Below are 288,358 nucleotides of genomic sequence, written 5' to 3' on the forward strand. Positions count from 1 at the left end.
TTGAATGCCAACCTATCACAATCACAGACAGTCAACTCTACTGAATAGCTTGAAGTTGATGCATCAAACAGTAATATTTATGCTCAGCGTTCACTTCTAGATTGATCAGATATAATTTCTTGTCATGTTGAAATATAAGTACTGGATCAGGTTTTTGCATCTCCAACTGCCCTGTTTATTATCCCTAGAAAACTTGTGACAAGTTGATGTACTTATTACAATATCAGTGCTTTTATCATCAATAATTCATTTTAATTTATTTTCCTATAGTAAATGGATACCTTCACGTTGATATTTAATTCACTGAGCTCTAGATATCTATCATTCACATATATTCTGAAATTGTGTATTTATATACTTTTTTCATGTTTAGAACAATATTGTTTACCGCTGCACTATGATTGAGAGTGTACAAGCACGTCAACGAGGAGCATATGACTTTGAGGGTCACTATGACAACCTGTGTGCCATGCAGGATTCCTGCCCCCTCCCTGCAGTCAAAGCCCATCTGGGTCAGGCAGTGCTTGACCTCAATGGGGACAGGGTCAGGTGAGATATAATTATTTATAAACCTGAAATGTGATCTTACAGTAAGCACAGGATGCTCATGATCAGCTGGCATTCATTGATATTTCTACAGAAGTAAAATGCATATAAATATGAATGAACTTATCATCCATGGTATGTTGATTGTCCTGTAAACACTTAAACTCCTAATTAGGCAGTTGTGGATTCAGATTTTGAAGTTGGCTTGTACTTATTATATAGAACTGAAAATGGGAATCATCTGAAGCCTTCGAAGACATGTATACATGATATATAATCAAATTTCATGGATCCTGTTTCAAACATGCTAAAATATGCAGACTTTCAATTCAAAATGTATATTAATGAAATTGAATCCTTGATTTGATTTGCGTTCCAGAGCTAATGACTGGCAGCCGATACTAAACACTCTCCGCATCAATAAGAACCTGGAGTTTATTGCCTTCCGTAGCTACTATCAACCTCCTTCTGAGGACAATGGTAACTATATAAACAACTAAATCTACGTTGTCAAATTGAAAATGTCACTTTCCTGAAAAAGGGTGATATTTTCAGTCTTTTAAATATTTTCAATAGATTCAACAAAGGGAAACAATCAACAATTATTGTAGTGTATATGATAAATAGTCAATATCCTTACCTCACGGTCTTCTGTATATAATATATAGTTAATATTCTTACCTCAGGATACCTTAGAGTCTTCTGTATATAATAAATAGTCAATATCCTTACCTAAGGATACCTTGGGATCTGTATATAATATATAGTTAATATCCTTACCTCAGGATACCTTAGAGTCTTCTGTATATAATATATAGTTAAAATATCCTTACCTCGGGATACCTTAGGGTCTTCTGTATATAATATATAGTTAATATCCTTACGTGAGGATACCTTAGGGTCTTCTGTATATAATATATAGTTAATATCCTTACGTGAGGATACCTTAGTATCTGTATATAATATATAGTTAATATCCTTACGTCAGGACACCTTAGGGTCTGTATATAATGTATAGTTGATATCCTTACCTCAGGATACCTTAGAGTCTTCTGTATATAATATATAGTTAAAAATATCCTTACCTCGGGATACTTTAGGGTCTTCTGTATATAATGTATAGTTAATATCCTTACCTCGGGATACCTTAGGGTCTTCTGTATATAATTTATAGTTAATATCCTTACGTCAGGATACCTTGGGATCTGTATATAATATATAGTTAATATCCTTACGTCAGGATACCTTAGGGTCTGTATATAATATGTAGTTAATATCCTTACGTCAGGATACCTTGGGATCTGTATATAATGTATAGTTAATATCCTTACGTCAGGATACCTTAGTATCTGTTATAATATATAGTTAATCCTTATGTCAGGATACCTTAGGATCTGTATATAATATATAGTTAATATCCTTACCTCAGGACACCTTAGTATCTGTATATAATATATAGTTAATATCCTTACGTCAGGACACCTTAGGGTCTGTATATAATGTATAGTTGATATCCTTACCTCAGGATACCTTAGAGTCTTCTGTATATAATATATAGTTAAAAATATCCTTACCTCGGGATACTTTAGGGTCTTCTGTATATAATATATAGTTAATATCCTTACCTCGGGATACCTTATGTGAGGTACCTTAGTATCTGTATATAATATATAGTTAATATCCTTCTGTATATAATTTATAGTTAATATCCTTACGTCAGGATACCTTGGGATCTGTATATAATATATAGTTAATATCCTTACGTCAGGATACCTTAGGGTCTGTATATAATATATAGTTAATATCCTTACGTCAGGATACCTTGGGATCTGTATATAATGTATAGTTAATATCCTTATGTCAGGATACCTTAGTATCTGTTATAATATATATATAATCCTTATGTCAGGATACCTTAGGATCTGTATATAATATATAGTTAATATCCTTATCTCAGGACACCTTAGGATCTGTATATAATATATAGTCAATATCCTTATCGTCAGGATACCTTAGGATCTGTATATAATATATAGTAAAAAGTATCCTTACGTCAGGTATAGTTAATATCCTTAGTATCTGTATATAATATATAGTCAATATCCTTACGTCAGGATACCTTAGTATCTGTATATAATATATAGTTAATATCCTTACGTCAGGATACCTTGGGATCTGTATATAATGTATAGTTAATATCCTTACGTCAGGATACCTTAGTATCTGTTATAATATATAGTTAATCCTTATGTCAGGATACCTTAGGATCTGTATATAATATATAGTTAATATCCTTACCTCAGGACACCTTAGGATCTGTATATAATATATAGTCAATATCCTTACGTCAGGATACCTTAGGATCTGTATATAATATATAGTCAGTATCCTTACGTCAGGATACCTTAGTATCTGTATATAATATATAGTCAATATCCTTACGTCAGCAGGGTTTTCCATAATTTTATTAGTATAGGCTGTGTAGTGAAAGTAGGAGGCTGGCCTGCCGTGTATGAGTAGTCGTGTACGGAACGTTATTATGGAACTGGATTGGTGTAGGCGGCCAAATGATCAAAGTAGCTGGTCAAATTGGCCGGCTACCGGCACTTATGGAAAACCCTGCGTCAGGATACCTTAGGGTCTTCTGTATATAATATATAGTTCATATCCTTACGTCAGGATACCTTATGATCTTCTGTATATAATATATAGTTAATATCCTTATGTCATGATACCTTGGGATCTTCAATGGATGCTGGTCTATTCGACCATTATTACCACATCTAAATGATCAGTTTTGTTATTTGTACTGTTTACGTGAGACCTTCTGGTGTTGTCTGAGTTGTGGTTGTATTTTACATCATGGTCTTTTCCAAAATTTATCTGATCTCGCTTCAAAACATTGAATAGATTTTGTCTGCACCACTCATTCCTGTAGATTATTCTGATTATCCATTGCTCTGTAAGTGAAGCTGAACTTCCTCACATTTGTGTTGCAGCACTGTTTATGTACTTACTGTGTCCCCATGTGGATGTACTTTTTGTTTTAGTGAAGAATCCATCAGTTACTTTTTTGTTGTATATACCATTCATGATCTTAAACATGTCTATCACCTCTTAAAGATCTATATTTTAGTGTTGGCATCTTTAGTTTCTTCAAAACGTCACTATAATATATGTCTTTCAATGATAGAATTAGCTTTTTCTGTAAGTTCCATGTCCTTCTTTTTGTATTGTGACCACAATGCCTGATCATACTATAAAAAGTGGATCCCTTCAAGAGAAATTTCATATCTTGCACTGATATTTAACAAAAAATCTAGATTTATATTCAATCAATCACAGAAAAGGTACAGTCTAGTCACCTATTTATTACGTAAGACCACAAAACACAAATAACACATTCACAGAAATTTGTCTTTAATGTTTAGGTTCATGTTACAATTTTGTGTGTAACTTTACAGAGAAGAAGGCTATGATTGAGAAGAGGAAGATGCCAGCTGTACGGTCCAAAGAGATCACCTACCGGCTATGTAAGGCTTTAAAAGAATGTCTGATTCACACTCCAACATTGTCCTGTCTGGAGCTTCAGGGTCTACCGCTTCGGGAACGGGATCTATCCACACTGGTGAAGGTACTCTCCTTTTCCTGTGTTATCTCCATTGATTTTTCTATTCTTTCTTAATTACCTGAGTCCTGGGTCTTTCTTTACTATATATAGAGAATTAGGTCTTGTTCTGAAACCTATGGATTTACAAGCCATGGGAAAATTAATTACTGATAATGTAACATTTAGTTGGAAAGACAGTGAAATAAAAATGACTTTAGACAAATATTACGAAACCTTTTCTTTTTCAGTCATATAGGAATTGTGGGATCAACCATACATGATTAAGAAGTTTTGAATCATTTCAGTCTGAGAATGTGTATTCTTGAGTCATTTTTTGTGACATAGATTTTTCTTGTGTTGCAGGGCCTGGTAAAGAATACAACATTAAATCACTTATCATTGGAATACTGTCGCATCGGAGATGCTGGTCTAGATAGTAAGTGTTAAATTATCTCCCCTTCCTTCATTTACAGTAGTAAACATAAATCTGTTCAGATGATATTGAGTTTTCTCCCCTGTTTTGGATATAGTGGTAGTGATAACTTGTTGAGGCGGTAAATAGCTATCTCCCCTTCCTATATGTATGGCAGGAGAGCTATCTCCCCCTCCTGTGTGTATGGTAGGAGAGTTATCTCCCCTTCCTGTGTGTATGGTAGGAGAGTTATCTCCCCTCCCTGTGTATATTGTGGTGTAGATAAACTTGTTGAGATGGTATATGAACTGACTGGCTTTAGAAATGCAACTTCTAATTGTTAAACATTTTGTATTGAATATACATAGCCATGCAAAATGTAAGAGGAATCTTAGGGCACTTTACCTATCCCCCAATAAATGTTAAAAATCTGTCGTCTGTGACAAAACACTTACCCACCTCTAGTACACCTAAATTACCAATATACCATGACTGTGCTATTTCATGCCTTTTCCATTTAAACTAGTGTTGATTTCTGATCATCACTAAGACTCGAGATCATCAATGTATTTGCAATTAAAAATCTTTTTTTATAAACATGCCAAGACTATTCCAACTTGATAGAGGGCAGACTTTCGCAATGCTTATGGAAAGTAGTACTCGACAGCAGGTCACTACTCACTTTGAGTTCACTAATTGGGTTAGTTTTACATCTCAACACCATAGAAAAAGTTGATGACATATTGATATGCAAAGATGTAGTGTCATTATTTTAAGATTGCTTTATTAGGCTTGCTGATTCACATGACAGGAGACTAATATCAAATGAAAAGGCATAAAATATCATTGGTAATGAAAAGTGATGAATCCATGCAGAAATAGTGAGAAGTTGAGAAGAAGGCTGCGAGAGGCAAATTTACGCCCACGTCACCAGTATGTTGGTTATCCAGATACCTCAATGTTGAACTTATCGTATGCGATGGTTGAAGGCACGTGCCAGGGCATTTCCCTATGAGACGTCAGAGGGCGTACTCTTCACAGATGCACATTATTTCAATTAGATGGCTGTTTACATGTGTACCAGGGTTGAGGAGGGCATCTTGCAGATGCTTGTGTTTTGGGGTTGGATCGGTTATGGTTTGGGAAGGAATTTTCTATGGTTTAAAGTCATATTTATTGATCATTAACAGGAATTTTAGGGATGTGCACTATTGAGATGTGATCCTGAGGCCTCATGTTTTGCCTTACATTATAAAGCACTAGCTGACCTTTCAGCATGTAACACTACACGTTGCAAGAGTTTGTAATAACATTTCTCTATGGACAGTCAATGTCCTTATGAACTCCATGCCACACAGAATTAGAGACACTGTAGCTGTTCAGGGAAGGCACACAGGATATTATACATAGGTCTGACAACCGTCGTTCAGGGCAGACACACAGGATATTAAACATAGGTTTGACAGCCATCGTCCAGGGAAGGCACCGGGATATTATATATAGGTTGACAGCCGTCGTTCAGGGAAGGCACACAGGATATTATACATAGGTCTGAGAGCCGTCATTCAGAGAAGACGCACAGGATATTATGCATAGGTCTGACAGCCGACGTTCAGGGAAGGCACCGGGATATTATACATAGGTCTGACAGCTGTCGTCCAGGGAAGGCACCGGGATATTATATATAGGTCTGACAACTGTCGTTCAGGGAAGGCACACAGGATATTAAGTATAGGTCTGACAACCGTCGTTCGGGGAAGTCACACAGGATATTATACATAGGTCTGACAACCGTCGTTCAGGGAAGGCACACAGGATATTATACATAGGTCTGACAGCCGTCGTCCAGGGAAGGCACCGGGATATTATATATAGGTCTGACAACTGTCGTTCAGGGAAGGCACACAGGATATTATGTATAGGTCTGACAACCGTCGTTCAGGGAAGTCACACAGGATATTATACATAGGTCTGACAACCGTCGTTCAGGGAAGGCACACAAGATATTATACATAGGTCTGACAACCGTCGTTCAGGGAAGGCACACAGGATATTATACATAGGTCTGACAACCGTCGTTCAGGGAAGGCACACAGGATATTATACATAGATCTGACAGCCGTCATCATTTAAACTTTGTGTACATTAGGATACCCCAACTCTTGTAGCCTGATGAAGTCCTCATTTGCTATAAATCTCTGACAGTTTGAAGTCAGATGGTTCAATATTCCAAGTGCAGCATGTCACATTTAGGTATGTTGCTCGTCATTATGTTATTAAACTGTTAAGTTGTAGCTGCATTTCTTTTTCCTCTTTGTCCAGATTTCCCCATTTTAAGAACTGTAGCTTAATAATGTTTTCCATATTTTATAGTTGTGAGTAAGGGTATCAAGAATTCCACAACCATCAACTCAGTGAACTTTACTGGCTGCAGTCTGACAGGGCGCGGGTCTGAATCTTTGGCCAAGGTTATCAAGGTAAGTCATGTTTATAAATTTTATTTTAAGAGCCAGACCCACTCCTCGGCCAATGTTATTTTATATATAAAAAAATCATGATTTTCTATTTTTCTCGAGTAGCAATATTCTGACTAACCCTGTAATATCGCAATTTTAAAGTAAATCGCTACCAATCTAACGTAATAGGGGAAGTCCTGCCCTCTGACGCATGCGTAAAGAACTGTTAATAAATCTGCCGTCTTCCAACATGGCAGAAAGGGTGCGAGGGAAGCAGAGAAGAAAACATGTTTTGACGGACTTTGAGGTGAAAAGAAGGAAGATGGCTGGTTCATATTCTGTATCGCTCTAAGTTTGGCTCTCTCGTGTAGTATCACTCTAAAATCATGTTCATAAATACTTGTCCAATATTCGCTTTAAATAGATCTATTTTGCGATATTCTATATATTTGTTACCATATCGTAGCCCCCATTTGAGGGCCTCTTTGCAATAAATTGTAGTTTTTCTTGTAATATGCACATTTTTGTGTCATAACTAAGCGTTGAAAGATGTGATCAATATATACATTAGATGATTTCCATACAGGATATATAGAGTATTGATTGCATTTATTGGTAAAATCTCTTTACAATCGATGTCACATGGACGTACTACTCACCTCTTCCTCCATTTTTATATGCCCGTCGAAAGACGGACGTATTATGGGATGGCGTTGTCCATCCGTCCGCTGTCCGTCGTAAACTTTTATTTGTCCGGAGATCTCCTCCTACATTTTTCAGCCGATCTTTATGAAACTTGGTAGGCTTAATCACAATGATATGAAATAGTGTTTTCCTGAACTGGGTTTTGATGAGAGAATTTGAATAAGAGTTATGCCCCTTTGCCGTTTTGGATATTCACGGGCGTATTTTGTTCTCCTTTGCGGTGCTCTTGTTGTTTTGGTTCTGACCGCGTCTGAACGTATCACATGACTTTTCCTCATCAATATTCATATCCTGGTGTTGATTAATGAGACTAATTCCGGCACCGATATCTCCGGTACCCTTTCAATTTCAAGTTTGAAACTTTATACAAGTCTTTATTTATATATTATCTGTTAGTATACAACAACATTCCCAGTCAATAAAATATGAAAAAAAATCTATAACAGAGTGGGTCCGGCTCTTTAACATAACAATTCCACTATGTACCACTGCTAATCAAGTTTACTTACAAACTGTCTTACCTCAACTTATGAATAATTGAAGTCAACTCTACTGCTTAACTGGTTAGGGGTCATGTCCCCTGTCTAAATAAGTGGGCGGTGTTGTGTGTGAAAGTGTCTGTTTGGATATCTTTGGTTTTGTGTATTTGTTTGTAAGATCATTATTTTGCCTAGAGTTGTCTCCCCTCCATCATCCTTCAGAGAATTCATTAGTATATATGGTATGGTATATCTAATAGATTCCCTTACAATACTGTTGTGTGGTTTAAATCAGTCATCACTTAATTTATATTCCAGTTGTTGGTGAAGACAAGTGTGTTTTAACCTACATGGAGGATTGCTCAGTCTGAGAATATATAGTATTGATACCAAGCTCTCAGCTGATGTAGCACAGCAACATTCAAATAGAATGGCTGGTGCATATTTCATGTTTAATAGGTAACGAATTGTGTATTGGTGTAGATAAGGTTTGTTAAAGTGGTCACCATTTTCTTATGGCTGGACTGTAGAGTGGTACAGTGGGGACCTGGGTCCAATTATTTGATCGGACATCGGTTAGGGATCACCTGTCCCACTACATTCCTCTAACTGGAAGTTTTCTTCCATCAAGACCAATAAGACTGAATGATACAAGCTCATAGCTTGTTTTATCACAATTGTTGTCCAAATAGTAAATAGTTTTAGTCTAATAGGTTAGAAGGACAAGAGAAAAATGATCACTTTTGTGTGATGTACATTAAGGGAGGGAACTCAAATTTAAGATTAAAGAAGTTCAGAACTCACTCGAATTTTCTTTCTAAATCTCAAGAAATTAATAGAGTTGAAATTTCTCAGTGTATAGGAACCAAAAAAGGAATGAATCAATTACTGATCATTTTGCATATCCTATAATTATACCCTCTATTTAATAAGGAAAAGGGTACAGTAATCTCATTGTCTATTGGTCTGTATATACCGGCATGCTTGCATGTTCCCTGCCATAAAAAGCTTGTGTTATAAGATATCATGAACTGTGGAAGAATAGATTTTGTTTTTATGTACACCATAAAATCACACAATAAATTTCTATACCTGATTGGATTTTGGTTACCACCCTTTTTAAAATCAGGTAGAAGATAGATAATGAATTCCTTAGCAGATTTAGTTGGAAATATAAAGATCAGAGATGGGATATTGGGAGTGTGATTGGACTGTAATGGTATTTATTGGTATTTTATACAAATTGCCCTGGGTCTGTGCTGTTTCTGTCAGTCTTTATACATTGTTATTGTGACATAAGAAGTAATGGATGAATCTTAATTAAATTAGTATGTATGTTCCCCTTGGTCCCTAGTTGTGCAAGGCTCCATTTTGAGACTGATCAGAAAGAAGTTAATGGCCAATTTGGATTTTGAATATTTTGTTATTGCTACTTCTTGAAATGTTTAAATTTCATATTTTGGGACCCTTTGGTCCCTAGTTTTGCTTCATCCTACATTTTGGATTGATCCAAAAAAACTTTTAAAGTGATAGTTTGTAATCACAATTTTTTTTGGATGTAATGATTGGATCTGTGACAAATTTCATATGTAGATTCTGCTCTGTCTTTAATTGTGATAATTTAATTTTCAGTCTGAGAGATAAGGTGTTGTCCCTGTAATAAGCCCATCTCCTGACTCAGATAGTTTGTCCTTTATAAGCCCATTCAGTGAGCCAGAGATTTGGTGTTGCCCTGAAATAGGTCTAACCCCTGAGTCAAAGATAAGTTGTTGACCCTGAAAAAGGCTCATATCCTTTAGTCATAGACTTGGTGTTGACCCTGTAATAAGTGTATACCTTGAGTCATTGATTAGACTTTGGCCCTGTAATAAGCCTTCTCTCAGAGTCAAAGATTAGGTGTAAGCCCAGTTATAAGCTTAGTCCCTGGGTCAAAGATTAGGTGTAAGCCCAGTTATAAGCTTAGTCCCTGGGTCAAAGATTAGGTGTAAGCCCAGTTATAAGCTCACTCCCTGAGTCAAAGATTAGGTGTAAGCCCAGTTATAAGCTTAGTCCCTGGGTCAAAGATTAGGTGTAAGCCCAGTTATAAGCTTAGTCCCTGGGTCAAAGATTAGGTGTAAGCCCAGTTATAAGCTTAGTCCCTGGGTCAAAGATTAGGTGTAAGCCCAGTTATAAGCTCACTCCCTGAGTCAAAGATGAGGTCATGACCCTGTAATAAGCCCCCACCCCCCCCGAGCCGTATATTAGATGTTGACCCATTGACTTACAATAAGATAAACATCATAATCAGATTGTCATTTTCTGTTCACCACAAACCTCCATGCTTTTCATAAATTATGCATCTCCACGGCTATTTGATTCTATAGATAAAATTTTACTTTACTTTGTTAATTTTGATCTGTGTATGGTTTTTTGGGGATGTACTTGATGGATTAAAACTTACCATGAAATCAATGAAAAGAAAATCCAACAAAATTAGTTATTTTACATGATTTAGTGAGGAGTAAGTTATGGTCAGGAATCTCATGCCTGTAGACTGTTATTGGTATTGCTAGTTCTAGATTGACAAATATTGACAGTCTACTACGATATCACAACTACCATATCATCCCTGTACAATACAATCAGGACTGACTTTCGTGGTTAATTGATGTGCGATGTAAATATGTCTGTAATGTTAACAGTGTGAGAATCAATACCCCACAATTATCAGTGTTTGCATCACTATTTAAGCTAATATTTCATAGTGTTTGGGAAATTCTCCAATAAATCGTGTCCAGTGTATCCTCGCTGACCTGTCAAGCTCACACATGTAGTCTAGTATATCTCGACAGGCCTTTCAACCTTGTCTGACTTGTGACTACTGGTCTCACCTCAGAAATGTAATGATAGTTTCGCTCCCTTTATCATATAACTGACTTGTCATTGGCTAAGATAATGAAAATATAGAGCGGAGATTTGACAAGGAAATGTCTCTGGTTCTTGTTATTTGTTTTTTAAAATAATATTCAGTATCCTCCATCACACACATACCACACACACACACACAGACACACACACAGGCATGCCCGCATGCACATACGCACACACACACACACACACACACCCACACACTCACGCACGCACACACGCACACACAACACACACATACACACACACACACACACACACAGAAACACACACGCACACAAAACACACAACCACACACAACCACACACACGCACACACACGCATGCATGCACACACACACACACACCCTTATATTTTGAAATGGGTACACCTTATCTCTAACAATGTATTCATATAGATGAGTTCTTGAAAACTTTCTTGAAAACTAGGGGTACAAATCTTAAATTTTGGAAATTTAAGGAGTTTCTTCCCTTTTTCAAGGATAATTGGGAGTACTGCATTTGACTGCATTAAGTGAATAATTGTTCACTTGATAAAAATGAACTTCATTTTTTAATAAATATAAAGGTCTCTGTTTGTTTCATGTCACCAAAGGTTCACTGTTTCAGTGCTCTCATTTCAAATTAAAAATTTCACGTATATATATCAGAAAGCTTGTACCTGATGATTATCATGTCTTCCCACATATGTTTAGCATTATAAATGAGTTCTAATTTCATATTTTATGAAATGAGTCTTAGAAGTTAAGGCTAAGAAAAAATCCTAACTTCAAGAGTTGCATAAAATCTCATATAAATTGTAAACAAATTGAAGTTTGACAAGACTTGAAGTGAAAATGTCAAGGACAAAATCAAATAGAGGCAGCGATTTTGTTGTGCAATATTCAGCTAATGACATAATGTCATTGCATGTCTATATTTTGACATCATAATTAATTTCTGATTTTGTCCACACGGACAAATTCTCTGGATAACTGGCTGATTGTGTGATAAATATAATGTAAAATTTTACATTCTTGTTACAATCCCAAAGTGACTTTGGGTAAGATTTGATGTGTTGTTTCCCTCAGGGCTGGTAATATAGGAACACAGGAAGGAAGAATATAATACAGCCGTGCTATTAAACCTGGGGATCCTTAAATGGTCCTTAAACGTGTTGCTAAGCCAGTTATATTTGCTGTCTTTGTTATGACATTTATGATCTGCATTTGACAAAGTCAAAACTAAAGACGGTTTTAGACTTAAGGTTGCCTCATGATCCTGGTGTATTCACTAAGAGTTTTAAATCAAATTTCTTTTTCTTTCAGTGATAAAGAAAATTTAGACTAAGGATTTTGTAAATATGTTACTGTTATTCTTAACCATGTAATGTTGATTTATTTGAGAAAGATAACTGAGGTGAATTTGAAACTTCACCCTTAATTCCTGAACAAAACAGTTCCCTGACATGGCATCAAATTTAGAGTTGAATGCTCTTTATTTAAATTTTTTACAAATGTTATAGAGGAAGGGTCTCTGATCGTATTGATTGTTCCTCATTAAAATGAAGGAGTGGTAGAGTGCATCCGTTGAAATCCTGTCACTAAATTTGAATTTATGACTACGATATAATTACGAGGAAATCTGACAGTAGAAAAACTTGTTTTGTTTGGTTTCTGTGCTGAGTTTATTGCCCTTGGTTAGTTAGACAAGCTCATTTTGAGGCAGATATCCTTGTAGACCAGCTGGTGACTACCTCACTAGACAACACAGTATGGAACCTGTGGCATGCTATCCAGAGCAATTAGAATATAACACAGCAACACATACAAGTCTCTAAATCTGTATAAACATTTTAATTATTGCTTTTGAATATCATTGTTATGTCATCTGGATATAGAATGATGAAATAAACATTTATACAGGAATGTTTTAATAATCAAGTGCTATAAAGGAGAAAAAATACTATCCTTATCAACATGAATTAAAATGGTATAAACAGTGATTTCAGACAACAAGGTTAATGGTCAAGTATTGTAACTTTCAGACAGGACAACAAGGTAATTAGTCATTGGTCAAGTATTGTGACTTTCAGACAGGACAACAAGGTTAATAGTCAAGTATTGTAACTTTCAGACAGGACAACAAGGTAATTAGTCATTGGTCAAGTATTGTAATTTTCAGACAGGACAACAAGGTAATAAGTCATTGGTCAAGTGTTGTAACTTTCAGACAGGACAATAAGGTAATTAGTCATTGGTCAAGTATTGTAACTTTCAGACAGGACAACAAGGTTAATAGTTACTGGTCAAATATTGTAATTTTCAGACAGGACAACAAGGTAATTAGTCATTGGTCAAGTGTTGTAACTTTCAGACAGGACAATAAGGTAATTAGTCATTGGTCAAGTATTGTAATTTTCAGACAGGACAATAAGGTTAAAAGTCATTGGTCAAGTATTGTGACTTTCAGACAGGACAACAAGGTCAATAGCCATTGGTCAAATATTGTGACTTTTAGACAGGACAAGGTCAATAGTTACTGGTCAAGTATTTTCACCAACTCATGTTCAACCTGACCTTATTGTATGAAAAATTCAAACTAGTGTGATATTGACTTTGACTTTGGTAACATAAATCTGTGCAATTATCAATTTGACATTAACCTTGGTAATATAAACTTATGCAATTGACCTTGAACTTGGTAATACCTTGACTTGTGTAATAATGATTTTGACCTTTATCTTGGTAAAATAAACAAATGATCTTCACCTTGGTAATATAAAACTTGTGAAATTGACCTTAACCTTGGTAATACAAACCTTTGCAATTGACCTTGACCTTGGTAATATTAAATCTGTGAATTGACTTTGACCTTTGTAATTTAATCCTGTGTAACTATGAATTTGACATCATTGCATATGAATTGGATATTTTGTAATATCAAATAATTTTTAGAAGAGGCAGGAACTGACACTTCAGATATTAACTTTGTATGAGAAATAACTACAAGAAAATTTAGTGTAATTGGTATAATATATTAATGATATGTTCTGAGTATTACGAGAATATTGCAAAGATTCATCAACACTATAAAAAATGCATATTTTTTAATACTAAATTTATAATGAATTAGTTAAGGAAATAACACAACCATGATATATTTTACAGAGACTAGTTAAACCAGAAATATTTACTGGATAAAATTTGTACAAAATAAAGAACAATGATTTTGCTGCAATTCTTTGTAACACATTAACTTCCATCATCAGAAAACTTTGTAAAATATATAATTCAAACAGTTAATTTACCTGATTATGACTGAAGTTTATTCTAGATGTAAGATCATACTGTGAAGCACCTCTTTTTCAAGCAATAGTCATAAGCAACTTCATTTGAGAATTCCAATCCTTCACAATTACACTTTTGGCAATGTTGCCCTTAGATAAATGATTTTTGTAGTGTAGTACCTAAAACAGAAACAAAACTGTCAGGAAAAAAATTCAATGTTTTCCTTATACAACATAAATTATTTTGATTGCATTGATTTTTGTTTGAAAACAAATACATACAATTTGTGTTTAGATCAAGGTTAGATCTAATCATATTCTGTGGTAAAACAATCAGATTCTGTGGTAAAACAATCAGATTCTGTGGTAAAACAATCAGATTCTGAGGTAAAATAATCTGGTAAAACAATCAGATTCTGTGGTAAAACAATTAGATTATATGGTAAAACAATCAGATTCTGTGATAAAACAATCAGTTTCTGAGGTAAAACAATCAGATTCTGTGGTAAAACAATCATATTCTGTGGTAAAACAATCAGATTCTGTGGTAAAACAATCAGATTCTGTGGTAAAACAATCAGATTCTGTGGTAAATCTATCAGATTATGTGGTAAAACAATCAGATTCTGTGGTAAAACAATCAGATTCTGTGGTAAAACAATCAGATTCCTAGATAAACTATCAGATTATGTGGTAAAACAATCAGATTCTGTGGTAAAACAATCAGATTCTGTGGTAAAACAATCAGATTCTGTGGTAAAACAATCAGATTCTGTGGTAAAACAATCAGATTCTGAGGTAAAACAATCAGATTCTGAGGTAAAACAATCAGATTCTGTGGTAAAACAATCAGATTCTGTGGTAAAACAATCAGATTCTGTGGTAAAACAATCAGATTCTGTGGTAAAACAATCAGATTCTGTGGTAAATCTATCAGATTCTGTGGTAAAACAATCAGATTCTGTGGTAAAACAATCAGATTCAGATTCTGTGGTAAAACAATCAGATTCTGTGGTAAAACAATCAGATTTTGTGGTAAAACTATCAGATTCTGTGGTAAAACAATCAGATTCTGTGGTAAAACAATCAGATTCCTAGATAAACCATCAGATTCTGTGGTAAAACTATCAAATTCTGTTGTAAAATAATCAGATTATGTGGTAAAACTATCAGATTCTGTGGTAAAACAATCAGATTCTGTGGTAAAACATCAGATTCTGTGGTAAAACAATCAGATTCTGAAGTAAAACAATCAGATTCTGTGGTAAAACAATCAAATTCTGTTGTAAAACAATGAGATTTTGTGGTAAAACAATCAGATTCTGTGGTAAAACTATCAAATTCTGTTGTAAAACAATCAGATTCTGTGGTAAAACAATCAGATTTTGTGGTAAAACAATCAGATTCTTTGGTAAAACAATCAGATTCTGTGGTAAAACTATCAAATTCTGTTGTAAAACAATCAGATTCTGTGGTAAAACTATCAAATTCTGTTGTAAAACAATCAGATTATGTGGTAAAACTATCAGATTCTGTGGTAAAACAATCAGATTCTGAGGAAAAATAATCAGCTTCAGAGATTTTCGGTTGTTTTATCCATAATTTGTGACTCTACAGTTTTCTGTCCTCTTCCAAGGTAGTATCAAAGAAAGTAGATTTATGATCTAACCCTCAACAGTTTTCTGTCCTCTGCCAAGGTAGTACCAAAAAAGGCAGATTTATGATCCAACTCTAACCCTCTACAGTTTTCTGTCCTCTGTCAAGGTAGTACCAAAGAAGGCAGATTCATGATCTGTGGAAATGACTGTTAACCATATAGCAACAATTTCTTGAGAATTAAATATTCTAACTTTATATCAAATTTTCCAAAATTGATTTTTTTAAGACAGTGATGCAGAAAACTAGAATCCAACACATGAGCTCTCATAGGAATGAAGGTTGTGTTAGCTGGATACGTCTCAATGTTATATATCAAAAATTGTTATTTAATAAAAATAATAAATAATTAATTTCGTAACTACTGTAAAGTTTATTGTTTTTGAGAGGTTATATTTTTTGAGAATCAAAGAAAAAACCATTTAAAATTTACACCTCAAAAGTAAAATAAATAGAAGATATCAAAGGCCATTTAATGTATTCTGTAAAAATTACATCCAAGCTTTAAGCCAGGGAAATGTTTAACCATTGATAAAAGGACACTGTACAATATACATATCTTAAAAATCTGAAAGTATTTTATTTTCGTTATGGTCCAAAAATAATTGGAAATTCTTTCATTTGCTTAATGTTCGGAATGAAGCAAGTGAATATATCTGTTTCTACTATATATACTAGTTATCTAGTGATTAGATTGTAACGTTGTAATTGTTGTCATTATTAATGAACAATAATAGACATTAGACAGACTAATTGGCAGACATCGGAAAACTTGCCAGAATACAGTGATAAATACGTAAATCATGAGTCATTGTCCCAGTAGAATCGCAGCTTGCCCTGAATATCATCAGGTGAAATAGGTGGTTTTGTACCCAACTCACATTTGTTCTTATCAGCTGAATGAGAACCTGTCACGGTTGAGACATTTGTTGTCACTGTAGTAACAGGAGTTTGTGGTAAACCTCCTTTTGAAGTTGAACTTTGTTTTGTAGAAAGTTTTTCTGTTGGCAATTGTGAAGTCTTTGGAAGAGCCAGATCTTGTTCATTTGAGTGATTGAATGACTGATCTGGTTCTAATAAAGGTTTGTAACATGTGTCTTGATCTGAAAAAAAAAGTTTTGGAACAAATTCTTGGTTTGTTTTTGTTGGGAACAGAAATTTGTGTGAGGTATTATGGCTGTTACTTTGTAGTAAGGGCGTACAGGCTTGCATTTCTTCATCTCTCTCATTGAAACTTTCATCTTTCATCCCTGAACGTCTCGCTGAACTTAAAAAATTTTCATCATTTTGATCAAACTGTTTAGAGTTTTCCCCTAGAGAGGTGTTGTTATTTTCCGATGTATTAGGAAGACCGAGATCCGAGGAAGAATTTTCCCAGGGTTCCACATCAGCAGTGATAACCATAGACTGATAGTTATACCAGGAACTAGAACTGGAAAAACTAGATGAAAGTGGAAGACTTGTTGGTCGCTTAATATCAGATCGAGAAAATGTACGTCGTTTATTTAATGCAAACATAATATCACATTCTCTTAAATTACGATTTTTCCTCAATCCAGAAAATGTCTTTGATTTTGGTATAGATGAGTTTGATGTATGATTTGAGGTTTTAGCATCCAAACAGGATGTGCGACCTGGTACGGGACTGTCTAATTCATACTCACATAGCCTGGACATTTTTGGGTATGTTTGTGATCTGAGGCCCTGTAAATTTTCATTATAACTGTCAATATCAAGTTCCTGGTCACTGAAATCACATTCTGTATTCATGTCATCCATTTCATATACTGTGTCAGTTTCCTGCTCACATTTCTGTAAAATAAACACAGAATTTTTCTTCTTGCAGAACATGAGAATTGCGATTGTAATTGTTAGTGTAATTGACACAAAAATGCTCATAATTACAATGATAGCGGTTCTGTGGGAGTAAATCACACCTTTCGTTAGTCCTGACTCCACCCGAGAGAGCTGGTAACCTGTTACCATGGTTATTGTTGTGTTGTTAGTGTCAGTAGCTGTGCTGTTTTCCCACATGGAATATGTCTGCCCTGTTTCTGCATTAAACGTTTCCTGGGAAATAGCATTGGAGATTATTCCCACATACAACCAAAGGGCAGATAACTTAATCATACAGCTGACAGTTAGTCTGATCGTGTGATACATTGAAACTGACAGCTAAGTCCTAATCTTCAAGGGTAAAGGGTCTGTGTGTCACACATCAAACTTCATCCACAATGATATATAACTTTGTATACTATGATACGTAACTATCCAAAGGAATCTGTTACCAATTTTGTAACTAAATCCACAAGAATCCTTAAATTTTTCCACGAGAATCTGTAACTAAATTCCACAGTTTAGTTACATCATGTAAATTTTAATCATGTGTTATAAAATTCATTATAACCTTGAAGTGAATTTCTTAGTAATTTTGTTACTTGGTAACTTAATCCACAGTATCCAATAATTTTATCTTTATAGAAATCTTCAAGTATTCCATCAACTCCACATTATTCTATCTTTCATAAACAATCCACATTACACCAAACATATATGAAATCCACACTCTAGTCTTTGGACTTGTGCTCTTTTCAAATCTTCATTACTTTGTCTTTTTTTTGGCTCAATTTTTCTTTGTCGTCTATTTATGACATCCTTAATCTAATCTTTGTAATGATATTTATAAGTGGCATTATCAACATTAGGAGTTTCCCATAAATCATGAATGACAAACACTTGTGTGAGTTTGTGTGCAAGTATAAACAGGAAGGTTATCTGATACTTGAGTGAGTTTGGCTCCAGTGATACACAGGAAGGTTAACTGATGTTTGAGTGAGTTTGGCTCAGATGATACACAGGAAGGTTAACTGATGTTTGAGTGAATTTGGCTCCAGTGATACACAGGAAGGTTAACTGATGCTTGAGTGAGTTTGGCTCCAATGATACACAGGAAGGTTAACTAATGTTTGAGTGAGTTTGACTCCAGTGATACACAGGAAGGTTAACTGATGTTTGAGTGAGTTTGGCTCCAATGATACACAGGAAGGTTAACTGATGCTTGAGTGAGTTTGGCTCAGATGATACACAGGAAGGTTAACTGATGCTTGAGTGAGTTTGGCTCCAATGATACACAGGAAGGTTAACTGATGCTTGAGTGAGTTTGGCTCCAATGATACACAGGAAGGTTAACTAATGTTTGAGTGAGTTTGGCTCCAATGATACACAGGAAGGTTAACTAATGTTTGAGTGAGTTTGGCTCCAATGATACACAGGAAGGTTAAACTGATACACAGGAAGGTTAACTAATGCTTGAGTGAGTTTGGCTCCAACGATACACAGGAAGGTTAACTAATGTTTGAGTGAGTTTGGCTCCAACGATACACAGGAAGGTTAACTAATGTTTGATACACAGGAAGGTTAACTAATGTTTGAGTGAATTTGGCTCCACTGATACACAGGAAGGTTAACTAATGTTTGAGTGAGTTTGACTCCAATGATACACAGGAAGGTTAACTATCATCTGATGTTAGAATAAAATTCCTCTTAGGGAAATTGATTAAGCCATGAAGAAAATTGGCTTCAATACCACATTGAGATGTTCACTAATCCATGGATATGTTCAGCTTAAGATTACACACTGGAAGCTAATCCATTTAGTCTAGATATATTTTCTTTTCATTTTTTATAAAACATGAAAAATCTGTCTTTTGTTGTACATATTTTGCTTTAAATCCATTCGTAATGTACAGTTCTAATGAAAATACACAGTAATTTCTATGAGTGATATCCACCTACAACAGATCACACACTGTGGTATAGTTCACATTTAAAGCAAAACACGTTTTTTCCACTTTGAGTGGTAATTCAATCACATGCCATATTAGTACATTACACTTCCGTGTATGATAATCCATCTACCACAAAGTATATAGATGGTTCTGTGATATTGTTGACATAGAGGCCTGGGGTTTTTATGTAACAGTGACCGGTAAATGTGACGGTGATTATTGTTATAACATATTGATGTTATTGATCTTGTGGACTACAACTGTCATTCCTACGATATTTCGTCCTGTGTATGTAAGGCCTTTGATTGTTGGTATATCTGTGAGTCGCTATCAGGTGCTGCTCTCGAAGAAAGCCATTACCTGCCTGTCGATCTCCATCAGGTGTTCAAGAGTGAGAAGTCTATCTGCCAGATCTAAAAATAGAATTTCATCAACAATTAGTCATAAATAATCAAGCACAATACAAATGAAAGGAAAGATCATATACGGAGCTAAATTTTCACGAGTATTTTTCTCTGTTACTCCAGTGACCTGTCCTATTGTAGCAAATTTTACACATAATTCAGCAAATTTGTTATCTATTTATGGAAATTTGCTTTCAAATCAGTCAATTTTCTTTGCAAAATCTTCAAGAAAATCTCATTTGAAATTTATTTCAAGTTTTTAAAAAATGAATTTGTCTTCTCTTTAAGGAATTTTCTGTCTAGGTTTTACAAATATATAAAAAGAAGATTCCTAATTTTGAATTAAAATATTGTTTTTTCTGAAATAATGAAAGGAAGTAATGTCTTCATAATTATTTTTTTTCTATTTTATCAGAATTTTTATACATAGTTGATTTAAACTTCATTTATATTTCATTATATTATTAAGATAAAAGATTTTTTCCCCAATATGTCAAAAAATTCTTTGAATAAGAATTGAAAATAGACAATAGAAAATGTTAGAGATCTGTGATGATTTAGGTTGATGGGGGATAGGGGAAAGGGGAGGGAATGAAGAAAATGAAAAATTAAGGAAACAAGATTAGACAAGACAGCCAGGAGAAACATTGAAAAATAAAACCAAAAATCATGTTGGATACACATGTGTGAGATCTTGAACATCTATACGCTATTGTTATACTGCTAACATTTCTACCTTCAATATTTATAGACTTTACAAAGGATCAAAGTAGATGATATACAAGTGTTGTTGGGAGAGAAAAAAACCAGCACTTTTGAATACATTAGTAGTAATAAAATGTAACAAACGATGGCGAGATTACAAATAGTTAAGGGTTCCACTGGGTTTTATACTACAATGGTGAACAACTTCTTCAGACACTTGAGACGGTGTGTACTGACTTTATATAACCTAGGGCAGGAACAACGTTCTATGCAAGCAACCCAATCTTAATCTTAAGGACAATGGCAAATATTCATTAACTTACAACCTCCCTGACATTACAATGGATTCAACCTAATCAATGTAAAGTAGATTCCATTTTAAGAAGAAAGGGGAGGGCAGGTTTTATTGAACCAGAATTAGAGGTATGCAGAGAGAACTAGAGAAAAAGAGCAGGTTGAAAATGAAAATTACACCGACACAGACTATGTAATCTCTGTTGTCATCAGTTTCAATATCAGAAACCTGTGTTTTATAGAACAGAATCATGTCAGGATATACAGTGTATCATGTAATGTTGTCTGAAATCATTTTTCCATTACAAGGTTAATTAGTCTGGGAAAACCCTGGAAATGACAAACAGCTATCAACTGTTCTAAATTTAGCAAAATAATCTTAAAGGGGCAATTTGAATGAGCTGAATTTGACTAAATGAGCATTATTGAAAATGTACATGTACATAAGCCCAGCCATATTTTGTTGTTGTTCAAGAGAATTGCAAATAAATGACTTTGAGGTGAAAATGTTGTGGAGACTTTGCGAAATTTGCATTCATGTGCTTTTTAAAAGACAAACGGATTAGTCATGCATCTGACATGCTTAAGTTGATTGCAGATTGTTTGTGTTTTTGTGTCAAATTGTTATAAAATGTATGTACTTTTAGGTTGGTAAATGCCAATCAGAAATGCCAAACTTTTGTGTTTTGATGTTGAGTTCAAGTTTGACTTCCAGCTGATTTCCATATGTAATGGAAAAATCATGTCAATTTCTGTATTTGAATTTTGATTGTGTATCTCCGAATCCTCCGTCCCTGAACCATTGTCGAAATGCCAATAATTTTTACATAAGGATTCAGCATAGCTCCAGTATTGTAAAGATTAATTATTCCTGTGATTTAAATTCTGTCTGGAACTCTCAGGAGGTTTTTACATATCTGATTCAATTCTGACATCCCATAATAGTTGGTAAATATTAAAGAGAACACATGCATTATATCACTTGTCGCCAGAATCAAACATTTCCCGAAGTTTATTAATATTCTGATCTCTTACATATTTTCAAAACCCAAATTTTCCATGACGTGTTTATGATTCATTTTAAAATACAATGTGGGAACAAAGTTCTTTAATTCTAGTGCCAATTAGAAAGGACCTCCAGAAAATATTGATAACTAGGGGTAATTTTGATAAAAAAAATGATTTTGCAAGATAAGGATGTGGTATTTTTAACATAGCATACACCCTGAAGGAAAGCTGTAGTAGGCTTTCATTGTTAAAGTGTGAATTTGAGGGTTTTCTTGTAAAACCAATTTTCATGATGTAATACTTACTACAACTTTAGTTTGCAAATATGTCTTATGGTAGAGAAGGCTCTCACATCCCAGCACCAAATCCAATACAGGGCATTGAGAAGAGCAGAGTAATACCTAATTGGAGAGGACGGAGGGGGACATGGCTGGCCAGATAGGCCCCCTCCAACCTGTCATGAAAGCATCTGTATACAGGGTCATAAAGGGACTTGGCCTGTACAGGGGGACACATGTAAAAACGTTATCCCGACAAGTCCACCAAGCTGCAAAGTCCTTCACCGACTTGGTTAAGCATTGCTTCTCGATCCCTTGGAGCAGGGACCCAATTGGCGAAGCAGGAACATTTGCAAGGGTCTGATGTGAAGATGCCCCAAAGGAACCACATCTGCCAGGGAGTTGAGACATCCCAGAGACCTGAGAAACTAACACACCTGAACCTGAGACATGTTCATGAAGGTTAGAGCTAAGTCACAAGCCTTCACAAGCTTGCCTTCTGGTTGGAGGAGAATGCCCATTCGAATGTCGAATGTCGAAACAGTAACCCAGGAACACGAAGTCCTGAGAAGGGGACACCTCCGACTTCTCTCTGGAGGGAATGAAGCCTACCTTCAGCATGAGCTTCAGGACCAAGCAGGTGTCCCGCACCATGAGTCCCTGACAACTGCAGGAAACTCACCACCACCTGCAACAGTTTGGTAAAAACCAGAGGGGTAGTGGTGAGAGCGGAAAAACCAGAAAAAAAAACCACAACAGCAATGTAAACTTACCGCCAAATGTCTGAACACAGACGGAGTAAATGGGCCAGAAACACACAGCCAACGCAACACAAATAAATGGAAATAAAAAGCAGTAAACCCGCTATGAAAATGAACCAATTATCAGAAACCAAATGGGGAATACTGCCCTGTATGTAGATAGGTAGAACACGTCCAGCCAGCCCAGCGCCATAGATAAAGAAGGTCGTAGGTCATGAGTAGGTACATTGGGCAGGTAGAGGGGCTCCCAATGGGGAATTATTGTCAAGCAGGTAGAGGGGCTCCCTACGGGGAATTATTGTTGGACAGGAAGAGGGGCTCCCAACGGGGAATTATTGTCAGGCAGGTAGAGGGGCTCCCTACGGGGAATTATTGTTGGACAGAAAGAGGGGCACCCAACGGGGAATTATTGTCAGGCAGGTAGAGGGGCTCCCAACAGGGAATTATTGTTGGACAGGAAGAGGGGCTCCCTATGGGGAATTATTGGGTTATCTTTTATGTCTATATGATATAGAAATGAATGGGAAGTAGTGGAAGATATGCATACTAAAGTTATGGTAATTATTACTGAAATGAAAGTTTTAATATGTGAATGTTTAGCCGACCAGTTGGTTTGTTTACAACCCTGATCCCTCCTCCTTCCTGATAGTTCACTTGGTTTGGTGTTGACGACACACCATGTTGATTAACATTCTCATCACAAGTTAATAGGTAAGCTACAAAAACACTTGCAAGCTTCATAAACAAAAAATATCTGATCTAAGAGAATCGAATTTATTTGATTATGATGCTGCTGCTGTACCTTCCTGTCTAGATTTTGACTTTTCATTCCATCACATTGGAGTTTCCTCACTTGCCTCAATGACTTCAAAATTGAGACCATTAGGATTCTTGACGAGACTCAGTAAGGCGAAACAGATGTATGATGCAGTTTAATTCATTGCTTGACTGTACTGTACCAAATTCTAATTATCAATTAGATAGGATTATATGTCATTCCAACATAAACATGTGGTACATAGCTTTAGAAATTCTATAGAAATATATTTCTGTGTGAAAAAAAAGATGTAGTTGACTTTTAATCATTGCTAAATCCCCTAATAAAAATCACAAGTGACAATTACCCTCCCATTTCACACATACAAAGTATGCAATCATCAAGTTTACCAACATGTACTGCCTGTCTGGTGTTATGCCAGTCTGCGTACTTTATAAGTACAGCCATACACACTGCTTTGTCACCAACTGCTCTACAAGTACATGCATGATACAGCTTTTATTAGGTTTGGTCACTGAAATTCGATTTAAAACAAAGCAAGTTGATGTTCAACAATTCTCCTGTGTATTTTGAAATAAAAAATCCCACAATAAACGGAAGTTAGAAAAAAATCCTATTAATAATGGAAGGTGTTTTTAGTGTATGGATAGTGTGCAGCAAAGCCAAATTTTGCAACCTTCATGGGAAGTATATGATTTATAATTACTCCGAAGACTTTATAATAAATAGTGTCACAACCCTGCAATCACATTATATTCCTCTATATAACTACCACTAATGTTATTAGTATGTGATAAGCACACTGCTGGACATTGAGGAAGGCTAATGATGAGGAGTGGTGTCTGTTGGAAGACATGCTATCAATGTTGGGTAAAATTGTTTTGGAGTTTGTCCAGTCACAGGTACATTATCATTGTCAGAAATTATTGTTTAACAGAGGTCCAGTAACAAGATATTGGTAATTGGTTTTTTTACCAAGATACAAATATTTGGGAGGTGTTTTAGCATGGCCTGACAACAGAATTGACATAGAGAAGTTCTAGTATGGCCTGACAACAGAATTGATGTAGAGGTGTTTTAGCATGGCCTGACAACAGAATTGATGTGGAGGTGTTTTAGCATGGCCTGACAACAGAATTGATGTGGAGGTGTTTTAGCACGGCCTGACAACAGAATTGATGTGGAGGTGTTTTAGCATGGCCTGACAACAGTATTGATGTGGTGGTGTTTTAGCATGGCCTGACAACAGAATTGATGTGGAGGTGTTTTAGCATGGCCTGACAACAGAATTGATGTGGAGGTGTTTTAGCATGGCCTGACAACAGAATTGATGTGGAGGTGTTTTAGCATGGCCTGACAACAGAATTGATGTGGAGAAGTTCTAGCATCTCCTGACAACAGAATTGATGTGGTGGTGTTTTAGCATGGCCTGACAATAGAATTGATGTGGTGGTGTTTTAGGGTGGCCTGACAACAGAATTGATGTGGTGTTGTTTTAGCATGGCCTGACAACAGAATTGATGTGGAAGTGTTTCAGCATGGCCTGACAACAGAATTGATGTGGAGGTGTTTTAGCATGGCCTGACAACAGAATTGATGTGGAGGTGTTTTAGCATGGCCTGACAACAGAATTGATGTGGAGGTGTTTTAGCATGGCCTGACAACAGTATTGATGTGGTGGTGTTTTAGCATGGCCTGACAACAGAATTGATGTGGAGGTGTTTTAGCATGGCCTGACAACAGAATTGATGTGGAGGTGTTTTAGCATGGCCTGACAACAGAATTGATGTGGAGAAGTTCTAGCATCTCCTGACAACAGAATTGATGTGGTGGTGTTTTAGCATGGCCTGACAATAGAATTGATGTGGTGGTGTTTTAGCATGGCCTGACAATAGAATTGATGTGGTGGTGTTTTAGGGTGGCCTGACAACAGAATTGATGTGGAAGTGTTTCAGCGTGGCCTGACAACAGAATTGATGCGGAGGTGTTTTAGCATGGCCTGACAACAGAATTGATGCGGAGGTGTTTTAGCATGGCCTGACAACAGAATTGATGTGGAGAAGTTCTAGCATGGCCTGACAACAGAATTGATGTGGAGAAGTTCTAGCATGGCCTGACAACAGAATTGATGTGAAGATGTTTAAAGTGCAACAAGACGACACTCTACCCCCATCAGTAACCAATGTTGGAATGGGTTTTTTTGAAAGACCAAGAGAAAAGATAACTGATAAGTTTTCTTCCTAATTTTGTTTACAGGACAAATTGAATCAATGCTGTCTCTCTCTCAGCTGTAGATCTCTTGGTCCTCCACGACGTTTCATTACCTTAATCAGTTTATACAGAAAAGATGTCCAGATGAAATTTGATAAAACGACAAAATGTTTGGCTTACAACATCTAAGAAAATCAATATAAGGTTCTCAGGGATGGTGTAAGGATGCATGTAGTGATGACTGGTATACATTGTATTTAGCCAAGTCAAAGGCAACAGCCTGACTTTCTCCACCTTTTGTCCCCACTGACAGAATACCATTCTCTTCTCTTATCTCCAGTCTAATAACCCTTCCTATCTATCCACAGCAACATCCCCCCTCCTGTCTCTCCTTAGCACCATCTTCCTCCTGTCTCTCCATAGCACCATTTTCTTCCTATTTCCGTTTCCTACCACTCCATAGCACTATCGCCTCCTACCACTCCACAGCACCATCTCCCTCCTGTCTCTCTATAGCACTATCTTCCTCCTGTCTCTCTATAGCACTATCTTCCTCCTGTCTCTCCATAGCACCATCTTCCTCCTCTCTCTCCATAGCACCATCTCCCTCCTTTCTCTCCTTAGCACCATCTTCCTCCTGTCTCTCTATAGCACCATCTTCCTCCTGTCTCTCTGTATCACCATCTTCCTCCTGTCTCTCCATAGCACCATTTTCTTCCTATTTCCCTTTCCTACCACTCCATAGCACTATCCCCTCCTACCACTCCACAGCACCATCTCCCTCCTGTCTCTCTATAGCACCATCTTCCTCCTGTCTCTCTTTTTGCACCATCTTCCTCCTCTCTCTCCATAGCACCATCTTCCTCCTCTCTCTCCATAGCACCATCTTCCTCCTTTCTCTCTATAGCACCATCTTCCTCCTGTCTCTCTATAGCACCATCTTCCTCCTTTCTCTCTATAGCACCATCTTCCTCCTGTCTCTCTATAGCACTATCTTCCTCCTGTCTCTCCATAGCATCATTTTCTTCCTATTTCCCTTTCCTACCACTCCACCTCACCATCTTCCTCCTGTCTCTCTATAGCACCATCTTCCTCCTATTTCCCTTTCCTACCACTCCATAGCACTATCCTCTCCTACCACTCCACAGCACCATCTCCCTCCTGTCTCTCTATAGCACCATCTCCCTCCTTTCTCTCCTTAGCACCATCTTCCTCCTCTCTCTCCATAGCACCATCTCCCTCCTGTCTCTCTATAGCACCATCTTCCTCCTGTCTCTCTATAGCACCATCTTCCTCCTGTCTCTCCATAGCACCATTTTCTTCCTATTTCCCTTTCCTACCACTCTATAGCACTATCCCCTCCTACCACTCCACAGCACCATCTCCCTCCTGTCTCTCTATAGCACCATCTCCCTCCTGTCTCTCTATAGCACCATCTTCCTCCTGTCTCTCTTTTTGCACCATCTTCCTCCTGTCTCTCTGTAGCACCATCTTCCTCCTGTCTCTCTGTAGCACCATCTCCCTCCTGTCTCTCTATAGCACCATCTTCCTCCTGGCCATCATTCCATTATCATTTTAGTTTTGCCGATTTACTCTGAGAGAGACTGAAGTGAAGTATAGTATGTAGTTACATACAAGGAAGATACAGGTTTAACTGCTGATGAACTTTCATATCTTGTATATCGAAGACATCAATAATAATGATAGTACTTGTTTGTAAGTGGAAATAAAATTTGTTCTGTGGTGTAGAAATCAGTATTGGTCAAGTCTGCCTGGTTACTATCTAGTTTTTATTTTCAATTTATGGTCCATAAACTACAGGGTAATATTTCTCAAAGTATACCAGATATAGTCAGTAAAACAAGTATTATGAGATCACATTTAGCTATACTTTCCTGCTCTTCAGAAATGTGAAATGACACTTGTAGTAAATAAATCATTTATGACCCTAACAATTGATGGTCTGTCCAGCTGAGTTGTGAAATGTCAGGACAGAATCGTCCTGGTGTATAAACACCGATATTTTAATGGCTGTAACAATTCCTGACATCCATTGATTTCTTCCTCTACAACAGTACACTGATATATTCACTCACAACTAGAAACCGATTGTTTGGCTTCTACCATTGTGAAGATACCTTTGAAAACCTGCTGCCGTACTTATACAGAAACGGGGGATTTGTGTAAAATGTCAGATTATGGTATGTCATTATTTACACTGGTATGAACTGTACCCTGTACAAATCTTCAAGGTAAAGCATTACGCTGAAGGTTTTAGGGAAAGTAAGACAATAATAAAATCAAGTACAGCCTAAAATGGAGTACAGCCTAAAAAGGAGAACAGCCTAAAATAGAGTACAGCCTAAAATGGAATGAAGCCTTAAATTGAGTATAGTCTAAAATGGAATAAAGCCTAAAATGGAATAAAGCCTAAAATAGAATACAGCCTAAAATGGAGTATTATTTGAACTGGAGTATAACCTGAAATGGAATATAGCTTAAAATGGAATAAAGCCTAAAATTGAGTATAGTCTATAGGATTTTTTTATCAGAGTACAGCCTAACTGGTGTTCTGTAGGAAATAAGAGATATTTTTATATCACAGTACCATCTACTGATAGAAGTCTGTTTGAAGTAAGAGAGATATGTTGATGTTGGCGATGTGTGTAGCACAGAATGTCACTGGGAAATTATTTTTATAAATCTGATTCAAGTATTGATTTAATAATGACAAAAATGTTATATCCTTGTCAATCACTGAGAACAGAAATGTAACAGAAATGTGTCGTTGTAATTGACAGTTTATCACAAATGAAGATGTAGGACCTAATCTATTGATAGAGTTCACTTAATTGATAGTGATGTGATTACTAAATCTCTTATAATGAGGTATATACATCAAGCTGAACAGCCTTACAGTGTAGTTTTGTGTTTGTCTTTTAAATAAGTGATGATCTGGAAAATTGAGCTGTGAGGTTATAAACATAATGATATGTCATAAAACATTTCATATTAAAGTTTTAAAAATTTCAAGAATTTTATCTCTTTTCTCATTATGTAATATTTTACATTTTAATTAAGTTAAGGGATGTGAGAGCTAAGATATTGAAGAGAAATTACGTCAGTTTTCCAAACCACATTATTTAGGCGGCCAGTTGAAATTAAGTCATTATCCTCGCCTTAAATTAAGTCATGATCCTCGCCTTAAATTAAGTCATGATCCTCGCCTTAAATTAAGTCATGATCCTCGCCTTAAATTAAGTCATGATCCTCGCCTTAAATTAAGTCATTATCCTCGCCTTAAATTAAGTCATGATCCTCGCCATAAATTAAGTCATGATCCTCGCCTTAAATTAAGTCATGATCCTCGCCTTAAATTAAGTCATGATCCTCGCCTTAAATTAAGTCATGATCCTCGCCTTAAATTAAGTCATGATCCTCGCCTTAAATTAAGTCATTATCCTCGCCTTAAATTAAGTCATGATCCTCGCCATAAATTAAGTCATGATCCTCGCCTTAAATTAAGTCATGATCCTCGCCTTAAATTAAGTCATGATCCTCGCCTTAAATTAAGTCATGATCCTCGCCATAAATTAAGTCATTATCCTCGCCTTAAATTAAGTCATGATCCTCGCCTTAAATTAAGTCATTATCCTCGCCTTAAATTAAGTCATTATCCTCACCTTAAATTAAGTCATGATCCTCGCCATAAATTAAGTCATGATCCTCGCCTTAAATTAAGTCATGGTCCTCGCCTTAAATTAAGTCATGATCCTCGCCATAAATTAAGTCATTATCCTCGCCTTAAATTAAGTCATGATCCTCGCCTTAAATTAAGTCATGATCCTCGCCATAAATTAAGTCATGATCCTCGCCTTAAATTAAGTCATGATCCTCGCCTTAAATTAAGTCATGATCCTCGCCTTAAATTAAGTCATGATCCTCGCCATAAATTAAGTCATGATCCTCGCCATAAATTAAGTCATGATCCTCGCCATAAATTAAGTCATTATCCTCACCTTAAATTAAGTCATGATCCTCGCCATAAATTAAGTCATGATCCTCGCCTTAAATTAAGTCATGATCCTCGCCTTAAATTAAGTATAATTACAGGGTAATGGTAGGGCATCTTGATATCCGGGAAAACTCAGTAAATTCTGTGTGTACCAGATATTGACTGTTGTTGGTTTAAAACAAAAACCCAAGGTTTTCTGAGAGAAATGTAAATATGTTATCTCAATTGGATAATCCCACATACACTCTGTCAGGACTCTGAGACTTTTTCAGAACTCTTACACTCTGTCAGGACCCTTACACTCTGTCAGAACCCTTACACTCTGTCAGAACTCTTACACTCTGTCAGATCTCTTACACTCTGTCAGAACCCTTACACTCTGTCAGATCTCTTACACTCTGTCAGAACCCTTACACTCTGTCAGATCTCTTACACTCTGTCAGAACCCTTACACTGTCAGGACCCTTACACTCTGTCAGATCTCTTACACTCTGTCAGAACCCTTACACTCTGTCAGAACTCTTACACTCTGTCAGATCTCTTACACTCTGTCAGAACCCTTACACTCTGTCAGATCTCTTACACTCTGTCAGAACCCTTACACTCTGTCAGATCTCTTACACTCTGTCAGAACCCTTACACTGTCAGGACCCTTACACTCTGTCAGATCTCTTACACTCTGTCAGAACCCTTACACTCTGTCAGAACTCTTACACTCTGTCAGATCTCTTACACTCTGTCAGAACCCTTACACTCTGTCAGATCTCTTACACTCTGTCAGAACCCTTACACTCTGTCAGATCTCTTACACTCTGTCAGAACCCTTACACTCTGTCAGAACCCTTACACTCTGCTATCAGAACTCTTACACTCTGTCAGGACCCTTACACTCTGTCAGAACCCTTACACTCTGTCAGAACTCTTACACTCTGTCAGATCTCTTACACTCTGTCAGAACCCTTACACTCTGTCAGATCTCTTACACTCTGTCAGAACCCATACACTCTGTCAGAACCCTTACACTCTGTCAGATCTCTTAGACTATCAGAACTCTTACACTCTGTCAGAACCCTTACACTCTGTCAGGACCCTTACACTCTGTCAGATCTCTTAGACTATCAGAACTCTTACACTATGTCAGGACCCTTACACTCTGTCAGAACCCTTACACTCTGTCAGGACCCTTACACTCTGTCAGATCTCTTAGACTATCAGAACTCTTACACTCTGTCAGGACCCTTACACTCTGTCAGAACCCTTACACTCTGTCAGAACTCTTACACTCTGTCAGATCTCTTACACTCTGTCAGAACCCTTACACTCTGTCAGATCTCTTACACTCTGTCAGAACCCTTACACTCTGTCAGATCTCTTAGACTCTGTCAGAACCCATACACTCTGTCAGAACCCTTACACTCTGTCAGATCTCTTAGACTATCAGAACTCTTACACTCTGTCAGGACCCTTACACTCTGTCAGAACTCTTACACTCTGTCAGAACCCTTACACTCTGTCAGAACTCTTCCACTCTGTCAGGACCCTTACACTCTGTCAGAACTCTTACACTCTGTCAGGACCCTTACACTCTGTCAGAACTCTTACACTCTGTCAGATCTCTTACACTCTGTCAGAACCCTTATACTCTGTCAGGACTCTGAGACTCTGTCAGAATTCTTACTTTCTTTCAGAACTCTTGTGTTAGAGGTAAACAGGTATTTTACAGTTAGAATGGCCATATTTTGTCATACTCACTATAGATCAATTCAGCCTTACTTCAATCAGATTCTAAGTTCACAATCTCACAACGAACGATTCCAATTAATATCCCTTCACTGCTGATCCAGAAGTGCTGTCACTGCATTCCACATTTAGAATTTTACATGGAGGTTTAAATGATATGCTTCAACCGGCACCAAATCTGTAAAAAACGAAAAGGAAAAAAATCCAGTGAAAATTGACAGCATCTGTACTGGTGCTGTGTGTGTTAGGATATTTCTCCTAGTGTATGTAGCTTATGATCTGCATTGCAAACATTATATAACTTTCATAGTGAAGATTTTGATAAAAGATACAACTATAGGATATCCTGATATGTACTTTTATATGTCAACAAGAGACAAAAAAATTACATATTAACGGAATCTTAGTTCAAATTCAAATTCAAAATTTGTTTAAATCCGGATAAAATATGAACAAAAGATTTTCATGGAGATTCCTGCAGAAATTAGATAGAGAATAAGACCAGGTGTTCGGGAAGAGAAAGCATTTTCTGCTTCATTGACCACACCCACCATGTAAATCTTGGTTAATCCAAGTAAGTAATGTCATGTTTTCAAATGAAAACAAGGTATACAACAGAACCAACAGGTAAAATAACGAGCTTCAGACATATCCAACTTCATATCACACACAAAGCACAACAGTATTTGTCAATTGAAAAAAAATACCAATATGTCAACATAATCATAATCCAAACACAAATTTTTAAAACTTGGACAAAAAATATGAACAAAAGAAATACTTAAACGTAGACTCCTGAAACAGTACAAGAAGAACACAGCAAAGTCTTCTGGTAGAGTAAGCATCTTCTCCTCCATCGACGACACCAACTTATGACAAATGAATTTTCTCCGTAATCTGAAGTAACCAATAAGCACCTTCTGAGACCTTGTGTGATATTAGGAACAGGCCCTTGAATATGGAATCAACTGCGACATAAAAACACCTTTAAGGGATGAGATCAGACACCTGGTGTGAAGACATCACAGACTCTCAAGAGAAATTCCTATTTATAGACATGTTAATTATTAGATACTGTGGATTCCTATCTTTGTGGCGCTTCAGTGACGCCTATATGATTACCATTATACCCCAGTCATTTAAGAGCTTCACTCAGTAACTGAGAACTGCCTTGTCATAATTAAAAACATCCTTTTTATATCCATTTCTCGAAGACATCTTGTTCTTTATTTTCTCCGATGGTTCTGATATGATCTATATGTGGAAGATTTTTCCTTTTAAGACATGGAAGTTAACTCATTTTAACACCAGCATCATACTAAAACATGTATCTTAGCATTGTAGTCTTGTTGTAGTGTTTTTCATTATTGTGCAAAAATATGTTTGTCCTAATTACAAAGTTTCTGTACATTGGCTATATATGGCAGTTATTCTGGAATGCACAAATTCATCATGGAACTAATTTGTCAAAAAGTAATATTACTCTTCAGTTTGATTGTGTTAAATCACAGAGACTGTAACCTCATATTACACTGTCCTGTATCACAGAGACTGTAACCTCATATTACACTCTCCTGTATCACAGTAACAGAGACTAACCTCATATTACACTGTCCTGTATCACAGTTACAGAGACTGTACCCTCATATTACACTGTCCTGTATCACAGTTACAGAGACTGTACCCTCATATTACACTCTCCTGTGTCACAGTTACAGAGACTGTAACCTCATATTACACTGTCCTGTATCACAGTTACAGAGACTGTACCCTCATATTACACTGTCCTGTATCACAGAGACTGTTACCTCATATTACACTGTCCTGTGTCACAGTTACAGAGACTGTAACCTCATATTACACTGTCCTGTATCACAGTTACAGAGACTGTAACCTCATATTACACTGTCCTGTATCACAGTTACAGAGACTGTAACCTCATATTACACTGTCCTGTATCACAGAGACTGTACCCTCATATTACACTGTCCTGTATCACAGTTACAGAGACTGTAACCTCATATTACACTGTCCTGTATCACAGAGACTGTAACCTCATATTACACTGTCCTGTATCACAGAGACTGTACCCTCATATTACACTGTCCTGTATCACAGAGACTGTACCCTCATATTACACTGTCCTGTATCACAGAGACTGTACCCTCATATTACACTGTCCTGTATCACAGTTACAGAGACTGTAACCTCATATTACACTGTCCTGTATCACAGTTACAGAGACTGTATCACACTGTCCTGTATCACAGAGACTGTACCCTCATATTACACTGTCCTGTATCACAGTTACAGAGACTGTACCCTCATATTACACTGTCCTGTATCACAGAGACTGTAACCTCATATTACACTGTCCTGTGTCACAGAGACTGTAACCTCATATTACACTGTCCTGTATCACAGTTACAGAGACTGTAACCTCATATTACACTGTCCTGTATCACAGTTACAGAGACTGTACCCTCATATTACACTGTCCTGTATCACAGTTACAGAGACTGTAACCTCATATTACACTGTCCTGTATCACAGTTACAGAGACTGTAACCTCATATTACACTGTCCTGTATCACAGTTACAGAGACTGTAACCTCATATTACACTGTCCTGTATCACAGTTACAGAGACTGTACCCTCATATTACACTGTCCTGTATCACAGTTACAGAGACTGTAACCTCATATTACACTGTCCTGTATCACAGTTACAGAGACTGTAACCTCATATTACACTGTCCTGTATCACAGTTACAGAGACTGTAACCTCATATTACACTGTCCTGTATCACAGAGACTGTAACCTCATATTACACTGTCCTGTATCACAGTTACAGAGACTGTAACCTCATATTACACTGTCCTGTATCACAGTTACAGAGACTGTACCTCATATTACAGTCAGAGACTGTACAGAGACTGTAACCTCATATTACACTGTCCTGTATCACAGTTACAGAGACTGTAACATATTACATATTACACTGTCACTGTATCACAGAGACTGTAACCTCATATTACACTGTCCTGTATCACAGTTACAGAGACTGTAACCTCATATTACACTGTCCTGTATCACACAGAGACTGTAACCTCATATTACACTGTCCTGTACCTCATATTACAGTATCACAGTTACAGAGACTGTAACCTCATATTACACTGTCCTGTATCACAGTAACCTCATATTACACTGTCCTGTATTTATCAGAGACTGTAACCTCATATTACACTGTCCTGTATCACAGAGACTGTAACCTCATATTACACTGTCCTGTATCACAGTTACAGAGACTGTAACCTCATATTACACTGTCCTGTATCACAGAGACTGTAACCTCATATTACACTGTCCTGTATCACAGTTACAGAGACTGTAAACTCATATTACACTGTCCTGTATCACAGTTACAGAGACTGTAACCTCATATTACACTGTCCTGTATCACAGTTACAGAGACTGTAACCTCATATTACACTGTCCTGTATCACAGAGACTGTAACCTCATATTACACTGTCCTGTGTCACAGAGACTGTAACCTCATATTACACTGTCCTGTATCACAGTTACAGAGACTGTAACCTCATATTACACTGTCCTGTATCACAGTTACAGAGACTGTAACCTCATATTACACTGTCCTGTATCACACAGAGACTGTAACCTCATATTACACTGTCCTGTATCACAGAGACTGTAACCTCATATTACACTGTCCTGTATCACAGTTACAGAGACTGTAACCTCATATTACACTGTCCTGTAATCTCATATTACACTGTCCTGTATCACAGTTACAGAGACTGTAACCTCATATTACACTGTCCTGTATCACAGTTACAGAGACTGTAACCTCATATTACACTGTCCTGTGTCACAGAGACTGTAACCTCATATTACACTGTCCTGTATCACAGTTACAGAGACTGTAACCTCATATTACACTGTCCTGTATCACAGTTACAGAGACTGTAACCTCATATTACACTGTCCTGTATCACAGAGACTGTAACCTCATATTACACTGTCCTGTATCACAGTTACAGAGACTGTAACCTCATATTACACTGTCCTGTATCACAGAGACTGTAACCTCATATTACACTGTCCTGTATCACAGTTACAGAGACTGTAACCTCATATTACACTGTCCTGTATCACAGTTACAGAGACTGACTGTCCTGTATCACAGTTACAGAGACTGTAACCTCATATTACACTGTCCTGTATCACAGTTACAGAGACTGTAACCTCATATTACACTGTCCTGTATCACACAGAGACTGTAACCTCATATTACACTGTCCTGTATCACAGTTACAGAGACTGTAACCTCATATTACACTGACCTGTATCACAGTTACAGAGACTACAGAGACTGTAACCTCATATTACACTGTCCTGTATCACAGTTACAGAGACTGTAACCTCATATTACACTGTCCTGTATCACAGTTACAGAGACTGTAACCTCATATTACACTGTCCTGTATCACAGAGACTGTTACCTCATATTACACTGTCCTGTATCACAGTTACAGAGACTGTAACCTCATATTACACTCCTGTGTCACGGTTACAGAGACTGTAACCTCATATTACACTGTACTGTATCACAGTTACAGAGACTGTAACCTCATATTACACTGTCCTGTATCACTACAGAGACTGTAACCTCATATTACACTGTCCTGTATCACAGAGACTGTAACCTCATATTACACTGTCCTGTATCACAGTTACAGAGACTGTAACCTCATATTACACTGTCCTGTATCACAGAGACTGTAACCTCATATTACACTGTCCTGTATCACAGTTACAGAGACTGTAACCTCATATTACACTGTCCTGTATCACAGTTACAGAGACTGTAACCTCATATTACACTGTCCTGTATCACAGTTACAGAGACTGTAACCTCATATTACACTGTCCTGTATCACAGAGACTGTACCTCATATTACACTGTCCTGTATCATATTACACAGAGACTGTAACCTCATATTACACTGTCCTGTGTCACAGTTACAGAGACTGTAACCTCATATTACACTGTCCTGTATCACAGTTACAGAGACTGTAACCTCATATTACACTGTCCTGTATCACAGTTACAGAGACTGTAACCTCATATTACACTGTCCTGTATCACAGTTACAGAGACTGTAACCTCATATTACACTGTCCTGTATCACAGTTACAGAGACTGTAACCTCATATTACACTGTCCTTTATCACAGAGACTGTAACCTCATATTACACTGTCCTGTATCACAGTTACAGAGACTGTAACCTCATATTACACTGTCCTGTATCACAGAGACTGTAACCTCATATTACACTGTCCTGTATCACAGTTACAGAGACTGTAACCTCATATTACACTGTCCTGTATCACAGAGACTGTAACCTCATATTACACTGTCCTGTATCACAGTTACAGAGACTGTAACCTCATATTACACTGTCCTGTATCACAGAGACTGTAACCTCATATTACACTGTCCTGTATCACAGTTACAGAGACTGTAACCTCATATTACACTGTCCTGTATCACAGAGACTGTTACCTCATATTACACTGTCCTGTATCACAGTTACAGAGACTGTAACCTCATATTACACTGTCCTGTATCACAGTTACAGAGACTGTAACCTCATATTACACTGTCCTGTATCACAGTTACAGAGACTGTAACCTCATATTACACTGTCCTGTATCACAGTTACAGAGACTGTAACCTCATATTACACTGTCCTGTATCACAGTTACAGAGACTGTAACCTCATATTACACTGTCCTGTATCACAGAGACTGTAACCTCATATTACACTGTCCTGTATCACAGAGACTGTAACCTCATATTACACTGTCCTGTATCACAGTTACAGAGACTGTAACCTCATATTACACTGTCCTGTATCACAGTTACAGAGACTGTAACCTCATATTACACTGTCCTGTATCACAGTTACAGAGACTGTAACCTCATATTACACTGTCCTGTATCACAGAGACTGTAACCTCATATTACACTGTCCTGTATCACAGAGACTGTAACCTCATATTACACTGTCCTGTCACAGAGACTGTAACCTCACACTGTCCTGTATCACACTGAGACTGTCCTGTCACAGTTACAGAGAACCTCATATTACACTGTCCTGTATCACAGAGACTGTACACTGTCCTGTATCCTCATATTACACTGTCCTGTATCACAGTTACAGAGACTGTAACCTCATATTACACTGTCCTGTATCACAGTTACGGAGACTGTAACCTCATATTACACTGTCCTGTATCACAGTTACAGAGACTGTATCACCTACACCTCATATTACACTGTCCTGTATCACAGAGACTGTTACCTCATATTACACTGTCCTGTATCACAGTTACAGAGACTGTACCCTCATATTACACTGTCCTGTATCACAGAGAGAGACTGTAACATCATATTACACTGTCCTGTATCACAGTTACAGAGACTGTAACCTCATATTACACTGTCCTGTATCACAGTTACAGAGACTGTAACCTCATATTACACTGTCCTGTATCACAGTTACAGAGACTGTAACCTCATATTACACTGTCCTGTATCACAGTTACAGAGACTGTAACCTCATATTACACTGTCCTGTATCACAGAGACTGTAACCTCATATTACACTGTCCTGTGTCACAGTTACAGAGACTGTAACCTCATATTACACTGTCCTGTATCACAGAGACTGTAACCTCATATTACACTGTCCTGTATCACAGAGACTGTAACCTCATATTACACTGTCCTGTGTCACAGTTACAGAGACTGTAACCTCATATTACACTGTCCTGTATCACAGTTACAGAGACTGTACCCTCATATTACACTCTCCTGTATCACAGTAACAGAGACTAACCTCATATTACACTGTCCTGTATCACAGTTACAGAGACTGTACCCTCATATTACACTGTCCTGTATCACAGTTACAGAGACTGTAACCTCATATTACACTGTCCTGTATCACAGAGACTGTAACCTCATATTACACTGTCCTGTATCACAGTTATGGAAACCATATTGTCCCCAATAAACCCATTCCTTGAAAGAAGTCAAATGATGTAACAATACTGTTTACCTGCCCTGTGAGTGAGGAGTAATGTGTTGACCCCTGGGGTCCTGTAATAAACCCAAACCCTTGACACTGATTGAGAAGTTACGTGTTGCCCCACCGCCAACTTAAACTAAGAGGTAAGATGTTGCCCCCCCCCCCCACACCCCTCAGGCTTATTACAGGATAAATATATTGTTGAATCCACTAACCTGTATATAGCACACCAGTCTGTTATTGCTCTGTGCTAATACCTTCACACTGCTGCTGTTGCTGCTGGAGTGTCGACCCTGATTTGTTCCCGAAAGTCTGCCCACACAAGTTGTCTTATTGCAGCTTCAGCATAGCACAATTCAATTGACAGATATTTACTCTCTGTCGCTCAAATTTCATTTCATGTATGACCGAGCTTACTGGCCATGCCAAGGATCTTATCACTGGCGGTATATTACAGGGTTTTTGTGGAGGCTGTGATGAAACTAACTATATCAAGCTTAATAATGCATCTGGTGAAATGTTTGTCATTGATGTTTTTTGGAAGGAAACTTGGAAATTCAAAATTAAGTTGAAGATATGATATTAAATATTTTGATAAACTTAATGACATGATTTTATCTTTTAATTAAAACTGTCTGAGCTTTCTAACTTACATAAAATGTTGTCAGGTTTGAATTACATTATATTTTGTTTGGCATATTGATTTCTCGTCTTAATGACCATTTTAAATCTCTAAATTTTTGTATTTGAAATTAAATACTTATATGTCAGGTTATTTTTTTTTCACGTCAGATCATCTGTTGATATGTGCATGTATCTGTATATTGGAATATTACCAATTTAAATAAGAAAATATTGATTTGATAAATACTAGATTTGATTTCAAATGTACATATTGCTTCTGCTATTTCCAAAACCCAAGAGAAAATAATTTAGAGATCCTTGTGGATCTGCCTGGCAAGTCCTGTATTAATGGCCATCTTTATAATCTATATCCCAAAGAAAAACAAATAAGATTTCTCTTAGAGGGATCTAGAATAATAGGAAAATCCAGACAAATGACTGGTGCCACATCAGTATAGTCTGTTAATTCCAGTAGTATAATGATAGATAGCTTTCTTAACATCTCCCGATGGAATGCTACTTCCTTAGAGAGTTGTCTTCTTAGTAAACTGAACAGACTTTTATCTGAACATCAGAAAGCAAATGCTATTGGTGTTGTAAGTTATAAAGAGAATAAGGAGGTCTCTACATAGAGGTCGTGATTTCATAGCTGATATGAATACCGTCAGAGTTTAGTAGAATTTTATAAGATTATATCCATTTAGTACAAACTTGTCACATAATATTACACACATCATGAGAAACAACTTAAAAAATTCTGAGTTGATGATACTTAAATACTTTGGTACAATTACCATCCAGCTCCTGCCCAGTCAGAAAAAAATTCCCTATAGATAATTCAGGGCTGACCAATAAGTTAAAGGTCCCTCTGATTCAGTAAAGAACTACAAATCTATTAAAATGTCACCCTGTGAAGGGCAATGCACAAGTTTTCCCATTGTCATCATCTCTGTTACCCCTGAAACCTCGGATGACTTCTGTCCAGAAGAATAATGTAGAATTCTGTTGACTGGATGTCATAGAATTTAACACAGGCTTATAGATCAAGTAAAGCAACATAATAGCAAGCCAGAGTCCGAAGTTCAATCTCTAGCTGTGGAATCGTAAACACTGTTGTGTTCTCCAATCAAGCGGGACCATGAACAGTGATCAGACATTATAACTGTACTGACTTGTCTGTCTCCCGCTGTCAGTTTGATGTTGTCCTGACAACCATTCAGTCTGATCTGTGGTAGTTTGACCACTGGCTCTAAGGACTTCAATTGACCTTGGTCAACTGTCAAATACTCAAACACGATGGAAACTCCATGCAAAGGCTGACCTCAGTGACTTTTAATCTTCTAGGAGATGAGTCACTTGAAGCCTGACCTTGGCGACCTTGAGTTTCCTGGGTAATGAGTCTCTTGTAGTCTAACCTTTAGTAACATTGAGTCTCTTAGAACATGAGACTCCAGATTGACCTCAGTGACCCTGAGTCTCCTGGGAGATGAGTCACTAGCTGCCTGAGCTTCAGTTACATTGAGTTTCCTAGAACACGAGACTCCATTGCTGATCTTGGTGATCTTGAGTCTCCTTTTAAGCGAGACTTGTGTTGTATGTTCATATAACTGTTCTGTGTTCTGGGGCCTGTAGTTGTATTTAATACTGCAATTGTTGTATAATGTGATTATCTCCCCTGCCTCTGGTAAGGATATTGTAAAAAAAAAAAAAAAATTGTAGTTTTATTGAAAACTTTAGACAGATTTAAGTCATGAAACATTCAACTCCATACTTTGGTGTATGTAAAACATTGCTAATATGGTATCTTTAAATAATGAAGGAAATAATTGTTTTTTTTTATCTTTTCAGGTAGGTGAAAGGTTGTATGCTCTAAGGGAGACCCCAATAGAGGTAATGTAGATAGTGCTATAAAGGTGTTAAGTATAGTTCTATAAATAGGTATGGAAAAGCCCTTTGTATACGTGTGAAGCAGATTTATACAGAGACAGCAGGTTGAAGAAATGACTGTTGTAGCTCTTGCAGTAGAATGTTGGCTCAAGTACTGACTTCTGGAAAAGATCCAAAGTTTGTGGTTCAACGCTCCCTTCCGGTGGTGGTCAGTGTATCTCAGGAAGCTGTGGTGGTCAGTGTGTCTCAGGAAGCTGTGGTGGTCAGTGTGTCTCAGGAAGCTGTGGTGGTCAGTGTTTCTCAGGAAGCTGTGGTGGTCAGTGTGTCTCAGGAAGCTGTGGTGGTCAGTGTGTCTCAGGATGCTGTGGTGGTCAGTGTTTCTCAGGATGCTGTGGTGGTCAGTGTTTCTCAGGAAGCTGTGGTAGTCAGTGTTTCTCATTAAGCTGTGGTGGTCAGTGTATCAGGAAACTGGTGGTCAGTGTTTCTCAGGAAGCTGTGGTGGTCAGTGTTTCTCAGGAAGCTGTGGTGGTCAGTGTTTCTCAGGAAGCTGTGGTGGTCAGTGTTTCTCAGGATGCTGTGGTGGTCAGTGTTTCTCAGGAAGCTGTGGTGGTCAGTGTTTCTCATTAAGCTGTGGTAGTCAGTGTTTCTCAGGATGCTGTGGTGGTCAGTGTTTCTCAGGAAGCTGTGGTGGTCAGTGTATCAGGAAACTGGTGGTCAGTGTTTCTCAGGAAGCTGTGGTGGTCAGTGTTTCTCAGGAAGCTGTGGTGGTCAGTGTTTCTCAGGATGCTGTGGTGGTCAGTGTTTCTCAGGAAGCTGTGGTGGTCAGTGTTTCTCATTAAGCTGTGGTAGTCAGTGTTTCTCAGGATGCTGTGGTGGTCAGTGTTTCTCAGGAAGCTGTGGTGGTCAGTGTTTCTCAGGATGCTGTGGTGGTCCGTGTTTCTCAGGAAGCTGTGGTGGTCAGTGTTTCAGGAAACTGGTGGTCAGTGTTTCTCAGGAAGCTGTTGTGGTCAGTGTTTCTAAGGAAGCTGTGGTAGTCAGTGTTTCTCAGGAAGCTGTGGTGGTCAGTGTTTCTCATTAAGCTGTGGTAGTCAGTGTCTCTCAGGAAGCTGTTGTGGTCCATGTTTCTCAGGATGCTGTGGTGGTCAGTGTTTCTCAGGAAGCTGTGGTGGTCAGTGTTTCTCAGGAATCTGTGGTAGTCAGTGTTTTTCAGGAAGCTGTGGTGGTCAGTGTTTCTCATTAAGCTGTTGTAGTCCGTGTTTCTCAGGAAGCTGTGGTGGTCAGTGTATCAGGAAACTGGTGGTCAGTGTTTCTCAGGAAGCTGTGGTTGTGAGTGTTTCTTAGAAAGCTGTGGTGGTCAGTGTTTCTCAGAATGAAACTGACCAGTCTGCTGGTTACATCCTTGGACAAGACCCACTTTACCTTAACTGCTTGTGATGACATGCAGCAGGCCGCTGATATGTTTTTCAAAGAGGTCAATGACAGCTAGTACGAAGAAACTCTTGCCTCATTATGACTCTGGCTATTCATTGGCTTTAAACCGAGCAAAACAAGCAACGAGCATAATGATGAAAAGCATAGAGTAAGCCTATGATTGTAAGTTTGAAACGTGTGAAGAAAAACTTGCCACAGAGTACTGCTTTTTATCATAGCCTATGAATGTGTGCTAAAGCAATCTCATAATGTATTGATTTTAAAAATAATCATTAAGATTTGATTATTCAGTTGAAAACTATTTTATATTAAGCCTTCCCCTACAGAATTGTATCCAAGCAATTACTTTGGATTTTTTCCCAGAGAAAAGCTAATTAGCTTGATTAAGGTTTCCTCAGTTGAAAAACCTTAGGTGCTGCTCTGAGAAGCTTTGCATTACAGAATAAGTCTTACAATACTGACAGTTCTAACCTACAGAACAAATCTGATGTTACAGACAATTTAAACCTACAGAACAAATCTGATGTTACAGACAATTAAAACTTACAGAACAAATCTGATGTTACAGACAATTAAAACCTACAGAACAAATCTGATGTTACTGACAATTAAAACTTACAGAACAAATTTGATGTTACTGACAATTAAAACTTACAGAACAAATCTGATGTTACAGACAATTAGAACCTACAGAACAAATCTGATGTTACAGACAGTTCTAACCTACAGAACAAATCTTATGTTACTGACAATTAAAACTTGACAATTAAAACTTACAGAACAAATCTGATGTTACAGACAATTAAAACTTACAGAACAAATCTTATGTTACTGACAATTAAAACTTACAGAACAAATCTGATGTTACAGACAATTAGAACCTACAGAACAAATCTGATGTTACAGACAGTTCTAACCTACAGAACAAATCTTATGTTACTGACAATTAAAACTTACAGAACAAATCTGATGTTACTGACAATTAAAACTTACAGAACAAATCTTATGTTACAGACAATTAAAACCTGCAGAACAAATCTGATGTTACCAGTCATTCACACCTTTTATATTCCTATGTGACTGAGATGTTTTCTCTGGAGAAGAAAAACCTTACTTTGTGGTATCAGTATCTTAGATACCGGTATATCTCTTATTTCCTGCTATTGTGGCTCTTACCACATAAGAGCTTGGTAACACTACAGGCCTATAAGGCCTCTTACGCCTCTAACAGTTTGATGTAGGTGCTCACCTTCACAAACAGACTAATTACACCTCTGATTTTTCTAGTTTACAACATTTACTTGTCCATTAGACTTTATACATTTCTCGGTATATGGTCCCTTACTGAAGCAGAAATGACCTGCACAAACAGGCCATTTATACCTCTTACTTTTATTGTACTACTACAACTACATGCCCATTATACCTTTTACTTTTTTCAGTATATATGGGCCCTCACTGAAGCAGAAATGACCTGCACAAACAGGCCATTTGTACCTCTTACTTTTATTGTACTACTACAACTACATGCCCATTATACCTTTTACTTTTTTCAGTATATATGGGCCCTCACTGAAGCAGAAATGACCTGCACAAACAGGCCATTTATACCTCTTACATTTCTGATTTTATTACCAAAATTACAGGCCCATTAGATCTTTTACATTTAATGGTATATATTGGCTCTCATGGTTTATTATGTTGCCGGGGTTCCCATTAACGACGAGGTGAAAATGTAAGGGGTCATCTGCTTGACCTCTTGGATTGTCCCTGTTTACTCCAGTTTCTGCCCACAGCTATACCCCCTCATTGGCTTACATCCAGTCAACAAAAGGGATTAGTATCAATTGAAAAAACTTGTTTTACAATTATAGTAAAATAAAGAAAGTTTATTTTATAAAACAATATAAATGTTAGCTATATAGTCTCTTGTTTTTACATGAATTATTTTTTTGCTATTTCACAGTACATTTATGTGACAGTGAAAATTTCACCCGAGAGATAATGAGACATTTGTATGAAATACCCTCTTACATACAGATTACAAATTTTCAAAGAGTTGAAATATAATTTGATCCTTTTAAAAGAAAATCTGTGAAAATCAACATCAAACAGATCCCACCCTGACACATAAAGTTTATCAAACAATGGTAGATACACAGAACTAGTGCTTGACAAAATTGTTCCATGGCCACCAATGTGATATATAGGCCCCTGAAATAATCTTCACATCTTCGCAAACAGGCAAGACTATTGTTCCATGGCAACCAGTGTAATAATATTTAGGCCCCACCACCCCTCACTCCCAAAAAGTAAAAAAAATTAAAATTCTGCCTCAAATTTCGTATTGCCATGAAATATTGATTTCCAGCTATATTAACTTGCCATTGATGGAATACGAAACTTAATATTTTGTATCACTTTGTTCTAAAATTTGATTTACATTTCTCCTCTTATTTAATTACTTACCATTTAAAACATTTGATTTGAAAATATTATCATTTAATGTAATAAATATTCTGGAGTTGATACTGACAGTTGTGAGGCAAGCATATAAAATTGCTATAGTATAGGAAATGTTTCCGAGATACGGTGGTCATATGATACAGTGATATAAAATCAATAGGACTAATGCCTACGACCAACAGGTGGGCCGTGGGGAAGGTACATCAGTAGTGAAACTCCTGGATTGTCTGTTGTACAGTCCTTAGAGACGCCAGGTGATAGACAGTCGAATCCAGAGGTTTACTGTAACCTGGATCAAATTTTTAAAATAATTTGAATTCTGCTGTTATTCAGAATATACTGCTGTACTGAATATCTTTTGAAATGATTTAAAGGGTTAGTGCACCAACTACATACAGATATTTATTTTGACTGATTTTTATTTGAGTCGGTTGTCTTCTAGGTTCAAATTTCTAAGGCACCTATAGAATCCGTAACTAACTGTTAAATTACTATTATTATGTGTCTTTTGTATAATCCTTTTCAAATCAAATTTATTAGGCATCTAGAAAAATATTGCAAATGTGTACATTGCTACAATAGCTTTAAAAAGATAAGGTCATTGAAATGTTTGATCCAATATGGACAGAACAGAAGTAACGTTACAGCGTTATTGATATTGTGTTTATGTGTCTTGGTGTAATGGAGAAAGAGTTGAAATTAATGGTTGGTTTCCAACATGTTACAATGAAATGATTTTAGTTTTTATGATCAGTCGTTGATTTGTAAACACATAGATAAAAATTTAACAGGTTCAGGTACGTGAAATATAGCTGTGGTAGATAAAGATTTAACAGGTTCAGGTACGTGAAATATAGCTGTGGTAGATAAAGATTTAACAGGTTCAGGTACGTGAAATATAGCTGTGGTAGATAAAGATTTAACAAGTTCAGGTACGTGAAATATAGCTGTGGTAGATAAAGATTTAACAGGTTCAGGTACGTGAAATATAGCTGTGGTAGATAAAAATTTAACAGGTTCAGGTACGTAAAATATAGCTGTGGTAGATAAAGATTTAACAAGTTCAGGTACGTGAAATATAGCTGTGGTAGATAAAGATTTAACAGGTTCAGGTACGTGAAATATAGCTGTGGTAGATAAAGATTTAACAGGTTCAGGTACGTAAAATATAGCTGTGGTAGATAAAGATTTAACAGGTTCAGGTACGTAAAATATAGCTGTGGTAGATAAAGATTTAACAGGTTCAGGTACGTGAAATATAGCTGTGGTAGATAAAGATTTAACAGGTTCAGGTGTAAAATATAGCTGTGGTAGATAAAGATTTAACAGGTTCAGGTACGTAAAATATAGCTGTGGTAGATAAAGATTTAACACAGGTACGTGAAATATAGCTGTGGTAGATAAAGATTTAACAGGTTCAGGTACGTAAAATATAGCTGTGGTAGAAATATAGCTGTGGTAAAGATTTAACAGGTTCAGGTACGTGAAATATAGCTGTGGTAGATAAAGATTTAACAGGTTCAGGTACGTGAAATATAGCTGTGGTAGATAAAAATTTAAAGGATTGAAATATACAGATAAAGTTCAGGTACGTGAAATATAGCTGTGGTAGATAAAGATTTAACAGGTTCAGGTACGTAAAATATAGCTGTGGTAGATAAAGATTTAACAGGTTCAGGTACGTGAAATATAGCTGTGGTAGATAAAGATTTAACAGGTTCAGGTACGTGAAATATAGCTGTGGTAGATAAAGATTTAACAGGTTCAGGTACGTGAAATATAGCTGTGGTAGATAAAGATTTACACGTAAAATATAGCTGTGGTAGATAAAGATTTAACAGGTTCAGGTACGTGAAATATAGCTGTGGTAGATAAAGATTTAACAGGTTCAGGTACGTGAAATATAGCTGTGGTAGATAAAGATTTAACAGGTTCAGGTACGTGAAATATAGCTGTGGTAGATAAAGATTTGTCTGATTCATTGACTGATATTGATACACAAAATGTAGATATTCTACAGATTTTGCTAAAATAAAACAAAAAAAAAAGACCAACTCTGTTCAATACTCCATGAATCTGACAAACACATGATTGAATCCTGAAGAGATGGCATACATAGGAAAAGGGTAATTGGTAAGAACAGACCTTAGACTTTCCCAGCACTGACTTAGATATACACAGGATTTAATATATATTGATATCAATCTAGCTGGTCTTGTGTATTCTGACTTAAATCTCTTTGATTGGTCGATATATAGGTCAATATGAAGACTTTAAATGGGAGAGTGATTTCCGGGAACGTTCAGATGATATAAAGGATAAGAACATTTACATGAGGAAAATTGGATATGGCAGTAAGGCGGAAAGATTACTGAATAAGGCTTGTTAGCTTAAAGTTAGTTTACAGGGAATGCCAGTGTAGTGTTATTTCTAAATTTATTCAAATTGGTAACAGATTTTGCATGTTTAAGAATTCAAAACTATCAGCTAAAAGAAAAAGCATACAAATATATCTATCAAATTTTAATTGATTTTGAAAAATTTTGAAAAATAAAATCATCAGGTTATGAAGTTTGAACAATACTGCCTGGATTTGTTAGAGACAGAGTAAGCTTTGCTTTCTACCATCAGTTAAAGATTGCTTTGATTGACATAAAAGTTTAATTCATTTTTTATTTGCAAGAAAGAAGTGTTTTCTAAATCAAACGAGATCTGGTTTGTTTTTATAATTAGTTAATAAATCTAAATCTACATGTTGTATGAGAAGTTAGATGAGTGAAGACTGACCTAGTTGAAGAAGAAACCCAATCTGTGATACAGTATTACAGTATTTACATAGTCAACCCACAGAAATGCCTTTGATGAGCCCAGTTATTGGAAAATATGGAGATTTAGCATGGACTTCCTGGCCTGTAATGAATGTGAACGTCAAAATTAATTAACAGAGCTTTTCCTTATAATCCAAATTACCAGAACATTTCCTTATAATCCAAGTTACCAGAACATTTCCTTATAATCCAAGTTACCAGAACATTTCCTTATAATCCAAGTTACCAGAACATTTCCTTATAATCCAAGTTACCAGAACATTTCGTTATAATCCAAGTTACCAGAATATTTCCTTATAATCCAAGTTACCAGAACATTTCCTTATAATCCAAGTTACCAGAACATTTCCTTATAATCCAAGTTACCAGAACATTTCCTTATAATCCAAGTTACCAGAACATTTCCTTATAATCCAAGTTACCAGAACATTTCCTTATAATCCAAGTTATCAGAACGTTTCCTTATAATCCAAGTTACCAGAACATTTCCTTATATTCCAAGTTATCAGAACGTTTCCTTATAATCCAAGTTACCAGAATATTTCCTTATAATCCAAGTTACCAGAACATTTCCTTATAATCCAAGTTACCAGAACATTTCCTTATAATCCAAGTTACCAGAACATTTCCTTATAATCCAAGTTACCAGAACATTTCCTTATAATCCAAGTTACCAGAACATTTCCTTATAAACCAAGTTACCAGAGCTTTTGTTATAATCTGAGGTAAATGGGTATTTTGTATTAAAGATTATAAATTAGAATAAAAAAGTTATGATTATCTTCTTTTCAAAAATTCTGAAAAGACCTTCAGAAGGTTTAAGAAAGTTGTTCGCTTTAAATGTTTGCACATGGAATGTTTCAAATATTTTGATGATTTGGGTCAAAAGTTGGCAAATACAGTCAAACTTCGATGTTTCAACTGTTAAAGTAATTATTTCAAGACTGATACATAAATGTTACAGGCTTTTGTTATAATCTGAGGTAAATATATTTTAAAGATTATAAATTAGTATTATGATGTATCTTCTTTCAAAAATTCTGAAAAGACAGCACTTATATCACTTAGATAGTAGAAATTACAAGTGTTTGCCATGTTCTGAAAACAGCTAGCCTTAATCAATCGGAGAATGTACAATGGACTGATAAATCACAGTGTTTCTTAAGCTGTTATGCTTAAAACTGAAAAGTGATGCTTTAGGAATGAGTAAAATCATCATACAAGTGATAGGATTTCCTCCAGTTGTTTTCACAATTCTTTAGAGTAGACTTAACTAAATGCCATTACTACAACAGCAGCAGTGAACATCACACAACATCCCATTATCTTTGATTAAATATAACGGCTTGTAAGTAAGCAATTATACTTTAATCTGTGTCCAGTTATTAATCAACCTCGTAACACAGAGCTAATGATAGTAGGATATCGTAATCCCATTGTTGGGTAGCACTCTTCATTGAAATGTGTGAAACTTTGCTGTAGGGCAAGTATACCTGTACAGTACAGGTAAATATTTTGTTCAAATAATGAAGCACCAATCAAAAAATTTTATTCATAAAGGGGTAAGTTAGTAATAATATATAGGAATGAAATTTGGAACTGGACAAAAACTTTGATATATTTCGAGAAATTTGAATCATCGAAGTTTGATTCATAGAAGTTTGACTGTATTTTTAAAAATAGCCAAGAAACCTATGGTGAAAACATTGGGCCATCTGGTCAATTAAGATGTAGTGTTATCAGATTTATTCAGTTGCATTGAAAATGACCTTTGACCTGTTTCCATAGTGAATTGAGTCAAATATGATAAAATCTTTAAAGAAGTTTATTTGAAGACGTTCAAGAAGATCTTATTGATTTATCAATGTAGTTGAATGACCTTGACACTCTTTCAAGGTCACAGTGGAATGGTATATTGGAATTTAAGCAGAATTTTTCTTGGTTTATCCCTCGATGAACAGCGACGGTCATTTTGAGGCAGGTGGGTAAGGTGTTTTACCTGAGAACACAACCATTACAGCACAAGACGATCTGTGACATCCTGAGAAACACAAACCTGTCTGTGGTAATGATCAAACTACACACCTTTTTATCTTCATGTGAGGTTGGAATGTCTGATGGTTTTCCGTGTGAGTTCATTATCGCTTTACATCCTATTAACAACAAGGGCTATATAAGGACATGCCAGGTTTGGATGGTGGAGGAAAGGCAGAGTTTCTGGAGAAAAACCACCAAACCACCTGCAGCCAGTACCTGGCAAATGACGCACGTAGGTCTCCAACCTGCTACCTAGAGGTAGAGGGCCAGTGATAAAAACAATCAGATGTGTCACCACTTTATCCTCACGACCTCTTGATGATCTACCAACATTGCCCACATCAGGCTCACATACAGATCCAAGTCACTTTATGTGATCCTCTCAAGAGATATTATGGTTGGGGTCCTTACAAATGCCATGGTAGATATTTGAAAGACATACAAATATAATTAAAAAAAATTTTTTTATCAGATCTAGAGTAATCTTCTACATATATGTAGTTGTATTGAATTTCTTGCCTACTTTTGATGTTTACTGAAGTAAGATTATCAGCTGGCATCTATGTATTGGGCCTCTCATGTTGAAAACTTTATGTGAAATTGGATCGAAACTTGACACTTAGAATTTTGAAGTTGGACACATTTTAGAATATATATCACTGTTTAAACCTCAGAAGTTGAAAGGCTGATGTGTTTCTGCAGTTGAAATATGAAGTTCTTTGAATACTCAGATGTTAACAATCAATATACTCTATAAAATCAGAATGTAGTTTTTTAAAATAAACCTATAGGGAATTTGAAGTAAAGAGAAAAGATAGACATGATCTGTGTAAACTGACAAATGTTAAACTTGAAAGTTCAAAGTATTCACGAATTTTAGACAAGCACATTTGAAAATGATACCGCTGGGAGTTCTAAAACTAATATATAGACCAGTAGTTACGCAGTCGTGACAGTTTCTGTTTAAAACACTAGAAATATCTATGATGTCTGTCACATTTACTGAGGATATTGTCTATAGATTCCTTTCAGGAAGATTTTTATCTTCCTGACTAAGTCTGTGTGCTGTAAAGAACCGGTGTATCTTCCTCACAATAAGTCTGTGTGCTGTACAGTCCTCACAATAAGTCTGTGTGCTGTACAGTCCTCACAATAAGACTGTGTGCTGTACAGTCCTCACAATAAGTCTGTGTGCTGTACAGTCCTCACAATAAGTCTGTGTGCTGTACAGTCCTCACAATAAGTCTGTGTGCTGTACAGTCCTCACAATAAGACTGTGTGCTGTACAGTCCTCACAATAAGTCTGTGTGCTGAACAAAACCAGTGTATCTTCCTCACAATAAGTCTGTGTGCTGTACAGTTCTCACAATAAATCTGTGTGCTATACAGAACCAGTGTTTCTTCCTCACAATAAGTCTGTGTGCTGTACAGAACCAGTGTTTCTTCCTCACAATAAGTCTGTGTGCTGTACAGTCCTCACAATAAGACTGTGTGCTATACAGAACCAGTGTATCTTCCTCACAATAAGTCTGTGTGCTGTACAGTCCTCACAATAAATCTGTGTGCTGTACAGAACCAGTGTTTCTTCCTCACAATAAGTCTGTGTGCTGTACAGTTCTCACAATAAATCTGTGTGCTGTACAGAACCAGTGTTTCTTCCTCACAATAAGTCTGTGTGCTGTACAGAACCAGTGTTTCTTCCTCACAATAAGTCTGTGTGCTGTACAGTCCTCACAATAAGACTGTGTGCTATACAGAACCAGTGTATCTTCCTCACAATAAGTCTGTGTGCTGTACAGTCCTCACAATAAATCTGTGTGCTGTACAGAACCAGTGTTTCTTCCTCACAATAAGTATGTGTGCTGTACAGTTCTCACAATAAATCTGTGTGCTGTACAGAACCAGTGTTTCTTCCTCACAATAAGTCTGTATCTTCCTCACAATAAGTCTGTGTGCTATACAGAACCAGTGTATCTTCCTCACAATAAGTCTGTGTGCTGTAAAGTCCTCACAATAAGTCTGTGTGCTATACAGAACCAGTGTATCTTCCTCACAATAAGTCTGTGTGCTGTACAGTCCTCACAATAAGTCTGTGTGCTGTACAGTCCTCACAATAAGTCTGTGTGCTGAACATGACCAGTGTATCTTCCTCACAATAAGTCTGTGCTGTACAGTCCTCACAATAAATCTGTGTGCTGTACAGAACCAGTGTTTCTTCCTCACAATAAGTCTGTGTGCTATACAGTCCTTACAATAAGTCTGTGTTCTTTACAGTCCCTACAATAAGTCTGTGTGCTGTACAGTCCCCACAATAAGTCTGTGTGCTGTACAGAACCAGTGTAATATGATTTATGTTGGAATATCTTTACAGTCAATTAATTTTTATGCCCCGCCATTTATGGCCGGGGGCATATAGCGTTGCCCATGTCCGTCCGTCCGTCCCGTCGCGTCCCGTCGCGTCCTGTCCCAAATCATTATATACCACCTAACAACTTCATTCGGACCTTTCACTATTATTTCACATGGGGGGGGGGGGTTGGGGGTTGGGGGGGGGGGGGGCATTCATGTCTTACAGACATTTTCTAGTTTAAAGAATAATTTACAAATAAAGTACTATAAACTTTATTTATTTTACAATTGTTAAGCAATCTTATTGCTTATTTTGAATGGCTTTCCTGACTGGGATTGATACATGGGTATTGCTGTAAGAGGAAAACTGAAGAACCTTGAAAAAACACCATGTGGTTGGACCAGTAACCCAGTACCTAATTTTACATCTGATCAGGAAATAAAACCCTAGATACCTAGGTATAAGGAGAGTGTGTTAATACTACCCAACCCAACTACCCAAAGTACAAATATTATATTAAGTATGATAATATAAGGATACCAGGGTCCATATTCATGAAACTGTTCTCATGCTCAAGTATAGATTTTGTACTCAAGATAACTTTTTCATAATTCACCTAAATCATATCCAATAACACAAATGTCAGATATAAACATTGAATACAGCATTTGGCTTGAAGTCCTTTCAAAGTATTTTCAAATCTTTGACAAAATCAGCCTTTCTTATTCATTTTTAAGTAAAACAATATTGAGCATGAGACTAGTTTCGTGAAAACGGTTCCTGATCTGAATGTTAACGAGCACTCAGTATCATATTTCTCTTCCTCTCTTTATACGTTTGTCAGCAATAGATGATTCACAAGTAACATTGCTGACGTAAATAATGAGTTGTAGAAGACAGCTGAAGGTGCAGTAAAAGTCATTTTCTGGTTTAACTGTCTCTAATTCTATATTAATATTGAGAGATGCTTTTCACTTGTCTGTCTTCTGTTCAATCTTTTATCAACTGTTGTTCATCAGCCTAGTGACTGTACTTAAACTTGCTGTTGGAGGAAACGGATGGAGCTGGTATAAAAAGGTAGACAGGCCATCCCATACATTCTCAATTCTAGTCAAGGAATTAAACAAATAGAACTTTTATGAGAGAACTATGTGTAAAATATAAGGTATCCATGGAAATTGGTTCAAATCGGGACAGAAAATATGCACAAACATTTTGTGTTGGTGTTGGAAAAGTAAGACAATAAGATAAAACACCAAAAGTTTGGTCTTTCCATAATTTGAATATATGAAAGCTTTAGAATGTAAGAAATATGTAGATCTTGTAAAAAAAATCTAGTAATAAGTGTTATTTCGGCTTCTGAATGTCTATCATGTTTACATGATACTCAATATGAATCATGTTTTTGTTTTCATACGTGATAAAGATTTTTCTGTGTCATTTTTCCTCTCACTTGTTGTAAGTGTACTTGACTACATCAGCTTCTTGAAGATGAAAATTCTGAGTAGTGATGGAAACTTCTATAAAATTTCTGGCCTCGCATTGAGCTTTTAAAGAAAAAGAAAGAATATCAGTCAATATGAAGTAGAAACCAGTGTCATGATAAGGTTTATTGGGGAAATGACCGGATATATGGCAGAGTAATCAAAGCATTTAAATAACACTTTACAGTAAACTGATAGATCTCTCCACTAAAATTATAGACATTTTAAATCTGATATCTCCTCTGAAAGATTGTACAAAAGACACACAAATAAATAGCACCATTTCATACAAATTTTGATAGGATAATGAGGTGCCAAACAATGACTTTAACTGCACCATACATCTGTTTCGTCCTTCTAGGACTTGTCAGTGATGATACATCATACATCTGTTTCGTCCTTCTAGGACTTGTCAGTGATGCTACATCATACAGCTGTTTCGTCCTTCTAGGATTTGTCAGTGATGATACATCATACATCTGTTTCGTCCTTCTAGGACTTGTCAGTGATGCTACATCATACAGCTGTTTCGTCCTTCTAGGACTTGTCAGTGATGCTACATCATACATCTGTTTCGTTCTTCTAGGACTCGTCAGTGATGCTATATCATACATCTGTTTGGTCCTTCTTAGGACTCGTAAGTGATGCTACATCATACATCTGTTTCGTCCTTCTAGGACTAGTCAGTGATGCTACATCATACATCTGTTTCGTCCTTCTAGGAATCGTCAGTGATGCTACATCATACAGCTGTTTTGTCCTTCTAGGACTAGTCAGTGATGCTTTATCATACATCTGTTTCGTCCTTCTAGGACTAGTCAGTGATGCTACATCATACATCTGTTTTGTCCTTCTAGGAATCGTCAGTGATGCTACATCATACAGCTGTTTTGTCCTTCTAGGACTAGTCAGTGATGCTTTATCATACATCTGTTTCGTCCTTCTAGGACTAGTCAGTGATGCTTTATCATACATCTGTTTCGTCCTTCTAGGACTCGTCAGTGATGATACATCATACATCTGTTTCGTCCTTCTAGGACTTGTCAGTGATGCTACATCATACATCTGTTTCGTCCTTCTAGGACTTGTCAGTGATGCTACATCATACATCTGTTTCGTCCTTCTAGGACTTGTCAGTGATGCTACATCATACAGCTGTTTGGTCCTTCTTAGGACTCGTAAGTGATGCTACATCATACATCTGTTTCGTCCTTCTAGGACTCGTCAGTGATGCTACATCATACATCTGTTTCATCCTTCTAGGACTCGTCGGTGATGCTACATCATACATCTGTTTCGTCCTTCTAGGACTTGTCAGTGATGCTACATCATACATCTGTTTCGTCCTTCTAGGACTAGTCAGTGATGCTTTATCATACATCTGTTTCGTCCTTCTAGGACTCGTCAGTGATGATACATCATACATCTGTTTTGTCCTTCTTAGGACTCGTCAGTGATGATACATCATACATCTGTTTCGTCCTTCTTAGGACTCGTCAGTGATGTTACATCACTTCATATCTCCACAAAATCATAGACAAAGCTGTTGTTTTCTTATCTTCACAAAATTATAGACAAATCTGTCACTTCAAGTATCTCCAGTCCTTCTAGGACTCGTCAGTGATGATACATCATACATCTGTTTCGTCCTTCTTAGGACTCGTCAGTGATGTTACATCACTTCATATCTCCACAAAATCATAGACAAAGCTGTTGTTTTCTTATCTTCACAAAATTATAGACAAATCTGTCACTTCAAGTATCTCCAGTCCTTCTAGGACTCGTCAGTGATTATACATCATACATCTGTTTTGTCCTTCTTAGGACTCGTCAGTGATGATACATCATACATCTGTTTCGTCCTTCTAAGGACTCGTCAGTGATGTTACATCACTTCATATCTCCACAAAATCATAGACAAAGCTGTTGTTTTCTTATCTTCACAAAATTATAGACAAATCTGTCACTTCAAGTATCTCCACTAAAATTATAGAGAATTCTGAAGCAGTAAAACACATTTTGTATTCTAGTTTTGTATATGTTCACTAAATTTATGGATATATATAACATGTATACACATATTTTCTTAACTTGACAAAAAGTAACTTTCCTAAATATAGCAGTATTTGCAGTCACAAGTAACACATGAACATCACAATGCTCTCTCTAATTACTAACAGGTTTCAGAATAAGGAAGAAAATTGCTCCATACCTTGTTACTGTTTAAATTCCCACCAATTAGAGGTACATAAACACTCTCCATAAAACTTTGTGTAAGCATCCGTTTGTCTAGCATTCACTGATGTGGTTGTTCCTCTGACAGGGGAGAAGGGCCCCCAGCTCTAACTACTTTAGTGACAGAGACAATATCCTATTTCTATAGAATTGACTGTGTACCACTAAGATCGGCAACAGTTCTTGTCGATTCATTAGTCGTAGAAGACTCCAATAAATGGTGTATCGCTGGTTTTATTAGAATGTGATTCGGAGCAAGGAGATTTGTTTTTAGCTGTCTAACTGATCAATACTGTGTGATATACAACAGGGCTGTCCAAAAGCACCGCCCTGGGTAGGGGGGGAAATATACACAGTTATCTAATGCTGCCCTGGGTAGGGGGGGAAATAAACACAGTTATCTAAAGTTGCCTGAGTGTAGGGGGGGGGAAATATACAGTTATCTAATGCTGCCCTGGGTAGGGGAGGGAAATATACACAGTTATCTAATGCTGTCCTGGGTAGGGGGGGAAATACACACAGTTATCTAATGCTGCCCTGGGTAGGGGGGGAAATATACACAGTTATCTAATGCTGTCCTGGGTAGGGGGGGAAATATACAGTTATCTAATGCTGCCCTGGGTAGGGGGGGAAATATACACAGTTATCTATTGGTGCCCTGGGTAGGGGGGGAAATATACACAGTTATCTAATGCTGCCCTGGGTAGGGGGGGAAATATACACAGTTATCTAATGCTGTCCTGGGTAGGGGGGGAAATACACACAGTTATCTAATGCTGCCCTGGGTAGGGGGGGAAATATACACAGTTATCTAATGCTGTCCTGGGTAGGGGGGGAAATATACACAGTTATCTAATGCTGCCCTGGGTAGGGGGGGAAATATACACAGTTATCTAATGCTGCCCTGGGTAGGGGGTGGGGAGGGGAAATATACACAGTTATCTATTGGTGCCCTGGGTAGGGGGGGAAATATACACAGTTATCTAATGCTGCCCTGGGTAGGGGGGGGGGAAATATACACAGTTATCTAATACTGCCCTGGGTCGGGGAGGGAAATACACACAGTTATCTAATACTGCCCTGTGTCGGGAAGGGAAATATACACAGTTATCTAATGCTGCCCTGGGTCGGGAAGGGAAATATACACAGTTATCTAATGCTGCCCTGGGTAGGGGGGGAAATATACACAGTTATCTATTGCTGCCCTGGGTCGGGGAGGGAAATATACACAGTTATCTAATACTGCCCTGAGTAGTGGGGGGAAATATACACAGTTATCTAATGCTGCCCTGGGTAGGGGGGGAAATATACACAGTTATCTAATGCTGCCCTGGGTCGGGAAGGGAAATATACACAGTTATCTAATGCTGCCCTGGGTAGGGGGGGAAATATACACAGTTATCTAATGCTGCCCTGGGTCAGGGAGGGAAATACACACAGTTATCTAATACTGCCCTGGGTCGGGAAGGGAAATATACACAGTTATCTAATACTGTCCTGGGTAGGGGGGGAAATATACACAGTTATCTAATGCTGCCCTGGGTAGGGGGGGGGGGAAATATACACAGTTATCTAATGCTGCCCTGGGTCAGGGAGGGGAAATATGCACAGTTATCTAATGTTGCCCTGGGTCGGGGAGGGAAATATACACAGTTATCTAATGCTGCCCTGGGTAGGAGACAGAAATGTTATAACCTTAATATCAGATGCTGCCCTTGGCTGGTAAGGGAAACATTTTGACATAAAACTGTCTAATACTGCCCAGACTGGTGAGGGAAATATTTTATGTAACTATCTTACAATGGCCCAGACTTGCGAGGGAAATATTTTATGTAGCTATCTTACACTGCCCCAGACTTGTGAGGGAAATATTTTATGTAACTATCTTACACTGCCTCAGACTGGTGAGGGAAGTATTTCAGTAACTATCTTACACTGCCCCAGACTGGTGAGGGAAATATTTTATGTAACTATCTTACACTGCCGCAAACTGGTGAGGGAAATATTTTATGTAACTATCTTACATTGCCCCAGACTTGTGAGGGAAATATTTTATGTAATTATCTTACACTGCCCCAGACTGGTGAGGGAAATATTTTATGTAACTATCTTACACTGCCTCAGACTGGTGAGGGAAGTATTTCAGTAACTATCTTACACTGCCCCAGACTGGTGAGGGAAATATTTTATGTAACTATCTTACACTGCCCCAAACTGGTGAGGGAAATATTTTATGTAACTATCTTACATTGCCCCAGACTTGTGAGGGAAATATTTTATGACTGCCCCAGATGGTGAGGGAAATATTTTATGTAACTATCTTACACTGCCCCAGACTTGTGAGGGAAGTATTTCAGTAACTATCTTACACTGCCCCAGACTGGTGAGGGAAATATTTTATGTAACTATCTTACACTGCCCCAGACTTGTGAGGGAAATATTTTATGTAACTATCTTACACTGCCCCAGACTGGTGAGGGAAATATTTTATGTAACTATCTTACACTGCCCCAGACTGGTGAGGGAAATATTTTATGTAACTATCTTACACTGCCCCAGACCTGTGAGGGAAATATTTTATGTAACTATCTTACACTGCCCCAGACTTGTGAGGGAAATATTTTATGTAACTATCTTACACTGCCCCAGACTGGTGAGGGAAATATTTTATGTAACTATCTTACACTGCCCCAGACTTGTGAGGGAAATATTTTATGTAACTATCTTACACTGCCCCAGACTTGCGAGGGAAATATTTCAGTAACTATCTTACACTGCCCCAGACTTGAGAGGGAAACATTTTATGTAGCTATCTTACACTGCCCCAGACTTGTGAGGGAAATATTTTATGTAACTATCTTACACTGCCCCAGACTGGTGAGGGAAATATTTTATGTAACTATCTTACACTGCCCCAGACTTGCGAGGGAAACATTTTATGTAATTATCATACACTGCCCCAGACTTGCGAGGGAAATATCTTATGTAACTATCTTACACTGCCCCAGACTTGTGAGGGAAATATTTTATGTAACTATCTTACACTGCCCCAGACAGACTGACTTGTGAGGGAAATATTTTATGTAACTATCTTACACTGCCCCAGACTTGTGAGGGAAATATTTTATGTAACTATCTTACACTGCCCCAGACTTGTGAGGGAAATATTTTATGTAACTATCTTACACTGCCCCAGACTTGTGAGGGAAATATTTTATGTAACTATCTTACACTGCCAAGTGCCAGTTTCTAATACAAATCGTTGTCATTAGGTATTATTCAGAGTTAGATCCATTTTAGATTTTGAATAACATTATCACAATAATGATGTCGTATACCAATGCCGATGAAATAGACGGATCACAAATTGAAGAAATCTTGCGACCATTAACGTCTTCTCTGGTTTCCTGTGGTCTGGGATGTCATGCTAAGGTGAAGTGATGATCACAGAATTGCATGTGATGTGTGGGAAAAAATCACCATGTAGAAGCATGCTTCGTTTCTACACGAAATAAAGAGATTGTCAACTGTGTAGCGTGTAAAACATTCACAGGACTAGGAGGAAAGTGATGGATGACAGAACCTCAGATTAATGGTAGCAATACTTCATCTGTACAAACTAACGTCAAAGACTGTCCGATTACTACAGTATCTTGCCTAAAACACTTTCACTTTCAGAATACATAACTTTTCTATAAAGCTGGTTGCAATCTCTTCAAGAAACTGTCATCATTACACACTGGTAACGTTATTTGTAACTTCTTACTGAAGTACCAAAGTTATACCAAAGTTATACAGTGTAAAGTCTATTGTTCTTGGCATTGTACAACTAACTGGTAAATGTGAGGCACCTCGTCTACGTAGAACATGTTTAGAGGATATGTTCCGGGATCGTATTGCCATGGTAATGATAAATTATTCTTTATTTATCATTCTGTTTCAGCTGTGTAGTCCCATGTCTCCTCCAGCAAACGTGATCAGAACAATTATTGATGCAAGCACCAAGCATTTGTGCCAAAATTAATGTATCAAATTGGCCGATGTATATGCCTTATCTGACATGATATGCCCGTTGTGGTTTGAATGTTACATACGATAAGTTATATGAATATATGGCAGTGACTGATAAACTTATATAGAATTTTTATGTACAAATTGTCTCAAAGAATTCCTGAGCCACTTTTCTTCTTTGTGTTTTAGTTTTACTTCCCTTATATATAATTCTTAGTTTATTTTCTACATATATATTGCCCACACCTTTCTACTTATAGATATATATATATATATTTATTTACATATACCTTTCTACATATATATAGGTATATATTACCTACACCTTTCTACAGATATGTATAGATTTTACATATATCTTTAAAAGAAATTATAACATATTGAATATTTACAAGAAATGTTACAGAACAAAACAATTAATATCCTGCCCTGTAGCTTAGAGACTTTAAAACAATTTTATTGTATCGTAAAGCCCTGCTAAGCCCAAATTCTTGAGACTTTGGCAATTAAGTTTTGAGTAAATAGATGTTGCTAATAGACCAAAAGGCAGCAATCATCCCTGAACGCCTGATGTCCATAAACAATTAATGTCTGTAAACAATTAATGTCCGTAAACAATTAATGTCTGTAAACAATTAATGTTCGTAAATAATTAATGTCCGTGAACAAATATATAATGTCCCTGATCTCCTAACGTCTGTGAACAAGTAATGTCCATAAATGACATATTCAATACCCCATGCAAGTTCATGCATAATCATCACTCTGTGACTGGTTCATCTGTAATCTTTCCCTCTTTGGCTGGTTCATTTGTAATCTTTCCCTCTGTGGCTGGTTCATCTGTAATCTTTTCCTCTGTGGCTGGTTCATCTGTAATCTTTCCCTCTGTGGCTGGTTCATCTGTAATCTTCCCTCTGTGGCTAGTTCATTTGTAATCTTTCCCTCTGTGGCTGGTTCATCTGTAATCTTTTCCTCTGTGGCTGGTTCATCTGTAATCTTTCCCTCTGTGGCTGGTTCATCTGTAATCTTCCCTCTGTGGCTAGTTCATTTGTAATCTTTCCCTCTGTGGCTGGTTCATCTGTAATCTTTCCCTGTGTGGCTGGTTCATCTGTAATCTTTCCCTCTGTGGCTGGTTCATCTGTAATCTTCCACTCTGTGGCTGGTTCATCTGTAATCTTTCCCTCTGTGGCTAGTTAATCTGTAATCTTTCCCTATGTGGCTAGTTCATTTGTAATCTTTCCCTCTGTGGCTGGTTCATCTGTAATCTTTCCCTCTGTGGCTGGTTCATCTGTAATCTTTCCCTCTGTGGCTGGTTCATCTGTAATCTTTCCCTCTGTGGCTGGTTCATCTGTAATCTTTCCCTATGTGGCTAGTTCTTTTGTAATCTTTCCCTCTGTGGCTGGTTCATCTGTAACCTTTCCCTCTGTGGCTGGTTCAACTGTAATCTTTCCCTCTGTGGCTGGTTCATCTGTAATCTTTTCCTCTGTGGCTGGTTCATCTGTAATCTTTCCCTCTGTGGCTGGTTCATCTTTAATCTTTCCCTCTGTGGCTGGTTCATCTGTAATCTTTCCCTCTTTGACTGGTTCATCCATAATCTTTTGCTCAATGTACCATTCCATCATTTTGTTTTACGCTGAAACAAACTTCTGTAGTGATCAATGGTTGTTTTTTCTTTGTCAATCTAAGACACAAAGTTATATGAAATGTCATGATAGAACAATCATATTACGTTACAGGATGGATCTAGGTATGTAATAATGGCTTCATTAACTAATAACTATCAGATGTCCTGTCAGGCACCTGTATAAACATGGACTCAGTCTTGTGTAACACAGGTAAACTTAATCAACCGTGCCATCTGTTAAACAAATAGAGGGTGGAAATATTATGAACATCACAATACAAAGATGAATATTAGTTTCAGAAATGCAAGGTATTTGAGGAATAATGGTTCGAGAAATCCAAGGTTAAGTAGCAAAGGAGAGGACCACAGGATCAGTTTCATGAATAGAGGATATTTCAGTCATGCTGGTTTAGGAAGATATTTTTGTGGTGTAACATATATGTATTGTGGTAATATTTATGCCTATTTTCTATATCTTCTACTTTCTGATATTAATTTTGAAAATTTTCATGCCTGTAGATTTGACGAAATATCAGACAATTCAAGCCGTTTTCAATATTTAAACAGATTATGATATGGATGGTATGAGTGTGACCTCACAGATCAAGCTTTACAACTCTGCGTTACAGAAGCTGCTTGCTGTGTGCCTCTGTATACACTTGTAGTGTTAACTTTATGTGTGATGTTTTGGAGTCTGAGTTATTGTTACACCTTAATAGGCCTGTATCTGTGAAGATAATCCATATATCCTGCAGGTTGACTGTTTTCCTGGGGTATGGTGACGTGGTGGTGTTCTAGTCGTTATATTGAAACAACATGAAATATTCATTACTTCCCAAAAATAAACGTCTTTTTTGGCTAACAGAAACACATCACAACTCAACACATGTAGACTTTTTTTTAAACTACCACAATTACAATTTATAATTTCTTTCACATGCTATTACAGAACATGCTGGAATCTACCACTTCCTAAAAACTTTTAAACATGTTTGGATCTACCACTTCCTAAACAACATTTAAACATGTTTGGATCTACCACTTCATAAAAAACATTTATACATGTTTGGATCTACCACTTCCTAAACAACATTTAAACATGCTGGAATCTACCACTACATAAATAACATTTAAACATGTTTGGATCTACCACTTTCTAAATACCATTTAAACATGCTGGAATCTACCACTTCCTAAAAACATTTAAACATGCTGGAATCTACCACTTCATAAATAACATTTAAACATGTTTGGATCTACCACTTCATAAAAAACATTTATACATGTTTGGATCTACCACTTCCTAAATAACATTTAAACATGCTGGAATCTACCACTTCCTAAAAACATTTAAACATGCTGGAATCTACCACTTCATAAAAAACATTTAAACATGTTTGGATCTACCACTTCTACCACTGGATCTACCACTTCCTAAAAACATTTAAACATGCTGGATCTACCACTTCATAAAAACATTTAAACATGCTTGGATCTACCACTTTCTAAAAAACAAAACAAAACAAAACAAAAAACACTTCCTAAATAACATTTAAACATGCTGGAATCTACCACTTCCTAAAAACTTTTAAACATGTTTGGATCTACCACTTCATAATAAACATTTAAAAATGCTTGGATCTACCGCTTTCTAAAAAACATTTAAACATGCTTGGATCTACCACTTTCTAAAAAACATTTAAACATGTTTGGATCTACCACTTCATAAATAACATTTAAACATGCTTGGATCTACCACTTCCTAAACAACATTTAAACATGCTGGAATCTACCACTTCTAAAAACATTTAAACATGCTTGGATCTACCACTTCCTAAATACCATTTAAATATGCTTGGATATACCACTTCCTAAATAACATTTAAACATGTTTGGATCTACCACTTCATAATAAACATTTAAACATGCTTGGATCTACCGCTTTCTAAAAAACATTTAAACATGCTTGGATCTACCACTTCCTAAACAACATTTAAACATGCTGGAATCTACCACTTCCTAAAAACATTTAAACATGCTGGAATCTACCACTTCCTAAAAACATTTAAACATGCTGGAATCTACCACTTCCTAAAAACATTTAAACATGCTTGGATCTACCACTTTCTAAATAACATTTAAACATGTTTGGATCTACCACTTCCTAAACAACATTTAAACATGCTTGGATCTACCACTTCCTAAAAAACATTTAAACATGCTGGAATCTACCACTTCCTAAAAACATTTAAACATGCTTGGATCTACCACTTCCTAAAAAACATTTAAACATGCTGGAATCTACCACTTCCTTAATACCATTGAAATATGCTGGAATCTACCACTTCCTAAATACCATTCAAATCTTACAAAATCATATGGGTATAGGGTTTTATGTTTGTACCAATGATGCAGCAATAGATACATTGGCAACAAAGGGAGGTAAATCTATTGATTTATTGGATAAGGTCTTTATGTTGATTAAAAAATTTGTATTTACCAGGTGCATAATTAAAAAAATTCTGTTAAAATCTGTTGATTTGACATTAAAGACAGATTTAGATATCAATATAAACTTCATCTGTTTAACAACAATTGCAAAACAAGTTATTTCAAGTTATGTTTAGCAATCTTATTTGCCCAGATGTAAGTACACGAGAGGTCTTATTGTGGTTGGAAACCGGAGTACCCGGGGAATACCCATGTGGTCAAGCAAGTGACCCCATACCTTTACACGCCTGTTCCAAGATTTGAACCGCAAATAGCGAGGTGGAAAACAAGTGTGTTACCATTGAGTCAACCAATTATACTGAGAGAATGATTCCTACAGATTATCTTCAATGCCAGCAGAGTAATGATATACGAAGGCTACCTAATACACCATACTCCACTAAAGGATAGAATTTAATTCAAGTAAATCTTCTTTTTTGGGATGAAATGATATACATATAGTATTTTCTAGGTTATAAGCCTCACCTTTTTCCCGCATTCGTCAGGCAGGCGGCTTATATACCAGTGCGGCTTATACAGGGACACAAAAAATTTGACAGAATGAAAAGAAAAAAAACAAGCATACCAGTACATCAGTATGAGACAGTATACTCCTATAACATAAGAGGCCACTGGTCAGCCATTTATTATCTGTCATTATTGTGCAGATTGCGACTAGACGGTGCCTGTGTGAAACCTCTAACATTAAAATAGTGTTGGAGTAGAGATGGTTCTGTGTTTTACTTTTACAAGTACCTGCCCATCACATGTATATGACTGAAACAGATCGTCTAGATCCATGATTTGCAATCGTATACAGGATGATTTGAAGATTGAAATAAAAATAACATTCTTGTGGATTTAATTAATTATACTTTTAAATATGAAACACAATGAAATAATGGAAGTATACAATAGCCTTTTGCATCCTGGGATAGATGGGTCATTGGGTTATAGGTCAAATTCTGGAACAACCACCATGCTTGGTTACAAAGTTAATGGCTTCATGTAATTTACAAGAAGAAATAATATGGGACTATAAGAATTTGGTCAGCATGCAAGGGCCTTCGTTAATATTTAACAGTATAGACACCGATGGAGAGATTGTTTAGTAAACGGTACTTAATGTCAGCCCCTATGTTTGTGTGTAGACAATCTGTGAAGGCACCCAGCCAAACAAGTTTGATATTTGCTATTTTACGTTTTTTTAACTACATCAATAAAATAAAGGAGTATCTGTGTATAATTTATTTGCAGACTTTATTAACTGTTTCACTGACGAGCTGGATAATTTGCCCTCTGTTGTGTGTTATATCAACAAACTTTGGACAAAGTAATAGTTACCACTTCTGTGCATAGAAAATCTGTAAAGGCATCCAAGTCAAACAAGCTCGGTATTTGCTATTTTATGTTTTTTGATCTAAATCAATAAAATAAAGGATTATCATTATATGATTCATTTGTAAACTTTCTTTAATGTTTCACTGACGAGCTTGGTAAATTTCCCTTTGTTGTCTGTTCTATCAACAAACTTCGGTTAAAGTAATTGTTATTACTTTGTAAGAAAGGGTGTGGCTTTTAAGTGGATAAAATCGAAAATATCAGTAAAAATCAACTCATCAGCTTATATACAGGTGCGGCTTATATGTCGATCAAATTGAAAATATGAGTAAAAATCGACTCTTCAGCATATATACAGGTGTGACTTATATGTGGATCAAATCGAAAATGTCAGTAAAAATCGACTCATCAGCTCAAGTGCAGCTTATATGTCAATCAAATCAAAAATATCAATAAATATCGTCTCTTCAGCTTATATATAGGTGCGGCTTATATGTCGCTCAAATCGAAAATATCAGTAAAAATTGGCTCTTAAGCTTATATACAACTGTGGCTTATATGTCGCTCAAATCGAAAATATCAGTAAAAATCGGCTCTTCAGCTTATATACAAGTGTGGCTTATATGTCGATCAAATCGAAAATATCAGTAAAAATCGGCTCTTCAGCTTATATACAAGTGTGGCTTATAACCTGTAAAATATGTTAATCACTTCTCTCTTCACTCTATAAGCAGCAATTTTTGGGGATTTGTTTAACAATAAGCTGAACGAATTATTTCTTCTGGTTTTTGAGGTCAGTGATGTTATTTATAGAACACATCAACTGGAAACGTATTTGCATGTGTTATAGATAGATTCCTATTACGTACGACTAAATGAGATATTATAAAGAGTAAAACTGTGGACCTATTTCGTCACTTCCTTGGCTCCAGAAATTTAATTCCTATAATTCTGATATACTTAGTGCGTTATGTCAGCATTAACGAGCCGCTGTCAGCTGTTATAATTTGGCTGAGAGGCTTGTTTACTGAAATATGTTCAAATCTTTAAAAAAAATTTAAAGAAAAGTAATAGTTTTTAAATCTTGTTAGTTTTGATTTGGCTTATAGTCCTAGTAAACTTCTACCTCGTTACCTTACCAAACATTTTAAGACCTAGAAAGGTCATGTCCTAAAGGCTTTCTAATGCTCATTAATCAAAGCCTCAAAGCAGGTTGCTTGTATTAACAACTTGGTTCAACATTCTATGATGTTTTGCAAAGCTATCCATCCTGCAGATATCACGAAGCAAGTTTCCCGTGTGATATTTTTAAGTCATCAATAAGTATACTAGCCTGTATGTAGTAGCTGTGTTGTTATATTTGGAATACTACCAGCTTCCTCATTCATCATCTGTCTCTTCTCTTTATTACTGAGAAATTCTTGAAGTTTGCCCCTATATGTAGAACCAGTAAGACTATATATATATCATTAAGACCTGGAACATCAATAGATCACCATTACATAAGGCTGAATTCTGTAAGGATTGTGAAATCCTTGAGATTGCACATACCTGTCTTTATAAGATATCAGGACAAATTATATCAATAGATTTCAGCCATATTTTCATTGGTCTGGTGAAGGTAATCTGGTGACTAATTATCACATAAAACTGCCAAGGTGTCACTAAGATGTGTATTGATATTGGTCTTGTCATGTCTATCTTAATTAAATCCCAGATATGTTATTGACAAAATCCCAGGAAGATGGTTAAAAACTTGTCCATTAGTATGAAGGGATATCAGTCCAGATGGGATTATTTTCTGTGTATACTGTTTTAATATTTGTTTGAGGAAGAATTTAAGAAGAAACAAGTTATTTTGCCCCATGCTTGTGAGCAGATTGAAACTAATGCCCATTCTATGTATACTAGCTGTCTGGACATGTCCACCACTGTAGTATTGTTATGCATACAGAATCACACTAAAGAATCCTATGATTTATTGTAGACACTATGTATGTGTTAATTAGTATACATGATGTACATTAATGTTGTGTGAAATCATTGGAAATTTGTTGTGTTTGAGGATGAAGGTCTGATCTGATTTTAAGTGGAAGACTGAGTGACTCTGATCTTGTGGGGGAAAGTTAATTTCCTGTGTTTTGTTAATGTCAACAAAAGACTAAGCCAAAGTCTGGTTACTAGCAGGAAATATTATACAAAGCAGAGAGTGCTTGAAGAACATTGGATCAGCAGTCTCATTCAGGACACATTCATAATTTGAATTCAATAACAGTGTATAATGTAAAGTCTTGGCCCCATTAAACCAGAAGTGTTATGTGAAGTATAGAAGGGAGGTTACTCTTAACTCAAAACAAAAGCAAAAAAAAAAAAGAAGTTTACACGGGAGATAATTCTTTACCCAAACCAAAAGCTTATTAAGCTTTTTGTTTTAGTAAAGAGTTATCTCCCCTCAATATTTCTTAAGTTAATAAGTATTGAGGGGCCATAACTCTTTACTCCAACAAAAAGAGAAATATGAAGTGTGAGGTATAGAGAGGAGGTAACTCTATACTCAAACCAAAAGTTTATTGAGAAGTTGTGAGGGGAGATAACTCTGTGCCCTAATCAAAAGTGTAAATTGAAGTAAAGAGGGGAGACAACTCTTAACCCAAACAAAAAGTATAGAGGGGAGATAACTTTGTAGCCATACTAAGAAATCTTTAATGAACTGTAAAGGGAAGATAGCATTAAACACAAATCAAGGATGTGATGTGAAATGTGACAGTAAGAAGGAATACCTCTTAATGGCTGCAGTTTTACCTGTAAACGATATCTAGCGTCTGTCTAAGGCTTTTCTGTTGATAGAGTGGTGTATGACGTGCTGTGTTAGATTCCGTATTGAATGACTCGGCAAAAGTTGACTTACAATAAATGTTGTTTTATAGAGTGTATCATGGTGTTGATTCATCATGGAGAAAACCAGAATCTGTAGAGTTGAGGTGTTTGCTCAGAACGGAAATCCTAAGATGTAATCATCTTGGCTAGAGTTTACCTAACTCAGAGAAACAGTAACAAATCAATGATTTGACAGATGAAACAGATATCTGTGGTACTGATGAAATGGAGCAAGGAACTTGGTCACTTTTTCTAGCGTGTATTATATTTCTGTTCTCATTGACACAAGTGTTGGGGATGTATGTAGTAGTGGCTGGTAATGACAACGAAACCCAAGGGATCAAGGTTCATTTGGATACAAATGGCCAAGCAATCATTGGCTTTCATCAGCGTCTGTTATATCACTGTCTGATGTAGCATGGACAAGCGAGGAAAATTTTGATGAGAGAATCTGTATGGTAGTTAGCATTGCTTTTTATAGTGTGTGCACATTTTACTTACCACAAGTAGGGATTTTGAATATTGCCTGAACTCAGCATTAGAATCTTAATATTTAACACATATTCTAATGATATATACTATGATGGAATATTAAAAAAAAAAAAAAAAATTCAAAAAGAATTTGAATTTCCAAACTTTATTGTTTTCTGAAACTCAATAATGGTATTGTGTATAGAATACTTGTTTTAGAAGGATCACATGACTAACTTGTAATCAGTGTATTAACACCCATCCGTATATATATTGTATTATGACCACTTGGGTATTTACATCTTATTGAGATGTGATTGTCTGAATGTTCCCATGGTTACCATTGTAAAGTCACATGTTTTCATGGGATCAGATGCATCGTGAATCACACATTTCGTTTTATATAAGATTTTTTGTTTTAAATTGTCCTCTTTAGTTACAGTTAATTGAAAATAAATTTTATAAAACCCTTGTTTCACAAATTCCTTGAAAATACTTCCTTTTTGTTTCAAACTGTTGTTGAAACAACAAAAAATGTGGAGATTGTAAGTGACGTTATTCAGATTTCATGTTTAGCATAGTTAAACCCTTTAATCTGAATACAGGGACCAAACATCGACAAAATGTATGATACAGTAAAAACATCTCAAGTCGAACTCTCCTGGACAATGTCAATGGGGACGGTGTATTTGTCAATGAATGGCTATTGTCTGGGAGTGAAATAATTCCATGGACAGTCCAGTTAATGGTTATTTTGAAGTTTTGATTAACTTGAAGTTTCAATGTCTTCCAATTTACTAAGGAGAATGACCTAAATTTGTCATCCACAGCATAGCAGGGAATGATGGTAGAATCATCTTGGCTTGTTCCCCTGGTGCTGCCATACCTGCCCACATAATATTTGCCAATCTATAATTAAGTTCTAAACACAAAGCAAACTTCATTCTAACAGAACTTGATTTTTCAAGGTTATCGTAAATATCTCAATAAAACAGCCTTATTTTGTAGCAGATGACAGTAAAGGGAGATAATCCTGTATAGTTATCCATTCAGGTCGTCATTTGTATCGATATGCTGAGGTTAGACAGTCATAATGTTATACAGGTAAATTGGCAGAGGCAGTAGTAATACAGAAGGACTGCTGGCTAATTTAAATAATCAAAACTACTGGGAATCTGCTTTTTTTGTCAAAACATTGGAACGTTTTCTGACGAAATCTGTCTAATAGATACACAGAGTAGTAAGTCCTGTGTAACACATGGCTAATTATGGCGTATCGGTGGTCCATCGTACACACAACACTTGGTCACTGATAAATAATTACCAGTTTAATTATCCAATTAAAAGTTGGCTTCTTAATTAGTGTCACCATCCTGTAGCAGTAACTTACCTGTACATTAAAAAGTAGTGCATTGACACACAACATAAACATTAAGTTTGGTTGCGTGCATCTTCAGGAACGATAAAAACGAAACCGTCGAACCAGTATGGGATTCCTACATACTACTTTAGAGACAGTAGTATGTAGAGACAGTAGAGACTGTAGTATGTAGAGACTGTAGAGACAGTAGTATGTAGAGACTGTAGAGACAGTAGAGACTGTAGAGACTGTAGAGACAGTAGTATATAGAGACAGTAGAGACTGTTAGAGACAGTAGTATGTAGAGACAGTAGAGACAGTAGTATATAGAGACAGTAGAGACTGTAGAGAAGGTAGTATGTAGAGACAGTAGAGACTGTAGAGAAGGTAGAGACTGTTAGAGACAGTAGTATGTAGAGACAGTAGTATGTAGAGACAGTAGAGACTGTAGAGACAGTAGTATGTAGAGACAGTAGAGACTGTAGAGACAGTAGTATGTAGAGACAGTAGAGACTGTAGAGACTGTAGAGACAGTAGTATGTAGAGACAGTAGAGACAGTAGAGACTGTAGAGACAGTAGTATGTAGAGACTGTAGAGACAGTAGTATGTAGAGACAGTAGAGACTGTAGAGACAGTAGTATGTAGAGACAGTAGAGACTGTAGAGACAGTAGTATGTAGAGACAGAAGTATTACAGGTTAATTTCGATAATGGAAACTACTGAAAAACTACTAGTTATGAATCAGTGTAGAAAGTAACAAAATGGCTTCTGCATGCCACTGGCCAACTAATGCAATTCTTCTGCAATTCTCTACTGATTACCAACTATGATTCACCTCAACTGCTACAGGAAATTCAGAAGGGTGTCTCTGAGGAATGTAGGGTATTCAAGGGTTACAGGCATTTAAGGGAAAGTGGTTCAAGGACCAAGCAACCAGTTCAGTGAATGGGGTGTTGGTGTAATGAGCCTTTGAGAAAGTAGGGTTTTACTGTATATATATTTTTATATATCTCCACTTTCCTAGTTATATCCCCCCAGGATGAATTGAAGCTTTTAAGTAAACCTGTAGCTGATGTGCAGACTAAACAGATTCTGTGAGGTGAACAGAATTTCAAATGTTGTATCTAAATTCTGATGGAGAATTTTTGTAAACACGGGGATGGCAAGTGATTTGGAAAAAAGAAAATGAAAACTCTCAGCAATTCTAGAGAAAAAACCTAGGAATGTTGGTAATTTTAGTGTCAGCGCCATACAATTTTAAATTGCTTTGTACTTAAATAGAATCCATTCAAAAACACCCACTGCATCTCCACCAATTTATTTGCTCTGTCCTGGTCCTCAGGATGTTTCATCATCTCTCCTGTGTTTACAATTTAATCAATGAATCGTTGTCTTCAGAATGTTTAAATCATGCACTTGACAGACAAGATTTTCTTAAGTGCTACATCTCTCTAAGAGTTTAGTCTTTGTCCACAAAATACTTGAAATTGCATGATGTCTCAAGTCAGTGAAGAGTTTGTGACCAAAGCTTTTAGTTATAAGGCATTTCTAAAGACAACAAAGCCTGTACCACTCCACAACAGCTGTCGGAGCAGTGGCTATAGATTTATGTTTCTCTACAGAACCATTCTAGAAAAACGGGAATAACTAGTCACTTTCAGCACTTTCAGATGTCAGTGTACGAAAAGAATTTTACCAATAATCAGCTTTGCCGGCAATGGTTTAAGAGTTTGTGGGATAATTTTTGTACTCGGTCCAAAACAACAGTATAGCATGAAATGAGGTCAGGTCTGTGAAATATCTTAAGAGAACAACTACAACTTAGCTTACGTAGAAATAAAGGGAGACACTTCGTAGCTTATAGATAAAGTGTATTTTATTTGTATATAGGGGCGATAACTTTTAATACAATGTGTATTTATATATATATGTGACTCTAGAGAAGATAATTCTTAACACAGATATAGTGTTGAATGTAGTATTTATCTCAAAGGGAGATAATTTATGATGCATATATATATATATATTGTGTTGACTGTAGTAAATACATCAAGGGGAGATAACTTTTAAATCAATATAGTGTTAAATGTATTATGTATGGCAAGGCAGATTACTCTTAACAGAGTGGTTTATCCTCTTAAGGAAGTCATTTTTAGTGTTATTAGATGTATCAAATATGTTATATCCTGAAGGCAAATAACAGGAAGGACAGTTCCTCAAGGGACATAACTCTAGTTCAGTTCAGAAGTATGATATATGAAGAATGATATCAAATGAAAACTAACCTTGTTAATGTTTCATAGAGGGTACAGTATTAGTTATATTGGTGGCTCATCCAGACTGCTGATCTAATGACTTCCATAAAGAGTTTATTTTATTTAATGGCAGCTTAATTTCTCTGATAAGTTAGTAAGATAATTTGTTAAAATAAGACTTTCCAAAAAATCAACAAGACATGGAAGTACATTATGTGACCCTTGTTGTCTTCACACAAACAGGCTGATCAACACAATCACTCCACTCCCTACTGATCAATATATCACTTCTCCAATTTACAATCGCAAACTGTACTTATCCAGAACAGGGGGAAAATTACTAATCAGTATCGCCCAAAACCAATCAGATACGACCAGGTAATTAATCGGTTGAGCGGTCAGGACAGTGATTGACAATCTATCGACAAAAACTATAGTTAGGGTGAAATCCTGGATCAACACTATGCTTTCCTACATTTATGGCTTAATTATGTGATTCGGTTACAGTGTCATGACTACAGTTGTTAGAAAGTATTGTTATTTTCTAGTTGTCTTCGTAGCTGTTATGTCCTTAAGGATGATGTGTTTCCTTTTGACCGATGATTCCACATTTGACCATCCTAAATAAAAGTCTTTCTGGATGTTTTGATAGCAGTTTCTCTTCAGTTTGTCTTGATATTTTTTGTGATTTGTGCATCTAAATCAGATATAAGAAAAAATGGAGACATTCAGTATTAACACAGGTATTTTGGTTATTTTTTTAAAGTTATCTCCCTTATTGGTAATAACAGGGATAGATAAACGCTTCTCAATGTCAATGTAATTTCCTGATCATAAATCATTTATGTTTTAGCAAGAATTGACCACTTCAAGCCATGCCTCTAAAAGTTGAGCCTTTTGCTTCCAAATTTCATTTAAAGTGCTAGATCTGATGTCAAAATACCTGGCTATCTGTTTTTTACCTCTTGTCCCTTCCTAAGATGTTCTAATGATCTTAAATCTCACCTATTGGCTTTTCTGTCAGGGTCAAGTAACTCTGAGCATTCACGCCTGACTGGCCAGGTGTTAACGTTATATCCTGGTAAATTAACTACAGGAACTAAAATGAGTTTCCATAGTATAGGATTTTCATAATAACCTGATTCATTATATGACAGGAATAATTATTTCAATCGACCAATTAATGAAAGTGTCACACAATATATACACATACATGATCCACAGAGTTCATTACAACGCAGGAAAACTTGATTATGAAAAATTTTAAGCGACATTTGTTTTTATTTCGCTATTTGAGTAGTTCTTTGTATAGGTAGAACCAATGAAAGTAAAATCTATAACAAAATTTGTTGTCAGTCAAGCTGTGTCTAACATCATAACATTACAGGTTTCAAACAAGTCCAACATGAATGATTACACAAACAAATGACATTTTGTTCCAAAGGGGTACATATTACAACATCCAAGATTTGTTCATTAGCTGACTCCGACTCAGTTCCGTAATTATCCTCCCTGTCATTTCTTCACTTCCAGATCGATTCAGTGAGTTTCCTAAGGCACATTTCATCATCTTTACCGTCACAAAATCTTGCTAAGGAGAGATTACCATCATCCTCATGATTATCAATATATTTTTTTGTGAAGGTGTTTTCCCTTCATCAATGGCTGAAATGATCATGTACTTCGTCTCCAGTGTCAAAGAGTTACGTTTATGCGACGTGAAGCCACTGCTGTACTTTTTAGAATTTACTGGCGCAAACAAATATATCGCAGAGAAATAACAACTCAACACTGGGCAGTATTCACTCATTTGATTTTACCTGTAGAACTAGTGTACCAATATATTTAATGCTTCAATATTACACATTGGGAGCCCCATTATATGGCTACACATAAATCAATGATGCATGAAGAACATAAGCAGAGAAAATGTACAGGTACCTTTTTATGGTTCATTAGAGATTCTTTATGTTAGTGTTGAAAATCAAAGAAATAAAGTAGAAGTGGGGTCAAACTGAGTTCATTATGAACAAAAATTTGTAAAACAAATTTGTACAAGTGGTTATACTGCTGATAATACATCTAATACAATAGTGGTACAGGCGGGAAATTGACTCAAGTCAGTTATGTACAAAAATTTGTACATACAGAAATCTGAACAATATATTACCCAGCCAGAGCTGATTTATGAGAGGCTATCATTGCTAAAGATAACTAACCCTAACCCTAATCCAGAAATCAGACAGTTACTGCAGTATTAAAGATTTGACATAAGAGGATTTGTGGGTAGTAATTATACAGAACTGGTTTCTGTTATTATATGTGGGTCAGACTGTATCTTCGTAGATATTATATGATATGGATGGTGATGATTCCAGACTGTAGAGGAATCTAGCATTATAGTCCATGGAATACAAATGGTGCTAGCTCTCAAACTGTAGAGAAATATTTATAATCTCACATCAAAGTCTATGTAATACAGATGGTGCTAATTCTCAAACTGTTGAGGAATATTTATAACCAAACATTATGGTCTATGTAATACAGATGGTGTTATTTCTCAAACTGTAGAGAAATATTTATAACCACACATTATGGTCTATGTAATACAGATGGTGCTAATTCTCAAACTGTTGAAGAATATTAAAAATCACACATTATAGTCTATGGAGTACAGATGGTGCTAATTCTCAAACTGTTGAGGAATATTGAGAATCTCACATCAAAATCTATGGAGTACAGATGGTGTTATTTCTCAAACTGTAGAGAAATATTTATAATCTCACTTCAAAGTCTATGTAATACAGATGGTGCTAATTCTCAAACTGTTGAGGAATATTAAAAACCACACATCAAAGTCTATGTAATACACATGGTGCTAATTCTCAAACTGTTGAGGAATATTAAAAACCACACATTATAGTCTATGTAATACAGATGGTGCTAATTCTGAAACTGTAGAGGAATATTGAGAATCTCACATCAAAGCCTATGTAATACAGATGGTGCTAATTCTCAAACTGTAGATGAATATTGATAAACTCACATGATAGACTATGCAGGGTGTTTAGTTCTGAAATTGTAAGGGATGACACTGTATTGACACCTTGTGCTGTATGTGTTAATCAAATTTGGTTGATAGACATTGTGCCTCATTGTTAGTAACAGATACAGAATTCAGCTAATGATCATTAGTTTTCTCACTCTTCTTCAATGTAGCGGTACTGACACAGCAGGCCCAATGCTTTGTCAGATCATTTATTTTCTGTAGAAAAAGGTGTTCCTAATTGTTACAGTTTTCTTCGACAGGCAATATTGCTCTATTTTCTGGGTTTGGAAATATTTCTGGGTAAAAAAAAAAAAAAACGTGAAAATTTAAAAACAATTATTAGTGTGAATGGTGACAAGTTACATAACAAGACTATATTTACAGGGTGTAAACCAACCCAGCAGATGGAGATCATGATGCTATAAATGTCACTTCTTGTAAAGTCTATTTTTTAGGTGCAGAATTGTAACACGACATGCTATGTTTTCCTCACAAAAGTTCTGAAATGTTTAGACTGCCTTGTATTATATAACATTAGCGTAACTAAATTAGATTTTTCCCTGAAGATTCACAGTGTAATGTTTTACTTGATTGTTAAGCCGATCGCCTGCTGAGAATTTGGCAGGAAGTTTGTTTGCCTACGGAGATGTTGTTGGAATAAAGGATGCAGTACGTTCTAAAGGAAATAAGACAGTTTAGACATATTTACAGGTTACTGCACAGTAACTGTTGTAGATTTCTAATGAAGAATAGTGAAAACTTAAAACTATTTAACAACTATTACAGGCACCACAAGACAAAAAACTTGTCAACTATTGAATGGCTATTGTAGGAGACACAAGGCTGACAAAATTTAACACAATTTTTGGAAACAACCACAAACTTGGGGGGGGGGGGATAGGGGAAATGGGAATCTGGGGGAGAGGAGGGAGATAAACCTCTTGATAACAGATAACTCATTATTTCAAATAATACCCAAAAGGCCACCTGAATAGTGAACAACCTCTCAATGAGGCCACCTGAATAGTGAACAACCTCTCAATGAGGCCACCTGAATAGTGAACAACCTCTCAATTAGGCCACCTGAATAGTGAACAACCTCTCAATGAAGTCCATCTGAATAGTGAACTACCTCGCAATGTAGGCCACCTGAATAGTGAACAACCTCTCAATTAGGCCACCTGAATAGTGAACAACCTCTCAATGAAGTCCATCTGAATAGTGAACTACCTCTCAATGAGGCCACCTGAATAGTGAACTACCTCTCAATGAGGCCACCTGAATAATGAACTACCTCTCAATGAGGCCAACTGAATAGTGAACTACCTCTCAATGAGGCCACCTGAATAGTGAACTACCTCTCAATGAGGCCACCTGAATAATGAACTACCTCTCAATGAGGCCAACTGAATAGTGAACTACCTCTCAATGAGGCAACCTGAATTGTGAACTACCTCTCAATGAAGGCCACCTGAATAGTGAACTACCTCTCAATGAAGGCCACCTGAATAGTGAACTACCTCTCAATGAAGGCCACCTGAATATTGAACTACCTCTCAATGAAGTCCATCTGAATAGTGAACTACCTCTCAATGTAGGCCACCTGAATAGTGAACCACCTCTCAATGAAGGCCACCTGAATATTGAACTACCTCTCAATGAAGTCCATCTGAATAGTGAACTACCTCTCAATGTAGGCCACCTGAATAGAGAACCACCTCTCAATGAAGGCCACCTGAATATTGAACTACCTCTCAATGAAGTCCATCTGAATAGTGAACTACCTCTCAATGTAGGCCACCTGAATAGTGAACTACCTCTCAATGAAAACCAACAAAACAAAGTTTTAGTTAAGAACCACCACTGAATAGTAACCAATTATTAACAAAGGCCTGATGATAGATATCAGGTCCTAGATTTTAATCAGAATCACATAACAAGCACCATTTAGTGAGCTCCAGCCAACAGTGTCTTTGTTTGTATTTCCCAGTGCATACTGCCTGGGACCAGAGGAAATTAATTTCACAGACGATATAAAAATCCCTCTAACACAAATATTGACCGACACTTCATCATTGTGAGTACAAAATGCTTTATCCTTGTGTGAGGAAGTCTTGATACCATTTTGCAGATAATCGTCATGATGGCAGCCAAAGAGTAATGGGCTGGTGGGCAGAAGATGGCTACTTATTATCAGACTAAAATTGATGTCAATTTCTCTCGCCAACTTTCGATCCTGTGCCGGTAGTGCTGTAGATTGTGTATATTGGACAGAATCCACCGATGATTTCTTCCACGGCTTTGAATTTCTGGCGACTGTTGATTGAGACTATAAATACGTCACAAAGTTTGCCGCCAATAACTCAACAGATCACCGCTGATTTTTCTGTGCTGTTATTGACACAGACACAAACAGTATATAGATGTTATGACTTTTCTTTCTAATCATGAGGCCAGGCCTGAAACACCCAGTCAGGCCAAACAAAAAATTATTTGTTTTATTAAAGTCCTAACATAATCAGATATACAGAACCTCATTGGCATTTTCGTTTCATGTTTTGTGTAAATAGATTGAGATTCAGGAACACGGAATGTTGATTAATTTGAATGAACCCACAAAACACAAAATATATTTTAAAATAATCATTGAAATCGCCTAATCATGTCAAATAAGATGAGACATGAGATTTTATTTGCCTTTAAAGGAATTACACATGTATTTCATTTCTGTATGGATTTGTTTGATATTTATTTGTTTATTTATCAATTTATTTTTTGGGGGTGTGGGGGAGCAGTTAGTTGGTTTCTGATACTGATTATAAATCAGTTACATATACATAACAGGGGCCACAATAGCGTAGGTAATTATACTGTTGACCTACGTAACCTCAGGTGAAGGTCCAAGGTGCATGCCCCACCCCTTTCCCCACGCCACCCACCTTAACACTCCCTACCCATAGTGGTTTGTGTTTCTCAAGAAGCTGATAAATGGACTAGTCTATGCTGATATGTTTGTGTCCTTGGGTAAGACACTTAACCCTAATTGCTCCTGACATCGTGTGGCAGGCTTCCTGTATGTTGTTCAGTGAGGTAGTCACCAGCTTAAGGAGACAATATGCTTCAAAATGACCTGACTGCTATTCAGGGGTCATTCAGTCCAGCAAGTAGTTCGTGACAAGAATATGAATTGGTTAGGTTTTGTTACTGATTTAGCAAGTTCTTCACAATGTCAGCTTATTTTGTTTCCTAATACAAGCACAAACACCTCTCAATCATCTCAGTGGATTAAATATCACAGATATTTGCATTTACAGAATACGAGAATCTTCCAACCTGATATATAATCCATGTAATTTTTCTCCCTTCCATACTCTGCAGATAAGCTGGGAAATACTTGTTATAGATTTTAAATAAATCAATTTTCCAAGTGAGCAACCTCTCTCTGAAAACTGCCAGTTTTCTGTCTGGAGTTGGTGCCAATGTTCTGTTCAGGCGTCAAAACCTCGAAAACAGCAAGGGTCATTTACGTAAATATGTAAATAAGATTTATGCTTCTGTTTGGATCTGAAAACAAACTCAAGTCGGAGTCTGGAGAAGACATGTTACACAATTCTAACAGTTCCTGGTTTTGTACAGAGGTAGCTATCTTATCAAAACACTAACTGAATTTTGTGTTCTCACAAGGAATAATCAAACATACCTACATTCTACTTAAAATTTCAAGTGTTGTAGGCACAACCTTGTCTTTGAAAATAAAAGTTCGACAGTTTTCATAATAATTTAAGTTTCCAGGGACAGATGATGATATAGGATGCTAGAGGACAGGTACTTTTAGGACTGGTGACATAGGACAGGTACTTTTAGGACTGGTGACATTATAGGACAGGTACTTTTAGGACTGGTGATGTTATAGGATATGTAATTTTAGGACTGGTGACATTATAGAACAGGTACTTTTAGGACTGGTGACATTATAGGACAGGTACTTTTAGGACTGGTGATGGTATAGGACAGGTACTTTTAGGACTGGCGATATTTTAGGACAGGTACTTTTAGGACTGGTGACATTATAGGACATGTAATTTTAGGACTGGTGACATTATAGAACAGGTACTTTTAGGACTGGTGACATTATGGGACAGATACATTTAGGACTGGTGACATTATAGGACAGGTACTTTTAGGACTGGTGACATTATAGGACAGGTACTTTTAGGACTGGTGATGTTATAGGACAGGTACTTTTAGGACTTGTGACATTATAGGATAGAAGATGTTATGGATGAGGTGTGTAACTCATTGTTAGGACTGATGTCTAAAGACAGCCTGCCAATCCCTGACATTAGTTACAGCCTGAGAGCAGGTGCCCAGTTATAATAGAAACTGTCTTAGGGAAGTCCTATCTCATGACAGATTCGCTCTTAAAATACAGACAGCTGGATTTGTCTTCTGCCACGGCATGTCTTAGACTAGGTGATCTGTCACAACAATGTCTCTGAGATTATGAGATATCTCAGGACAATGACTCTGTATCTGATGAGGAGATTCCAAAATGTAACAATCAAAATAGCACATGTGGGTGTTTAACAGAAGTAACAAAAGCAGTGGTGTAGAATTCACGAAACTGTAAACTTCAGTTCACTTGACGAATTGCCAACTTAAATGATGGAATATAAACCAGATTCTCGGTTACCATGGTAATGTCAGGGTTACTTACTCATCCCCTCATATTTATGTAACTAATTTGTTGTTAAATATCATTTTTAAACATACATAGACAAATTTAAATTCCCAAAACTCACTTGGTCTGACATGTGGTAGCATTACATTATTTAGGTGCTGTATATGACAATACAAATGTATGTTTGTGTTTTGTGTTTAGGCAATAGTAGCTGTCCTCTGGGACAAAGTAGAAAGCCATGTGGTTTTTTCACCATTATCCTTGCGTAGTTTACTGTCATCGACAGGAAGTTTCGCAGTGTTGGTAAACACTAAGGATGCGATCGTTCTTGTTTGTAAACATGTTTTTATTGCCAACAAGGGGAATAACTATTGGAGTATAAATAGACTATATTTGATGTCAGAATTTTGTTTTATAGGTATTCAATGTGCCAATTCAAGAGAAGTTTTCTGAATTTGCTGGATTTAAATGAAAGCTTTTCACCCTTGGTGTTGAAAAGAGAGTCTTCTTTTCCTTAAGAAGAGTAGAATGAGATTCCTACCCAGTGACTTTAAATGTATACAGTCCTACCCTGTGACTATAACAGTCCTACCCAGTGACTATAAATATATACAGTCCTACCCAGTGACTATAAATGTATACCAGTCCTACCCAGTGACTATAAACCCAGTGACTATAAATGTATAGAGTCCTACCCTGTGACTATAAAAATATACAGTCCTACCCAGTGACTATAAATGTATACAGTCCTACCCAGTGACTATAAATGTATACAGTCCTACCCAGTGACTATAAATGTATACAGTCCTACCCTGTGACTATAAAAATATACAGTCCTACCCAGTGACTATAAATGTAAACCAGTCCTACACAGTGACTATAAATGTATACAGTCCTACACAGTGACTATAAATGTATACCAGTCCTACCCAGTGACTATAAATGTATACAGTCCTACCCAGTGACTATAAATGTAAACTAGTCCTACACAGTGACTATAAATGTATACAGTCCTACACCGTGACTATAAATGTATACCAGTCCTACCCAGTGACTATAAATGTATACAGTCCTACCCAGTGACTATAAATGTAAACCAGTCCTACACAGTGACTATAAATGTATACAGTCCTACCCTGTGACTATAAAAATATACAGTCCTACCCAGTGACTATAAATGTATACAGTCCTACCCAGTGACTATAAATGTATACTAGTCCTACACAGTGACTATAAATGTATACAGTCCTACACAGTGACTATAAATGTATACAGTCCTACCCTGTGACTATAAAAATATACAGTCCTATCCAGTGACTATAAATGTATACAGTCCTACCCAGTGACTACAGTCCTACCCAGAAACTATAAATGTATACAGTCCTACCCTGTGACTATAACAGTCCTACACAGTGACTATAAATGTATACAGTCCTACACAGTGACTATAAATGTATAGAGTCCTACACAGTGACTATAAATGTATACAGTCCTACACAGTGACTATAAATGTATACAGTCCTACACAGTGACTATAAATGTATACAGTCCTACCCAGTGACTATAAATGTATACAGTCCTACCCAGTGACTATAAATGTATACCAGTCCTACACAGTGACTATAAATGTATACAGTCCTACACAGTGACTATAAATGTATACAGTCCTACACAGTGACTATAAATGTATACAGTCCTACCCAGTGACTATAAATGTATACAGTCCTACCCAGTGACTATAAATGTATACCAGTCCTACACAGTGACTATAAATGTATACAGTCCTACCCAGTGACTATAAATGTATACCAGTCCTACCCAGTGACTATAAATGTATACAGTCCTACCCAGTGACTATAAATGTATACCAGTCCTACACAGTGACTATAAATGTATACAGTCCTACCCAGTGACTATAAATGTATACAGTCCTACCTAGTGACTATAAATGTATACCAGTCCTACCCAGTGACTATAAATGTATACAGTCCTACCCAGTGACTATAAATGTATACAGTCCTACACAGTGACTATAAATGTATACAGTCCTACCCAGTGACTATAAATGTATACCAGTCCTACACAGTGACTATAAATGTATACAGTCCTACCCAGTGACTATAAATGTATACAGTCCTACCCTGTGACTATAACAGTCCTACCCAGTGACTATAAATGTATACAGTCCTACCCAGTGACTATAAATGTATACAGTCCTACCCTGTGACTATAACAGTCCTACCCAGTGACTGTAAATGTATACAGTCCTACCCAGTGACTATAAATGTATACAGTCCTACCCTGTGACTATAAATGTATACAGTCCTACCCAGTGACTATAAATGTATACAGTCCTACCCAGTGACTATAAATGTCCTGTCCTGTGATTGTAATGTTTCAAACTGACCTGCATTAAGAAGTTGCATGTAAACAGACAATATCCTATAATTTTGATCAAATGTTTATCTGATCAGTGATACAGATTCTAAAACCTATCCATATGCATCCAACAATTAGTTAAGTATATTTGACCAATTTGTCGGTAATCATTGATCAGCAAACTCTTGTCAATAAATCTCAGGAGAGACATTCATGTTTTATCAGCCATATGATTTTATTGTATAGAGGTATCGTTATACATATCAAACGATTAAAAGTTGTGTGATTCGGCCGTTGTTTTACAGTAAATTTAGAATTACAATTAACAAGGTCACCTTGTCATTAAAAACTCATCAATTTATAATGAAAAAATGGGAAAAAATCTGTTAGAATTGATAAATTTTATGATTATGTATAGAGAAATTGTGTCTCTGTTTTGTTATCTCCCGCCCAACAAAGCTGGCAGGGGATGTTCAAATAGGCCCAACCCCTCCGTCCTTCTTTCCGTCCTTCTGTCCATCCAGATGATGCTTTCCTCATGATGTCTTTTGAAGGACTGGTCATATTCAATTCTGTTAAATTTTCTTTCTTATTATTTGTATTGGGCTACATGATTTGTCAGTTTTATAAGATGATTTGCATTCTCTCTTTTCATTGGTGTAAGACTGCAAAAGTGTTACAACAATAATTAAGCCCACTACCTATTGTTTAACATCCTATCAATAGCTAAGGTCAATTAAAGACAGCCTCCCGTGTAGGTGAGATGAGTGTATATGTTGGTAGCAGGCTATGATATATTTTTGTAGGCCTCTTTATGTGTTATATTGCAGAACTGAAGCCGAATTTTCATAGTGCTGCCTCACTGAAATAATTTGCCTTGTAATTCTTCCTAAGAATAACTGGTATGGATAAGTTTATTGCTACACATTGAAATTTCTTCACATTAAGCTCTACAACCACAAAGATCAGCATCCTGGTTTAGGTGACTGAACTTCAGAATGATAGAAAAGTGTTAATCAAACAGAAGGCTAATGAAATTGATCAGAAGATAAAATTTTCAAAAATGTTTTGTTTGATGTTACAGCATCAGGCAATGAAGCGCCACAATGAGGCTTGGCGTGATAGTCTACGATACAGACGACCTGACCTTGACCGTATGCCTGGCATCCGTCGTATCACCATCAATAACAATCCTATGTTAGGAGATCAAGGCACTAGTCTATTGGCAGAGGCTCTCAAGGATGATCTCTGGCTCAAAGGTAAGTCGTTCTGTTTCCATGGTGACTAGGGCACCAATCTATTGACCAAGACGCTCAAGGATGAACTCTGGCTCAATAGTAAATCATTCTGTTTCCATGGTGACTAGGGCACCAGTCTTTCATAAGAAAAGGTTTGTGATATGAAGTTTTAAATCTATACAAGTTCCAGAGGGTTGTGATAGGTGTCTTAAGCACTCCAAAACCAAGTGTTAGAAATGTGTCTAATAAGGTTCGACATGAATTTGTAGTCAAATCAAGGGAAGGTAACTCTGTTGTATTAAACAACCATTGGAAGTATTATCTTAGATTTGCATTGAAACATTATTTGTTGATGTTAACAGCGCTGGACCTTCAAGGATGTGGTATCTCCTCAACTGGTGCAAAGGCATTACTGGATGTACTTAAATATAACACAACGGTGGTCGTACTGGACGTGAGACGCAACCCTCTCATTGGTAAATATAGATATATGTACAAATTTCATGTTTCCATTATTTAAGTGACATCAAAACAAATATATTTTTAAGACCCTTAAACTTACAACAACAATAGCAAACCAATTACAACACCAGTCCTGAATGTTGAAAGTGAAACCAGTGTTCTAACACTTCAGGAGTCCTCCTTAAGTAAAACCAAAAGTAATGATCTAACCCATTAAAACTCTATAGATCTTGATTAAAAAAAAAGATTAGAGTGTGACATTTCATTGGTCACCACCATCAGACAAATGACCAGTGTGGAGCGTACTAACACTTGACGTACGTAGTGTACGAGATCTACACTGTCACCTTCATCAGACAAATGACCAGTGTGGAGCGTACTAACACTGACGTACGTAGTGTACGAGATCTACATGGTCACCTCCATCAGACAAATGACCAGTGTGGAGCGTACTAACACTTGACGTACGTAGTGTACGAGATCTACACTGTCACCTTCATCAGACAAATGACCAGTGTGGAGCGTACTAACACTGACGTACATAGTGTACGAGATCTACACGGTCACCACCATCAGACAAATGACCAGTGTGGAGCGTACTAACACTGACGTACGTAGTGTACGAGATCTACATGGTCACCTCCATCAGACAAATGACCAGTGTGGAGCGTACTAACACTGACGTACGTAGTGTACGAGATCTACACGGTCACCTCCATCAGACAAATGACCAGTGTGGAGCGTACTAACACTGACGTACGTAGTGTACGAGATCTACACGGTCACCACCATCAGACAAATGACCAGTGTGGAGCGTACTTACACTGACGTACGTAGTGTACGAGATCTACATGGTCACCTCCATCAGACAAATGACCAGTGTGGAGCGTACTAACACTGACGTACGTAGTGTATGAGATCTACACGGTCACCTCCATCAGACAAATGACCAGCATGGAGCGTACTAACACTGACATACGTAGTGTACGAGATCTACATGGTCACCTCCATCAGACAAATGACCAGTGTGGAGTGTACTAACACTGACGTACTTAGTGTACGAGATGGTAAGGAATCAGCCGACCTTTTTTGGCTGTTCTATAATCCAATGTACACTCAGGTCGAAAATAGTGTGACAAGATGGTAGAAAGATCAGAGTAAAAAATACACAAGATGGTAACAATGTATTGTAGTCTATTTACCTACACTTTGTTTAACACTTGGTCATAGTTGTACTAGATTCTGTGATCCCTCTCGTCCCTCTTCAGTACTGGCCTGCTGTAATGTATTCAGATGGTCTCACTTACCATCGTCCTGAAAAGGTTGTTTATTCAGGCAGATGGTCAATCCAAGGTTCTAACATTTCCAAACTCCTTGGATTTCCTTTAACAGGGACACACCAGGCCTGGGACTTTCCAGATCTCTTACCTGTTCAGGAATCTCTAAACACCCCGTTCTCACCACCTTTCTCTTACAGGTATTTCAGTCCTCCCTCTTGTACCCCTTGACACCTCCTCCCTACCTAAGGACACTTCAGACATCTGCTTTATCTGAAACTATTCTGACCTTCATTCTGTCTGTGACTTTTCATGCTTTCCTTCTGTCCAGAACTCTCCAGACCTCTCCAAACCTCTCTTCTGTCAAGGACTCTCCAGACTTCTCTTCCATTTAGGACACTAAAAACCAGTGTCGTCCTCTGGGACTCCAGACCTCTCTTCTGTCAAGGACACCCCAGCCCTTCTTGCCCTCTCCAGATCTTCCTTCTGTCAAGGACACTATAGACTTCTCTTCCATTTGGGACACTAATGACCTCTCTCTTGCTCTGGGAATCCAGATCTTACTGATGTCAAGGACACTCCATACCTCTCTTCTGTCAAGGCCACACCAGACCTTCCTCTTGTCCTGGGAATCTCCAGACCTTCCTTCTGCCTGTTGAGACTCTGCAAACCTTCCATTTGCCCTCAAAGATTCTAAAGACCTTCCTTCTGCCCTCTTAGAATCGCCAGACCGCCCTTCATTCAAGGACACTCTAGACCTCCTTCTTGCCATGGGAGTCTGCAGACCTTCTTTCTGCTCTTTTAGAATCTGCAGACATCTTTTGTCTGAGACACTAATGACCTCCCTTTTGCCCTGGGACTCCAGACCTTTCCTCTGTCCAGGACACCCAAGACCTTCCTCTTGCCCTTGGACTCTTCAGATCTTCTCTACCAAGGACACTCCAGACCTCTCTTCAATCTGGGACATTCATGACCTCCCTCTTACCAAGGGACTCTCCAGACCTTGCCCTTCTGTCCAGGACTATCCAGATCTTCCCTCTACCCTTTAAGACTCTCCAGTCCTGCCCCAGACATTGTTATTCCTCTAAGACTCTCCAGACCTGCCCCGGGATTGTTATTCCTCAAAGACTCTCCAGACCTGCCCCAGACAAAGACTCTCCAGACCTGCCCCAGACATTGTTATTCCTCTGAGACTCTCCAGACCTGCCCCAGACATTGTTATTCCTCTAAGACTCTCCAGTCCTCCCCCTGGATTGTTATTCTTCTAAGATTCTCCAGACCTGCCCCGGGATTGTTTTTCCTCTAAGACTCTCCAGACCTGCCACGGGATTGTTATTCATCCAAGACTCTCCATACCTGCCCCAGGATTGTTATTCCTCTAAGACTCTCCAGTCCTGCCCCAGGACTGTTATTCCCCTGTGACTCTCTAGACCTGTCCCAGGATTGTTATTCCTCCAAGACTCTCTAGACCTGCCCTGGGATTGTTAATCCTCTCTGACCCTATCAGACCTGCCCCAGGGATTATTATTCCTCCAAGACTCTCTAGACCTGCCCCGGGAATGTTAATCCTCTCTGACCCTATCAGACCTGCACAGGAATTGTTAATCCTCTCTGACCCTATCAGACCTGCCCGGGATTGTTAATTCTCTCTGACCCTATCAGACCTGCCCGGGAATTGTTAATCCTCTCTGACCCTATCAGACCTGCCCCAGGGTCATTAATCCTCCACTGTAGATGAGACCAGACATCAACAGTCCTGCTGAGGAGAAGAGCAGTCTTTTCTGATCAATATATTAATTCCTCATTAATCATTGATACAGTTTTCTCCAACGTCTCACTCAGCTGATAAGGATGTTTCACCGATAAGTTTTTACTTCGTCATAAAATACAGCCATCTGCATTTCTTCAATTATTTGTTAGGTTCACATTGCCATGTCATTCACGCTGTAACAATAGAACACCTTGACCTATTTTCCCGATTCAAAACAATAACTTATAGATAGGTTTTTTCTGAGAAAACATGATATTTAATCATTATAAACCAATGCATTGTGTATATATTTAGTTGTCTTTAATAAACTCCAGCTTGATCACCTTAAACAGGGACTATGGAACACCATGATAGGAAATTGTGTTTTCCTGAACGGGGTTTTGATTAGACGATTTGAATAAGAGTTATGCCCCTTTGCTGTTTTGGATATCCACGGGCGTATTTTGTTCTGCTTTCCGGTACTCTTGTTATTTCTACTTCTTTCTTTACCTCTTCAAAATGGAATTTGTAATCTAGAATTCTCCTGATATACAGACATGTTAGACTTCCTGGGTATCTGTTCAGTCACTAGATCCTCATTGTTAAATGTACTCCAGTTGAATTTTGTCAGTAGAAGTAAGACTATATTTCATAAATCTGTTTTATTTTGCCAGATCGTGAAGTGGTACACTCCATCATGGAGCAGCTAATGATCAACTGTAATGGCCAAGACACTGAGGTAGGTCAAGGGTCACTTCAACACAGGGCTGGGACTAATGGCTTACCAATACAGGGTCAGCAAAGGACACATGACATAAAAAGACAAACACAGGGTCAGTGAAAGGACACATGACATAAAAAGACAAACACAGGGTCAGTGAAAGGACACATGACATAAAAAAGATAAACAGGGTCAGCAAAGGCCACATGACATAAAAAGACAAACACAGGGTCAGCAAATGCCACATGACATAAAAAGACAAACACAGGGTCAGCAAAGGACAAATGACATAAAAAGACAAACACAGGGTCAGTGAAAGGACACATGACATAAAAGACAAACACAGGGTCAGTGAAAGGACACATGACATAAAAACATCAACATAGGGTTAGTAAAAGGCCACATGACATAAAAAGACAAACACAGGGTCAGTGAAAGGCCACATGACATAAAAAGATAAACACAGGGTCAGTGAAAGGCCACATGACATAAAAAGATAAACACAGGGTCAGTGAAAGGACACATGACATAAAAAGATAAACACAGGGTAAGCAAAGGACACATGACATAAACAGACAAACACAGTGTAAGCACAGGCCACATTACATAACATAAACATAGGATCAGTGAAAGGACACATGGCACAAAAAGATAAACACAGGGTCAGTGAAAGGACACATGACATAAAAAGATAAACACAGGGTCAGTGAAAGGCCACATGACATAAAGACATAAACATAGGGTCAGTGAAAGGACACATGACATAAAGAGACAAAGATAGGCTCAGCAAAGGCCACATGACATAAAAAGACAAACACAGGGTCAGCAAAGGACACATGACATAAAAACATATACATAGGGTCAGCAAAGGACACATGACATAAAAAGACAAACACAGAGTCAGCAAAGGCCACATGACATAAAAAGGCAAACACAGGGTCAGCAAAGGCCACATGACATAAAAAGACAAACACAGGGTCAGTAAAGGCCACATGACATAAAAGACAAACACAGGGTCAGCAAAGGCCACATGACATAAAAAGACCAACACAGGGTCAGCAAAGGACACATGACATAAAAAGGCAAACACAGGGTCAGCAAAGGACACATGACATAAAAAGGCAAACACAGGGTCAGCAAAAGGACAGATGACAGTTTTTGGAAGGCATTCATCAGTTTCACCGTTTATGTTTATTTTAGTGGTAGTACACGGTATCTTTTTTGTTGACAGTACAAATGGATTAAAGCAGACGATGCCTTAGAAGGAGGAAAATTCAAATCTGCGAAAAAACGTCGGACAAAGACCTTAAACTCAAGTTTTGGCCGGAAAGCCACAATCAGGGTAATTTAAAAGTTTTTTTTGAGGTCACTGACTCACAGGGTCAAGATGACCTATTGCTATCATGCATCGTCCGTCACTGTGTGCTGTCTGTCATCCACCGTTCGCTATTTACCATCTGTAATTTTTTCCTTTAAAACATTACTCCTGCTTAAGGCCTGAACAGATTTCAACAAAATTTGGTCTAAAACATCATTAGGGATGGAGGATCATTGCTTAAATTCAGAAATTTGTTTTTGTCCCCTAGGGACCAGGGAAAGGGGCCCCAAAAGGGTAGTTAGACAATACTTAATTCAAAACGCTACTCATCCTTAATGCTGGAATCAATTTCATTCAGTGTTTTTCTGTAACATGATTAAGGGTTGACAAATAATTCCTAAATTCAGAAATTTTATTCAACCCCTAAGGACTTGGGGATTGGGCCCCAAACAGGGAAATTAGACAATATTTTGCTTCAAAACCATAATTATTCTTAATGCCATGTTAGATTTCAACCAAATTTGGTGTGAAACATTACTGCAGGTGGGTTATGATTTCTTAAATTCAGAAAGTTGATTCGACCTCTGGTGACTTGGGGGTTGAGCCCCAAATTGGGAATTTAGACAATATTTTGGTGCATTTAAACCAAATGTGGCCTAAAACTTTATCAGGGAGTGGCAATGATATCAACCATGAATGGAGTGATCCTGAGATTGTCCTTACCAAATTATATTTTTATACTATGGTCCAAAATCCAACTTAGAACAAATAGTCGGAACTTCTTCTCATGTTTCAATCACATCGATGAGAAAAATGTTTGGATTTTTTTTTTAAAGAAAAGAAAGAGATTTTTTGTTATTACTAAAACTTCAGTATGGTAACCACAGTAATTATTTTGTAACATGATGGTGCAACAGTTTTTCAGTTACAGAGTCTACCACATTCGTGAGTTTCTGATACTTTCAGGGCATGTTCAAAATTTGAATTCATCAGATTTGTCAGACCACCATCAGCAAATTCTCTGGTTTGTCCATTGATTTGTCAATTGTCAGATGACTGTTAAGGGTTGCCCTCTCTTTGTTATCATTATTGTTCGAAGTTAATCAAACTGTCATTGCTGCAGAAGTTCTATTTGTAGTTTGAGCTTTCCAAAATTTGATGATCTTTCACTGTAAATTTTCAGATATCTGCGGGAGCAGCACGGCGACGAACCAAGTCAGCAGGAGCAGTAGGTGTGGCCAGACGCCTCCAACTGAACAACGAAGGCACCAAGTCAGGCATGCCATGGAGAACTGCTGCAAGAGCCAACAGATACAGGTGTGGTGAAACCTCCATGTCATACCTCCCATCACCCCAAAATCTCTGACATAGCCCAAGACAATAGGTAACCCTGTCCCCCTACCTCCCATTACCCCAAAATCATTTCTCTGACATAGCCCAAGACAATAGGTAACCCTGTCCACCTACCTCCCACTACCCCAAAATCATTTCTCTGACATAGCCCGAGATATGAGGTAACCCTGTCCACTTACCTCCCACTACCCCAAAATCATTTCTCTGACATAGCCCGAGATATTAGGTAACCCTGTTCCCTTGCCTCCCATCACCCCAAAATCATTTGACTGACACAGACTAGGATAAGAACACTTGTCCAGAAGTCTACAAGGCAAAGTGAAGATTACAATGACACAGATACATTCTTTATATTGAGAATTCTGTCCTGTGTACTCGTATCTGAAGGCTAAATCTTATCTGATGACTAACTGCCCCTGTCAACATATTCCAACAGCTTATATACCCAGTTATCTCCCTTTCTGACAGTGTGTACATCTAAAAGTTCTGAGAATCCCATTCTAGATTAACACTATCTATGACACTGTTGCTGTTTCCAGGGGATTTCCACCAGAACACATCCCAGGAAAGGCAAGTCTGTTTGAGAACAGTGAGGCATCCCCTAACACTTCCCCAGATCACTCAGCGTCACTTCTCATCACACACGATGACCTGGAGGACGAGGACACCCTTAGGGAGTTGGAGAAAGTTGTCCTTGACGACAGTGCTCTCTCTACAGGAATCAACAGTGCCAAGGAACTACAGGTGGGATTTTACATAAATAATGTGTAAAACAGATAATGTCCACATACAGTATACAAAATAAATCTCAGTACATGTGTACTTAATTTTTGTCAAATTTTAATAGATTTTATAAAATTTAATTGTACCAGAATAAAAATGTGTACTGTAAATAACAAACATCAGTATGATAGGTCATACAGGATAACAGTACAAACTAGTGATGCTTACAGAAGTAATCTACCATAAGATATCCTTTCCTTTTATATAAAGAACTCTATGGTTAACATGGATTTTGAACATTGGTAGTGTGCATCCTTGAGAGATTTGTCTCCCTTGGCTTAAATGTTGTCAATGGCAGTGATGGTCATCTCACCAATTATAAACACATACTATTACTATTAGACAAGAGATCATGCCTTCTCTAACATTACTACAAAAATAGAATAAAAAAACCCCAGAGACATAAGAAACAATTCCTGTTTAAATATGTTTGTTTATAATATCATTTTCCTGCTGAATTTTCATATCTTTTCATCGCAATTAGTATAAAAAACTGTTAACTGAGATTTTGGAAAATTATTTAGGATATTATATAGTTATGGATGTGATATCCTGATGATGAAATCTTGTGACTCTGTATGGGGCTCACCAAGGGTTTCACTATGTATGTATGTATATTATACTATTGTGTTCACTTCAGTGCCACGACCCTGATAAGTGAACCCACAAAACATAGATGATGAGGGAGGTAATATTTAACACAAATGATTCACATTAATTTAGGCAACCCAAGAGTTCTAAATGGCTTGAAATTTGACATTAAAGTAACCTTTTATCAAAGACTTGTGAACCCAGCCCCCACTCCTTTATAGTAATCATTGAATAAATGAAATGTTATTTAGTAAAAGCTAGGAAACTCCGTCATTGAAGGCAGCATTCTTTTCCTATAGTTAAAATGAATCAATTTCACTCAGATTAGTGTTATGGACTACAGAAACTCAATCAGCTAAAACATGTTAACTTTATTACAGAGAATCATGTATTGATTTTAAAATTCTGTCAACTTTTTAAAAAATAAAAAAATTGCTCTTTGTTTACACTGTGCCATCATTATTTAATTAGAATACTGAAATTCATTAAATAAATTTAATACTCTAGTGAATGATTCTCTCTTCAGAAAGCCAAGTCTGTTTGGCATGATGGAGTTTCACAATTAGCAGAATGAGTAATCTGTATAAATCATTGGTTTCCAACGCTCAATTGATTTCACTTGCCCGAAAAGTATGAGAAAAGATATTGGATCCTTCATTGGAAGAGGAAGAAAGATTTTTTTTTAATTTTCAAATTTAAAAATCCGTTTAATTTTCATAATGAAGAGAATAGTGTTCAATTTGGTGGCCTGCACTATCTTTCTCAATACAATTATTCCCGATGAGGCAGAATTGTTTGATCAATTTCAGAAAAATTTATCCTCAAAATAATTTAATTTTTTTCATTTTCAAGAAAAATGATGAATTTCCAGGTTATTTCAGCCTTTATCGTGATTTTCACTTGTGAGGGGATAAGTTGTTGTGGAGTACTGAAAAATACAAAACATTGTTATATATTCCCTGATCTCTAATGTTAATGAGGGCTTCACTCCAAACTTTGCTATTTAATCATATTACACATGAACAGTAGTGATACTGATAGAAAGATCAGTATAGGCCCACAATGCATTATCACTATATCAATATCGTTTTGCTAGTCACACAAGATTTTTCACACCATGTTGGTATTTTTGGAATATAACTGGAAGTTAGTTGTGAATGTTACACAAAAACGCAATATGTTGTCTGTCAGAAATTGCTCATCTGAGATGATGGTAATTTGTTGAAACACGTATAACACGAGAAAAAAATGCTAGAAATTTTTGTTGTAAGTCACTCAGGAGTTGTCTCCCTTAGTTTAATTTCTATGCCTCCTGCCAACAGATAGAACTGATACAGATGAAGAGACAACTACAACAGGAGAGGCTTGCCAGGGCCAAGTGTGACAAGAAAATCATTGAAGTTAGTAGAGTCATTTATTGAGATTGTTGATTGACCCTTGACCCCTGACCCTTGAATGTCGCCATCATCCATGTTCTCATATCACATAGGAGCAGTGAGAAAAGACTCTCCTACAAAAAAAACATAATTTGTACACAATATCATGATCATTATGATCTTGTGGAAAAAATGATCACATTTTGCCATTTCAATTTTGTTGATCACAAAGTCTTAAAATAAATAGTTTCTTTCAGTTGAAATGAAATCAGAATCTATCAAAACGGTATAGGAAGTATATATATCAGATAGAAAGCTTGATATGGCATTTATTGTTGTTTTGAATGACACAACTTCGCAATCGAGTAAACTATTGATATGAATAAAATTGTTGTAATACATTTGTTGTTACACAGTTGTCTATAGAAAACAGACGACTACAGGATGACTATGACCGTTTGAGAAGGAGTCAGTTTGGGAATGGGGCACCTGGGGGTAATATTCTGGATGATGACAGTACACTGGAAAGTATAGAAGGTGCCTTCAAACAATTCCACCAGTTCCTCGACCTTCTCAAAGATGCAGGGTAAGTATTCCAAAGTTAACAGAAAACTTGGTGATTCATGCACTTAGGTACAGAAAATTCCTACTTTTACAGATACTACAAAAAGTTAGGCTTTTTTTTCCTTGTTCATGTCCCTGGATCAGGCACCAAATGAAGAATTATGGTATTTAATGACGATCATTTGTCGAAAATCACTTGGTAGTTTCATTGGATTTCTTTGAAATATTCTTAGACTGGAAGTGTAGTTTGTTAATTTTGAGGAATGATATACAAGTATATTGTAAACAATTTTTTTTTATATTGATGAAATTGAAGCAGATATACAGGTGTAAAAATACTATAATAAACATTTTTGTTGATGGAATAAAATAGATTTGTCTCAATACTGATGAGTTCCTGTTTTTTTCAGTCTGGGACAGTTGATCACAATGGCTGGACTTGATCACAAAGAATCACCGTTTGTCAGTGCTAGTCAACTTCCCGTCACTAAGGGACAGAGCTATAGTCAACAACCAAAGTCATCTACGCCATACAACAACTCAACTACAAGTCGTATCCCACCACGCCCCACTAAACCTATCACCAAGACCAACGGTTTCCTTGGGGATATTTCATCAAGCAATAAAGTGGTGACATCTGGTGGAACCTTCAGTGTCTCCGCAGCCAAGGATCCGACCATGAAAGGACATTTTGAGGGGACCTATAACACCGCCGAGCAAGCGAAACATGATGAATTGTATGAGAGAATATTACAGGAGACTTCAAACGCATTCCATCATAATCGTGTTGATGCGTTATCTGCGGGTGGAAAGTCCCAAGGGGAGGCAATCCAAGGTGACAGTAAACAGCAAAATGGGGACAGTGGAAATAAGGACAAAGCAAAGGAATGGAGTAAAAAACTTGGTGAAGAAATTGTGTTTGATGCCAGCGAGGTGGATGATTCCCCTAAAGCTAGTCGTCCTGTGCCGCTACCACGGGGCAAGTCTGCTGAGGATGATGATGTGGACTTAAAAAACAATAAACCATCTGAAAAAGGAAAACCTATTGATACAGCAGGACCTGGTCCCAGGGAGGGGTCACGCATGAGCGATTATAATTACAGTATGGACAGTTTTGAACAGTCATACCTAAGTGAACGTGGAGAGGTGGTTCGATTTGATGGAGATTTTGACACTTATGGCAGTTCACCATCACCCCCACCCCAAATTATAGAGAGTGAAGAAAACGACTTCTAGGCAACACAAATTAAAATTCTGTTTCAATTTTTATTTATTTTTTTTTTTTACTAACATATACACATTGTTTAGAAATGTAATTCTGACAAGATCATTCATGTTTGCTTTTTAATTTGATATGATTTACTGGAAAATTAGCTAGACTTTTGCAGAAGCTTAACAATTGAAAGACGTTATTCCTATTGTTGGTGATTTATGCATGATTGTGAATTGTTGTAACTGGGAAATTGTAAGAGATGGTATAACAGAGTTATCTCCCTTGACCTTTCTGATTAATCCTGCTTATGTGTCTTAAAAACTTTTCAAATAGAATTGTAAGAAAAACTTAAACTCTCCGTCCAAAACTTATAAAATGAATAATCTTTCGTTATCTGTGCAAAAATGATTTAACAGAAATATTTCTTTGTTTATTCTTAACTCATTATGATGCCTTTTTCACATCTGACTTGTATATCCAGCAATAAGCCCATTTCAGATAATAAGCCCATGCAAGGTTATAAGCCCATGTCAGGTTATAAGCACATTCATGGTAATAAGCCAAGTCAATATTGCTATCTCACTGTTCTGCTACCCAGCCCCTGACTTTATCTATATTGTTGCCCGAGATTTACTATTGTTGAATCAGTAATATTATATTATTTCCCTGGTTGTTGAGACTGGTTACAGGTCTGGTACAATAAGATCCATTCCAATATTGCTGAGATTATTAAGAATACAGTGATGTGAGTCTATTGAATATTTATGAATATAAACGTATGTACAGTATTAAACACTGGGTGAAAATTTTAAAGATTGGCTTAAAATCACTTGGAGGAGATGTTCTCTTTGTGAAAATGTAAATACATTGTATATATACCAAAGAATGCTGCTAGCTTTAAGGCTTCCTATAAATTTGTTTAATTGGGGATGAACTCTGACCTTGTCAAAATGGCTACACATGGTACATTTTGTTTGGCAAGAAATATTGATTTTTGTATTACCAAACCTTACTTGGGTACCTCATTAGAATGGTGTGATGTTTAAACAGTGTTACTGTACATAGGGTAGCTCATTAGAATGGTGTGATGTTTAAACAGTGTTACTGTACATGGGGTATCTCATTAGGATGGTGTGATGTTTAAACAGTGTTACTGTACATGGGGTATCTCATTGGGATGGTGTGATGTTTAAACAGTGTTACTGTACATGGGGTAGCTCATTGGGATGGTGTGATGTTTAAACAGTGTTACTGTACATGGGGTATCTCATTAGAATGGTGTGATGTTTAAACAGTGTTACTGTACATGGGGTATCTCATGTGGATGGTGTGATGTTTAAACAGTGTTACTGTACCTGGGGTATCTCATTAGAATGGTGTGATGTTTAAACAGTGTTACTGTACATGGGGTATCTCATTAGAATGGTGTGATGTTTAAACAGTGTTACTGTACATGGGGTATCTCATTAGAATGGTGTGATGTTTAAACAGTGTTACTGTACATGGGGTATCTCATTGGGATGGTGTGATGTTTAAACAGTGTTACTGTACAGGGGTATCTCATTAGAATGGTGTGATGTTTAAACAGTGTTACTGTACCTGGGGTATCTCATTAGGATGGTGTGATGTTTAAACAGTGTTACTTTCACAATCTACTCGGTTTCTGAAGATATATATCTGTTGTGAATTTGACTTGAAGTTAAGGTGGCGGTGTATTGCTGTTGATTAACTGTGATAGACAGATTTGTGTCTGTGTTTGTAGTGTTGGATACCACTGGTAGTTACTGTTCTGTAACAGTGAAGTAACAATAACTGTAATGGAACATTGCCGATTATGATGGAGACTTGACATCCTACCCATTCTCTATATATCTATGTGATACATATCGTATCTCTGGTCCAGGTGGACACTCGACATCCAACCCATTCTCTATATATCTGTATTATACATATCATATCTCTGGTCCAGGTGGACACTTGACATCCTACCCATTCTCTATATGTCTATATTATACATATCGTATCTCTGGTCCAGGTGGACACTCGACATCCAACCCATTCTCTATATATCTCTATTATACATATTGTATCTCTGGTCCAGGTGGACACTTGACATCCTACCCATTCTCTATATATCTATATATACTTATCGTATCTCCGGTCCATAAATATATCTACTTGATTCCACTTATTAAATCTCATATACCCTTATTGAGGTAGAGTTTTACTGGTTAAAGAAATCATTTTTGATTTTTTTTTTATTCCTCTGTTTTTACATGAGTTGTTTCCCTTGTTTATTTTTTTCGTCTGTGATATTGTGCAGGTTGTATCCTGTAAACAAATGTTTAAATCTGGAAATGTTTAGAGGATCTTACAATCCTCACATAAAACATGCAGCTATCCATTTGCTAAAAAAATTTGAGTTAAAGCTGAAATATGTTTCAGGTATTCTAGTGTGAATTATACACTGGACATATAAAGATAGTCTTTTGTTATACCAGGGCATTACAACTCATAGCATATATAGAGTAAAGTAATCAACATCAAAACAGCTGAATGATTTATACTGAGCATTTCAAGTTTGAAACTAATGCTGTATTCAAATTTTTTTCTGATATCTTTTGCCCTGATTTAATGTCGTCCTTCTAGTGACAAAATTTATACCATGATGAATCATGAAAAATTACAAAGTGATTCTGTGGCCTTGGAAAATTCAGAGGTCAAAGGTCAAGGTCACTGATTCTATTTATAGAAAATTGTTACAGATTTTCTAAGTTTATATTTATTTGCAAATTGTAATTGTTGAAATTAATTGTTGATAATCATGTGATAATGTATGATATTGAAGTGACATTGAATAATTTTTGTTTTCTTTTTTTGCGAGATGTTTTTCATTTGTGTTGATTTTGATAGGTGTTGTAATACCTTGCAATTCAGCAATACCCATTGTACATAGTATAGTTGAGGTTTATGTATTGTTTATATAAACAAGATACTGGGGGTATAAATAGCATCACTTGGAATATCCTATACTCTATAGTTGTAATATTTACAGAGAATTTAATTTCACAAAATCAGATACCCAGTGAATATTTCTACAGAGAATGAAAATCTCAGAGAGTATCTGTTTTGCCTTTGTATCTGGACACCAGTAAATGGATGTGCATGAAATCAAACACTTTGAAGGATCCCAAACTGGGATGTTTACCATGAAATATTAGCTAGCAAAAGTTAAACAAATATAAAGTGATATAATGTTTAAAATGTATAGAGAATTCAAATATTTTCTTCATTTATGTCTCCTACTTAATATTTTTATCCATCCGTCTTGAAATGTGTATCACAAGTAATGAAGAAAATCTGTCAGATTTTTGTATCTACATGTGCATTACTGAAAACAAGATCAAAAGAAGAATAATCTTTGATGCCATTTTCTAGTGATGCTTGACAAGGATGTCTGCCACATTGCATGAGTGATTCCCATTGTCTTTTAGCTCACCTGGCCCAAAGACATCCATCATCTGATGTCAACTTTTTCCTTTAAACAACTTCTTCTCAATAACAAATGGATCCAATGTTTCGATATTCGGGTGGTATGTTCCTAGGATGAAGCCTGACAAAGTTTGCGAAAAGAAATGGCCTTCGGTTATGTTCAAGGTCACAGGAGTCAAATTTTTAAAAACCTTTAAATGACTTCTTGAGGCTTGTTATTTGGCTGGTATGTTCCAAGGATGAGACCTGACAAAATCTGGTTTAAACAACTTCTTTTCATGAACTAAAAGGCCTAGAGACTGTTATATATATATATACACCAGGTGAGCGCTGCAGGCCCATTGGGCCTCTTGTTTTTTGTATATTTTCACTTCATTGATAAATAAAAGTTTACCTAATCTTTTAGTAGTATAAATTTGAATCAAATAAATTTTAGCAAGTTTATGTATATTTAAATCAATGTTTCTTCAAGCAAAATCACTAATTAACGTAAATTGAAGTTCACAAAAATTGTTGGGTTTACCAGAATGTAAAATTGACAAATGTATATATATTTATTGTTTAGACTAGAAATCTTTCCCCTCTTTACCTGTATATAGATATGTACCACGATAACCTGTTGACAGCTGATTTGTAGACAATTTTAATTTATTCATTAGTAAAACATCTTTTGAGAAGACATCTTGTGTGTGTGGTTTGTTTTTTGCTCTATATCAGTCCTGCCTACTCTGTTTATCTGTGTTCTCACACAGTAAGTGTTTATCTGTGCTGTCACAGAGTAAGTGTTTTCTGTGCTCTCACGCAGTAAGTGTTTGTCTGTGCTCTCACATAGTAAGTGTTTGTCTGTGTTCTCACAGAGTAAGTGTTTATCTGTGCTCTCCCAGAGTAAGTGTTTATCTGTGCTATCACACAGTAAGTGTTTATCTGTGCTCTAACACAATAAGTGTTTATCTGTGCTCTCACACAGTAAGTGTTTATCTGTGCTCTCACACAGTAAGTGTTTATCTGTGCTCTCACACAGTAAGTGTTTATCTGTGCTGTCACAGAGTAAGTGTTTATCTGTGCTCTCCCAGAGTAAGTGTTTATCTGTGCTCTCACACAGTAAGTGTTTATCTGTGCTGTCACAGAGTAAGTGTTTATCTGTGCTCTCACACAGTAAGTGTTTATCTGTGCTGTCACAGAGTAAGTGTTTATCTGTGCTCTCACACAGTAAGTGTTTGTCTGTGCTCTCACAGAGTAAGTGTTTGTCTGTGTTCTCACAGAGTAAGTGTTTATCTGTGCTCTCCCAGAGTAAGTGTTTATCTGTGCTCTCACACAGTAAGTGTTTATCTGTGCTCTAACACAATAAGTGTTTATCTGTGCTCTCACACAGTAAGTGTTTATCTGTGCTGTCACAGAGTAAGTGTTTATCTGTGCTCTCACACAGTAAGTGTTTATCTGTGCTCTCACACAGTAAGTGTTTATCTGTGCTCTCACACAGTAAGTGTTTATCTGTGCTGTCACAGAGTAAGTGTTTATCTGTGCTCTCACACAGTAAGTGTTTATCTGTGCTCTCACACAGTAAGTGTTTATCTGTGCTGTCACAGAGTAAGTGTTTATCTGTGCTCTCACACAGTAAGTGTTTGTCTGTGTTCTCACAGAGTAAGTGTTTATCTGTGCTCTCCCAGAGTAAGTGTTTATCTGTGCTCTCCCAGAGTAAGTGTTTATCTGTGCTCTCACACAGTAAGTGTTTATCTGTGCTCTCACACAGTAAAGTGCTCTCACATAGTAAGTGTTTATCTGTGCTCTCACACAGTACGTTTTTATCTGTGCTCTCCCAGAGTAAGTGTTTATCTGTGCTATCACACAGTAAGTGTTTATCTGTGCTCTCACACAGTAAGTGTTTATCTGTGCTCTAACACAATAAGTGTTTATCTGTGCTCTCACACAGTAAGTGTTTATCTGTGCTCTCACACAGTAAGTGTTTATCTGTGCTCTCACACAGTAAGTGTTTATCTGTGCTCTCACACAGTAAGTGTTTATCTGTGCTGTCACAGAGTAAGTGTTTATCTGTGCTCTCACACAGTAAGTGTTTGTCTGTGTTCTCACAGAGTAAGTGTTTATCTGTGCTCTCCCAGAGTAAGTGTTTATCTGTGCTCTCACACAGTAAGTGTTTATCTGTGCTCTAACACAATAAGTGTTTATCACATCTGTGCTCTCACACTCTCACACAGTAAGTGTTTATCTGTGCTCTCACACAGTAAGTGTTTATCTGTGCTCTCACACAGTAAGTGTTTATCTGTGCTCTCACACAGTAAGTGTTTATCTGTGCTCTCACACAGTAAGTGTTTATCTGTGCTCTCACACAGTAAGTGTTTATCTGTGCTCTCACACAGTAAGTGTTTATCTGTGCTCTCACACAGTAAGTGTTTATCTGTGCTCTCACACAGTAAGTGTTTATCTGTGCTCTCACACAGTAAGTGTTTATCTGTGCTGTCACAGAGTAAGTGTTTATCTGTGCTCTCACACAGTAAGTGTTTATCTGTGCTCTCACACAGTAAGTGTTTATCTGTGCTCTCCCAGAGTAAGTGTTTATCTGTGTTGTCACAGAGTAAGTGTTTATCTGTGCTGTCACAGAGTGTTTATCTGTGCTGTCACAGAGTGTTTATCTGTGCTCTCACACAGTAAGTGTTTATCTGTGCTCTCACACAGTAAGTGTTTATCTGTGCTCTCACAGAGTAAGTGTTTATCTGTGCTCTCACACAGTAAGTGTTTGTGTGTGCTGTCACAGACTAAGTGTTTGTCTGTGCTCTCACACAGTAAGTGTTTGTCTGTGTTCTCACAGAGTGTTTATCTGTGCTCTCACACAGTAAGTGTTTATCTGTGCTCTAACACAATAAGTGTTTATCTGTGCTGTCACAGAGTAAGTGTTTATCTGTGCTGTCACAGAGTAAGTGTTTATCTGTGCTCTCACACAGTAAGTGTTTATCTGTGCTCTCACACAGTAAGTGTTTATCTGTGCTGTCACAGAGTAAGTGTTTATCTGTGCTCTCACACAGTAAGTGTTTGTCTGTGTTCTCACAGAGTAAGTGTTTATCTGTGCTCTCCCAGAGTAAGTGTTTATCTGTGCTCTCACACAGTAAGTGAGTAAGTGTTTATCTGTGCTCTCACACAGTAAGTGTTTATCTGTGCTGTCACAGAGTAAGTGTTTATCTGTGCTCTCACACAGTAAGTGTTTATCTGTGCTGTCACAGAGTAAGTGTTTATCTGTGCTCTCACACAGTAAGTGTTTATCTGTGCTCTCACACAGTAAGTGTTTAGTGTGCTGTCACATCTGTGAGTAAGTGTTTATCTGTGCTCTCACACAGTAAGTGTTTATCTGTGCTCTAACACAATAAGAGTTTATCTGTGCTCTCACAGAGTAAGTGTTTATCTGTGCTGTCACAGAGTGTTTATCTGTGCTGTCACAGAGTGTTTATCTGTGCTCTCACACAGTGTTTATCTTTGCTCTCACGCAGTAAGTGTTTATCTGTGCTCTCACAGAGTAAGTGTTTATCTGTGCTCTCACACAGTAAGTGTTTGTGTGTGCTGTCACAGACTAAGTGTTTGTCTGTGCTCTCACACAGTAAGTGTTTGTCTGTGTTCTCAGAGAGTGTTTATCTGTGCTCTCACACAGTAAGTGTTTATCTGTGCTCTCCCAGAGTAAGTGTTTATCTCTGCTCTCACATAGTAAGTGTTTATCTGTGCTCTCACACAGTAAGTGTTTATCTGTGCTCTCACAGAGTAAGTGTTTATCTGTGCTCTCCCAGAGTAAGTGTTTATCTGTGCTCTCACACAGTGTTTATCTGTGCTCTCACACAGTAAGTGTTTATCTGTGCTCTCACAGAGTAAGTGTTTATCTGTGCTCTCACACAGTAAGTGTTTATCTGTGCTCTCACACAGTAAGTGTTTATCTGTGCTCTCACACAGTAAGTGTTTATCTGTGCTCTCACACAGTAAGTGTTTATCTGTGCTGTCACAGAGTAAGTGTTTATCTGTGCTCTCACACAGTAAGTGTTTATCTGTGCTCTCACACAGTAAGTGTTTATCTGTGCTCTCACACAGTAAGTGTTTATCTGTGCTCTCACACAGTAAGTGTTTATCTGTGCTCTCACACAGTAAGTGTTTATCTGTGCTCTCACACAGTAAGTGTTTATCTGTGCTCTCACACAGTAAGTGTTTATCTGTGCTCTCACACAGTAAGTGTTTATCTGTGCTCTCACACAGTAAGTGTTTATCTGTGCTCTCACAGAGTAAGTGTTTATCTGTGCTCTCACACAGTAAGTGTTTATCTGTGCTCTCACACAGTAAGTGTTTATCTGTGCTGTCACACAGTAAGTGTTTATCTGTGCTCTCACACAGTAAGTGTTTATCTGTGCTCTCACACAGTAAGTGTTTATCTGTGCTCTCACACAGTAAGTGTTTGTGTGTGCTCTCACACAGTAAGTGTTTGTCTGTGCTCTCACAGAGTAAGTGTTTATCTGTGCTCTCACACAGTAAGTGTTTATCTGTGCTCTCACACAGTAAGTGTTTATCTGTGCTCTAACACAGTACGTGTTTATCTGTGCTCTCACACAGTAAGTGTTTATCACAGAGTGTGTTTATCTGTGCTCTCACAGAGTAAGTGTTTATCTGTGCTCTCACAGAGTAAGTGTTTATCTGTGCTCTCACACAGTAAGTGTTTATCTGTGCTCTCACAGAGTAAGTGTTTATCTGTGCTCTCACACAGTAAGTGTTTATCTGTGCTCTCACACAGTAAGTGTTTATCTGTGCTGTCACAGAGTAAGTGTTTATCTGTGCTGTCACAGAGTAAGTGTTTATCTGTGCTGTCACACAGAGTGTTTATCTGTGCTCTCACACAGTAAGTGTTTATCTGTGCTCTCAGAGTAAGTGTTTATCTGCTCTCACACAGTAAGTGTTTATCTGTGCTCTCACAGAGTTAGTGTTTATCTGTGCTCTCACACAGTGTTTATCTGTGCTCTCACGCAGTAAGTGTTTATCTGTGCTCTCACAGAGTAAGTGTTTATCTGTGCTCTAACACAATAAGTGTTTATCTGTGCTCTCACACAGTAAGTGTTTATCTGTGCTCTCCCAGAGTAAGTGTTTATCTGTGTTGTCACAGAGTAAGTGTTTATCTGTGCTGTCACAGAGTGTTTATCTGTGCTCTCACACAGTAAGTGTTTATCTTTGCTCTCACGCAGTAAGTGTTTATCTGTGCTCTCACAGAGTAAGTGTTTATCTGTGCTCTCACACAGTAAGTGTTTGTGTGTGTTGTCACAGACTAAGTGTTTGTCTGTGCTCTCACACAGTAAGTGTTTGTCTGTGTTCTCACAGAGTGTTTATCTGTGCTCTCACACAGTAAGTGTTTATCTGTGCTCTCACACAGGAAGTTTTTATCTGTGCTCTCCCAGAGTAAGTGTTTATCTGTGCTCTCCCAGAGTAAGTGTTTATCTGTGCTCTCACACAGTAAGTGTTTATCTGTGCTCTCACAGAGTAAGTGTTTATCTGTGCTCTCCCAGAGTAAGTGTTTATCTGTGCTCTCACACAGTAAGTGTATATCTGTGCTCTCACACAGTAAGTGTTTATCTCTGCTCTCACATAGTAAGTGTTTATCTGTGCTCTCACACAGTAAGTTTTTATCTGTGCTCTCCCAGAGTAAGTGTTTATCTGTGCTCTCACACAGTAAGTGTTTATCTGTGCTCTCACAGAGTAAGTGTTTATCTGTGCTCTCCCAGAGTAAGTGTTTATCTGTGCTCTCACACAGTAAGTGTTTATCTGTGCTCTCACACAGTAAGTGTTTATCTGTGCTCTCCCAGAGTAAGTGTTTATCTGTGCTCTCACACAGTAAGTGTTTATCTGTGCTCTCACACAGTAAGTGTTTATCTGTGCTCTCACACAGTAAGTGTTTATCTGTGCTCTCACACAGTAAGTGTTTATCTGTGCTCTCACACAGTAAGTGTTTATCTGTGCTGTCACAGAGTAAGTGTTTATCTGTGCTCTCACACAGTAAGTGTTTATCTGTGCTGTCACAGAGTAAGTGTTTATCTGTGCTCTCACACAGTAAGTGTTTGTCTGTGCTCTCACAGAGTAAGTGTTTGTCTGTGCTCTCCCAGAGTAAGTGTTTATCTGTGCTCTCACACAGTAAGTGTTTATCTGTGCTCTAACACAATAAGTGTTTATCTGTGCTCTCACACAGTAAGTGTTTATCTGTGCTGTCACAGAGTAAGTGTTTATCTGTGCTCTCACACAGTAAGTGTTTATCTGTGCTCTCACACAGTAAGTGTTTATCTGTGCTGTCACAGAGTAAGTGTTTATCTGTGCTCTCACACAGTAAGTGTTTATCTGTGCTCTCACACAGTAAGTGTTTATCTGTGCTCTCCTAGAGTAAGTGTTTATCTGTGTTGTCACAGAGTAAGTGTTTATCTGTGCTGTCACAGAGTGTTTATCTGTGCTCTCACACAGTAAGTGTTTATCTTTGCTCTCACGCAGTAAGTGTTTATCTGTGCTCTCACACAGTAAGTGTTTATCTGTGCTGTCACAGAGTAAGTGTTTGTCTGTGCTCTCACACAGTAAGTGTTTATCTGTGCTCTCACACAGTAAGTGTTTATCTGTGCTCTCCCAGAGTAAGTGTTTATCTGTGCTCTCCCAGAGTAAGTGTTTATCTGTGCTCTCACACAGTGTTTATCTGTGCTCTCACGCAGTAAGTGTTTATCTGTGCTCTCACAGAGTTAGTGTTTACCTGTGCTCTCACACAGTAAGTGTTTATCTGTACTCTCACAGAGTTAGTGTTTATCTATGCTGTCACAGAGTAAGTGTTTATCTGTGCTCTCCCAGAGTAAGTGTTTATCTGTGCTGTCACAGAGTAAGTGTTTATCTGTGCTGTCACAGAGTAAGTGTTTATCTGTGCTCTCACACAGTAAGTGTTTATCTGTGCTCTCACACAGTAAGTGTTTATCTGTGCTGTCACAGAGTAAGTGTTTATCTGTGCTGTCACAGAGTAAGTGTTTATCTGTGCTGTCACAGAGTGTTTATCTGTGCTCTCACACAGTAAGTGTTTATCTGTGCTCTCCCAGAGTAAGTGTTTATCTGCTCTCACACAGTAAGTGTTTATCTGTACTCTCACAGAGTTAGTGTTTATCTGTGCTCTCACACAGTGTTTATCTGTGCTGTCACAGAGTAAGTGTTTATCTGTGCTCTCACAGAGTAAGTGTTAATCTGTGCTCTAACACAATAAGTGTTTATCTGTGCTCTCACAGAGTAAGTATCTGCCACAAGTCGCTTACATGTTTCTGGTCTAAGTGACCCGTCATCAGAGCAACAGTGACAAATTGTGACGTCATGAATATTGACATAAACAACATGGATCGGTGACGTTGTATAACTTGTAAAGATTGACGAACAAGATAAAAAAAAACAACCTGAAGTACTGTTTTAACAGTGTTTTAGATATAATAAAGCGCAGTGAACAGAGTACATCAGTTTATGATGTTGTTGTTCCTCCTAGTTCTAATGTCTAAGTCCTATGCCATCACCCTGCATACTTACAGAAATCCACGACAAGACAAAAAACGTGATACACAACCGCAAAAGTGCAAGGCATCGGCTCCTCATTCGCATGTCTGGATGTACATGTGACTTGATGGTAGCAAGTTTGATACATGAATGAAACAAAGCGAAAGATGAGGTCAAATTAAAGTCAATGAAGCAGAAGAATAAAGGTCACAGTGACCTACATTTCACTAACCTAGTCCATGTATTCTTTAGTGAGACTTCTTTGTCATACTTAAGTGGAAGATCAGCATATGCCCCAGACAGTGGTTTGATGTCACATTAACAATTAAATGATGTCACATCAGCAATGTTCAGCATTGAGCTAAAAACTTTTACCTGCATAGAAACACAGAGTTAAGGGGAAAAAAATCATTCACAACATTTGGGGTGCGATAGGTGATCTCAACCCTCTGGGAAAGATTCTTCAGGTGACATTCACTCTGCAAACCTCGAGTTTGACAACTTAAGAATCTTTCCTCTCATTTTGAAAGAGATCACCAAATGTTAACCTACAATGCATGTTACTCCAAAGGTGCTGAGAGATTCCATCATTGTGCAACTTTGGCTTTATATTATTTGCAAGGAATTACAGAACCCCCCACCCGTAATATCTGTACATAATTTAAAACATATAATGTCCTTTGTCTCGTCATCATCAGCAGCGACAGGAATGCTTATAAGGAACATTCGTTGTTATGGCTTTCCTTCCATGTATCACTGTATTTCGAAGTATCAGATAATTATCTGTATGAAATTTCTGATGTTCTGGTCGAGTTTCGACAAAATTGCCATCAGTCACTTTTTGTAAATACAAGATTTCTGATTAAATCAAGAATCAAAATAGAATTTATATCAGGTCAAATTTGATTCAGATTCTTCTAACAAAGTAAAATACACAATATTTACACCAGGTATTATTAAAGTAATATCGTCACAAATAATCCAGAGTAAGTTCTCCTTGGTGTGAAAACTGCCTCTTTAAAGAGCCAGACCCACTCCTCGACCGATATTATTTTATATAACAGAAAAAATTCATGATTTTCTATATTTCTCGGGTAGCAAAAGTTCTGACTAACCCTGTAATACCGCAATTTTAAAGAAAATCGCTACCAATCTAATGTAATAAATAGTTTTTAAAAAAGTATTTGAAACGACTCAGTGCTAATTCATAATTATGCAGGAAGTCCTGCCCTCTGACGCATGCACAAAGAACTGTAAATAAATCTGCCGTCTTTCAACATGGCAAAAAGCGTGCGAGGGAAGCGGGGAAGAAAACGTGTTTTGATGGACTCTGAGGCGAAAAGAAGGAAGATGGCGGCTGGTTCATATGCTGTATCGCTCTCTGTTTGGCTCTCTCGTGTAGTATCACTCTAAAATCATATTCATAAATATTCTTATCATCGAATATTCACTTTGGATAGATCCATTTTGCGATGTTCTATATGTTCGTTACCGTATTGTAGCCCCCATTTGAGGGCCTCTTTGCAATTAATCGTAGTGTTTCTCGTAATCTGCACGTTTTTGTGTCATATCTAAGCATTGAAAGATGTGATCAGTACACACGTTAGATGATTTCCATACATGATATATAGAGTATTGATTGCATTTATCGGTAAAATCTCTTTACAAGCGTTGTCACATGGATGTACTACTCACCTCTTACTCCATTTTTGCTTTGGTTCTGACCGTGTCTGAACGTGGCCTTGGCCTTTTTATCATGTCACTCCCAATTTGATACTTTGCTTCATAAAGTCATCACAAAAATATCAACCTGTAGTAGTTTTGACCTTGACCTTAGATATTCTGACATTGAACTTTTGTAACACAATGTAATATTCCTAACTTTGCTTCAGGATGCCATAACAATATATACAATTACAAGACAGAAAATTTCACCCTTGACCTTTTGTCAGACTGATTTCAATCAATGAAAAAAAATTTAAAGGTAAATGCCTATTACTTTTAAGTCTTGCTTTCAACCCAATGGTAATGTGTTTGCTAATATGAAATGGTGGGCTGTTCAAATCACACTGCATCTGGTATTATCCTTAAGCAATTTTTGTATCACTATACCTGTAGCATTTTGTGATGGATCAAATTTCATCTGTAAGTTCCCCTTAGAACCTACATGTGCAAAAGCCATTTTGACACTGATTAAACAGAGGCCCATGGGCCTTAACAGCATCTGATAACGAAAATTTTCAGCAAGGAGAAAGGTTGTTTTTACTACTTTGAATAAAATCTTACGAAGAAGCTGTTTTCCATGATGTAGATGGTAGTTTTGGTGAGGAGTTGGTAACTATAACAAGTGTTACCTATTTTTTGACAGTAAAGTTGGAGCTCAATCCAACTGGTGAAACGTTAGAAGTTTGAAATAGGTGTTGCACAGAAAACCATGATTACGCAATCATGTTACAAAATGGCGTCCCTGGCTGCCATATCAAAGTTTTCACAAGGTCGGAAAATAACAACACTTGGTCAGGACCAACTCAGGATCATTTCATGCAAGTTTGAGCTTGATCCTGCTGGTGGAACTTGAGAAGAAGTTTGAAATGTCAAAAAACAATTTACGCACAGCAGACCCTTCGGGTCACATGACCTAAAAATACAGGACGGAAAAGATTCAAACAATGGTAAGTGCCAAGATTTCTCTGGGATCTCTTCTTCTTATATTAACAAATGTATATTATAGAACAAAAACCTGTTATCTGAGGAAGATTTATCCAGTGCAGGTCTTTTCTGAAAAAAATGGGTTAAGTTAACCTCTTGTAAAGAACAAAAAACAATCAAAATTACTTTTCAATATTTATTTTCTAAACATTGGAAAAATATAAATGTCACAAATGTCAAATTCATGCAGAATTTTGTTTCTATTCAGTAAGTTTTCTGATGAAGTCAGCTCAATAAAACACTTATATGTATTTTTGATATCGGTCTGGAATTCATCGATTCTTAACTGATATAAAAAAAGTTGATAGAACATCAGAATTATTCAGACTATATGAGAATATGTACTTGGATGATTTTTTTCCCACCTTGAACCAGTTTTTGTGACTTATAAATGAATGACAAAGATTTCAACCATACAAGAAGAAACTTACAAGTCAAATTTCTGAAAGAAAATAATTTTTTAATTGAGTTTTAAATTGGACTTAAAAAATTAAGACATGTTGGTCTGAACAAATTAATTTTGGTTTTGTAGATATTTAAATCAATCAGAAGAAACAAAGACAATAAGTATGGTACATCTAGACCAAGGGTTACTGGTCAGTTATATTCATCAGTTATTTTTTATTCTAATGTGAAATTTTATTTCACTTTGTGAAAGGAGGAAATCTGTGAAGCACTAACTAGGTTAGTATTTTCCAGAAAGGAAAACACGGGAAAAGAAAAGATTAGACACAATTAGCAACACACTCAATACATTTTTATGCATTTCAAGTTTTATTCTACATAACTAAACATCTCTTCCAATTTTTTTAATGTGAAATATCAACTAAAACAGATATCTTTCAATATACCTGATATGATTTTTAAAGAAATTCTAAAGTGATATCTGTGTTTGTCGATTTCTTTTTTAACTTTTATGTGAAGTTGAATTTCACTTTATCAAAAGAAAGAATTACTAGAAATGCTAAGTTAGTTTTTACAGGTAGAGAAGGCGCAGGAGATTGAGATAAAGACAAAAGCAAAACCTCTTAGTTTCAATAATAAATATACATTTTAAAATAAACATTTTATGTTAAGGCAGCGATATCAAAAGAAAATAATATTTTTAATTTGAAGTTGAATTTCACTTTACCAAAGGAGGAATTCCTAGAAACACTAACTAGGTTAGTTTGTACAGGCGGGAAAGGCTTTGGAAATTAAGATAAAGACTAAAGGAAAAACTCTTTCAGTATCAATAATAAATATATGTCTTAAAATAAACATTTTCAGTTAAGGTAGCCATATTCAGTTAACAAACCTTTGTAAAGTGAACTTGAATTTCACTTTACCAAAGGAGGAATTTCTAGAAACACTAACTAGGTTAGTTTTTACCGATAGAAAAGGTTCTGGCAATTGAGATAAAGACACAAATTAATTTTGGTTTTGTAGATATTTAAATCAATCAGAAGAAACAAAGACAATAAGTATGGTACATCTAGACCAAGGGTTACTGGTCAGTTATATTCATCAGTTATTTTTTATTCTAATGTGAAATTTTATTTCACTTTGTGAAAGGAGGAAATCTGTGAAGCACTAACTAGGTTAGTATTTTCCAGAAAGGAAAACACGGGAAAAGAAAAGATTAGACACAATTAGCAACACACTCAATACATTTTTATGCATTTCAAGTTTTATTCTACATAACTAAACATCTCTTCCAATTTTTTAAATGTGAAATATCAACTAAAACAGATATCTTTCTATATACCTGATATGATTTTTAAAGAAATTCTAAAGTGATATCTGTGTTTGTCGATTTCTTTTTTAACTTTTATGTGAAGTTGAATTTCACTTTATCAAAAGAAAGAATTACTAGAAATGCTAAGTTAGTTTTTACAGGTAGAGAAGGCGCAGGAGATTGAGATAAAGACAAAAGCAAAACCTCTTAGTTTCAATAATAAATATACATTTTCAAATAAACATTTTATGTTAAGGCAGCGATATCAAAAGAAAATAATATTTTAATGTGAAGTTGAATTTCACTTTACCAAAGGAGGAATTCCTAGAAACACTAACTAGGTTAGTTTGTACAGGCGGGAAAGGCTTTGGAAATTAAGATAAAGACTAAAGGAAAAACTCTTTCAGTATCAATAATAAATATATGTCTTAAAATAAACATTTTAAGTTAAGGTAGCCATATTCAGTTAACAAACCTTTGTAAAGTGAACTTGAATTTCACTTTACCAAAGGAGGAATTTCTAGAAACACTAACTAGGTTAGTTTTTACCGATAGAAAAGGTTCTGGCAATTGAGATAAAGACACAAATTAATTTTGGTTTTGTAGATATTTAAATCAATCAGAAGAAACAAAGACAATAAGTATGGTACATCTAGACCAAGGGTTACTGGTCAGTTATATTCATCAGTTATTTTTTATTCTAATGTGAAATTTTATTTCACTTTGTGAAAGGAGGAAATCTGTGAAGTACTAACTAGGTTAGTATTTTCCAGAAAGGAAAACACGGGAAAAGAAAAGATTAGACACAATTAGCAACACACTCAATACATTTTTATGCATTTCAAGTTTTATTCTACATAACTAAACATCTCTTCCAATTTTTTAAATTTGAAATATCAACTAAAACAGATATCTTTCTATATACCTGATATGATTTTTAAAGAAATTCTAAAGTGATATCTGTGTTTGTCGATTTCTTTTTTTAACTTTTATGTGAAGTTGAATTTCACTTTATCAAAAGAAAGAATTACTAGAAATGCTAAGTTAGTTTTTACAGGTAGAGAAGGCGCAGGAGATTGAGATAAAGACAAAAGCAAAACCTCTTAGTTTCAATAATAAATATAGATTTTGAAATAAACATTTCAAGTTAAGGCAGCGATATTCAAACAAAATAATTTTTAACGTAAAGTTGAATTTCACTTTACCAAAGGAGGAATTCCTAGAGACACTAACTAGGTTAGTTTTAACCGGTAAGGAAAATGTCGGTAATTGAGATAAAGACAAAAGCAACAACTCTTTCAGTTTAAATAATAAATATACGTCTTCATATAAATATTTTAAGTTAAGGCACAGATATTCAGAAAAAAGTGTTTTGAAAGTGAAGTTGAATTTCACTTGATCAAAGGAGGAATTCGTAGAAACACTAACTTGGTTAGTATTTACCGGTAGGGATGCTGCCGGAAATTGAGATAAAGACAAAAGCAAAACTTCTTTCAGTTTCAATAAACAAAACTATACATCTTGAAATAAACATTTTAAGTTAAGGCAGCGATATTCAGAAAACAATTTTTTTGAAAGTGAAGTTGAATTTCACTTTATCAAAGGAGGAATTCCTAGAAACACTAACTAGGTTAGTTTGTACAGGCGGGAAAGGCTTTGGAAATTAAGATAAAGACTAAAGGAAAAACTCTTTCAGTATCAATAATAAATATATGTCTTAAAATAAACATTTTAAGTTAAGGTAGCCATATTCAGTTAACAAACCTTTGTAAAGTGAACTTGAATTTCACTTTACCAAAGGAGGAATTTCTAGAAACACTAACTAGGTTAGTTTTTACCAATAGAAAAGGTTCTGGCAATTGAGATAAAGACACAAATTAATTTTGGTTTTGTAGATATTTAAATCAATCAGAAGAAACAAAGACAATAAGTATGGTACATCTAGACCAAGGGTTACTGGTCAGTTATATTCATCAGTTATTTTTTATTCTAATGTGAAATTTTATTTCACTTTGTGAAAGGAGGAAATCTGTGAAGTACTAACTAGGTTAGTATTTTCCAGAAAGGAAAACACGGGAAAAGAAAAGATTAGACACAATTAGCAACACACTCAATACATTTTTATGCATTTCAAGTTTTATTCTACATAACTAAACATCTCTTCCAAATTTTTAAATTTGAAATATCAACTAAAACAGATATCTTTCTATATACCTGATATGATTTTTAAAGAAATTCTAAAGTGATATCTGTGTTTGTCGATTTCTTTTTTTAACTTTTATGTGAAGTTGAATTTCACTTTATCAAAAGAAAGAATTACTAGAAATGCTAAGTTAGTTTTTACAGGTAGAGAAGGCGCAGGAGATTGAGATAAAGACAAAAGCAAAACCTCTTAGTTTCAATAATAAATATACATTTTCAAATAAACATTTTATGTTAAGGCAGCGATATCAAAAGAAAATAATATTTTAATGTGAAGTTGAATTTCACTTTACCAAAGGAGGAATTCCTAGAAACACTAACTAGGTTAGTTTGTACAGGCGGAAAAGGCTTTGGAAATTAAGATAAAGACAAAAGGAAAAACTCTTTCAGTATCAATAATAAATATATGTCTTAAAATAAACATTTTAAGTTAAGGTAGCCATATTCAGTTAACAAACCTTTGTAAAGTGAACTTGAATTTCACTTTACCAAAGGAGGAATTTCTAGAAACACTAACTAAGTTAGTTTTTACCGATAGAAAAGGTTCTGGCAATTGAGATAAAGACACAAATTAATTTTGGTTTTGTAGATATTTAAATCAATCAGAAGAAACAAAGACAATAAGTATGGTACATCTAGACCAAGGGTTACTGGTCAGTTATATTCATCAGTTATTTTTTATTCTAATGTGAAATTTTATTTCACTTTGTGAAAGGAGGAAATCTGTGAAGTACTAACTAGGTTAGTATTTTCCAGAAAGGAAAACACGGGAAAAGAAAAGATTAGACACAATTAGCAACACACTCAATACATTTTTATGCATTTCAAGTTTTATTCTACATAACTAAACATCTCTTCCAAATTTTTAAATTTGAAATATCAACTAAAACAGATATCTTTCTATATACCTGATATGATTTTTAAAGAAATTCTAAAGTGATATCTGTGTTTGTCGATTTCTTTTTTTAACTTTTATGTGAAGTTGAATTTCACTTTATCAAAAGAAAGAATTACTAGAAATGCTAAGTTAGTTTTTACAGGTAGAGAAGGCGCAGGAGATTGAGATAAAGACAAAAGCAAAACCTCTTAGTTTCAATAATAAATATACATTTTCAAATAAACATTTTATGTTAAGGCAGCGATATCAAAAGAAAATAATATTTTAATGTGAAGTTGAATTTCACTTTACCAAAGGAGGAATTCCTAGAAACACTAACTAGGTTAGTTTGTACAGGCGGGAAAGGCTTTGGAAATTAAGATAAAGACTAAAGGAAAAACTCTTTCAGTATCAATAATAAATATATGTCTTAAAATAAACATTTTAAGTTAAGGTAGCCATATTCAGTTAACAAACCTTTGTAAAGTGAACTTGAATTTCACTTTACCAAAGGAGGAATTTCTAGAAACACTAACTAGGTTAGTTTTTACCGATAGAAAAGGTTCTGGCAATTGAGATAAAGACACAAATTAATTTTGGTTTTGTAGATATTTAAATCAATCAGAAGAAACAAAGACAATAAGTATGGTACATCTAGACCAAGGGTTACTGGTCAGTTATATTCATCAGTTATTTTTTATTCTAATGTGAAATTTTATTTCACTTTGTGAAAGGAGGAAATCTGTGAAGTACTAACTAGGTTAGTATTTTCCAGAAAGGAAAACACGGGAAAAGAAAAGATTAGACACAATTAGCAACACACTCAATACATTTTTATGCATTTCAAGTTTTATTCTACATAACTAAACATCTCTTCCAAATTTTTAAATTTGAAATATCAACTAAAACAGATATCTTTCTATATACCTGATATGATTTTTAAAGAAATTCTAAAGTGATATCTGTGTTTGTCGATTTCTTTTTTTAACTTTTATGTGAAGTTGAATTTCACTTTATCAAAAGAAAGAATTACTAGAAATGCTAAGTTAGTTTTTACAGGTAGAGAAGGCGCAGGAGATTGAGATAAAGACAAAAGCAAAACCTCTTAGTTTCAATAATAAATATACATTTTCAAATAAACATTTTATGTTAAGGCAGCGATATCAAAAGAAAATAATATTTTAATGTGAAGTTGAATTTCACTTTACCAAAGGAGGAATTCCTAGAAACACTAACTAGGTTAGTTTGTACAGGCGGGAAAGGCTTTGGAAATTAAGATAAAGACTAAAGGAAAAACTCTTTCAGTATCAATAATAAATATATGTCTTAAAATAAACATTTTATGTTAAGGCAGCGATATCAAAAGAAAATAATATTTTAACGTAAAGTTGAATTTCACTTTACCAAAGGAGGAATTCCTAGAGACACTAACTAGGTTAGTTTTAACCGGTAAGGAAAATGTCGGTAATTGAGATAGACAAAAGCAACAACTCTTTCAGTTTAAATAATAAATATACATCTTCATATAAATATTTTAAGTTAAGGCAGAGATATTCAGAAAAAAAAGTGTTTTGAAAGTGAAGTTGAATTTCACTTTATCAAAGGAGGAATTTCTAGAAACACTAACTAGGTTAGTTTTTACCGATAGAGAAGGTTCCGGCAATTGAGATCAAGACACAAATTAATTTTGGTTTTGTAGATATTTAAATCAATCAGAAGAAACAAAGACAATAAGTATGGTACATCTAGACCAAGGGTTACTGGTCAGTTATATTCATCAGTTATTTTTTATTCTAATGTGAAATTTTATTTCACTTTGTGAAAGGAGGAAATCTGTGAAGTACTAACTAGGTTAGTATTTTCCAGAAAGGAAAACACGGGAAAAGAAAAGATTAGACACAATTAGCAACACACTCAATACATTTTTATGCATTTCAAGTTTTATTCTACATAACTAAACATCTCTTCCAAATTTTTAAATTTGAAATATCAACTAAAACAGATATCTTTCTATATACCTGATATGATTTTTAAAGAAATTCTAAAGTGATATCTGTGTTTGTCGATTTCTTTTTTTTAACTTTTATGTGAAGTTGAATTTCACTTTATCAAAAGAAAGAATTACTAGAAATGCTAAGTTAGTTTTTACAGGTAGAGAAGGCGCAGGAGATTGAGATAAAGACAAAAGCAAAACCTCTTAGTTTCAATAATAAATATACATTTTGAAATAAACATTTCAAGTTAAGGCAGCGATATTCAAACAAAATAATTTTTAACGTAAAGTTGAATTTCACTTTACCAAAGGAGGAATTCCTAGAGACACTAACTAGGTTAGTTTTAACCGGTAAGGAAAATGTCGGTAATTGAGATAAAGACAAAAGCAACAACTCTTTCAGTTTAAATAATAAATATACGTCTTCATATAAATATTTTAAGTTAAGGCAGAGATATTCAGAAAAAAGTGTTTTGAAAGTGAAGTTGAATTTCACTTGATCAAAGGAGGAATTCGTAGAAACACTAACTTGGTTAGTATTTACCGGTAGGGATGCTGCCGGAAATTGAGATAAAGACAAAAGCAAAACTTCTTTCAGTTTCAATAAACAAAACTATACATCTTGAAATAAACATTTTAAGTTAAGGCAGCGATATTCAGAAAACAATTTTTTTGAAAGTGAAGTTGAATTTCACTTTATCAAAGGAGGAATTCCTAGAAACACTAACTAGGTTAGTTTGTACAGGCGGGAAAGGCTTTGGAAATTAAGATAAAGACTAAAGGAAAAACTCTTTCAGTATCAATAATAAATATATGTCTTAAAATAAACATTTTCAGTTAAGGTAGCCATATTCAGTTAACAAACCTTTGTAAAGTGAACTTGAATTTCACTTTACCAAAGGAGGAATTTCTAGAAACACTAACTAGGTTAGTTTTTACCAATAGAGAACGTTCCGGCAATTGAGATAAAGACACAAATTAATTTTGGTTTTGTAGATATTTAAATCAATCAGAAGAAACAAAGACAATAAGTATGGTACATCTAGACCAAGGGTTACTGGTCAGTTATATTCATCAGTTATTTTTTATTCTAATGTGAAATTTTATTTCACTTTGTGAAAGGAGGAAATCTGTGAAGCACTAACTAGGTTAGTATTTTCCAGAAAGGAAAACGCAGGAAAAGAAAAGATTAGACACAATTAGCAACACACTCAATACATTTTTATGCATTTCAAGTTTTATTCTACATAAATAAACATCTCTTCCAATTTTTTAAATGTGAAATATCAACTAAAACAGATATCTTTCAATATATCTGATATGATTTTTAAAGAAATTCTAAAGTGATAACCGTGTTTGTCGATATCTTCTTTAACTTTTATGTGAAGTTGAATTTCACTTTATCAAAAGAAAGAATTACTAGAAATGCTTGATTAGTAAACACCGGCAGAGAAGGCGTCAAAAAATTGAGATGAAGAAAAAGGCAAAAACTCTTTCAGTTCCAATAATAAATATACATTTTGAAATAAACATTTCATGTTAAGGCAGCGATATTCAAACAAAATAATTTTTAACGTGAACTTGAATTTCACTTTATCAAAGGAGGAATTCCTAGAGACACTAACTAGGTTAGTTTTAACCGGTAAGGAAAATGTCGGTAATTGAGATAAAGACAAAAGCAACAAATCTTTCAGTTTAAATAATAAATATACGTCTTCATATAAACATTTTAAGTTAAGGCAGAGATATTCAGAAAACAATTTTTTTTGAAAGTGAAGTTGAATTTCACTTGATCAAAGGAGGAATTCGTAGAAACACTAACTTGGTTAGTATTTACCGGTAGGGATGCTGCCGGAAATTGAGATAAAGACAAAAGCAAAACTTCTTTCAGTTTCAATAAACAAAACTATACATCTTGAAATAAACATTTTAAGTTAAGGCAGCGATATTCAGAAAACAATTTTTTTTGAAAGTGAAGTTGAATTTCACCGGTAGGGATGCTGCCGGAAATTGAGATAAAGACAAAAGCAAAACTTCTTTCAGTTTCAATAAACAAAACCATACATCTTGAAATAAACATTTTAAGTTAAGGCAGCGATATTCAGAAAACAATTTTTTTTGAAAGTGAAGTTGAATTTCACTTGATCAAAGGAGGAATTCCTAGAGACACTAACTAGGTTAGTTTTTACCGGTAAGGAAAATGTCGGTAATTGAGATAAAGACAAGAGCAAAACCTCTTTCAGTTTCAATAAAAAAATATACATCTTGAAATAAACATTTTAAGTTAAGGCAACGATATTCAGAAAACAATTTTTTTTGAAAGTGAAGTTGAATTTCACTTTATCAAAGGAGGAATTCCTAGAGACACTAACTAAGTTTTTACCGGTAAGGAAAATGTCGGTAATTGAGATAAAGACAAGAGCAAAACCTCTTTCAGTTTCAATAAAAAATATACATCTTAAAATAAACATTTTATGTTAAGGCAGCGATATCAAAAGAAAATAATATTTTAATGTGAAGTTGAATTTCACTTTACCAAAGGAGGAATTCCTAGAGACACTAACTAGGTTAGTTTTAACCGGTAAGGAAAATGTCGGTAATTGAGACAAAGACAAAAGCAAAAACTCTTTCAGTTTCAATAATAGATATACATCTTAAAAAATACTTTTTATGTTAAGGCAGCGATAATCAGAAAACAAATTTTTATAAAGTCAAGTTAACTTTCACTTTATCAAAGGAGGAATTCCTAGAAACACTAACTGGGTTAGTTTTTAGTGGTAGAGAAGGTGCCAGAAATTGATATAAAGACAAAAGCAAAACTTCTTTCAGTTTCAATAAACAAAACTATACATCATGAAATAAACATTTTAAGTTAAGGCAGCGATATTCAGAAAACAATTTTTTTTGAAAGTGAAGTTGAATTTCACTTTATCAAAGGAGGAATTTCTAGAAACACTTACTAGGTTAGTTTTTACCGATAGAGAAGGTTCCGGCAATTGAGATAAAGACACAAATTAATTTTGGTTTTGTAGATATTTAAATCAATCAGAAGAAACAAAGACAATAAGTATGGTACATCTAGACCAAGGGTTACTGGTCAGTTATATTCATCAGTTATTTTTTATTCTAATGTGAAATTTTATTTCACTTTGTGAAAGGAGGAAATCTGTGAAGCACTAACTAGGTTAGTATTTTCCAGAAAGGAAAACACGGGAAAAGAAAAGATTAGACACAATTAGCAACACACTCAATACATTTTTATGCATTTCAAGTTTTATTCTACATAAATAAACATCTCTTCCAATTTTTTAAATGTGAAATATCAACTAAAACAGATATTTTTCAATATACCTGATATGATTTTTAATGAAATTCTAAAGTAATAACCGTGTTTGTCGATTTCTTTTTTAAATTTTTTGTGAAGTTGAATTTCACTTTATCAAAAGAAAGAATTACTAGAAATGCTTGGTTAGTAAACACCGGCAGAGAAGGCGTCAAAAAATTGAGATGAAGAAAAAGGCAAAAACTCTTTCAGTTCCAATAATAAATATACATTTTGAAATAAACATTTTAAGTTAAGGCACCGATATTCAAACAAAAAAATTTTTAACGTGAAGTTGAATTTCACTTTATCAAAGGAGGAATTCCTAGAGACACTAACTAGGTTAGTTTTAACCGGTAAGGAAAATGTCGGTAATTGAGATAAAGACAAAAGCAACAAATCTTTCAGTTTAAATAATAAATATACGTCTTCATATAAATATTTTAAGTTAAGGCAGAGATATTCAGAAAACAATTTTTTTTGAAAGTGAAGTTGAATTTCACTTTATCAAAGGAGGAATTCGTAGAAACACTAACTTGGTTAGTATTTACCGATAGGGATGCTGCCGGAAATTGAGATAAAGACAAAAGCAAAACTTCTTTCAGTTTCAATAAACAAAACTATACATCTTGAAATAAACATTTTAAGTTAAGGCAGCGATATTCAGAAAACAATTTTTTTTGAAAGTGAAGCCGAATTTCACTTGATCAAAGGAGGAATTCGTAGAAACACTAACTTGGTTAGTATTTACCGGTAGGAATGCTGCCGGAAATTGAGATAAAGACAAAAGCAAAACTTCTTTCAGTTTCAATAAACAAAACCATACATCTTGAAATAAACATTTTAAGTTAAGGCAGCGATATTCAGAAAACAATTTTTTTTGAAAGTGAAGTTGAATTTCACTTGATCAAAGGAGGAATTCCTAGAGACACTAACTAGGTTAGTTTTTACCGGTAAGGAAAATGTCGGTAATTGAGATAAAGACAAAAGCAAAACCTCTTAGTTTCAATAATAAATATACATTTTGAAATAAACATTTTACATTTTATGTTAAGGCAGCGATATCAAAAGAAAATAATATTTTAATGTGAAGTTGAATTTCATTTTACCAAAGGAGGAATTCCTAGAAACGCTAACTAGGTTGATATTTACTGGTAGAGAAGGCACAGGAGATTGAGATAAAGACAAAAGCAAAAAATCTTTCAGTTTCAATAATAGATATACATCTTAAAAATACTTTTTTTTTTTTTGTTAAGGCAGCGATATTCAGAAAACAAATTTTTTTTCTAAAGTAAAGTTTAATTTCACTTTATCAAAGGAGGAATTCATATAAACACTAACTAGGTTAGTTTTTACCGATAGAAAAGGTTCTGGCAATTGAGATAAAGACACAAATTAATTTTGGTTTTGTAGATATTTAAATCAATCAGAAGAAACAAAGACAATAAGTATGGTACATCTAGACCAAGGGTTACTGGTCAGTTATATTCATTAGTTATTTTTTATTCTAATGTGAAATTTTATTTCACTTTGTGAAAGGAGGAAATCTGTGAAGCACTAACTAGGTTAGTATTTTCCAGAAAGGAAAACACGGGAAAAGAAAAGATTAGACACAATTAGCAACACACTCAATACATTTTTATGCATTTCAAGTTTTATTCTACATAAATAAACATCTCTTCCAATTTTTCAAATGTGAAATATCAACTAAAACAGATATCTTTCAATATACCTGATATGATTTTTAATGCAATTCTAAAGTGATAACCGTGTTTGTCGATTTCTTTTTTAACTTTTATGTGAAGTTGAATTTCACTTTATCAAAAGAAAGAATTACTAGAAATGCTTGGTTAGTTTTTACAGGTAGAGAAGGCGCAGAGATTGAGATAAAGACAAAAGCAAAACCTCTTAGTTTCAATAATAAATATACATTTTAAAATAAACATTTTAAGTTAAGGCAGCGATATTCAAACAAAATAATTTTTAACGTGAAGTTGAATTTCACTTTACCAAAGGAGGAATTCCTAGAGACACTAACTAGGTTAGTTTTAACCGGTAAGGAAAATGTCGGTAATTGAGATAAAGACAAAAGCAAAACCTCTTAGTTTCAATAATAAATATACATTTTGAAATAAACATTTTAAGTTAAGGCAGCGATATTCAAACAAAATAATTTTTAACGTGAAGTTGAATTTCACTTTACCAAAGGAGGAATTCCTAGAGACACTAACTAGCTTAGTTTTAACCGGTAAGGAAAATGTCGGTAATTGAGATAAAGACAAAAGCAAAAACTCTTTCAGTTTCAATAAACAAAACCATACATCTTGAAATAAACATTTTAAGTTAAGGCAGCGATATTCAGAAAACAATTTTTTTTGAAAGTGAAGTTGAATTTCACTTGATCAAAGGAGGAATTCCTAGAGACACTAACTAGGTTAGTTTTTACCGGTAAGGAAAATGTCGGTAATTGAGATAAAGACAAAAGCAAAACCTCTTAGTTTCAATAATAAATATACATTTTGAAATAAACATTTTACATTTTATGTTAAGGCAGCGATATCAAAAGAAAATAATATTTTAATGTGAAGTTGAATTTCATTTTACCAAAGGAGGAATTCCTAGAAACGCTAACTAGGTTGGTATTTACTGGTAGAGAAGGCGCAGGAGATTGAGATAAAGACAAAAGCAAAAAATCTTTCAGTTTCAATAATAGATATACATCTTAAAAATACTTTTTTTTTTGTTAAGGCAGCGATATTCAGAAAACAAATTTTTTTTCTAAAGTAAAGTTTAATTTCACTTTATCAAAGGAGGAATTCATATAAACACTAACTAGGTTAGTTTTTACCGATAGAAAAGGTTCTGGCAATTGAGATAAAGACACAAATTAATTTTGGTTTTGTAGATATTTAAATCAATCAGAAGAAACAAAGACAATAAGTATGGTACATCTAGACCAAGGGTTACTGGTCAGTTATATTCATTAGTTATTTTTTATTCTAATGTGAAATTTTATTTCACTTTGTGAAAGGAGGAAATCTGTGAAGCACTAACTAGGTTAGTATTTTCCAGAAAGGAAAACACGGAAAAAGAAAAGATTAGACACAATTAGCAACACACTCAATACATTTTTATGCATTTCAAGTTTTATTCTACATAAATAAACATCTCTTCCAATTTTTCAAATGTGAAATATCAACTAAAACAGATATCTTTCAATATACCTAATATGATTTTTAATGCAATTCTAAAGTGATAACCGTGTTTGTCGATTTCTTTTTTAACTTTTATGTGAAGTTGAATTTCACTTTATCAAAAGAAAGAATTGCTAGAAATGCTTGGTTAGTTTTTACAGGTAGAGAAGGCGCAGAGATTGAGATAAAGACAAAAGCAAAACCTCTTAGTTTCAATAATAAATATACATTTTGAAATAAACATTTTAAGTTAAGGCAGCGATATTCAAACAAAATAATTTTTAACGTGAAGTTGAATTTCACTTTACCAAAGGAGGAATTCCTAGAGACACTAACTAGGTTAGTTTTAACCGGTAAGGAAAATGTCGGTAATTGAGATAAAGACAAAAGCAAAACCTCTTAGTTTCAATAATAAATATACATTTTAAAATAAACATTTTAAGTTAAGGCAGCGATATTCAAACAAAATAATTTTTAACGTGAAGTTGAATTTCACTTTACCAAAGGAGGAATTCCTAGAGACACTAACTAGGTTAGTTTTAACCGGTAAGGAAAATGTCGGTAATTGAGATAAAGACAAAAGCAAAAACTCTTTCAGTTTCAATAATAAATATACATCTTAAAAAATACTTTTTATGTTAAGGCAGTGATAATCAGAAAACAAATTTTTATAAAGTCAAGTTAACTTTCACTTTATCAAAGGAGGAATTCCTAGAAACACTAACTGGGTTAGTTTTTAGTGGTAGAGAAGGTGCCGGAAATAGATATAAAGACAAAAGCAAAACCTCTTTCAGTTTCGATAAAAAAATATATACATCTTGAAATAAACATTTTCAGTTAAGGCAGCGATATTCAGAAAACAATTTTTTCGAAGTGAAGTTGAATTTATCAAAAGAAAGAATTACTAGAAATGATTGGTTAGTAAACACCGGCAGAGAAGACGTCAAAAAATTGAGAGGCAAAATCTCTTTCAGAATAAATATACGTCTTATAAATAACTTCTGAAGTTAAGGCAGCGATATTCAGAAATGTATTCTTTTTTTATGTGAAATAAAATTTCACTCTGTCAGGAAAGATTTCTAGAAGTACCAACTATTAGTTAGTATTTTCTAGTATGGACAACTCCAGCATGTCAAGAAAAAGACAAAAGCAAAGTTAGTTAACAGAAAGCAAACATTTTTTTCCTTGCCATAAAAATCTATGAAAAGAGAGCAACTCATGAAAGAAGTCATCTGGGTCCCTAATGGTGATAAAGGGGTCCATAGACCTTCGTACAAGATGTCATCTACAACCAAGTTTTACACAAAAGTTTTGTGGGTAACAAACCATTATCAAATATTACCAACAAAACAAATTTAAATTTTATAGACATCTTGTATTACTTTCTACCTTTAGGTGAATTTACAATTGTTTTTATACAAAACATTCTGAATAGTAATTTTGAAAAAAAAACGTATTTTTCCATATCCATAAATATATATATATATATAGAGAGAGAGATACGTGAAATGATATTTGAAATTCATCTTTTTGTATAAACTTAAGTGTTTATTTATTAATTTGCACATATTTATACATTTCTTTAATTAATTAATTTATTTATTTGCATGTATTTATACATATTTTTATCTATTTATTTATTTATTTATTTGCACATGTTTATACATATTTTTTTCTTATTTTCTAATCCTGGGTAAATATTTAAAATATTTTAAATACCCACATAAAGAGAGATGAATTACAGACACAATATGACAACTGTCCCAATGAATGTGACACACTTAGACAAGTATCCATAATTTCAGACTGCAGACAAACCACCACAAAATCTGGCTTCAAAAAGAGATAGCTCTGACAAATCCTTAGATGTCCCTCATATCAAGGCTAATCATTACTTACTTCTGTCCTAAGTTTCTGTCCTCATGTCCTTAACAACAAAATGATATTAACCAATCACAGACCAGGTGTAGTCTTACTTTTTTGACATTTTGTCCTTAGAACTGCAAGATATCAGCCAATCAGACACCAGGACATAGTCCTGGTTTCCCTACTTGCTGTCCTATATACTGTTCACTGATATCAGCCAATCAGAGATCAAGATATAGTCTTAGTTTCCCTACTTCCTCTCCTCTATACCACGTACTGATATCAGCCAATCAGAAACAAGTGTGTAGTCCATATTTTCCTTCAGACGTTCTGTACGAGCTCCAAGCTCCAATTGTAGCTCATGAAATTTCTGGTGAGCTGTTTGGTTCAACAGGTCTCTGTCTAGATCTCCCTGTAGATAAATCAATAATTATAATATAAGCCATTTTAAAAGATTTTCCTGTTTCTGACTCAAGTTGAGCTCAGTCTCGTACATGTCATATTTGTTATATTTCTCCTGGGACTTATAAATCAGATTATGGATTATCTTAAGGGATGTTTGCTTCCCATAACTGGACTAATTCATCAATCAACATTTTCAATCAGATTTAATAACAGAGAGATATTGGAAATTGTTGAATTTGACTCTCTAAATGACTTTTGACAATTGATGGACCCAGGATGAATTGTTACTTACGTCAAGCGGCTGGGTACGTATCCTCATGATGTAATTCTTCACTTCCCCAGAACAACGAACTGGTGGCACCTTTCCTTGCATCATGTAATGAACACTATCCATTTTGTGGAATATCTGCAGAATAGAAATTTATTTTCAATAGTTTCAAATATTTAATATATATCGTAAGTATATTCCAAGTCTCTGTATCTTTTTATCTCTGATTTTATCCTCATCAATGCCTACTGTCAGATCAGATATTTTTGTGGTGCTTAATTTTCATGGTTTTTCAAAAAGTTACTATTTCATATGGTTTGTCTGTATAATAATGGTTATTTTGGATACAGTGTTTATCATTATATACTATAAAAGCATCTATTTTCATGGTTTTTCAAAAAACACTATTTTTGTGGACACTTGATTTCATAAATAAATATAGCTCAATAAATCTAGTTGCACTTTTTTATAAAATAATTATAAATACCCCACAAAAATTAGTAATTTACAGTATATTTATTTGTTACAGGTTTCAGTAATGGCAGTTTTCTCACCATACATTTTGCAGTAATATATTACAGAATATCAAATGTTTTTTTTTTCAAAATTAACTTGACCCGTCAAAGCACATGTTACAACTGTATGTCCAATTTACTCAGCTTCTTTCAGTGCCTCTCTGTTTAACATTGAACTTACCTGATAAAAAAGCTTTCTGTCCCTTGGGGTGCCTCTATGTTTTTCTTGGTTTAACAGATGGAAATTGTTTTTGATCAAACCAAGGAACTGTTGAATTCCTAACTCAGTCAGGAATGCTTTCTTCTTTTCACATAGAGCCTGATGGTTCAAAAGTATCTATGAAAGTTTTTATGTAAGAAATGTTTCTGTCATTATTTACTTCATAATCCTATACACTAGCCTAAATGATTTACAAAAAAAATATTTGAAAAAAACCATACCACTGTACAAAAGTTTTAGTATTAGAACCCTTGATAAGCTGTGCCACTATTAAAATTTTCTCTCAGATTAAAAACATTTAAACAGATAAAATATGTTTTCACCCCCTTTTAATTTTCTTTTAGTGTCATTACAAAATCCATGCTGGCTAACAATGCTATTATAATACACAGTACAAGAACAAACTTTGTAAGTCACAAGGTTAAAATAGTGTTATTATGTCTGCCTGTTAATTACACAATAACCTCAGAAAGCCAATCATCTTAGCATGAATGAGGCTCAACACAGGGTAATTACATAACAAGAGGCCCATGGGCCTTAACGGTCACCTGACATAAAATACAAGATTTCAAATTTTAAACTTGAGAAGAAGTTGAAAATGTGTTTTCAAGATGGCGGCCATGGCAGCCATGTTGGATTTTGGACCAACCCGAAATTTACACACTTTGGTCAGGATTATGTCACGATCATTTCAGGTAAGTTTCAGCTTAATGAGACATGTAGAACTTGAGAAGAAGTTGAAAATGTTTACGACGGACAACGCTGGACAAAAGGTGATCGCAATAGGTCATCAGACCCTTCGGTCAGATGACCTAAAAACTGCGGACATCTCTATTTCAACTACAATATATATAGGTGGGCTTATTAACGGATGAGTATGATCATCATTGCTGGATTCTGAGAATTTGTATTAGTTCTATTCCCTTTTAATCTCCAAGTTTAGTATATAATATTAAGATATACCACTGAATGTATCTTGCTATAAGTCTGCCATATCTGCTAATAAGCCCACCCTTGTCCATTGCTGTTCTGACAATTTTTACAAAAACTATTGCACTGTTATGTAATATGCCCACCCTCTACAGTAAAAGTTGATGCTTTTGTCTCTGGCCTTATTGAAGCATAAATAAAAATTCAATAAATATTTTTTTTTTAAGATTTATGGCATAACAAAAAATTTACAGTTCATAAGTCATATAATATCAAAACTCTTACCTTCCATACAGGACTGGCATACTCGTGGCCTTCAGCAAACACCAACTGTATAATGTACAGAAATAAGATCTTCAAATTTATCAACCACATTCTTTCCATATTTAGAAGTTGTCTTTTTTCTCTATATACAAGATATAGAAGATTTTTCAAAATTGTAATTAAGCATAAATTGATTCCATTTATATTAATATCCAATAATTTTTAGAATGGACAGACAGATGTTCAAGTTATTTTTGAGTTCGGAGTTGCACTATTTCAGAAGATGGAATAAAATCGCCAAAAACAGATCCACTAAAAAACATTAATAAGGAAAACACAATCCATTTCATTTTCTCTGTGAAAAATATGTAATTTCTTCTTCAGGCTTTTGTTAGAACTAGGAAATTTTATTTTTTTCAACCACAAAAAAACAAACAAATTGCACAGTATGTACTTTGTGAAAACATGAAAGAAGCTTAAAACTAACATCATTCGATTATTATAAAACCATTCATTTTCATATTGGAATTAATTTTGTTTGATTTCGTGGGTACATTTCATCCATGAATAAACTCAAGTACTGTTAAAGTTAGTAAATTTATTGAGCTTAATTTATCACACAGTGTTCATGAAATACCATTTTTTTTTTTAACCATGCAATTGAGCATCACAAAAATATACAATTTCACCTGATAAAACTGAATTTTTAATCTTTAACTTAAAATTAAACACATTCTTGAACCGTTTTACAGTTTTCTTACCTCTAATATGACTACACTTCCTTTTAGCACCATTTCACAAAATACTTTCGCCTCGTAAGCTCCATATTCAAAATCCTTGGTTGGACCGCGACTCTCGTAAATATCCTTCAAAGCCTTACATGTCCCCAGCACCGCCTATATTAGCAAGGGCAGATAACTCCATATATTCCTGGTTAAGTTTCATGGCTCATTTTCACAACATCCACATTAATCAATAATAGACAACACAAAGAAAGAATTGAAAATGACTACATATCAAAAGTGTAACCCCACTAAATATAATCAAAATAAAATATTTTTCAAGAGCAAGTAAAAGGCAATTAAAGCAATGATTTTATTTTTGTCTCTGGTAATTCGAAGTTGAATTCCAAGAAAATGTTTTCAAAACAAAATTTTCATATAAATAACACGATATATTAGTATTACACAGACAATAAGAATTAATTACCGATATGTTGGGACAAGGGAGCGAATCCTGTTTTACAATTAAATAAGTAAACATTTAAAACAAATGAATGAAAAGCAGAGGTGTGGACCTTCCATTATACATTATCTAACGCTTTCTGGGAAATTTCCATCTTAGAAGTCCTCAGTTATCAGTTTTTTCCCAACGTTTTATATTTTGTCATTACATTTTGAAAAGACATTAAAAACCTTGGGCCATCATGCTTTTATAGAGAACAAATCAAAAGCTCACACAATTCAGGTTTTAGAAACTATATTGGGGCTTTGTTTTCAATTGAACTATCTTTGCTCTAGCAAATGATTTTGCAGATTTCAAAATCAGTGCAATAGTTCGACATTTAAAATAAAAATTTTAACACTTCAATGATATGTGAATGTATATTGAAGTGTAAACATATTTTCATCATTATTTGCAAATCAAATGGTATACCATAAATCTTTCATCAGTTTCTAGTACTTTTGTCCTATCTATGGTTTTAGTGACCTGGATTAAAATTTTTACCTCTGTTTTCTCGGCGTATATGACTACGTAATCGATGTCACTCTCCGGTGTGGCTAATCCGTACATGTGACTTCCTGCCCTGGCCACCAGCAAGATTTGGCTCGGTTCAAGTTTTCCCACTGGTCCCCCAATTCTCTCCATTATTGACACCAGATTGCTGTGATCATCAGGGAGGGCTAAAACAAAAAAATGTGTACACCATGAATCTTTGTATTAGGTATTGTGCTAAATATTGTTCTCCAGAACCAGAAATCAAGGTTCATCAGATAGACTGCATCTAGCTAAAGGACAGAGTCACAGAACAATAACATTTACCAGTGAGGCTACACCTAGGATTAGGACAGGGTCATGGAACAATAACATTTATCAGTGAGGCTACACTTAGGATTAGGACAGAGTCATGGAACAATAACATTTATCAGTGAGGCTACACCTAGGATTAGGACAGAGTCATGGAACAATAACATTTATCAGTGAGGCTACACCTAGGATTAGGACAGGGTCATGGAACAATAACATTTATCAGTGAGGCTACACCTAGGATTAGGACAGGGTCATGGAACAATAACATTTATCAGTGAGGCTACACCTAGGATTAGGACAGGGTCATGGAACAATAACATTTATCAGTGAGGCTACACCTAGGATTAGGACAGAGTCACAGAACAATAACATTTCTCAGTGAGGCTACACCTAGGATTAGGACAGAGTCATGGAACAATAACATTTATCAGTGAGGCTACACCTAGGATTAGGACAGGGTCATGGAACAATAACATTTATCAGTGAGGCTACACCTAGCATTAGGACAGAGTCATGGAACAATAACATTTATCAGTGAGGCTACACCTAGGATTAGGACAGAGTCATGGAACAATAACATTTATCAGTGAGGCTACACCTAGCATTAGGACAGAGTCACGGAACAATAACATTTATCAGTGAGGCTACACCTAGGATTAGGACAGAGTCATGGAACAATAACATTTATCAGTGAGGCTACACCTAGGATTAGGACAGGGTCATGGAACAATAACATTTATCAGTGAGGCTACACCTAGGATTAGGACAGAGTCATGGAACAATAACATTTATCAGTGAGGCTACACCTAGCATTAGGACAGGGTCATGGAACAATAACATTTATCAGTGAGGCTACACCTAGGATTAGGACAGGGTCATGGAACAATAACATTTATCAGTGAGGCTACACCTAGGATTAGGACAGAGTCATGGAACAATAACATTTATCAGTGAGGCTACACCTAGCATTAGGACAGAGTCATGGAACAATAACATTTATCAGTGAGGCTACACCTAGGATTAGGACAGAGTCATGGAACAATAACATTTATCAGTGAGGCTACACCTAGCATTAGGACAGAGTCACGGAACAATAACATTTATCAGTGAGGCTACACCTAGGATTAGGACAGAGTCATGGAACAATAACATTTATCAGTGAGGCTACACTTAGGATTAGGACAGGGTCATGGAACAATAACATTTATCAGTGAGGCTACACCTAGGATTAGGACAGAGTCATGGAACAATAACATTTATCAGTGAGGCTACACCTAGGATTAGGACAGAGTCATGGAACAATAACATTTATCAGTGAGGCTACACCTAGGATTAGGACAGGGTCATGGAACAATAACATTTCTCAGTGAGGCTACACCTAGGATTAGGACAGAGTCATGGAACAATAACATTTATCAGTGAGGCTACACCTAGGATTAGGACAGGGTCACGGAACAATAACATTTATCAGTGAGGCTACACCTAGGATTAGGACAGAGTCATGGAACAATAACATTTATCAGTGATACAACACCTAGCATTAGGACAGAGTCACAGAACTAGAACACTGACGTTCATCAGTGATACCACACACAGCATTAGGACAGGGACATGGAACCAGAACACTGACGTTCATCAATGATACCACACATAACATTAGGACAGAGTAACAGAACTAGAACACTGACGTTCATCAGTGATACCACACCTAGCATTAGGACAGGGACATGGAACCAGAACACTGACGTTCATCAATGATACAACACCTAGCATTAGGACAGAGTCACAGAACTAGAACACTGACGTTCATCAATGATACCACACCTAGCATTAGGACAGAGTCACAGAACCAGAACACTGACATTCATCAGTGATACCACACATAGCATTAGGACAGAGACATGGAACCAGAACACTGACGTTCATCAATGATACCACACATAACATTAGGACAGAGTAACAGAACTAGAACACTGACGTTCATCAGTGATACCACACCTAGCATTAGGACAGGGACATGGAACCAGAACACTGACGTTCATCAATGATACAACACCTAGCATTAGGACAGAGTCACAGAACTAGAACACTGACGTTCATCAATGATACCACACCTAGCATTAGGACAGAGTCACAGAACCAGAACACTGACATTCATCAGTGATACCACACATAGCATTAGGACAGAGACATGGAACCAGAACACTGACATTCATCAATGATACCACACATAGCATTAGGACAGAGTCACAGAACTAGAACACTGACGTTCATCAATGATACCACACCTAGCATTAGGACAGAGTCACAGAACTAGAACACTGACGTTCATCAATGATACCACACCTAGGATTAGGACAGAGGCACAGAACCAGAACACTGACGTTCATCAGTGAGGCTACACCTAGCATTATGACAGAGGCACAGAACTAGAACACTGACGTTCATCAGTGATACAACACATAGCATTAGGACAGAGACACAAAACCAGAACACTGACGTTCATCAATGATACAACACCTAGCATTAGGACAGGGACATGGAACCAGAACACTGACGTTCATCAATGATACAACACCTAGCATTAGGACAGAGGCACAGAACCAGAACACTGACATTCATCAGTGATACCACACCTAGCATTAGAACAGAGGTACAAAACCAGAACACTGACGTTCATCATTGATACAACACATAGCATTAGGACAGGGACATGGAACCAGAACACTGACGTTCGTCAGTGATACAACACCTAGCATTAGGACAGAGTCACAGAACTAGAACACTGACGTTCATCAATGATACCACACATAGCATTAGGACAGAGTCACAGAACTAGAACACTGACGTTCATCAGTGATACCACACATAGCATTAGGACAGGGACATGGAACCAGAACACTGACGTTCATCAATGATACCACACATAGCATTAGGACAGAGTCACAGAACTAGAACACTGACATTCATCAGTGATACAACACCTAGCATTAGGACTGAGTCACAGAACTAGAACATTGACTTTCATCAGCGATACCACACCTAGCATTAGGACAAGTCAATGAGACAGAAAACCTGTAACCAACCAATTAACAGGTAAAACCAGAAATATTGTTTGGAAATTTTTTACATAAGCTAGGACTAAAGTTTCTAATAGGTAGTATACTTACAGTTTAGGAAACAAAAACTGTTGTTAAGGTAATTCTTCAATACTATGGTTATTATTTGAGAACTTGTTCAGGCCTCTGTTTGACATAGAGTTCAATAATTTCACATCTCTTGGGTCCTATTTCCAGGACCATTGGTCCCAATAGTACAATACTCACTTTGCTGTAAAAGAGTCCGACCTTCCAGACGAACATCAAACTGCCACTCCTGAAGGATTTTATCAATTTTGTTCACGTCAGTATATTTAAACTTAGAGAGTTGATCTTTCATGTCCTCGTTCCATTTCATGACAATGTTGAAAATGTCACGTTTTGAGGTGTCGTGATCCTAATAAAACAAGAAAAATATGTTGTATGTTATTATATCATATATTCTTAACTTAATTTTAAATGTCAACCTGACATCAAGAGCGAATCAGCAGAACTAAACAAGTTTTTATAATCAATTTACTTCGCATTTGACAGAGATTTTTATTTGGAGCAAAAAGTGACCTCCATTAGGGCAAGATGACCTTCATATTACAATTCATTGACTATACCTTAATGCTAAAAACCTCAAGTTTGAACAAAATTAGTCCATAGATACAGCTCCTAGAGTGATGTAACAGAATTCTATTTTTAGTGAGTGACCTAGACCTTTGGGTGATTGACCTTCATAAGTGAACTTGCTTGAGGTACATCAAAGAAACATGTACAGATGGGACAAAAACACTGACGATTACATTCGATATTTAAACTTCATGAAGCTACAAGAATTGTAAAAAAAGCTGTTTTTTTTAAATTAATCAATTTTATTAGCCAGAATTGAAGCTTCCAACCAGGTCTACATGTGGGAGGAAACAGGTATCTGTTGAAACCCCTCATGATCTGACAAGTGATCTGGTTCATGTAGAATGGGTCAACTAAGTGTACTATTGTGCCAACTGACCACCCAAAAACACAACAAGAGGCCCATGGGCCTTAACAGTCATCTGACATAAAATACAAGATTTCAAATTTTGAACTTATTCCACCTTGACTTAAGAATCAAGGGCACTCAGCCACCACCTTGAAAGTGCGTTAAGATTATTCATTTCAACAAACTTTGTAAACCTTCATCCCAGCATGCTTCAGGCCAAATATCATCATCCTGGGTGTTCTGGTTATTCCGAGGATGTTTGAAGTAACAAACTTTGGTCAGTGCCATGTCATGATCATTTCATGCAAGTTTTGGCTCAATCGCACTGGTGGAACTTGAGAAGTCAGATGACCTAAAAACATTATACCACCTGTTAAGCTTCAAGTTGGAGTATAACAATTTATAACATAGGAAATGTTTAATAAACACTTCCTACCTTGTACAGTCTCTGCAGCATCTGAGCCCCTTCCTTTGCTAATGCTGGCAAATCTTCAATTGAGAAGATGTCAGTCAAGGGAGGTAATCCTGACACCAAATTGTAGAGATGATGAATCAACCTGAGAATAAATCAAAGATTCAACTGTTGTTCGATTTGAAATTCAAATGAAATAAATTAGATTGACTTTACCAAGTTTGTGCAACTAGTTACATCAAAATGGACGCATACAGGTGTCTTACTATTGGCTAGAAACATCTCGATGAAAATGGAATTTTGGGTAATGGGCCCAAACGTTCTGGTGATTAATGAAGTTTTTTATAATAATAGAATGGTCTGATCATGAAGACGTTTTTACAACAGATTGGTTGAGTTTGATGCTAAATTTCCTTTAAATTCAGATTTTTTCCATAATTTGTGTTAAAAATCCAATACATCAGAAATTTTTGAAAATAACACTTTCAACAATTGAAATTGATCAACAATTGAATATTGAACTTTTTTTTTTTATAAATTCATCAAACCACAAAAATGTTACCTCTAACAAGGAATAATGATGTTTCCCTGTGACATTACCTAAAACTATTACAAAAGTCTTGAAACGTTGCCGTTTCCTTCATTCTGAACGGTCCTTTTTTGGAAGTTTTCTTTCCAATCTTTCCTGTACATTGGCCTTGACAGGAAAACACTGACCCTTGCAAACCTTTAAATGAGAAGAAAACTTAAATATGAAAAGCTCAAATTTATAAATTCAAACACTTACTGGTAACACTTAGTAAATGGATCAATAGTACGCTAAAGGCTCAACTATATTTACTTATTTATATGGATTTAAACAACAGCTGGCTGAATAAACACGGAAAGATTCAAATTACCAAAAGATAATGATATCTATTTTCACAATTTATATTTGGAGAAGTAATTCATTTAAACAAATTGGTAATCATTATTGTTTAACGGGCCGATTCGACACAACATTTTAATGAGAAAATGTCTAAAAATGGCGTACAACACATAGAACAGGTTTATTACATTACAAGACAGAAGAGTTACAGAACAGGGGTGATAACAACATATGACAAGAACACCAAGGTCACATGACACCGTTATTAAATCAACTAAGTTAGAATAATTATCAACAATTATTTGACTCTGTTAAGGAAATTACCCATAAGATCTCTGTAATTCATTAAGTGATGTAGATTTTGCCAGACCTCATCCTCGTACACAACAGCAGATCTAGGGGCAAACAGAACTTCTATACACCTTGTCCGTCCTCGTGACAGGAAGTGAAGGAAGTGATATAATTCAACAGCGTACAACCAGCCCTGAAAATTACAGAAAAGTTGGAGAATTATCAGATGGTGCAAGACATCAAAGATCCTGTAGTAGGCAGTGCTGAGTATTGCGGACAAACTGGTATTGCACTGTATTGCAATATCCAACAAGATCTTGTGGTATGTATTGCAATATATTGACTTAATGGATTAATATCATAATAATACATTAAATTAGGAATAAATATATATCCCCGGTGAGGTGCCTAAATCGGTGACTTCTGAATATTTTATTGTGTCACGTGCACTGCAAACTAGAAGCTGAACAATATCATCGTTTCTAGAGAAGCTTAAGTGTGTACTCATTCCTATCCTTACAATCACCGAAACCAGTAACTCGACGCTATGTACGTAAGAGTTGAGTACGATCATGTCTATGTATTATTACAAAATGATTAAGGTTTAATATCTCATTTTATGTGATTCTAGATAATCTTACATATGAACCTCATGTGCAAATTTTTTTTAAAAAATCGGTGTTTAGTAGTACCGATGCTGTGAACATATATGTCAAGAATTTCAATCACGAAAATTTTAACATGGCGATCAAGTGCTTCAAAGACCACGTAACGACAGAATGACGTAAGCCCATTTTACATTGAAACAATTTACGTTATTTGTGTGAACAAATATTGTGAAAATAGTAAATTGTTACTGATAAGCATGCATATTTTAAACCATTGTGATATAACCGTTTTTAGGGACTGCATACCGTTATATTGTATCGACTCTGTACATTGCGGTACATTGGTATTTCAATAATATCACACAGCACTAGCCGTAGGATCAGGAGGTGAATGTATCACCTTTGACCGAAAGTCAGGGAGTGGGCTTAATACAGGACTATTACAGCATCTGTTGAAACTAATGAAGATATTGTGAACTTATTGCTGATAAATACTATAGATAACACAAATTCATGAAGTCAAGTCAAGGGCAGGTAACTCCCTGGTCATATTCAAACTTTTCTTTTTCCTCTTACCTCATCTATAACAAAAGCTTTCTCTTGATCATGATGATTGGTTGGTGCGAGATACTGGTGGTCATGTGACAGGTACACGATAAATAACACATTATGCCGTGCCATTTCACCTCTTTCCTGCTGTGTTACCTGATACCAAGGGCAGGTAACCAAGGTCACACACAACACTCTGCGACATGCATCTGAGAAAAGGGAAAAAAAAACAGAACAGATATTACCGCTCATGTGATTGGGGCCATATTTATAAAGCAAAGCTTATTTTCTTTTTCATTTTATTAAATATTTTGCTTGTATGGAAATTATAATCCATTTTATACACAAAAATTCAATTTTGTTTTACAACGGCAGAATGATATCAGAGTCTATTTTGTATACATTTGACTGTGTGAACTGACAGAATATGGATACATCTGAACTAACAATGTAATATTGTATATCATATGCAAATGTGATTTACCTTAAAACAATTTTAAAACAAGTTGTACCAACTTATACTTATTACCCTTCCTGGCCCAAACTAAAATGTGTGAGGAGTCTTACTGAAGGAGGAAATCTTACTGAAGGAGGAAATCTTACTGAAGGAGGAAATCTTACTGAGGGAGGAAATCTTACTGAGGGAGGAAATCTTACTGAGGGAGGAAATCTTACTGAGGGAGGAAATCTTACTGAAGGAGGAAATCTTACTGAAGGAGGAAATCTTACTGAGGGAGGATCTTACTGAGGAGGAAATCTTACTGAAGGAGGAAATCTTACTGAAGGAGGAAATCTTACTGAAGGAGGAAATCTTACTGAGGGAGGAAATCTTACTGAAGGAGGAAATCTTACTGAAGGAGGAAATCTTACTGAAGGAGGAAATCTTACTGAAGGAGGAAATCTTACTGAGGGAGGAAATCTTACTGAAGGAGGAAATCTTACTGAAGGAGGAAATCTTACTGAAGGAGGAAATCTTACTGAAGGAGGAAATCTTAGGGAGGAGGAAAGGAAATCTTACTGAAGGAGGAAATCTTACTGAAGGAGGAAATCTTACTGAAGGAGGAAATCTTACTGAGGGAGGAAATCTTACTGAGGGAGGAAATCTTACTGAAGGAGGAAATCTTACTGAAGGAGGAAATCTTACTGAGGGAGGAAATCTTACTGAAGGAGGAAATCTTACTGAGGGAGGAAATCTTACTGAGGGAGGAAATCTTACTGAAGGAGGAAATCTTACTGAAGGAGGAAATCTTACTGAAGGAGGAAATCTTACTGAAGGAGGAAATCTTACTGAAGGAGGAAATCTTACTGAAGGAGGAAATCTTACTGAGGGAGGAAATCTTACTGAGGGAGGAAATCTTACTGAGGGAGGAAATCTTACTGAGGGAGGAAATCTTACTGAAGGAGGAAATCTTACTGAGGGAGGAAATCTTACTGAGGGAGGAAATCTTACTGAAGGAGGAAATCTTACTGAGGGAGGAAACCACAGTATCCAAGGAAAACTGAAGTAGTTGGGCAGATGACCCCTGACCTTTTCATAATCAATCGTGGAATAAAACCCTGGTCATGAGGGTGAAATCTTAGTAAATCACCACTTCACCATCAATCTTATGTATTTGTATAATGTTAATTTCTTTTATCACATAATGAGAAGAAACAGGCCAGCTTTCAACTCTAACTAATGTTCATGTTAAGTGACTAATGAAAGTCACACTTTTTATACAACTGCAATTAAGACCATGATTAATGATTTTTCAAGTTTTAATTGAGGTTTAATTCTGAATTAATTATATTTTAATAAAATTGCCTGACAGTAGTGTGGATTAGTGAAAAACACAGTGTTTTTGCATACGCATCTTAGTGAAAATTACAATAAATATTCATGTAGAAAAGACTGTTTTTTGTACCTTTGAATGCGTGAGTGACAAAATTGTTGAATTTTACTTTGACCTCCTCCGTCACAGATGATGGCACATGCATTAGTGTCAGCTGACGAAATTCTGTGAACTGGTCACGCTTGATTTGTGGAGGGTCAAAGTTCGCATTTGATCCGTCAAGTTCTGCCTTAATGTCTCTCAGATTGTCTAAAGTCTCACAAGCTTTTTCATGGACTGAAAATGAAATATGGTGGAGTCAATTTCACTTAAAGCTGGGAGTGTCATAGATCATATTGTACCTTCTATAAACAAGAGTTCAAATTCATACATTTGGAATTTTGGTTTCATTTTTCTTTTTATTCGTTTTTGGATTTTTGTTTTTTTTGTTTTTTTTCTAGGATCTGCCAAATTGTAAAATTTTTTTGACAAAAGATAAAATAACTGGGTTTTCTCCACAAAATACATCTGCTATGATAAATTAAAATGACAAATCTGCTGATACAATATTGCTCTATTCAATATTGATGTTCATTTTAATATCGTTTAGCAACATTTTTCAATTACGTTGATGATTTGTACTAAAACATAAACATGTTATTCAGGCTGGAATCTTCTTGTTTTTATATATAAATCTTGTCACTAAGGATAAAGACAACCTATAAATTTCACAAATTTTAAGAAATTTTACTCACCTTTTGAGGCTCTAGGTAATTTATAAGTCAAACGTGTATGAGCTTGTAGCGCTTCTGTTGCCATGGAAATGAGATCTTTCTCTGTATCCATTATTTTCTCTGATAGATGGAAGTTAATTGTAATAAAGTATTCCTAAAAGGATGAAAGGATTACATACAAATTGTTACAACAACAGAAAAAAAACACACCATCATAATCACGGAACATTAACACAAATTCATTAAAGCTAGGGAAAGTAAGAACAATAGATTTCCAGAGAGACTCTGAAAAAGTACAAGGAGATTAAGACAAGAAGGATAAGAATCTTCTGTTGTATCAACAACACCCGCCTTGTAAATCTTGGTCATTCCAAGTCAATAATGCCATGTTCTCTAATTAAAATAAGGTTGTGCCAACAGGCATCAAACATGTTCAGCTTCATATTGCACAAAAAAATAAAATATTTCTTCTCTCTTACATAATTACATTCACATTTTTAAGTAAGCTCTAAAAAAATTTCAAGTACATGGTAAAGGATTATCACCTTAAAACACCCAAGGTTTCATTATCAATATATTAGCACATCCCTTTGTACATGCTAAAACCAAATTGGAGTTCACCATTAAGCCATTCTGTTTCCATGTTGATCACAACCAATGCCCTCCCACCAAAAATATAAATACTGCTGTAGAGTTGGAAGATAAAATGCATGGTCTCACAAAAAGTTTTCAATGTACCATGAGTCTGTTTTCTTTGAGAAGAAACAATTACAAGGGTATACTATAGAGATATAGAACAACACTGATCTACAACAATATTACGTTCAACTGGTTGAAAAATTATCATAGACCAAACAATTTTTTTATATAAATCTAAATTTAAAATGTTATGCCACTCAAAATTTTATATTAAAAATATAGTTTTATAAATCAAAAATAAAATTAAATGAAAAAAAATATATGAAAATATATATGTTGCTAGTGTTTGTCGAACCCTTGAGTGGCATCAATCACGTGTGTCCGTGCAGATAGTAAACAAGATGTCATTGCGCCAATAATATTGCTGGTATTTTTTCTGTTTTGTTTTTCTTCTTTTTCTTCCTTTTTTTCTTACTTTTTTATCCTTCTTTCTATAAGTTATAATTGCAAAATTTTGAATTTAATTACACATGTGACATTTCTGTCTGTGAATTTCAGGAAGTGTCATTACCCGGTACCGCGTCCTACTCCTAACAACATGTCTCATCCTGTACAACATGTTCCGAGATATAGGAAAGCTTACCTCAAAATATCACGAATAAAAAATTTAATTTTATACATACCAAGAGTCAGTTGTCTCTCTCAATGGTGTTAAACGCGGCGTCTTAGCTGGTCAAAAGATTTTGTTGTTTCAGACCGAACTGCAATAGGGTAAAGGTCATGTCCTAGTTGGCCAAGGGAGGCAACTCGTATACGAGTGCCATCATCCATGATTTCCAGCTAAAACGTGGTCGAGAGCGTTGGTCCATGCGGGATCTTGGAGCTGACTGTTGATTTTAATATCAGCTGTTAGTTTTTTCCCCAGAAATGGCAAACACATTATCACCAACAGGAAGTTTTCCCATATGCAAAATCCCGGCAAACACTTCCCTCTTAATTAATTTGCATTAGCACTGAATATCTCTTAAACAAAGACTTCATTCTTCATCCATGTGTGTATTCAGGGACGTATATAACGTATTATACGTCCCAGGTGTATCTGATATTAGTAAAAATAGTTTGTCTAAAAATGCAAATATGCCAGAAACATTCTTATATGATTTTTAATATAAATTATATATTTTTAAAAAAATCTATTCCTAGATATAATTAAACTTGCAAAATCGATATATCCTTTAAACCTACCCGTGATGATTTAAGAAGGTAATTTAACGATCGTGGCGCTCCTAGCTATCCATCTTCATATAGCGTCCTGCAAAGGGAGGCATGACGCGGTCCTCCCACCTCCCTACCTTGCTGACAACTGTGGTCTAAATTTGGGTCTGGTTTAAATATCAATAGTCAAATTGGAAAACGAGGGGAATCCCCGCTCTTTCCGGATGTACCGTATATACCCTTCTAATATACAAGATACGTGGGTGTGGGGGAAATTAGGGAAATACCCTTATTTACCACGATTACCGTATATATCCTTCCAAATTTACCCAAACGAGAGAAGTGTTTGATGGTGTAACTTGGTTGTAATGAGTTACATTTTTCTGGTGACTATTTTAATCATTTTCAGCAATTAATCTTCAGGCTAGAAATTACACGAATTTGACAGCCACGAAATATATACATGAAAAACAGCCGAAATACAGGCACGAAATACAAGCAAGAAAAAAAGCATGAAATAAAGACATGAAAATGAAACACGAAAAACAAGCACGACATGCAAACATGCAACTCTAACCAATTTGCCTCCCCTCCCCCTCCCACCCCCCCCCCCCACCACCACCCCCCCCCCCCCCCCCCCCCCCCTTTCCCATACTGAAAATCCTAAATCTGACAATGATTATCACGCCATAGTGTGTTACTCCTTATTAACAATTCATACCAAAACTTTGCCATACATAGTGAATTTCTTTGTGTTTAAATGCAATAACACAGTCTTAAAATTCATAAGACCCAAAGGGGGACAGTCCAAGTGTTTAATGTCTGTTTAATGGAAATTGGCGCAATTTAATATTCCTTATTTAAAAAAAAAAAAAAAAAACGGGACCAAGGAAAAATGTCAGGTGTTCCTGAACAAAGAATTTCTGTTGATGTTTTTCAATGATGGTTTTAATTAGACACACGTTTTCAGACAAGTCTTCGTATGATATATACGTCTCTGATGCCACTTATTTAACATATACTCAATATATAATGTGTGGGCAGTGCATCTACAGGAGCGAACCTGTTTCATTATTTATTCAGCCAGGCATGATCTCATTTCAATGTGTCAGTTACTGTTCTTATGTTACAGACGGAAGAGCTCTACTAACACGACATTAAATTAAAGAAATTATCCTTGCAAAGTATACCTAGGTTATATTTTGGATTTGCATGTTCCTTTTCATGTTTCTTTCTTTCTTTTACTAACGGTTGTATTTTCAGAACAAGTTTTAACAAAAAGAGAAAAAAAATCATACTACTGAGGTAGATATAAGGGTTCAAACATGGACGCATAACAGGCAGTATGTTTTGTCTTAATAATATTCTGCATAAAGCGAAAAATAAATCGCAGTTTATGTCTAATATATTTTAGTGTCCCACTAACCTGGAACATCATCTTGCTCTAGGTCTCTGCCACGAAGATTATATTCCAATCCGGAAATTTATATCCCGTGTATGGTTTTTTAAGTAAACATTTACTTCCGTGTTTTCTAGGTAGAGAAACGAAAGTTGAGGAGGAGAATTGAGGTACAGAAGGTGAGATTGACAGTTTGAGGTAACTCAGGAGAGATCGGTTAATCATCGAATTATTGGGAAAAAATTATTTGTATTCAGTCAAAATAATTGAAAAAGTTATGCTGAGTGTATTTGATATTATAAGCTTACGTCAACTCACTGACAGATCAGATGGGTGCAGTACATACATTTTAAAATCAACACTTAATATCTCTAGACTCTAGTTCCGATTAAATATCTATTCTCTTAAATATTTGGGTGATTAAAGTTTGACAAGTAAGGTCCTTACATTGTATTCTTTATTGTTCACTGTTATAAAAGTTATTTTTAGTTTTTCTAGTTAAACTATTTTTAGCACATACGTTAGGTTTTAGGATTTCGATTCAATGTGGCCATAGATGTAGATATCTTGAGAATACATGGTCAGTGTCTTAGAATATAAGCTGTATTTTGGCAAGGATGAAGAAAGTCAAAAGTGGCAAGCCTATATTTATCCTGCAACATTGACTGAAAATCAGTGTTTACCTGACATTGACATTACACTGAATGTTGTCTGATGGCAGAGGACAAAATAATAGCCAGGGTTTTCCATAATTTTGTTAGTAGTAGGCTGTGTAGTGAAAGTAGGAGGCTTGCCTGCCATGTATGTGTAGTCGTGTACAGAACATTATTACGGAACTGGATTGGTGTAGGCGGCCAAATGATCAAAGTAGTCGGTCAAATTGGCCGGCGACCGGCTCTTATGACAAACCCTGAATAGGTCTACATGTAAAAATAGTTCCAAACTTTGTCAGATATAACAGCGATTTTACAGATTTTCATAAATCAGTGTGTTCATTACATCATGTAAAATCCACTATTTCAACAACTATTTATATATTTTAAGTAAATTCAGAGAGTAATTCTGTTGAATTACAGCACATGCTAAAATACAGCTGTCGCTGCCAAATACAGCAAAAAAATATTCGGTAGGTGTATTCCAACCATAGCAGTGCCAGTCGCAAGATAAATATATATATTGAATCACCATCTTTCATACCTTAACTGTTAAGATTTTTTTTGTCCCTTATAAAGGGCCTTCAGCATCCATCAGTTATGGGATTATGGAGACACCTAAATTTACACTACGGATCTTGATAAATATATTTTAATTTAAAACTTTGTATTTAATTGATGTTTCATGTATGTGATGTAGTTTATGTAATATTTGTGTCTTAATAAAGGGACAGATTGCCTGAAAAAATTTCACAGTTCACTTGCCAGTATGGTCGTTTTGACATTGATCACGCATATATATATATCAATAGATGATGGGTATGAAATAAATGAGCAATATAATGTTTTGTTACACTTCCTTGGTATATAGGTATGTTGCTATATGTATACATGTCATGAACTATCACATACATTGTATATGTAATACCCCAAAAAACCATAATATTGCACCCTAGTAGGCAGTCAGGGTTTTCCATAATTTTGTTAGTAGTAGGCTGTGTAGTGAAAGTAGGAGGCTGGCCTGCCGTGTACGTGTAGTCGTGTACGGAAGATTATTACAGAACTGGATTGGTGTAGGCGGCCAAATGATCAAAGTAGCCGGTCAAATTGGCTGGCGACCGGCTCTTATGGAAAACCCTGGCAGTGTTGGTATTTATTATCTGATGGCCATGTAAATTGAGTTCATCATGCATCAATGCATTATTGATGCATTATCACTTAAATTTTAAAAAAAGCATACCCCAAGGCTGTTAAAAAAGTATAATGGCTAAATAGTTATGATAGAAATTTAAGATTCTTTGAAACAATATGAAGTCCCATTTTGATAAAGCGTTCTTATAGAGCCTGAGGAACCATCACTCAATACCCTTATATTATGAGGAAACATAACATGCTACCAGAAAAGGTTGAGGGGAAATTCAATTTCAAATATTTCTATAAGAGTGTTCAGATTTGTATTAATTCATTGATTTTGCATTGATAATTAACTGTTATCATTAAGAAAGTGACTTTCATGTATTTATTAATGATGTATAAGCCTGCAGTGTTTTGATGCTTTAATCTAATTTGAATTTTAAAAGTTCTTACAGATAAAACATTTTCTATATTGTTTTACTGGTTTTACTTTCATAGTCCAAATGACTCTGATGTCTTAGTTTACTTTTTTATCCACACCAGTATGGAATTGATCATCATCAAATATAAGAAATTTGATAGAACACAAGAATTATTCAGCAACTTCGATTGTCTTTATTGCTCTGAGACAATTTGACGTTCTGATCTGACTGTATGGAATACCTCTTTCAACGACTGCATTTTCATTTGGGAGACATCTTGTAATTAGGTTTCATTTTTTCACCAGATTTTTTGCATTTGCATGTCCCAAATTTCAATCAAACTTTGATACATGGTTATAATGCTTGTGTAATATGTGAAAATTCTTAATATTGAAAGTTTTTCAATAGCAACCAAACTGTTAGCTTTTTTGACTGGAATTCATACATTTTATACTATTATAGTTTATCATGGGTATATCTACAGAAAATTATAATTTTCTTTCTTTGTGCTTGTATAAAAACCTTACTCTCCAACTCTTATATAACGCATCATGACCCCCTCAACCTTGTCAGGATTCATGAAAATTCTTTACAATACAACCCTCTCATTTCAGCTGGTACAAGCATGAGACACCTGTGTTTGGAACATAAGCAACATTATAAAAAATCCAATCCACTCTGTATCATACAGAAAGCATCGTGGACTGGATTTTGCTTGTGTTGTTTACGTTCCAGATACAGGTGTGGTACCAGTGGGAAAATCTTCATCTACTTTTTCAGGACCTGGTCCTAAAGAAGCTCATATGTTTCGGGTAAAACCGGTAGACGAACAGTAATAAACAAAAGTCCAGAATCCTGAGATTGTTGTGATTGCCTCTTACCCCTTAGTTCCTTACTGCTCTTCAATCGCCTCGCATACCTGGAGGTGTCCAAGCAATGGACCATGTAACCCACTCAAAATTTACTACAAGTACGGCGTATACCTTTTTGTATGTTTTAATCTACTTTTGACTCATCTTAAACAAAGGAGCAGCTGGACCGGTCCTGTTAAGGATATTACACAAACAATACTGGACGACAAAAATTGTTTCTCACAAACAAGAGAATTATTAAGCCAATGATTTGCTTTTATTCAGGATGAGATTTTTTAGAGACATTTATAAATATCTCTAAAAGGTGTTTTTTATCTTGTGTATGATGTTATAACAAATGATTAAGAACAGGTAGGCTATTCAGGACCAATGGGGCTGTTTTCTAACAAATACAGATGTATATATACGAACACGATTGATCCATAGAAAAAAAATACAGAGAATTTAAAGAATTTATTGGTTATTAACAGATTGTAATCAGAAGTTCTATTTTCATCATTCTTGTCGACAAATAAAACTTTAAAAATCCTTTAGAGTCCATCATGAATTATACAGTCAGCAATATGCAGATATTTTAGTTTTACTTCCATCTGTAATAAATTGTGTTTTGATTTGGTTTTTTTTTCAATTCATAGCTATAAAGCTTGATGAGAAGTTGATGCTGACCGTCACACAAAGCAGATTTATTATCACATGTTCTAAAAATATTGATGATGATAATCTTAAGAAATATGCCCAAGAAAGTGAAAGAAAAACATTTATTTTCACGAAATTTTTAAAAAATTTTATTTTGCTGAAATTAGAAGAAAATCAAGATAACAATGAAATGAACTTTAACTTAATTATTGATTTATCAAAATATTTACATTTACCATCCATAACGGGAAGTGAATCTTAGTTTAAGATAGTCAAATGATGTTTACTTTCCAAAATATACAAAAATCACCTTGATAACATTTAATAAGGAAATATTTGCATTATTGATATTTCCCAGAAGGAAATTTAAACTGTTGTACATAGATGTGTAGTACTAAAAATCATTGTTTTAACTGAATGTAAGTGCCTTATTTATCCTGCTAAAAGTCTATTCTCTGTAATAAACCCACTCATGTCTATTTACTGTAATGTTTGTTTTGTTTTGTTTAAATACTATTTCATTGTAATAATCATTCAACCAAGGGGCCGTGGTGGTCAAATGGTTAAGGTATCTGACTATCACTAGCCCACACCAAGGGGCCTCAGTGGTCAAATGGTTAAGGTGTCTGACTATCACTAGCCCACACCAAGGGGCCATGATGGTCAAATGGTTAATGTGTCTGACTGTCACTAGCCCACACCGGGGGCTGTGGTGGTCAAATGGTTAAGGTGTCTGACTATCACTAGCCCACACCAGGGGCTGAGGTGGTCAAATGGTTAAGGTGTTTGAATATAACTAGCCCACACCGAGGGGTCGTGGTGGTCAAATGGTTAAAGTGTCTGACTATCGCTAGCCCTCCACCAAGGGGTTGCGGAGGTCAAATGGTTAAGGTGTCTGACTATCAATAGCCCACACCGAGGGCTGTGGTGGTCAAATGGTTAAGGTGTCTATCACTAGCCCACACCAAGCGGTCGCGGTGGTCAAATGGTTAAGATGTCTGACTCTCTCTAGCCCACACTGGGGGCTGTGGTAGTCAAATGGTTAAGATGTCTGACTCTCTCTAGCCCACACCAAGGGGCTGTGGTAGTCAAATGGTTAATGTGTCTGCCTATCTCTAGCCCACACCAAGGAGTCGCGGAGGTCAAATGGTTAAGGTGTCTGACTGTCACTAGCCCACACTGGGGGCTGTGGTGGTCAAATGGTTAAGGTGTCTGACTATCACTAGCCCACACCAAGGGGCCTCGGTGGTCAAATGGTTAAGGTGTCTGATTCTCTCTAGCCCACACCAAGGGGCTGTGGTGGTCAAATGGTTAAGGTGTCTGACTCTCTCTAGCCCACACCAAGGAGTTAAACACTAGCCCACACCAGGGGCTGTGGTGGTCAAATGGTTAAGGTGTCTGACTATCACTAGCCCACACCAGGGGCTGAGGTGGTCAAATGGTTAAGGTGTCTGCCTATCTCTAGCCCACACCAAGGAGCGCGGAGGTCAAATCGTTAAGGTGTCTGACTATCACTAGCCCACACCGGGGGCTGTGGTGGTCTGATGGTTAAGGTGTCTATCACTAGCCCACACCAAGGGACCACAGTGGTCAAATGGTTAAGGTGTCTGACTATCACTAGCCCACACCAAGGTAACATAAGCGGGGCAGTCACTAGGTACTAGTGGCAGGTCTGTGTTTTTTCTCTGTGAACTCCAGCTTACCTCCACCACCCAAACCTGGCACGTCCTTCAATGACCCTGGCTGTTAATAGGATGTAAAGCAATAATAAACTTAACTGTATTACAAAGTTCTCATGTTGGCAGTAATAACATTGGGCAACTTTAAGACAATGTTTCACTTTCACTTACTTTATTACAGATTGGATGTGAAGACGGTCAAGATCAGAAGACATGGACCAGGACATGCAATATGACTTTAAGAAATGTCAGAGACGTGGCCTTGTTTATATCATCGTTAATGAAAGGTTTTCTGCCGAAGGCTATCCTAATAGATGTGGTGCTTACACGGACTACAAAAACATGAAGAAACTGTTCAAACCACTCAACTTAAAACTCATGACATACTATGACAAAACAGCCGAGGAGATCACTTCTATCTTACGGAATGGTAAGTACAAAATTGGTTATTGATAACTTTATCTGCAAATAACAATCAAGTGCCAATGCTGGACTCAAGTTATTTTGTTGCATATATACATTAGCAATGGTTTTTGTAGTAATTTTGGGAACAAAATATTTTATTTATTGAGAAATTTTGTGTACAGAAATATTGTTATATATGCTTTCTATAGGGCCCTTAGGGGTGAGGCTATAAGCAGTCAAATTGACTGAAATTTTTAGAAATCTTCTCAAAACCCAAATATGGTAGCATCAAATGCTCTTCATGAATGAAAGCATCTTAAGGTGCTTTAATTACCAAATTGAGCCATGCATTTCCTGGAGAGGAATGCTCTTTAGCCTATACTGTAATTTTCATAGAAAAATTGCATTTTTAGCATAATGTTGGTTATTTCCCACTGGAATTAAGAATCATTAGTATATAATGACAGTTTTGATGATATGCATGTATTGACACTATCTGACTATATTCATTGCGATAATTTCTGTTTCACAGCACTTGTTGACTATCCTTTAACCTATATATTCAATATATGCTTATCTCAGCTGACCGTCAAGGCCATCTATTTTGCTGGCGCTGCTGTTTCATTTTGTTGCTAAATGGTTCTTGATTTTCTCTATTCAGCGTCCATGAGACCTGACCTTGCTGAACGACCTTGCTTTATTTGTGTAATTAGTTCCCATGGTGAACAGTGGCCAGAACACGATTTGAAATCAAACAAGAGAACAATAGAACATGCCATTGTAGGTGTTGATGGCAAGCGAGTTCTCACCAAAAACCTGGTGGATTATTTTTCCGAGGACAAGTGTCACTACATGACAGAAAAACCAAAACTTTTCTTTATTCAGGTGAGCCAGAACTTAAACAGATTGTATTCTATAACTTTACAGATGTGAAAAAATATTCAGTCCCTGATGTGAACTATATGATAACAATTATTTCAATGTAGTAAGTTTGTATTTCAATGTAGTAAGTTGTATTTCACTGCAGGATCTTACTTAAGTCATGCCTGCCAACTTTTCCAATTCAGTTGAGAGTTTCCCCGTTTTCCATACCTGGCCCTGCCTCCTAATCATGTTATTAAAAAAAGGGGTAATCTTCTGATTTCCGAGCTACTGCTAGATAGCTGGTTATAAATAACGACTGATGATGAGTTTCTTTTCAATGTAGATTTGATCACAAGGTATGAAGTACAAAAATTACATTGAACATCAATTAAAATAAATGAAACTTAAATGAAGTTATTAGTCTTATTCATTACTCGGTATATATCACACCTGTCCCAGTGTACTCTTTGTAGTATTTGTAATGTTAAAATCTCACAATCGTAGTATTTTTTGACAGGCATGTAGAGAGTCATTGTACAGTAAAGACCGTAGTCAGGCTGTGGACTCCGGTGTGACGGTCCAGTACATTGTGTCGGCAAAAGTGTCTAAACATCGACGAATGAGACAGAAATTGTCAACAAACAGTAAATTGGATGGTGCTGACAGTAAACAAAACCAGACAGGTAAGTATCCAGACAGCCACAGCTGTAATCTTTCAGGAGTTGAATTTCGGGCCAGGTTAGCTATAGGGATACCACAGCATCTGGCGTTCAGCCTCTGTCAACTTTTACTTTATATTGCAACTATTCATGAACAATAGATCAGATTTAATCACATTTGGTCCGAAGCATCCTCGCAGAAAGAGGAACCAATGTCGTGTAATTGGTGGGTTTGGTACAGGGCCTGAAGGGTTGGGGCCAAATAGTGAATAGCAATCAATTTCTCTAAAATCTATCATGTTCTTTAGGAATTGCAGGATATTGTCAATATTTTTTTTTGAATTATGCTTGGGCGAAGTAAAATCAGGTTTGTATAAATGGTTGGTCTTATTCATTTGGATCATCTTTGGTTCTTTGAAACAGTTGTGATGCCACGGAATAACTATAGCATTGCTAGCATCAGGAGATAAACACAATTATAATTGATAATTTGTCCTGGGGTCTGGTCCTGCACAAGGACAGATTCTTTGAAGTATTAGAGATTATCATCCCATAACTTACTAGCATTGCTGGACCTCAAGCAATTAACAACTGATTTCTGGTCATATCACTAGGGAAGCTGTATCAATGGGGTGAGGCTCATCAGGGGAAATATTTTCTTTCCAAAGAAACGTAAAGTTTTGCATTATGGACTTAAATGTCTTGGTGAGCGATACAGGCCCTCTGGACCTCATTTTAGTTATCTATTTTTCATGATTTTATCAGGCCTTCTAAAATAGCAAAAACAGGAAACATTTGAAAGAACAACTTTTACAATATTTAAATGACAAAATCATGACATGTTTTTTGTCCAGAATCTTACACACACCTTCCTCCTCCCACCTCACAGCCCCCCCCGCCCCGCAAACCCCAAACCCCTCCCACCCCCACCCCCCCCTTATGATGTCTAAGATATATTTATAAAATATAAATATTGATGTTTTTAGATGTTCCACTTGATGAACTAGAGGATATATTAGGTACAGACTTCACGGAGAGCGACGAGGATCAGTTCTCGGACGGTTACGACACGGCAACCACAGATGGAGAATCAGAGGATGATGAAGACCGAGAGGTTTGTAAGCATGTGTCTCTCTTAATAATGTTCTGGTATCTTATTAAAAGACATTCTACCCTAGAAATTGATTGTGATTGATGATGATGGTAGAGGGAGGGTCTCTTTTTTAATGATTCTAATGACTAAAAGAAGTGTAAAGCTAGAAATTGACTCTGATGATAAAAAATGGGCAGAAATTGATTCCGATGAAAGTGATAGTGAAGTGAAAGTTTCCCAATGAAACTTCTGGTGTTGAATATCAAACAGATCAGTGGAGTCTACCACAGAAAAATAATACTGAATTTAATGATACAGACAAGGATTTATCTTCCTCAGGTAATGATTTCTTAATGTTGACAGATGTAAGAAATAATACGGTAAAAGTGAGTCTTGCTCTGATAACAACTCTTACAGAAATGAATTCCTACCTGGTGTGGCAATTCACTTAAACTGAGACATCAGCATCTACAATAACGTTGATGAAATGAAAGTATTTAAACTTCTGTTCAAAAAATGATAATGGAGATGTAAAATGGATCTCATGACTTCAACCATATCCTCTGTGACCTTTGGTCTTTGACCCTCCACCTTGACTCCTGACACAACCTCTCTCAACTTACCATTCTGCTTTCATCCCCAGATCACATCAACACAGAAAAACGTCTCTTTATTATATGTGAAATATTATAAGAATTCATTTTGATTGTTACAGACAGGACATGCTGATATCAGAAACAGGGACTGGTCTAAACAGGACAAAGGTGTCCCTGAAGGTGATGTCAAACCGGAGATTAAAGTCTTACACATAGAGGCTGTCACACCTGTGACCACAGACCAGGCAGATGCTAGAGGTCAACGTAGACCCAAGGTGAATACTGATGTACAAGTGGCGGAGGTCATGGAAGTTACTGCTATCCCATGTCATACAGACATGTTGGTGATGTTTGCGTCCCCACCAGGTAATAATCCCATGGTCAATCTACAATTTTCATGAAAACATTGGGTCCCACAATACAAAAATTAAGTATTTCCAGAAATGTCATGTGATCACAGGTAAACATAGCACAGTAAACTGTCAATACCAAGGTCATGTGATCACGGTAAACATAGCACAGTAAACTGTCAATACCAAGGTCATGTGATCACGGTAAACATAGCACAGTAAACTGTCAATACCAAGGTCATGTGATCACAGGTAAACATAGCACAGTAAACTGTCAATACCAAGGTCATGTGATCACAGATAAACGTAGAATGGTAAACTGTCAATACCAAGGTCATGTGACCACTTGTAAAGATAGAACAGTAAACTGTTAATACCAAGGTCATGTGATCACAGGTAAAGATAGAACAGTAAACTGTTAATACCAAGGTCATGTGATCACAGGTAAACATAGCACAGTAAACTGTCAATACCAAGGTCATGTGATCACAGGTAAACATAGAACAGTAAACTGTCAATACCAAGGTCATGTGATCACAGGTAAACATAGCACAGTAAACTGTCAATACCAAGGTCATGTGATCACAGGTAAACAAACCAAAGTAAACTATTAATACCTATAGCTGTAATCACAGTAGATCTGTAGGTATTTGATAGTTACAACACACATTCAAAAACACCCACTAGGTTTGAGGGGGTGGGGAATGTTTTGAGTGATTCTGCTGTCGATAGAGACTGAAATATTTGTTCACTACAATCAATATATTTTAATAGTGTACTAGGGGACCATGTTAAATATGTTCAGATTTTCAGTAGATTTGGTTCAAGTGAAACATCTGAATTGCTCTCTGCTTTATTGTTTTGACTGTAAATACATAGAACATACCAGAACCCATTACTGTATATGATGATCATGTGCCCAGGGTTTTATTCCTCACAAAAACTGTTCATTTCCCATTTTTATGACTTTCAGTTTTGATATCAAACTTTTGCCTTCATTTAATTTCTCTTTATTAAATGTTAATTTCATTTATTTTACAACAATTTTGAAACAAGCTGTTAGTTTACACTGATCAGTCTTGTTGGCCTTGATGGAATTGTGTAAGGGGTCTAACTGAAGGAGTTAATTTGGGTACTTTAGGAAAACCCAGGCAGGTGATCTGGTACCCATGAGGGGAGCACCCCCTTCACGTTGCCAGAGAATCGACACACGTCACTTGGACAAAGCCCAGCAACGGGCAGACTCACGGAAACGAGAAACCACCACCATCATCATTATCATCATAGGTGATTCATAGCTTAACACATTAGGGAATCAAACCCTGGACATGTCAATGAAAGTTTTTACTCATACAGAATTACATTTGCACATCATTATTAAAAATTGTTATTGAAAAATGACGTTAAATGATTTAAAATTTGATTTGACAGGAAAACTGGCATGGAGAAGTACAACAGAAGGTGGATGGTTGTTAGCAAACCTATACAATGTGTTTAAACAGTATATACGCAGTGGAGAAATCTGTAAACGTGATTTCCTTACTATTCTTATCGAGGTGTCGCAGAACGTGTCCAAGAAAGAGACCAACACAGATGACCCTAAACTCAATGGTATGAAAATGGTTCCGACTATTTACCACCGACTCACAAAGGAAGTGGTTATAGGCACAGTGAAGGAAACTGGGCTTCTGAGGAAACTGGCTGAGAAATTTAATGTCCAATTTATTCTCTAAAATCATAATTTATGACACACTTGTTAAAAAAACTAATTAATAAATCCCACACTGACTCTCTAACAAAAGAGGTAATCAAACACTTACTGTAACTTGAAGATGTGTAATATTTCTTTGAAGATTTTCAGTCTGTTTTCCCCCCTGTGATATTAATTAGAGAAATTTCCTTGTGCCTAAAGAACAATACATGTTTCTGCTAAACATTGCCTGGAAAAGTTTGGTAGGTCTATCAGAAAAATGTATTATTTTAAATAGTTTTTTTCTTAAATATATAAAGAAGGAACTTGTTTGACGTAAATAGTCCTTTCCTGGAATATTGACCAATTAATGGTTAATACATAAAGGCTTAAAATATTGAGTTGGCCATGTTATCAGAAATAGATCTTTTTGAGGTCTATAAAGATTGAAATATTTCAATTGTTCTGATTTTAGGTCACCTGATCCCCTTTTGTCGGACGTCGTGCGTCATAAACTTTTATCATTATCAATTTCTTCTGGAAAGCTCAGAAACCGATTTCAATTAAATTTTACGAAAACCTTCCATGGTTAAAGGTGCACCAAAATTGTAAATTATATGGTCCCCAACCCCCAGGGACCTGAGAGGCAGGGACAGAAAGGGTCAAATTGATTGAAACTTCAAAAGTCTTCTTCTCAAATCCCAGGTACGGTTGAATCAAGTATTTGTGGATGGAAAGACCTTCAGATTTCCTGACCCCAGGGTCTCACACTTCTCTTTGGGGAGGCAGTAAAGTTTAATATAGTTTATATAGAAAAAAATCACATTTTTGAACATTATTTGATTTCTATTGGAAATAGTTCAGACTTGGTTAGAATTGTTAATTTAAGATGACAGCGTAGTGAGATGTAAATATTAACCTTGGCTGACCCTCAGGAACTGATTGGCGGGGCCAAAATTGGATCAGGTTGACTGAAATTTCAAAGACATTCTACTGTTCCTGCATGGAAAATTTTATATACAAAATTCAAATTTTGAGTGTGATTTCTTTTAATTCAAACTTGGTTATAAGCCTTAGCATAGGACAGCAGTAAATGTATACACAATTTACATTTGCATCATGTGTACAATATAGTTAAAGTTGTATTATTTGCTTTTTAACAAATTCATTTCTATGATGTGTTACAAGAAGCATGGTGACTCAGGTGACTGGTAAGGCCCTTAGGCCTCTTGTTTTTATACTTTGTGAAGTGGTGAAATCAAAATGTAAACTGCTCTCCAAGCTTAATTGTGCACAGGTCAGTTCAGATACCGCACCTGTGAATTTATCTAGTGATTGAGTCTAACTCATCTAATGCTCTTAAAATTTGTTCACAAAGTCATACTCTGTTTTTGTTAATTACTGCTCTTAAAATTCATTGTGATTGAATCAAATTCAGCTACTCTGAAAATTTAGATGTCAATATCATCTCAGATGCTTATATGTGTCTCTTTCAAATCACTATGGATACAGGTTTGATATTTTCTTCTTGTCTGTGTCATATTCACATCACAGACAATGATTTAGTTACAGGGGACATTTTGATAAAGGGAGATAATATCATATTTTTTCTTTATCACATTGGAATGTAATGTTAACTTTCTCTTTTAAATGAATTAGTTTTTTTATCAGAACCAATGTCGTACATGTACATATTTTGTATAATTTTATTTGTATAGTTGGAAAGCATTCCAGGGTAAGACCAGACAAAAAAGAAAAAATCTGTCTTTCTGGTTTCTACCTGAAAAACATTAGTGTCAGTACATAAAGGTAAGGATTTTTCTTAAATGTTTGATAACTTTTGACACTGGCTTCACAAGTGATACATCTTGATTAAGGAATGGTTTATATACTTGTACAGTGTATCAAGTTTGTGTAAGTGCCCTGTACTATCAAGTGCCAAATTTCTTCCACACAGATGCATGAACACATGGACAAGGTGATCTACAGTACACAGTAGACTTAATGGACCCAAGCTCAAAGTAGAAAAAAAAAATTGTTATTTAACTGTTTTAGTTTGAACACTTGTCAGAGACATGAATTAGTGTTGCGTAACCTAAGGAGAGACATGTCATCAACATTTCCAGCTATATTTAAATCATATATATAGTTGTTAATATGTTTTCAGCAGTAGTATCAACACCACGTGTGGTATTGAGGGAAGTCAGAGCTAATGATGAAACACCCTGTTAAAATAACAGATATTTATTTACAGTGTTGTCATGGTGTCATTCTAGATAACATTTTGCCAAAATGTTAAAAAAAAATCAGGGTTAGTAAAAAAGTAGGGACAGTCAGGAAACCGCTGAAACACAGATTTTGTTTGCCTTATTTCTTCATTATATTTAATTCACACCATACTTCATGTTTTTTGAATTACGAACTATTTCACAGGAATGAACCAGGATTCAGTCAGAAGTCCTCAATTACTATGGTAATTATTGTGTAGTATATAATTTTACTGTCACACTGGACAGTGGACACTGTTGTTAACAACATAGTGACATCTTTACATGTATAGTCTGTTTCATATTATTCTCATTATAAAATATTTCACTCCTATATTTGGTAAATTGTTCAAATGTATGTTTTTTTATCAATCTGGGTGTGATTATTGAATTCAATATGCATTATTTTAATTGAAAGAATTTTCCATCATTGCGGGCGTGGTATTCTGACTTCAACCATTCATCATGATCTAAGGTTTCAAAACAAGTTTGTCAATGCAATATATATAAAGGATATTAATCAGCTTTGTTGGGTATTAATGTTGAATTCCAGGTGATCTCCAGCTTTATAACTGTAAACTTATTGTTTACTTATATTCCTTATATATAAATGCATACTTGCTGGAAAATCATATATTTTGATGGGGCTCAATTTTCTTGGATTTTTAAAAAGTCGGTATTTCATGGATGTTTAATTTTATGGAAAATATAGATCAATTAACGTCCTGCAAAATCAACAAAAATATATCTCCCGTAAAAATTACTGATTTCAAAGTATCAATTTAATTATAACAACATACCACTCGGCTAGAGAGAGACATTCTCTTTAGCTCAATTGGTTAAGCATCAGACTAGTAAGCCAAGGGTCCTGGGTTCAATTCCTGGTGGAGGCATTGAAATTAATAATGACCTCTGTTACATTGGCGCCCATGTAGGGACCCGGGAATAGTACTTAGCCATGCCCCACCGGCGTCGCTGTAACCCCTGGAAACTCAAGGACGAGTTATTTCCTGGAGGGGGAGTATGTAACCCTGGTAAAATACTAGCCGCAACATACCACTCGGCTAGAGAGAACTTCTCTTTAGCTCGATTGGTTGAGCGTCAGACTAGTAAACCAGGGGTCCCGGGTTCGATTCCTAGCGGAGGCATTGAGATGAAAAATGACCTCTGTTACAATAATAAACTATAGCTTTAGACTTAACAAACTGAAGTATTAGCTGGACAGTACCTTACTGAACAATATACAGAAGGCATGTTGCATATCACACGAAGCAATTAAGGGAAAGCGTCTTGCCCAAGGTCAAAGCGTCTTGCCAATGTCAAAGCCACTTCAGCACAGACCAGTTTTTTTTCAGATTCCTGAGAAAGACAAACTACTTAAGGTGTGTCAAATCCTACACCTGTGATCTTTGCCTACGTAGGTCAGTGCTCAGACAGAATTATTGTAGCCATGTTATTCTCACAAAATACTTCCTAAACAAGAAGGTTTCTTGTCTGAAACAGTCATATCAGCTGGGATATTTTTTTACTGTGTAATAAATATTGAATGATATTGAAGATTCAATAATGTCTGTATATACTGTATATTGGCATTTCCTGAGCGTTAGTTCCATTTTCGTGTTTTATGTGATCGTGAAAAGTTTAGTCCCATTTGCACCATAAGAATAATGAATGGATGTCCAGAAAAGGAACAGAACATACACAAGTTTTTATTTTACGACTTACAATATCTATCTAACAATAGACCTGTTCCAGATTATAAGTCTGACCAGATCTATTACTGTGTAGTATCTATACCAACAAAAGTTATTTAGTTGTAAGCAGATTTAGGGGTACAGTTCACTACTGTAAGTGAGATCTTGATTTACCTTAGAAAAGAATGAATCAGCATGGCTGTGGGCCAAGGGATGAGGCCTCATGTGGGGGCAGAAGATGAAGCTCCCAAAAAACTCGAAAAAATTCAGGATAATTTAGAGAAGAATTTACTTAATTCTAAAGGTAGACAAAATGATATGTATGCAGCTGTGTATTGGGTAAAGGCAGCAACACATCTGGTAACCATGGTAACTGCTTTAATATTTTCCGGTGACCACATATTTGCAGTGTATAGCAATATTGTGTCCAGAATATGTTTACAGTTTGACATTAAATACAGGGTCAGATATTGAAATATACTAGATTTCTGGTAGTGTACCAAGGCCTACAGGCATACCCTGTTACCATGGTGATATTTTTTAGTCTGGTATTAAACAAAGAGGTGAAGTTTGTAGTGAAACTGAGACAGGATACCAATGAGATATTTTGTATTATTATAGTTGGATTAGGTACAATATTTACAAAGTTTAGTACTCTTTGATAAGAGAATACATCATTTACATATGTATGGAAACCTGATCAAATATTACTTAAAGCATTTGTACATTGATCAGTTGTCATTCAATACCTAGTTGCTCAAAGCTTGCCTTGTTAGAGTTGGTGAAAATGTTCAAATCTGAATCAAACAAAATTAGAAACTTTTCTTTTGAAATGTCACAGCTGTAGATTTGTTGAGACAAGTCAGGTTGATACTCTCCAGTGCAGATTTTGAAATGTCACAGCTGTAGATTTGTTGAGACAAGTCAGGTTGATACTCTCCAGTGCAGATTTTGAAATGTCACAGCTGTAGATTTGTTGAGACAAGTCAGGTTGATACTCTCCAGTGCAGATTTTGAAATGTCACAGCTGTAGATTTGTTGAGACAAGTCAGGTTGATACTCTCCAGTGCAGATTTTGAAATGTCACAGCTGTAGATTTGTTGAGACAAGTCAGGTTGATACTCTCCAGTGCAGATTTTGAAATGTCACAGCTGTAGATTTGTTGAGACAAGTCAGGTTGATACTCTCCAGTGCAGATTTTGAAATGTCACAGCTGTAGATTTGTTGAGACAAGTCAGGTTGATACTCTCCAGTGCAGATTTTGAAATGTCACAGCTGTAGATTTGTTGAGACAAGTCAGGTTGATACTCTCCAGTGCAGATTTTGAAATGTCACAGCTGTAGATTTGTTGAGACAAGTCAGGTTGATACTCTCCAGTGCAGATTTTGAAATGTCACAGCTGTAGATTTGTTGAGACAAGTCAGGTTGATACTCTCCAGTGCAGATTTTGAAATGTCACAGCTGTAGATTTGTTGAGACAAGTCAGGTTGATACTCTCCAGTGCAGATTTTGAAATGTCACAGCTGTAGATTTGTTGAGACAAGTCAGGTTGATACTCTCCAGTGCAGATTTTGAAATGTCACAGCTGTAGATTTGTTGAGACAAGTCAGGTTGATACTCTCCAGTGCAGATTTTGAAATGTCACAGCTGTAGATTTGTTGAGACAAGTCAGGTTGATACTCTCCAGTGCAGATTTTGAAATGTCACAGCTGTAGATTTGTTGAGACAAGTCAGGTTGATACTCTCCAGTGCAGATTTTGAAATGTCACAGCTGTAGATTTGTTGAGACAAGTCAGGTTGATACTTTCCAGTGCAGATTTTCTTTTCGTTCTTGTATTTTCATCAGCAACATTTTTTCACTAACCACAGGTTAACTCTGACCAACCTTTGAGCAACTGGAGCCTGAATCCAGTAACTCAGAAGCTAAATACTGTGTTCAAGGTTGTAGTAGTTTTGATATTAAACACTGTGTTCAAGGTTGTAGTAGTTTTGATATTAAACACTGTGTTCAAACTTGTACATGGGTTACAGTTGCTATGGAACAATTCTTTAAACCATATACAGGTGTTTTATGTTGTAAAATACATTGATCAGTTATCAAAAAAATAGGTATTGATGATATAAGTTATTTGTGTATAAAACAACATATTCCAGAGAGTTGATAATTATTGTGTTATATGAAAATATTGGTTATTCAGGACAAACATCTTGGTGATTCAGGACAAACATCTTGGTGATTCAGGACAAACATCTTGGTGATTTATGATTTTTTTGTATTGAATGATGGTTATCTATAAAATTTGGGTGTAGATTAAGGTGCTCAGGAGAAAGTAGACCAAAGATATAGGTCAACAATTAGGAAACAGGGGTTAGGACTAAGAGATTGAGGATTAAGGACTGGGAGATTGAGGATTAAGGACTAAGAGATTGAGGATTAAGGACTAAGAGATTGAGGATTAAAGACTAGGAGATTGAGGATTAAGGACTAAGAGATTGAGGATTAAGGACTAGGAGATTGAGTAAGAGATGGAGGATTAAGGACTAAGAGATTGAGGATTAAAGACTAGGAGATTGAGGATTAAGGACTAAGAGATTGAGGATTAAGGACTAGGAGATTGAGTAAGAGATGGAGGATTAAGGACTAAGAGATTGAGGATTAAGGACTGGGAGATTGAGGATTAAGGACTTAGATATTGAGGATTAAGGACTTGGAGATTGAGGATTAAGGACTTAGATATTGAGGATTAAGGACTAGGAGATTGAGGATTAAGGACTAAGAGATTGAGGATTGAGGACTTAGATATTGAGGATTGAGGACTAGGAAATTGAGGATTAAGGACTAGGAGATTGAGGATTAAGGACTTAGATATTGAGGATTAAGGACTAGGAGATTGAGGATTAAGGACTAGGAGATTGAGGATTAAGGACTTAGATATTGAGGATTAAGGACTAGGAGATTGAGGATTAAGGACTTAGATATTGAGGATTAAGGACTAGGAGATTGAGGATTAAGGACTAGGAGATTGAGGATTAAGGACTTAGATATTGAGGATTAAGGACTAGGAGATTGAGGATTAAGGACTTAGATATTTAGGATTAAGGACTAGGAAATTAAGGATTAAGGACTAGGAGATTGAGGATTAAGGACTTAGATATTGAGGATTAAGGACTAGGAGATTGAGGATTAAGGACTTAGATATTTAGGATTAAGGACTAGGAAATTGAGGATTATGGACTAGGAGATTGAGGATTAAGGACTTAGATATTGAGGATTAAGGACTAGGAGATTGAGGATTAAGGACTAGGAGATTGAGGATTAAGGACTTAGATATTGAGGATTAAGGACTAGGAGATTGAGGATTAAGGACTTAGATATTTAGGATTAAGGACTAGGAGATTGAGGATTAAGGACTTAGATATTGAGGATTAAGGACTAGGAGATTGAGGATTAAGGACTTAGATATTGAGGATTAAGGACTAGGAGATTGAGGATTAAGGACTTAGATATTTAGGATTAAGGACTAGGAAATTGAGGATTATGGACTAGGAGATTGAGGATTAAGGACTTAGATATTGAGGATTAAGGACTAGGAGATTGAGGATTAAGGACTAGGAGATTGAGGATTAAGGACTTAGATATTGAGGATTAAGGACTAGGAGATTGAGGATTAAGGACTTAGATATTGAGGATTAAGGACTAGGAGATTGAGGATTAAGGACTTAGATATTTAGGATTAAGGACTAGGAAATTGAGGATTATGGACTAGGAGATTGAGGATTAAGGACTTAGATATTGAGGATTAAGGACTAGGAGATTGAGGATTAAGGACTAGGAGATTGAGGATTAAGGACTTAGATATTGAGGATTAAGGACTAGGAGATTGAGGATTAAGGACTTAGATATTTAGGATTAAGGACTAGGAGATTGAGGATTAAGGACTTAGATATTGAGGATTAAGGACTAGGAGATTGAGGATTAAGGACTTAGATATTTAGGATTAAGGACTAGGAGATTGAGGATTAAGGACTTAGATATTTAGGATTAAGGACTAGGAAATTGAGGATTATGGACTAGGAGATTGAGGATTAAGGACTTAGATATTGAGGATTAAGGACTAGGAGATTGAGGATTAAGGACTAGGAGATTGAGGATTAAGGACTTAGATATTGAGGATTAAGGACTAGGAGATTGAGGATTAAGGACTTAGATATTGAGGATTAAGGACTAGGAGATTGAGGATTAAGGACTTAGATATTTAGGATTAAGGACTAGGAAATTGAGGATTATGGACTAGGAGATTGAGGATTAAGGACTTAGATATTGAGGATTAAGGACTAGGAGATTGAGGATTAAGGACTAGGAGATTGAGGATTAAGGACTTAGATATTGAGGATTAAGGACTAGGAGATTGAGGATTAAGGACTTAGATATTTAGGATTAAGGACTAGGAGATTGAGGATTAAGGACTAGGAGATTGAGGATTAAGGACTTAGATATTGAGGATTAAGGACTATGAGATTAAGAATTATGAGATTCTTTAGCATCATCATCACAGTCAAATTGATGATGCTGCTGATATCTAAGAATGATATGCTAAGTGTTCAGTACGTTTACCCAGAAACAGATATGTATGTATATTTGTTTATATGTTTAAAATTTCATTTTTTTTTCTTGTTTTAAATATGCTTCCTGTGTTACTTCAGTTAATGGAAGTACATCATTTAAATCTAGTATTTATGCACTTTTATTTCATATTTACATCTGAAAAATTAAAAGTATTTTTGTAATAAAATGTACTTGTATAACTGATCTGTTTTGTTGTTATGCCTACGAATAACATTTACATTCATATAATTTATCCCAAGCTCCTCACACTTTAACAGGTGACCTGGCCTCCAAATGATGCTTGATACAGGTAATTTTTCCCTAAAACTCAATGTTAACCTAAATTTAACCCTGTAAGTAATCTGTGATCTCCCTACTGACCAGTAGTCTCATTCCAGTTTGGCCGTCTTAGTTGATATTACAAAAAATATATTATACACAACATAGAAATACTTCTACATCAGTATACATCCAGTTAATCTACATGATTGGAGTTTGTGAACACTGTTCTATTTTGGTGTACACTGCATTAGTTTGCAAAAAGAAGTGTACATTCAGAATTGTTATGTGCTGTTTTTCTAACAGGGTTTGTGACTCAGTTCACTTAATAACTGTTATCTGGTGTCTATTATTGCTCTCCTGGTTTCGGTTAGAGTCAAAGGACTTCAAGGATTATCTCCCTTGGTTCTATTGGGCCCGGAAACTTCGCCTCCCGGGCGGTGGGGGTAGTGAGTTCTCAGACTCTTCCCTCATACAAAATTGAATCCTGCCTTCCCCGCTGGTGATTTTGTCAAAATCCTCTGATACATGTATCATAAAGGTGTATTCCCGTTACCCTTATTGCGCCCCAGGTCCTTGGTTTATACAAAATTGAATCACGACTGCCCACTTTTGCTTCAGACTAAATTTTCATAAAACCCATTAAAAGTGAGAAAAATAAAAACGAAAAAAATACGGTTGTAACCAATAAAGTAATGAAAATTGGACAAGATAACGCTGTTGTTACGATACATCAGAGACCGTATTTTGTTCACCAAAGTTCAAAAGTACCTATTCTGATATTATCGAAATATATAGTTCGTGATGTATATAACATGTACTGTTCGTGGTCAAAGAAAAGTATGCGGAACATCGGAATGGGCGTTCCTGTGAATCGATTGGTCAACTAATACCTCATTTGTACTTAAAACACTTAACATTCAGGTCTAATTCTGATTTCAACGGGTGTCATGCTGATGGTTGTGCCGTTTTGATTAAAACTTAAAACAGTAATCTCATAATCTCATACTGAATACAGTAAATACAACAAACGAACCATCGTTCATTTTTATTTAAAACAAAAGTAAAGACTGAATCCAATAGGCGAGAATTTATAAATAAAGTAACATGTTTAATTTATAAATACTGTTTATACCAATACAAATTAATATTTGAATAAAACAACACAATACTGTAGGATAGTGACAGTAAATGTCGTGATGCTATATAACCTAGAGCTGTAACGTCACGACACATCACTCTACATTATGACGTCACACCACTTCACAGCATGACGTCAAATCACTATACAATGACGTCACTTCACTCTATGATTTTTCCCGCCACGTGAGTTAAACAACGATCGCGACTTTCTATCCATGACCAAAAATCTCCGCTACTGCGGTCAAAATGTTAGTCTCCCTCGTGTAATTACATGTTCCAGGTCTGCTTAAACCTCCCAGCTGTATGCAATGTACGAATATATATATATATATCACATGGCGTGAAAATATCCAAAGTGCCACTTAATAGTTTTCCTTATCATTTTGATAATTTCTGTGACATACTTGAGTTTTGTGTAAATACAGATGTACTTAAAACATATTCTTGTCCATGTGCTAATGTTTTTGAAGTTTATGACGAGTGTAAAACTTAACTCTTTTTTCATCAAAGCAGAGTTCATTATCTGCCATAAGCAATTAAAGGTTTGACGTCATCAAAATGGAGTTCTGTCATCACCGATGTGTTCTCCTTCGCCGATAACAGGCATACCCCCGTACCTGTCGAGAAAAAAAAACGTCAGTATTACGGGTTATGTAACTGTGACACGCTGGCCCATATCAAATATTTAAAATCGTGTCAATGGGTTTTGCTTTGTATCTGATGGAAAAATCAAACATTTTATGAGCGGGTTGTTTGTATCATACACGACGTCAAAGTAGTATCTTCTACAGCAGTCTGTATACACAATGTACACATGTACAGTATTTGGTTTTGGTTTTATGACGTAATTTCTCTTGGATACCACACAAAGCTCTATAAATATGATTCCTGCGTTTGAAGTCGTAATCCTAGTGTTTATTTTCGTGGTATGTCTATTCTACACAACGAAAATTTAAGTTATACAGATGCAGTATGTACATTTCCCGGGGAGTCAAATAGATAAATCTACAGTTAATACCACGTGTATTTTACAAACACACGGTTTAGACTAGTATATACATATATATATATATATATATATTTTTTTTTTTTTTTAATCCCGCGGGTACATTTTTATACTTACTGGTCATAGTCGTACGTATCGACGCCTGGTATGCTATGGTTACTCCACTTCCGGCTATTATCCTGTGGTACTTCCGGTTGACTGAAAGTAACATGAGGCCACACATGAATGATCAAACAGTCGATAGTTACTGACGATTTCAAAGAAGACTAGCATTATTGCTAAGTAAGTTTATATTAAGCTACAGCGGATCTTCGTCTTTCTAAGAAAATAGATGGCCTGAATTATGTCCCAACCTTTTAATGAAGCCATACGGCAGATTAAGCTCGCGCGCTTAATTTGCATATCCGCCATATTGGTTTTTAAATATAAAGGTATAGCAGGTGAACAGAGAACGGTGCATTCTTAAAATCAATGCGAGCTGGCACATTTTCAACAGTAAATTATTACACCTGACACCGTTCCGAATGCATTAATCTTAAAAAAATAATCATTATGTTTTTTGGGTTTTTTTTTTTTTTTTTTGTTTTTTTTTTTGTTTTTGTTTTTGAGGTTCCCATGAGAATCACAAAAGTGAAGCGGTAAGTTGTATATAATCTTTGTCGTCATGTTACAGAATGACATGATACCACTAATTTCGATGACTTTGGATGACATTACTGGGTTGTATTCTTCGGGAAAGAAAAGTTTCACCGTATGTAATATACAGAACCGAATCGATATTTCCAGATTCCGGAAACAACAACAAAGATGAAGCAGATGAAAAGGTTCCTGAGACGTTTGAAATGGTCAATAACGCATTTGTGCTCAAAAACTGATGGCGTCAGCGACGGGGTAACTAGAATTATATCTTGCAGGAACGATATGATAAAAATCATCAATAGGTATTCTGAATCCGGTGTCACCAGTCAACCGTTTTTCCCTATAAAGTTTAATAGTTCAAATGTAAATGTGACTGATGAATTAATTCGTATACTACTGAACAAGTGCATTTACCGATCAGCATAAATTTACATGATCACGTATTAAACTCCATAGACATCACTTAACAAAAAAAATCAATTAAGTTTTGTTTTGCCTCTACATGTAATATTGGATACAGAGTAGAAAAATAAAGAAAAATCTATTTGTACCCCATTCCTACCCCCTGTTTTCATGCTTGCCGTCTCTCAAGCTTTGATGACGACACAAATACTTTTACGTCATTCTTTCATAAATATTTATTAGTCAAGGAAGCCTATTTTTCCACATGCGGACAAATGCGTGTCGTAGAACTACATACCGGAAATAGTATGAAAGACTATAGGGGGCTAATATTACCATTATAGGATGGGTCAAATGCCACACCGGATGATGACAATTCGTAGCGAAAGTGAGCTTATTTTGTCGTTTTCTGTACGTGGTTCGTCTGAGTTTTTTTTTTACACCTTTATACATACATGTGATGCCATTGAAGGTCAAAATCTCCATCAAATGAACTATCATAACTAGACAGTCTCTGTCGCCATCTTTCCTGCTCGTCCACGAGGTACGACTGGTTAACGTAGGTTGCTATAGTATCTATATCCGGTGGCGGAGTAGAAGATTGGGGATCGTCTATGATAACTTCCGGTTGCGTTGCAGCTCTGTATCCCTTTTCTTCCGGAAAATACTGCATAGATGATACAGACTCGGTGCTTCTGCCTAGGAAATTACTATAACAGACAGGAACATACAAACTATTACACCACAAAATAGGGCCATTTTTATAGCGAGTTGTGTTTACTGGATCGAAAGAAAGTTTGGGAAGTTGTCATCTTAACCTGTGAAAACAACAAAGAAAATACCGACATGCTAGTTCAATTTCAAATTCGAGGAAACAGACAAAGTATGAACAAAACAAAGATTTACACTGAAACCCCTGTATAGGTACAAAGTGAATAAGACCAGGTGTTCTGGATATGTAAGCGTCTTATCGTTCGACAAAATCTCGGTCATGACAAGAAAGTCACGTCCGGAAAAAGGTTACCAACCACGGAACCATCTGTCATAGTAATGAGCATCCAAAATGTTCAACTTCCTATCACACAAGAAATAATTTATCAAAATAAGATCGATATCAGGACCATAAAACTTCCCTATACTTTTCATCAAACTGTATCTCTCTTTATCCTGTATGTGTGTTTGTCTGTCAGTTGTCGGTGCTAACAGGGAAAACGTGAGATTAGGAACAAACCCTTGGACATCGAAACGTCTGTGGAACTTAAACATTTTAAGTAATGAAAGCAATTAACATTGAGGAAATTGAAGTCATCGCGCTTATCATGAAGATTAGAGGAAAGAATTTTGTGGTGATTTTTATAGGACAAGATCGAGGTAAGCGGTTGATAGAGAAGAGTCTGTCCTGTCCTTTATTTTCAACTCTGGTTGGTATAAACTACCCTAGGTAATAAAAACAAGACTTGTTTGAGTTATACATATATATAAGTTTGTTCTATAGCACGTCTTTTGTGTGTCAGTAACTTACTTGTTCGAGTATTTCGTCTTGTCCTTGAAACAGATAATCTTTGTAAGAACTACGGTAAAGACGATCAGACAGAGGGCACCACAGATGGCAAATACTCCCAGGTAGATCTTAGTGGAATCTGGGATACCATACACCACGTCTGTAACAGACAGAATCTCGATGTCTGATATTGTAAAAAATATAAATTGATAAACTTGTGGTTTTGTTTACCACGATGTAAACGATGGTCTCCTGTGGTCAATGGTCAACAGGCTGATTAAACGCTACACTAAAAGGAGTTTTACAATTAGATAAACTAGAACCAAATAATGAATCTGCATTATACAGCTGTTGCTATGGACTTAAACTTAAAAACGGAAAGACGACTAAGGTAAATATAAAAATTGGATAAAATGCATGAAAAAATAAGATGGGATGGCGAATAATTCCCGAACTTAAATTATTCTTGAAGTTTAAAAATTTTCAATTTTGAACGATTTTAAGAGAATGTTGATTCTCTGCTTTGCATTAAAAATAAACAAATCAAATCGTACCACTACAATGGGGTAGAGCATCCGCATCCCATTGTCCAGAAATTAAGCACGTTATCGTATCTTGTCCAATCACATTGTAACCTTCAGGGCACGTGACATCAACAGTAGTTCCCACAATCCTTTGCTCTGTGCTGAACACTATATCCGGGGTAGGATGAGAAGCATTGGTTTCCGGGAGATCTGTAATGAGGGAGCACTCTGAAACAGGAAAATCGATTTTAGTTGAAAATTTTTCGATGTCATAAACAACAGCAAAAGACATAGTGTATATTAAATGACAAATCTACGTTGATAAATAATCGTGAATGAAAAATAGAAAATTGATTTTTATGTCAGTGCATATTTTAATGCCCCGGATGGAAATATCGGGAACATATTGTTTTGTCTGTTGTCAATCTTAACGTTTGCCACGCCTATTACACCGTAAGAGATAGGGCTTTCATATTTGGTATATTGTTTCCTTGTGACAAGACATTTCCCGTGTGACCTTGATCGTGACCTTTGATCTACATTTGAAAGTGAAAAAACAAACATTACGACAATGAAGACATAAGTGTTTCACAAAGTGTGCACGTGATTAACACATGCCGTACACAAGTTTTAATGTCCCACTTCAGAATTTCATAAACACATTTTGCTTTTCCTGTCATAAATTGATTAAAACATCTTCTGTTAAAAGGAAATAATGAGCGACGTTTAGGTGTTTTATTTTGTCATAAATGGATATACACATCACTGTGTTTTCGACGTACTTATAACCAGAAAGCCACATTTTGATATTTTATTAAATCGTTTGCATTTTGTATGCAAACGACTAATATCTATGATATTTTTATTTCTTCAATGTCGACATAAAAACGTTCTTATAAAACAATATTTTGTTGTTTATGTAGATCAATAAAACTTCAATAGGTACTACCAGCAACATGCCGCTGGTTTTGCATCCGTCCCCATATGACCCTGACTATTAGAGTCCCACTTGACACCCGTCCCCATATGACCCTGACTGTTGGTGTCCCTCTTGACACCCGTCCCCATATGACCCTGACTGTTGGAGTCCAACTTGACACCCGTCCCCATATGACCCTGACTATTAGAGTCCCACTTGACACTCGTCCCCATATGACCCTGACTATTGGAGTCCCAATTGACACCCGTCCCCATATGACCCTGACTGTTGGTGTCCCTCTTGACACCCGTCCCCATATGACCCTGACTGTTGGAGTCCAACTTGACACCCGTCCCCATATGACCCTGACTATTGGAGTCCCACTTGACATCCGTCCCATATGACCCTGACTGTTGGTGTCCCTCTTGACACCCGTCCCCATATGACCCTGACTGTTGGTATCTCACTACACACCCGTCCCCATATGACCCTGACTGTTGGAGTCCCACTTGACATCCGTCCCATATGACCCTGACTATTGAATTCCCACTTGACATCCGTCCCATATGACCCTGACTATTGGAGTCCCACTTGACATCCGTCCCATATGACCCTGACTATTGGTGTCCCTCCTGACACCTGTCCTTATATGACCCTGACTATTGAGTCCCACTTGACATCCGTCCCATATGACCCTGACTATTGGATTCCCACTTGACATCCGTCCCCATATGACCCTGACTGTTGGTATCTCACTACACACCCGTCCCCATATGACCCTGACTATTGGAGTCCCACTTGACATCCGTCCCATATGACCCTGACTATTGGTGTCCCTCCTGACACCTGTCCTTATATGACCCTGACTATTGAGTCCCACTTGACATCCGTCCCATATGACCCTGACTATTGAATTCCCACTTGACATCCGTCCCATATGACCCTGACTATTGGAGTCCCACTTGACATCCGTCCCCATATGACCCTGACTATTGGAGTCCCACCTGACACCTGTCCTCATATGACCCTGACTATTGGAGTCCCACCTGACACCTGTCCTCATATGACCCTGACTGTTGGTGTCCCTCTTGACACCCGTCCCCATATGACCCTGACTATTGGAGTCCCACTTGACACCCGTCCCCATATGACCCTGACTGTTGGAGTCCCTCTTGACACCCGTCCTCATATGACCCTGAACATTGTTTTCCCCATATTGACACCTGTCCTCAAATGACCTTAACTTATGTTGTCCCCCAGTCACCCGTCCTCGTTATAACCATGACTGTTATACAGACGTTAAACATCACAAACACAGGAGACATGTTATTATTTGAACCTTAGTCACGTGATAGGTCTTTCCGATCATTCTCGTCCACAACAGGCTGTCAAAGTGATCACTACTGATAGAGTGAAAGGAAGGGAAGTAACTCTTGGTGATACGAATGTAACTGATAGTTACGAGCGCAATGTGTTGGATAACAACAAATCCAGCTCAAGACAGACCTTATCATCTCTTCAATTCATTATTGAGTTCTTACCCGGAAGTGCAGTGTCGGCCATATTGCCGGTCGTCAATGATTAAATTACTTCCAGTCGAGGTGAATAAATTATCGAAGTCCAGCAATCCTATCCGTTACATTTTCATCCTTGGTTAGAGTTCAGTGTACCGTAGTCAGGTTTTACGTGCACGTTTATCATTCGTTCTGGATGCCCTGTATGTTGTCAACAACTTCAAACCTGAAAATGCGAAACCGTTGTTTTTAATTCATGATGAATTCGTTTTCAATGTTTTTGTATATATCGTGCAGTTATGACTGCCGTTCGCTTTTCCTTGGCTTCAGTGTTATATATCATAATTTATTTTACACAGTTAACACTGAGTGACGGCGAAGTCTTCTCGACAGGCGATGCCATACAAAGCGTACTTTAGATAGGGTCATTAAGTGGTCACTGTAATCACGTGACTTTGATACGCAGAGCAACGAAGCAGATGATCTGGCTTCATAATCATAGAAGGCATGACTCGATATGCGACCACAGTTCATACGATTGAGTTATGTAAGTGAAGGACCAAACAATCTATTAATGCTACAGATTTCTTAAATAAAACAAAAACTAAATACGATTCTAAAAAATAACAATAGTTTTCTACTCAGATTTAAATATTGTGCAATTGACATGACATACTGTCCACGCGGGAGTCGTTATGTCACTCTAACACTTCGGCAAATAGTCATGTCGCCCTATAATGTGGACATCCATTGTTTTATATAGATAAGGAAGGGCTGTACTTGGCTACAAAGAAAGGAAGCAATTTTAGTAACCTGTTAGCAAACAAACATTCATTCATGGAGTTGAAATTCTGAACTTTGTTGTAAATGTTTCCAAAAGGTGCATTATCAGACTTGTACTCGATTTACACAGTCACTTTGCTGTATTTGTCGATATTGGTGGAGATAGAACAGACACTGAAGTGTTGAATACATAGCTCTCATTTCTGGCACTTTCTTTAATTAATTACTGGGAGAGTGTGCTGTTGTTACATACGCCGTTTCCAGGTCAAATGGTTGCATGGTATATGCCCGTGGTTTTATAGTGGACAGTAGGACGTGATTACCCGAAACTACCCGGAAGAGGCCCACGAAAGGGTGGTTGGACGAAGTCAATAAAACAGTTTGGTGGTGGTAATACCAAAGCCAAACTAATGCTGAGCAATACAGATAATAAAACGAGTGTTTCATCACCTTTGACTGTGCCCGAGTTTAGTCACCCTCCGTACATTAACGAATAAAACCTCGTACAAGTCTTTTACACGAAAGTCTTATAAGGACCTCCTAGTGATGAAGGAAACGGATTAACGAAGACCCACGTGGTCAAAACCTTTCTCGTCCGATCGTTTACTCCAATGAAACTCATGACATTATGTTTCCATTTAACATTAAACGCTGTAGTCCTACCTTCTTAAAACTTATTTTCGTGTATTTCAGATTAGGAAGAAAATTCATATATTACAAAAAAAGATAGAAAAAATTGAATCAGACACAAACACAACTAAACGATAAACCAATTTTGTTGTCGTGTTTTCTACTGACAGGTGGCCGCTCCTCGCCGTGACATCAATCTACACACACAAATTAAATAACGTCATTCATCAATACGTCACAGGGAGGTGACCACTTCTCTGCCGTGAGAAACAATACCGGGAGTGTCCGTCTGATGTCAGTGATCCAAGAATTTACCATTCATTACTTCTTCACCATATATTACCATTAAGGAGATACGATGTATTGATGATTAAACGCCTCCATTTAAAAGAGTTCGGATAAGATTTTTTAATCGATAGGTACTTAAAAGATCTTAGTCAGTATATACATACCAATTTAGATTACGCACAAATCGATATGAATTGAAATTAGTATCCTTGTGTCCCTTTCTATCACCACCCGGGAAAGGTGACCCTATATATCTATCAGCCAAGCTATTAAACAAAGTACATTTTTATCATATGGACCGATGTCGGATACGTGATACATCATGTAGTCTTCGAACTGGCGACTTCGATATTGTAGTTGGTCTCGGCGAATATTTATTTGTTTGATATCATTCATCTGTTTTTTCACGGTATTTTTTTAAAGGGGCTTGGAAGTGTGGGCAGTCGAGTTTACAATCCGTTTCATTTTCATCCACTTCTTTATAGTGAAATAGCTGTTTAAGAAAGAAAGGACATCGACCGAACAAATCGATATATATAGTAAGAATAAAAAAATGAGACGTAAAAAAATACGATAAATTTTGTCGACATTTATTGTCGATTACAGTCTCACAATATCGTTGTCTTAACCTCGTCATTATCAGTTACAGTCTCACAATATCGTTGTCTTAACCTCGTCTTTATTAGTTACAGTCTCACAATATCGTTGTCTTAACCTCGTCATTATCAGTTACAGTCTCACAATATCGTTGTCTTAACCTCGTCATTTTCAGTTAAAGTCTCACCATATCGTTGTCTTAACCTCGTCATTTTCAGTTACAGTCTCACAATACCGTTGTCTTAACCTCGTCATTTTCAGTTAAAGTCTCACCATATCGTTGTCTTAACCTCGTCATTATCAGTTACAGTCTCACAATATCGTTGTCTTAACCTCGTCATTATCAGTTACAGTCTCACCATATCGTTGTCTTAACCTCGTCATTTTCAGTTACTGTCTCACAATACCGTTGTCTAAACCTCGTCATTTTCAGTTACAGTCTCACAATATCGTTGTCTTAACCTCGTCATTATCAGTTATTAGTTACCGTCTCACAATATCGTTGTCTTAACCTCGTCATTATCAGTTACAGTCTCACAATATCGTTGTCTTAACCTCGTCATTATCAGTCACAGTTTCACCATATCGTTGTCTTAACCTCGTCATTATCAGTTAGGGCATCACAATATCGTTCTGTATAATCTTAAAAATAAAAAAATAAAACTCATAAATATAGCCTGCTTAACTTATACTGTCTAATAACAACAAACCCAGTGATAACAGGAATTAAAATATTGAACAAGACAAACAAGTGAAAAATACATTTAAACACAAACTTAGAAATAGATTCCTGAACCAAATAATTAATCAAAGTTTGGTCAGAAGACAGAAATGAATAAACCTGTAAACACAGATATAGGGTTATATACAGTTGAGCTAAATAATGATTTGAATTCAAATAACTGTAAGATAAAGAAGTCTATGTTTGAACGGGTTAGTGGAATGGTGATATATCTCACGTGCCACGACTTATATCACGATTTATGGCCACACATGTCCTGGGTAATCGAAGAAAACCCGACACCATGTACATGCAAACATAAAAATGGTGTTAAAATTATTTGTGAATTTCCTACAGCGATTTTATTATTCAACAAAGCGTACACACTTACCATTTTTAAGGTAAATCCTAATTGTCCATAGAATCACACAACTACATCGAATTATCCGGTCACCGTGCTAACATTACCATATCGTGTGACAAGTCATATTTTCTGAGAACTCGATGGCTGGCATGTGATCGGGGGCCGTCTCAGAACCAAAGTGCGATTGAAGCATTTTTTGCACTATTCTGTTTTGGCATTTGAACCTTAACACATCATATGTATACGTAACCTTGTAAAGGATGGTATCTTAATTATGAAGGTGTAAGAAGTATCTCATTATTGTTCTAACCTGGAAACTTTGATCTAGCTGGAAAATGTCGTGTTCACACATCTACTGACACCACTGTAAAACGAACTTTCTTGTTTTAAATCATTATACCAAACTGTCCTTAAACATTTAACGTTGTGATTGGAATATGTGTTAAGACCAGGCAGACCATGAGCGAAAAAAAACCCCCAACTTCTTCGTGTGGTTTGTTATAGAAACGGCCTCTCCATATCACCACTTCCGCTGGCCGATGGCGACGGCACGGTGTAGTGCAGAATTTCGTCACGTGATCAATCACGCCGCGCGGCCGCGGGGGACAGGTTTAGGTTGGTAAGTCCAGCCAGTAGGGAGGTCGACAGGGTTCACTGCACATGTTATATTCTCACAAAATATGACAACACATAAACTGATATAAACATAGAGGTGTTACAGGGACCACTGGTGTCATATCGCACAGAAATTAATACTTCTCCGGACTTCTCCGTAAATCACGTGCGAATATGTGATTCCACGAGAATGAATGAATCGTCGTAGAGTCCATCACTTATAAGTGATTTCCCAAAGAATTTAGTTGGATTTTTTTCTCAGTGAATGACATAATAAAACCGAAACAAACACGTTTGAAAAATAAAAGGAAAAATTAAAACAAATCAAGACCAGATTTAAGGTAACAAGTGTGTCGCGTGGTGGAACCATGCAAGCAGTATCTATCATACGTTGGCTCATTTCTGACATCATTTCATTGTATGGTGTTAGTGTAACAAATTACAGATACTTAAGGATCGAGAAAAATTTAACAAAAAACGACTATACTTAACCAGGAATTCACAATTATTATTATTATTATTATAACAACCTTAACGGCCCATCAAAACATAACAGGTCATTAGGACGATCAACCGGTGAAACACAGCAAATGTAATTCACAATGAATAGGATATCTCTAGACACTGTGTTTAACCCGTTTAACAGGTAAAACACTTACTTGTTGAATTAACCAGACTACCAAAAGCCGTGAATAAAAATTATTTTATTACTATCAATTTGTTGTCAGGTACATGTGATTTAAGTTGGGAAAATAAATAAATGAATAATAAAATAAAAAAAAAAAACTCGGTAAAAATTCCTTATTCTGCTCTGTTGTGGACAGTCTGAACACCACACTTATTGGAACTTTGGATATTGCATCAGTCTGTTGTTCTGGCAGAAATGTTTTCCTTATTCGAAAGCGAAGGACAAGTACAGAAATACGGAACGAACACAGCCACCATTTTAACCGTATCTATGTTTCGTCTCTAGAGGACTCGTCAGTGAGGCTACATCTTACTGCTTGTTCATCCTTAAAGGACTCATCAGTGAGCCTACATCATACAGCTGTTTCATACTTCTGGGTAACAATATATTTTAGGAATAGTTTAACTTTTTGTAATATTTTTATGTTAAGGGACCACAGTGGAAACAAGTCCACTGACTTCACGGTGTTATCCTGCTTAAAACATGAATTGTTTTACAATACATGTATGTATATAATATAATGTATGTTTTACCAAATAAAAATCTATTTTTGGCAACAATACCGTAAGGTTAACTTATATATCTAAGAGGAACAGGTTATCTGTGAAGTTAAACCACGTGAAATATGGTCTCACATAATCATCAACAACATCAATTCTGGTAGAAGCTTTAATTATAACATTAAAAAACTGCCGATGATTAATGTTAAAAGGAAAACATTAAGATAAAAAGATACCAAGAGATTGCCAGATTGTACAAAGTATACATAGTATCAGGTAGCTCATTAACAATTTTGCTGCCATGCTCTTGAAATCATCCGTTTCTCATATTTCCAAATATGGTAAAGAGAAACAACGTAAACTCCTTCACCGCAAAAGGCACCATTATAATGATACCAATTACTCTTTTTGGCCTGAATGTAAGCACGCGAAAGGTCTTATTGTGTGAGGAAAGCGGAGGACCCGGAGAAAACCCACGTGGTCGGGCATGTAACCCCTACCTTTTCACGGGAATTAAACCCCGGACGCCTAGATGAAAGGCGAGTGTTTTATCACTACACCACCCGACCACCATCTCTAAGATTAAAATTATTGGACCACAGGACTTGAGAGCAAAAGAGATAGATTAATAGAGATTCTTGTGAGCTAATTTAACATTTCTGGGTGAATAAAGAAAGAAAGCAAAGCCAGATAGAGGCGTATAGAAGAAATTTACAAATTCTTGCTGATTCTATTGGCTTAACTGTTATGTATTTGGGCCCTTTAATGTAGTCGCCATTACTGAACTATTTATTCACATGTATTTCCGGTACAGGTACATAGTAAAATGGGAGTCGGATAAAATCCGGAATGTAACATTAACAATCTCAGACACTTCAACCATATTGCGATTAGGACGACCCGATCAATTAAATACAAAGGCAAAGTCGATATGAACAAGAAACAAAACATCGACATTCAACAACGAAGTCTCCGAAGAAATATAGAAATGGCCCATGATTGAAAATGAACAACGTCAGGGAAAATATTATTATTATTATTATTATCATCATTATTATTATTATGACATTTTTAACGGCCCGCCAACACATAAAAGGTCATTAGGGCCATCAAACGGTAAAACACACAGCGATCCAAAAAAGGAAATAATATCACACAAACTAAAAGGTAAAAGACAAATGTTAAAAAAATAAAAGGTTATTTTATCACAAAAGATTAAAATTGTAAGTCATAGTCTACAATACAGACCAACATCTTTCAGATAACCAAGAATTTTACAAATCTCAACAGTTTCAAAAAGGGATTTTAGACATGTAATGTAATGATAAAAATGTTCTCGAGTAGACAGAAGGTCATTGCAGTTCAATAAAAATGTTAACGGTGAATGACTCATCACATCCTATGCACCGAGGATTATCTTCGCCTTTCAACATACATGTATATGAATGTGTAAGGTATGTATGACCTATCCGAAGACGGGCAAGGACAACTTCGTCTCGGTGGTTGTATCTATAGTATGGAGGCCATTCACGATAACAGGTTTAACGGAGTGCAATTTATTGTAAGTATATGGATTCCTCCTTCCTGCCACTGAGCTATTAGAATTGCTTGATAAATGGTTTAAAATCAATAAAATTAATTTTAATAACAACAGGTGGTAGCGATAAAGCTTCCTTTGCGGCACTATCTGCTTTTTCCTTGCCTGGTATTCCCATGTGCCCAGGAACCCAGCAAAAAGCAATACGAAAGCTAAAGGCAAGTTGGTTCATGATATAGTATAAATGTATTACGAATGAAAATATTTTCGATATTTTTTATTGCTAAGACTTTGTAGTACAGAAAGAGAGTCTGAATAGATAACAGCTCTCATTACTTTGTTTGTTTGAATATATTCAAGGGCAAGGTAGATAGCTCGCGCTTCTAACGAGAATATTGAGGCGTTGTTCGGTACTCGGCATCAATACGCTTCATCTCGTGAAACCAGAAAGATAAAGTTTAAGGACAGAAAAGACCGTTATTTGAACATAGAAGTGAGGAAGCTTAGACTGAAGTTGACATTAGAAGTATGTTAATCTATAGATATATAGAGGAGTCAGTACAATTGGATAGTCACTGAAAATTACGTCTTATAATCAAGACATATCGTCCAATCACATCGCTATACTGTAAATATATTATTCTAGACAGTCGATTATGCCAAAGCAATCCCGGAGGTTGAACGCTGTGACAGAACTTGAAAGTATGGTAGCAGATAACACTTCAGACTGCTGGGATTGATCAAGATTGACACGGTGAATGTCGTCGATAAGCAGAAGACGCTTACTCTTCCGGAACACTCTTTCTTATTCCCCTTGTTCTTTTTCAGGAGTTCTCGTGTGAATCTTTAATATTTTGCCTTAGTTTTATTGAATTGGATTTGGATTATGTTGACATGTTGATATTTTCTTTTTGAACGAATATGTCTCTGCAGTATACAATTAAAAATAAGGATATTTGTATATTGTATGGCAATCAATACTAAAGTCCAAACTCTGACTCTGAAAACAGTGACCACATTACGGCAGTTGAACAACAATATTTAAGTCACAGCCTTGTTACCGGGTGCTTCAAGCATCTGGATCAACGTCACTTTCTGGTCATCGGCCTAGTTTGTGTTTCTTGGAAGAAAGATATGTTTTTGAACAAATATAAGCATTCTTCTACAAGATACGTAGAAGGTAAAATTGTTTGATTTTCAACAACGAGGACGGAAAGGCTGATGACATTGTAAGGTTGATCGCTGTGACAGAACTTGAAAGATAATAGCAGAAAACACACCAGACTGCTTGGAATGACCAAGATTTACATGGTGGGTGTCGTCGAAAAGCAGAAGATGCTTACTCTTCAGGAACACTCGGTCTTATTATCCTTGTTCATTTCAGGAGTCCTCTTGTGGATCTTTAATATTTTGCCCTAGTTTTATTGAATTTGAGGACAGAAAGGCTGATGACATTGTATATAGTCTTGGCCGAAGATCTATGAGAAATTTTCAAATACAAACTATGTAAGTATTTTTAGTCTGCATGTGTGTGTGTCAGTGTTTCAATCGCCTAAATTGGACTAATATTCAACACCTTCATCATTATTGACAAGGGAAAGTTATTCGTTCTCTAATCAAGCTACAGTTGGAATATACATAGTGCATATATGAACTCAATGCCAAATAAGGATCAAATTATGATTGAAAATGTTCCGAGAAGAGCCTTCAAGGAAGTAAATGGCTTACCCAACTTGTCATATAACAGCTGCTTAGATCTCATAGATAATCGGGTCTCCAATATCAAAGAAAATGAACTTTTTTTTAAATCGCAAACATGACTCATTTTGCATAAAAAAAGAAGACGCTTGCTAAAGCTACTGTTTCCTATGCAAAAGGAAACTCAAAAATATTGAAAACTCAACGTTAAATCCACCAAGAACATATTAAACAGTAGAAGTATATATATGTTTGATAGCCTGCAAATGAACGTGGTATCTTTTAAAGCCCAACTAAACAAACACTGCCACAATGAATCTTCACCTACAGGTCATACTATTACGGTCCAGAATATACACATACTTGACATTCTTCAAATATTACAGTAAAGATACATGAAAATTGCTGAAGTATTGGGCTAATGCATCTTGCAATCTACATTTTGACATTTCTTTTGTTTTCTTTGGATTTTCCTTAGTCGCCTCCTAGGCTTTAGGTTTAGGCCTCAACATGACCGAGGAGCCCATGAAGGTCTGGTCTATATCTCTGAACCGTGCCACTCTTCGAATGAATTAAAACATGGTATGCAGGTAACGGCGAACCTCTCAGGCACTATTATTATTATTATGACATTCTTAACTGCCCGTCAACACATAAAAGGTCATCAGGGTCATCAACCGGTAAAACACACAGCGATCCAAAAGGAAATGACATTAAACAATTTTACAAATCTCAACAGTTCAGTTTCAAAAAGGGTTTTCAGACATGTAATGTTACGATAAAAAACATTCTGGAGTAGACAGAAGGTCAATGCAGTCCAATAAAAAATGTTTGACGGTGAATGGCCCATCAGTAACTAAAAAATATTTTTATTTAAAAAAGAAAGAAAAAACTGTGAGGTGCTAAAGAGGGTTTGATCATTACAACAAAATAATGTCTTATGGTCGTTTATTTCAATCATTCATCGTCTACGTAAACTTGTAACAAACAGTCGATAAGTCTTGTTGAGTAATTGGCTTGTTGATTACATTCAACCAAGCTGTTGAGTATTCCCAGACTAATAACGAGTCCAGTCAGTACTACAGTACTATCCCCCCCACCAAGTACAAGTACTATCCCCCCAAAGAAGTATTTTTAAACGATAAGATGATTTTTGTTGGGGCAATAAGGTATATCAAGGATTGGATAAACATATTTACCTGGTAAAAGACAAGCATATCGTGCAATGTCAATGTAATTTACGTGACCATGCTAATGCAATCAGAACGTAAGTAAAAATCGGGAATATGTCAACTACGACTTACAACCTCCCCCCCACCCCCAACTCCCATAAACACACACATATCACCAACACCATCACACACACACACACACACACACACACACACACACACACACACACACACACACACACACACACACACACACACACACACACACACACACACACACACACACACACACACACACCACACACACACACCACAACCACACACACCACCACACACACCACCACCACCACCACACCATACACATACCACCACCACACACACTCCCATACATACACACATACCACCAACACCATCACACACACACACACACACACACACACACACACACACACACACACACACACACACACACACACACACACACACACACCACCACCACACACCACCACCACCACACACACACACACACATCCATACACACATGCAAAGTGGAAAGATGTATTCCAGATAAACATGTTATATATGTTTTATATAAGAGTTTATAAAACAATCTTTATTTTCTCATCATATTATCCTGGCTTATACTTGCTATGCGTCGCCATTTGTTTCAATACTCCCCTTGTACTAAATGGTTACAATGTAACGTGCAATAAATTCCCACCAAGAAACTAACCATAACTGTGTTTATGTTGATGTTGGAACTTCTCAAGTACGCTAGCTAACCGATATAATTCCTAAGTATTGGGTCATCTCTGACTACCCAGAAATGTTTCAAAGTCCACACTCGTGTCGCGGTTGTGCACTGTAAGGTATATATGCTGTCTACGAGACGAGATGTGAACTGGTCTATGACCTCCTTCATGTACAAACTCGTCATACAAAGTACAGCGGTTAACGAAAAAACATATCTTCCTTATCAAGGTGTCAGGATCAGGACAGGACAAGGCAGATTCACCACATGGGTAGGCCTCGCAGTTTTGCATTGTGAGGTAAACGATTGTAGTTTTTCCAATGATCAGGCGGCCTATATGCTGGCTCCCTCCCGCGTTTGATAAGATTCCTCGTTCGTTATTTTAGTTGTTGAGTATCCTACATCAGCTGCCGATGGAGAAATATATTGTACGAAACAGGACAATATGGACATTTCAGTAAACAAAATAGGATTAATGTTAATACATTCACTGTTTACATTTTAAACTGGTCTTATTCTCCTTGTATTTTTTCAGGTTTCTCCGTGTAAATCTTTCTTTTGTTTATAGTTCGCCCTAGTTTGATGGAATTTGAGTTTGAATTATGATTATGTTGACATGTTGCTATTTTCTTGATGTTTATAGATGTGACGTCTTAAAAAATTCTTGCTGGCATACAACTGGCCACTTATGGCAATATTATTACATTCTTAACGACCCGGCAACACACAAAAGGTCATTAGGGCAAAGAATCAGGTTTCTATTGAATATGTTAATAAAGTCGCTATAAATGACGTGAGAGACAATGTCGATTTTCATATTGTAAATCCGATTGATTAATTTCCCCTATGTAATATGGTGGCTTTAAAGGAATATTCCGATGAAGGATTTCATAGGCTGCTTTTGAATAAAATTGTACAAAAGATATCTACTTATACTGTTATGTGATGGAAATCACACAACTCAGTTTGCAATTTAGATAAATATATGATATGTATTTTGTAGAAATTCTTTATAAATCTAGCTCGATTGATATATAAAACGTTCCAGCGGCCCTAATTGCGTCATAACAGGTTTGTTTTGTTATCAGCTGAACAGAATGAAATATTTGTGTAAATTATAAAATCATCATGAAATTGGAAATCGTTGGCCAACAATTTGACGGGCTTTTCAACCATACACAACATCTTACCTAAAGGCCAATCGTTTCCATAAATATGATAGCTAACCATTAATCTATATCTAGGGACTGTACAGCATCAGATTATTTGTGTTACCGGAAAGAGAACTATGTACGTGCAACCCTTTCATAATGCCGGAAATTGACATTTCACTCAATATTTTCTTACTATTACCAATAGCAATCGAGCACAAAAAGCAAATAACTGAATATTATCACCCTATGCCTCTTAGCGGTTGTAAAGCTGTTGACCTCGTGACCTTAAAATCAAGTCAAGGTAATTTATTTTAACAAATTTGGTAGCCCTTCATCCCATCATGATACAGTCCAATGTCACCACCCTGAGCCTTTTGGTTATTGAAAATAGATTGTTTAAACATTTTAACATGTAACCCATGCAACCTTGAAAGCGCGTCAAGGTCTTTCATAATAACAAACTTGGTAGCCCGTCATCGAAGCATGCTACAGGCCCATTATCAGCACTCTGGGCCTTTTGGTTAATGAGAAGATTTTGACATATTTGACCTCTGTGAATTGAAAATAGGTCAAGTGCATTCATTAGAAAAAAATTGGTAGCCAAGCAGCATTTTTCTGGCCCAATATTATGTGACCTGAATGAAAATCAAAGTTGTTCATCCAAGCATGTCATATACTTTGTCTCATGTGACCTGAAAATTTAAACCTTTGACTCAACAGCGAGCTTTTTTATCTGACATATTTTGCATTAACATATATGGAGAAAAAGGTAAGATATGGAAATTATCTACAAATGATATAGCTGCATGAAATCTATACAGTTTTCAATATATAAAGTCATGGCGGCCATATTGGATTATTGACCTACATTTAAAAAGGGGCATTGACATCTTTCAGGTGAAAGACGCATTTAAATTGAAATTTAGAGCTAGATTCAGTGCTGCCAAGCAATTATCTAAACTGCATTACCCAGCTGTTGTTCTTCTAGGACTGGTCATTGATGTCAAGGGCCTAAACTTTGAAGCCTATGAGGCAACTCTGGAAAATCCAAAGTGATCGTAAGGAAAGTAAAAACCTAGATGTGGAGGTGCGGCAGCCCTATAATTAAATGCATCTCGTAATTTCTTTATATATGATAAATACACAGGTCAACATGAAATGTGTTTAGAGACTTAGTTCCACTTATGAGAAGTGCAATAAATCAGTCGGTACTGCGTTACCCTATGAGACCTCGGCTGAAGATCCTAGGTGAGTGGTTTGACGCCACCTCCCTTTGACTGTTCGTGTTTCTCATGAAGCTGAGAAACTGACCTGGTCTGTGTTGACGTGGTCAAGACAGAAGTACTGTATGATGGTCAGTGAAATGACCACCAGCTATAACTAAGAGGCTCTCAAAATAACCTCTCAAGAGGACTTCAACCAAGCGAATGTTGCAGGTAAGGAAATGGAAAATGGAAAGACAGCATACCAGAAAAAATAATTCCGAGTGACATACGTAGAGCCAACATTGGATTAAACTTCATCTCTCTCTATCGTCCCTCTAGTACCTGTCAGTGATGCTAAGGGTTTAGGAGGTGTCTGAAAAAAATAAAAAATAAATGGCCGAAAAGTCAAAATCCTTACGATGAGGTTCAGCAAACCGTGATTACACGAATTTCGTTATCTTCATAATTCAAATGATTTTTGAACAGCGTCAAGTGCATGTGTATATTTAGAACCTCCCTTTTTGTTGAATCATAATCATCACACAGGCAGGTATGACTTTTTTATCAGCGATCAGAAGTACAATAATGATACTATTATCATTGACCAGAGGAGAGACGTAAATCATGTTTGTATCTGGTTATACAAACTTTGTTACATAATGCACGAGTAGATGACCTCTTTTATCTACGACTGACCCCTTACCACCACCGTCTGGAATCGAATACATCATAACGCAGGAAAGCTATCTTCTCTGCATTCATCATTTAAATTAAGATTTTATTTCATTTTTTTAAAAAAATTAACGAAACTATTTTTATCAATTTATATCATTGTGTTTGTAAGCTTAGTGTGTCTTATCAACGATGTCATATCTAGCTTTGATCATAATTTTACGTCACCGATTCAGGTAGAAATCAAAAGAGATACCAACTGGTTCCGTATTTTACAGCTGAAACAGGTATTTCCTATATTTAGCTTCATTCTTATGTAAGGTCCTAACAACAATATGAAAGAATTAAAAAAAGAACCTGCTACTTAGAAGACTTAATGTAACGTCGTACGTTATGTTACTTAACGTCCTGTCAACAGCTGTGTTCATTTCAGGAAGGCCTCTCGGTATATGCGAGTTGGTTACGTGTGATACCTGCTATATTCTTGTAAGCCTGCTTGTGACGGCGCAGAACTGAAATCTACTTTATATTACTACCACATTGAAATATACAGCTTCCAGTAGGACACCCCATTCTGTGACATAATACTTACACGCTCAATCCAAATTGACATATTCTTTAGTTGTATATTCTGCACTTTTGTGTTGATCATCCGGAGAGGCGAGGTCTGTCAATAAGCCTTGATAAAACAGTCACTTAAATGTGCTCTGTGCTCACTGCCTTTCGTTCAGCATGGGATGAAATGATACACAAGAACCCTGCTGTGAGGAAGTTAAGACACAACCAAACAAAATCAACGACATCTGTGTTGTAGTGTTTGTCACTGTAACGAAGAAGCTTTCTACTTTCAGATGGCAAAGCTTTAGCGTTACAAGCGCCCATCAAGTGGTTTTTAAATACATGACAGACGCGGAAGCTTCCCCTCTGACCTTGACTAACAACTATTTCATGCTTTAGATAACATTCTTGATACACAATCACATGTTTGTTACGAAGAATTGTGGATTTACTTTTACCATCCCATACAGTGTTTCCGTGAACGGTGAGGAGGCTGAATGAGGTAAGTAATGTAATACCAGTGTGGATATACTGAAACGAAAAGGTGCTGTATAGTTGGGGTTTATGTTATATATATTATATTTTCCTACCGTCATAGATAGGTGTATTCACACGTTTTGTTTGTATCGCCTTAGAGGTGAGAGAGGAGGTAGGATCCAGGGGGATTCGCGTGACCCTCTATAATTACTATAACATTACGTTATCAATTAAACGAATTAAGAGAAAATAATAACACTTACTCCGTTGTTGGTGAGACAGGGAAATTTCAAATTTCGGGGGAAGAGTATTTATTTACAAATACTTGGTAAACCTCGTTATAATCTTGCTCCAGGGTTGAGATTTCCCATCTCCACCCAAAGTTTTGACAGATGCTTTTAGTTTAAGAATTTGTGTAGTGGTGAAGACGATCGTTTCGGGTTATGGAAAAATTCGGGTAGGAGACGGTTATAGATTTGTGAGTAAGTGATATATCAAATTAAGGTCAAAGCTAATAGGGTGGGATAAAAGATGATGATCTAGTGAATATTAAGAGTAGTGACAATTCCTGTACAAGTAGGGGCTGGTGATTCGAGTTGAGATAACATAACAAGATACAAAATTAATCAGTTATGTTCTGATAACTAGTTTATATCACTTCTCCTTGACATACATAGCAGCTGGGATTCCCCGAAGTTAGGGCGGATTGTACCTGCTGTCACATTCTATCTTGATATATTTACTTCTACCTAAAGATCATTTTCTCCCGATCATTCTCCAAGGCGAGAAGAGTTAAAGGGTGTGCTCCCTGACCGAGCTAAAACATTTCTTGTCTGGGATATAACATGAGAAATTATTCTGTTTATTAACCAATTTTATCACATATCTATCTTAATCCATGTTACGACCACGCGTATCAAAACATAAAAATAAAATATATGAGATGGGAATACTGTCAGTTAAGTATACTTAATCATTCTTGTCAATGTATCCGGAAGCTGTAATATGTTATAAAAGTCATCTTTATAGTCAAGTGAGATAACTACATCATTAAAGTAACACGCATGTAAAACGTACCTAACATCAAACTGATATCAATAACACAATCTCTTTACAATCTAAATAATTTGTTTATGGAATTTAACAAAATATGCTCAAAATGCAATTTAAATCCATGACCCATCCGTCCGTCCGTAAACAATTTTTGTTATCACTATTTTTGAGAAGCACTGAATAGATCTTTCTCAAATTTCATACATAGGTTTACCTTGGTCTCTAGATCTGCCATGTAATTTTGGGACTGATCAGAAAAAAAAATGTCTCAAAGGCGGCTATCTTGAATTTTTACTTCGAAAGTTTGTTATCGCTTTATCTTGAGAAGTACAGGATGGATCTTTGTTAAATTTCATATGTAAGTTTCCCTTGGTCCCTAGATGTGGCCATTTGATTCTTGGTCAGATAAAAAAGTGGCTGACAGGCGGCCATCTTCTGTTTTAACTTTGAAAGTTTGTTATTGCTATTTCTTGAGAAGTAAATGGCTTACAGGCGACCATGTTGAATTTGGCAGGTAAGGATTATCATCGCTATTTCTGCAAAGGAATGTTCAAATTTTTAATCATTAAAAGTAAATATAGAGAAAGGAAGATAAAGATCCAACTTTCAAAGACAAAATGAAGATCAAACATTGGTGGGCGCCAAGATCCCTCTGGGATGTCTTGTATCAATAGATCAATGAATGTTTTGTCGATTGGTCTCGACTGAGCTTTCAGATAAAGCTGAGTATAGATTTATCCTGTTGTTTTACAGAACATACCCTGACAGCATGGCACAGATAGCGAATCTTATCCTGTTAGCAGTGCTCAACATTTTACTTACAGACGGTGAGTCGGGATTGTTTTTGGTGTGTCAATCCTTACTAGATATTCATTGGTTTTACCTTCAATCGAATAACAATATTTCGTATAGTTGCGTTTGGTTGATGTTTCTTTATTTAACTTTATGGCGTTTATTTACCAAACCCTGACATATTTTCTGTGCTAAATGACAATTATAAAAATGTTTTTTTGTGAAAATCTTTTCCTATACACGTGATCAATTCCAACAAGGTAAACCGGATGAAGTCTAGGTCATTGCCTTATAAGGAAATGTTAATTGAATGGCGCTTTAAAACAACATGCCCACGGGCATTAAGGGTCATCTGACTATGAAAACCTATATATGAAAGAGGCCAAATAGGCCTAAAATAAATTGCTCAACTTCACTACAGCTTTCATAGAAGACATCGGTTGGTTCATAAAGAGATTTTCTGCAAATTTTTTACATACACAACACAAATGCCATTACTCTGGACGTGATGCTTGTTGCAAAATCATGCTACAGGCCCAATATCAAAACGCTTTCCTTTTGAATATTGAGAAGAAGTCGTTTAAACATTTTAACATTTTTGACCCCTGTGACATTGAAAGCAGGTCAAGGTCAATCATATTAACAAACTTGGTAGGCCTTCGTCTCGTCATGTTACCGGCTTAATATCAGCACCCAAGGTGTTTTGGTTATGGAGAGTTGTTTAAACATTTTACCAGATCTGACCCCGTGACCTACTGCTACTTGAAATAAAGTCATTTGAATGGAAAGTTATGGAAAGTTTACGCACAGCGGACGACGCATAAGGGCAGACGAAACACTATGGCTATAGGTCATCTTAACACTTCAGATCAGATGACTTAAGCGGTCGGATATCGCCGAGAGCACTATAAAAACAGAAAGTGATACTTTGTTATACAGATCAGCTTTTCTTGATAAGGTACTGATAATTCAAATATACCCAAGTTATTCGCGTGATAAAAACAATCACGGACCAGTGTTATAAGTTAGCGCAGATGATTACTATGTGTTCAAGCGACACAATATGGATGGTGTTCGCCATTTAGATGGTAAAACGATAAGAAAACTAAGAAATAACAAACTTTTTCGAAGACAATAATGATCTGCTGTCTATGCTTCAATATTTTAATCCAAATTCAATTACATTCCCATTTTACACGGTTTTTTGAATGCCAGCAGATTGGTTCACCAGCAACATGGCTGGTTCGTATTGAAAATTAAAATGCTGCGATTACGTTAACAATAAAAATCTATAAGTCGTCCATCTGTGAATGAAAACTAATTATAGATTCTACTAACTCTCACATGATGCTGTTTCTTGTAGCTTCCAAATGTCCAAAGCTAAAAAACCTGACTGTGTCTTCGAAGGTTGTAACAAAACAAAACGAGTTTGCTATGACTGTAAACTCCTCAAATAGGTCTAATGGTACGGTCATTAGTCTCCAATGTAACGACAATGTGACCTTGACACTGAATGGCCCGGATGTGATAATCTGTTCAAACAGTACATGGAACCCACCTCAACCTCATTGTGTCCGTAAGTATGTCAATGTATATTTTCACATCTTAACCCATAACATGTCATTTTGTGTTTGGCTTACTTCATCAAGGAGGAACCATGGAAAATGTGTGTCTAAGACAGAAAAAGGCAATGTTATAGATACAAAATGTATCATTTAATTAGTATTACAATGGAAACCAACTATTGTCTTCCATGACGGTTTCTCTATGTAACCCTGGTAAAATACTAGCCGCAATATACCTCTCAGCTAGAGAGAACTTCTCTTTAGCTCGATTGGTTGAAGTTTAACACCACGGAGGCATTGAGATGAAAAATGACTTCTGTTACTCTACTAGAATTTTAACACCACAGATCTTATACTCTATAGCTGGTTATTTTCGCGAAAAACCCTAAAATAATGATATTAGTGTGTATTAGACGCCATTTCATATACACATCGTAAAAATCAAATACTTTAAAGTAGAATTCATAAGTTTAACACGAAAATAGCTAATACAGTGAAAATTACCGGTTTTTTGGTTTTGAATATTTTGAATAAAAAAACCGTTTAGTATACATATAGACACCATTGATCACACCATTTGCCCCCTTTTGACTATTACAATACCTTAGAGTACGGATATGTGGTGTGTCTATATGATATCCTTTGTTTCCTGTGGCAGAATGGAATTTGTAATATTATCAAGGACAAGGGATGGGTGTGGTGGTTTGGTGTTTCCAAGCATTTGAATTAAAATACAAGCGACATAGTTATAACATAATAATCCGAAAATGTAAGGTATAAATGACATCAAATCAGTCTTACAACAGTAATGTATCTTAGGATATAGGGTCGTGCATGTTTTAAGGCGACGAAGTGGAATTTCAAGCTGTAACATCGCTGAATCTGCCAAAACTGACACGATAATTGTTGTTTTGTCCTTCCAGCGAAGCCTCCTCCTCCCATACCTAACAATCCACACCTGGATGTGATAATCGTAGGAACCCTTTCCGGATGCGTGTTCCTCCTGATGTTGGTGTCAATACCAGAAGTCGTAAAACGAGGAAAAGAGTGGCGATCGTAACGTATATGTTCCGATGCTTGATTTAACAGCAGTACTGGAAATTGGCTAAAAGTTAATTCTAATTTCAAAACGGGTTAAATGCAATACTCTACTTTTACTAAAAAGTCAATGCTCTGGGACGATCACCGTTTTAGCATTCTCACAGAATCTGTGTTGATTATTTTGAAAGACGAAAGAAACGGAAGAAAAAAAAATGTAAACACTTGAGATTTTTGAGTAATTCAAATTTCCTTAGCCACTGGTAAAAGTATACCTTTATCTCGATTCACTTATGACAATCTACATTCGAATTTTCCCTGACTCATTATACATATATTGATATATATAACAATCAAGAATGGCATGTGACATCTGATAAGTTGAGTATATGTTTTTTCTATAACACAGGAATAGATTTAAGAAATCACTTCTTGAAGAGGATAGTCAAGAAAGGTGAGTGTTACGTTTAACACTAAATACACCACCCCGAACCTCTCTGGATTCTACACATTTACAATTATAATGTCAATTATACACCACCCCGAACCTCTCTGGATTCTACACGTATACAATTATCATGTCAGTAATACACCACCCCGAACCTCTCTGGATTCTACACGTTTACAATTATCATGTCAATAATACACCACCCCGAACCTCTCTGGACTCTACACGTTTACAATTATCATGTCAGTAATACACCACCCCGAACCATTCTGGATTCTACACGTTCACAATTATCATGTCAATAATACACCACCCCGAACCTCTCTGGATTCTACACGTTTACAATTATCATGTCAGTAATACACCACCCCGAACCTCTCTGGATTCTACACGTTTACAATTATCATGTCAATAATACACCACCCCGAACCTCTCTGGATTCTACACGTTTACAATTATCATGTCAGTAATACACCACCCCGAACCTCTCTGGATTCTACACGTATACAATTATCATGTCAATAATACACCACCCCGAACCTCTCTGGATTCTACACGTATACAATTATCATGTCAGTAATACACCACCCCGAACCTCTCTGGATTCTACACGTATACAATTATCATGTCAATAATACACCACCCCGAACCTCTCTGGATTCTACACGTTTACAATTATCATGTCAATAATACGTGACATAATGACAAGAACTATCACTACATCACAACACAGTCCACGCATTTGGAAAGAAAAGCTTCCAATAATAATAATCATTCAAGTCCCAATATAGTTATCACCGATTTTGTTGTAACATGGGGATTATAATGTCAACATATCAGAATTTCTAATACAAACAGATATATACCAAAAATTATTTCTCACTGAAAATATAAAAATATGTACAATAAATAATTTATTTTTTCTGTTGAAACTAATACAATTCAAAATCTGACATGAGGGAAAAGGCGACTCGCTTTATTTTAAAAATTCAATTTACAATTTTGTGGACACACTTAGATACCTTTCAATCGATCGGGTTTTTATTCGACAGAATCTCTGATCTTTTGTAAATATTACAAATTCTCCAGATTGACCCCGAATTGTACAGTTTACACTCTGGCAACTTTCTGCGAAATGATATATTTAACTCATCAGAAATATGAAAATGTTACCAGACAAAGTCGGACCAGAAAAGTTCTTTAGCTTCGCTCTGGTTACGTTCTCGTGATTTGTTCGCGTTAGCCTCCTTATGATAGGACGGGCTAAAGCCGAGGTGGTGTAGTACTATCTGGTCGGGGTAATCTGCATAAAGCCTCCCAGTAGGAGGTTTGGGGAAAACCTCGAGAATACTGCCAAGTAGGCAACTGTGCTTTGTAGACTATATTTTATCGTTCCGCCGTCACTAATCTTCAATTGAAAACACTGAGTAGTACAAAGTGAACAACGGAGAACGGAACTTGTCAAATAAGAATTAGAAACAGTATAGCCAAAAAAGTTAAACATATAGCAAATTCGTCCTTCTAGCTCTCGAAGTTGACGTCATATGCCTAAACTGTAGAAAAATTGTACACGTAAGTGAATAACATCCTTTAATTAGAAATAGATACAGAAAAGTCTAACAATTACTTCAACTACATTATACAGCTGTTTCGTCCTTATAAGAATAGTGGTGCTAAGGGCCTAAATTGTTGTAACCTAGGAGGTGACTTGGATAGGTCAATAAGGTATGTTATAACATTTACAAGAGTTGTCTTTTATGTGTGGGTAATAAACTGATCTTCTCCTTTCATGACTCTTCAGAATAATTAAGTGAATAGTGTTATTTGATTTGAATATGAAGGTAGATACAGTAAAGCCAAATTATGACGTTATTTACCTAAACTATTTAAAAATTGCTCAAGATATACATACATATCTAAAAATAGATAAGGTATAGTCAACCAATGAATCAAACTGCGCCATACAGCTGTTTCGCTAATGGCCTAAATTGTTGTAACCATGGCGACAAGTAAGGAAATCAAAATTTAGTGAGTTTTTGTTCATGGACACGATAGAAACGGATCGAACTGTATCAAGACATTAAGACTGAAATCACCATTGTTGGTATTTTACCCGTCATATTTAGGTCTATTTGGAGGGTTTTAAATGATAACAGTTTAAAGTTTGCGTGATAAGCTTCATTTGTTTTAGTGTAAGGTGTAAACAAGAAGGATGATAAAGGTATTGAAAGGCTCGTCAAGTTGTGCATATGTATCATATACAAGGATACACATTATCTCAAAGATTCCAACTTATATATGCTTTGATCAGTACCATGCCAGCAGAAAACTGCTTATTAAATAAGATAATGCATATACCTTTTCCAGCTCACAGATTTCAAATATTGAAAGCAATAAGTATGAAAATCAATCACTTAATTTAAAATTGCAGAGATGAAATAACTTTTATTTTGTTCGTATTTAACATCCTGATAATACCGACATGTCGAAAGATTCATGATTTTGACTCTCAATCGATGAAACTATGTCAAAACAAAAGAAAAATTAACAATACGCACCGGATATGTACTCATTACCGCCTGCCTTGGATTATTTCTTCAATATTTCATCAAATTCTGACAGATGGTCTCCAAAAAAAGTTGATTAAATGGATTCCCGGAAAAATTTGTTACCGTGTAAGTAGGGTCAGCAATTTGCTAAGCATAGATTAATATTCCCTTGTGGTGTTATCAAGGTATTTTATTATTAAAGTTTTAGGCAATTTTTATACCCGTTTCACGCCATTATAGACCAGACAGGAAAATATGACTGTGATATTCTTTGAGTGTTGAGAGTTTATCAAATAAGACTGACTAAGATTGACTATTATTTTTGGTTTTCAATTAAATATCAATTTAGAGTGTTGCTCGATTCGGTACATTTGCTGTCTTTTTAAAATTTGTACAAGGTTCTACAAAGTATGGACGTGTGGAAGGAGCACAAAACAGTTTATCAAGGCAAAAGGACTGATAGGATTGAAGCGTGAAGGTCTGACTTTTAATCATGTTCTCTGTGAATTCGATAAATTGTCACGCACGTCCTCGAAGTTTAGATTAACCATCGAACATTTATACAACAAAACCTTTTGTTTATTTTAAGTTTTACTTCAAATTGCCTAATGAAAAATGTTCATGTCCCGTTACTCCTTTAAAATGTTGTCATAAACGCAATTTACCGATCAGTAGTTTAAATTAAAAAACAAAGTATATAATAAAATACGAAGTATACTCTGCAGCATCTCGAGCATTCAAGAAAGCGTCTGTGGCCCGTTTTGTTCTTGAGGAGGACGGAACCATGATCGATACTGACGGAATCCTAGATGCTTGTCGAGATCAAACACTGATGGCTCTAGGCGAAGGCGAACTTTGGTGGGACCGCAATATTAACAGCGAAGATGGCCGCTTAGACGCTAAACGGTAAATGATTGTCACTACTTTGAACATGTTAGTCAATTCTCTAACAGAAAGTGCCATTATAAAGGGGGAAGTTTAGCCGGTAGCGAATAAACAAGCTACGAGAGGGCTTTCGGTTATGCATCCAAATCTAATGATGGCCATTTTCAGTATGTCATTATGTATACGTCATCACAACTGTTAGGCATCCACGGGAAGTTTGTGGTGTCATCGCAATGTTATGTCAAAACGTGGAGAGATTAGTATGACTTCATTTTTTCTGCTATTTCCCTGTTACGCCATTCAGTGCTAAACGTAGATCCAGGATTGTCAACTACTGTGTTTTGTTAAAGAAAATGCTTGTAAAACATACAAGGCTCTTATGACTGGTGTTCCAATGTACAATATGAGCATGTACACACCAGAAAAAACTGTACAACAGACGCACTTGTGTAAACAGCACCATTCAATACAAATTTAGAATTCAAAACTACGGAGCCAAATTAGGAATTAAATGACATCATACAGCTGTGTGCTTAGGGCCTACATCTAGTTTTGCATTTAACTATTAGATAAATTAAGCTTTCGAAGCAAATATTTAATAAAATATCGCAATTTTCTGTTCAAATAACACTTGTCTAAATTATGTACAAAAATTTTTCGCTAATAATTGGCATTCCTTTCAAAAGTTTAAATGAACGCTAATATCTGTATTCAAATATGTAGTTCTGTAGTGAGTGGGGTTTTTATGACTATTTTTTGTTGTACTAAAACCTTGATTTATAAAGGATGAAATTTTGTTAGTCAAACGGCCCGTCAACATATTATATAGACCAACATCTTTCAGGTAACCTAGAATTACTTGTGCTTTGAACAAAACTAGTTTTGTTGTATATATTTGTCTGGTGTTACACAATGCTCGAAATTAGAAAAAAACACGGAACCCATCGGAAATAAGTTTTAAAATATTTTCTTTGCCTTTGCCAATGGCAGGTTGACGTTCGAAGTTTGTAACCAAGATAGAACAAAGAGGAAATTGATCCTGGCCGCTGATCTTCGGGATCTTTGCAGACAAGGTAAAGTAGGAGTGATGTTCAAGTTAAGGAAGTGTCATTGATTTGATTGATTTTGAATGAATTTTCCCCAAAGACATAAACCAATAATGAACGAACTCTCATCAAAGTTAAAAGTTTTTGTCCCCTTTACATCTCCACGTATGTAACAATAGTGCATGAAGAGCAAAGAATGGTCTCTGTACAAATCATACGAACCATTTACAAAAAAACAAAAAAAAAAAAATACTTTATTCGCCTGTATTGGCCTGCAAACTGCGACAATTTAAATTTTACAATAATATAACAATTATAAAATATTTTGAAATTTAAGCATGCTAAAACATCTGGACTATCTGGGAGTTGATCGTCTAGGTATACATAACAAGATATATCTGGACTTCATTTTAAACTATAGTGCCGTTTTGTTTTGCCATTTTGGACATATTTTTAACAAAATGTTTTTATTTTTTATTTTTATTTATTTATTTGTTTTTGTTGATGGTACATAAAAACTGAAAAATAAATTTCAAAGTATCAAACATTATCTTGCATTTCCATAAAGTCTATGTCATATCACATAAGGACATCGATTGGCTAGCAGCATAGAGGGAATGATAAGTTTGTTTACCTTCAACTCATTGGAAGGACAGAAAGAGGCCCTCACTCAAAGTCAGATAAAACAGTAATTAATATAAGACGGTGTATGACATGAAGTGATTCAAACTTTATACACATTTGAAAGAAAAATAATATTCGTTATATGTAGGCATTTTAATTTTATTCATGATCCCGATATTGATATTGTATAATAGATATAAACCAATACGGATCCTTGTCTGACCCATAACCCTATTTTATATCATACCATAGTGTTAATACGGATCCTTGTCTGACCCATAACCCTATTTTATATCATACCATAGTGTTAATACGGATCCTTGTCTGACCCATAACCCTATTTTATATCATACCATAGTGTTAATACGGATCCTTGTCTGACCCATAACCCTATTTTATATCATACCATAGTGTTAATACGGATCCTTGTCTGACCAATAATCCTATTTTATATCATACCATAGTGTTAATACGGATCCTTGTCTGACCCATAACCCTATTTTATATCATACCATAGTGTTAATACGGATCCTTGTCTGACTAATAATCCTATTTTATATCATACCATAGTGTTAATACGGATCCCTGCATCGTTCCAAATCTGATTGTTATATCATATAGTTGAGACCTAACACGCATGATTATTTTATGGTGTTATAGAGTGGATGACGATTAGATACCGACCAACAGTCGCATAAACGAACACCCATCCTTATGATAAATATATTATCTCCGCTCTGTGCCGGTCTACACTAGACAGTTGATAAATAGACCTTTGTGGCAACAAAACTGATTATCTTTTAAAAGCTATTTATTTATCATTATCGTTGTATTTTTGCCAAGATTATTACATATACATATACATCAAACATTACACACGCTGCGACACATCATCATAAGCAATACGCCGCTGTTATTGTTTTTGAACACACAACTGTACACCATTCTTATTGGTGTTTTCAGATATATTGGTGTGCAAGATAAGGACAGTAGGTGGAACAGCATGCATCACCAAGGGTAAAAATGGTATCGGCTTTGATTAGTATAAATTTGAGAGGAAAAAGTGTGTACTCAAAAACCGCATAGCAAGCAATCCTATCTGTAAGGGGGGAATACTTGCATAGTTTCTTAAACGTCATAGCGTAATATTAGCTGTTCTGTCTCCACATGTTCCATTCCAATCCAATTCAAGTAGTCAAGTAGTGTTTTTGTTCAATTTAGATGCCACAACGTGGGCCTGTCATGAGAAATCATCTGCTGTAGTATTATCAAATGTAGATTAGTCTCTTAAGTCTAAGAAATTATGTATCGTTTTCCTCGTTCTAGGACTCGTCAGTGATTTAAGGGCCTAAATTTTTAAGCACAGGAAGCAACCCGTGGAAGATAAAAATGGTCTTAAGAAATGTCAAAGTCTTAATGAAAAAATGCAGAAGTGCACTAGCACTATAATTCAGTAAAGGCTTTATCTTTCCTAACTGATCATTTTATAATAACGTCAGGTGTATGTGTACAAAAGACACAAGTCGGAATACCGTTTGATAAAAAAATAGACTTTGATACAGAAGAACCAAACAATGAATTTAACTTCATCATACAATTGTTTTGTCATAAGTTTCTTCAGTGACGCCAATGGCCTAAACGTTTCAGAGGGGAGGTAACTAAATACAATTCAAAAGTAATCGACAGAAAAGTCAAAATGTAGACGGGGAGGTGGAGTGGTACCCATAATTCAATGAATTTCTTAATTTTCATGTCTGGTAATATTAGAACTTCAATGACATGTGGATATTTTGAATTGCGCCACTATTCGAATAGATTAAAACGCGAAATATAGGTAACGGCAAACCTCGAGGACTACCAGCATCCCTCCTTCAGTCTCGAAAATAACACATTTATTAACAAATACAGTACAGCTAAAAATGAATTGAATTCCATTATACAGCCTTTTCCCTTCAGCTTCCTTTGACTTTGCTATAGATTAAACTCCTATACCGACCATGAAATCAAAATACTAGTATGCTAGTAGAATTACAATAGGATATGCGGATGCCTCTCACCGAAATGGTATCATTTAATCAGATACAAAACGTATATTTATTTCGCTAAGTACTTACCAATTAAATGCGGGAAAGGATAATTAAACCAGACAAGTACCCTGATACAAAGTATCGATACCCTAGTAAAATAAAAAAAAAACTGGTGTACTCAAGTCTTCTAACACTTGCATTAAAATCTTGTCTTTTAAACCCAGTTATTCTAAATTTGCACTATATTTCAGGACAGCTTGTGTTTGGTTATCTCCCCTCCAGCGCCTGCTTGGAATCGGACGGAACCATCATTGACAACGACGTGCTGTTTACATTTTTCAACAGTACAATAATGCTTCTAGAACGAGGAGGAGCATGGTCCCCTTCAATAAATGCCTTGCCGGACGTCGACAGGGTGAGGGAACATGCAAATACCAGTGACGACATGTAAGTTTTTCTGCTTTGGTAGCACCAAGTTATGAGTCGTGCAACCTTTAACTTTCTTCTGACATACCGAAGTGTTTTTGATAAAATACACACAGCCTTTGTAATTATCCGTAATTTGAAGATGGATGACGTAAAACGCTAATATTACCATACTTTGGTGTATTTAACAGCAGTGGTACTTTAAAGGCATACTAGCCATATTACACTAAAATGGTCACCAGTCAGTAGCCGGCGCCTCTTGTTGTACCGACAACAAATATTTGTTGATTTCACTGATGAACCGTGAACTGAAGCTTTTTTTAGTACACAGATCATTACATTTAATGGTTTTTATTTATTTATGTCAAAACATATAGTGAAACAAAAGTGACACCCCTTCAAAAATAAAAAAAAAATAAAAGAAAGTATAATACTAGATCATTCATCCACACCAACACTTATTTTCAGATCTTTTACGTTTGCTTTGAGGTTTCATTTTTGACATGTTTGCAAGTGTTTTATGTGCAGTAAAGAATGGATTTTTTTCACGTGGTATCCAAGACATGAATGGTTTCCAGATCGCTTAAAAATATCGAAGTATATCTGTTTTTCACCTTTCATGCTGAATATGGTTACCATAGTTATACAAATCAAATAGTTTTTTTAACATCAGGCGATGTACTTTTAAAATGTGAAACTGATTGAAATATAATAAAAATATAATTTCAAGATCAGAAACCTTTCGTGATATCCTGATATGAATAGTTCATATATAAAAGTAAAATATCCGCAAAATCCACAATTTATGCACTTCAGACAAGAAATTATACTTTTACCATCACTGAAATCTATAAACATGCAACCACTTAGAAAAGTACTTTCTTTTTGTTGTCGAGCATTGAATTGGATCATAAGGAGTTGTCAGCTATTGGAACCGTTTGTAACCTCTTCGTCCGATGCATCTTGGCTGTTACAAGGACGCAAAATTCCTAACAAACAATATAGTGAAAAATCATAATTGTCAGAACACATTGATCAACCTAGTGTCTTTATATGACGAGGACGGAATGTTTTAAGAATAACAATATTAAAAACATCAATGACATTAAAATTTCCATTGTGATTTTAGGATGTTTAAAGTATGGTCAGTTGATCATTCTGTGAAGTTGGTTGTATTTGCTAAGAATCTCGCTGAACTTCATATTAAAGGTAAGTATTACTATATGCAAAAGGAACAGATCAGTAGAATATTTTAATACACATTTTGTTAGAATTTAAGAAAACGTTGTCCAGTAATAACTCACTATGTAGTTGATGTTGTCTTTTATTATGGGGAAACTTATCAGTGAGATTTAGAAATCCTGTCTAATCATGACCGTTACAGGAGAAAGGTTTATAGTCTATTGTCAGGGGAAGATAATAAATCTTAACAAATAATTCGAAGTAAAGCAGACTTTCATCCAAATGTATCGGCTGTACCAAAACCCCTAATGAATATCATCTATCAATACACATTTAGTGTTTGATGCCCTAAATAAAATCTTACGTGATAGAAAAGGCCTATATATATATATATATACCTCGAGGATTTATCTTTATATATATATATATATAAAGATAAATCCTCGAGGTGTCGACCCGGAAATAATTCAAACTCGATGATATTTTTGTAAAGGATGACAGCATTAGGTGTTGTGAAAAATTGCTCTTACTGGCCTCAGTCAAAAGGTTACCGATTGACTCGAGTTTCAATTGATATTTATTCGAGTCCCTGATTAAATCAAATACTGTTTAAGAACAGGGGGTCTTGGACTGGTTTACCAAACACTACAGGGTCACGTTAACTTCAGTTTATATTTCATTTCAAAATTATTTTATTGTTAGCGTTAACAAATGGATTTGGCACAGGCATTGCCTTTAATAGTCCTTAAACTTCAGTTTATATAGGAACATTTGTGCGAATCCGTGACGAGGATTCAGTGATGTTGACGTTTGTTACAAAAAATCTTTACTGGGGTGACCATTAATACTCTTGGGCCTATTTTATATCATTTCAGCGGCAAAATGTCACAAGGTACCGAATCCTGTCGAGATCATAAATCTGTCTACAGGTGCTTCTGTGACAACTGATACACACCTTAAATCTCTTGCCGATCGAGTCCTGATCATCAAGTCATCAAGGTATTCAAATGATTATCAATATATTGATAATACTGATAACGCCACAGCAGTGCATAAATTTCAAAATGATTTTCGAATGGGAGGACATGATAATGATTACGCAAAAGTTCAAAAGATGTCCAAAACGAAACATGGTAAAGCCCCAGATGTTCTACCCACCACTAAGTCATCTAATGACCGACGGAATGGAAATGGAAATTTTCCAAACAGTTTTCAGGGTGAAAATTGGTATGTTGAGAATAGTGTACTAGATAGAGGTACTCCTAGGTACACAATGTTACCGGAACAGCCGACAAGTTTATCAATGCTTGCGTCAAACGAACACGACCAAAATAATTCCAGAAACGTTTCCAACGATCAAAGATTTGCTGCCAACAATAATTTTGGATTACTTCGGGACATGACAAAGAAACCACAAAATAAGCAAGAGGTTAAGGAAATGATTCCATTGAAGGACTCTCATCGACGTCAGTATGACGACCATTCGGAATACTCCTATCAAGGTCGCAAGTATTCGGATTACACAGCTAAACCGATGCTTGTTACAGGCGGAGCTAAACAGCCAAATTATAGTGATGTTTTCTTTTGACTTGTGATTCTGAATATGGTGTTTAAACTAGATTTTACAAGCTGATTGATACTGTCGTCTTTATAAGTGTACTCAATAGTATGACATCAGTTTTATCAAATTAAATAAGTCATTAACGGTGATTTGAATATAAAGACCTATAAATGACATATACTATACTGGAGACGAGGAGGTCTTTAGTTACGCACTAACAGAAGGAAGCAAACACAGATATATAGCAGAATCCAAAAATACGCAAAACAGATTTTTGAGGTTAAATACGAATCAAAACATATATTATACACTTAAAGAAATTAATAGTGTGGATTAAATTGTTCATAGCTTACCTTTAATCGATTTGGGTAAATAGTATGTTAATTTAAAATTTACAACCATCTACAAGTATTGTTTGAAATGTGACTAAAAAGTAATCTTTAGATTCAGTTGAAAATGTTGATTTTATTTTGTCGCCAAGATCCGTATAAAATTGTGATAGAAGTATTTCATGTTGGATAATAAAATGTACAGTGAAAACGTGATTGTCTGTGATGATGTGAGTTGAGCATCTGACCAATATCCTATCATCCTTTGTCGAAATATTTGAGATTCGAGGCATACTGTATACTGTGCCTCTTATACAATTTGATTCAACTTGACACGTTCAGTATGAGAAGCGTTATAAAAATGTCCGTCAGTGGTCCGCCATACGTGGAACGATCTTCTGTTGGAAAGACGTGAAAAGGCAGATGATGGAAGTCTGGTGGTTGTTTGTGGAGGGTTATTATACATAAATGTCATCACCTGTTCCAGGGAATAGTTAGGTGCTCTGTTTGACACTTTGGTGTCAACATGACTTTTGCGAGACATTTGGTGTCTATTATCTCAAGGAATAGCAATTTGAGGATATCATGACTTGGCAGGTTAATATGAAAGGACATTTTTATAGTGATTTTAGTATGAATTTAATTTTATGGCGGAGATAAACAACATTTTTGCTTCAACTCGCAGTGTGCAAGTAAAATACTATTATCATTATCATTATCATCATTATTACTTCTACATTCTTAACGGCCCGTTAACACATAAGGTCATTAGGGCCATCAACTGATAAAATAACAGCGATCCATAAAGGAAATAACATCAAACAAACTAAAAGGTAAAAGACAAATGCTCATAATTTTGAATAGTTATATTATCACAAAAGATTAAAAATGTAAGTCATAGTCTATAGTACATACCAACATCTTTAAGATAACCTAGAATTGAATAAATCTCAACAGTTTCCAAAAGCTTCTTTAGACAGGTAATGTTACGATGAAAAATTTCTCGAGCAGACAGAAGGTCAATGCAGTCCAATTAAAAATATTAAACGGTGAATGACTCATCACGTCCTATGCACCGAATGCGTAAGGTATGTATGGCCCATCCGAAGACGGACAAGGACAACTTTGTCGCGAAGTAGAATAGCAATTGTGTGGAACCCCATACATGTCAGGATTGGTTTCTACAAAGTCTTCTGGCAACGAGATATACAAGAGCCAAAGCACGAAGTCTGCTTATTATTATCAAAATATTAATGACCCGGCAACACAAGTCTGCTTCATGATCTTTGAATCTATTGTTTTGTTTGTCCTCTCTGTGTCAGAACAACAGTATTCGTGGTGTGTCAGGTTTTGTATTCTGAACGGTTTCCTCAATTATGTCCGGGTTTATCTCCCTGTTAAATATGTCTGTTGACATACTGGATTTTCTTCCATGTCATCTATTGATGTGGTGCTTCTAGTCGTGAAGTTGCTGGGGAATTCAAGATAGTTCCTCTTTACCGATTGTGAATGTTTGTACTTGGAGTTATTGTGTGTGTTCCAGTTTGTTCTGGTATATTTTATCTATTGTCTACCATTATATTTAGTCATATGCCAATTTCTTTTTCAATGTTTTCAATTTCTTGTTTCCAAAAGTTTCATAGGATTTTCTTGCTAATGCCTCAAAGGATGCTGGTAAGATATTGACGTGTTGTTGTTTTTGAATTGGCTGGTTCCAAATTTAGCTGGGCGCTTGTTTAATATGATTTTTCATTGGGGTTCCTATTTTGATATTGTATGTTGTAGTGAAGGATTTTTTATAGACTGTGTAGTGTGTGTAAACAGTAATAACGCCCTTACAAACAAGGGAGATAATCATTATTATATATATCTTATATATATATAAAGCTAATACCAGTAAGGCAGATATCGGGTAAGATCTCGTCAAAAAGGTTAATTCCGTGCAATTAAGTGATCTCGAAGATCAATACGTGCAAAGAACTTCCAGTTACGTCACTATTCTACAATGGAATGTTGATGACGTCAGAAAGTCAAAAAGTCAGAAACTCGAATTGTTTCCAAGGTTTCCATATTGACGTAAGAACACATCCAGGATCACACACATCACATCGGATAATAGGTTCAGGGTGCTGGGGCCACAACTCACAAAAAGCTTCCCAATCTCAAACTCCTAAATGTTCATGGAATGAATGTCTTCGAATCTCCCTATATATGTAGAAAAATACAATGAAATAATACTGGTTGGCTTATCCACACCTAGGCCGTGTCCATATATGGGTCTATGTCCCCATCTTAATACCAGACATCTGTAACGCCGGACGAGCCTCGGTTTAGCATTCGAGGGAAAAAACACAGAAAAACCAGAATAATTACATATAAATACAAATTTATTTACATTAAATAAACCTAAATACTGACCAGTTCACAGTCGCTCTCACGCTCGCTATCATTCAGTGACTTATTTATACTAGTAATGGTAGACCCTACAGTCTGTTCACAGATAGATGGGTTGTTGTAATACTTCACTAACAGCATACGTTGACAGTGAATAATATATATCCAATAGCACAGACCGTGCTAGCAGTATACAAGGTACGAGAAGGTAGACTTCTCTGGTGATGAGGCTAACAACCTCGGTCCAATAACCTGACCATCAAACTAGAAGCTTGGTACAATCCTTGGGTCCCTACGTAGCCGATGACATATAATGCTGGTCGGTCATGACGCCACTTGATGAAGGTATGTTAGTCACCTTAATGCTTGTTGGTGCTCATGTCGTCTGACTATCATGTGACGCCTAGTCAGTGTTCTGGGCTCCGTTCCATAACATGCTATGGCCAAAAAAATTGACCCGAACACGGGTAAACTGGTACCATACACAATGGCCGTCGTTCTAACCTTCCCGGTCACACACTACCCGTACTCACTCACGCGTTCACACATACACTTCACGTGATCTCTTTCCTAACAAAAACCAAACACCGTAGGTAACGTTCTCACGCTATACTCTTATCAATGCCTATGCCATCATGTCTATACCAGCATGCCTTAATGGTATATCACATCCAAATTAAGAATACAATCAAGTTTATCTAGGTGTGGATGCTTAAGATAACCTCTCTGACGTGTGTTAAAAGGCAAACAATATCAACAAAACAAATCTAAAAACTTGATTCCCTTAATCACAATATAACACATTAATACTATATCATGAACTTGCCTTTAATTTTCGTATTGTTTTTTGCTGGGTTCCTGGGCACATGTTAATACCAGGCAATAAAAAAGCAGGTCGTGCCGCAAGAGAAGCTTTATCGCTACCACCTGTTGTTTTTGAAATTAATTTTAAACCATTTATCAAACAATTTTTCATAGGTAAGTGGCAGGAGGAATGGAATTAATATACTAGCAATAAACTGCACTACGTAAAACCTATCATCGGTGAATGGTCTCCATGCTATAGAGACAAACACCGAGACGAAATTGTCCTTGCCCGTCTTCGGATGGGTCATGCATACCTTACACATTCGTATATGTTGAAAGGCGAAGATAACTCTCGGTGCATAGGACGTGATGAGCCATTCACCGATAAATATTTTTATTGGACTGCATTGACCTTCTGTCTACTCGAGATTTTTTATCGCAACATTACAAGTCTAAAAAAGACCTTTTCTGAAACTGTTGAGATAAATAAAATTCTAGGTTATCTGAAATATGTTGGTCTGTACTATAGACTATGACTTACAATTCAACTCTTTTGTGATAAAATGACCATTTAATTTTTTTAGCATTTATCTGTTACCTTTTAGTTTGTTTAATGTTATTTCCTTCTGGATCGCTGTGTGTTTTATCGTTTGATATCCCTAATGACCTTTTATGTGTTGACTGGCCGTTAAGAATTTCATAATGATAATAATATCTGTCGAAACTTTTGTTAGGAATAAACTAAAACTAAAAGCACGGGCGATCAGTATATAGGTAACGGCGGTGCCGGACTGTGCCGGGCGGTATCAATTCCGCGTTACATCAAGGCGGTTCTGATTGCAATTATTACAACCGTTAGATTTGTGAATATGTTTACATCTGAGGCAGTTTGAACTCTTCAAATATGAAATAAAAAGTTCTGGTGCTCAATATATATTTCCCGGATAGTACCGGTCAATGTTGGGCTAAACTGGGCGGTACCGGGCTGAAATTAGCATCCCCGAAGATACCTACATCCGGCAGAGGTGATACCTGTTTCAGTTATACTCTGAGGAAAACAGCACTTATATACGGTATTGATACGCACACTCTAATTATGTATTTGATCAGGCTAGGGCACGTACGATCTGAACTCGCTGTCGTATAAGCCTAAACCATACGTGTTCCACACGTGTAGACCAGAGACATATATAACACATTGTATACGTCTCTGTGTAAACGTGCAGTTCGATTCAGTAACGTGTATGCTCTATGGCTTGTATTAATAACTATCCGATGAAACGTTCGATAGACGTATATAAAAATTGTGGTTTGAATAATTATCTGCATGGTCTTTTTTTAGTTAAATATGCATCAATAATAACAATTCCTTACATATTAGGTGTATGCTATATTTAGATCTGAGTACATGTAGCTTACATTTCTTGGAAAATCCCACTCTTAAAATACACGTAGCTAGGTAATTGTTCTATATTTAGGAATTTAGTCATGGAATTTGTAACTAAACGCATAGATTTCATTTCCTTTATTTTACGCATGTTTTGAACAATAATATATGACACAGATTTGAATTTACAATCTTAAACGATAAATGAATAATAAAAATGTTGTAAGAAAACATATTTTTAATAAAGTTGAGAAACCCAGTAATCAAGACCCTGCTTCATTTGAAAGACTTTATAATACGATATAATAGTTTAAATGCTTACCTTGAATTTCATGTCGATGATAAAGGAAGTACAGAGTAACGTGCTTCTTTGAAATTTGCCCACTAGGTAGTGGATTACAATGGCACTATGCTATAGTGTAGTATATTTTGATAGAATATTTACGGGATTGGAAATTGTAGTAGCCGCTCACAATTAGCGCGCTCTCCCTAAAAAAGCTTAAACGAAAATAAGTATCACGTGATAAAAGGGATGACACCTCTACACATGGATATTTAAGTAAAACAAAAAATCTGAAAAATTATATTGATAATCAAATGTTAAATATTTGTAATAGTATTTAAAGATAGTAAATTTAAAATTAATCTTTTTTACAAATAAAACTAGATGATATCAAAATAAACATGATAGTGCGTAATATGTTTAATTTCATCAGAAAATTTAATAAAAATAAATAAAAACGGAAATGACATTAATCTGTTAACACTTTCATGCGTAGATGTCGATCATTATGTAACAAAAACTACAAACAGTTGTAGAAGAATAAACCCAAAGATAAAATTCGTTACAAAAATTACAACAAAATTGAGGATAATCATTTACACCTTACGAAAACAAAGAAACAAGACAGATATCCTGTGGTGATAAGTGGTGTTCCCTACAGCGCATGTAGCACTGAACTTTCATGGAGACAATGATGTTTGCTTGTACTTCTCGATATTACTTAACACAAGATATAAACTAAATATCGTAATAATGGTATTATGTTTTCTTTCACAACAACATTATACATAATTTTCATATTTAAGGATATTTGTGGAAGATTTTTCCTGATTAACTGCTTAAATGACTAACATTTTAACGGATACGGTCAAAACGTTCATTTTCGTGGGGACATATTTTCGTTCAATTCGTGGGTACACTAAATTCACGAAGATACATGTCCGCGAAATGATAAACAGATAAATATTGATATGGATTAAGATATTAATGAATTTTGTAAGCAAAATTATCCACGAAAAAACAAGTTCCAACGAAAATGTTTATTTTTGGAAAACCACGAAATTTTAGCCCCACGAAAATAAAGGAATTATTACTATTTGGCTGTTCATCTAACCTCCCAACCAAACGGTGACTTCTTGTAAAGTCGAATGACAAGTAATTATGGTATAATGTTTATAACAGAGAGAAATATTCCGATGTGAGTGCTTTTGTGTGTGTTTTTTCTATCTATAGATTTTGTAATGTGAAAATGATTGATTAGATGACGGAACTTTTTCTCATAGAGATATGCACGTAAATTGCATGAGTCCTGTCCAGCTTTAATAGAGTATTACTTTTTTTTATTCAGGGAGAGATCTTGAAGATATAAGTGAAACGAATGGACAACGATAAGGCAGGTACGGAAGATGGTTTCACCCTTGCAACTATTTATTTATCTCTCTCTCTCTATCTATCTATCTATCTATCTATCTATCTATATGACATTCCATGTCTGTCTGATTATCACATGCGATTTACACGAAGGAAAAACTGACCCTGAATAAAAAGAACACATAACAAGAAAAGCATGAGCATGTATCATGACTGGTTCAAACTTATGTTGTTGTGTTTTAATTGAATTTGCGTGTTCACAACACATGTCTTTATAGCTTTGCACAGATAGGAAAAAGTACTGCAGGCTACAGTTTTTATGAGCATGTCCATGGCTTTATTGATAATTACTTATCTACTGATCCCAAAGCTTACTGGAGATTAATCAAACGGTTAATTAATTCTTGTGGTACATCTAATGACATACCAATTCTGGTAGACCTTTTTACTGATACTGTAATTACTAGTGATGTAGATAAAGCTGATCTACTTAATGACTATTTTTGCAGTATAACTAGTATTGATGATTGTGACGCCCAAGTTCCAGATATTATTCCAAAAATCAATAAAACTTTTAATTTTATTAGAGTAAATTATATGGAAATAAAAGATGTGTTGCAAACACTGAAACTTGGAAAGGCCTCGGGCCAGGATGAAATTAGTCATTATATGCTAAAAAATGTTTGTAATACAGTTTGTAAACCACTTGAGTTACTATTTAATATGTCACTCTCTGTTGGTGTTTATCCCAAAGTATGGAAATGAGCTAATGTTATGCCGTTGTTTAAAACGGGTGGTAGACCATCTCCTTCTAACTACAGGCCAATATCTCTGTCTACGGTTGGCAAAGTTTTCGAACGTGTAGTTTTCAATCATATCTATAATTATTTCATAGAAAATTCGTTGTTTTATCAATATCAGTCTGGTTTCTTGCCCGGACATTCTACTTTATATCAACTGATTGAAATGTATCATAATATATGTCTAGCACTCGAAGAAAAAAAAACATACATGTATCGTCTTTTGATAGAGTTTGGCATAAAGGTTTGTTTATTAAGTTAAAATCCTATGGAATAGACGGAGAGCTATTGGCTTGGTTGAAGGACTATTTACATCAGAGACATCAAAAAGTATGTGTTAATGGGTCTTTTTCTAAATTAGGTTTTATTGATGCTGGGGTTCCACGGGGTTCTATTCTTGGCCCTCTTTTATTTCTAAGTTATATTAATGATATAGCAGATGTATTTGATTCAGCTTCAAGACTATTCACAGATGACACTTCTCTCCAATGTTCTTCTTCCTCCTATCAAGTAATTCAAACTATCCTTAACAAAGACCTTGAATCTCTTAATTCATGGGCTAAAATATGGCTTGTAACTTTTAATCCTGAAAAAACGGATGTACTTTTCATCTCTAACAATAATGAAATAGAAGGTTTATTAGAATTAGAATTTGATGGAAATATTTTAGATTTCACTGATAGTCACAGACATCTAGGTGTTATTCTCAACTGTATCAAAACGTGATGCGCTTTTAAGAATTTATCGTACTTTTATATTACCCATTCTAGAATACGCTTGCGAATTGTGGGATGGTTGTTCAAATTTGGAATCTGAAAAATTAGAAAAAGCCCATCGTGAAGCAGCTAGAATTATTACAGGCCTTCCTTCTTATGCTAGTATTCATGCTTTGAATTTTGAAACGGGTTTAGAAACTTTGTCTTCTAGAAGGAAAAGAAGAAAACTTCAACTCCTCTACAAAATGCATACTAACCAAACACTTGAATACCTTTCCTCGTTACTTTCCTCTACTGTATAAGATCAAGCTCAAAAATTCTTTGAGAAATAGTAATAATTATCGAATTCCCCTTTTCAGTCTTACTACAACTAATTCTTCTTTCTTGCCGTCTACTATGCGTTGTTGGAAAAATCTGGATAACTCAATCAGGTCGTTATCCTCATTAAGTGTTTTTAAAAAGTCTTTAAAACCTATCGATCACATTTCTCCACCTTCTCATTTTGGGATAGGTGACCGTTAATTAAATATCATACTAACGAAACTTAGACACCAGTGCAGTTCTTTAAATTATGATTTATTCAGGATAAACCTTGTGGATACCCCCAGTTGTTCTTGTGGACATTTGGGGAAAGTTCTTATCATTTTTTCTTTATGCGTTGTCAAAGAAATGTTCTTTTTCAACATTTAGATGATTTAAATTTACCCATACATTGTGATTTATATTTGATATTGTATGGTAATAATGATCTTTCTTTTGAAACAAACTCGAAAATTCTCCCCCCCCCCCCCCCCAAAAAAAAAAAAAAAAAAAAAAAATTTAGTGTATTGGTTGCCATAAGGCTATTGCGTTGTCTAACTATATTTTGTTATATATTGGGGAAAGGGTGTTTCATAAGTTGTAATAACTTGTACCTACTCCTGTTGTTATATTTTTACCAATAAAATATGTTTAATTCAAATAATTCACAGATAGGAATGGTTGACTTGAGTAAAATGCATTCTTTTCAGAATGGGAGATATTCAAGGATGTCTATGTCAAGGTGTTGTTTGCGTACGGGTAGGTAATATATTTATATGTGGAACATGTTTATATATATTGATATTTTTGTGTGTATACCTATCTATTGCTTTATTCGTGTTTATTTCTCGATATGCTTTAAATTTATTAACTCTCTACTGATCCATGTAGATCTACAATTTACTATATATACTCTTTAAAGCTAGCAGCGTTAATATTTGTCAGCATGATCATATATGCCTTTATGACGTCATCGTCCTCATGTTGCACATTTTACATTCTGTTTGTTTATCAAATATATCAATTTCTGGAAACGAAACATTTTACTGTCTTTTTTTAATTGATTGTACTAGAAATTATGTTTCGTTTGTATTCTGTTTTGTTTTCTATAATATACATTACCAGCATAGTGTAAACATTTCAGATATTAGGAAAAAGATTTTAATGAAATTTTCATACCATGGTGTTGCTATTTGATGACGGACAAAGTTACTGAGCGATTAAATGCATGCCTAGTGGAGAAAATATGATACTTTATTTGTTTTTTTACACGAAATATTGGTTGTATGGTACGTAAACTAGATTTAACCTAACTAACTAATCACTTTTATAACTGTTTAGCTTATTAACCTTTCATTTGCACTTAACTCCTTATAAGACAAGACGCCGAATGATCCTGTGAACACTTTTTTTGGCATCATCGTCCTCATTTTGACAGGCTGAATGTCAGAAACTGTCATTGCGAATGAAAAGTAAGTAGACAAAATAGCCATTATTTGGCAACAGAAATATAAGCAACGATTATTACAAAAAGTGTCATGATAGTGAAATTATCGTATCCTAGAAAATGTCTCGATTTAGCAAGAAAAGTATAAAATAATTCTTAAATGATGCTTACATTTTTGCAGATTTCAATATGTTCCAAGGTACTGCTTTGTTTAATTCAATTTTAATTTAATGTTAATTTTTGTTTATTGTACTTGAAATGTTACATTTTGGAAGCAACTGGGAAAATATGAACATATATTTGCCAATTTCTCCTCAGCTCAACGTTCATGTTATTCTTTAAGGTTTTTGAAATTGAATGAAAATTAATGCTTTCATCAAAATGTTTAAGGGTAGCAGTTCGTTTCCTCATGTTTTATTAGAATCATTATTACTGGATGTTTCTCAGTCGCCTCTAGGTTACAAAATATATTTGTCTACAATCTCAGATGAAGAAAAAAAAACTAAAATTATATAAACAAACTCTTTTATAAATAAACAGATAAATTAAATTGTAAAAGCTCTACTGAAGGTCTTATATTGAATAAAAATTTGTTAACGTTTCAATTTTCAGACTTTTTGTGTTTGGAATTATCAACATGCTGATGATGTGTAAATTAAGAAAGAAATGCTCAACAGGTAAGTGAAGGTTTACATAGTTTTCATTCTTATCACTAGCTGGTATAGATATTATTCTGGTAGTGTCCTGTGTTATATATAAATTGATATATTGATTTTTGTTTTAATTTTATAAATAAAAACTTTATATAAGAATGTCAATATTCTTGTAAAGCATAACTTCTTCATAATTCGATTTTTTTAAAAAATATATATATATATTGGAAAGTTCAAATTGTTCCAGAAAATGACAATCCTGATCACGTGACGAGAGAAAAGATAATAGCTGCGACCTTGATGGGTAATATACATAGTTTATAAATCTTTATCGTAAATCAACAAATATATAATAAAAAGCAGTATTGCCTTTAAGGCCTCTTCAGTGATATTAAGAACCTAAATTTTGAAACTAGGAGGCGACTGAGCAAAGTCAACAGTGATCGAAATGTATGTTAAAATGTAAACAGAGAGGTGGAATATCCCCCACAAATCAGTAGCAGTATTCATGTACCTGATAACTGAAAAAGAATGTCTAATATATGTGTAAATTCTGAACCATGTCACTATTGGAATGAATTAAAACATGGCATTTGGGTTGCGTAATTATGAAGTTTTTAGTCTTAAATACCGCTTCATGTTATGTTCTGAAATATGGAAAATAAGTTAAATTCTGAAATACGAAAAATGAGTTAATTTATCAAATACGAAAAATGAGTTAATTAATGAAATACGAAAAATGAGTTAATTTATGAAATACGAAAAATGAGTTAATTTATGAAATACGGAAAATGAGTTAATTTATGAAATACGGAAAATGAGTTAATTTATGAAATACGGAAAATGAGTTAATTTATGAAATACGAAAAATGAGTTAATTTATGAAATACGAAAAATGAGTTAATTTATGAAATACGAAAAATGAGTTAATTTATGAAATACGATAAATGAGTTAATTTATGAAATACGAAAAATGAGTTAATTTATGAAATATGGAAAATGAGTTAATTTATGAAAGACGGAAAATGAGTTAATTTATGAAATATGGAAAACGAGTTAATTTATGAAATACGGAAAATGAGTTAATTTATGAAATACGAAAAATGAGTTAATTTATGAAATACGAAAAATGAGTTAATTTATGAAATACGAAAAATGAGTTAATTTATGAAATATGGAAAATGAGTTAATTTATGAAATACGAAAAATGAGTTAATTTATGAAATACGAAAAATGAGTTAATTTATGAAATATGGAAAATGAGTTAATTTATGAAATACGAAAAAGAGTTAATTTATGAAATACGAAAAATGAGTTAATTTATGAAATATGGAAAATTAGTTCATTTATGAAATATGGAAAATAAGATAAGGCATGACCCGGTGTTAAGCAGTATACATGTATTTATGTAACCAATATTTCTGTTTTTATAACAGTATTTTTCTCTGTTTTTTTTCCAATGTGATTGCAGTCAGTAACTCGGAATTTCCTGTCAGTTCCATCTCTCCGAATCCCTCCTTCTTCTCTGGAATGTCTAGTGATTCATCAGTGCCACACCTTGACTTAGTTTCGTTACTCGATGATTCCTCAGTAAGTATTTAAAATGTTATTTAAAAGTGATCCCCAGCAAATGTTGAAGCAAATATCACAAACCTGTACAGGAGATAGAAAATACCTGTATGTCGTTACTAAGAGGCGAGTAACTGTTGGCTATTCGCAAGATCGCGGGCTCTCCTCGATACCTTCTACACTTACTATGAAGGATGTTAGAGATTCTTGTAATCGTCACCTACTTAATATGCTTTGACAACCTGCGGGTAGGGAGTTATCGTGCCGCCTTCTCCCATTTCTTCATCCGAAGAGTAAACAAAAATGGAGACGCTCTTTTCCTAAAGACCTTAAATCTTTCCCCTGTCTTCTTAACACTAACTGACTTTCGGCTTTATGTGTTGAGCGGATAATGAAAGGCGTTGGTGCTGTCCCTAAGTCATTTAAATCGTATCTTTTGTTTCTCGCTTTTCGCCCAGCATTGAACGGGGCATGTGTCAAGAGGGACAAACAAACAGGTAATATGAGGACAGGTGTCACGAGGGACACAAACGGGGTTATATAGAGACATGTGTCAAGAGGGACACAAACAGTCAGGGTCATATAGGGACAGGTGTCACGAGGGACACAAACAAACGGGGTCATATAGGGACAGTTGTCAAGAGGGACACAAACAAACGGGTCATATGAGGACAGGTGTCACGAGGGACACAAACAGTCAGGGTCATATAGGGGCATGTGTCAAGAGGGACACAAACAAACGGGGCCATATAAGGACAGGTATCACGGGGGACACAAACAAACGGGGTTATATAGAGACATGTGTCAAGAGGGACACAAGCAAACGGGTCATATGAGGACAAGTGTCACGAGGGACACAAACAAACGGGGTCATATGAGGACAAGTGTCACGAGGGACACAAATAACCAGGGTCATATAGGGACATGTGTCTATTTGGTGTCTACAATCACCCGCTTGTAGAACGCACGGGAAGATACCCCCGATTCAGTGGGAACCGTCATATTTTCAAAAATGCAACGGAATGAAGCAAACCATATTTTTGACCTTTCCAGTGTCCTCTAAACAGAAGGCATCGGAGATACCATCCCCGATCTGCCAGTTGTGCCCCACGATAACTCGACTTGTTTGAATTTAAGTGATATGCTGAGCATGCGTATTATCTCACCTGTACGGGAATAAACTCTCGAGGTCGACGACAATGGTAGGCTTTACAAGGAAAATTCTAGATGGAATACGTTGGCGGCCATTGCAAATATTTCTGGAAAGTAAAACTGTTAGGAAGAATGAGGTGAAATACTTTACTGCAATATGTAAATGCTTTAATACATATACAACTTAATGTAAAACTGTTTTATCTTTCCAGTGATGTATGATATATACCCAGCGTTCTGTTGTAAATGTAAAACTTTGCATAAATGCTAACCTTTGCAGAAATCACTCAGATTTGACGTTTCTGTACACAGTGTATAATGTAACTAGATATGGTGCCATGCTACTGTGTCCAGGTTGTTATGACAGTGTGATAGCACTGTAAATCAGCCGTAAGTGACCCGCTATTGTTATGAGGACATTACACTTTTTCAGAAACACTCAGACCTTTCTTAAATATAACTCATACTATAAAAAAATATCATGAGCCTGTCAGTCATGAAAACTAGGAACGAAGAAAGCATAGGATATGATGTTTCACTAGCATTTCGCGTCCGATGTATGAATCGATCATTAAACGTATTGATTAATCTAAATAATTAAATTAATTGTCACACGTATCTTCATTTATTTGTTATTCACTTGTTTTGTTTTTGATTTTCCATTGCAGGTTGAACCAGTCATTGTGAAAGAGGCATGTACAGTCGATAATCTTAACGAATTGGGACATTGTTCAGTGGACATGGATCGTTACAGTACACACGAAGAATCTTAGAGAATTTATTAAGTATCCAAAAAGAAGTCTAGGACTTATCGTTTTCTTAATATTGTTATCATTCTTCTTCTTCTTCTTTTTTCACCAAAACGTGAAAAGACCTATTGTTTTTGCTTCTAATTATTATTCTTCTTCCAAATTTGTGGGTTCGTAATCTTTTAAACGGTAACGGATAGGCACGCAACCTATATAGTATGATATGAAAGTACATCTGAACTTGTTAATGTCGCATTTTTAAGCAGGTCAAAAATCCAATATGGCCGCTATGACCCATTTACCAGAAATTCTAAAAACAGCAATAACCCGAAAACTATTTGTCCCGAAAATTTGCTTCAAATTATACTTTATGTAGAAGAGGGTCATATCTAACTATGTTAATAGAAATTCTTTCAAACAAAAATGCTCGCCAAGGGGTCAATTCTACCTAAAAACATGAATTTTTTTTTTTTTTTTCAATTTTTTCCACAGTTCAATGCAGAATGTTAATCCGATCGTTTTAGTGTGTACATTTCTTCTGTGACGTCTTTCTGTGACTAAAATTACTCCAAGATCCTAAGATCGATTTTTATTTAATTGTTATGGAATAGGTGTGATAACGTCTAAATTTTGACATGATTTTTAACTTTGTCGAAAAAAACAAAATGGCCGCCACGACGCCATATTTGATTTTTGCCCTAACGTCAATATGACGTTTTGAAATCATCTTTGGATATATTATGTAGAATTGAAAATAAATGGCACTGCTCATAGGACAATTTTGTGTAAAACGTCAGCTTCCGATTTTCGGTAGGGGTCAAAGTTCAAAAGTGCAATTTAGGAAACCAAACTACCAGAAACTTCTTCTTAAGTTTGAAAAGGCTTAGAGGTCCGATAGTTCACACATATATTGCTAAGGTAATGGTCTATTAAGTTTTTTTAATATGGATGACCTTGACACACTTCCTAGGTCATAGGGGTCAATTATATTAATATCATTATATGACTTTTTTTTTTTTATATTTTTCAAGAGGAAAACAGTTACGTGATATTGTCAACCTTCTGTGGAGAATTGCTTTTGATTGGAATAAGCAAAACTTTCATAAAAGACCAACTTCCGGTTTTCCTTAGGGGTCAAAGCTCAAATTTTGATGTAGGGTACCAATGCATACGAGTCTTCTTCTCAGGTTGGAAGGACGTATAGACTTGATATCTATTACATATTAGGTTCTTAGAATTGTCCATAATTGTTGTAAATATGGATTACCTTGACCTACTTTCATAATCACGACTGCAGGGGTGTCTGGGGATATATGTAATGGTTTACATTACAATTAGTACTTGTTTTGATTGGTTTTCTTTACATCAACATTGATTCAAAGAATAATCACAGTTCAAACACATCGACAAGGTAACGAAATGATTTAGTTGAATCCCAGACATAAGAAATGACATCTTCATTGTAATGAATATAAAGTAAGTACATCTAGTATTTTCTAGCAATCAATGAAGTCCAGTGACAGTTGTCCTCATTCAATACATCCGGTGAAGGAAGAGGGACGTACGGTTAAATGTGTCCTGAAAGGTTTAAAAGTTCAAGAGAATAAATTGTGTTTATAGAGAACTGTGTTTTGGGGAGCTTGGCGTTAGTTGTTTAATTTGAACACGTGTTTTCAATCTTTTATTCCGGAAAAAGTCAACTACAACTAAAACAAGAACCAACATTGAGACGATACGGAAACACAGACATACCAACACACAAAACGGTAAATTCCGGATATGCACTGTACGTAGGAAGGGAGGGTAGAATATCATGATTTAAATTTCTTTATTATATAATGTTTTGTCATAGTATATTATTAGACATGGGGTCGCGATAACTCGGTCGGAAACCTCGAGGGAAAATCCTAGTTGCCTGGTACGATGTTCCCTACTTGTGATGGTTTGTTTTTCTCAGAAAGCTGTCGGCAAGTTGGATTAGAATTTGATTAAGCGAATACGAAATAGCTCATACATATTTACATGTATTGAGGAGCAGAAGAAAAAACTATATGAAAGTTTATAATTTTAGTTTGTGTCTTCTGAAGACGATCTACTGTCACTTTAAACTTATTTATTTTACAACAACTGCGGAAAGAGTTAATAACGTATATGAACCACACTTATTGGACGGATGGAGAAAAAACTGGAGTTTCTGGGGAAAACCTACGTGGGCGGGCAGATGTCTACATACTTTTTAACGTCCTGGAATCGAACACCGGTCGCCTAGCTGTAAGACGCGTGCAGGGGTCGGGATTGGAGATTAAATCTTGTGTAGAGAAGAGAAATAAAATTTCATTTTTGGGGGATCGGAATGAATCAGAAGCTAGCATGTGATAGATTAGGCTTCTTATCTTGAGAACGGCGAACAGGGGTTTTTTTCGGTAGAAAAGAGGTATGAATTTAAGGGCGAGTGTAAGCGTTGTATCTGGTGCAGTTAGTAGCTGTTACCAATAGGGATTGTTAACTGTGTTATTTATCAATGTAAGCTGAATGTATAAAGATTTAATATTATGGAAGGGTTGTTCGATAGAGCGGGTTTAAAAGACGGATATGAGGGCATAATCGGGTTTGTTTTTGTTGTGTTTTGTTTGTTTGTTTTTTTGTTTGATTGTTTTGTTTTTAAGTTACTTAAAGATGTTGAATGATGTTGATTGTTGCGAAAGTTTGTAAAACTGATGTTTCACTTGATACTATTTATAAGTGCACTTCGTTATAAACTCTGTTATGGTGGCTGCTGTAAATGTTTATCATCTTGAGATATAAATGTGCAATATACCAATCTACCATTCGGTGTCTGATTGTCCGAGGATTTGACAGCTTGGAGAAGAAGTGTAACTTATGATGTATTTGTGAAAATATTTAAAACATGTGAAAATTTGCAGTTATTTGAATGTGTATATTACATTGACAGTCAAAAGTTACATAATTATACCAAAATTCATTTATTTTTGTTAAATAAGCATGTTTTCATATGAATGAAAGGGGGATTCAACTGGATTAGATAAGCATCCAAACAATGGGATATGCTTTGGCGCCATACGATTACCTCGTGTAATTATTGTTGCCTTAATGGCCAAAATCTGAATTTTATCTCTTTATGTAAAAAAAAAATGACAGATAAGAAATATATTTAATAGCGGAGTTGGTCAGAAATGTCTTTTATATTGGCTTCCGTTGCTGATAAATTATTTGTTTTCGTTGTTTTAAAAATGATATAAATATGCAATGTTAAAACAATAAATTATATATTCCTTATTGGCTCTGCTGTTGTTTTCTGATGTTTTTATGAAATGTTTTAGGTATTAAGAGTAGAGAAGTATACATACCTTACAGTGGTAACTTATATAATGGCATTGGGTATAATTTCAAATATCATTGTCGATTTCTCCTAATATGGCAAGTGCAAAAATAGATATACTTTTTTTCATATATTTGCCTTTAAAATATAGGGATTTATTCCTTTGATGAAAACTGTAAAACAACTTATACAGAATGCCGCCATCTTGTGGAATATGTAACGTCTAACTAACCTCAATGAATGTGAATAATTCTAGAAGTTTTTTTCAGTACAGCTTTATTTCATGTTTGGATCGGCTTTATTTTCTATTGTCTTTTCCTGTAAAATTACAAACAAAAGAAAAGTGGATGGTTTTCCGTTTAATATAATATGTTTTGTACTCTTATATCTACAATGGGCATCTGTCAAGCGTGAAACATGATATTAACCGGAAATCTTTAAAGATCGATAGTTTTCCGTTTAATATAATATGTTTTGTACTCTTATATCTACAATGAACATCTGTCAAGCGTGAAACATGATATTAACCGGAAATCTTTAAAGATCGATAGTTTTCCGTTTAATATAATATGTTTTGTACTCTTATATCTACAATGAACATCTGTCAAGCGTGAAACATGATATTAACCGGAAATCTTATAAAGATCGATAGTTTTCCGTTTAATATAATATGTTTTGTACTCTTATATCTACAATGAACATCTGTCAAGCGTGAAACATGATATTAACCGGAAATCTTTAAAGATCGATAGTTTTCCGTTTAATATAATATGTTTTGTACTCTTATATCTACAATGAACATCTGTCAAGCGATCGATAGTTTTCCGTTTAATATCATATACATTGTACTCTTAAGATATAGAACATTTACAATGAAAATCTTTCAAGCTTGAAACATATATGACATTAACCGGAAAACTTTAAAGATCCTCTATGTATCAAATAATCGGCTCGTCATGCAATTAATTCGACCATGTAATATTTTTTGCATATATGTCACTGTAGTATACCGTGGAATATTTTCCAATGGCTCGATTGTGATGTCTGATTGATGGTAATGACATCTGGCTGTCTCCGTTTGATAACGTTGTTAAAACGTGTACTTTAAAACGCATAAAAACTCAAAACGTTCAGAGTTATGTGATCAATGGAAATCTAAATGATTCTTCATTCACATGAGCTTCTACGAAATGAGTCGTCGGGTTTTTTCGGGGTTAGGGTTGAGGATGGATGGGATGCGAACCTCGGAAGGAAAAGACAAGCTGAAAATTCTAAGACCCTTGCCATCAAATAAGTTATATATCTATATGCAGTGTACATGTTAAAATAGGTATGGCCACGTCCGTCGTATAAGGCAAAAATAATACTAGTTACCTCCCTTACATCGTAGTGTGCCGGACACTACAGCGGGCTGCTATCACTTTCATGAGATTTTTTGTCCACGGTACAAAATAAAAACAAAAGAAGATTTTTCGTCCGAGGAAGAGAAATAATGTATTATTACACAGATACCGTTAAGTCCCAGAAGGGTTACGGTACGTTTTTTTAGGGACATATATAACATTATTATATGTCCTTGGTTTTTTTTTTTCAAGAAACAATTTGGTTTGATACACAGGGGCTTGGCGCTAATTCCTAAGGTTATAGGCTACTTATATAACATGTATCTTAATGTGCCATATGACTTGGCTAAAACATTAAACGGGTCCAACTTCATGTCACGCCGTGAATTGGAACATTTCTTCCAACAGGAACCATACATCTGCAGTATTTGTATAGGACACTCCAAACAGACATCTTTATGAGTCAGTAGGTCTCTGTTGTACATTAAGCCATGATTTTAAAAACGCTGACACAAAATTACTGTCCATATCAAAGTTTGTGAAGATTATTTCTATTGGTTTGAAATCGTTTTTCGGGTAAGCTGTATAAAGCTAAAATCATGGTTGGTCAGTGTCAAAGAGGTATACTACAGATTGTATGATACTGCATTATACGTCTCTGGTCACGTGGATGGTAAGTGGAAGTCAGTGGATGGTGCGTGGATGTCAGTGGATGTCAGTGAATGGTCAGTGGATGTCGGTGGATGTCAGTGGATGTCAGTGGATGTCACTGGATGGTCAGTGGATGTCAGTGGATGTCAGTGGATGGTCAGTGGATGTCAGTGGATAGTCAGTGGATGGTCAGTGGATGTCAGTGGATGGTCAGTGGATGTCACTGGATGTCTGTGGATGTTCAGTGGATGTCACTAGATGTCAGTGGATGGTCAGTGGATGGCCAGTGGATGTCACTGGATGTCAGTGGATGGTCAGGGGATGGTCAGTGGATGTCAGTGGATGTCAGTGGATGGTCAGTGGATGTCAGTGGATGGTCAGTGGATGGTCAGTGGATGTCAGTGGATGGTCAGGGGATGTCAGTGGATGTCAGTGGATGATCAGTGGATGGTCAGTGGATGTCGTTGGATGATCAGTGGATGGTCAGTGGATGTCGTTGGATGTCAGTGGATGGTCACTGGATGTCAGTGGAGGCCAGTGGATGTCACTGGATGTCAGTGGATGCCAGTGGATGATCAGTGGATGGCCAGTGGATGTCAGTGGATGGTCATTTGATGTCTGTGGATGTCAGTGGATGTCAGTGGATGGTCATTTGATGGTTGTGGATGTCAGTGGATGTGATGTCAGTGGATGGTCAGTGCTATTTGAAGATATGTTTACAATCTGTCACGATGTGTATGAAATGATAAGAAAATGTCACTTTATCATATAATATTATTATACAGCGGAGTAAAACTATCTAAGTAAGTGCTTTACACAAAAATGTTGACCAAATACCAGTTTGGTAGAAAAGGGACAAAATGAAACTAGAACATGGAAAGTAAAGGATAGGAATATGTTTATACATTTGTATGTGTGCGTGAGTGATGGGAGGGAGACAACATATACGGCCATCCAATATATATATATATATATATATATTGGATAAAACTATCTAAGTAAGTGTTAGTGTTATTTGGCGGGTCATAGTTGATTTTTTTCCAAAATGTAAATGAAATTATACAATTATTTTTTGTCGATTTTGGAGAACATATATATATATATATATCCAAAATCCAATATATATATATATGTTCTCCAAAATCGACAAAAAATAATTGTATAATTTCATTTACATTTTGGAAAAAAATCAACTATGACCCGCCAAATAACACTAACTCTGTATATTGCTTTCGTAAAGAATAGTTTAGTAAATAGATTTATATATTCTACCTTGTTACTTGTGTCTGTTGTTCAATCACATTTTAGTATGGCCTTGCATGGATTTAAATATTTAAGTCCGTGGTCTCAGGTAAAGAAATGATATTATTTACTTATTCCTGTCGGACATCTAAGAATGATTCACTTATTTTAAGTCTCATAATAATATGATTTGCATACATTAATTTCTATGGGAAAGGAATTGACTGGAATACTAATTAGTCGTCCATGTATGCACACATTACACGATGCGACATGTATCATTTTTGACAGCGTCTACCTCTTACGTTAGTTTTTCCACCGTTACTAATTGCAAGGTATGCCAAGAGCTTAATTGATCATGACTAAGACAAGAATTACTCATGCGTAACCCGGTTAGTCAGACGTTTGTAATTCATGGACAAATGAGCGAAATTACCTGTGTGCGCGGTGTGTTTGATGTTTACCTGTGACGTTCTAGATCCCAGATCTGTCGTCTGTAAATGTGCCGTTGAAATAAGGATTTTAATGACAGAAAAGACGGAGAAATGGGTAAGTGAAAGAATGTGCTATGAACTGTTATCCATTATTTTTAGATTTGATAGTTCAATCTGAAGACAAATGTCACAGCGATTGAACAAGCTCATTCTCGCTCACAGTCAGCACTGCAGCAAGTAATTTGTCTCGTTCTTGCATGGCATACGCAATATACATTCGCCCAACTCTAACGTTCAATGGAAAAATATTGATTGTATTTTTTGTCATTAATATATACATTGGCAAAAGGCCGTCCGCATGTATCATTCATTAAAACAGTACAGGGTTCATACGGTTTGAAAGTTTAGAAATAATTTGTAATATTTTATATTATATTACAGTTTTTTTCCTATGTTTATCTCCTTCAACAACACTATGACCACAAGAATTACGAAGTATACCTTTATTTTTTGTGGTAATCATGTATTATTCACACCTGGTGTCATGCAAGTGTATTTGCAGTCAATAAGTGGAGACAATTGTACACATGTGTAAAATCATATTTACACACATCTCCTTTTGTCTTCAACACTTACACTATATACCGTAAATACTGCAATATGACCCAGTATATTTATTTTTTTGATGAGTATAACTTTAATTTTCCATTATATACACTGCAGATAGCCATGTTGTTATTAATGTAAAAAAAAAAATTTTCATTTGTTATATAATATATAAATGTATTTGAATTGAATGTTTCATGACATAGTTAGGGTCACAATATTGTGTCAAAAAATATCTGGCCATACCAGTCCTTCAAAATCAAGGGTGGCAGGTTTTTATCAAAAGGTCATCATGGAAAATGACCTTATAATCAATTATTTTGTACAGTTATCACGCCTGTAATGATATTCAGAAGATGGTCTTTTTTATTCCTGAACATTATTTTGACCAAATTAGATCCAAAACCTTATATTTAATTTTTCAAATATCCTAGAACCAACTGACGTTTCTCGGCTTTTTTTCAAAAAGCCGAGAAACATCAGTTGATTCTAGGATATTTCCAGTGTCTCAGCAGAGCCATCCTACAGTCACTATCAAGTTGACGTGACAAAATCAGATAAACTGATGACCTGTAATCATGTTTTTCAGTCATCAATTCTTTAAGTCCTTCATAAACAGATACACAAAAATTTGAAATAATAGATTAACTTATTTAACAATAAGTGGTAATAAAAGTACCAGGCTCATAAACTCACATACAGGACTCAAATATTGACTCATCAAATTTTTGGAAATTGTGCCCTGGGCTCAACAGTAAAAAACATAGAAAAATTACCAGACATATATTTCTTGTTCACTATGATAGACAATACGGTTTTATTTCATTGTCCTTGAATAGGGAACCCTGTTTTTGACTTGGTATTATAGTTGTATCGGCCATTTTGCTCACTGCAGGATAAATATACCAGGGCTCTCGATCTGCCAGTTTTATCGGCCCCATTCCCAATGCAAAATAGTTTGTTTTTTTTTCCCAATTTAGATCCCAAGTTTTCCCAATTCTAAGGAAAACACCATTACTTCTCCCAATTCTAAGGGCTCTGGACCACAGTCCCAAAATGGGGCGTGAGAGCCCTGTCTACACTATGTATAGACAAGAATTGTTGTGTATATCAAAATCACAGCTTGATTTACATAATGTGTTTTTGTTCCTTGTCTGTTAAATTTCCATAAAGAAACTTCATACTCACAAATTTCTCTCAATACTAATTCTTTGTAACTCAATTTACAATTTAACAGCGTATATATGTCTGTGTATACAAACACAGTTGGAAGTTGGAAGACAGGTGGAATTAGTATGGCAGAACTTTCATTGGTAAATCTCATTCTAGAACATTAGGAAGTTAACCCTCCCCTACCCCATCCCATACCCACTTTCTCCGATTTCTATCTCCTCTGAAAAAAAACCAGTTATGCTTTGCTGCAGTAGATCCATCCGTTGTTAAAAAAAAAGATATAAAAAAAGGTCATATCAAATTTTTTTTTTTTTTCAAATTACAGTATTTGTGCTAGAAATGTGTTCATATGTTCATTTTACACGAAATCTCTGGTCTTTCTTTATAAAGTATTAACATTCAGCAAGAAGGGCAGCTAGTGGGACCAATTAAAGATACATTAATTATTGCAAGATAATGATGCATTCGTATTAAATTCCAGAAATCTAGATTGGCTTATCATCAGGCATAAGTTCATTAAGTACAAATGTAATTTTATTGTCCTGTAATAAGCCCGCCCCCTAACATTGCGACAGTAATGTGATGTGATTCCACTCTTGGCTTATTATAGAATACATATTGGTATATATTTCCTTTTACATATTTGAAGCAATTAGGGTGAAAAGGCCTCCGTAGATATTTCTTTTTGTACTCCATAAATTCTCGTATTGAACCAATAACAGTGCAGTAATTGTTTTATTACATTTTATCTGAAATTTTTAACCATCCATCTCATATTTAACAAGCTTTACAGAAATCAGGTAGATCCCACTGACATCTTGCCACCCCTGTCTGCCTCCATGTTTACAATCACCAATGATGGACGTTGAAGAAATACTTTCTTTATTGGTTAAAAAAGATTTGTGACGTAAATAGAAATTCCCTTTTATTAAAAATAGAACAAAGAGGTGCAATATGATAAATTATCCGGTTTACAGTGCAATATCAATAAAAGTCATAGAACATGTGATCGTGTCTCCACAAATGAAAACGCAGAACAAAAAACGAAATTGCAGTAATTATTATAATATTCTTTTTATTTTGTTTCTTTTCTTTATAATATTTTAATGGGAGTTATATAAAGCGTGATTATTATTTCAAATACAAATGATTTCTTTTAAAATTACCAAGAAAGTTTAAACTAAGCAGAACTTTTTGTAGAATTTTTTAATTTGAGCTTAGAACACAATTTCCAAATCTTTTAGGAGTCCCAATACTTAGAGATATATTAGGGTCTGAAAATTTGAGTGAGTCCCACAGGGAAACTTTGAGTCCACGGATGAGTCCCGAAAAATTACTGATAAATGATATCAGGGTCTACTCAGAAACAGTGCACAAAGTTGTTTTTCGACCGAATAAGAATCTTAGTAGTAAGACATGTATGTGCAAATATAGCGTAACAAATAGACCAGTATGTTCATAACGTTTAAAATTTGTGTCTGTTTTTCTGCCCTAGTGTAGGTTAAATTAATTTGGTATCAGATATCAGAATTGGTGTCAGTGTTTTTCCTCCTTAGTGTAGTTTAACATGATTTAATATCAGATATCAGAATTTGTTTCTGTTTTTCTGCCCTAGTGTAGGTTAAATTAATTTGGTATCAGATATCAGAAATTGTGTCTGTGTTTTTCCTCCTGAGTGTAGTTTAAAATGATTTGTTATCAGATATCAGAATTGGTGTCTGTGTTTTTATTCCCTGGTGTAGTTTGAATCAATTTGATATCAGATATCAGAATTGGTGTCTGTGTTTTTATTCCCTGGTGTAGCTTGAATCAATTTGATATCAGATATCAGAATTGGTGTCTGTGTTTTTATTCCCTGGTGTAGCTTGAATCAATTTGATATCAGAATTGGTGTCTGTGTTTTTATTCCCTGGTGTCAATTTGATATCAGATATCAGAATTTGTGTCAATTTGATATCAATTTGATATCAGAATTGGTGTCTGTGTTTTTATTCCCTGGTGTAGCTTGAATCAATTTGATATCAGATATCAGAATTGGTGTCTGTGTTTTTATTCCCTGGTGTAGCTTGAATCAATTTGATATCAGATATCAGAATTGGTGTCTGTGTTTTTATTCCCTGGTGTAGCTTGAATCAATTTGATATCAGATATCAGAATTTGTGTCTGTGTTTTTATTCCCTGGTGTAGTTTGAATCAATTTGATATCAGATATCAGAATTGGTGTCTGTGTTTTTATTCCCTGGTGTAGCTTGAATCAATTTGATATCAGATATCAGAATTTGTGTCTGTGTTTTTATTCCCTGGTGTAGCTTGAATCAATTTGATATCAGATATGGATTATGTAACTTACTGATAATTTTTGTCTGAATTATTAACCAAGGCCAAGAACTGAAATATAAACCTACATTTATTTCATTTTCTTGAAAGATTGGTAAGATGCAATGCCATAAGATATCTGAATCCTCATTTCAAGTACACAATAGACTGATACAGGTACAAACACAATCCCATCTGGAGAATTGACTCTTTATGTTTAACAAAGAAACTGATCTAGGAGTGCTAACATTACTAAGAAACTGATCTAGGAGTGCTAACATTACTATAGATGTTAATTCAGTAATGGCCTGTCATACAAAGTATACGAAGTTGGGCTTATTGACAGGACTATGATACAGCATTGCATTTCTACTGAACATGGCTATCAGGGTTTATCTTATACACAGACTTATTGTCAGAAAGGAGTTATCACTATACAAGATAAAAAGAATTTAAGAGAACTTGATCCCTTAGATCATCCTTAAGACATTTCAAAAGTTCAAATCATGAATTAGATCTATACAGCATTAATACAGAAGAGTTATACAACTGACAAGGGAAATAACTCTTACCTAGTAAATTAGTGTCTTTATAGATATAATGTGGAAATGTTCACAAATTGTTTGGTTTTTTTTATCAAAATTAAGGATTAAAACTACATTAGAGCACACGGCTTTGTTATAATTTACACAGGATAGCCATTTGTACAGCTAGACCTTACATACATCTATACCAGATGTATACCTATAAATGTATAATACATACGAAATTCATGCTGCCTAGCAGGTGTAAAATTATGCCATTTCAGTCCTGATGGAAATGAATGTAACAGCTGTTAAAAGTGAATTTTAGAATTTACGATACCTTGAGATACAGTATTAATATCCTCCACAAATCTGTACAAGACAACAACATATAAACCAAGTTCTCACTTAGTCAGCAGTCAGGCTTATTTCAGTACAAATCTTTAAAGAAAAACCTTCATTTTATATATCTAAATGAAAAGAAATACATGGGCTTATTGACAAATATGGGCTTATTGACAGACATGGACTTACTGGCAGGCATGGGCTTATTGGCAGGCATGGGCTTATTAATGGATACAGTAGTACCATATACTAGAATGACAATAAATATTTGATAACATGTTTAAAAAAAATCTCATCGAAGACCTTTGTTTAATCATTTTTGTGGCTCAAGACAGGTAATCTCACCTGTGTAGTGGATTCTAGTTACAGTATAGATATATAGAACAACGATACAGAAATGGAAAGATTTATCTCAGTGAAATTTAGGACTAGGATATCAAAGTCCTGCAGAGCTCATGATTTAGCTGTGGACAAATCTCCTCATACGCAACGTATTATCTGTCGAGATCCGTTAATTACCCAATTAGCCAAGCCTTTCATGCTTGTTAAGTCAGGCACCTGAGTGAATTTGTTTACATACATTAATTAAATGTGTTAGGGTCTTGCTTATTGTGGTTTATCAATGAATCAAACCACATCAACTGTTTCATCGTGGTAACCAGTTATTAATCTTTCTGTAGAAAATCTTTTTTTTTTAATCTGACCCCAAAAAAGTACCTGCGCATTATACTCGAGTGCGCATTATACCCGCAAATTTATGGTATATCTCTTAGTCAAATAGGTGTGGGGGGTATTTATGCAAATTGTAATGTTCTTTTTATCAAGTTCAGAATAATTCAACTTTTAAGCTATTAACTGGAACAAATCCCTCACACAAACATTACAAACAGCTATAAAATCAAAGTACATAGCTATAGCCTGGGGAGGATAATTTGGTCAAGTTTGAGAATGTTGGAGAATAACAGATTTCCAGGTGTGTCACCTGAGGCCAGAATTGCCTGGTAACCATTCTACATGTACACCTGTTGTGATATAAGTACATACAGATAAGGCCACAAAGATTGGTCGATAAGATATATGTAGATAAAAGCTTGAACATTATGTCACTTGAAAGCTTTGTGTATGTATGTTACAGGATATTTTGTTTTCATTGGTTTCGATTTTCCATTTTTTGTCTTTCTCTTGCCGTTTCTTGAGAGAATCTGATTAAGCTCATCCTACCATTTTTTCTTGCCAATGGCTATGAAGGGCAACACATCTACCACAATTAGGGGATTGTACAGAAGACAAAAATAATGCTACATTGAAACAGTTTCTGACCAGGTTAACAATCTGGTACTTAAAAGTTACAAAAAGGTACAAATTTACATAACTTCGCTTAGGTACAAAAAGTACAGAACATTACAATATCAGAGGTAGATCTTTACTAAATATATAGGAAAAGGTACACACAGTTGAATTTTTGGGGGTTCTAAAAAGTACAGAAAATACACAACCTGAGTACACAAGGTTATTTTTTACCCAGAGATCGGAGAGAGATATGGACACTTTTTGAATGGATCCATTCCTAATTAAAATTATTCCATATTTAAGCCAAATGTCAAAAATTTGCAATTTACTATTAAAAATTTCCTTTTCAAGTAATGAGTTTTCTTCCCAAAATAAGGCAAAACTGCCAAATCAGCAGTGGAATTTGTTTGATTCTTTTGTACAGCTATTAACATCCAGAGACATTTTAAGGACGTGCTAGGTGCTAGGATTGGGGATTGTGGGGGGAGGGGGGTGGTGGGTGTGGAGGAAAGCCTGCATCCAGTGCTTGACAACTGTTCCACACACATATACTACAGTCTGGAACCCACCCTGCAAACCAGTGGTAGATGTCTAGTGATAAAGATTGACGGACACACTGCAGCCCCACTTGACCACTGCAGCCCCACTTGACCACTGCAGCCCCACTTGACCACTGCAGCCCCATATTGAAAATAAAGGTTAGCCTTTGGGTGTTGTGGGCTTACCTCTGGTTAAATTTGGTACACTGTATATACCTACATACTGTACACAAACAGCTCTTCTGATTTCAATATAAACTGAAACAAAGTATTAAGAAAGATGCATATATTGCTGATAAAATAATAACACTCTGCTTTATTCACTTCAGTTTTAAATTTATATGATTCTAAATGAAAATATAAAATTTGAAACATGTAATTTAATTGTAAATTTTTATTCAGTTTGCTGAAAGCAAGATTAAGTTCACACATAAACATTTCCAGTTACTAAATACATTTTAAGCACTTCTGTAATTATAGTTAAACTAAACAATTATAATATTTGAAGAACACATACCGTTAATAACGCATACTTCAATTATTTTTAATCCTAAACTTTAAGTATGCTACTATTCCAATTGAAATCTATATATTCAATAGAAAGTCTTTTATTTTGAAGGTTTTTAAAACTAAGAGAAATCTAGCTAATGACAGTTGAAGGCAATATTACGTAGATCAGTATAACTAGGTAAAAATATTCTTGTATGTTCTTAATTATATAAAGATATTTTAATGAAAAAAAAAACTGAACTTGGAACTGAAATATATGAAGAGAATATTCATAACAGTTGTAAAATTAATTTAAAAGTTGACCGCCCTACAGAGGGTTCAAGAATCATTCCTGCTTACTGCCCCTGTTACATAATTATAACAAGCAAACACTTTCGATTTTTTTTTCTTTTCTTATAATTTTGTCTTTTTTTCTGGTGACGTGCATTGACACTGTGTTTCTTCAGTTTTGGCTTCTATTGTATATTTGTTGAGTGTTTACCACTGTGGCTTACAGTGTTCTGTCCCAATTGGCAGAGACACAATACTATAATGTTTAGAAATGGTAGTTTAGAATTGTAAAACTTTGGTAAATTAGCCATCCTTAAACAACAGGTTATGTATAAACACTATAAATACGCCCACATCTAATTATAGACTTGTAATTTTTATGATAATGTTGAAAGGAATTATCCTGGTGGTGATAAAATTATTTGCAATTTCTACATAGAGAATGCCAGAAGTCCATTACACAACGAACAGGTAATGGTCTCTGTAATCTGTTGTGAATTTCCTAACAAATTTCTACAGTTATCATTCAGTAATACACTGTTAGGTGCATTATTTCAGATTTAAATATCCTTTTAAAGGACCATTTATGAGTCATAATTATTGTACAGATACACTGTTAGTGAATTGCACTGATTTAAGACACACTAGAATTCACAAATACTTTAGTAATGTTATTTGTCCTGTTCATCATTTCTGTTTTACAAAGACTCCCTGCCTTATGAAAGTGTGAACCAAGCAAAAGTCAAGTATTTTATTCCTGAAGTCTTTTGACATATCAGAAGCAAATATTGCATTCATATTACATTAAAATACACAAAGCAGCAACACGATACACAGAGAAAAATATTACATGACGTCATTCTCATACCAATGTTACATAAAATAACAATATATATGACGTCATTCTTACCATACATGACATTATACTTATGAAAATAAGGGCTACCAGCATAATGGTGTTGATGTACTTGTTGTTGATATTACCAAACCAACGCTACATACAATCTAAATTTAACATTCTTTATAATGACTTGATTATGAAATGTTTTTAGCATGCACTTCCTTGTTGGAGTTCTGAGGTTTACCTATACATATGAATAAACAACATGTAGTCTACATTTATTTAAGAGATTAATTTCTAAGGTTTAGTTATGTGCTAGGTACATGTAGATATTGTATACAGAACAGTCCATCAATATCGTATATTCCAGAACTAACCCGTGATACGTTTACAAAACTCATACACAAACTTTAACCAAACAAACTGAATTGCACTATACTTTGAATAATTACTTAGAGTTTTGAATTCAATTTTTTGGCTGACCTATCTAACTTGCTCTCTGTTCTTTTAGCAAAAGGAAGGACTAGAACATTTCCATTAAAACTGTCACCAATAAGCCCGGTCGGCCATTATGCTATTAATTCTTACTCAAAGACAAGGGATGGGTTTATCACAGGACAATGAAAAATATAATTTTTAGTAACAACGTTATATATGGATGAGCTTACTTCCAAATAAATACTTGTATGTGGAAAAATATCATTTTTAGCAATAATGTGCAAAAAAGTTTGCGGTGTTGTGATATATGATCAGTGGTTTAGATTTAGTTGTATACATTGAGAGTTCTTTAAGGTAACAGTAAGCTTATTTTAGCTCTTTTCATACTGAAAGCAAAGTTCAAGAATATGTTTGTATTTTGTATATTTTTAGAAATTATTATGAATGTACACAAAGACATATACTTGCATTATTACAAAAAAAAAAGTATTTATGTACTAAAATTTTGACTGCAAAAGAAATGTACATGTACTTTTTCCGATTGTCATCTATCAGGTTGATTCGAAAACTGAAATCTTCTATAAATTTCAAGATAGAGGAAAAGGAAGTTTTGAAACGTCACAATGAGATTGCAATTCTTTTTTGTGTTCATGATACTGTAAGCACCCTCTCGAATCCTGAATTAAGTCTCCATTGGTATATTTTTTCTCTGTCCATATTTTTCTGTGAGAGAATATTTCATGTGATGTTTTTATATATCTTGAGAAAAAGATATGTTAGGTCATTTACATGGACCATACACTGCAACATGAGCACTGAGTTCTAAAAGCTTGGATGTACATTAAACCACAGCCCTCTAATCAATACATATTTAATTGCTAAACTGTGTATTGTAGATCAATATCCCACCCTATATAAAAGTCACGAAAACATTCTAAATTTACTTATAGCATTGCTGCAGGATTCTTAGTCAAAGTATGTGTCAGTCTTTGTAACAGTGAACAGAACAATTACAAATTTATTTGTGCATGTACAAGAGCTCTTTAAATTTACCTTTAATAATATGTGTTTAAATGCAGGTCTACTGTTTGAAGATCAAGTAAGAATTATTTATTGGTAAAACGTTTTTTTGTATACACCATAGTTTTCCTGTTAAATGCACTGTGAAATTTTGGCTTAACTCCATAAGATAAACCTTTTGTAACTTGCCCTATTTAATTTTTAACAATATCGTAACTTTAAACATTGAATAGATAGGAATGGCAATAGGTTACATATACAACACTGTAGCGATTCTAACAGCCACTGGAAATTTACTGGTAAGAGATTTACTGACCAGTGATACTAGATAAGAGATTTACTGACCAGTGATACTAGGTAAGAGATTTACTGACCAGTGATACTAGGTAAGAGATTTACTGACCAGTGATACTAGATAAGAGATTTACTGACCAGTGATACTAGATAAGAGATTTACTGACCAGTGATACTAGATAAGAGATTTACTGACCAGTGATACTAGATAAGAGATTTACTGACCAGTGATACTAGATAAGAGATTTACTGACCAGTGATACTAGATAAGAGATTTACTGACCAGTGATACTAGATGAAAGATTTACTGACCAGTGATACTAGGTAAGAGATTTACTGACCAGTGATACTAGATAAGAGATTTACTGACCAGTGATACTAGATAAGAGATTTACTGACCAGTGATACTAGATAAGAGATTTACTGACCAGTGATACAAGGAAAGAGATTTACTGACCAGTGATACTAGATAAGAGATTTACTGACCAGTGATACTAGATAAGAGATTTACTGACCAGTGATACTAGATAAGAGATTTACTGACCAGTGATACTAGATAAGAGATTTACTGACCAGTGATACTAGATAAGAGATTTACTGACCAGTGATACTAGATAAGAGATTTACTGACCAGTGATACTAGATAAGAGATTTACTGACCAGTGATACTAGATAAGAGATTTACTGACCAGTGATACTAGGTAAGAGATTTACTGACCAGTGATACTAGGTAAGAGATTTACTGACCAGTGATACTAGATAAGAGATTTACTGACCAGTGATACTAGATAAGAGATTTACTGACCAGTGATACTAGGTAAGAGATTTACTGACCAGTGATACTAGATAAGAGATTTACTGACCAGTGATACTAGATAAGAGATTTACTGACCAGTGATACTAGATAAGAGATTTACTGACCAGTGATACTAGATAAGAGATTTACTGACCAGTGATACTAGATAAGAGATTTACTGACCAGTGATACTAGATAAGAGATTTACTGACCAGTGATACTAGATAAGAGATTTACTGACCAGTGATACTAAGAGATTTACTACCAGAGGTAAGAGATTTACTGACCAGTGATACTAGGTAAGAGATTTACTGACCAGTGATACTAGATAAGAGATTTACTGACCAGAGATACCAGATGAGAGATTTACTGACCAGTGATACTAGATAAGAGATTTACTGACCAGTGATACTAGATAAGAGATTTACTGACCAGTGATACTAAGTAAGAGATTTACTGACCAGTGATACTAGGAAAGAGATTTACTGACCAGTGATACTAGATAAGAGATTTACTGACCAGTGATACTAGATAAGAGATTTACTGACCAGTGATACTAGATAAGAGATTTACTGACCAGTGATACTATATAGAGATTTACTGACCAGTGATACTAGGTAAGAGATTTACTGACCAGTGATACTAGATAAGAGATTTACTGACCAGTGATACTAGATAAGAGATTTACTGACCAGTGATACTAGATAAGAGATTTACTGACCAGTGATACTAGGTAAGAGATTTACTGACCAGTGATACAAGGAAAGAGATTTACTGACCAGTGATACTAGATAAGAGATTTACATATGGACTAAGATTTATTTATCATACAATGTAGAAATATTCATGACTTGAAAGTTTTCAGGTACATGTAGGTACATCAGCTCTATAGATTTATTACACGACTAGAGTGTCCTCAGGTACATGTAGGTACATCAGCTCTATAGATGTATTACACGATTAGAGTGTCCTCAGGTATATGTAGGTACATCAGCACTATAGATGTATTACACGACTAGAGTGTCCTCAGGTATATGTAGGTACATCAGCACTATAGATGTATTACACGACTAGAGTGTCCTCAGGTATATGTAGGTACATCAGCACTATAGATGTATTACACGACTAGAGTGTCCTCAGGTATATGTAGGTACATCAGCACTATAGATGTATTACACGACTAGAGTGTCCTCAGGTATATGTAGGTACATCAGCACTATAGATGTATTACACGACTAGAGTGTCCTCAGGTATATGTAGGTACATCAGCACTATAGATGTATTACACGACTAGAGTGTCCTCAGGTATATGTAGGTACATCAGCACTATAGATGTATTTCTTGTTCCAAAAGTAAGATAAAAAAAAAAATTCTTATACACAGTAATTTATAGGTATTCCTATAATATTTGATCAATCACTTCACCCGGATGCTGTAAAGGATGCTGATAGGGATAGAAGGTTTGAAAAGGATTTTCCATTTTCACCAAAGTAAGCTTAATTTCTAAAAATAGGGTAGTTTTGTTAAGGATGGTATATTGCACAACTTCGACTTTTTATTTGAATGATTCCTGACTTTGGTTTGGAAGAGCCTACCCAGATGTACCAGTGTTATAAGTATGCCAAACTTATCTTTACATTTATGTTTGTAATGTACATTGTGCAACCGAAATTTGGTGATTTAAAGGTCCTGAGTACAATATACATTATAGTACAGATCAGTGATACAGGTTATTGTTAATTAATTAACTGTGACTAAGTTTGATTAATCAATGCGGAAGTAGAGTTTCATATTTCACGAAGACATAAATTTATACTGTAAGTAACATAATACACACACCCTGCAATATAATTTTAAAAAAGAAGAGATTATTTATGTTTACAATATAAATTTAATTCATTTGATAACAACTGCGAAACAAATGATCTATCTTAAATTAAATCGTACTTGATGGCCCAGAAGCCTGCGAGAGGTCACACTGTGGAGGAAGTTGGAGTATATGGGGGGAGAGTGGGGGAATCTTCATGGTTGGACAGGTGACTTGGTGAAATGCGAGTGCATTACTACCGCACCTCACAACCATCCTTTATTTAATCTATATCAGACATTGTTCCCTAGAAATGCGAGTGCATTACCACTGCACCACACAACCATCCTTTATTTAATCTATATCAGACATTGTTCCCTAGAAAGGCGAGAACATTACCACCGCACCACACAACCGCCACACCACACAACCGCCACACCACACAACCACCTCACCCCTCCAGCCCCACCCCTCTAGACTCTAATGTAATTACATCCATCTCTGACTCCTGCCGACCCCGACCCCCCTCCAACTACTTTGATAGAGACTATATGAGTTGACCGTGCTACCCTTGGGTTTTTTACTGGATAAGTACAGCACTGTATGATGTAAGATTGTACAACAGGGAATCTATAAATTCATTCTACTGATAATGCCTTCCATTAGGTAAGTGAGACCGTATCAATAAAATTCATTGATTGTTGTGATTTCTCCAGCACTGAAATATAAATGTCAAAGTTTTCCTTTTCTCTACTGTGTCTTATATAATTAAATAGAGAAAAAACATAGATGTTTAGAGAAGAAATCATCTGAATTGAGAATAAATGTGTCAACTGAATGCCATTTTCGCCGATTTGTCTTATTAATTTCATCTCATCTTTTATATTTTCATCAATGAAATTTCATCATTGTTGTCTTAAACTATTCAAATTCATAATTCATTATCATAAAAAATATCTGTCGGTATTTTATTTCATTTCCTTTGGAGGCCACTTTTCCTGACAAAATTTCATCAAACCTTTCGCATGGTTTGAATAGGTCATGTTTGAATATTGTGATGATTTGTAAAAAGGTTAAAGGTCATTGCTAGAAAAATTTCACAGAAACTTTCCTGGTCGTGCAAACATATATTTTTGTATCATTTCGTGACAGAACAAGGCATTTATTGAAATGTCAGAGCTTTGATTACATTTCAATAATTCTTTCAACATAAATTTGGGAAAAAAGTATGGAATGTCGAAGGTCAAGGTCAAAATTGTATTTGCCAAATACTCAATGTTATCACTATAATGCAGTCCCTGGTTATTTCTTCTGGCAAAATTTAATGAATTTCCATTGGTGCATTCTATGAAAAAATGTAGAATTTACTGCAATTAAAAGCAACAATAATGTATTTAATGATATATACTATACCTATATTGAAAAAAAAAATTGACCAGGAAAGTAATAAAAATAATATATGCATGGATCTGGAAAAAAATTGTATATGATATATGTCACATATTGTTAAACTTCAAACCTTCATCCGGAACAATCCCTGATCAGGTGATAGAAGCAATTCAACCATCAACACCTGTCACCAGATATTACCATAGAATGTGTTAATTCATTCAAAATACAAAACAAGACGTTCTCTATATTCATGTTAAGGTATACACACTTATAGTAAGAGGCAATAAGATGTCCTTTATATAGCATCAACATATTAATTATGAAAACATGGAAATGAGTTTTGACATAGTAATTTGCCTGCTAGGGGCCCAGGGCAGGTTACATATATATTGCTATGTTGTCCAGGTAGACATATGTAGGTATTAATACCTGGACAGGGAAATAATTAGTCATGGCAGACATCTACTGCCTCCAAGGGACTGATGAAATGACCACTGTACATAAATCTATAATCACTTTATCAAGGTTAATCCAATAAAAGGGATCAAGGGTTTTTTCATGGCCACAGCATTGTTAGCTTAATAAGAATTTTTAAAAATCTAAAAAAAATTAAATAATATAAAGATTATGAAATATGAATTCTGATTCAGACTATGTTAAACAATATACATGTATGTAAAACTATTTTCAGATATGTTGGATATTTCTCAATAAAAAAGTGTTATTTTGAAAATTTTGGATTTGGGTAAACTGACTAGACTCAGAACAAACAGGTTTCATCTGGGTTGTACCAAAGGTTATTATCAAGAATACAATACACTGTATATATCTGTGTAATTATGTTGTATAATACATTTAAAATTCAATTACGCTGTGTGGAAGGTATTCCTTAACACTGTCTGATTAAAGGATAAATGTGGTACTACCACAGGTACAGTAAAGTACAGACAACACAATATAATGCATAGTGTTGTATTTAGGAGACTATGTGATATAAATTAAAGTGAAAATTCATTTGTTTCAGAAAATTGTTCTGGTTGAATGGTATACAGTGCTAATTCACTGTATGTATCTATCATTAATCCAACGCCTGGTAATAAGCCCACTCCATCTGTTGTTGTTTAGTATAACTACAAACAAATAATACTGTTAATTCATCAATTTTCGTGGGTGATTTTTTTTTGTTAATCTAGCGGTGTGACTCTTAATCCACAAATTAATATGTCTACAATCTGTCAAAAATATAAATATAGATATATATATATATGTATATAGATATATATAGATATACCCATAGACCTATATTTATCCATGAAATCAAAAGTCCACTTAATACTTTTTTACAAAAAAAACCCACGAAAATTGTGCCCCACAAAAATACACGGTTTTACAGTATGTTTAAACAATATGGTTGGGCATATCACCAAGCATGGTTCATATTCATTGCCAATATATAATTATGGTATACTCATATATCAATTTAACTGTAAACAGACGCTATCAAAACCACAACGATTCTTAACATGTTGGTCTTGAAATTTAATATCAGAAAGAGATTATTTATTTTTCACTTGGCTATATTTTCAAAACTTTGAGTTTCCTTGATGCAGTAAATATTGTGCATTTTCTTTGTTTAGGAATTTACATGTTGATATGGTTAGAATTGTTAGTGGAATCAGGAAGTGTATGTTTAAATAAGGAAGTAAAAAGTATTAAAGGGAAGGAATTAAATTACACAGAGAAATAGTGTAAACACTGTGTAACGGTAAGTTGTCTTAATTTTTATGAACTTTTAGATAAAATGAGGTAAAGTCTATTTCTCAGAGAAGTTTTAAATTGCGAGGGCACAACTCTCACTGATGTGGTATTGATGTAACACTCCATAAAGACCAGCCACATCTTAAAAATACTTCAACACCTTTTTTAATTTGATGCAGTAACCAAACTGTTTATACGTTTTTGTCATGACATCAAAAATGCCAAGATCTGATTGGTTATTTCACCGATATATCAAAGATTGTTTACTGTTTATTTACAGGTATAAACCTGTACAATCATAATTTACAATTTGTTTTATGAGATGTAATTTATAGTTGGATTTCACACAAAATCAAAATGTTGTACATCAGCTCTATAGATGTATAACACGACTGGAGTGTCCTCAGGTATATGTAGGTACATCAGCTCTATAGATGTATTACACGACTAGAGTGTCCTCAGGTACATGTTGGTACATCAGCTCTATAGATGTATTACACGACTAGAGTGTCCTCAGGTATATGTAGGTACATCAGCTCTATAGATGTATTACACGACTAGAGTGTCCTCAGGTACATGTTGGTACATCAGCTCTATAGATGTATTACACGACTAGAGTGTCCTCAGGTACATGTTGGTACATCAGCTCTATAGATGTATTACACGACTAGAGTGTCCTCAGGTATATGTAGGTACATCAGCTCTATAGATGTATTACACGACTAGAGTGTCCTCAGGTACATGTTGGTACATCAGCTCTATAGATGTATTACACGACTAGAGTGTCCTCAGGTATATGTAGGTACATCAGCTCTATAGATGTATAACAAAGCTGGAGAGTCCTCAGGTACATGTAGGTACATCAGCTCTATAGATGTATTACACGACTAGAGTGTCCTCAGGTATATGTAGGTACATCAGCTCTATAGATGTATTACACGACTAGAGTGTCCTCAGGTACATGTTGGTACATCAGCTCTATAGATGTATTACACGACTAGAGTGTCCTCAGGTACATGTTGGTACATCAGCTCTATAGATGTATTACACGACTAGAGTGTCCTCAGGTATATGTAGGTACATCAGCTCTATAGATGTATTACACGACTAGAGTGTCCTCAGGTACATGTTGGTACATCAGCTCTATAGATGTATTACACGACTAGAGTGTCCTCAGGTATATGTAGGTACATCAGCTCTATAGATGTATAACAAAGCTGGAGAGTCCTCAGGTACATGTAGGTACATCAGCTCTATAGATGTATTACACGACTAGAGTGTCCTCAGGTATATGTAGGTACATCAGCACTATAGATGTATTACACGACTAGAGTGTCCTCAGGTATATGTAGGTACATCAGCTCTATAGATGTATTACACGACTAGAGTGTCCTCAGGTATATGTAGGTACATCAGCTCTATAGATGTATTACACGACTAGAGTGTCCTCAGGTATATGTAGGTACATCAGCACTATAGATGTATTACACGACTAGAGTGTCCTCAGGTATATGTAGGTACATCAGCTCTATAGATGTATTACACGACTAGAGTGTCCTCAGGTATATGTAGGTACATCAGCACTATAGATGTATTACACGACTAGAGTGTCCTCAGGTATATGTAGGTACATCAGCACTATAGATGTATTACACGACTAGAGTGTCCTCAGGTATATGTAGGTACATCAGCTCTATAGATGTATTACACGACTAGAGTGTCCTCAGGTATATGTAGGTACATCAGCACTATAGATGTATTACACGACTAGAGTGTCCTCAGGTATATGTAGGTACATCAGCACTATAGATGTATTTCTTGTTCCAAAAGTAAGATAAAAAAAAAAATTCTTATACACAGTAATTTATAGGTATTCCTATAATATTTGATCAATCACTTCACCCGGATGCTGTAAGGATGTTGATAGGGATAGAAGGTTTGAAAAGGATTTTCCATTTTCACCATAGTAAGCTTAATTTCCAAAAATAGGGTAGTTTTGTTAAGGATGGTATATTGCACAACTTCGACTTTTTATTTGAATGATTCCTGACTTTGGTTTGGAAGAGCCTACCCAGATGTACCACTGTTTTAAGTATGCCAAACTTATCTTTACATTTATGTTTGTAATGTACATTGTGCAACCGAAATTTGGTGATTTAAAGGTCCTGAGTACAATATACATTATAGTACAGATCAGTGATACAGGTTATTGTTAATTAATTAACTGTGACTAAGTTAGATTAATCAATGCGGAAGTAGAGTTTCATATTTCATGAAGACATAAATTTATACTGTAAGTAACATAATACACACACCCTGCAATATAATTGTAAAAAAGAAGAGATTATTTATGTTTACAATATAAATTTAATTCATTTGATAACAACTGCGAAACAAATGATCTATCTTAAATTAAATCGTACTTGATGGCCCAGAATCATGCGAGAGGTCACACTGTGGAGGAAGTTGGAGTATATGGGGGGAGAGTGGGGGAATCTTCATGGTTGGACAGGTGACTTGGTGAAATGCGAGTGCATTACTACCGCACCACACAACCATCCTTTATTTAATCTATATCAGACATTGTTCCCTAGAAAGGCGAGAACATTACCACCGCACCACACAACCACCACATCACACAACCACCTCACCCCTCCAGCCCCACCCCTCTAGACTCTAATGTAATTACGTCCATCTCTGACTCCTGCCGACCCCGACCCCCCTCCAACTACTTTGATAGAGACTATATGAGTTGACCGTGCTACCCTTGGGTTTTTACTGGATAAGTACAGCACTGTATGATGTAAGATTGTACAACAGGGAATCTATAAATTCATTCTACTGATAATGCCTTCCATTAGGTAAGTGAGACCGTATCAATAAAATTCATTGATTGTTGTGATTTCTCCAGCACTGAAATATAAATGTCAAAGTTTTCCTTTTCTCTACTGTGTCTTATGTGATTAAATAGAGAAAAAACTTAGATGTTTAGAGAAGAAATCATCTGAATTGAGAATAAATGTGTCAACTGAATGCCATTTTCGCCGATTTGTCTTATTAATTTCATCTCATCTTTTATATTTTCATCAATGAAATTTCATCATTGTTGTCTTAAACTATTCAAATTCATAATTCATTATCATAAAAAATATCTGTCGGTATTTTATTTCATTTCCTTCGGAGGCCACTTTTCCTGACAAAATTTCATCAAATCTTTCGCATGGTGTGAATAGGTCATGTTTGAATATTGTGATGATTTGTAAAAAGGTTAAAGGTCATTGCTAGAAAAATTTCACAGAAACTTTCCTGGTCGTGCAAACATATATTTTTGTATCATTTCGTGACAGAACAAGGCATTTATTGAAATGTCAGAGCTTTGATTACATTTCAATAATTCTTTCAACATAAATTTGGGAAAAAAGTATGGAATGTCGAAGGTCAAGGTCAAAATTGTATTTGCCAAATACTCAATGTTATCACTATAATGCAGTCCCTGGTTATTTCTTCTGGCAGAATTTAATGAATTTCCATTGGTGCATTCTATGAAAAAATGTAGAATTTACTGCAATTAAAAGCAACAATAATGTATTTAATGATATATACTATACCTATATTGAAAAAAAAAATTGACCAGGAAAGTAATAAAAATAATATATGCATGGATCTGGAAAAAAATTGTATATGATATATGTCACATATTGTTAAACTTCAAACCTTCATCCGGAACAATCCCTGATCAGGTGATAGAAGCAATTCAACCATCAACACCTGTCACCAGATATTACCATAGAATGTGTTAATTCATTCAAAATACAAAACAAGACATTCTCTATATACATGTTAAGGTATACACACTTATAGTAAGAGGCAATAAGATGTCCTTTATATAGCATCAACATATTAATTATGAAAACATGGAAATGAGTTTTGACATAGTAATTTGCCTGCTAGGGGCCCAGGGCAGGTTACATATATATTGCTATGTTGTCCAGGTAGACATATGTAGGTATTAATACCTGGACAGGGAAATAATTAGTCATGGCAGACATCTACTGCCTCCAAGGGACTGATGAAATGACCACTGTACATAAATCTATAATCACTTTATCAAGGTTAATCCACTAAAAGGGATCAAGGGTTTTTACATGGCCACAGCATTGTTAGCTTAATTAGAATTTTTAAAAATCTAAAAAATTTCTAAATAATATAAAGATTTTGAAATTAGAATTCTAGTTCAGACTATGTTAAACAATGTACTTGTATGTAAAGCTATTTTCAGATCTGTTTGATATTTCACAATAAAAAAGTGTTATTTTGAAAATTTTGGATTTCTGTAAACTGACTAGACTCTGAACAAACAGGTTTCATCTGGGTTGTATCAAAGGTTATTATCAAGAATACAATACACTGTATATAGCTGTGTAATTATGTTGTATAATACATTTAAAATTCAATTAGGCTGTGTGGAAGGTATTCCTTAACACTGTCTGATTAAAGGATAAATGTGGTACTACCACAGGTACAGTAAAGTACACACAACACAATATAATGCATACAGTGTTGTATTTAGGAGAATATGTGATATAAATTAAAGTGAAGATTTATTTGTTTCAGAAAATTGTTCTGGTTGAATGGTATACAGTGCTAATTCACTGTATGTATCTATCATTAATCCAACGCCTGGTAATAAGCCCACCCCATCTGTTGTTGTTTAGTATAATTACAAACAAATAATACTGTTAATTCATCAATTTTTGTGGGTGATTTTTTTTTGTTTATCTAGTGGTTTTACTCTTAATCCACAAATTAATATGTCTACAATCTGTCAAAAATATAAATATAGAGATATATATATATGTATATAGATATATATAGATATACCCATAGAACTATATTTATCCATGGAATCAAAAGTCCACTTAATACTTTTTTACAAAAAAAACCCACGAAAATTGTGCCCCACAAAAATACACGGTTTTACAGTATGTTTAAACAATATGGTTGGGCATATCACCAAGCATGGTTCATATTCATTGCCAGTATATAATTATGGTATACTCATATATAAATTTAACTGTAAACAGACGTTATCAAAACCACAACGATTCTTAACATGTTGGTCTTGAAATTTAATATCAGAAAGAGATTATTTATTTTTAACTTGGCTATATTTTCAAAACCTTGAGTTTCCTTGATGCAGTAAATATTGTGTATTTTCTTTGTTTAGGAATTTACATGTTGATATGGTTAGAATTGTTAGTGGAATCAGGAAGTGTATGTTTAAATAAGGAAGTAAAAAATATTAAAGGGAAGGAATTAAATTACACAGAGAAATAGTGTAAACACTGTGTAACAGTAAGTTGTCTTAATTTTTATGCACTTTTAGTTGAAATGAGATAAGGTCTATTTCTCAGAGAAGTTTTAAATTGCGAGGGCACAACTCTCACTGATGTGGTATTGATGTAACACTCCATAAAGACCAGCCACATCTTAAAAATACTTCAACACCTTTTTTAATTTGATGCAGTAACCAAACTGTTTATACGTTTTTGTCATGACATCAAAAATGCCAAGATTTGATTGGTTATTTCACCTATATATCAAAGATTGTTTACTGTTTATTTACTATAAACCTGAAATCATAATTTACAATTTGTTTTATGAGATGTAATTTATAGTTGGATTTCACACAAAATAAACAAAAAAAAAAATTATCATAATCTGCAATACCACAAAAAAAAGCACCACCAAAAATTGATACAATGCAATATCTCACCCCATGGATGAAGGTCAAGGTCATGTAATGTCAAAGGTCAAAATTAATAGGAATAAGGTTAATTACCAAAACATAAACAAAATTGTTGGTATGTATTATAGATAATTGAATGTTATTTATCTGCATTGATATTTGGCACTAGCCATTTCTGACTCCAGGGCTGTAAGATTTAGATGACTTTTCAAGGTCAAATATCAAAACTTGTTAATCAACACCTGATACAGATTGTTCATAAAAATTTGCATTTTAATTTGAACTATTTTATTTGCATAATGTCTCCAAATTGTGCCTGTTTGACCAAGTTTCAATGTTTTATTTCCACATCAATTAGGTCAATATTAGATGGTTGTGAGTAAATTTGAAATCTTGCCAAAGAACATGTGTTATTCTTATAGTCTTGGTCAGACTTCAACTTTTATGATCAAAATTGCTGAAATAAATTACACTTCAAGCCAATTTTCCATTTTCTATTATATTCTATGAACGTGCTCTATAAATAGAAATATGTAAATATACGTCTATTTTGAATCTTATCTATTTATAGTTTCTGAGTGATATTAATAGTATCAATTTATCAAATATGTATCAGACGCTGTCAAATGAGAATCTGTTATAGCTAGTTGGAATCATGCTGTTCCAGCTATTGAGAAAAAAATATTGAAGAACCAACACGCTATATGTCTAAGATTGTGCCTAGGTTCCTGAATGGATACCAGAGGTATTCTGTAGAGTTCCTTACAATGTGGTCAGCATAAGTCAAAAATAAAGGATTCTCAACATCCAGGAACACTGGTCGTAGTTTTATTTAAGGACTAATTCGTCGACATGTTTCGACCACTATGCCACCGCCATCAGAACTGTATATAAATAAAACTACAACAAGTGTTCTTGGATGTTGAGAATCAATTACTTTCTGATTATGTATTTCAGCTATAGAGACAAGGTCTATCTACATTCAGTTATAGAAGTGTTTACCTCAGTATCACAATAAAGGGATATCTCCATTTTGATATGAAAGCAAATGTTTTGATTAAAATTCATTGTATGTAAAAGGATTGAATTTGTCTACTGTTTTTAATGTTAAGAACAACACAAATATAAGGTTGTAAACAGACAGGTCTGAATTTTCCAATTTTATTAAACATTAATGAAAATATGGGTGTGTCCATCGTGGGTCAGTTGTGTCCAGTGTTGTTGACACTGAAAGTTATATGTGTATTCAATGACACTTTCAACACAAGATAACATTCCTCTCTCCTCCAGTAAAAGTCCCAACCTCACCAGGTACAGATTAAATTGACTTGTGTTTACAGTTTAAGATCACTGATAAAATAGGTACTACATTTACCGTTTTTATCCTGTTACAATCCCAGGGGATCAAAGCTCTAATTCAAAGTCAGGGCTCAGGATCCACTTCAGGGGGCCAACACATTACCTCTTACTCATAGTCATGGGGCGGGCTTATTACAGCATCAACCCCAGGGGCCAACACATTACCTCTTACTCATAGTCATGGGGCGGGCTTATTACAGCAACCACCCCAGGGCGCCAACACATTACCTCACTTATTCATAGTCATGGGACAGGCTTATTACAGCATCAACCCCAAGGGGTCAACACATTACCTCTAACTCAAAGTCATGGGGTGGGCTTATTACAGGACCACACGGTCAACACATTACCCTAACTCAAAGTCATGGGGTGGACTTATTACAGGCTTCCAGGGGCCAGCACATTACCAGTCCTACATGTATGTAAAGTGTAAAGTCAGGGTTTTGACTTACCACTGGACCCCAAGGGGTCAACACAATACCTCTAAATTGCTATAAATGGAAGCTATTGAACAGTTCAATAATTTTTTTGTATCAGCGACTTGGGTTACCAGCATGTAACAGAGGTCATTATTTATTTCAATACCTCTGCTAGGAATCGAACCCGGGAACCCTGGCTTACTAGTCTGAAGCTGAACCAGTTGAGCTAAAGAAAAGTTCTCTCTAGCCGAGTGGTATATTGCGGCCAGTGTTTTACCAGGGTTACAAACAAGCATGGGCTAATTGTCACATAAATATGGTAAAGACCTGCATTTGTAAGGCCACAGTTGTGACCTAACTTTGTAGTCATCTAAACATCTCTGGAAACAAAACAATTAACTTTTACAAAAATATCATTCTTATCGGATTTTGAAGTTTGACCTTGACCTACTTTTGTTTAGTTTATTTGCCTACTAGGGAGACGTGTTTGAAATGATAAGCAGCAGATGGGTGTGATACTGGTTTTACTTTGTAGTTACATCATTGTATGTGGCAGGAACAAAGATACCAGTTCATGTGTACTGGGCCTGACAATTTCAAAATCGTGACTACATGTATACCTTTTAATTGTGTTTGTAGAGATGGTGAAGTTTTTATCAATTACCAAAATTTGCAATATGTCCCATATTTTCACTGATGAGTCACTCAACACTAAAATAGAAATTTCTACCAAAGAAAATAAATTTTCAGGACAAACAAATAAACAAATGATAAAAAGGATGAATGTATGATTGCATATAGAGATTAAAGCACCGAAAGTGAAAAAATGAAATTTTTAAGAAGAATTGACAGTTTTCTGAACATATGTTACCTGAAATGAGGAATCTATTATAAGTTTGACACGAAACATTTAAATATCCTTTTGTTTTTTTTATCTTTACATGTTTACAAGTTTCTGATTCTTGCTGTAGTCATTTTATACATTTTTTTAAAATTTTGCTCCAGATTTGAAATTTCCTTAAATGAAAGAAACCTGAGATGTCTAATTCCAAATAAACAGTTTGTCATTATAGGAAAGAGAAAAATACTGATTAAGACAGATTTTGTTGTAGAAACATGTATATATTAGCATAATGTTAAAAGTATATAAATGATGAAACAATTTTTTGATAATCCCCTGTCAAAATGGATCTATCAACTTGGTGAAACATTAAGGTTACATTTGACAGAAATAGTCGCCCTTTTTCTGACCATATATGTCAACTGTCAGTACAAAGCTTAGACAGGTCAACAGGTCAGGACATCACAGCACTTGTAAAGAAAAACAAAAACAAGTAATCAACTGTGTGGTGAATTATGGTGTGTTTTTATAATGTTTTGTGGTTAGATACATTTGTAAAGGCTATCACCTTTTTTCTCTGTTTAACTTTGAATTACTTCCATTTCTAAATTGTTACTATATATAGATAATAATTGAGGGTTAGTATAATTAAATATCAACCTGTTCAAAAGTTTATGATTGTTTATACCATGGTTCTCAATTATTTCATAAGTAAACGTTACATATCCTATTGGCAAAATAAGCCCATACAAGGGCTAGTTTAACACATAACTCAGGTCAGAAATAAAAATGTGGGCTCATTGCAGGACAATGAGTAAGTATTTCTTAAAGTTAAAATTTTACTGAAGAGATAGTCTCATGTGTTATCAGATATGGGTTTATCAAAATGCCAGATGAAGAAAGTACTATTTATATTTTGCATAATATCATACATTCTGCTTAATGTCATGCAATAATTTTTTGAATGGCATCAAATAGATGACAATTCATAAACACCTTTTAATGTTCGTGACATAAGTGCTGTCAGAACTCAAAGTAATCTTCTCACAAGTCACAATACACCAATTAATTATACAGTTGTTGCCATCTTTTGTTAAGCAGAGGTGATAATAGTTCACTAATTTTACGTCTCCCTGAGCTATCAAGGTGAAAACATACACTTTCAATGATATGCATGTGTGTTCAGATTTCTTGCGTGTCCTGTGATGTAAAACAGCTGATCATATCCACCACATGTAAAACACAGATATCATTTATATACCACCTAACAAAATATTCCTTCCTAAAACACGTTGACAAGCATATTATATTAAAATATGGGTACTAAATTCATCCAGTTATAATCCTATCCTGGTAATAAGCCCACTAAAATATATTACAGATTTACATTGCCATGATGTGATGGTATAAATCTGCTATTTCAGTGTCCTGTAATAAGCCCACTATAATATATTATATATATATTGCCATGATGTGATGATACAAATCTGCTGTTTCAGTGTCCTGTAATTAGCCCACCATCATATATTATAGATATATTGTCATAATGTGATGATACAAATCTGCTATTTCAGTGTCCTGTAATAAGCCCACTATAATATATTATAGATATATTGTCATAATGTGATGATACAAATCTGCTATTTCAGTGTCCTGTAATTAGCCCACCACCATATATTATAGATATATTGTCATAATGTGATGATACAAATCTGCTATTTCAGTGTCCTGTAATAAGCCCACTATAATATATTATAGATATATTGTCATAATGTGATGATACAAATCTGCTATTTCAGTGTCCTGTAATTAGCCCACCATAATATATTATAGATATCTGAAATGGGCCCCAGAAAATTGTAACTTGGAGTTACATGTGTGTTGGTCCCTGGGCTTATTACTGAGTTAACCTGGTAAATTTATCTCTCCACAGAGAAGAGTGAGGTACCGTATAGTTTTTAACATCGTAGTTTTATGTGGAACATTAAAGTGACCATATTTATGATCTTCTGAGTGTGGCGTTATCAATAACTGATACAGCGTTACAGCTCCTGAGCAAAGTCAACACACGACAGGAATTCAATGTGTCGTACTGTCTTTAGTACCTCATGCATACTCCCGAATAAATGATTGATTGTAATTACCTCTTCATCAATCTTGTCATGGTTCAGTGAACAGCGACAATTCCTCTCGTTATTTCATATTGAAATATATATATACATGTATATTTTAGAAAGTTTCTCGGTGTCTGTAGAGGAGTCCGAGAGGTTTCCGATTTTATGATTTATGTATATGATCGATGATGTAATAACAACAGAACAAACAGGTGTATTGTCAAATTTTAAAATTTTACAGGCTATCCACTGCTTTATCAAGACACAAATACTACATAAGTTACATCACATACATAGAACATAAAACAAAGACAAAATTATAAACTGCAATTGACAACAGTATTTAAATTTAGGTGCCTCGATAATCCCTTCTACTGAAATATATATATACATAGAACCTGAAATTTTTTTAATTAAAAATATCCAGGATTAATGTAAAGTAATATTGTTGATATTTAGATCAAGGCTGAGCTATTATACTCAGGTCTTTATCTTTACATATACTCAGGACTATAACTGTTTAATGGAAGTTCACACAGGAATAAATATGATACTGTGGATTTACAATGATAAGCCCATGGTTCCACTACACATGTAGTACTTACAGGCAGGGATGTACTTATCGAGTTTATACCATATTCTAAAATAATGGTTCAATACACATTTTTCATTGGATATTATTCATGATCTAATTCTCGATATAGTCATGGTTTCTGGCGCTGGCCCAAAGATGGTGACCATCTTTCCTTTTGAGGTAGAAGATTGAAATCGACATTGGAGAATGTGTAATAAAGGCATACTAAAATTTGTCATTGAAATGTGACTAAGAGTATGATAATGATAATGTTTGTGACATTTTCCAATTCACTTTTCTCTACTTCTAGAAGGTAGGTTTAATGTCAGATTGTCGATAAAGATAACATATGCCTCTCCTCGATGTCTGTTTTTCTGATCTACGTTAGAGAACAAATACTGTTACTATTTATAGATAGACATGACGAATTTAGGATATATACACCAGAAATCAACATAAACAACAATTTAAGCAGATAATCCAAGCAGACAAACGTCGGCAGCCTTTCATTATGTCTCAACATATATCCTGACCTGAAATATCTTCACTGAAAAGTGGGCAGAGCTTCTTCGTCATCAATGAAAGGAGTGTTTCAATTGGATAAGACAATGTTGGGGACCATTTAGAACAAAATTATGAGGTCTTCTGTTTTTTGTTGAATTTCATTGATATTGTGATAATTACAACCTTTCAGACTCAAATTATTTTAGAATGTGGATAGTATGCTTGTTTCTAAGCATACGCTTGAGAATTGATCATGAATTTTGTTGTTAAAACCAAATTTCAATATCTATAACCACCAATATACCTTAATTATTGTCCCGCCCAACATAGTTGGTGTCGGATTTTCAAATGGGTTTTGTCTGTCTCGATGCTGCTTTCCACATGTCATCTTTTGAAGGACTGGTCAGATTTTGATGAAACTTGGTTAGTACACTTGTTACCTTAATCCCTTAGCCAAGTTTGATTAACAGCAAACTCTGTGTATATCTACTGAGGCTGCTGTGACCTGATTGGCTGATTTCTATAATTACCCTCGGATGCTGCTTTCTACATTGTATGTTTTGAAGGACCGGTCAGATTTTGATGAAACTTGCTTCGTACTCACCCTCATGAGATTTTTAGGAAACTTGATTTATTCAGGTTTAATTATCGGCAAACTCTATGCATAATTAACGTGACTTGATTGGCTGGTATCGTTTGGCACTCTAACTGAATGCTTTCCACATGCTATCATTTAAAGGAACAAATGAATAATGATGAGACTTGCTTGGCAGACTTGTTACCTTAACTCCTTGTTCAAGTTTGATTATCAGCAATTTCTGTGAACCTTTAACAAGGCTACTGTGACCTGATTGGCTGATATCTTCCTGTTTTCAATGATTCTTACTTTAATGTATATATTTTATAAATGAACAAGGGGATCTTGATAAAAATGTCCTTGTTTATCCTGGGATAAACTAACCCCTCCCCCAACCCCAGCACAGTGTTTATAGTATTTGAAGTATCAAAGTTAGGGGAGGGCTTACTTTTAAACTGATTTTTGTTTACTGTCAAATTAGTGATCCTGCAAAAATAATTGAGTTGCTTTTGGGTTTACAATTATTCATCATTGGTTTTATTGTACTATGTAATTACCCATCTGTATACAATAGTAAATATATATTGTTTTTAATTTCTCTGTTGACAGCCTCCTGTAATGTGATCGCCCAGGTTACAGATGTCCTTATTGACCTTAGTACATACAACACATCCCACGGCACTGTCGTCACTGTCGGCTGTAAACGATTCGGACATCGTGTGATTGGTCCACAAAATGTCACATGTCTAAATACCAGTGTCTGGAGTGATACCACCCAACCAAAATGTGCTTGTGAGTATTCTGTACTTATGCAACTGCAGTGGTAAAATTTGACACAAAACAAAATTATCTAAATATAGATTAATATGAAGCATTCATTAATGTCCTTTTTGAGTAAAACTTAAAAAATTGAAAATGACAACCTTGTCAGAACACTTAAACAAATTATTCCTACTCAATTTAAAGTCATTGTTGTTTACTTCAAATCCTTGTTGTTTACACTTGAAAATAGATAATTACTTCTGCTTTAGTTTATTTTCAATACCGGAAGTGTATAGGTAAAAATCTCTGTTGTATAGGATGTTTGTCAACACCACCGTTGTAAAAGAATAGAGATAATTGGAAAATAATTCATAACTGTTCGTCATTAAAGTTATTGACTGTTTTATTGCAGGGACTGGAGAATTAAACACTTATGAGAAGTTGGTGATAGGTGTCGCTGCATCGTGTATTATATTGCTGCTTATCTGCCTCGTCTTGATTATCTCCCTTGTTATATATCGGCACAGCCGCCGACAACACAGGTTAGTATGTCACATGTATAGTCGAACTTATGACCAACCATTGGTCATTGTCATTATTAGTCCATCATGTATTGTAATGAAGTATAGTCTGTTATAATTATGGTCATCAGGGTCATTGATATTAAATCATACATTGTACAGAGGTACATGTGTATTGAACTTCTGTGTTTGCGATGACCTACACATAGTATATGACCCATGATGAAGGTTATTTGATAGGTCAGAGTTTGGAATTACTAGATGACCTATGACCTGTGTAGAACTCAATTTTGAAGGTCATGGAAACAGCATTTGCATCGTTATTTGATTTCTCTCTCTAAATCAAAAAGACTTTACCGTATCAAACACATAAAAACTCTTTAAAGAAAGTTTAAAAAAAATAGCCTATTTTGTCACTCAATATTTTGTGACTAAAAGTCTGTTTTGTTATCTCCTTGGATGTTTTACATGGATTATCTCCCTTAATCTCAAACATTGCCATTGATTATCTCCCTTGTTGTTCAACTGCAGAGAGGACACAAAGAAAACCATGTAAGAGATTTGTAGTCTCCTTTACACAGTGGAACCTTAAGATAAACCATATATGAAAATTACAAAACTTTCTGATTCAGATATTTGATTTTGCTATCTAAATGATAAATGAAATTTCCTTCTGGTTTATCAAATCTGTTATCGTGGAGCAAATTCATTCTGAGGTTCCCTTGTGGATAACATAATGCAGCACTTGCTTACAGATTCTGTAGTCCATGTAGCACTCGCTGGAGGTGTAGGAATGCTTTATTAATACAAGCTATTAAATTCAAATTTTCAATATTTATTTTAAAAAGGGACATGAAATAGAAATGTGACCAAGTTTTATAATCACTAAAATTGTGTATGTTATTAGATAATATTTGTTGTAGTTTTGTGACCTGCTATAATACAGTTGGTCCCAGGGGATACTAATATATCAAACTGCATTCTCTGTGTCCAGCACAGCTTTCCTAAACTGTCCTTTACCAGTCAGTATAGACAAAAGACTGGCTATACATATATATATAGTCAAACTTTGTTATCTTTAACTCGTATATTTTGAAGACCCCGTATAGTTTGAAGCATTTGATAGGTCCCTGCCTTAATTTACTAAAAAAATTTCAACTCATTTAAACGGGATACCATCAGTTATATGGAAGTCTCCCATGGTCCTGCCAAGTTCAAGATAAGTAGGTTCGACTACAGTTGAAAATACTTCCCCTTTAGCCAATTGTTAGCTCTACTGGTGTGAGGGCTGATTGATAAGTTGTGAGCCTTGTATTGAAGAAGTGAAGCAGGGGTGTCCTTTTTCTGCTCTACTGCTTTCTGACTATCTAAGGCTGTGTATCCAAACACTGGTGTTATTTGGTCTGTTTATGTTGGAGAGGTAGCACTCTAAAGTGAGCAAGGCAGGTGACTTTTGCAAAAGGGACAAAATAGCAGTGATTCAATATTTATGTCAGAAAGGTCTAGCACCTAAGGATAGCCATACTGATATGGTAGCAGCACTATGGAATGATGCTCCTTTAGATTGCTACAGTGAAAAGGTAGGTGGTGGAATTTAAGCGTGGCAGGCAGAGCATTGGGGATGATGCCGTCCTGGAAGGCCTGTCACTGTTGCAACCCCAGAAATGGTTAATGAAGTCATGATGTTATGTCTGATAGGCGAGTTACAGGGAGACATATGACCGTTACAGTTGGAATTTAATAGAAAAGAGTACACTCCATTCTTACCAAAGATCTTGCAATGAGTAAGCACACCGCCCGTTGGATACCAAGACTTCTGCCAGTTGATTAGAAGCACACCAGGCGGACTTTGCTACATGCTAATCTGAACCTTTTAGAGGCAGATCCTGCTAATTTTTGCGGCGATTTGTGACTACAGATGAAACATGGGTCTATCTTTTCACCTAGGAGGCCAAACAACAATCAAAACAATGTACCTTGGTTCACTTTCATGGAACAAGACAAAGACTGTTCCATCAGCTGGAGAGGTTATGACCTCAGTTTTCTGGGATGCTGATGGTATTCTGGTGGTAGATTATCTGCAAAAGGGACAAACTATCAATGGCATATATTATGCATCAGTTCTTCAGCAGTTTAAAGAAAAAATTAAACTCAAGAGTTTAAGAGCGGAAAACTTGGGAAAGGTGTGTCATTTCACCAGGACAATGTCCCTGGTCACAAGTCTATCATTGTAATGGCTGCTGTAAATGATTGTGGCTTTGAATTGATCGAGCATCCACCTTATTTATCTGATCTCACTCCATCAGACATTTATTTCCAAAATTGAAAATGTTCATTTTCAGTACCCACTTTCGGTCTGATGATGACGTCATACATGTAGTGAAGGACTTTTTGAACAGTCAAGAAAAGGATTTCATTGAGGCTGTTAAACATCATTGACAAAAGTGTATAGATACTGAAGGGGATTATGTTGAAAAATAATGCAATATGTCCACCAAAAGTCAAACCCTTAAATATGAGGCTCACAACTTATCAATCAGCCCTTGTAAGAAAGCTGACCAATCTTGCTTCTCAAGGTCCTGAAGCCAGAAGTTCTAGGTTCAAGTACCTGTCAATGGTGATAATGAAAAAGACTAACTTATCCCAAGCTTGTTGCGAGTGACTGCCTTGCTTCCTATCCACACTGAATACCATGTGGTAACCAAGTGTGTGATACCGAGGGCTTACTGAACCACTATCAAATTAATGGTGTAACTGTCTCTGTATCAATTGTTTTGAAATATCAATCAGAATTTTTTTTTTTTTTTTTTCAACGAAATAATTATTATAAAAAAAAATTAATGACCTAAGTACATGGTGTGTCCATAATTCTAATAGGTTCTCATATTTCACCAAACCCTGCAGTGGTTATGATTCCTATAATCACAAACTAAGGGAAATATTTTGATGGTAACTTGTAACACAATCATAATTACTGTAAATGTGCCAAAGTAATGGTAGTCTTATTTTAGCACATTTTGTGCTGTATACCTTGTGCTAAATTATAATTGTGCTTTTCATACTTTTTAAGTATTTTTCTGTCGTAAATGTATTTTGGTTAAATCAATTACTAAATCAATTCTGTTCTGATCTGATTAACGGGATGCGCTAAAATTTGAACCTGCAAAAACTAGGTACATTTACAGCACCTGTATTACTTAACATTATATTTATGGTAGTGCTAACTGTAACATGTTACAATGTAGTGGGATGTGAATAACATCATTAATATCTAACATAGTAGATTAAATTACATGTCATGTGGTCTTTAATTGACCAAAATAAATCCTTATCTTATTTTGATATGCTGGATTGACGTGGTTGTTCTATTTAGGGAGGAGGGAGGTAGCTAGCAGCTGAGCTCTGACTCAATGTCTAGGGTGGAGGAGGTTGTTCTATTTAGGGAGGAGGGAGGTGGCTAGCAGCTGAGATCTGACTCAATGTCTAGGGTGGAGGAGGTTGTTCTATTTAGGGAGGAGGGAGGTGGCTAGCAGCTGAGCTCTGACTCAGTGTCTAGGGTGGAGGAGATTGTTCTATTTAAGAAGAGGGAGGTGGCTAGCAGCTGAGCTCTGACTCAATGTCTAGGTTGGAGGAGGTTGTTCTATTTAGACCGGAGGGAGGTGGCTAGCAGCTGAGCTCTGACTCAATGTCTAGGTTGGAGGAGGTTGTTCTATTTAGGAAGGAGGGAGGTGGCTAGCAGCTGAGCTCTGACTCAATGTCAAGGGTGGAGGAGATTGTTCTATTTAGGGAAGAGGGAGGTGGCTAGCAGCTGAGCTCTGACTCAGTGTCTAGGGTGGAGGAGATTGTTCTATTTAGGAAGGAGGGAGGTGGCTAGCAGCTGAGCTCTGGCTCAATGTCTAGGTTGGAGGAGGTTGTTCTATTTAGAGAGGAATGAGGTGGCTAGCAGCTGAGCTCTGACTCAATGTCTAGGGTGGAGGAGGTTGTTCTATTTAGGGAGGAGGGATGTGGCTAGCAGCTGAGCTCTGACTCAATGTCTAGGGTGGAGGAGGTTGTTCCATTTAGGGAGGAGGGATGTGGCTAGCAGCTGAGCTCTGACTCAATGTCTAGGGTGGAGGAGGTTGTTCTATTTAGAGAGGAGGGAGGTGGCTAGCAGCTGAGCTCTGACTCAATGTCTAGGGTGGAGGAGGTTGTTCTATTTAGGGAGGAGGGAGATGGCTAGCAGCTGAGCTCTGACTCAATGTCTAGGTTGGAGGAGGTTGTTCTATTTAGGGAGGAGGGAGGTGGCTAGCAGCTGTGCTCTGACTCAATGTCTAGGTTGGAGGTGGTTGTTCTATTTAGGGAGGAGGGAGGTAGCTAGCAGCTGAGCTCTGACTCAATGTCTAGGGTGGAGGAGGTTGTTCTATTTAGGGAGGAGGGAGGTGGCTAGCAGCTGAGCTCTGACTCAATGTCTAGGGTGGAGGAGGTTGTTCTATTTAGGGAAGAGGGAGGTGGCTAGCAGCTGAGCTCTGACTCAATGTCTAGGTTGGAGGAGGTTGTTCTATTTAGGGAGGAGGGAGGTGGCTAGCAGCTGAGCTCTGGCTCAATGTCTAGGGTGGAGGAGGTTGTTCTATTTAGGGAGGAGGGAGGTGGCTAGCAGCTGAGCTCTGACTCAGTGTCTAGGGTGGAGGAGGTTGTTCTATTTAGGGAGGAGGGAGGTGGCTAGCAGCTGAGCTCTGACTCAGTGTCTAGGGTGGAGGAGGTTCTATTTAGGTTCCTTGGAACATTTCTTTATTTTGTTGATAACTAAGTATAATGAGCATCTGATTATTTTATTGTATTACTTAACAGTTGATAAAGAAGTTGAAATGAAGTATGTTTGTTGATAGAATTTGTTGTTTAAAATGCAAGGCAACAGAAATTCAAGGAGTTTATTTATCATGACTTGTGATGGTTTCTTTTTCAACCACCCACAAATTCTACGAACACATATGTCTTATTATAGTTAGTGATGAAGTCTGGGTAACTGGTAGGCTTTACTGAAAAAGTGAAAGAATATTTTTTATCAAAGTGTAAGCAAAATTTTTAAGTATGGAGTAAAGTGTAATCTTGCTTCTATTTGAAAAAATGAATGTTTTATTTGTTTATTTTTGATTGTCAGTTTCGGGTTAATCTGAATCTATCGTGACACACATTTTAAATGTTATTGTAAAGATTATCTCTGGAAAATGTTCCTAAAAAGTAAATATTTCAGATTTCATGAATATTTTACTGCACAAACTTATTTCTTCAGACATATCTGCAAATACATGATATTGTAAAACGCTGATCTATCATGAGTTTAAATTGGTGATTGATTAGTTGTTAGAGACCCAATGATTCTTCAAGACTCTAATATCAGTAACTGAACCAACACAGATGCCATCCAGAGGTATTTGTGTATAAATAATCATGAAAGATTTGCATTCGGGATTGAATCTCCTCCCCTGTTAATGCGAAAATAAATCCCACAGAAAATATAACTGATTGACAGTACCTGAATTCTAATGCTTTGCATTCTATATCATATCAGCGTGAATTAAATTTTAAAATGATATTATTCCAACCTCCGACTTTTCTTGCGTCTTTCTTTCCCTTCTGTTATCATATTCCTGTTTCAGCAATTTTAGAAAATATTTAGAATTTTAGAACTGTTAAAAAATTCAAATTTTTTAAGTTTTGAAAATTTCTAAATCATAATATTTGCTGTATAAATACATACCTTTAACTCCTCATCTCTCCAGGGTGAATAATATAAGTGTTTATAAAATGTAGGAATAGATCCAGATCTACATGTAGATCAATGTCAAGTTTTCACAGAAATACTTACAGATCATCAGATTTAAAATTTAGAGAGCAGTACCGCTTCTCTATAGGCAAAGTAGGAGAGTTCAAATTTTGAGCTAAAATGTTTTTTTCACGTTGGAGTTGTCTCCCTTATGTTTACAAGATAGAGTGACCATGGAGCTTTCTCTTCAGATTTGGTTAAAAGTTAATTCCCCAGTAAATGTAATTGACAATTCTCTGTTATTATTAAATTCCTTGGTACCAAAAACTACAATGTGAAACATATAGGCTACGACTGGATACATTTTTACAGCCAACCCTTGTTAGATGAAAAGTTTCATCTGACGCGTAACATTCAATCTCTGTTAATCAAAACACGGATAACTCAAATTTTTCCAACAATCCTGCCAACTTCGAAATAATAAAGTTTAACTGTAATTAGTTTCACTTTTAACGGAACTCAAATATAAAAAAAATTACCGTACAATAATTGTGTTGAATGAATGTGTATGATAACTTATGATTACAGACCATCTGAATAAAAACTTACAAGAACATAATTTAGTAAAAATACTTTAAAGTTATTCAATTACTTTTTATGTCTTAAGTAATGCTTATATTCATTATATTTCTGTTTTGGGAGAAAATCTCACACAACTTGCGATGAGGATTAGATCATTTTTCATTTGTATAGAGTGCTACAGTCCTTGTTAATTATCTTTTACAAACTGTTTGGTAACCTCTTTAAATGTGTTTTCAATAGCCTTCCACATTGCTAATTTAAAAATGATTTTAAAAAATCGGATTGGACTTTTCATCTCTAAGTTGCGTGATCAGAGAGAAATTGAAAAATTCAAGGTTATTTTCATCCAAATTTACTATATTGCATGTTTTTTCTGTATATCAACAATTTATTTCAGCGAAAAAGATTCTGACTCGGACAGTGGTCGGTTTCCACCTTATGCAATAAACCATCATGTTGAGCATGCGTATTATCCACCTCCCATGGTTCACAGGGGCAGTGGTCCTTATAAACACCGAATATCACGACCAGCCCCTTACCAAAGGGGAGATAAGTCTAAATACAGGTCAGTTTGAAACCATGACCGTCAGAGTTAATGGTTTTCAAATGATTTTTCATTCACAACTTTGAGTTCATTTGTTCACATATTCTTGATTTTGCAGGCATTTTCTTTATTTTCTTTGAGTTTTTTGGTTACAAAAGTTTGACCTAATATTTTTACTTCACATACGAGAAAATATTGACTTTTTAACAAGTTATTTTTTAGCAGTACACAGATTTCATACTTTAATTTGTCTTGTAAGCACTGTTCCTGTGCTGTGTTGATGGTGTTTTAAACAATTATTAACATTCTAACCTGCATGTTTAATTATTCATGGTTGAGGATCAACTAATCTGGATTTGGTGTAAATACTTTGTTTTAAAACTGTGCACTAGAAATTCTTAATTTGAAGATGATATAATGTAGCATCAGAATTGCTGAGGTAAATTTGTGATTGAATTGTAACAAAAGTCATCAATTATTTCAATGCCTCCACGAGAGATCAAACCCAGAACCTCCAGGGTTTACTAGCCTTAGGCTCCAGCAATCAAGCTAAAGAGAAGTTCACTCTGGTTAAGCTGGTCTGACAATTCCAGAATTTCTTCCCCAGGGTTGAAACTGAAAAAGGGATAAAAAAAAATTTTTTTATCATGAAAGCTTTTAGTTTGTTCTTTTCCTAAATATGATGCATGTCTGTGTAATGTTATAGAATTTTAACTAGCAAATGATAACTATGGTCATCAAAGAAATAAAAACAGAATGTAAATAAGTTGTCTGCATTTACATTAATAAAAACTAATCTGGTGATACATTTAGTTAGCATATTATTTTTAGGGAATTTTAATATGACAATATTGGCATAAATTGGAATACTGGAGCTTTGTCTGTAACTTGATTATTGCAAAAATCTACACGAAGGGAGGTAACTCGAAAATAATAAATCTACTAAAAATTAATTTTCTTCTTTAAATGACAAAAATTGTCAGAAGAACATAAATCAATCAGCTTTAAAATGTACAATTTTGAAAAATTAATCAAAATAGAAACTTTTTTTTTTAAATGGTTTGAGTGATAGGTTAATTTGAATATCATGGTTTTGAATCTGTATTAATTTATCACAATGAAGTCTGGACTTTCATAGAAGATGAAAATAAGGTTTTCATATGAGTTGAATAAAAAAGGGACAAAATCCACTAGAGATTTTGCATGCAAACTTGTATGTCTTTGACTTTTTTTCTGTAAACTTTTTCCAAGTCATTTGTTTCAATTAGAGTTAGAACAGACCAAGCGTTTTTTCATTCATTTTTTAAAACTATTTCTTCCATTTTTGTCTTCTTTATAGAAATACAGATTATGACAACCAATATAATTATCAGAATGAGAGAAATGGTTACATCCAGAATGGCACACCATCTGATTATACCCGAGGAAATTATCACAACCATGCATATGATGGTGGCCATCCAGAACATCGCTATCCTGTGGAGGTCACAACAAACCCATCAGATCAGGATGCATACAAATGGTAAGGTCAACGTCATTTTTCATCTGAAGGACAACAGATCACGGTCGATTAAATTTAATTAAAATTTAATCATAATTGTCTTTTTTAAATAAATTACAGTTCAAGAATATGAGATTTGGTAGATCATCAGATTTGAGGCAGGGATTTCTGAGAATTTGCTAAAACTTATTGATTTTTGAAAATAGGTCAAGGTCAAGATTGTAATAATGTGTTATATATTACAGCACAAGGTCAATTGTTTTATTTCAAGGTCAGATGTTGCCGACAGTTAACCTTTTTTTATATGAACTTCTGGAATTAGAAGGAAATTTGAGCATTTTTTTGCTTACCGTAAATTTGCGGGTATAGTGCACACTTGGGTATAGTATGCAGGTACTTTTTTGGGGTCAGATTCAAAAAAAAAAAAATTTTCTTCAGAAAGATAAATTGATTACTGGTTACCGCGATGAAACAGTTGATGTGGTTTGATCCATTGATAATTAGGAAACCACAATCATCGTTATTTCTGGATTCTGAATTATGAAGAAATAGAACAAAAATATTCTAGAAAAATAGTTAAAGCTTGTCACACATTAATTTTACAGGAATGGCCATATACCACGGCCCAAGTTGGGCCCAGAAGGACGAGAGCCGTTCTAGACAGTTAACAAGAAGGGTGTATGTACACTGATGTTTCTTCAATGTCTACACACTTCTAGTCCGAATCTAACAGTGTCAACACAGTTACCTGGCTCTGATATATTCAAATATTGTGCCATTTTGTCTCATTACACTATGATATTAGAAGTTGGTTGTTCTTAAGATTACAACTTTTGTCTGCTGACTCATGTGTAAATGTATTGTTCATTAACATGCTAATAAGAAATATCATTTGTATAATCATGTACACATTCTTGTATAATATGTAAATATATAACATCTGTGTCATTTTATTAAAGAAATTTTTTTTCGAGTCTTGTTACTTCAACCAATTTTCTGTAACAATTTTATATATTTAATGAAATGTAGACATTCTTTATGTAATTCACATTTTTTCATTTAAGAAATGTTTTATATATTTCATTAAAACTTTAAAATTTTATAAAAATTTATGAATTCTAAGAAACGATTTTTTCATTCTATGCACAGTAATCTATATATTTCCAAACAGTTTTATTTCATTCTTAAACAAAAAAAATCATGTTTTCTAATTCTTTCTTGGCCTGTGTGAAAGATGTTCCCATATTGTATACAATGTATATTGTCATGATAAACAATATATATATATCCCTGATAAGGCTGATGTTGATTTTTATAAATATCAAGAACTTAAATCTGTACTTCATGTATCCTATAAGACACAAATTAATATCTTATTAGCTCTACTGATTCAGTGTGTTGTATATACATCATGACGGAGAGTCTGTACTCCAGTCATCTACTGCTTTTTGTGTACAGCTTCAGATATTTGATTATTATGATATTAAAAATGTCTTAAAGATTTGTGTAAATGTGGCCTTTATTTGTCGCATTGCCTTCGCTAGGATTCGAACACGTGACATCTAGCTTATTGCATTGCCTTCGCTAGGATTCGAACACGTGACATCTAGCTTATTGCATTGCCTCCGCTAGGATTCGAACACGTGACATCTGGTTTATAGCATTCACCAGGGTTACACAATCCCCCTCCAGGATATTACTCGACCTCGAATTTCCAGCGGTTACAGCGATGTGTTATTCACGTGTTCCTGCAAGGTACCGATGTCGGTGATAGAGTAACAGGGTGCGAACCTGTTTTCGTGTTCTGAGTTTGTCAATTATTGTTTGGATTGCGTCCCTTGCTACGACGGGGATTGTCGCTCTGCCGCCAACGCTTAGTGATATGAAGAATCACGGGCACCTGTTATGTACATGTAAGTCATTGCCATTCCAAGTAGTTAATGTCACGTTTCCAAATAATGAGAACAAATGATTACATCATTGGAACCCCTGGTATTCTACAGAACATCAAACACAAACAACTTCATATCACACAAGCTAACAGATTATTTCTCTACGAGATCATAAAGCCGTTCATCGACCTGCACATTTTAAAAATCCTGTGTTGTAAGTTTATCTTTCTCAGCTCGACATCTTCAACATAAAACATATGACAGTAGAGAAAAGATATATTTATTTCCTGTAAAATGTTATTTAAAAATAGGGTCGGTAGGTAGGCATTTTTCAGAAAAAAAAAAATTAGATGGTTTTTAAAGATGGCAGATCTCAAATTAACTTTAACAGTGCTTCATTGAAAATTACCTTACAAATGTGAGTGTAGGACCACAAACAGGATATATTTTCATTTGGCTTAGCTGTCCCATCCTAGTTTCGTGACCTGCAATACTCGGATGACAGAAAATTTATGCCCAACATTCATTGTCATTAAAGTAAAGCGTTTTAGTGACTAAGGATTGACAGAAGATGAATAACACTTCATTGATGCAAATTTAGAATTTGATACTGTAGAGTCAAATTGTGGAGGGTGTGCTATATCACAGAATTGTTTCGTATTTCTAAGACTCGTCAGTGGTTACCCCAGTAATGTTGAAGTGTAACTCTAGTCCTTGTACGTACGTAATAATGTATGTGTATGTGAGTTAAAAGAATTAATTAAAGACTTGTATTACACACGAAGATGAAAATCTCCAGTTTCAATCATTCCCGTTAAAATAACAGGGATGTACATCGACAAAGACTATCGAACATTATCGTGGTAGTCTCCTGGTCTCATTGGAAACATTTTAAGTCCTTGTGCGCCATGAAGTTGGAGGTGTTGGTTGTAAACGCGGTTCCTATTATGAGAGGGTTACATTACATGGATTTCGTAAGATTTACACAACAATACCTGGTTTCTGAGTGAAGTTTGCCTCTGTTTCTATTTTCACTTCGTTATGTCGAACTGGAGATTGAATTACGATTTTATTGGCATATTTTTTATACCAATCTCGCAACCTTTTTGTTCTCAGTTCGCCAATATAAATGGTCTGTTTAGGAGCTTTATGCATCACGAACGTTCATTTAGGTTAGTCTGTCTACACAAAAGCCTAATAGCAGTTAAGGAGATACATTCATCAAGGAAATTTACCACAATTTTTTTCATGGAAAATTTGAAGTAATGAATTCTTTAAAGTCAACGAGTTAATAAAAAAGATGGCAGTTAAAAATAAGAAAATTCCTTTAAAGTACATCTGATATTACACATTTGTACCCTTAGGTTCCACTCCTAATTAAATGCATACCATTTGCTTTCCAAACAGAAGTTCAATGTCTCTTTCAGTCGCTGACTAGTTCGGTAGACTCATTTTTCACCAAATTTTCGTTCCTGATAATTGAAACAATCCGATATTTCGCATTAAGGAGGAGGATAATGTTGCTTGTAATTTGGAAGAATAAAACAATCTTTTTATTATGATTGCCTTGGTAAAACCGTGAGAGAAGACACCGGGCACAATACACAAAGGCGACAATTTTCTGATGAAAAATTCTGGTTTACCAGCAGAAAAAACTTATTTACACGGTGTTCTGAATTTTGAAATTGCGTATAGTCATGATCAATTCTAAAAATTGAAATAGAAAATCCAGGTCATTTCTCGTCAAGTATACTGTAAAAATCGTAAATTTTCGCGGGGATAGAATTTCTTCAGATTCAAAACACGAGATTATTTCATTTACATTTTATTTCAGAAATGAGTAGAAGTCAATGATATTTAGTTATATTATGTGTCATTTTATAGCATATACTCTTTGACATAAGAATTAATGTATGTGGAAAAACCACAATTCAGCACAATAAGCATCCCAGAACGTTGGCGATCTTTATGTAACATTCGTCAAAGAACCCTCAACAGAAAGTTGATAAAATTCAAATTCGATGAAACCTTGGCAAAATATGAACAAGAGGAAAACACGCACAGCAGCGAATAATACTGGGTTTTCCCGTGAGGTGAAACGTCTGCTCCATTGACGACACCCGTCTTGTTAATCATGACCCTGGTCAGAAATGTCACGCTCCTAAATGAGAACAAGGTATCCAGCAACATCGGAATCAACAGTAAAACTTAACGAGCATCAAACACGTCCAGCATCATATCACAAAATGAGGTCTAGGACTCCTGATATAACAAACTAAAACTTTGATCAATTACTACATTATGCAGCCGTTCCTCCCTTCAAGGACTCGTCAGTGATGCTACATCGCAAAGCTGTTTCGTCCCTCTAGGACTCATCAGTGATGCTACATCGCAAAGCTGTTTCGTCCTTCTAGGACTCGTCAGTGATGCTTACATCGCAAAGCTGTTTCGTCCTTCTAGGACTCATCAGTGATGCTACATCACAAAGCTGTTTCGTCCTTCTAGGACTCATTAGTGATGCGTACATCGCAAAGCTGTTTCGTCCTTCTAGGACTCGTCAGTGATGCTTACATCGCAAAGCTGTTTCGTCCTTCTAGGACTCGTCAGTGATGCTTACATCGCAAAGCTGTTTCGTCCTTCTAGGACTCGTCAGTGATGCTACATCATACAGCTGTTTCATCCTTCTAGGAACCGACAATGATGCTATATCATGCAGCTGTTTCATCCTTCTAGGAACCGACTATGATGCTACATCATACAGCTGTTTCATCCTTCTAGGAACCGACAATGATGCTACATCGTACAACTGTTTCGTCCTTCTGGAACTCGTCAGTGATGCTTCATCTCACAGCTGTTTCGTCCTTCTAGGACTCGCAAATGATGTGAGGGTCATAAATTGTTGAAATCTAAGAGACGGCTAAGTAAAATAAAAAAGTTATGATAGCGTCAAATACATGTCAATATTCTGAACTTGAAATTTTGGGACGAGAGACTGATTTTTGTTTCTTTTACCGAGGTTAAAACTAACATGTAAGCAGCGATTAAAAATGGAATCAGAATTTTCGTGTAAACATGATAATAAAAGAATTTCTGAGACATCACAATAACAGAAATTCAAAATGTCATATTATCAACAGCACCGAACATTAAAATTATTTAACTTAACTTGAGAGAATTTAGATTAAAAGGTGATCCGGTCCCATCAAAAGAATCACGTGACAAATACAGATACGGGAACTCTGAACATGTAGCAATAACTCGGAGACATTACAATAACAGAAACTCAAAAGACATCACACTAACTGACAGTTAGGAGACATCACAATAACACGAACTCAGGAGACGTCACAATAACAGGAACTCTGGAGTCTTTACAATAACAGGAACCCAGGAGACATCACAATAACAGGAACTCGGGAGACATTACAATAACCGAAACTCTGGTGACATCACAATAACCGAAACTCTGGTGACATGACAATAACAGGAACTCAGGAGACATCACAATAACAGGAACTCAGGAGACGTTACAATAACAGGAACTCAGGAGACATCACAAAAACAGGAACACGGGTGACATCACAATAACCGAAACTCTGGTGACATCACAATAACAGGAACTCATGAAACATAATAACAGGAACTCAAGTGACATCACAATATGAGGATCATAGAAAACATCACAATAAGAGGAATACGGGATACACCACCATAACAGAAGGTTAGGAAACAACGTATTAAAGGGAAGTGATGGCACACTGCAATAACAGGAGCTCAGAAGCTATGATGATAAAATAACTTGAAAACATATCAAAGAACATGATGTGCAAGAAAAAAGAAAAAGAGAAAAAAAGAAAGTTGAGCCGAAATCAATTGTGCCGGAGGTATTAAGGTTCCTACCAGGTAGGAAAGGTCATCGAAAAACCAAAATATTGATACATTTTGGGAACCTTTCTCAACATTTACTGAACCATCAAAGTTAAGTAAGACAAATTTCACAAACTGCAGGTTAGTTATGCTTCCTGAAGTATCCTAGATATATAATTTCCTAACCTCCTTGCATTTTGCTTTAAGAACACAAGCGTTAGCTACGTGTCCCTTTACTTCCATTACACAGCCTGCCGTTGTTCGGCACCAACTCCATGCTTGCAATCTCCAGGCAAAAAATCGATTCTAGGCTTTGTGTAATAAATGAAAACAAATCTACATGTAACCATGGCAACAAAGCATTGTCTGAAAGGAAGAGCTCCCTAGATAGTATCAGTGGCCAAAATAGTCCCCTGCGTAGGAATGTATATACGGGTAATTAAATTATGAATATGCAATTTAGTATATGGTAGAATGGAAAAGGAAATAGGAGAACAGTTTTGTCACCTTGGAAACGACATTTTTAGAATGTGGAATATGGCCATAACCTAACTTTAGAATTGTATAGGAAGACCATTCTACATTATGACGTAGCTTTGTTTATAGGAATCTTCAATTTTTACAAGTCACGTGACTTCGGTTACATTTCTTCAAGTGTGACGATCTTTTGACTGTAGAAAAAAGTTTAAGGTTTATATAAACAAAAACTATGATTTCATTAGTAATTTCATGATCAGACGATAGGAGTTGTAAAACAAAAAAACCCAGAATTTTCAGAATATGTCAGGATGCCAGACTATATTTGACACATTCAATGCTTAAAAGTTGATTGTTGGGAAAGATAACAAAACTTCATTTTTTCTTATTATGATTGAATGTAAACAGTATTGTGACATTCCGGTATTTTGAGTTTCATTATGTTTCATTTTTTGCATTCTATTATTGTCTTCTACTGCGGAGAAAGGTGGTTTGTTATAACCAGATATTCCATAAGTGATGGATGATGTAAGTTTACATTTTTATTTTTACCAAAATTTGTATGGCGAGTGTCGTCGGTGAAGCAGAAGATATTACTCTTCCGGAACACTTGGTCTCAGTGGCTCAAAGCATGCTTAGAGTTAACCAATTTTTCAAAGACAAAAATAAAACACTTTAAGAAAAAAAAATACCTTAAAAATGTCAATCTGACCTGTCTCAAAAATTCACAGCTTTGAAATGATAAAGAATGTTTTTCAATTTTGTTTAATTCATATTTGAATATTTTCACTGACGATTAACCAAGCTTTGAGCAACGACGGCCTGGTTTTATTTTCCTTGTACTTTCTCGGGAGTCTCCTTGTAAATCCTTATTAACCGTGTTCTCATTTGGGAACGTGACATTACTTACTTGGATTTACTAAGATCTACATGGCGTGTGCTTTCACTGAAGCAGAAGACGCTTATTCTTTCGAAACTCATAGTCTTATTTTTAATGAGTCTCCGTTTAGACCCTTCAGGGAATTTGAGTTTGGAAAAATATGTTGACTTGTTATTTTCTTTTGTATTTTTCTTTATAATATCGTCGTCAAATACCGGAAGTATATTGCATTCACTATATGCATGCGTCACTCTCTCCGTGCGTCGCTTCATCCATGAGTCTATTTTTCCAAGTTTTCATAATTCAGAAATTCTCACATGACCTGCGTTACTGGACGTTGCTTATTTTGATGCTTGCATATCTTTCTGAGATTAAGATTTTGATATTTGATCGTGTGTTTTTTGTGGAATGATCGAATTTCTGTCTCACGACATCTTCGTCGAGATTGGAGATGTGATCGCCAGGCAGGTCATTGCCATACCCATGGGAATGAACATATCGTTGACTTGCTTATTGTTTTATATGTGGCTGTATTAGGAACCTTAGCTATCAAACATCTAAAGAGACAACTGCACTTATTCAGTACATCACAGAATAAAACGTAAACAAGGTATCGTGCCATTTTAATTCAAACTCAAATTAAGCGAAACTAGGACAAAATATGACAAAAAGAAATATCAACACGGAGACATTGCAAAACTGCTGGACAAAATAAGACCATGTGTTTCTGGGGGGTAAGCGTCTTAAAATTCATCGATGAAACTCGCCATATAAATCTTGGTCAAACATTGACTTAATTCTTCAAGCAATTTAGAATATGGTTTATGCATACATCTTCCAAGAATATTGGACTTTTCTTCAAAATAATCATTAATAAGTGAAGATGTCCTAGAAATGTCAATCATTGTAACAACGAAATAACGTACTTCTCTATAACCGGGATTTACATCAACAATTCCAATCTCTATGTGTAAAATATATCGAATTTTATCATAATTATGAAATCATGAAGCACTCCAATGTCGAAAGACTGGCGATTTTATTTAAAAGCTTAAATATTTAATTTCCTGTATGCTGTCAAATATTTTAGAATTTATCATCGCTTTCAATAAGCTGCCCATATTTGGAATCATGGCGTGCTGGCGGATAATGATTTTACACCGAAGTGCCAAGTGATGGTTATGGTATGGTTCACAAACTGGGCTAACGAGAACCTAGCAAAACGCTTAACTTGCGTTGTTATGGAGTTGTTTAGTCTTGAAGCCTCGTTCTCAATGCTTGGTATTATTTCATGTCGTCTTCTATTTTATCTAACAGAAGCTACTGTCACTGATGGCGTTATAACACAGAGAACATATCACTGCGAGACAGAATCATACCAAGGACATATTTAACAGGAAAAGTCATCAGTAATCTCAAAAGAATATTACGACACTTTATTTTCGACGCCATTTTTCTTTCAGTGTCGTCTTTTTTGCAGTTTTTATGAGTTCGTTTTCACGTCTTCGAAAAACCATTATTGCTTTTTAATTATTTGTTTTCATTGGGGAAATTTCGTATCAGTTTGCGATTCATCTAGAAGTTTAGAAAACCTATTTTATATTCTGATATTCAACGCATCATCGATTCAGCGGGAAGACATTTGTGTGTCATTGTAACAGTTTTAAATTCAGAGTATGAAACCAAGCATGTTATATACATATTGTGTAAATGACCTACAAGTAAATAGCACCTTTATGTAGGAAGTTAGAAATAGATATAGTCCTTCTAGGACACGTCAGTGATGCTACATCGTACAGTTGTTTCGTCCTTCTAGGACTCATTAGTGATGCTACATCATACAACTGTTTCGTCCTTCTAGGACTCGTCAGTGATGCTACATCATACAACTGTTTCGTCCTTCTAGGACTCATCAGTGATGCTACATCATACAACTGTTTCGTCCTTCTAGGACACGTCAGTGATGCTACATCATTCAGCTGTTCCGTCCTTCTAGGACTCGTCAGTGATGCTACATCATACAGCTGTTCCGTCCTTCTAGGACTCGTCAGTGATGCTACATCATACAGCTGTTTCGTCCTTCTAGGACTCGTCAGTGATGCTACATCATACAGCTGTTCCGTCCTTCCAGGACTCGTCAGTGATGCTACATCATACAACTGTTCCGTCCTTCTAGGACACGTCAGTGATGCTACATCATACAGCTGTTTCGTCCTTCAAGGACTCGTCAGTGATGTTACACCATACAGCTGTTTCGTCCTTCTAGGACTCGTCAGTGATGCTACACCATACAGCTGTTTCGTCCTTCTAGGACACGTCAGTGAAGCTACATCATACAGCTGTTTCGTCCTTCTAGGACTCGTCAGTGATGCTACATCATACAGCTGTTCCGTCCTTCTAGGACACGTCAGTGATGCTACATCATACAGCTGTTCCGTCCTTCTAGGACTCGTCAGTGATGCTACATCATACAGCTGTTTCGTCCTTCTAGGACACGTCAGTGATGCTACATCATACAGCTGTTTCGTCCTTCTAGGACTCGTCAGTGATGTTACACCATACAGCTGTTTCGTCCTTCTAGGACTCGTCAGTGATGCTACACCATACAGCTGTTTCGTCCTTCTAGGACACGTCAGTGAAGCTACATCATACAACTGTTTCGTCCTTCTAGGACTCGTCAGTGATGCTACATCATACAGCTGTTCCGTCCTTCTAGGACTCGTCAGTGATGCTACATCATACAGCTGTTCCGTCCTTCTAGGACTCGTCAGTGATGCTACATCATACAGCTGTATCGTCCTTCTAGGACTCGTCAGTGATGCTAAATCATACAGCTGTTTCGTCCTTCTAGGACTCGTCAGTAATGCTACATCATACAGCTGTTTCGTCCTTCAAGGACTCGTCAGTGATGCTACATCATACAGCTGTATCGTCCTTCTAGGACTCGTCAGTGATGCTACATCATACAGCTGTTTCGTCCTTCAATGACTCGTCAGTGATGTTACATCATACAGCTGTTTCGTCCTTCTAGGACTCGTCAGTGATACTACATCATACAGCTGTTTCGTCCTTCTAGGACTCGTCAGTGATGCTACATCGTACAGCTGTTTCGTCCTTCTAGGACTCGTCAGTGATGCTACATCATACAGCTGTTTCGTCCTTCTAGGACTCGTCAGTGATGCTACATCATACAGCTGTTTCGTCCTTCTAGGACTCGTCAGTGATGCTACATCATACAGCTGTTTCGTCCTTCTAGGACTCGTCAGTGATGCTACATCATACAGCTGTTTCGTCCTTCTAGGACTCGTCAGTGATGCTACATCATACAGCTGTTTAGTCCTTCTAGGACTCGTCAGTGATGCTACATCATACAGCTGTTTAGTCCTTCTAGGACTCGTCAGTGATGCTACATCATACGGCTGTTTGGTCCTTCTAGGTAGGACTCGTCAGTGATGTTACATCATACATATGTTTCGTCCTTCTAGGACTCGTCAGTGATGCTACATCATACAGCTGTGTCGTCCTTCTAGGACTCGTCAGTGATGCTACATCATACAGCTGTTTCGTCCTTCTAGGGCTCGTCAGTAATGCTACATCATACAACTGTTTCGTCCTTCTAGGACTCGTCAGTGATGGTACATCATACAGCTGTTCCGTCCTTCTAGGACTCGTCAGTGATGCTACATCATACAGCTGTTTCGTCCTTCGTCAGGACACGTCAGTGATGCTACATCATACAGCTGTTTCGTCCTTCTAGGACTCGTCAGTGATGCTACATCATACAGCTGTTTCGTCCTTCTAGGACTCGTCAGTGATGCTACATCATACAGCTGTTTCGTCCTTCTAGGACTCGTCAGTGATGCTACATCATACAGCTGTTTCGTCCTTCTAGGACTCGTCAGTGATGCTACATCATACAGCTGTTTCGTCCTTCTAGGACTCGTCAGTGATGCTACATCATACAGCTGTTTCGTCCTTCTAGGACTCGTCAGTGATGCTACATCATACAGCTGTTTCGTCCTTCTAGGACTCGTCAGTGATGCTACATCATACAGCTGTTTCGTCCTTCTCCAGGACTCGTCAGTGATGCTACATCATACAGCTGTTTCGTCCTTCTAGGACTCGTCAGTGATGCTACATCATACAGCTGTTTCGTCCTTCAAGGACTCGTCAGTGATGCTACATCATACAGCTGTTTCGTCCTTCTAGGACACGTCAGTGATGCTACATCATACAGCTGTTTCGTCCTTCTAGGACTCGTCAGTGATGCTACATCATACAGCTGTTTCGTCCTTCAAGGACTCGTCAGTGATGCTACATCATACAGCTGTTTCGTCCTTCTAGGACTCGTCAGTGATGCTACATCATACAGCTGTTTCGTCCTTCTAGGACTCGTCAGTGATGCTACATCATACAGCTGTTTCGTCCTTCTAGGACTCGTCAGTGATGCTACATCATACAGCTGTTTCGTCCTTCTAGGACTCGTCAGTGATGCTACATCATACAGCTGTTTCGTCCTTCTAGGACTCGTCAGTGATGCTACATCATACAGCTGTTTCGTCCTTCTAGGACTCGTCAGTGATGCTACATCATACAGCTGTTCGTCCTTCTAGGACTCGTCAGTGATGCTACATCATACAGCTGTTTCGTCCTTCTAGGACTCGTCAGTGATGCTACATCATACAGCTGTTTCGTCCTTCTAGGACACGTCAGTGATGCTACATCATACAGCTGTTTCGTCCTTCTAGGACTCGTCAGTGATGCTACATCATACAGCTGTTTCGTCCTTCTAGGACTCGTCAGTGATGCTACATCATACAGCTGTTTCGTCCTTCTAGGACTCGTCAGTGATGCTACATCATACAGCTGTTTCGTCCTTCTAGGACTCGTCAGTGATGCTACATCATACAGCTGTTTCGTCCTTCTAGGACTCGTCAGTGATGCTACATCATACAGCTGTTTCGTCCTTCTAGGACTCGTCAGTGATGCTACATCATACAGCTGTTTAGTCCTTCTAGGACTCGTCAGTGATGCTACATCATACAGCTGTTTAGTCCTTCTAGGACTCGTCAGTGATGCTACATCATACAGCTGTTTCGTCCTTCTAGGACTCGTCAGTGATGCTACATCATACAGCTGTTTCGTCCTTCTAGGACACGTCAGTGATGCTACATCATACAGCTGTTTCGTCCTTCTAGGACTCGTCAGTGATGCTACATCATACAGCTGTTTCGTCCTTCTAGGACATGTTAGTGATGCTACATCATACAGCTGATTCGTCCTTCTAGGACTCGTCAGTGATGCTACATCATACAGCTGTTTCGTCCTTCTAGGACATGTTAGTGATGCTACATCATACAGCTGTTTCGTCCTTCTAGGGCTCGTCAGTAATGCTACATCATACAACTTTTTCGTCCTTCTAGGACTCGTCAGTGATGGTACATCATACAGCTGTTTCGTCCTTCTAGGACACGTCAGTGATGGTATATCATACAGCTGTTTCGTCCTTCTAGGACACGTCAGTGATGGTATATCATACAACTGTTTCGTCCTTCTAGGACTCGAGATGTTTGTCCTTCTAGGACTCGTCAGTGATGCTACATCATACAGCTGTTTCGTCCTTCTAGGACCCGTCAGTGATGCTACATCATACAGATGTTTGTCTTTCTAGGACTCGTCAGTGATGCTACATCATACAGCTGTTTGTCCTTCTAGGACTCGTCAGTGATGCTACATCATACAGCTGTTTCGTCCGTCTAGGGCTCGTCAGTGATGCTACATCATACAGATGTTTGTCCTTCTAGGACTCGTCAGTGACGCTACATCATACAGCTGTTTCGTCCTTCTAGGACTCGTCAGTGATGCTACATCATACAGATGTTTGTCCTTCTAGGACTCGTCAGTGATACTACATCATACAGCTGTTTCGTCCTTCTAGGGCTCGTCAGTGATGCTACATCATAAAGATGTTTGTCCTTCTAGGACTTGTTAGTGATGCTACATCATACAGATGTTTGTCTTTCTAGGACTCGTCAGTGATGCTACATCATACAGATGTTTGTCCTTCTAGGACTCGTCAGTGATGCTACATCATACAGCTGTTTCGTCCGTCTAGGGCTCGTCAGTGATGCTACATCATACAGCTGTTTGTCCTTCTAGGACTCGTCAGTGATGCTACATCATACAGCTGTTTGTGATTCTAGGACTCGTCAGTGATGCTACATCATACAGATGTTTGTCCTTCTAGGACTCGTCAGTGATGCTACATCATACAGATGTTTGTCCTTCTAGGACTTGTTAGTGATGCTACATCATACAGCTGTTTGTCCTTCTAGGACTCGTCAGTGATGCTACATCATACAGATGTTTCGTCCTTCTAGGACCCGTCAGTGATGCTACATTATACAGCTGTTTCGTCCTTTTAGGACTCGTCAGTGATGTTACATCATACAGTTGTTTGTCCTTCTAGAACTCGTCAGTGATGCTACATCATACAGCTGTTTGTCCTTCTAGGACTCGTCAGTGATGCTACATCATACAGCTGTTTGTCCTTCTAGGACTCGTCAGTGATGCTACATCATACAGATGTTTGTCTTTCCAGGACTCGTCAGTGATGCTACATCATACAGCTGTTTCGTCCTTCTAGGGCTCGTTTCTGATGCTACATCATACAGCTGTTTGTCCTTCTAGGACTCGTCAGTGATGCTACATCATACAGATGTTTCGTCCTTCTAGGACCCGTCAGTGATGCTACATTATACAGCTGTTTCGTCCTTTTAGGACCCGTCAGTGATGCTACATCATACAGTTGTTTGTCCTTCTAGAACTCGTCAGTGATGCTACATCATACAGCTGTTTGTCCTTCTAGGACTCGTCAGTGATGCTACATCATACAGCTGTTTGTCCTTCTAGGACTCGTCAATGATGCTACATCATACAGATGTTTGTCTTTCCAGGACTCGTCAGTGATGCTACATCATACAGATGGTTTGTCTTTCCAGGACTCGTCAGTGATGCTACATCATACAGATGTTTGTCTTTCCAGGACTCGTCAGTGATGCTACATCATACAGCTGTTTGTCCTTCTAGGACTCGTCAGTGATGCTACATCATACAGATGTTTGTCTTCTAGGACTCGTCAGTGATGCTACATCATACAGATGTTTGTCCTTCTAGGACTCGTCAGTGATGCTACATCATACAGCTGTTTCGTCCTTCTAGGACCCGTCAGTGATGCTACATCATACAGATGTTTGTCTTTCTAGGACTCGTCAGTGATGCTACATCATACAGATGTTTGTCCTTCTAGGACTCGTCAGTGATGCTACATCATACAGCTGTTTCGTCCGTCTAGGGCTCGTCAGTGATGCTACATCATACAGATGTTTGTCCTTCTAGGACTCGTCAGTGACGCTACATCATACAGCTGTTTCGTCCTTCTAGGACTCGTCAGTGATGCTACATCATACAGATGTTTGTCCTTCTAGGACTCGTCAGTGATGCTACATCATACAGCTGTTTCGTCCTTCTAGGGCTCGTCAGTGATGCTACATCATACAGCTGTTTGTCCTTCTAGGACTTGTTAGTGATGCTACATCATTCAGCTGTTTGTCCTTCTAGGACTCGTCAGTGATGCTACATCATACAGATGTTTCGTCCTTCTAGGACCCGTCAGTGATGCTACATCATACAGCTGTTTGTCCTTCTAGGACCCGTCAGTGATGCTACATCATACAGCTGTTTGTCCTTCTAGGACTCGTCAGTGATGCTACATCATACAGCTGTTTGTCCTTCTAGGACTCGTCAGTGATGCTACATCATACAGCTGTTTGTCCTTCTAGGACTCGTCAGTGATGCTACATCATACAGCTGTTTGTCCTTCTAGGACTCGTCAGTGATGCTACATCATACAGCTGTTTCGTCCTTCTAGGGCTCGTCAGTGATGCTACAACATACAGCTGTTTGTCCTTCTAGGACTCGTCAGTGATGCTACATCATATAGCTGTTTGTCCTTCTAGGACCCGTCATTGATGCTACATCATACAGCTGTTTCGTCCTTCTAGAACTCGTCAGTGATGCTACATCATACAGATGTTTGTCCTTCTAGGACTCATCAGTGATGGTACATCATACAGCTGTTTCGTCCTTCTAGAACCCGTCAGTGATGCTACATCATACAGATGTTTCGTCCTTCTAGGACTCGTCAGTGATGCTACATCATACAGCTGTTTGTCCTTCTAGGACTCGTCAGTGATGCTACATCATACAGCTGTTTCGTCCTTCTAGAACTCGTCAGTGATGCTACATCATACAGCTGTTTCGTCCTTCTAGAACTCGTCAGTGATGGTACTCCATCCAGCTGTTTCGTCCTTCTAGGACTCGTCAGTGATGCTACATCATACAGCTGTTTGTCCTTTTAGGACTCGTCAGTGATGCTACATCATACAGCTGTTTGTCCTTTTATGACTCGTCAGTGATGCTACATCATACAGCTGGTTCGTCCTTCTAGAACTCGTCAGTGATGCTACATCATACAGCTGTTTTGTCCTTCTAGTACTCGTCAGTGATGGTACTCCATCCAGCTGTTTCGTCCTTCTAGGACTCGTCAGTGATGCTACATCATACAGCTGTTTCGTCCTTCTAGAACTCGTCAGTGATGGTACTCCATCCAGCTGTTTCGTCCTTCTAGAACTCGTCAGTGATGCTACATCATACAGCTGTTTCGTCCTTCTAGGACTCGTCGGTGACACTAGAATCTAATAATTTACTACATCATACAGCTGTTTCGCCCTTCTAGAGCTTGCCAGTGATGTCAATGGCTTTAACTGTTATAACCAAAGAGGCGAGTAGCAGAGAAACAGACATTCGGTCAGTAAATTGAGTTCAGACCGGCAATAATTTATTCAATTAAATTTTCGTATAGAACAAAATGTTATTTTCTCACATTCTTGTAATTTCATTCACACTGACTTCACCATGTTCCACATTCTTCTCCTGTTTCCGACATATACCTGACTGTCATTGTTTTGGTACTTATGCAAAGGAAATCATTTTCTCTGGAAAACATCTTCACAGTCAAATCATAACAATGCACTGTTCGGACTTTTCAATTCAAATCTCATCATGAAAGATTGGATATAGATAGACTTACATGGTATTCCACATTAACAAAACCATACCTGGACTGTAGTCATTCTCCATCTGAACCGGTATGAAACTTTCCCCTTTCATCTAAAAAAACTTTTTTCTGTAATCAATAATGAATACTACAACCAAACAATCAAATTAAAGATTGCATTTCGTATAAGATTTATAGTGAACATCTATTCATTTACATATCTTGATTTGTTTACGTATTGTAAAACATTTTTGGTTCAATTTAATTTTTCAAAATCTTTAAGATGATAATTTAATGGTATTGTTGTGAATAAAATAGGCACTATAACAATTAGAACGAAAGTTGTACGTAATTTATATATCGTTTTAATTTAAAGAAATGAAGAAAACATTTTATCTGAAAATAAAAGATCTCCTTTCTAAGCAAGGTTAACCGCAAGGAATATCAACAATACTGTAGACAATTTCGTTTCATTACATACAAATATTTTAACAATGAAGACCGAATCAGTATAAAATCACAATCAGTAATGCATGACATTTAATTTGCCTTGAATTTCCATGGATTTGCCTGAACTTGCCTGAACTTACCTGAACTTACCTGAACTTGCCTGAACTTACCTGAACTTACCTGAAAACTCGCTGCCAGTGTTCCAAAGTACTGTAGTCTAAAAATGTGTCTAAACTTCTACACGGAAAGTTTAATGGGACAGATGCTAATAAAACTGTTAACACAGTGTTGCCAAACTAGATTATTTATTCTGAAACAATATTATTACATTGGCAGACTACCATCTAGTTTGGCAGACAACATGGCACTTCACCGACATTGCTGACCGAATTTAAAAATCACTTCTTTTCTAATTGTAAAACTGATTTCAAAATTACCGAACGAAGAAATACCTATATTTCACGGAGTCCTTAAATTGACAATAGTTTCCAATATTTTTCAATGTACCTAGTCTGGGCCATTTTATTTCCTCGCTGAATATAAAACTCCTCAAAATATCAACTTTTACAGTATACTAAATGCAAGTCTCTTCTGAAGTAACTACAGAACAATACAGGAACTCAATAAGACATGCAAATGAAGTTTAGCCTTCCAAACGAAATAGGAGACAATGTAATATTTGAATCCTGAATATTAGCAGATGATTTAACAGCTTCGGATTAGAACAAGAATTTAGATTTATACATGTGCACATTTCGGCACATACCATACTATTAATTAGCTTGGTTAATTCACTTTTGCCTCATCCATACATACTTGTAATAAGCTTGGTTAATTTAATTTTGCCTCATCCATACATACTATTAATTAGCTTGGTTAATTTACTTTTGCCTCATCCATACATACTATTAATAAGCTTGGTTAATTTACTTTTGCCTCATCCATACATACTATTTAAGACACGGAAGGAAATATGGACAAAACGTTAAACAAAGTTAAAATAAATCTATCTGAGTATATTTCTTTTAAAAAAATCAAATGAATTTGTGTTGTACATCTAATCAGAGTAAACAGATTCGAACCTCGTTATCTCGAACTCATAACTCGAAGGCTTTGTTTAATTCGAATTATTCCGTCGGTCTCGATCAAATTTCATACGAAACATTCGAATTTACTTAAATCGAATTTTCCATGGTCCGACATTTAGATAATAAGGTTCGACTCTGTTTGAAAAGCAATCGGGAAAATGCGAATATTCTGACGATTATTTGTAAGTCCAACGTGTATGTCAATAATTGAATACTTACAGTTTCTGATGGAATGAAAAGACTTCAGTTCTGCTGCGCTTGAGCCACATATACTTCCACTGAAAGGTTCACACATGAACGTGGTGTTGGTATCGGCGGAAGTGACGTTGTATGTAAGTGTACTGTTACGTCTGTAGTTACAGCCATCTTGGATCAAACCATCCTCACCCTGATCAATGTATTCTCCTTTCGGAAAGACCTGAAGATATTTAACATTTTGGAATACGTATGTTACCCAGGATTGTACCACAAGGAAATGGGTAGAATAAGAACGTTTTGATATTTTTATCGTTACGTCCATTTTTTTATGAATTTCATTTTCGAATTTGAAAAAAAAGTTGATTTCCGTAGCATTTTTTTCACGTGTACATGTGCGTCATATAATTAATGAGATTCTTATAAGTTCAATTCAAAAGAAAATGAGATAAGGAATTGAAATAAATACTGTTATGTTGTACTGGTTTTGTAGTACTTTAAGTAAGGACCGATGTATGTGTGTCACTATGTAGTACATATAAGAGAGAATAAGTTTGTTACCATGTATATATAAAGTTTTGTTGTACATAATGTAAATTAGAATTTTGAAAAAGAAAACAACTAAAGAAAATTATTACTGTACATGTATCATGACTTTGATGACGAAAATATTATTTTCTTTATATGTCACATTCTGTCAAACATTCAAGAAAATCCGACACTTCAGTGATGGTAAGTGTATTGCATATACTGAGGGATCGTTATTGCAGTATCGTTTTCATATAGGAAGTGTTTTCGCAGGTCATAAAATCTAGCAAGATTGTAAAACTCTGGGGTTGGTATCTGAAGCCAGTGATGGTCCTCTATTTCCTTGATGTACGTAAATAGTCATTCAAGCCGTTGTAGCGTTTGTATTCAGAGAGTTGCGTTGTTTTCAGCTTATCTTTTTAATAATATCATTTTTACACTCCTGATACCGCGTGTTACTAAATACGAACTACCATACTCGTTTTCAATCCCATGCGTTAGTAAACGTAAACTACAATATAGTCGATCTACTCGCTTGCAACACCACTTTTTACCCAACTATTTTTACCGTGAATTTATCACTGTCTGCTCGCTTATAACACCACTTACTGTGAATTCATCGCTACCAGCTCGCTTGTAACACCACGTGTGCATTTTCTTGTCACTGCCAACCGTACCGGTACAGGAGAGTGTCAGCGTAATTCCCACAGAAAAATACTGATCGGCCACATCGGGTGAAGGTGTCATGAACAGAGGGTTTGTATAAGTTGGCGGAACTAAAATACAACATGACATTTCTAAGATAAAACAGTTTTTAGCAAGAATGTCTTCAAAATTCTTAGGTGTAAAATAATTTATTGAATTAAAATACATGTTCTACTTTCTCTTTCAAAGGCCTGCTAGAGAGGTGTATTAAGGTAATATCTTTTGATGCTATAGCGGTTCTATGTTAGTAACATAGGACCATAACTTACTACACTACAGCCCTTACACAATATCCTATAAACAAACATTATTTGCCTCATGAACCTAAAAATCAAGAAAATACCAATGTAATCATAATCTGAACTGCAATAAACCTAGGGCAAGATCTCAAAAAGTTTACATGGAGACTCCTGCAAAAGCACGAGGAGAAAAAGACCAGGTATTCAGGAAGAGTAAGCGTATTCTGCTTCATTGACGGCACCCGCCACGTAAACCTTGGTCAATCTAAGAACGCAAGGTCACGTTCTCAAATTGAGAACAAGGCCTACAATAACGAAACCAACAGGCAAACTAACGAGCAACAGACCTAAGTTAGTTATCCTAGAACCTCGAAATGATAGCCTTACACCATTATATAAGACAGGAATCTTACTGCTCTTCATTTCAACAAACTTGATGGTGATAATGGTGCGTTAGCCTGGTGTTAATATTATGTGACTGGATGGAGTGTCATGCCACCTTGTCCAGGTTATGTAAAAAAAAAGTCGTGATAGTTTTTTTTTATCCCCGGAATTCAACTAAATATTACTTAGGTATTGCAAGGACCAAAACCCGAAAGCAACCAAACCAAAACTCGAAAACTGCAGGTGTATACCTCCATTTTAGAAACAGGAAACCCATTTAACGTAAACAGACCTTTCTCTGACGTCAGTCTTTCCAGAATCCAGAAATTTGTTTCATTTCAAGTATATAAAGCGTTATTGATATTAGGTTTTGGAGTTTACATTTCACATTGGCGTTTTGAAATGTGTTTGCTAATTACAAGACGAAGCCTAGGGATGCGTTTGGGAAACTTTGTAAACGTAGTAAATGGAATAAGATCTGTATATCAAATAAAGGTAGAAAAATATTATGGTCGCTCAGCAGAAGTATAAATACGGATATCGGTATTATATACTTGGTGCCACTTCTAGTTTGATTTAATCAGATCGTATTGCCAAGCAAACGAATTGGGCACAAGTTAATACGTCATTATTTTAGACCTCTCCGCAAATTATAATAAACAAACATAATGGCAAAAGACAAGAGGGACCAAGAAATATGTTTCCTAAGATTGCGCTCCTTATTCCTAGATGTAAAAATCTACCTTAACCATTATTTTAAAATAAATAAAAATATATTGCTGCTTTTGATGAACAGATGTATATTTCAAAATATTCCCAAGTGAAGATCTACAGGATTGTTACGGTTTCCACAAAGAAGTATATCGAGCATATAATCTATATTGGCATCCACTCCGGGCTCTCTATTAGACTTGCCCGAAATAAATAATGTTTCAAAGAACCACATTTCTGCCTTATTTTTGTATGAATTATATTTAGTTTCCGATCTCCAAAATGAAAACTTCTAGTACGATCATTATTATCAGAAATTATGCAGAACGTAAACAGGCATAATTTGAAGCGGTGTTTTTTTTTTTTTTTTTTTTATTTTCTTTTAACAACGTATTTATGTTATGTTCTTATGTTCAGAACTTGTGAAGCCGATTGAAGTATTGGTAACGACATGTTATAAACGCCTCAGGTTGCGCCATGCTTGTACTTTTTTAATGTAATGTTACGCAATCGAGTGGTGTAAATGAGTAAAAAATATTAACATATATCTAAAACTGTCAGACAGACACATCGATGGGAAGAAATGCATGTACTGCTGTGGAGTCGCACGATAACAGAAAGCCGATCACAGGCTAAAGAGAGGTAAGAGACCTTCCAGGTATAGCTACCCGGAATCCTCGGAGCTGTGGTTAAACTACAATGTCATTTCACCACACTACCAGCAGACAATCAATCATAACTTCAAACATAGTTAAGTATGTTTTTTGCTTATTTCAATGTATTTGTGCTAAAAATGAAGTCTTAAAAGAAATTTTGCCATTAAGAGGAACAAGATTTTACATCAAAATATTTTTTTCTATTTCCTATTACAAAATACATTAAATGTTTGGGACATTTATGATTATATATTGCATTTAGATTATGCGATATATATATATTCATATAAGGGAATTTACAGAACAAAAATTGAAATTCCTCACAACTTTCAATATCTGGACCTATACGGTTTATAAGTGTGTATATGTGACCCTTGTAGTAAAGGTAATGTGGTGATATATGTGTTTTATATGTGTATTGTGGTGTAAGTTTATCTACCATTAAAATGAAAATAATCTAATAGAGTCTTATTCCATAAAATCTGAAGGATGAACCTACCTAATTGCAATAAATAAAGATTTTTTTTCATTTCATTGTCAGCTACTCAACTTCTGTATCTCTAACAGAATAAACATCTTTTAAAAGTGTGGCCTATAGAAAAGATGTCTATAGCAGGTGTATTATCATAATACCGTTTTGAGAGAGTTACGGACCGGTATCCTCCTCTCATTTTGAAATATCTATATGTTCATAGTATCATTTTTTTATATTAAAAGTGAATTCAGCTACATTATTATACAGTACTTTATAGAACATTTAAATATACATAAAATACTGCATTCTCAGAAACAAACATAAACCACCTCATTCATTATCGTGTTACCTTCATTAATCCGGGATATTCACCAGTGACATATTTTTCATCTGAATCTACAATGATTATCATCATTTCTTGTTAATGTGTTCATTAAAAAGTCAAAACATACCTTTAGCAGTGACATATTTATCATCAGAAGCTGTCCCACCACTACCACCTATCAGACTGACTCCCATCTGACATTGATAGGCTCCACCATCGTTACATGTCGTCCAATTAGCTGCAATAGTTAATACGAGCTGAGCACCAGCTAGCGTGTCCACATTTCCCGTCACTGTCACCCCTTGTCTGTTCTGATGACCTGTTGTACCCCACGAGTATACTGATGATCCTGAGGATTTATCATAGGAAACAGACACTAGTACTGTATAATCTGTAGTGCTGGTATTTTTCATAATGGCAATACTATTGACATCGTTTATACCAACTGTGCTTGGTTGACAAGTAATTTTCAGTTCAGATGATGACGGAAGAATTGTGCTTGTTCCTGTTATAGTGATGGACTGTCCAAAAGCTGAAACATGCCAATAAACTATGTTAGACAACTCAACAGTTTATGATTTTTCCGAGAATATAAAGGAGATATGAAATATTGTGTAGTGCGTTACATTAATGCAACAACTATGTAAGAAAACCATTTTATCAGGTAATGTACCTGAAAATGTTCGAATCCTCAACAGGATTGCTTAAAATAAGGGCAATAAAGATATTTTATGTTACAGTTCTCTAATAAATATTTTAATGTTGCACTCTTAACATACTGTTTTTTTACATATTGATATTTGCTTTATCAATAAAGAGAATGTTCTTGGGTTTCCTTGCATTTCGGGAGAGCTCAACAAATGTGATTCTTTCTCAATTCTATTTTTTTAATTTCGGAACAAGAAACAGCATATTTAAACAATGCATCGAAATTGGCATACGGTACGGAAGTACCGACAGACTAAATTAAAAAACGGTAAATTCCGAATATTCATTAAAGGGTCATAGAAAAACATAAATGGATATATTATATAGCAAATGAAAATGTTAAAGTTACATTACTTGAATACACTCAATATAAAACTTTCTGATGGCAGAAATCTATCCTAAAATACTGAATACGTTCGTGAGTCAAAAACACTTTACCTGTTAACGGCCTATTGAGGGAATTTATCGCCATAATACACAGCACTAGAAATGTGTATTCCTCCATGTCTAACAGCAGTTTACAGATTTAGATCCAAAGACAAGCTTAATCCTCTCTTCAACCAGGAAGGATCGTAGGGAATTATTGTATGGTGGCCTCTAAAGGCCAGAAACCAAATCACATTATTTGAAAATAAAGGTATATTGATAGCGTATATGTATTCGGTAGGATACTGAAATGCAGAGTTGTCTGTTTAGCAGTTGTCTGCGTTATATGATGTATGGATCGGAATACCGAACGTCTGATATCAAAGTAACAAGAGAAATCATTTCATCTGTAGACTTTCTCGTGATGTTTCTTTTTAATTATTTAAAATTACCCTCCATTATATCGTTATTATGATATTAAAATACAACTGGTCCTATTCTAATGGAAGGTCACAATGCTCATGTTTGTTATTTCGTGTTTCGGCTGTTTCAACAACTGTTTCAATCCATCATACAAAACGCGTGTGTTCGGGTGGCGCAGTGGTAACGCACTCTACTCTCATTAGGGGTTCGACTCCTCGAGCGAACGTGAAAAGGTATAGGGTCAGCTGCACGATCACATGGGTCTTCCACGGGTGCCCCAGTTTCCTCCCAAAATAAGACCCCTTGCATGTTTCCATCCGGGCCAATAAGAGAGATTAAGATAAAATAAAAGCTTGCTTCGCAATTGTTAAAGAACTGAATAATTCTTAAACCAGGTGATGATTTTGCCTCAATATAACCTTGAACCTTGTGTATTATAAAGTGTTCAGTGTAACTATATCGGTACGATTACACGTTGTCCTTCTGGCAAATCTTCTATGACATCCCTATGGGATTTGTGTTAGGTCATTTGCAGGTATATAGACAACTTCATTTACATTCAGAAAACATTTTATCACCTCAATGTAATGACAAAACAATAACTTAACACGTGAAAATGGTATACATTAAGAAATTAATAAGTTAATCTGTTCAACCCGGAAAATAATGGTCGCCAGTTACTTTCCACAACAGTGCCAGGGAGGCGCAGTGGTTAGCGACGACTTCTTAAAATCAGTTTTTTCCTGATCAGTTAAGGCATCCATATGATGATACAAGGTTAACATTATACTACTCTCCATACTTACATCCGGGTCAACAAAAGTTAGCGACATAAATCACCGCTCAAATCATCAGTAAGAAACACCTTGTTATATATTGTCTCTCATATATCCTATCAACCTGCTGGTGCTTTGTAACAGCGAAAATTTATTGCATTATATATATCTCCGAACTATTGCCCACATCTACAGACCATAAATACACGAGATAACACGTTTTATTAGGTTTAGTCAATTGGGCAAAATCTTCAGTAACCCGTGTTGATAGAAATCATTTGTTAAGCCGCAAGTCCCGTGAGTGTGTGTTGTTTATAACAACAAATCAGATCCATTATAGAGAAATACAGATACGTTTTTTGGGGAAAAGGACCCGGATGTTGTAATACGTTCCACAACACTAGAAACATATTACAAGCAGTGGTTAAGATATACAGATAGTGCTAGATATGGTTTCTTATATTAGAGAAAAGTCTAAGATAGTGATAATGTAGAAATGTTCACAGACAGGTTTTGGGGGAAGAAGGGCCCGGATGTTGTAATACGTTCCACAGCACTAGAAACTTTTATAACCAGTGGTTCAGACCTCAAAGAGAATGTTTGGTGAATTAGAAAAACTGCCAGCTGATGGTAAAATATATTAGGGAGGAGAACGGAAGGGAATTCTGTAACACTTACTCTAAAGATTGTTTGTATTCTATATAAGAAAAACACATTTATCAACAATGAAGCAAAGCGTATAGTGAATAAGTTCGCTTTAACTTAAACAATGTAAGACATTATACTACATTGATGTTACGATTTAATGGATTTCTTTACGTATCTATTTTACATTTCGTTCTATGCACAGTTTAGTTATTTCCATTTAACTGCAAATATTTCAGATGATAAAGATGTGTTCATAGCATATAATAAATTCTGGATACGATTTTCCAGTCTCAATACAATCAACAGAAAATAAAACAGATGATATGTACATAATTCTTAGATATTTGATTAATATAAATACAACAAAACTTATGACAACGTTTACTTCACAGGTTATCGCTTATTTAAACTTAAGTGAAAATAACCAGGACTGTACTTAAGGGGATTCTTAAACGAGTTGGTGACGCGACCTATATCATTTACTGGTCATTTTAGTGGTCACAGATTACACAGGTAAGTGACGTATCAAATCATATAATACACATTGTGTGGTACATATCAAATCACGTCTGATATAATACACATTGTGTGGTACATATCAAATCACGTCTGATATAATACACATTGTGATGTACATATCAAATCACGTCTGATATAATACACATTGTGATGTACATATCAAATCACGTCTGATATAATACACATTGTGATGTACATATCAAATCACGTCTGATATAATACACGGTGTGTGGTACATATCAAATCACGTCTGATATAATACACATTGTGATGTACATATCAAATCACGTCTGATATAATACACATTGTGATGTACATATCAAATCACGTCTGATATAATACACATTGTGTGTACATATCAAATCACGTCTGATATAATACACATTGTGTGTACATATCAAATCACGTCTGATATAATACACATTGTGATGTACATATCAAATCACGTCTGATATAATACACATTGTGATGTACATATCAAATCACGTCTGATATAATACACGTTGTGTGGTACATATCAAATCACGTCTGATATAATACACATTGTGATGTACATATCAAATCACGTCTGATATAATACACATTGTGATGTACATATCAAATCTCGTGTGATATAATACACATTGTGATGTACATATCAAATCACGTCTGATATAATACACATTGTGATGTACATATCAAATCTCGTCTGATATAATACACATTGTGTGGTACATATCAAATCACGTCTGATATAATACACATTGTGTGGTACATATCAAATCACGTGTGATATAATACACATTGTGATGTACATATCAAATCACGTCTGATATAATACACATTGTGATGTACATATCAAATCACGTGTGATATAATACACATTGTGATGTACATATCAAATCTCGTGTGATATAATACACATTGTGATGTACTTGTCAAATCTCGTGTGGTATAATACACATTGTGATGTACACATCAAATCTCGTGTGATATAATACACATTGTGATGTACATATCAAATCTCGTGTAATATAATACACATTGAGATGTACATATCAAATCTCGTGTGATATATTACTATTGTCTTGTATTTGTCAGTATAATATGACTATTTAAAGCAAATCAAAGCAAATTTAATTTGATCTAATTTAAATTCATTATAAAACACGAGGAAAAAGCAGACAAAATACATGGAATGGCCGAATACTTTTCTGTATTCATATAAATATTTTGTTAATGATATTGAAGTTAGAGAAAACATAATCTTAGTCTAACTATTTGGCAATCTTTTATCATTACAGTTTACGATGTATTTTAAATATGACACTGTTATACTTACTTTACAATAACAATCTTTAGCAATTTTATCAATATGAACAACAGTTTGACTTTCTTCAAAATTTGGAAGTTTCCCATACATGTTAATCATTTTATAAACAAACATCAATATGATATTATTAGACACACATTTACTTGATGCTGTTCTATAATTATCTGATATATATATGAAAATTATGAAATGTATTTAATTATTAGGATGCTGCACCTCTCCGTCTAGATTTTGACTTTTCCTTCGATTACTTTGTATTTTCTTCAGTCGCCTCTTTGCCATCAAAATTTGGGCCTTAGCATCACTGACAAAACAGCTGTATGATGTAGCATCACTGACGAAACAGCTGTATGATGTAGTATCACTGACGAGTCCTACAAGGACGAAACAGCTGTATGATGTAGCATCACTGACGAGTCCTAGAAAGACGAAACAGCTGTATGATGTTGCATCACTGACGAGACCTAGAAGGGCTAAACAGCTGTATGATGAGCATCACTGACAAGTCCTTGAAGGACGAAACAGCTGTATGATACAGCTGAATTATTTGCTTGACTCTACTGTATATACCTTATCTATAGTCATATCTATGATAACTTGAACTATTAAAAGTTGCTATTTACTCTGTGTGTCGTTTGTATAATTGAAGAGAATATGATCACTGTCCTAAAACATACGCAGTGTTTTCGAGGGTGAATTTCTAAACTTCAATGGATATGAAAAACAACCCAATTAATTCGTGAATTAACATTTTTATTATAAAAAAATAATAAAAAGTGTCTCCAAAATTTGATAACGAAGAGTTTAAGGTGTATGTCAGTGGGATCAATGCTATTTTTAGATATGGACTACAGATTATACATTCAACTTTGTATAGCCTTCAACTGTATGTAAACATGTATAGAGATATTTCTTTCGAAATATTTTCAGTTTGTAGACAATACGTTACGATGACAGGAACCAGCACTTTGGAAATACCAAGCACAAAACTCCAACTTACTTGCCAACCAAGGCCTCGTGGAATCACAAAACTCTATTTTATTTCTCTTAGAATGAAAGATAACGGTAGTGTTAAGGACTCCGGAAAAGGGCGAGTAATACAAGAGAAAAGCTCATCGGTAGTATCCTATCGGGATTTCCCAAATAGTGTGTCAGTGACGGGAACTATTGACTCCGTATCTAATGCTCAGCTTGTGTTGACCATTGCTGCCAATGTGACGACATGTAACAATGGAGGAATCTACCGTTGTAAGATGGAATTCACTACGGAAAGTGGTCAAAAAGGATACTCAACAGCTGACAAATATGTCACTGCGAAAGGTAGGTAGCAGCAATGCATATAGAAACATAAGAAATAGTTTAACTTAATTGTGTAAATTTAATTAAAATTACAGATGCTTTGAAGTACGAAATGACTATAGGATATACTGATGTCAAATCGGTGCTTGAAATGCGAGCGAAGGTAAGCCTCCAGGTACTTGGATTATCTAATATGATATTCACCAGTCATTCTTTTGAAGTAGAAACTTCCGATACTATGATGGTATCTGATATGCATATATGTACTTCAAAATATATGCTGTAATATTACAGCTACAGTAAATCTGTGATTGTGAGGTATGGAGTATTTGAGTAGGAGGCGAGGTAAGGGGTATCTGAGTGTGAGGTGGGGTATTGTGTATTTGAGTAGGAGGCGAGGTAGGGGTATTTGAGTGTGAGAAGGTTTATGGAGTATTTGAGTGTGGGGCGGGGTATGGGGTGTATGAGGGTAAGGAGGGGTAAGGGATATTTGAGCAGAAGGGTTGGAATGCGGGTAGGGGATCATATTAATGTTTATGGATGTATTTAATAACACCAACAATACATTTGTTTTCTTCAGTTAACCCTACCTACACCAATCCTCTCTCTGTGACACCTTCTCCTGATGTAAACAGTCAGTATTACTCTGCAGGAACCATGCTAATAATTTCCTGTTCCGGTACAGTAGGCACGGACAAGCGGATCCACAGGTGGTGTTCGAAGCGAGCTGATGATAGAATATTTACGGTAAGTTATGTTTTTTTACGCATATTATTACAAGCGAGTTATCAGTTATACCGCATTTACGATAACACGCACAGTGTTACAAGTTTGGCAACACACAGTGTTATAAGTTTGGCAACTCACAGTGTTACAAGCTTGTCAACACACAGTGTTAAAAGTTTGGTAAGTTTGGTAACACACGGTGTTACAAGTTTGTCAACACACAATGTTACAAGTTTGGCAACTCACAGTGTTACAATCTTGTCAACACACAATTGTTACAAGTTTGGCAACACACGGTGTTGCAAGTTTGGCAACACACAGTGTTACAAGTTTGGCAAGTTTGGTAACACACGGTGTTACAAGTTTGGCAACACACAGTGTTATAAGTTTGGCAACTCACAGTGTTACAAGTTTGGCAAGTTTGGTAACACACGGTGTTACAAGTTTGGCAACTCACAGTGTTACAAGCTTGTCAACACACAGTGTTACAAGTTTGGCAAGTTTGGTAACACACAGTGTTACAAGTTTGGCAAGTTTGGTAACACACGGTGTTACAAGTTTGTCAACACACAATGTTACAAGTTTGGCAACTCACAGTGTTACAAGCTACTCAACACACAATTGTTACAAGTTTGACAACACACAGTGTTATAAGTTTGGCAACACACAGTGTTACAAGTTTGGCAAGTTTGGTAACACACAGTGTTACAAGTTTGGCAAGTTTGGTAACACACGGTGTTGCAAGTTTGGCAACACACAGTGTTACAAGTTTGGCAAGTTTGGCAACACACAGTGTTACAAGTTTGGTAACACACGGTGTTACAAGACTGACAGTCACATTAGTAACCCCATAACATTTACACTGTCACCAAACCTAATCATAACTCATCAAATAGAATTACAGCAGCCATCAAACCTGATAGAGAAACCGTGAAAAAATCACATATTAATAAATTCCACATCATTTTTTTTATATTGTTTTCAATTTGCTAAATGTTCACCAAGGGACAAAACTTCAATGTCAGTAAACACTGTACAAGCTCGAGAGTATACTATATGGCTGAATTTCAATTGAAGTTTCCGGGGCAACCGAATGTGTGGTAAATTTGTTTATAAAAAATCATAAAGAAAATACCAACATGGCAACATAATCATAATTCAAACTCAAATTCCATAAAACTAGGGTAAAATATGAACAAAAGAGAGATTTACACACGTAGAATCCTGATAAATACAAGGAGAATAAGACCAGGTAAAATTTTGTTACCACAAAAATCTACATTTCAGCATCAATGACTTTTGTTAGGCTTGCTGTTCAACAATTTTACCTAGAATCTGACTTATATCCAAATTCAAAGGCTGGAACATCACCATGCGTTCAAATATAACACATGATAATAGAAATTTATGGAATATGTAACCTATATATAGTGGAGTTGAGTATTAAGTGCTGAATTCTTGTTCCCAGTTTTACCCAATCGGAGCGGACATCGATCAGAATGAGGATGGTTTGATCCAAGATGGCTGTAACTACAGACGTCACAGTATACTTACCTACAACGTCACTTCCGCCGATACCAACACTACATTCATGTGTGAACCGTTCACTGCCATGGTATGTGACTCAGGTGGAGGAGGATTGAAGTCTTATTATTCCATCAGTAACAGTAAGTATTCAAGTGAATCTATGTTATTATCAAATTCACATAACGTACACTCACAAACTATAACGAACATTTATATTTAATGAATTTGAAAATACATACTCAGTAAAGTTATAGATTTCAAAATTTATCTATGTTATTCATTGTATGTTCATCTTCGCATACGGAATAACAATTTGACTTTTGAAGAAGTCCTTTTCTTGACAGTTCAGAAAGTCAACTTATCAACTTCTTCAACACAAAGCTCACAACTAATCAATCAGCCCTCATATATGATATTTAAATTAATTGAAATTAATAAT

At 35.8% G+C, this 288,358-nt stretch overlaps 7 protein-coding genes and 1 pseudogene across 8 annotated transcripts; 4 read left to right on the forward strand and 4 right to left on the reverse strand.

The window, feature by feature from the left end:
* The first annotated feature begins 397 nt into the window (after positions 1–397).
* LOC132563010 (centrosomal protein of 78 kDa-like) lies at positions 398–95,693 on the forward strand. Its single transcript, XM_060227775.1, has 14 exons — positions 398–549; positions 926–1,026; positions 4,011–4,180; positions 4,520–4,592; positions 6,942–7,045; positions 84,109–84,283; positions 84,625–84,738; positions 88,426–88,490; positions 89,704–89,814; positions 90,974–91,107; positions 91,683–91,887; positions 93,840–93,917; positions 94,310–94,479; positions 94,868–95,693. Exons 1-14 carry the CDS (start codon positions 398–400, stop codon positions 95,691–95,693), a joined length of 2,478 nt encoding a protein of 825 aa, XP_060083758.1.
* Positions 16,840–18,201, reverse strand: LOC132562992 (uncharacterized). The gene has a single exon (XM_060227758.1). The coding sequence runs from the start codon at positions 18,199–18,201 to the stop codon at positions 16,840–16,842; it is 1,362 nt and encodes a 453-aa protein (XP_060083741.1).
* A 28,581-nt stretch (positions 95,694–124,274) lies between the features above and the next one.
* On the reverse strand, positions 124,275–140,510 carry LOC132563009 (uncharacterized). 2 transcript variants are annotated; one of them, XM_060227773.1, is made up of 15 exons: positions 140,428–140,510; positions 139,866–140,069; positions 138,565–138,663; positions 137,903–138,106; positions 136,026–136,207; positions 134,875–135,034; positions 134,283–134,409; positions 133,707–133,827; positions 132,532–132,700; positions 128,903–129,078; positions 127,936–128,070; positions 127,196–127,240; positions 125,942–126,079; positions 125,270–125,383; positions 124,275–124,984 (listed from the first exon to the last, which is right to left on the reverse strand). In XM_060227773.1, exons 3-15 carry the CDS (start codon positions 138,653–138,655, stop codon positions 124,823–124,825), a joined length of 1,824 nt encoding a protein of 607 aa, XP_060083756.1. In that variant the 5' UTR covers positions 138,656–138,663; positions 139,866–140,069; positions 140,428–140,510; the 3' UTR covers positions 124,275–124,822. The 2 variants fall into 2 exon arrangements, with proteins under 2 accessions (XP_060083756.1, XP_060083755.1); XM_060227772.1 differs by having other exon boundaries at positions 138,565–138,697.
* A 6,895-nt stretch (positions 140,511–147,405) lies between these two features.
* Positions 147,406–153,094, forward strand: LOC132562994 (uncharacterized). The gene is made up of 6 exons (XM_060227760.1): positions 147,406–147,622; positions 148,259–148,482; positions 148,979–149,144; positions 150,107–150,234; positions 150,929–151,175; positions 152,591–153,094. Exons 1-6 carry the CDS (start codon positions 147,406–147,408, stop codon positions 152,890–152,892), a joined length of 1,284 nt encoding a protein of 427 aa, XP_060083743.1. The 3' UTR covers positions 152,893–153,094.
* A 10,297-nt stretch (positions 153,095–163,391) lies between these two features.
* Positions 163,392–169,392, reverse strand: LOC132562991 (uncharacterized). Its single transcript, XM_060227757.1, has 6 exons — positions 169,371–169,392; positions 166,941–167,138; positions 166,408–166,546; positions 165,341–165,595; positions 163,962–164,042; positions 163,392–163,455 (listed from the first exon to the last, which is right to left on the reverse strand). The coding sequence occupies exons 1-6, from the start codon at positions 169,390–169,392 to the stop codon at positions 163,392–163,394; spliced, it is 759 nt and encodes a 252-aa protein (XP_060083740.1).
* Positions 169,393–185,575: 16,183 nt separating this feature from the next.
* LOC132562995 (uncharacterized) lies at positions 185,576–198,638 on the forward strand (annotated as a pseudogene).
* Positions 198,639–218,498: 19,860 nt separating this feature from the next.
* LOC132562996 (uncharacterized) lies at positions 218,499–258,285 on the forward strand. Its single transcript, XM_060227761.1, has 6 exons — positions 218,499–218,835; positions 248,582–248,764; positions 249,147–249,276; positions 255,978–256,145; positions 257,464–257,646; positions 258,231–258,285. Exons 1-6 carry the CDS (start codon positions 218,499–218,501, stop codon positions 258,283–258,285), a joined length of 1,056 nt encoding a protein of 351 aa, XP_060083744.1.
* Positions 258,286–275,512: 17,227 nt separating this feature from the next.
* On the reverse strand, positions 275,513–280,828 carry LOC132562998 (uncharacterized). The gene is made up of 4 exons (XM_060227762.1): positions 280,762–280,828; positions 279,743–280,147; positions 276,730–276,896; positions 275,513–275,815 (listed from the first exon to the last, which is right to left on the reverse strand). Exons 1-4 carry the CDS (start codon positions 280,826–280,828, stop codon positions 275,513–275,515), a joined length of 942 nt encoding a protein of 313 aa, XP_060083745.1.
* Positions 280,829–288,358: the final 7,530 nt, after the last annotated feature.

The sequence above is a fragment of the Ylistrum balloti genome, unplaced genomic scaffold (assembly GCF_031769215.1).
Source record: "Ylistrum balloti isolate Yb309-2 unplaced genomic scaffold, AGI_CSIRO_Ybal_v1 Utg371556, whole genome shotgun sequence".
Lineage (NCBI taxonomy): Eukaryota > Metazoa > Mollusca > Bivalvia > Pectinida > Pectinidae > Ylistrum > Ylistrum balloti.

What these genes read in the sequence shown, in the direction of transcription:
- LOC132563010 (XM_060227775.1), top strand. Translation starts at nt 398, where the DNA reads ATGATTGAGAGTGTACAAGCACGTCAACGAGGAGCATATGACTTTGAG. An exon ending in ACCTCCTTCTGAGGACAATG is followed by an intron (nt 1,027 to 4,010) that starts GTAACTATATAA and finishes GTAACTTTACAG; the next exon opens with AGAAGAAGGCTATGATTGAG. An exon ending in CTTTGGCCAAGGTTATCAAG is followed by an intron (nt 7,046 to 84,108) that starts GTAAGTCATGTT and finishes TTGATGTTACAG; the next exon opens with CATCAGGCAATGAAGCGCCA.
- LOC132562992 (XM_060227758.1), bottom strand. Translation starts at nt 18,201, where the DNA reads ATGTATCACACGATCAGACTAACTGTCAGCTGTATGATTAAGTTATCT.
- LOC132563009 (XM_060227773.1), bottom strand. Translation starts at nt 138,655, where the DNA reads ATGGATACAGAGAAAGATCTCATTTCCATGGCAACAGAAGCGCTACAA. An exon ending in AAGCTTTTGTTATAGATGAG is followed by an intron (nt 135,035 to 136,025) that starts GTAAGAGGAAAA and finishes TGTAATTTTCAG; the next exon opens with GGCTGGTTGTACGCTGTTGA. An exon ending in ACAGAAAGCTTTTTTATCAG is followed by an intron (nt 125,384 to 125,941) that starts GTAAGTTCAATG and finishes TCTATTCTGCAG; the next exon opens with ATATTCCACAAAATGGATAG.
- LOC132562994 (XM_060227760.1), top strand. Translation starts at nt 147,406, where the DNA reads ATGGACCAGGACATGCAATATGACTTTAAGAAATGTCAGAGACGTGGC. An exon ending in CACTTCTATCTTACGGAATG is followed by an intron (nt 147,623 to 148,258) that starts GTAAGTACAAAA and finishes TTCTCTATTCAG; the next exon opens with CGTCCATGAGACCTGACCTT. An exon ending in AGGATGATGAAGACCGAGAG is followed by an intron (nt 150,235 to 150,928) that starts GTTTGTAAGCAT and finishes TGATTGTTACAG; the next exon opens with ACAGGACATGCTGATATCAG.
- LOC132562991 (XM_060227757.1), bottom strand. Translation starts at nt 169,392, where the DNA reads ATGGCCGACACTGCACTTCCGG. An exon ending in GGCCGACACTGCACTTCCGG is followed by an intron (nt 167,139 to 169,370) that starts GTAAGAACTCAA and finishes TTCCTGTTTCAG; the next exon opens with AGTGCTCCCTCATTACAGAT. An exon ending in GACCTTCAATGGCATCACAT is followed by an intron (nt 164,043 to 165,340) that starts GTATGTATAAAG and finishes TGTTACTTTCAG; the next exon opens with TCAACCGGAAGTACCACAGG.
- LOC132562996 (XM_060227761.1), top strand. Translation starts at nt 218,499, where the DNA reads ATGTCAGTGGATGGTCAGTGGATGGCCAGTGGATGTCACTGGATGTCA. An exon ending in CACCCAACCAAAATGTGCTT is followed by an intron (nt 248,765 to 249,146) that starts GTGAGTATTCTG and finishes GTTTTATTGCAG; the next exon opens with GGACTGGAGAATTAAACACT. An exon ending in GATCAGGATGCATACAAATG is followed by an intron (nt 257,647 to 258,230) that starts GTAAGGTCAACG and finishes TTAATTTTACAG; the next exon opens with GAATGGCCATATACCACGGC.
- LOC132562998 (XM_060227762.1), bottom strand. Translation starts at nt 280,828, where the DNA reads ATGGAGGAATACACATTTCTAGTGCTGTGTATTATGGCGATAAATTCC. An exon ending in CCTCAATAGGCCGTTAACAG is followed by an intron (nt 280,148 to 280,761) that starts GTAAAGTGTTTT and finishes GGCATGTTTCAG; the next exon opens with CTTTTGGACAGTCCATCACT. An exon ending in CTGGTAGCGATGAATTCACA is followed by an intron (nt 275,816 to 276,729) that starts GTAAGTGGTGTT and finishes AAATATCTTCAG; the next exon opens with GTCTTTCCGAAAGGAGAATA.